This window comes from Pangasianodon hypophthalmus, chromosome 11 (assembly GCF_027358585.1).
Source record: "Pangasianodon hypophthalmus isolate fPanHyp1 chromosome 11, fPanHyp1.pri, whole genome shotgun sequence".
In the NCBI taxonomy this organism is placed as follows: domain Eukaryota; kingdom Metazoa; phylum Chordata; class Actinopteri; order Siluriformes; family Pangasiidae; genus Pangasianodon; species Pangasianodon hypophthalmus.
Genome location: NC_069720.1, coordinates 5,065,052 through 5,336,553, shown reverse-complemented (window position 1 = coordinate 5,336,553; position 271,502 = coordinate 5,065,052). Strand labels below are relative to the sequence as shown.

Sequence of the window (271,502 nt, the reverse complement as noted above, 5' to 3'; positions counted from 1 at the left end):
TCTGCACGTGACATTAACACACATGCACAGCTCCTCTGCACGGGCCATTAACACACATGCACACACACAAAGCGTGACATTAACACGCATGCACACACACAAAGCACCTGTTCATACATGTCACATAAGGCACACCTGGTACGTTCACACATGAACAGGACTCTTTAGTGTACGTACGTACGTACATATAGATACATATACTCTATACATGTACAAATATACATATGTATAGATATACAACTGTACATGTACACATACAGATACTCTTGTTTTGTCTGCACTTTCCCTCTCCCCTAGACCCATTGTTGTATCATCTCTGTATGGTGTATTTATTGTTCCTGGTAAGCACATGTCTTCAGAGTAACTGCATCTCCTTTCACTGCACTTTGTACCTGCTACGAATATGCATGTGATCAGCAAACCTTGAATCTTGAATCTCTGTGAATCTCATTCACACACTTATTCACAGCAGCTGTTTCTGAGAGATACGTGGAAACCCACATAGACAATTATGCACAGGAGAGCATAATTAGTACATTGTGCACTAATGTTCAGAAAAGACATGGTTGTTATTCATGGGTTTCCTCCAGATTCTCTGCTTTCCTCTCAGCTGCCAGAAACATGCTGGTAGATGGATTGAGTAGTGCTCCTAGGTGTGAATGGCTGTGTGAAAGACTGTGTTCAGGGTGTGTCCCTGCCTCACACCCAGAGATAGGCTCGGGATCCATAAAGAAGATAAAGTTCTTAATGAACATACAATTTTTCCAAATCACAATCCAGCACACTACATCCATAATCATTAAGAGAATTTGTGCTTTGTGTATGGATATTGAAGTATAACTGAAAGTTTGGAGGCTATGTTTAAAATCCATGCTCTAGATGAGGCTGGAACTCATTATGATTACACCACTGGAGCTACAGCAAGCCTTCCTGTGGTAGACTCTGGATCTACTGCCACCCTGATCAGGCTAAACTTTAAGATGAATGAATTTTGTTATCTTGTTGTTCGTTCAGTCATCTTCAGTAGGTTTATCCTGGATGTGCTACCATAAATCTGCTTTAATTTAGCTACATCTTATTAGCCTCTACTATATTCTGATCACATGCAAATTTATGCTTTCAAGCAAGGAGATATTTTAAATTCACATTGCATTAAAGCTGAGGATTGATCTGTCTTATAAACAGACAGAAGGCGCACAATAAATAATTTCTGCAATTTCTATAATAAAATGCAGGGTACCATCCAGTATAAATACTTTAAATGCAGTTTATAGTTAGATACATTACTGATATTTTATTGCCCAAAATGTGCTTACACACACAAGGAATTTGTTTCTGGCTTACAGGTGCTTCCTCTACTTACAGTGAGTGTAACACACAATATTTACAGTATTGGCAGATTAAAGGTGCATTAGGTAAGATTTCTCAAACTGTCAAGATTAGGTCTCTATCAGTTAAGTAGGTGGAGCTAAATAAGATCTGAATGATTTTTTAAAAACTCTTTGAGCCCACCTCCCTTTTCCTACCCATGAACACAAAGTGGTGGTTCAACTAGAGTTAGCATGTTAACTAGAGTTAGCATTAGCAAATATTGTCATGACACTTTCAAGCACATTATATATATAACACTATAAACATGCAAATTTCGGCTGGTAATGATTTATGAGAATGGTCACAAGTGCATTCGCTCTCCTTTTTTCTTCGTAATAAGCTTTTATGAGAGCTAAGCTGCAGTATTAGCATGTTAGCCGGGGGTGGAATGAAGGCGTGTGAGGGAGTGTTTATAAAATGACTGACAGGATAGCCATGTAAACACAAACATGCATTCCGGACCATAAGGCAGTTTTCCAAAGGAGTTCTCTCAGCTATGTAATACTTTTATTAAAACTTTAAGAACTTTAACTTTACTTTAAAACTAGGCACTAAAGGCACTGACACAGCAAAGGAGCCTCGCCCCGATCTTTATCATCATGAATTTTGATTTAAAAAAGTGCAAGCATAATTGCAAAGCATAAGTGCAGTAAGATTAAACCAGAGGTAAAGCTAGGCAATGCTAGCTAATGTTAATCTAGCTAGGTAGCTACTGTTTGCTAGCTAGCTTGATATTTTGCACAGATAACCAATTTATTCATTATGCATGACTGTGACACATTGATTTGAGCACTTTTACTTTCATTCCTCATTTTAACAGTTTCTTATTGTGTGATCTGTTTAGTCATTTTAGCAGCATTGTATAATTTGATATTGTATGTTTGTTCTTATGCAAAATGAAACAAAATGATTGCTTTAATAACATATTTTCACATATTTTATTATAATTTTTAATTAAGATTGACAATATAGACAGTATAATTGTGTTTAACAATAACATTCTGATAGAAATCTATATTCATGTGAAAATACAGTTTTGCACTTAAATTAGTAAGAATTCACGTTCTTCACATTCATTCTCATACACACAATTCTGTCTGTATGAAATGTTAGGAAAGTTTAAATTAGGGTTAAGGGCAGGATTAGCATTCCTAATTTTTATTCCCACTTTTTGAAATCCAACCATACTGTGCTCATTCATTTGAATTCAATTGGATTTCTCATGAAAGATTGTGCAGCTCTTTACTAACCTTGCAACTGTGAATATTGCAACACATCAGAGTTCTCCAACCCAGCTCCTGAAGATCTACCTTCTGGAAGAGTTCACATCTAATCATGTGAAGACAACTTATCCAGATCATCAGTCCACTTAATTAGCTGGATTTTGTGTTAGATTTGGGCTGGAGCTGAATTCTGCACTACACTTCCTTTGTTCCTGGTCAACAGTAAATCTTATGTATCATTAGTACATATCATTCACCTGGAAACTTATAGCATTATAGCATTTTTTTTTTTTTTATCAATCTCTTTATCCTGTTCAGGATCCTGGTGGATCCAGAGCCTATCCCAGGAACAGAGACAGTAGTGCACACTGGATTAGATGCCAGTTCATTGAGAGTCACCATGCACACACATCCACACCTAGGAATAATTTAACCAAGCCACATACTGACATGTTTGTTTTAAAAACCGTGCTCCAGGTGAGGCTCAAACTCACAGCCTCAGTATTGCTTCACATGTACTGCCATATAAGTACCGCATGCGAACCAATTGCACCACTGGAGCTACAGCCCCAAGAGTCCTGGGATAGGTGCTGGATCCACTGTAACCCTAACCAGGCTGTAGCACTTACTGAAGATGTCTGAATGAATGAATTTTCTAACTGCTGATCTTGTTGATTGTTGTTCCATTTGGTGTCAGCCAACGTCCAGACCATTATTTTATCGGACTATATTTATATCTGAAATAGGCTCTTTAATACACTGTATCTGAAATTGGTTATTATTTTATATACTATATCTGAAATCAGTAAATACATGGAAAGGTTATGCCAATTTTTTATATCAAACTTGATTCAAACACACTTTTTGTGTATGCTTGGAATTTTGGATCCACATTCCAATAATGATGAAGATTCTAAGGATTGCAAGGATTAGCATTCCTAATGTTTATTACAATTTTTTGAAACATCTTCTGCACCTTCAGTATATATCTTTCACCTGGGAAAGTGAATATAGTATATATTTAAGGTACACAGTTGGACCCGAAGGGCCAGTGCAGTACTTTTAATACTTTAATTGATAATTTGTGGTACATGACCTTAAAGATAGATGGAAAAATACAGTTCATTCCTTCACTTTCAGTAGTCACTTTATCCTGGTTAGAGTCATGGCGTATCCTGGGTGCGAGGCAGGAATACATCCCAGGTGGGATGGTAGTCCACCGCAGGGCACCATGCACACACATTCACACACTCATTCACACCTTGGGGCAATTTAGTTTAGCCAATCCATCTGTACTGGAATATGCCTTTGGGGGAGGGACCCGGAGAACCTGAAGGAAAACCACACAGACACATACAAAACTCTACACTGCTCTTTTTTTTCTTTTAAATAAATGTCTTGGTCAGATAAAAATGAATAATAACAAAAGCAAAGATTCCATATTTGCAGTTTTTGTAGCTTGGGTGGCAAAGATGGAGCATGAGCATACTCTGAGGTGACACAACCTACTGGATTTGCAGACTGCCTGATTTATTCTTTTTAAGGTCACATAATGTCAATACTGCATTGGCTTTGGAGAGGTTTGGTCAAAGTGGCATCCTGTGCTATCCATTTGACACTGCACATGCGTGTTTGCAAACAAATGTTTATACATGCCATGTCTCTGTCTCTCTTCCTCACACACACACACACGTTTTCATTTTAGTCCTCTGAAACATGAAACCAGTGATATAAAACATATTTACTATTTTTTCTTGTATTTACATGTCAAATAAGAGTGATGATGCGTGAGTGCATTTATATGGGTTGATCAGTTCACTATGTTAAAGTCAATTATTAAGGAAAAAATAAATTATTCAATAAAATTAAATTTAAATTTAATTCTGCTCATTCTTGTTGAAGTCGCTGAAAAAAAAAACCACTGCGTTTTCCCATGGATAAGGATCTCTTTTGCGCACCACCTGCTCAGCTGTTATAATCTCTCCAAGTCTGCGTTATTCATACGAACAGCAGTTTTGGAGCTGATGAGACATTTCACACAGTCTCATCCCAGTCAAATCCCATTTAAACGGATTCTCGGTGCACGGCACCTCCAGAGCCGCGCGCTTTCGTGACAGCAGGCGAGGAAACTCTCCAGAACAGGTTCCTCAGCATCTTCCTGAACTCCCTTCGCATTAAGCAATACAACACCGGGTTTAAACAGCTGTTCGCATGAGCGAGGCAAACAGTCAGCGGGAACACGTAGGTGTGCACCATGTAGTACGTCTTGTCCCAGCGCACCGCGTTAAATTTCACCAGCACTCCCCAAAGCGTGATGGCGTGATTCGGCATCCAGCAGATGAAGAACGACAGGACCACGACGATCACGGATTTGGTGACTTTAGACCGTCTCCTCGGGCGGTTGCCGTTCGCGACGATCCTGCGGCGCACGAAGCGCAGAAGCAGCGCGTTGCAGATGGACAGCGTGATCATGGGCAAGATGAAGGCGAGCACGACCTTCTGGAGGTGATAGAGCGCGAGCCAGCGGTGGCCGTCGGGAAAGCGGAGGAGGCACAGCCTCTCACCGGCTACCACCGTCACCGTGGAGAAGGCGGACGTGGGCGCCGTGGCGACGCTCGCGAGAACCCAGAGCGCCGCGCACACGCGCTTGACCGAGGTGAACCTGCGGCGCGCGCCGTTGCCTCTCACGCAGCACGCCACCGACCAGTACCGACTCACGCTCATGGCCGTGAGGAAGAACACGCTGGCGTACATGTTCATCACGGTGACCGACAGCACGATCTTGCACATGGCGTTACCGAAGGGCCAGCTGAAATCCAGCGCCGCGTCCGCAGCCCAGAACGGCAGCGTGAGCACGAACTGGAAGTCGGTCACGGCCAAGTTGACGACGAAAAAGTTGATCGCGGATCTCTTCCTCCTCCTCTTCCCCAGCTTCGTCTTCATCAGGAAGAACACCAGCACGTTGCCGACCAGACCCACAGCGCACACCGCTGCGTAAACCGACGAAATGATGACCCTCAGGATAAGACTTCCGTCTGCGCTCAGGTCGATGTCCTCCAGACTGCTGAACCTGTGCAGGTGTGTTACACTCTTGTTCGGTGTCGCCCAGCCGCTGAGGTTCAAAATCTCCACCATGCTCTCGGAGAAAAGCGCGGGTGCCTTGTGCAAGCCCGCACCTTCCATTGCTGCGTAATTCACCGATCATACATCTTACGGATCTTTTTTTCTTTCTTTCTTTCTTTCTTTCTTTCTTTCTTTCTATCAGTGCCTCTCCGTGAGTCTCAGCACCGCGTTTGACAGCTACTCTCCAGCTTTTATACAACCGCGCGCGCTCGCTCACTCCCTCCTTCAATGCGCGCGGAGTGGGCAAACCCATGTGATTGACAGTTCACTCTGATAACAGATTCACAGTGAATCATGGGTTGATAAGAGCAAGCTGCAAAATCTTACTCATAATGTTTTAATTCATTCATTCATTTATGCATTCCTCTTCAGTCCTGGTCAGTGGCAGGTCTGGTGCCTATTCCAAGAGCACATGGTGTAATGCAGGAATACACCCTGGATGGGTGTCCATTGGAGAGTACCCCCCCAAACACATACACACACACACACACATATACACACTTAGGGGCAATTCATCACAGCCAGTCCACCTACCAGCATGTTTCTGGGATGTGGGAGGAAACCAGAGAACCCAGAGGAAACCTACACAGACACAGTGAGAACATGTGAAAGTCCACACAGACAGCAACCTGAGCTCAGGATCACACTCGAGACCCTGGAGCTGTGAGGCAGCAACACCCATAGTGTTCTAGGTAATGAGGTGTAAATTAATCACTGAGGATTTTTGAAAATCAGTATGTTCTAATGTTATATTTAAACATGATAATTAAACAATGAGTTCAGTAAACTGTGTTCGAGCAAGGAAATCAGAAAACTGTGTTGGAAGTCCAATGTAGACATGGATATAAAGACTGAAATATGACTGGTCTTTGTTCAAGATCTTAATTCAAGCAACACAAACTGAATTTTTATTATGGCAATCTGTATGTTACACCTTTATGTCCACTAGAGGAGGCAGAAGATGAACACATGGATTATTCACACTGATTTCTAGGACACAATCCCTGGCTGGATGATATCTCCAAGATGTTGTTCAAAAGATGACATATATACCAATAAGACATTCAGTGTTTGTGTTTCACGGGACAAAAATTGTCAAAATGATATTATTCCGAAAGTTTGCATCTTTCTTTATGTATGTGATACAACTAAACAGCAGTGGTAGCTCAGAGGTTAAGGCTTTAGATCACTGATGGGTTCTGTATTCAAATCCTTGCACCATCAAGCTGTCACTGTTGGGCCCTTGAGCAAAACCCATAATCCTCAAGTGCTCAGTTGTCTCCTTAATTGTCAGTCGCTTTGGATAAAAGTGTCAGGAGAATATTACTCTTCTCTATAATAGTCGCTGTGCCTTTTCCATGTCATCCTTGCAAGAGGGTGAAATACAAATCTCTTAAAGTGTCGTCTCCTCACAGCTCCAGGGTCTGCGGTTCGATGGATTGGCAAATCCATCCTAAATTGCCCCTAGGTGTCAATGTGTGTGTGCATGGTTCCATCCTGTCTGGGGTGTATTCCCACCTTATGTCCCGCGTCCTTGGGATAGGCTTCAAATTTACTGCAACCCTGACCAGGATAAACTGGTTAGTGAAGATGAATGAATAAATAAATATTGGTGCTCAATTTTTTCTGACATTCCTGTTCTGCCAGACAACTCTTTCATTTTTTCGTCCTTTAAAAGCCAATTTCTCCTTTGATAGCTGTATGTTTGCTGTACACACATTTCATTTTTAACTTCTTGGAATTCTTTTTTTAAAGATAAGTTGTACAATAGAAGTGCATTCATTTTTCTATTGTACACTCTTTCTATTGTTCAATCTTTTTTCACTTGTACACTCTAATGTACATCATTTTCAATTGTACACCCTTAGAAAAGTCAGGTCCTTGGAGGACTGGTGGTTAGGCCACAGCGCTCTCACTGCTGTGGCGTGGGTTCAATTCCTGGCTAGGGAACCAACCCCAGCCACTGGGGTTGTGTGCAGCAGTGTGCTCTCAGTGCCTGACCGAAGCCTGGATAAAATAGGGGAGGGTTGTGTCAGGAAGGGCATCTGGCATAAAAACTGAGCCAAATCAAATATGCGGATTAATGAGCCGCTGTGGCAACCCCTAACGGGATCAACCAAAAGAACAACAACACTCTTAGAAAAATTGCCAACTTTTGCATTAGCTCTTTCCTCAGAGAGAGTTTCAACCCAGAAGCCCAGTCAGTTCCTTTGTGAAGTATATGGAAGGCATAATTTCCAAGTCACTTTGCAATGTACTGTGTAAAAGGCAATGTTCTGAATTGGAAAAGTCACAGTGAGAGCAATCATATGTCAATTTATTTTCATCACATGTGTAGCATGTCATATGTGCATGGATTCTTTTATCTATGCTTATATGCTAAGAACTGTAATAAAATGGCTGCATTGTTTTTGTCAAATGTAGCAGTTATAAATGTAGCAATTATAAATGTAGCACTCACTGAATAAGACTTTGACAATTCCTGTCTCTTTTTCTTTGTTTTTCTATTAGAATCTATTCTAGAAAGAGTACATTAATCTGTGCTTACGTTCAAATTAAAAACCAGACGTGTCCAGGCTGCATCACTGGACACGTCTGTAAACCCTGTAAGCCAACAAACGATCTTCTAAAATGTAGACGGGGCTGAAGCCAACCCATATGCTACCTGGCAAAAATATGAAAGATGTTTCTGCAATATTGCAACTCAAGGATTTAAGGACAATGAGAAACAGACATACTGTAGGAGTGAAGGTCACTGCAGCAGTGGGCAAGACAGTTAATACACTTGAAGCACAGATTCACATCATTTATTAAATTATTTCTAGCCAAACAATTCTGGATTGAACTGTGAAAATAGTTGTAGAGGATGTGACATTAGATATGGACACATTAACAGGCAACCAAGTGTGCACTGGAGTGTGGATACGTGTCATCTGGGGGCTAAAGTGTCTATTATATAGAGTCATTTCAGCAGGCTGGATGAAGAGGAGCCAGAAATATGTACAATATACAACAAAATACCATGCAACCTTCCTGAGTAGCATGTTAAAAAAAAACAGCACCGGGGAGGAACCAGTCTGTCATTTCTACATGCTTTTCTAGCACTAGCACTTCACTTGTTCAGGTTGTCGTTCATTATACATGACATAATGGCGACACGCCCATACAGTCCTGATCAGACATGGGACATTCTGTAGGTTTTAGTTATAATTATATCATAGTTGTGGATATATAGTCTATTTCTTGAATCTGTAATTGCTAAATGCATATTAAATAACAGATTTCTGGTATTGCCTTGATTTTTTTTAACATTTGAAAGCATGTTTCTAGTGTCTTTAAAGGTTCTATGTGGGTCTATAAGAGTGTTTCTCTATCAAACTAAAACCCAGTTAAGAGGCTAAAAACATTGAACTATACAAATAAATGTTTTCTAAGAGTGTACTACTTTTTTTTTTTTTTTTTTTTTTTTAAAGAATTTGATTTTAAGAAGAAGTTGCCTAAGTATATAATAACTAGCTATATTTTCTACCAAGTTTCATTCAAATTGATAAACGTGGGTTGGAGCAACTTCCTGAAATATCCTGCAGAATTTGAGGTTTTATCTAATTAAAAAAAAAAAAAAGACTTTATAAAAGGATATAAAGCCTAAAGATTGCTTTGCATTAATGACCATTGATAGCAGAGACGTCAAATACAATGGCACATTTATTATTTTGGAAAAGAAAAATTTAGGCATTTGATCCCCAGACTTCATGTGAATGAATGGCACTACAGTAATATAAAAAGGGCGGTTTATCATGTGTGTCTAGATTTCTTTGTCTCTTTGGGCCACGGTCCTCCCACATGCTCCAGCCAAGAGGCGGTACTTGAGCAAAGTTTCATATGAGGAAGAAAAGTTTGATCATGGACTGAGAGCAGCAGCAGCAGTAGTCAGATTGTGTTGCCAGATAGGGTGGTATCCCATATTAGTCTAATTATAAAGGGAAACAATGCTATAGGTTGGTATTTCTACTATGGGAGACTGTGTATTTGTTAAGTATATAACTTATACTTTGTAGTTTGCATTTTGAGGCTAATCATGGATGGCGGATCTGGTTGTAAATCCCTTTAAGGTATGGATTTTTTCGATGCCGTTATACCTGTATGGAACAAGTTTATGTGAGAAAACAACTTATTACACATAATTCACAGAGAAAATTTTAAAAAATTAATTTTTAGTGTCCACACTGACAGCAATTCATAATGAATATTTGCTCATCTTTTCACTGCTATCATGTCAGTCAGTAATAAAATGCATATTCTGAATTCTCTATGGCTGCACTGAAACTACCCTTAATTATAAGCTTTATCAGTATATGTTATAAAGCTTATAATTAAGGGTAGATAAATGTTTTTTTTAATTATCTTTAGCTTAAACAATCATTTTAAACAATGCACAGCACCAGTTATTAAAACATACTGATGTCTAAGGTATATGAACAAAATAGCATTATAAAGTGTGCATCTGTGTATTTTTAAAACATATTATTATAAATAATGTGATTAGCAAAGATGCTCATTTTCATTCAGAAACATTGGAGCTGATTGCTATATTGTGATTAGCTAATGTGGTTCCTTTCACAATAAAAAAATTAAAAAAAAAAACATAATAGGTTTGGATAGATTATAGTGCAATCCACGGGCAGCATTATTGGATTTAGTCCGTTTGTCCATTTTCTCGCTTCTGCTTGTTGATGTAACTAAAATGGAAAAGGTTAGTGATTAACTAGCTAGACAGTAACTAGAAGTGTTAGGCTAACTCGTGTTAAGTTGTTAGCCTGTTAGTACTAGCTATTAAAACATTAGCCTGTTGAGTTTAAAGATAATCACTGTTCAGGTCATCAAAATGTCAAATCACCTACAGTCCTTTTCAGAGCTATAGCAAGTCAGATGAATAATTTTCCTGAGTTCAAATCTTTCACAATGCTAAGTAACTAATGGTCTAAGTCGTCATTAATAAATAGTCATATTTCAGGTGCTATAAGGAAATATTTTGGCACGTCGCCAGCGTTAGCTCCAATGAAAGGTGACGCAGGTCTATTTTTAAGCCAAATTCTACTTATATATAACTAGTTAATTTCTCCCGGTCAAAAATATGTTAGCTAAGGTTTGCTCGGAAAAAAAAAAAAGAAAAAAAAAACACAAGGAAGCAAGGGAATTTCAACGGGTTGAAGTGCATTGCAATTTTTTTTATTATCATATTTATTGTATGTGTTATTTATTTTGTGTATATCATTTACATACAACTTTGTTGAGAATAATTCCTTTGTAATAATTATTTTTCTTTACCTTAATTTTTAATACTTTTTTTAATTTAATAATTATTTTATTATATGATTTATTTGTTTAGTTATTTAATTACTTTCTATATAGTTCTTGTTCATCTGTATTTACTTTATTGTTTATTAAATGTTTTTTCCTCTTCCAGGATAATGAACTATTAATCGTCTACAGTGCAGTGTTTGTTTGGTATGATAAAAAAATATTTAACCTCAATAATTTTAAAATTTAAAAAAAAATGGGCATCACATTATACCGAAATATATACCGATACCGTAAACCTGTGAAACTATACCGTGATATAAACTGTTGGTCATACCGCGCAGTCCCAGCATGCTTCAGAGTGAATGCATTTTATGCATATAAGTCGAGCCAATCTGGCAACCCTGACAGGGCTGGGACAAAAATCTCCTTGGGATTGTTACTGAAATTTGGCAAAGTTGCAGATAGGGATGGTTCAGAGTGAATCTGGGCGGGTTTGAAGTCGCTACTGGGTTTGAAATTTTGTGGATCCAATCTGGCAACCTCTGCCCCAGGCCTTGAGTCAGGACTCCCGCTGCTCCGGCTCTGGCTCCGGCTCCGGCTCGGGTTCCGCGGGATGGCTCGCGCTGATGAACGCTGGAAAGTTTGGGCGTAAGAGCGCCGCATCGTGCGCCATGGCTTCACTCAGTCTGCGTCCTCGGTTAACGCAAAGAGCTTTAATGCGAAATGAAAGCCGTTTAAAATGACCATCCGTGTGTGTGTGTGTGTGTGAGGAAGACGGCTGAAGTGCACGAGCTTGCTCAGATTTGAGGATGCACTCGAAGCGCGGATTTTGCGCGTTTGGCTCGGCCTTCTTACTCCCAGCTGTGCTCCTGACCCTTGTAGAGAGCGCAGAACCTAATGTGCTGAATGAAATTACAGGTGAGTTGGAGTAGCATAATAGTTTTTGACCCTGAATCAGTGTGTTTCTGCAGGGACAGTCCTTGTGTCATGCTCTGAGCTGAATTGCTTCTGCCAGCACAAAAGGATTTAGCAGTCATATATATATATATATATATATATATATATATTGAGAGAGAGAGAGAGAGAGAGAGAGAGCAATCTTTGTTAAAACCATGTTTTCAGCTCCCTTGCAGAGTTCTGTCTTGGACAACATAAACTCTCTAATGCATAAGAAATCATTCTAGAAAAAAAACCCACTATTAGTTTATTTTGGATCAATTAATAGGCTGTGAGTTCATTGTGTGATGCTCCATGCTTTCATTGATTTCTCTGTAGAACAGCTGAGCGCAATGGTTTGCACCCCCATTGTTTCTGGAGGAAACAAGGCTCTGAATCAATTCATCTATAAATAAACTTTTCCAGAACTAATTTGTAGACTTAGGACAGGCAGGTTGGATCAGGAGGAAATGGGGCCTACACTTTATTCAATGATATTTCTATCACATTCAGGAAGGAAGACGTAAAATTTAAAAGGACTTTGAGTTTTTGCTATGGATGTGTCCATATTTGTCTCATCTTTTTGGCATGAATTAATAGTTTTCATTTTGTCAAATTTTTTGCACTTTGGTTTTAAACAGCCAACCTTCCAGCGTTAAACACCTTTGAGGTAAAAACGAAATTTTATATAACTAGCATTTGTGTGTGCTGTTTCTTATCTGATGGCCTAGATCGCCACACTCTGGCCAGTTTCTGAGAGGAAACCTCCTTGTCCTCTTTTGCTCTCTGCTGGTTCATGACGTCTGGGTCAAAATTGGAACAATGCCCTCAGTTAAGAGTTATATAGACAATGGAAGTTTTCTGACTAAGCCTCTGGAGAAATGCATGAATAAACATGATGTCTTAAAGCCCCATATGCTTAGTTTTTTTTTAGTTAGCATTGTTTCAGGCAGAAAAGTTTTGTTTGTGTGTAGCTCTAAGCAATACTGTGGTCTGTTGTTTATCACTGGAAAACAGAACAGGCATGCAGCTCATTTGTTCTTAAAGTAAAATAAGGAGGGTTCAGTAATAACAAATCATAACCATCTGGTTGTCTTCTGCAGGTAGCTCTCCCGAAGGGCTTCTCCAGTACGAGATTGTTCGCCCACAGAGAGTGGATTCAGATGGAGCTTTTATCTCGAACCTCGTGTCCTACCGTGTGAGTCGGGTCCACCGGAGGCAGACTGTAGACAGCATTGAAAGCCTGCCTCGTGTTTTCTACCATTTACAATACAATGGCGAGAACTTGCTTTTCAACCTCACCCTGAACCCATATCTGCTAGCTCCTGGTTTTCTCACAGAAAGGCGAAGCGGTGGCCTCCGGGGCTCCACATTACATTCTCCTGGCAACTCTCTGTGCTACTTCCTTGGAGAGGTTTCGAGTGAATCAGCTGCCAAAGGTCAAGCAGCTGTGAGCACCTGCGATGGCTTGGTATGCTGGCTGGATCAAACATGATAGGATGATGTTTAATAAGGGAACAGCTTTTACAATGATGCTGAATTCACTTACATTTGTAAAAATATTCCATATGTACATTCTCACTTTGTGAACATGGCTATGGGATTGCTCCTTGCTCCTTTAGATTTCTACAAAATAAGGAACCTAGGCAGCTCCTTCCTTAATAGAAACTGTGGACCCTCATTTTATTAACTGGTTATTGGCACTTACTTACAAACCACAGTGCTGTTGGGTTCTCTGCTCTGATTGGTCAAAAGGTGTAGGGTGGGATTGATCAAAGGTGAAGTTTTCTGTGAGGAGACATTCATGTGGCATTTATGGAAGGAGTCTCCAGTGTCAGTGTCAGTGGTAAAGTCATACCTAAAGAGAAGGTTTTGCAGTTTCTCATTGTCTCTAACTTTAAGAGAGAGAAAAAGAGAGACTGGCGAGGGAAGAACTGTTTATAGCTGCTATAACGTAAGTGAGAACAGAAACTACCTGGCATTCCATAACATGAAATGTAATTATAAATGGATAAAAATGTATTATTTTCCTAAAACAGCATGCCCTGTCATGTTTTATTTCTTACATACACACACTACTGTGATATGCACTGCAGGGAAGAAAGGTTTTAGGAGAAAGGTTTAAGAAAGCCTAAGTATGGAGAATATTTGTGACTTTTTATGTTATTGGAAACAATTTATATAGTAGCTAAAAGAAAAGAAAAAGATCTGTTAAGGCAGCCTGTTACCATCTAGAAACACTTTTCTCAGTGTCATTTGTAGAATCAGGTATTGATACTTTTAGAACTGATTTGACATTAAAATCAGTTTTTGCAAATGTTGAATATTACGTCGCAAACGTTTCATGCAAGTAGCATAATATATCTTTGTCGCTGCCCTTTAAAATCTTTGTTTTATTTGAAACAACCTCAATGCAAGCTAATCAGAAAAGCTCAAAATCTTGATCAGACTAATTGTACACCTTAGGCACCACGTATTTATGTTTTACAATTAATCCTAGTGCCACCTGAGTCCTTTATTTAAAGGCTTAATGGTTTTACCCTCTAAGTGCAGCAGTCTTTAATAAAGCATTCATTTAGAGTCACATCTAAGAGGAACAGTTAATAAGCTCTACAAAGATTTCCATTTCCTTATTTAATTGCTATTCTGTATCACAGTAGGTGTTCCATGTGTATAAAAACCTTTGCCAGACAGTGTCTATTTGCCCTATAGCTGATTGTAGCATTTTCTATTTGTTTTAGGATTAACTAGTTGACTCCACAATGCTTCATTAATAAAGCACTCATTTAGGGTGTCATTAGGACTGGATAGCTTCCTTAAATACAGATATTTAGATGTTTGATGAAACTATTCCTTACTATACCATGCCTAATTTTCCATTTTGTATATTTTTTTGTTTCTATTTGTGGTACCCAAAGTGATTCAGCTGTAACCAAAGTAATAAAACCTTTTACAGGCAGTTTAGCAGGTTCTTAAGTGTTGCCTATTTGAGTGTAAAGTGTAATTCTTGAATTTGTTATGTGGCAGGGTGCTTCATGAAGAAGCTCAAAATAGAAACAACACTACAACCTCAAATTTTTTTGCCCTCGAGTCCTTTATATAGTCTGAGGGAAAGTCCAAGTAGGGAAGATATGCCTTGGATTGGTGAGGCTTGTAATTAGTGTCAGCTTGGGCTGACCTTGGTGTTTTCTGTAGACAGGGCTGTTTAAACTCTCAGAGGAGGAATTCTTCATCAGGCCGCTGGAACAGACACACGGATCAGAAGAGCCACAGGCTCATGTCATCTACAAGCGACATACTACTGAGCACAACAGCCAGCTGGTGCAGCCTTTATTCGAAGGGAAAACATCCAACGGGACCTGTGGAGTCAAAGGTGAGTGACCAGGGCTACTTTATCTACCACATATTTATCAGTTACTACCAAATGGTGGGGATTTGTAAAGTGACATCAGTCCACCTGTATAATTCCATCCATAGGGATAGCATTGAGCTGATGCTAATAAAGCCAAAAAATGTACTGATTGATATGAGCAGAGAGATACTGATTGAGACGTTTACTCTGTCAGATGTTCAGGGAAGAGCACGACGAGTAGAGAGACAGCGAGAGCGTTGGGAGAAACGGCATCACCGGAGGAGAAAACGCTCCATCAGCAGGGAAAAATGGGTGGAGACTCTTGTGGTGGCCGACCCAAAAATGGTAGAGTACTACGGCAAGACTGGAGCGGAGAGCTACGTTCTAGCTGTTATGAACATTGTGAGTATATCCTTATTCTGCTCATAACAATTATTTTGAGTTGGATTTCAGACTTGGACTTCACCTCCTTTTTTCATTTCACAATTTTTTAAACGTTTTCTACTTTTATAACTGTACACATTTGAATGTGGAATTACTTTAGACAGCACAACTTTTGTTCAGCTTGCAAAAACTTCAAGTGCAAAAGTTTGGATACAATTGGAACAAAATTAAGCAGGCTTAAAGCTGGGTTTACACAAAAATCACGCTGTAAAGAATTCTTTGGTCTTGAGTTGAGATCAGTGGTCTTAGAACGCGTAATGTGACGAGCTAACCAGCATCCAATTAAGTGCTATTGCAACCAAAGACAGCCAAAGACAGTGCTATTGCGACCAAAGTGTCAAACACTTTTAATTAAAATCTCTAAGCTAGCGCTGATACGATGCTTGTCTAATATCCGCCAATAGGAGGACACCATAGGATTATGCAAAATTCAATATAGTAGTGTCTATGTCCTGATTATGAACAATATTTCTGTTAGTTCATGTTTCTATCATGTTCAAGTACACAAGTAACGTGGATGGCCAAATTGCATATTCTAACACAATAATAGTGAAATGGTGTGTTACTAAACGCCTCTCTCGCACGCTTATTTAATTTAACTCTATTTTTCTGCAAAGTACAGTTTGGATTGTTGTCTTCATGAAAATAAATCCGTATACCATTTTGAAATTCTTGAAATTCTTTTTAATTGTGGATAAATTATAAAGCAGATCTTCCGTTTTTTTTTAAAATTTATTTACTTATTTATTACTTTTATCAAACTTCCATGTGGAGCTCAGTTTCCAGGCCATGTTTTTTTTAACAGAACTATCCAAAGTGCAGTTTGTTGGCTTTCGTGTACCATTTCAAGTTGTTTCCTCTTGTCACACACACCAGAAGTCTGTGAACTCTGCAGAAGGCTATGGACTGCTCTGGTGCATCTTTCCTTCAGTTGAACCTGATCCAAGTCAGCTGACCTCACTGTAATACAGCTGCAGGCCCTTAGACACATTTTCCAAAATACACTTAGGAGTTCCTTTGCCTGGCTGAGCTGCTGCTACTGAAAGCTGTGTTAAAGGATAAGACCTCATGAAACAAAACGATTTCCATTGCAGACGTTTGGTTGGGTTGGACAGGCCTGTTGTTAAGAGGAAACATTCTATTTCCGCAGTTTAATGTGAAGCAGCTTTTTAAAACGATCCTCCTTCCTTTGTAGCTCTGTGCCAGTTTTTAAATAAGAACTGTCAGAACCTTGTGTGAGTCTGACTGGTGTGCATTAATGTCCAATGTCTTGAGTGAGAAAGACTGATTTGACAAATGACTTTACTCCTTTTTAACCAAGAAGAAAAGTTGAATATTTCCCAGGTAGCTGAGGCTGAAGAGTAAACAAAGAGCAAAGCCTATCTGACTTTTTGCTCTGCTATGGGTTTCTCTCTCTCTCTCTTTTTGCATGAAAACCCTCCACTCTTTGCAGCTTGGAATATTCTTAGAGACGATTGAGAATGAATGAAAGCTTTGTATCTTAGAATAAGAGAATGAAGTAACAGAGACAACAGCAAAAAAAAAATCCTAATCTTAGGGAATAGGTAGGAATTCAAGAGACAGGATAGTACATTTAGGAATTTTTATTTATTTATTTATTTTTTTGGTGTGACTGATAAGTAAGCATCTGTTCTCTATTACCAAAGAATTACATATTCATTGTTTTTCTGGTGAAAAACTGGGGACTATAATTTGCAGGCTACAGAATAGGAAATAGAAAATGATGAATGATTCAGTAGGAAATGGTTATAATTAAACCCTGCTGTTTCCTAACAGTATCATCTCAACCATGTCTTCCAAATCGTGTTTGCGTTTTAGTGACCTGAGCTGAATTCAGTGACATCCTCACACGGATGTCAGCCTGTTATCGACCAGCAGCAGACATATGCCTCTTTAACCTTTATTGATTTCTGTGTCTTTCAGCCAGTTTGCACATTTAATGAGCCTGTGGTGTTTGTTCCATTAACAGGTACTCTCATGAGTATGCTATTAAGGTCCTTAACGGTAATTAGCTTAAATAGCCATGCTTTCAGACATGCTTTTGTTTACTAGCACAATGCAAATCAAGCTTTGATTGTGAAAGCAGCTCTCCATAGACTCCAGAGATCAGCATCCGTCCTCCATCTTAGACACTCTGAGGAGAATGGGATGGGAATTCATTAGTTCATTATTAGTAACTATTTTAGTTTCTTCATTGACCCTTTTTCCTCTCAGCTTTAGACTGCAGCAGACTTTACTCCAGAAGTGTCAAAATGTAGCCAGAGTGTATGAATTGCCATTTTTGCATTTATACTGTATGTAACTTCATGAGTCATCTTGTTTTTTTGCAGGTTGCAGGGCTGTTTCGGGACCCGAGCATCGGAAATGCCATCAATGTTGTGGTTGTGCGTCTCATTCTGCTAGAACAAGATGAGGTGAGCCAGCCAGTAGATAAAGGTGCTAGCCAGTAATGGGTTTACAGTAGTGGGTACATTTAATACTACAAAATAGTGTTTACGTTTTTAAATTCTAAAGCCATCAATATTGTTGTTGTGCGTCTCATTCTACTAGAACAAGATGAGGTGAGCCAGCCAGTAAATAGAGAACCAGATAGAAAATAAAGGAGCTACCCAATACTGATTATTGGTGGATTTACAGTAGTGGGTACATTTAATACTACAAAATAATGGTTACTTTTCTACATGCTAGTGCCATCAGAGAGCCAGCCAATAAATAAAGGAGTTATCCAGTAGTGATCATTTCTGGGTTTATAGTAGTGGGTAAGTTTAAAGCTACAAAATTCTAATGCCGTGGGTATTGTGGTTGTGCGTCTATGTTTAGGGTTGAGTCACATGTTTTCCATGTGTTGTCTAGTTGCTGTTGAGAAGAAATATGAAACATATTTTCCCTCAAAAAAGTAGTTAGGCTTTCATGAAGCTACTTGGATCCACAGATCTCTCTCTCTCTCTCTCTCTCTCTCTCTATGTGTTGCATTTTCAAGTGTTTTAATTGCTTTAATAGATTGATTGCAATTGGGTTTTTTTTTGTATTTCTTGTTATGTTGCAATCAGGAAGACTTGAAAATCACTCACCATGCAGACAACAGCCTCAACAGCTTCTGCAAATGGCAAAAGCACTTGAATATAAAAGGAGACGAACATCCAGTTCATCATGATGTGGCTGTCCTACTTACAAGGTGCTTATATAAATATATAGTTATTGCTTTATAGTAATTGACATTATTTAACAGATTAGCTAACATGAACAAACTATTAACAGCAACATTAATACACCATTAGTAACATTAAGAAAGGTCCACAAGAGCATATTTGCAACTGTTAATTGGCAGATTGTTAATATTTACACCTGGAGTTCAATAAGCTATCAACATTTACATGCTGTAATTGATTTTTTTTTTCTCATTTATATGAACTTACGTGCCATGAATTAAATAAACAGTCAATGCAGGTACAGTATATTTCATTAACATTTAAACAGACATCAGTTATTACACGTGTTAAGTTTGTTACTTTGTTAACATTGGTGGTGGTACTGAAGTTCATGGTGTTCATGGTTTGTTCATGTTAACTAATGCAGTAAATAATGTTAGTCAAGGGAACCTTAATATAAAGCAGATGTATTTAAATTGTGGGGAGAAAGACAAAAAAATGTAAATAATTTATCCGGCCTGTCAACCATTACATATTTATACTTTAACATTGGAGTAAGGTAGAATGAGTTAGAACTTAATAATACACCATAAAAAGAGCTGTCTGCTTTTCCTCATAATAAAAACAACAGATGAGCCAATTGATATATAAAAAAGGAATGATTGACAGTCACGCCCCTTCCCTGTCTTACTTCAGTAATCTTTTGGCTTGTGTTCTCGTCTTCACTGGTTTCTCCACTTAAAAAGATAAGGCCTTACTTTCTCAAAAAAACTGAGAAGTTTTCAAAAGCTAGGAAGTGGATGTCATGGGAAAAACATTTCAATATGTCTGATATAAAGCATTACCAATATATAAATGATAAATATATGAAATACTTGGTAACTTATGAATGGAATTAAGTGCAAAAAAAGGAAAAGTATAGTTCTATCCTAAAGAAAATCCATTTTATAATTCAGCTGCAGAATCATAACCTCAGTATTGACAGATACAGTGATGAATGCTGCTTTGCCTTGTACCTGAACATAAGGTGCAATATCATATGACCACTGGTGTCTTTCAGCTTTTGTGTGAAATGCGCTGTACATCTAAAGGATGAGCCTTTAATTTTTTTTTTTTTTTTTTTGAGATATAGAAGCCAGGATGGACATATCATAAGTCCAGTGTGCTGCTCAGTCCCATGTTTTGGTTGCCTAGAAACTGAATAATGTATGGCAAACTAGTTAGCTAGTTAAGTTCGTTAATACAGCCTAAGGGAATTTAAATCGTATATGAAAATTATCCTCCTCTAACAAAGTTTCTAATGTTGCACATAATGTTTATGCCCTTGACAACAACTCAGCAAGAAGCTGGCAAATGTTTTGGGTATACTGTTCTGTCCTTGTGTCTCATGTAAAAGATGGCTAGTATCTTTATTTACTTATAGCAGGAGAGTTATATGACAGCTACGCTGCTATAGTTAAGTACCAAATAAAAACCTTTTGTTTTGCAAAAGTCAGCAAAAACTACTTTTTCTGGGTGTTAAAAAAGTATCCATTATATCATCAGATATTCTATGATACTGGTTCCTGTTGTATATTTCATTATATTTTCTGCTGTTCAGCAAAGTTCTGAGCTATTTCTGCTCGTAAGTTGTTGCACTTGCTCTGCACAGCAATAAGAGGAATAAAGAGAATGCCAAACTCCTCAGTGTTTGGAGAATGAAATATGGCCAGGAGGTTAGATGAGCTCTGGGAGAGGGTCCTGTGCTTAATATAGGCATGATTAACACTTCTCTTTGGCACAGGAAAGACATTTGTGCTTCCACCAATAAGCCATGTGAGACGCTGGGGCTCTCTCATGTGGCGGGAATGTGTCAACCTCATCGCAGCTGCAGCATCAATGAGGACACGGGTTTGCCACTGGCCTTCACCATAGCACACGAGCTGGGACATAAGTAAGTCCTCCACCAACAACGCTAATCCTCAGGTTTCATCTTTAACCCCTGTTCTGTTTGGGTCAGGATGACCCATGTTACATTTTTAATCAAAGTGGAACAATATTGAAAGTGATTTCTTTTTGTGTATGGTAGTATTTCTCTGAGCAAGAAAAAATTTTAATATAGAAGTGGATGTGAAATGGCAATAGCTGGACTTCAGCAAGACTATAAGATAATAGTAATATACTTATATTTATACATGTTGGTATGACTTTCACATGAATTGGACATGAATCTCTTCCTGTCAAAAAAAACAGCTTGTCTTATTACTGAGAAACCGCAAAGCTCTCTATCCTGAGTTGGAAATCATGAAGTTACAACTTTATAACCTCTGACTGTTACAAAGGGCTGACACTGGAGACTCCCTCCATAAATGTTCAGTAAACATCTCCTTATTGTCATGTCAGTGCCGGAACTAGCGTTCAACTACAATTCCCACCACACAGCGCGGCCTACAGAAATGGCCGCTAAGGATTACGACACCCAAACACTCTCACGTTCACATTCACCTGATTACTGATTTCACACACCTGGACTCAATCAAACCCCAGCACATTCACAGTATATAAGGACATTCATTTCATTCAGTGTGACATATACGCTTTGTGTCTTTCTGTACTAGTCATTACCAAGCTTTTGTTTATTATATGCTCTTCTGGGTTTGACCGTATTCTGTTTGCAGTTCTTGATCTTGCCCATCCCTGTTTACTCTGTTTGCACATCGCCTGACCTGGGCCTGTTTTTTGACCACATCACCGTTTCCTACGGCTCTTAATAAACATTGAGTACATGCACTTGCATCCAAGCCCGGATGCTTCCCTGACACTCACCATATCAACAGTTACACATATTTAAATCCTTTTACGTGGAACGTCCACCACACAGGTCCCACACCAGAGTGAGCTGTTACTGTAGAAACAATAACATATTAGAACAGCACATGATTTGCTGTAATCTGCTGTTATAAATAAATGAATCAACACTTTCTGACCATTCAGTATCAAGAATTCAATAGCACTGTTGTATAGCCAATTTTAACACCGTATGCCTTGTTTGAGGTGGGTAAGTGTTAAAAAAAGGTCTTAACTAGCTAGCAAATTTTAGCTTCTTTCAGTCGAATAGCATGTCTGATTCCATAAATTCTGTTTATATAATTATTGTCCTTATTCTAATACATTAACTTACACAGGTACTTTGTTTTATTCAGCTGTAAACAGGGAATGGCATTAGCTTAAGAGGCATAAAGCGATTACAGTGGAGTGTAGGTCTAGAGAGATTACTGTGTGTAAAAGTGTGTAAAATGTGATTATCCTGCTTTGATTATTCTCATTTGTGTACAGTGAAAGTACAGTGGGTGTTGTATTGGGCAGAGCACTCTGATTAAGCTTCATAAACAAGCCTGGGTTGACGGTAATATCAAGGGGACCTTAATGAATTGCAGCTTTCCTATCTGTATGATAATGAGGAATGGTGTCAGTGTCAGTGTCGGAGTCAGTTCCACTTCACTCAGCACACAAATGAGGTTTTAAAAGCAGAATCACAGCACATCTGTATGCATGTGAAACATCTTTAAGGGATGTGGGTGTGAAGTTGCATGTGGTCTTCATCAAAGGCATCCTGTTATGTTTGATTGTGTTGCAATGTGGTCTGGATGCTCATATGTTATTTGTTTCCTTGTAATGCCTTTGATAAGAGTTTGGGGTAACACCCCATATGATTATAATTATCATCAAGTTCCATGTCTCATTTGAAAACACAAGACATATAAATTACGATTAATATTTGCATCAATCATAACAGTTAATCTGAAAAACATTGTGCTGCAGTTCACAGGAAACATGGTGTTTTTCTTTAAAAAAAAAAACAATCAAATATTGCTTATACCTCTTCTGAGAATACTTTAACATCCTTTAATCCATGTTTACACCACAGTGCTATTGAATTCTGAAATCTGATGAGAAGATGTTGATTTATTTTCTATAACAGCAGCTCTTACAATAGTGCAGGCTGTAAGGCAAATTACAGTTTTATATTAATCCACTGATTCTAACACGTTATTGATTCTATCGTAACGACATACGCACAGACTTGCATGGCAGGCAAGACTGGTGAGGAAAGGACTAAAAAGTACATAAACAGTATGATGTGTCTTTCTTTAATAAATAATTTATTGGCAATGTACTGTGGTATAAAAGGAACAAAACCCTTCAAGGCACATTGTTATAGGAAAGTAATCAACTTTAGGGTGGTAACAGTAACCTTTGTGTTGCTGCATCACCCCACTGTAAGTGATTGTTTTCCTGCGAGAGCACGTCTTTGCTGTTGTTGTATAGGTTGTGAGCTCCAGTGGCGCAATCGGTTAGCGCGCGGTACTTATATAGCAGTACAAGTGAAGCAATGCCGAGGTTGTGAGTTCGAGCCTCACCTGGAGCATGAATTTTAAGACCAGCCTACTACCTTACTCATTCCAATGATAGTGTTCAGTGTAGCTGGAGATCACATGCTGACTTACAAGTTGGTCAAACTATCAAAACAGGGTACGGGTAGTTCAGCAGTTAAGGCTATTGGTTAGTAGCCAGGTGGTTAGGGGTTCAAGCCTACTGCCACTCTTGGGTCCTGTTGCACTTATCTATTCCAGGTGCACTCCTAGCTTAGCTGACCCTGTGCTCTGACCTAAGAAGCTGGGGTCTATGAAAAGAAGAAGAGTTTCCCTGTTCACTATTGTGTATGTGACAAATAAAGGCATCACCCTTATATGACATACTGTATTTCAAATTATTACATGTTTGTGAAAAAAACAATAGTATACTGTATGTATACTTAATAATGGCTATATTTTGAAAGCAAACTACATTAAAATCTGTCTAATATTTAGCTAGTTCTCCTCCTATTTTGCCCAAGAGCCAGCAGTCTGGGAGTGTAAGACTGCTTTGTAGCACAACGTAAATCTGCCACGTACAACTTTTTAAACTGAGACAGACACAGTGATCTCCTGACCCCCATGTCAAACACTTTATGAGTGCACCACTCAGGAACTGTGTTTTTTTCACCTCTTTTTATGTTCTGACTTCTCTTCTCTGTTTAGTCTCACAAGTAAAATCAGGTCTAGTCAGGTTAAATAGAATAAACACTTTTTACAATGTATTGAGAGCTAATTCCTCTTTGCACACTTTATCTTTAAAAAATGTTAAAAGCATATAGTTTGTTAGTATGCATTCCCTCCATCTTTTTTCTTTCTTTTTTCCATCTGATGTAGTTACTGGCGTTGTTGTTTCTTTCTTGATTTATTTAGGGTTTTTAAGGTGGTTAAAGTGCACAGCGTCCCCACTACCTAAAATATGTTACTTGATATTACATTTTTTTATTTGCACAATTGATCTGATTGAAAAGAGTTTTGAAAAGGGGGTGGTGGCGTATGGTTTTAAAAAAATAACAAAAATTTGAAAAAGAAAATCATATCAAATTGAATGCAAAATATGTTCATTTGTATGATCAAAAGGCTCATATAAAAACCGTAATAATAATTCAATCTTTGATGTATTGTTGTGTTTGACTTACCTTGGAAGTGGGAAGTCGGAACTTAGAATTACGCCATTATTGCCCTAGTTACAAAGTGGGAAAAACATGGATGCCTCTGTGTACATCTTATGTGAGTGATGTATATTTACATCCTCAAAACAGTGAAATGTATGGTCAGTGTTACCTTTTAGATTTACCAAGCTAATATATATCAATATACACTATATTACCAAAAGTATTCGGTCACCCATCCAAATGATCAGAATCAGGTGTCCTAATCACTTGGCCTGGCCACAGGTGTATAAAATCAAGCACTTAGGCATGCAGACTGTTTTTACAAACATTTGTGAAAGAATGGGCCGCTCTCAGGAGCTCAGTGAATTCCAGCGTGGAACTGTCATAGGATGCCACCTGTGCAACAAATCCAGTCGTGAAATTTCTTCGCTCCTAAATATTCCACAGTCAACTGTCAGCTTTATCATAACAAAATGGAAGAGTTTGGGAACAACAGCAACTCAGCCACGAAGTGGTAGGCCACGTAAACTGACAGAGAGGGGTCAATGGGTGCTGAAGCGCATAGTGCAAAGAGGTCGTCGACTTTCTTCACAGTCAATTGCTACAGAGCTCCAAACTTCATGTGACCTTCAGATTAGCCCAAGTACAGTACACAGAGAGCTTCATGGAATGGGTTTCCATGGCCGAGCAGCTGCATCCAAGCCACACATCACCAAGTGCAATGCAAAGCGTCGGATGCAGTGGTGTAAAGCACGCCGCCACTGGACTCTAGAGCAGTGGAGACGCGTTCTCTGGAGTGATGAATCACGCTTTTCCATCTGGCAATCTGATGGACGAGTCTGGGTTTGGCGGTTGCCAGGAGAACGGTACATTTCGGACTGCATTGTGCCGAGTGTGAAATTTGGTGGCGGAGGAATTATTGGTGTGGGGTTGTTTTTCAGGAGTTGGGCTTGGCCCCTTAGTTCCAGTGAAAGGAATTTTGAATGCTTCAGGATACCAAAACATTTTGCACAATTCCATGCTCCCAACCTTGTGGGAACAGTTTGGAGCGGGCCCCTTCCTCTTCCAACATGACTGTGCACCAGTGCACAAAGCAAGGTCCATAAAGACATGGATGACAGAGTCTGGTGTGGATGAACTTGACTGGCCTGCACAGAGTCCTGACCTGAACCCAATAGAACACCTTTGGGATGAATTAGAGCGGAGACTGAGAGCCAGGCCTTCTCGACCAACATCAGTGTGTGACCTCACCAATGCGCTTTTGGAAGAATGATCAAAAATTCCTATAAACACACTCCTCAACCTTGTGGACAGCCTTCCCAGAAGAGTTGAAGCTTTAATAGCTGCAAAAGGTGGACCGACATCATATTGAACCCTATGGGTTAGGAATGGGATGGCACTTAAGTTCATATGTGAGTCAAGGCAGGTGACCGAATACTTTTGGTAATATAGTGTATGTCGACTGATCAAAGGCAAATTCTTGTATACACAGTATAACTCATTTAAAATTATAAATAGGTGCTACTTTGTTAACTTGTGGTGCTGAGAGCAGCCATGCTGATTTGATGTCATTTGCCAAACTCAGGATTGAGGAGACCTTCCCAAGTTTCTGAGTGGGAATTTTAAGTTGAGGGGAGTTTTCTGTGATGTTTCCAGTCAGAGGCTAGAAATTCCACATTATGAGCTTTATCTGAGCACAGCATGAGCAGACATGAATATTTTATATTTTCTGAAGTAAGTTTCATACCCGCATTAATACTAAAGCAATGCAGTATGCTGATTATGAGTCCAAGCTGAGAACTAAGGGAAGAAAGTAGAGAACATGCCCTAAGGGTGACACATGTATTGACCATTGTATGAGCTTTATTTTTGAAGCTGATCAGCCTTGCAGTCAAGACATGGCCCTATACTACAATACGTTCACTCTGCCTTGTATATACACTACAGCTGTGTGTATAAAAGACATGGACAGAGATTGTAAATCTTCTGAAGATTCTGTGAGAGAGCTTTGATCATCATTTATATTTGTACAATAATGACATGGTGAGCCAAATATTATATCACATTATCCTGAGAATATAAACCATGGTAAGAATAGACATTATATTATTCATCAATTCAGTAGTGTAAATACATGCGCCAACCTCTGAACTCCAGTACTTCAGCCTGGCATTACAGTACGTTGCATAAGTTTTCACCCTCTTGGATATTTTCACATTTTGTGTCTACTTCTCAGTTCTTTAATTGGCATAGTTTTTTTTAAGTAGAGATATCAGGCTAAATAGTGAACCTCCGTTTGTAAACATGGACCATTTTCTTTCAAAAACCTGTTGCATAAATTTAGAGAAAAACTCCTAATGTATCCTGCTGCATGATGCATTACTCACTCGAATTATTATGTATATGGAATAACCATTTTTCATATATTAATGCAATTAGGAATTTTCATTTTTATTTAATTCAGAAGTCATTTTAAAAAAGTTTGTCCCAAATTTTTTGAAAAGATTGTTTTTTCATTTCCAGGAAATATTGATTATTTGGTGCAGATTAGTGACATAAACTCTGAATTAAATCCTTTTTATTTTGTAGGTTGTATCAATAAAACAATGCAGAAAAGTCTAGGGTGGATGAATCAACACCTTATCAGAAAAAATCAGAATTTTTTTTAACATTAATGGATGGAGACTCCAGTGTCAGTGTTTGCAACCATCTAATTTAAAGCTATTGTTGTTGACCATTTTATGAAAAAGTGTCTGGAATCATATAATTATTCCTTTATTCATTGCTCTGTCATATTGTTATCACCCACTCTGTGCTGCAGCTTCGGGATTGAACATGATGGCAACAGCAATGACTGCGAGCCAATTGGGAAAAGGCCGTTTGTCATGTCTCCTCAGCTCCTGTATGGAACATCTCCACCCAACTGGTCGCGGTGCAGCCGCCAGTACATCACACGCTTTCTGGAGTGAGTAACACACTGCCTGATTTCTCATCTCTCCCTCTCTCTATAAATATCTTTCTTTTCCTTAGCAATCAGTCATATTTTCCACTTTCTTCTATGAAGTAAAGTGCCCATATTCAGCTCAGCTCAGAGATGGTCTGATTACAGGGTTTCGGGTAGGATGCTACACAAGATGTAATTCTTCTGATTGAGTTACAGATGGAGCTTCGCATATGGAGAGAAATGACTCTGCTAGGACTTCTTGTGTGTTAAATTACAGCATTCTATTTTATGTCTGTATTGTGTTTTTGTTCTTTCAGCTCAAAACGTGGGTGTAAAAGCATCATCTTGAGATGTTCTGTTTACTGTGAGTCACCCATCGAATATGTTTTTGGATTGTTTCCAGTCTGACAGATAAAGTTTGGCATGGACTGTGTTAGTCTTGTCTATAAGTGACTCTGCCAGAGAAGGTGCAAACAGCTCTGATTACACCAAGCAACAGCATGGCTGTGTTGTTTCTCCTGTCAATGTTGCTCCACCAGCTGGAGTGCATTAAGTGTAGGTCAGTAAAAGTCAGAGTGGAGGGAGGTGAGACACCTGAGGGAGTATTTTACACAGCAGCCAGTGTGAGTGTGTCCTGGGACTGAACCAAGCTGGATCATTATACCAACGCCATGCTGGCTGATCAGTTTACTGTTTTTGCTCATTACAGCTGGATCGGATCTGTCCTGTTCTCCCACACTCTTCACTTTATTCACTGTGGCTAGGAGTTTTATAGTAAAAGAAGCCAAATTGATTGTTTAAATTGTTAAACTGGTTATTCAGTAATTAGTACTGAATTAACTTTTGATTGCGTGTGTAATATTATATAGTCAGAATTGACAGTAATTGAGAATGTATTCATGAGCATGAATCATTATATTACAGTGCTGTTGAATTCTCAAATCTGATGTCTCAGATTGTTCAGAAGGTACTGATTAATTTTCTATAATAGCAGCTCTAACAGTTCTGGCTGCAAGATTAATATTAATGTGCTCATTCTAATACATTATCATTTCTGTAGTAACAACTCATTCACAGGGTCATGTATGGTGGATGTTCCACATAATCTAAGCCTAATTATAAATGGATTAAAAACATATGCAATTTAAATCACTGGTTTATATTAATGCACTCATTCTAACATTAAATGGATAAAAATGAAAATGTTTATTTCTTGAACAAAGTGAAATGTAACCGTAACTTGCTTCTTGAGCTGTACTCAGATTTCAGTTACGCATATGTACTTAGGATTTAATACCAAAATTTCGCACATCGATATTCAGTTCTCAGACTTAACTATGAACTTAAGCGCTATTCAGGTACTCTAGTTGAACAAGAACTTCTTATGTGGGGTGGAGTTTGCCTAAAACAGAGGCGTATCTCAGTTTGGCTTCTACTCAGGAAACATCTGGCAACCTCAAAAGCATGAACTAGCCATAGCAACATCAGCTGTGACCAGGGCCTTCAAGGAGGTATACACAGGTCATTTGCATAATCTGAATGGGGCTTCCAGAAAGTCAACTTAAGCATGTGCGTAACCTGATTCTGAATATGCATAAATAGTAACGTAACTTTTGGACTTAAGTCACCAACAATATTGTCCCTTGTGGTTAATTATATTTCTATAACCGCACACCATATTGTATCCCTTGTATAAACAGATGGGTGACAAATTAAAGGAAAACCCCCAAAAACCATGTACTGAGCCACCTTGAGCCACCAGAACAGCTTGATGCTCCTTAGCTTAGATTCTCTGGAACTGTACTGGAGTGATGCACACCATTGTTCCAGAAGATATTCCCTCAGTTGGTGTTTTATGATTGTGCTAAAGAACACTGTCTAAGACGTCACTCCAGAATCTAAGGCAGATGTTCAACTGATGAGTGTGAAGGTGATCAAGCCATTCAGTTAACCCCTATACCCTGTGGATGGATAACAGAGCCGCCGTTTTTTTTTTAACTTAAATTGACACACATCTCTGCGGTACAGAATTCTTTGGAAAGCAGTCGGTACAAGTGTTATGCATTAGATCATATTAATGATTGATCAGGTGGTAAGATGCAGAGCCAGAAAGTAAGCGCTTTTTGAAAGATATCCGACTCACTCAAATAAAACTGAATTTCCAAGGAACTTATAAATGAGAAGATGAACAGACTAGCGACTTAATAAGAATTTATTCTTCTGTGAATACTTGTGTCCCAAATGCGAATTATCTGTGGATGACTGAAGAGAGCTTATGTATGGCAGCTTAATCATGATACAGTATCCAAAGCCTGTTACCCTTGATAGGCCTGAAGGCTTTCCCGGGCCTTTGGCTTTATGCCCGTCCTCCCCCGTGACACGGCATGTATCATGAAACCTCCCTCCCTTCCTCCTTCCTCTAATGAAAGAACAGCACGGAGTACAATGTGCTGTTGTAGCTTGCTGTTAAGTGCTTAGAAGAGGCTGAAGTGGAGATTTGCAGTATACATGGCATTTTTTTAGATCAGCAATGTGTTGGGGGAACAATGGAGGCTTGAAGGTCTGGGGCTTGAATAAATTACAGATAGTTGCCAGGTGTCTGGACATGGCTCCTGCTGAAGATCCGAAAAACAATGACATACAGACTTGATTTGAAACCATTCCAATCTCATTTATTTATGATTTGGCTAGTCAACCACCCATTGATTAAATCTGCGCTTGTTTACTGGTCTCACACGCAATGACAGAGATTTTTGCTCTGCCTCTGAAATTTGGCCCTTGCTGCAGCACCGTATGGCCTTTCCAGATAATCTGATCAGCATTCAGCTCAGGGAAGTTCTTCCTTCTTATTAATTTCCCAGCTGTTTTGGTCTTTGTGGTATAAAGATGAATTTACTATTTTCTCTATTATTCTATTCTCTAAATATGAATGAACTATTTTCTCTTCTTTTATGAGCTTTTTTTTTTTTTTTTGCAATACACACTACTTATTCTAATCCTAACATTGCAACATTCCAGTTGTTATTAAAAAACAAGACTTCAATTACTTCTCTAACCACTCTGAAAGATTGATCTCTTATTTCTCAATATAAAAACAAGAATCTTTTCTTACCAACAGGAAACAATTTATTCTTTAATCATGAGTGACTATGGGTTTTGAGAGATGGCCTTGCAAACCACTATAAAAACTTTGTATGCAAATGAGTGCAAAACTAAGTCATATTAATTAGTCTAAAATGAGATTGCTGCAGAAGAGTGAATCATGAAGACATTAATGTCTCCACTGATTAAGTTAGGTTGGAGTTTTTAATGAGCTGCAGCACCAAGTTTGTCATATGGAGTCAAATCACAGCTCAGTTGCAGCACAGGAGCTAGTTACAACGAATATAGCCTATTCTTAAAACTATTTTACATTAAACTGTCATCAAATCTGTCCATGTAAATTTAGTAAGACAATCCTTTCTATTAGCGTATAAGGTGAAAATCATATTTTAACCAGACAACGACAGACAGGAAGTGAAAAAGCATAAGGCTTTTTGCAGGATTGCTATCACTGTATGGGGATGAAGTGTGTGTTTTCCTGCTTAACAGTCGAGGCTGGGGCTGGTGTCTGGATGACCCTCCTGGCAGAAATGAGCTGGCCGCTCAGTCTGTGCTACCTGGCGTTCTCTACAGCGCTGCCCACCAGTGCCGCCTCCAGTATGGCTCCAGCTCGCTGCTCTGTGATGACATGGACGTAAGACCTCAATTTTCTCTTCACTTTTCACACCCACATGGCCTCAGCGAACCCTGTGCACAGCTGCTCGATACATAACTGTCTTCCGGAACGCAGGCGTCCAAGCAGGGTCTGTTGGTGCAAAACAAAATCTGATATTCATAGCCATGGTTTTGCAACAGAGACATGGAACTACAATGTGCTGGACATGTTTTGCGTAGGCCTAATTAGGTCAAATATGTAAAAACAGCACTAATAGCCTATAGCATTCATGTCATTCCTCGATGGCTCTTAATAAAACAAGTCCAAATACTACATCATTTTTTACACAGGAAATGTTGGTCCCTGGAGTACTAGTGATTAGACTACAGTGCTCTCACCTCTATGGCCGGGCATCAGTATGCTCTCAGTGCTGGTCCCAAGCCCGGATAAAACTGGGGAGAGTTGTGTGAGGAAGGGCATCTGGCGTAAAAACTATGCCCAATCAAATATGTGGCCCAATGATCCGTGGTGGTGACCCTTAATGGGAGCAGCTGAAAGAGGAACAACAACATTTACACAGGAAAAGTTAGACGTATTCAGACATGGGTTACATATCTTGATTTGTTTGGCTTTCCTTTCAGATTATGCAAATTTTCTGCATGTGATTCACACCCAAAGCTACTACATTTTTCTTGAGTAGGAATGTCCGATCTCCTCTCTATGTGTGCATAACTCAACCCTGAATACGGCTGTTCATCCTTGGACTCAGAAATCCACACAACACCTTACGATCTGTCACTGGTTTGATGGTAGCAAGCTAAACAACTCTTTATGTAGTCACTATAAATAAATAAAGGTAAATATAATTACGGAGGTGTTTACTTACAAATGACAACTGACACAGGTAGCAGCAGTAAAATATAGAAACCTTCGACAGCATTTCATTACAGGTTATAAATACACATACAGTAAAATGACAAGTGATAAGAAGGAGAGACTGGAGGAGTGGAGAGGCTGTTTATTCCACTGTGTTTATGTGTAATGGTTTAGGGATTACAAATGTTTTTAAGTCTGTTGCACACACAGATAAATGTGCACCCGGATGATTCGTTACGGCTTTCACAAGAAGGAGGGATGTTCTTGGGCTGCGTGAGGTGATGTCAAGGAATTGAAAACAGGAGACCCACACAGGGTGGTGTGCAGCATCGTGGCAATTGCATAAATTGTGGTTCATTGCAGGGGGTCTATGTCAGTAGGTTTGACCATCCTCTGGAAAACTCTTTGTGAGTATGGAGGTCAGTGCTCCAGGTCGGTAATCATTCAGTCAGGAATGTATTTTCTAGTGGGTGGGAATCACAGACAGACACAGACACACTAAAGATGTCTGTGCTAGCTTTGGATCCTGTTGCCTTGTTTAACATGGTGCTCACAGCATTTGGGGTTAGTGGGTTTGCTGCTTAACCTTAGGGCTCTCAGCAGTGTGCATAGATACATTTATCTAACTTGGCTGACACTTTTATCCAAAGCAACAGGACACAATTGCACAGTTGAAGGTTAATGATCTTGCTCAAGGGCCAAACAGTGGCAGTTTGGTCGTGCCAGTATTTGAACTCATAACCTTTTGAGCAGTAGGCCAGTTTTATCCACTGAGCTACCTCAGATAGAAACACCATGCTAATATTTCCCTATCACGCAACAGCCACCAACCCCAACTGGCAAGGTTGAGGGCATAAGGGTGAGGATGATGTGCTTCCTTCAAGACACGTGAAGCTATCCCGTGCATTTTTTCTGCTGATAATACATATAAACACAGGGCAGCTGAATACACTCGGAGGAAAGAGCTAACATCCCTCGTGTAATGCCAACTCTCCCACCCAGAGAGTAGGGCCAAATCCCAGCACTGCCAAGCTGCCACAGTTGGATGCTTTACCCCTCAAATGCTCAGTTGTATCTTGTCTTAATTGTAAGACACTTCAAAGTCGGATAAACGTGTCAGCTAAATGAGCAAACATTCGCTTAGCCTTCCAGTCATGGCATTCAAACTTCCAATGATATAGTGAATGCATTTGCGCCATTTGGAGGCCTAATACTGTTTAAAATGACATGTTCATGGGATTTACCATCATTTAGCCATCAGACTGGTAATACTGTTGTGTTAGCAAATTAACAGGTTTTTATTGTCTTTTAAAAAAATTCTGAGGAAAAGCGGTTCTAAAGGAAAAAGAAAAGGCAAACATTTGTACATGAGCTAAGTCTGAGACGATATTTTTTTATCCTTTTATTAATGATAGCTTTAATATATATTGCGTCAGAACAGGAGTAGCAACACATGCTAGTGGTTAAAGCTGATGGGACAGTTTGTTTGAGTTGGAATCATGAAGCTTTTCTTAGCTCGCAACAGAGTGACTGAGCCATACTCATTTATTACCCATGGTGTTCCCTAATTCAGTGTTTACTCATAACTGAGACTGAATAAACTCGCAGCATGTCTTTGGCTGCAAAACCATTACTCCTTAATGGCTGCCATGACTGATAGGAGCCTGTGGGAGATTGAGATGATTTAAGACATCCTGCTGATAATTTAATACATTTTGGTCTCATTAGGATCTAGATGCACCACAGAGCTGTTTCGTGCTGTCAAAATGCAAAAGGTAGAGCAGTGATACACAAGCCTGGAGATCTGGCAAGAAGAGAACTGACCCTGGACCACACACATCTCGTCTGCTTCACAGGAAGTCTCGGTATCCATTTATACAGATACCATAAGTTCCTCAGCTTGATATGGTTTTAAGATTTCCTTTTTGACCCGTAAACATGCACGGCATTAGCCAAGACTGGATTGTCTTAAAATTCCAGTAGTGAAAAAAGCAACAATAAACACTAATAAGCCATAAACTTTTTCATAAATCCCTATTTTTATGTTAAAGCCAGCAGACTGCACAAGCGGAAAATGGCTCAAGGGAAAAATTGGGTATTTATTAAGACTGATTGTGGAATTGCTAACAAAAGGGCATCAGATCTCAGTCAGTGTTTACAACTGAGATGTCCTGAGATGTCCTGAGATGTCACACAGCATTACCGGTGTGTGCATCACACATTGTAGCAGATTTTTTGTGACAGTTAGATGGCCCTGACTGATTGTACTTTTGGCATATAACAAGCGTCTTCCAATCATTTGTCAAAATGTCACAAACAGCATGCTTTTTCTCTTCTGACCTCATTCTGAAAACTATTTGAGCTCAGTGCCCTTATCAAAGATGTTAGTTTGCACGAGGGTTGCGGATTTATAGTAAATAAGCATGCAGTGTCTTGGACGTCAACCCTGCTCTCCTGAAGCTCAGTAAAGAAATATAGAATGTAGTTACATGTTATCTGGTTGGTGTACACTGTCTGGTATGGATCATGTTATCCCTGCACTCCCACATAGTGCACTGACATGAAACAATTTGTATAATTCCTTAATTTGTCATATGATCTGAAAATATTAAAATATATTAAATTTATTTGCATATTGTTATATTGCATATTATATGTTATAAATAAGTTTAAAAAAACTAGTGTAACTTTTCTTGTGTCGGAAGAAGTAGCAAATAAAATATACAGCATCACAGTTACAATTAGAAATAATAATAATAATACCGAAATGTGTGGAATAATTTTTGGGACTCTATTTAAATCAAATGCTAATTAGACAATGTGCATTTAAACATGTTTTTGCAGCTCCTTTCCCCGTGTGATACTTTAGTAACTTTAGTCCGAAATTCAACTTTAATAAGAATTTGCGTCTTTGTGCAAAACAATGAACAGTTTCTGCGAAAATTCAAATGCAAAAGTATGTTTGACGTTTCATTTACAGGTCATATTACAAACATTTGTACAATTACAAACCTATTTATTTATTTATTTCAGTTTAACATTTCAGTTTAACACCAAAAATGAAACACCATTGACCAAAAATTAGTTTGTCAGTCAAACGCTGTGGGCGGGACTTTGAGAGGGATGTATTTAGTTTACAGAGGCCTATTTTTCGAGATATTTACAGAGGCCTATTTTTCAAGCCCAATTTCCTGGTATGTCACTCCATGTAATCCTGGCATGCCTTAGAAAAAGGTAAGCTGCAAAAGCAGATAGAAGTCTGATGGAAGACGAGAGCATTTTTATTGCATTGGCACACAGTTTTGAGGAGCTAACAGAGGGCACAGACCAAATGCGAGTACTGTTATCAGAAATACAACAGTGCATTGTAGTATGAGCCTAGTACTGCAGCCTCACATACAGAGACAGATCCTGTTGGACTATCAGGGCTGCGTCCTGTGGCCCATTTCAGCAGATAGTCCTTGCAGCTTGATATTGAAGCAGAATGAAACTCAGAGTGGAACATCAGCAGCTGTTGCTCTGCTCCTGGTGTTAAGGCTGCCTTGGCAAAATGAAAGGACGAACCTCCACCCAATTCAGCTGCACAAGTGCACTATCCATGTCATGGTATGTATGTCCATGTGAGTGGCTGGGCTATCCACAATGTACCGATTTCACTGATAAATGCTTATACATGTTTAAGCCGCAGTACTGGCTGCAGTGACAGATGCAGAAGCAATAGACTTGAGATCAATGCCTGTGGTAGAGAAACTTGGTGCCTCATTAATAGTATAGTCTAATGAAGCTTTGCTCTGTGTATAGCTCGAATAAAGATCATGTAATGCATGTGATGCACTGGTAATTGTAAGTTGTATTGCCAATACAGTGGCACTTACTGGCCATTAAGGAAATATTGCCTGCAGCAAGAGATGCAGTGGGCACTGAGAGATTTTTGGTTGTAGTTGGAGTATAAGAATAGGAAAGTGCAATAATAAACAAATAGTTTGCTTTTACTTTTAGAATATACCAGAATCCTACATGTTAGGACACTAAAAATGAAATGTCAAACAGACTTTACATTTTACATTTGGCAGAAACTGTTCTGTTATGCACAAAAAGATGCAAATACATGTTTTTCTATTAAAATTGAATTAGTACTTAAATACACGTTGCACAATTTCCTAATTAGCATTTGATTGGAATAGAGTGAATATTTATATAATATAATATATATATATATTTTTTTTTACATTTTCAGTAAGTCACAGAACCTCAGTTATACACATAATCTTCCATTTTGCAAATGTGAACAAGTCTCTTGTCCCACACTACTACCTATTCCTCTCACACCTTAAAGTGCATTATGTGTATTTATACTTTCTAGGATACATAATTTGGACACTAAGGTACTACTCTGTAATAGGTATTGACTATTGACTCAATATTTTGCTCTTGCTTTGTGTAGAATGTCTGCAGCACTCTGTGGTGCACTGTGGCCTCCACGTGTCACTCAAAACTGGACGGAGCAGTGGATGGCACCAAGTGTGGTGAAGGCAAAGTAAGCCCCTGTGTGTGTTTTCTTTTCCCAGCATGAGCCTCCCATGTGTTCTGCTTCACTTGCTTTTCTCTCATGATGTAAACAGATTGCTATGCTCAACAGCTGTATTCGAGTTTTGTTGTGCTTCCTCCTGCATGGTCTGTGTGGCTATCTTGGCTGACTATGTGTGATGATGTTTTATTTTTCTTTGTCAGTGGTGTTTGAATGGCGAGTGTGTATCAGTTGCATATCAGCCAGAGAAAGTGAACGGTGGGTGGGGGCCATGGAGCGAGTGGTCGTCATGCACCAGGACGTGTGGCGCAGGAGTGCAGAACTCGCACAGGGACTGTGTCAATCCCACGTACGTGAGTCACGCTTGTATATGCTTTAGAATTCCTTTCAGGTGGTTTAAACTGCCTATGAGCTGTACCAAATGTCAAAAGTTTGGACACACTAGATATATACTCCTGGGCAAAAAAATGGGCCAAGCCCAAAATGGCAAAATATTAAACTTGTAATGGTCTTAACAGCAAATCATTGGTCAGGAAATTAGCAAGAATTAAACGAATACTGTAGATCTCTCCCTGCTCTATCAGTCCTGGTCCCATTTATGAGCTTGTTATCAGGCCCTTGATGGGATGCATCAGGTGTGGCAGATAACCAAATAGTGACTAATCTTGTAAGAAAAAAAATCCCAGAAGATATTTTTGGAAAAAAAAATTTACACCCAGACATGTGTTAGTTTGAATTTTACGTCAAACATTTTAATCATTATCATGATTTTCTTTTGCATACAAGAAGACTGTATAAGTGAATTTCCCTGTTTTTAGCTTTTCCCCAAACAGTTTTTTGCCCAGGAGTGTAGTTCATTGTCCTAATCAATGAAAACATCATGATTATGATTTAAATCTGTTTCTCAGGCAAATTTATTTCAGTAGCTTTTTAATTAAAATTAAATTGTTTCCCCCAAACAAGCAGTTTTCATTTAGAACTCATCTTTTTTGGGAACTTTAAGAAAGCTAGGCGAAGCTCCTCATGAAGCTGGTTAAGTGTGCAAATTTTCCTAAAGAATACTGTTTGAAATATAAAATGACTGACAGATTGAAATACAAAATAGTGTTGCTGTGTTTAAAACTTTTTTTGATCATTGCATAATTCCATATACTTCTCTTGCTAATGTCAGGGACACTTTCACCTTGTCACATGACACACTTAACCAATAAGTATACAAATAGAAGAAATATTTGTAGATTATTATTTGTTTGATTATATCATATTTGATGCATAACTTTTTAGTTTTTACAAATTTGTTTTTAACTGTTATAAAAAGACAATTATATAAATATTAATGAATATTACACACCATTTTTTTCGTGTCTTTTTACTTAGAAGACATCGTACGTGCATGTTCACTTAAACACAAAATATTTGAGCTCAAGCTTGTGCACTTCTCCAGTAAACAATGAAGAGAGTTGTTTTTATATTGCGCTCTATGAGATAGACTGCATAGCATGAAAGACAGCAGGGTTAAATGGTTTGCATTTTTTCCCTAACCAGTCATTTCTTTACTGATAAGATTGTGTGTATGTATGTGCTCATGTGTTTGAAGGTCTCTGTTGTTTTTTTGTGGTGGATAGAAGTATTTGCATCACTCGTGGCCCATTTTTCTTAAAACCAGACAGCTTGCAACAAAAATCATAAGTTCCTTGAGGGTACTAATGAATAGAAAGCTTGTAGAAACTTTGTACTTTGACTTTTGTGTTTATAGCTTGGTCCATCAACAGTATCTGTAACTTTCAATAGGGAGAAAGAAATCAGTAATGACAATGTGTGTAGCATCGGTGTGGAGGATCACTCTAGTCATAACCTAATTGCAGTGCATTCAAGTTATTACAGTCTGTTCATCTTATGTAATCTCTGAAAACAGCCCTTATTTTCTGCAGCACTCCCTGAAGTAATGTCACATCTTTCTTTGCAAGTACAAACAAAACCTCAATACAGTGAGATCTCTTTTCTTCTGTGTCCTTCAGCCCAAAGAATGGAGGGAGATACTGCCTCGGGGAGCGCCGCAGATACAGGATCTGTAACCACCAGCCATGCGCTCAAGGCCAACCCAGCTTCAGGTCCATCCAGTGCAGCAAGTTTAACAGCGTCCCTTATAAGGGCAAATTCTACCAATGGGTACACGTGAATAACCAAAGTGAGCATTATGTTGGTACATCCATTGCTTGTGCTTAATAGAAAATGAACAGCATGAACAACAAGTTTTCATTATGGACATTATTGGTAGGATAATGTACAGTTATATTCTGAAACCACAAACATTATGCCAACGATCTCATTTAAAAACCACAACGAAATCTGATATTTTCTGCGAAAATGTGAAGCTATATGCAGATACAATGATATAAAAAAAACAGAGATGGTGGTTCATCAAGTCTCATTTGATTCCTTAATTTTCTGACTACTTATTACTGACCTGCGACTCAAGTGCCTCAGCTTACATGCAGAAAAATATCAGATATTGTATAAACACATTATGAAATTAAATTACATTATGAAACCTCACAAGGAATTATAACTGTATAGTATTAAATTAACACAATTAAAACACGTGTTATAGATTAGCACAGTGTTAGTGGCTTGGATTTCTGGACTCGATTCGATCACTGTGGCTTGGGATTTGGGACCCACTTGTCATAGTGGACAACCTGTGACATAAAAACCCATAAAAATTTATGAAGTTTGCTGAAAACCATGAAGTTGTACATTATGAATTATTAAAGACGAAACTACTTTCGATATCATTTAAAGCAATTTATTGTTTCTGTGTGCAGTGTTCGAGCTTGTAGCGTGCAAGAGTGGTAAAACTGAAATCTTGCCTTTTTTTCAGTAAATCCATGTGAACTTCACTGCCGCCCAGTGAACGAGTATTTCTCAGATAAGATGGTGGATGCAGTAATTGATGGAACCCGGTGCTACGAGGGTAGCCAGAGTCGAGACATGTGCATTAATGGAATCTGTAAGGTCAGTCGAACATTTGACCTCCCACTGGTTAGTCCTGAAATAACTCCAGTCAAAACGTCTTTACTTTGGAAACTTTCATTGTGCAATGCAAGCTGAGCAAGAAGTAGCCATTGTGAAAGAGATTTTACACTGTCTTTCAAAGGCCCAGCATGCTATTATTCCCAAAATTGTCTGCTTTGGTTCTGACCATACAATTTTTCAGCCCATTGTGCAGTTACTTTTGTTTTATTCTTACATGCTCTCAGCCATCAACTTATTCATGTGCATAACTTCTGCAGTATTTATCTAGTCTTTTGTTTAAACTTCTTGAATCCCCTCAACTGTGCAGTGCACTCACGCTTCTCAGACTTCTCAATGAAGTCTAGGATTTGAGATGCACACCCTTGTTATAAATCTAGCCACAGAATACTATGCTTTGGTTTGAAGCAAGCACACCCCAGTGTCAAGTGAAGTGTGTTTGTCTTGGACAGGAGCTATAGATGCACAACACTGAGATCATATTTTATTTTGTTAATTGTTTTTTTTTATTATCATGCACTCAGTAATAAATGAGTTTTTTTCAAGTGACATAGCTTGGCAATGCACATCTGCATAAGGGAACAATATCTTCTGCTGGCACAGTGTGTAGTGTAAAAGACTTTGTCTGACTTGAATTCCATTTCCTTATACAGGCACTCAGAATTGTAACAGGTTGCTTTTTTGAGAGCACAAACATGCCCAAACTGCTGAGAAACTGACTGTGGGTAATTTGAAATTCTACTTGCAGTCTGTCAAGTGTAGTGTGCATATTCTGACTAGAATATATAGTCATCTTCAGAATTAGTGGCACCATTGGTAAAGATGTGTAAAGGTTATATTCTGGAATTATTTCCTCTTTATTGCCTTTAGGTTACTCAGACGCATATAGGCCAGGGAATCAATAAGTGACAATACCAAATGTCTGAATTTCAGTCATAATTTAAATAATAATAATAATGACCAGGACTGGACTTTCTGTGTTTCCCCTTTTCCATTTGTTTCACTGTGTGTCCCCCCCCCTTCATGTCTCCAGTGTTTTTCTCTCGTTTCTGTTTGTGTGTGTGTGTGTGTGTGTGTATGTCTCCCTTGGCATGGGGCTCCACTTTGCATGCTTCCTGATTGCTTCTGCAGACACACCTGCTCCTCATCTCCTCATCAGCATCCAGCACATAAAAACTCCAGCCACTCTTCGCCAGATCATTCTGGATTTCAGTGCGGGCCACAGCTCATCCTGTCTGACTACTCACTCCCCGCTACGCCAAGCCTGGCTTCACCTCCTCGTGGCTCTCTGATTGAGTGCTTGACTCCCATGCTGCTGACCTGAGTTCAAGCCCCGACCTCGCCTACTGCTCAAATCCTGCTCCCGCTCTCATGATGACTTCCATGCTGTCTACTTGAGTCTGAATCCCGGCCTCGACTGGCACAATTTACCATGCTCCTTTCTCACACTTCCCCATCTCCTCAAGCCCTTAATAAAATCCATTAACCTTCATTTCTGCTGTCTGTGTTCTGCTTCTGGGTCCCCTCGTTCCTATGTCCTTAACAGAATGATCTGGCCACCACGGGCCCAGCGGAACCGGACTCCCTGCATACAGCTCTCTCCAGCTAGGGTTCCCTCCTTGGCCAGCATGATTAACAGCTCCGTGAACTCGCAGCAAGCAGCCGTAACAGCGTCACAGATCGAACTCCTTCATCAGCAGTTCCTCTGTGTCTTTCCCCAAATGGCCCAGACGCCCCCTAGCCCTCAGCACATGCCCCCACACTGAACCCTATGGGATGAGCTAGGATGATATAAGTGCTTTCTCCTCCAGAGTTCCCTCGTGTTTGCCCAGTGCCCATTACCTTACTCCTCTGATGAAGCGAGGATTGCCTACATCATGGGACCGCTAAGGGAAGATGCCTGGGCCACTGCTGTCTGGGACAGGCAGCTGGCTCTGTGGTACACCCTCTCCACCTTCACCGATGAGTTGCGAAAGATATTTGCATGCTGTCATCCCATCCAGGGAAGAGAAGCCGCCAAACACCATCACTCCCTCTGCCAGGGGTCCCGTAGTGTGGCAGAATACTCAGTGGAGTTCCGTATCCTGGCTGCTGAGTCTGGATGGCATGCTGTGGCGCTTCAGGCGGCGTTCCTTAATGGCCTCACCGAGCAGGTGATGGATGAGCTAGCTAGGATGAAGCAGACTCCTTTGACTCGCTGGTCTCCTACGCCATTAGATTGGATAATAGTATGCGGGAGTAGTGCAAGGAGACAGACCCAATCAGCCCCACTATCCCCTTGTTTCCCATTCACCTGACCCCACTGCCCTTGAGCTCACAATAATCTGTGTAACAGTACCCAAACCTTTCAACTAAGAGTTTGTCCATCACGAACATTAGCCAAGATTGCAAGTGAGCTTGCTAACAGCTAGTAAATTAGCTCACGTTTGCCACAGTGAAACAAGTTGCATTTGAGTATCTTGAGTCTTGATTTGCTTCGTCATATTTTTTGAAATATATTTAACAGTAACCAAACCTCTCAAATTAGACCACAATCAAAAATATCTTGTTCATGACTAACATTAGTTAAATTAGTTATCTATCCGTCCTAGCATGGAGTTTCTTGCAGATGAAGTTTCTGGGTTTCATTTTGTTTTATTTCTAATTTGTTTAATACAAAAGTACTGAGAAATTTGGTTATAAATTAAAAAACATGCCTTTTGCCTTTTATTTAAACAAATGGACCATTTAATAAATACAATATAATACCATATTAATATCTATGTAATTAGAATCAGCCATTTAACCATTACGATTTTGAGTTCATGGGTAAAATATGGTCATTATCTTTCGGTATTGCTATATTTTCATGGTTTTAACTACGTTCTAACTACGTTTAACTATGTTTTATGACAAATTATTGTACAGCAAGTGGCAGTGATTTCTAAATACTCTTTATAAACTTGCTTTGAAATGATTGACCTGTGTGTTATAGAGTATTGGCTGTGATTATGAGATCGACTCTAATGCAGTTGAGGATCATTGTGGAGTTTGTCATGGCAACGGATCCACTTGTGAAACCGTGAAGAAGACCTTTGAGGAGAGTGAAGGCCTGGGTATGACATGAATTTTTAATCATTAAAATCTCAGTAAGGACCTTTTGAATTGAACGTGCCATAATGTCATGATACAATTCCTGTAAGATATCTGTTTCTGTTATTAGAGAACAGCCATTTAGCACTGAGGTTAAGTTTTAATAATAAATTTGTGTGTTTTTTTTCCCTCAGGCTATGTAGATATTGGCTTAATTCCAGAAGGAGCACGGGACATTCGCATCGAGGAGGTGGCCGAATCTGGGAACTTTCTGGCTTTACGCAGCAACAACCCAGAAAAGTATTTTCTGAATGGCGATTGGACAATCCAGTGGACTGGAGAGTACAAGGCAGCAGGGACGGTATTCATGTACGAGAGAACAGGCCAGCTGGAGAACCTGACTTCCCCCGGACCAACTATGGAGCCTGTATGGATTCAGGTACTCAGATCTTCTGAAGATAGTTCACATATTTTTGATCAAGTAACACATGTTTTGATTTACACTCACCAAACACTTTATTAGGAGCACTATACTAATACTGGGTAGGGCCTCCCTTTGCTCCCAAAACAGCCTCACTTCTTCTTGGCATGGATTCCACAAGATGTTGGAAACATTTCTTTGAGATTCTGGTCCATGTTGACATGATTGCATCATACAATTCCTGCAGATTTTTCAGGTGCCTTTTCATGCTGCGAGTCTCCTGTTCTACCACATACCATGAATGTAGACTTTAGAAAGGTTGGGTACATGGATTCATGCTGTTGGCACAAAATTCTGACCCTACCATCTGAGTGCCTCAGCAGAAATCAAGATTCACCAGACCAGGCTACATTTTTCCAGTCTTCAGTTGTCCAGTTTTGGTGAGCCTGTGCCCACTCCAGCCTCAGCTTTATGTTCTGGGCTGACAGAAGTGGAACCCAACGTGGTCATCAGCTGTTGTAGCCCATCTGCCTCAAGGTTCGACGTGTTGTGCATTCTGAGATGCTTTTCTGCTCAGCACATTTGTACAGAGTGGTTATCTGAGTTACTGTACCCTTTCTGTCAGCTCGTACCAGTCTGGCCATTCTCTGTTTACCTCTCTCATCAACAAGGCATTTCCGACCGCAGAACCGCTGCTCACTGGATGTTTTTTCTTTATTGCACCATTCCGAGTATACACTAGACACTGTTGTGCGTGAAAATCCTGGTAGATCAGCAGTTATAGAAATACTCAAACCAAGATATTGCTCAGTTCTCAAGATAATGTAAATTATCTTTTAGAAAGAATATCAACTATTTTTAAATATTATAATGTGAATAGTAATGTGCATTAATTCTATGGAATCATATTTTGATAAAGTATTATAAAATCTTGTACTGGGGTAAACATTGGAGTTTTTAGCAAGTTAAGTCTTGTTCTGATTTAAGTAAAGGAAATCATGAGCGAGACATGTAAAGGTAGGGTCAATATCTTTTTAACATTTTTATTTTGTTCATATACAGGTTGTTTACTCATGGAATAGAAAAATGTTGCCACATTTCTGGATTTTATTGTTTCATAGGCAGTTGGTTCTTATAAAAATAAAAACAGACTGCTGTTTTGTGTATTTCTTACTGAATGGAATGTGGCCTAGAAGTCTGCAATGCATACACAATTTATGATTCATCTCTATATCATCCATGCCTCTTTTACCTTTCGAGTGTGCAGTGATGCTTGGCACAGAATAAATGATTGATAATATTTTTATCTTTTATCAAAGACTGAACTCCCGCTGCTTTAGATGTATTTATAGGCTCTGGGAATTTTTTTTTCTTGTCATTATCACTTATGGGGTTTTTTTGGCACCATGCATGATATTCTAAAAATCTACAAACCAACGTGAATAGATAGATAGATAGATAGATAGATAGATCCACTATGATTTGAGTTTTTTTCATGTGAAATCACTCCATATTTAAAATGTTAAACAATTCTGAGTTATAGGGAAGAGCTAAGTGTCGAAAGTGTCTTTAATTTAAGCCACAGTGCTGTGTTCCAGCCACATGAAAGTGCAGACAGGATTCATTAGTGCTGCAGACCAGACTGGGGGAGGGGGGAGATGAGCAGGGACCCTGACTTAAAGGGCTTCCTCACACTGAGGAGGTATCCACAAAAGCTTGGCAAGCAGCCTGCGTGTGTGGGAGAGAGTGTCTTTGTCTGACATATGAGCCCTGACACCACAGTAATTATGCTTCTTCACTATGTGCTCAGAGATCCTGAATGCTTCAGATTAGCTTCCCTCATGTGCTTTCAGACAATTAATGGGCTTTTGAGATCCCAGCATGTTGGAACGGTTTGTTTTGAACCTCTCATGTGAGTTTTTAATCTCTGGTCAAGATTGCTCCTTTCTGTTCTCTGAAGAAAATGGCAGGCACTATAACAACAGTACGGCTTGAGAATCTATTTGTCACTCGCATTCACTTGAAATACAATTTTCACTCAGTGGCATTTGTGGTAGCATCAGCCTGGAGCAGGATCATCTCCCAGTCCTCCTCCACACCAAGAATGCCTGGTGTTTACATTGTCCTGCTTTTGTGTAGGTTTGAGGCCTGCATTTGTTTGTGCTTGTGTGTGGTATGGCCTGACATGCGACGTAATTTAGTGTCTCTGTTCTTTAGCTGCTCTTTCAGGAAACTAACCCGGGCGTGAGGTACCAGTACACCATCAGTAGAGACGTGCTGACTGAGTCCAGCAATGGAAGCCCTGTCTCTGATTTCCAATGGAAACGTGGAGCATGGACAGAGTGCAGCGCCACATGTGGAACAGGTATAATATTAAACCGTTTTCAGAGTTGAACAGTTATACAAATTGTATGTAACTAATCAGACAGTTACATACTATTTGTGCACAGAGTTGGCGACTAAAGTTCAAAAGTTACTTTGATATTTACTTTCGGGGAAAGTTCTGTGTATTCAGACTCAGCTTACGCACATGCTTTTACTGATTTTCTGGATGGCCCATTCAGATGAATAAAATCCCCTGTGTGTAGTTCACATCTCCAAGCCTGACAGACTTTTTTTGATTATTGCTGTCCGAGACATGTGTTTCTTTTCATTAGTGTTTATACGACCATGCTTAAACATAAGCACTTGCCATTAAAACCCAAAATAATCAGGGATAGTAAATGCTTACTGAAGAAGCAGATGGCATTTTTTCCTTTTCTGTCAAATGTAATATGATGTAACATAAAAGGTATTCACAATTAAATAAAAAAGAAAGAATAATATAAGGATGTATAAAACAAGGATAATAGTCCTTACACACTGGACCTTCAATAGAGAACTGCTATGGGGAAGCATTATGGTTACCTTATGTAACAATAGACCCATTTAGCATTACGTGGAAATTTATTTATATATTTTCTTTATGCTCTTCGTTTATAATGTGTCGTTGTCGTGTGGTGAATGAGCGTGGTTATGTTCATTATTTCTATAGTAAAGTTTGAAAGAAAGAAAGGTCCTATATCTATTCGTGGCTCTTATGGTTGTTAAGGCGTGATGTGAAAGCACAGAGAATCTCAAATAAAAGAATAAGAAAAGAAAGGAAAAGAGCAGTGTATGTACTCGGAGTCGCTCGCTCTCGTCATGTTTAAATCGATATATGAGAAAATTACGAAAAGATTTCCTGTTGTTTCTGAGATGTCTATGAATCGCCATGTTAGTGTAGTCTGAGTAAATTAAATTGCATGCAGTTGTTGATTTGCGCTTGTTTTGCTGTGGCGAGATGTGACAGTAGGCACAGCTGGGTGTGATTCAATTTAAGCCACATGTGGCATGTCTTTTTTTAAATTCCATTTCATTCCCAGCATCAAACAGACAGGTGCTTAATGGGGAGAGACTCATCAGACAAGAGGATTGACAAGCTAGATGTTTTGAGCACTGTTGAATGATTAACAGGAAATTAAGTGTGAGTGGTTGAACAAATGAGAGCAATGAAATGTGAGACTTAAATAGGGGAGAAAAAGATGTGCTGGTGTTTGATAAGCTTTCTTTTTTATAAGCTAATAACTGATCTTTTATAGCTGCCGCGCTGAGGATTTTTTTGGTTGAAAATGAAACAAAAATCATTATTGAGAAACAAAAATCATTATTGGGTCAGGGGAGTTAAACATATTCAAACATGGCATTCCTGACAATGCTGTGATATTAATTAACAGGCAGAGCTGTCGGGTTTGATTTGGCGGAAGATTTCATTTTGCATACATAATGCACCATCATGGATACGTCCCACGCCATCACATTGCATCGTTAGAAAGAATTCTGACTTCACACAGAGCTAGTGATAACAAGCTAGCCAGCTGATGATATCTAGATAGGAGGAAGGCAGTCCAAACTGGATTGGACAAAAGGCTTCAACATACTTAATACAGAGACAATGTTTGGATGGCTTCCACAAAACATATGATGTAATTGCAGACACGACGGACATTGTGTGTAGGTTTCGCTAACCTTGTTGTGCACACGGCAGCTGGGAGAACTCCACGGAAGGCTGTGATTCATGACCAAGCCTCTGATTGGTTGTTACAAACAAGGCCAGCCCAAGCAGTTCAATCCAAAATTTCGAATTTGAAATGACTGAGCTGCGGCAGTCGTTTTTCTGAAATTGTGGAAACTATCATGAAATTTTAACAGCGCCATATGCAGTACTGGAGCACTCATACGCAAAGGCCAATAGTCAAGCTTGTAAGCTCTTGATGGTGGTTGTCTTTGCGGATGCTGTTTCCACAATAAGTATGCTGAAGCTTTAAAAGCATGCTTACACCTCTGGGTCGAGGCTCAATATAAACATCAGGGTGCAGAACAACCTTTTCCCTTTCTTGTTTTTTAACTAGCTTGCTAAACATTTGTTGGACAGCTTGGCCAGATGGCCATTCTGATTCCACATTATGAACAGTTACAACACAAACAGACCACTACCAAGCTCGCAAAGCCTGATAGCGTGAGTGTGCTAGCCTGCTAGTCTTAACTCACTAGCTAAAAGAAAAGGAAGAAATTCAATGCAACTTGCAGTAATAGTTTTCTATCAGAAAGTGCTTCTAATCTCCAAAACCCCAATTACTATATCCAGCCAGTCACCAGTTTAGACAAAAAAAAGTAATTTGTGGCCACACCACACCACCCTGCCATTAATTATTTTCCTATAACGGCATGCCCTATCATGATTTATTTCTTACTTTGAACATCAACTGTTAAAAAAATGAAAAACGTAATAATACTTAAAATAAAAGTACAAATTAATCTCTGGGGAATATTTTTAAGAATATTGCACTTTTTTCTTTCTACACTGTGGCTTGAGCTTTAATTAGTAGCTGAAACAGCATGCTATTTTCTCCTGTAGTATTTTCAAAGACTACTGCCAGCCATTAGTCAGGTCCTTCAGCTCCTTTTTTTTAAAACACATACCAGTGGCCTCCTGTGTCAAGTGGTGGACGCTTGAGCATCTGCAAAAGAGGTTTAAAGTGGTCCAGCTAGTACAAAGATGTGTTGAGTTTGCCTCTTGGCATGTGTCTTAGCAATCATATAAGTGATATAACAAGTAATCATGTTTGATATTTCGTAAGAGCCATTGACACTTCATTCAATAGCGGTTCATCTTCACATCATAAGATGTGAAACTTATGATGTTATGTATTTGATCTGTTAAGAAATGTTTGGTGTCAAAGTTTTGCCTCTCTAATTTTTCACTGAGAAATCACTACAAGAATAGTGTAGCTAGGTGGTAAAATGCTATGATTGCCCAATTAGTATCTTATAAAACTTTATACTAAAAATCATCAGAGCTTGTCTCGCTTCTCTCACTTCATATCCTTTCTTCATGTACAGACTTTTGTTCTTTATATATTCACTTTCTGTTATCTATAATTCAGTAATTCCCGACTGGATAAATCTCCTCATTAGTAGTGTGCTGAACCTATTAAGTCTGACCTTACTGCACAAGAAATAATGAAGAATACGGCCACTTCTCTAGTTTGATTAAAGGCACTATAGGGACATGTTTTTGTGGACCAGATGGAAATGAAAAATCATTGGTTCACTGTTCTCAGAAATATGATTATTATGGAAAATTTCCTTGGGATTCTCAATGGGTTATCAATGGGAATTCATCCGTCTTCATGGAAACTCATGGGGCACTCATGATACTGAGGTGCGTTTATTGGAAACTATGGTGTACATACGTTATATGACCCAAAGAAAATTCATAGTATTCCCACTTAGCCTGCCAAGAATGACACGTAAAGCCCAGACTCACATGGAGCAACAGTATGTAACACAGCCCTGTAACCTTCTCATAAAACACTTCTATTAATAATCTATTATTTATATTAATCTATTATTATTAAAAAAGTCCATATGAGACTCGCATCACATTCTGCATAGGATAGAAGAATGTAATTTGTGCAGTATTTCACATTCATATTAACCCATAAAAAAAATTTAAATCAGACCACATTCCAATGGATGACCCATAAATATCCAATTGAACTCTCTTTAAAATCTCTTATACCACAGCACTGTGGAGTTCTTGTTTCTGATTAGTCAGAAAATTGATTAATGTTGCTGATTAATTTTCCATAACGGCATTTGTGACAATAGGTTTATAGAGGTTTCGCAGTTTCTCGGTATCGTAAGCTCCATTTTTTATCTTATTAACTTCGAGAGAAAAAAGAGTAGATGCTGACGGAGTGACCATTTATAGTTGTTACAACATATGTGAGAAACGTAACTGTAAATGGATAAAAAGTAAATAAAGTAAATAAACAACTGTTAGTGTTAGGAAATTTCTATGCTGTAAGAAGAGTAAAACACTTTTGGATGTGTTGGTGTAGAAAAATATGAATTTGGAGGTGGTTATCATAACTCTATTTTAAACTCTAAAATCTCGATTTTATCTATTTGTAGTTACATTTAATGTTGTGGAATGTCTGTGAAACAAGTTAGTTATGAAACTTACTGACTATTACAAAAACACTGACACTGGAGACTCCTTCCATAAATGTTAAATAAACCTCTCTATTCAAAAACTTCACCATATCAATGATTAAACTTTTTTCTTTGTTAAATAACAACACATTTTTAAATTTGTTTATAATTAACCTTACATTTTAAGATTGTCCGCCATACAAGTCGCTGTGAATGTATTACTCATGTGTTACTGTAGAAATGACAGTGTATAGGAACGAGTGCAAACCTGTCATTTGAGTTACAGCTGGTACTACTGTCACAGCTGTACTGTTATAGAGTTGAAATATCATAAGCAATAAGTTTTTTATGCACCTTGCAAATACATCTAGGAAAATAATCAATTTGGGGGTGGTTATCATAACTCTATCATTGATTATTTGACTATAACAGCATGTCCTGAAGTGTTTTATTCTTTACCTATTCTTTAGTGGCTGCATAAATGACATCACTTTTAAGCTGCTCCTGTAATACAAGAGTGTGTCCTAGATTATATTTAAATGCAGAGTTGCACTTTCACATGTATCTATATTAAGCACAGAGCATGTCAGAATGCTTTTAAAGTAAGAATGATAATGTATAGGAACGAGTGCAAACCTGTCATTTGAATTACAGCTGGTACTACTGTCACAGCTGTACTGTTATAGGGTTGAGATATCATAAGTAATAAGTTTTTTATGCACTTTGCAAAACCATATTTGGTAGAAGTTGGCATACTAGTATTTTATAGTGATGTGTTTTGTGTCTGTATATATTAGATGCTACAAACTTTTACCCTCTAAATATACAAAGACGTGTGGTAGTTTTCACTCCAACACACTGCGCAGTTTGATGTTTTCCAGGTTCTACTTCACCTCATTGAGGGACAAGATATGATAAGCTCTGTAGGGGTCCCTGGAGGACTAGTGGTTAGCCCATGGTGGTCTCACCCCTGCGGCCCGGGTTCAATTCCTGGCCTGGGAACTACCATACTGTTGTGTTGCACATAACAGTGCACTCCCCGTGCTGGTTCCAAGCCCAAAATTGGGAAAGGGTAAAGATGTAAAAAATGTGCCAAATCAAATATGTGGACCAATAATCTGCTGTGGTGACCTAAAAGAAGGAAGAGAGACTAGACTGTGAGCTTGTCAGAAACTGGAGCTGAAAACCCATTATCTTATCACACATATTCTATCCTTTGGGAAAAGGCCATTTTCCTGTTCATGACATCACTCTTAATCACTCTTTTTTTCTGCAGTCTACGGACACTTTATGAGTTGCTGGAGAAAAAAAAAGATTTACTTCTTTTGTATTTCTTCAGTAAGTCAATAATAGGTTATGGAGCATTTAATGAATCATACAGACTCACTTTATTCCATTGTAAGAATGCTGGCATCAGTATTCTTTGAAAAATGGTTAAATTTAGCACCAAAACGGTGTTCTATTGTTTGTCTTTTAGGGAGAATCCATAGAGGTTCTATGTGAAATTTAATCTTAGCCTCAGATGCTCTGCCCCTAATCCATTTTTGATTTTCAAGGTTGTGAACACTCACTCAGTGAGCTTTTAAAGCATGAATTCATGAAATTCATATATTTAATACAGAATTTCCACACACTTGCCTGTGGGTTATGGGAAAAAAGTCTGCTGTTGTTCGTTGGAAGTTTCAGTTGAAAGGCCTCTTCTTGTAAAAGTAGCCACTTCTTGACCACGTTCATTCCGGAGAATCCAGATGAAACCGGAGACTTCACAGGAAACCCAAGTTTGGGCCCCTTACTTCGAGTGAAGGGAAATTGTAATACTACAGCATACAGAAAGATTCTAGACAATTGTGTGCTTCCAACATTGTGGCAACAGTTTGGGGAAGAGCCACATGGTCAGGTGTCCACATACTTTTGGCTATATAGTGTATATTGTAACCCTACAACAGAAAATTTTCCTTTCAGAAATGTTATCAGATAGGTTCCTTTTTGAAAATCTAGGACCTTTAACCATCCAAAGAAGCCTTAAGGAGCCATTTTTAGGCAACACCAGATTGGACGATTTTGTAAAGTTTTGTTTTGACATTGTTTATGTACCTAGCAACAGTCTTGTGCCTTCTGTTGACTGCATTATGATTTTTTTTAGTCTTGAATTTGCTCTTAAATTCTTTCAGACTCTCTGTTGACAGTTTTCCTTTCTCATTTCTGCCTAAGTAATTTTGTCTCTGAGATGAATTATGAGACATGGCAGTATTCAGCTGTATTTTAATGTAGGAGGAGGTTGGCTTCTGCTGTAATTGGATTGAAATTTGGTGCTGCATTTCTTAACTCACTGTTTAATTCACTAGCCAGATGAGTTTCACTGTTCAGCACACAAGTCGAGTAGAACGGTCCTCCATAGGGTCAACTATTGGTGAGTATGCAAATTACAATAGTGGCTGATCATATGTTCTGGAGCAATGTGTAGAGGTTCAAGTGGTTGATGTAGTTGAAAGTTAGACCTTGTTGGTTTTCCGTTCCTTACAGAGCAGCCACTTTTTCCATGTGAAGGTCTTGCTCATGTAACGTGGCTCCCTCTTGGATGGATTTCTTCCAGGCTAGAGTCTGCTTATTCCCAGATTGATGTTACATTTCTTCAGGTGGTTTCTGAGGTTGTTTTAAAGTGCTCTTTATGTCCTCATGGACATTGCTGCCCTTCCTTTAAATCATAGTACAATTCACACCAATAAATGTGGACACTAGAGCTCATGATATTCACCTTCTATAGCCAAACAATCTCTGAGATTCTTATGGTCCTCACGTCTTGGCTAGATTCTTCAGACTGCACTTGTCTTTAGGGTATAGGCCTTACAGTGCTACTGCTGATTAATGCAACATTACTCATCAAGCTCGACTGGGGATTCAGAATATGATTTAGCAGACTATGTAGACTAACTGCATTCATGGAACCACCGAACAGCTTTTAGCCATCATTTTGAAAACTTTATTTACTGCTGTTCACACTGAAGAAAAATTGTTTTTTGTTCCAGGTGTCAAGAGACAGGTTATGCATTGTGTTGAGCGAACGTTTGGAATTGTGGAGGAGCATTACTGTGACGCATCCACTCGGCCAGACGACAATCGAGTAAGCTGCAATGCTGGATTATGCCCGGCCATGTGAGTACACGCATAACGACAGATTGTACCTTTATTCTTTCTCTGATCTTCTAACAATGTCTGTAAATAGTTTTTTTTTTTCCCCAAGTCCAAAAGTATTGGCACCCCTCAGGGAAAAAATATTCATTGCACGATGGTTCAAATTTTGCACTCAGTTGAAGTTGGAAACTACTTAGCTTTTCTTACAAAACTTATTAACAAAGTAATTTTAAACTATTTTTTAATGTTTTCTTTTTAAAACATGGCAAAATTATTCACAGTTATCCTTGAAAAGAATCCAGCAACTATAATGTTGAGTTGACCAAATATGTAACATGTAACATCCCTTTCGATGCAAAAAATGCAGTAATGCCAGACAATGCAGGAAGAATTTTGGTGCTGGCACCACATACTAATTTTGGGATGCCAGTAACTTTCAAACCAGTGTTTTGCAGAAAATATTGTACTAATTATGAAAATAAATATTGTGTTAAAATAAAACTATACAATACTATTAAACTATACACCCAATCCTATATGTTTAAGCCCAAAATATCACTCATTGCATGTTCTTTTCATTTTTGCTAATTTTTCATGAAGGGTGCTAATAATTCTGGAGCATACAATTGTAGTGTACAATATTATAGCATGATACAAACCAAGTATAAAGATGAGCAGATGAGCATCTTGGGCTGACAAAATTCCAATCATGAGCTCTGAAACTTAACTACTGCCCTACTGCTCCTGATGCTTAGAGGCAGCAGATGGATTTTAGGGCTTCTCAGGGCTCACCATGGTTTGAACTGCTCCAATATTCTGCAGATGGTGGGCTGGAGAATGGCAGAAGTGCTCAACAAGCTGTGGGGGATCAGGCCTGACTAAGAGAACAGTGGTGTGTATTCGGAGTTTGGGGCTGGAAAAACACGAAGCCCTTTTGCCGTCTGAATGCCAGCACTTGCCTAGGCCTGAGTCAATCTCCCACTGCAACAAACACATTTCCTGTCCTGCTGACTGGACTACAGGAAACTGGTCAGAGGTAAGATTTCATCTGGTGTAGGGGGTAGTGTGATAGGTTTTCTGGAATTAGATTGGGTTTTTGTTCTACACTAAGTGTGTTAATCAGATGGGGTTCTTGAGTGGTGCATCAGTAAAGTGTTCATCCTGTCATTTGAAGATTGAGACAATGCCACAGCCAGGAGTCCAAGAGAAGTAGATGGGGCATGCTGTCTTGGTTGGCTAATTGAAATTAGCCAATCGTGGATATTTGTGAGTTCATGTATGAGGAAGAGGGTAGATAGCACTTCGAGGGTGTTGCGCTGCTCTGTGACGCAGCATGAGCAGCAGTTTGAAAAGATGTGGTTGGCTGGCTTCGCCTGTCTTTGGAAGCTTGTGTTAGCCATGTTAGTAGATGGGAATTGGCCAAGACACCAAATTAAGGACAAAATGGGGGGTGGGGGGTGGGGTTAGATAACTGCAACAAATCTGGCAGTACATACATGTCAGTATTTTGGCAGTATTCACATACATTTCAGTGATAATGGGAACACTCTCTACATGAGGCAATCAGTAATTTGATTTCTTTTAGTAATTACGCATTACAGATGTGTGTAAAGTAGCCAAAATATGTTAATGAATAATTGTTCAGCCATATAGTATGTAGAAACATATGTTTTTATTAACATCATCAAACACAGTTAGGCTGAATCACAGACGGCTTTATAGTAACTATTTATGTTCTCTACACATGGTACAACATAATGGCATTTTTTTTACCCACATAGTACACTAAATGCCTATAGAATGACCTTTGATATTTAGATAAAGACAAAAGTATCTAAATAATGAATGATGATTATCATCATACTGAATAGTCTGTTTCCTTTAAACACAATTCACACTGTTAGCCTTTATTCCCTACAACTGTTGTGTGATGATCAAAATCCCTCCTATCCTGTGTCGCCCAGAAAATGATGGGTTCCCTTTCAAGTCTGGTTTCTCTCAAGGTTTCTTCTTCATGCTGTCTCAAGAAGCTTTCCTTGCCACTGTCAGGATTTCTACCTCTAGATTTTTGTAAAGTTGATTTGCGACTATGTATATTGCTAAAAAAAACGCTATTCACATAAAATCAAATTAATTTGAATAAAAAAGGTATGAACATAGGCTAATTATAATGAGGTCAAAATACACTTTTCTCTTTTTAAAGCAACTTTTAAAGTATTTTTTAATGGCCAAGTTGCACTTCTACAACTGAAATGTCGATGTATTTCAGAGAAGGATCAGTTTGAGAGAAACAATCTGACTGCAATTTAAGGAATCAGCCTGAAGCACAAATCTTACAAAGCACCCACTGTTTTACTGACACTCTTTTACAGTAATGAGTGACATTTAGCTGAATGCTTCGCTCCCTGTGTACTTACACAAATGAATTTACTCGGGTCAAAAAGCTGTTTAATGACTGGAAATAACTTTAGATCCTTCATAAGTCAAATGGTATTAGTCCCAAAAATGGCTCGACAAAGTGTAACATACAGGCTGTTATTTCACTGTTCTCAGTGTGTCTGTGATCTGCAGTGCTCTGTGAGCTGCTCAAGTGGCGTGCAGACACGTGAGGTGACGTGCAGCTGGAACACCGTGGTTGACTGCGATCCTCAAGCCAAGCCTGCTTCTGAAAAGCCATGCAACATTCAAGACTGCCCCACAAACACGGACAGTGACTGGTCTGGAAGTGGCTCGTCAAGCAGAGAAGTTTTCAACGAGAAAAACTCGATACCTGAAGACAACCACTTACCGAAATCGGCCAAGGGAACAACTAGAGTTCAGCTCCAAGAAGACAATACTCTCAACAGCATAATCGAGGGCGACTTCTCATATCACAATCAACTCGATGCTGACAAGTCAATCAGAAACAGTGTTCTAGTTGATGACTTTTACTATGATTATAACTTCATAAAGTTTCACGAGGATCTCTCATATGATTTTGACGGTGAAGGAAATGGTGCATCTGATTACTCAGGAATTCATTTGAAGCAGGAACCCAAACCTAGTCTCAACACAGTTTACAGGGAGGGAGCAAATCCTTCCACAGCTACCTCATTTGCAAGCCATACTATGGTCCCACCAACCATCTCCACTTCCGAGAGTCCTCGTTTTGACCAACCAGACGAGAGCATCTCAGAAGTTGATATTGTTCTTTCAGAGGACTACTTCCTACCAGTTGGTACAACAGCCAGGCCACGCTCTCCCATCACCAGATTCTCTCAGAAATGGAAGGAGTTAGATGTCCCAAATCAGGACTTTGACACTATACAGAGCCTGTTACCAACGGATGAGGTACCATCTGAAAGAATGTCAACATCACATGATGCCATTTCAAATATTAATACAAGCTCTGAGCCTGATAATGATTATTACAGAGAGATTCAGACAGACAATAATGTACCTGAGATGTCTAGAAGTCAAAAAGACAACAATGGTGTGACTAAAAGTGATGGGGAGAGTGAGGAGTTGTTTGGTCAAGGGGGTACAAACCAACAGGAACAGCCAACATGGCAAGATCTCCATGCTTATGAGGATACATATAAGTGGAATATGGCTCAGACTGTGTTAACACTAAGTACAACCTTGGAACCATTGACTTCCCAATTGAATGTTGACATTGGTACAAAGGTTGAAATGCCCATGGAACCACTTTCAAACATAAAGCACAGGAGGATCACAACTCCAGCCCCTTTGCCTGCCTGGACAGAGACTGGTTACAATAAGTTCATTGTTCCTTCATTGCCATGGTTCAAAGAATACACTTCCCCTGTTCCCTCAGCGTATCCATCTCAGGGTCCTAACAGTCAGCCTCAAGCCACCACTGAGCCTGTTATAGCCTCCCTGCTCCCAATTGCCTCCACTGCCTTCTGGATCACCAGCAACTGGAGCTCTGTGAGTAGTTCATCCCTTCATAATTGTGGACCTGAAATGCTAAATACATAAACTTGAAAATATACTACCTTATAATAAGATGAGGAAACAGCGAACCATTCATATTATATCAACCCCAGTTATTGTCATAATGGGCTACAGGCCACTTCTATAAAAGGAATAAAACATGACAAGTATTATAGGAATACATAACAGCATTATTGATTGTTTTCAACATCAGTATGTCCCAAAACATTTTATTAATTTTATACTGTAGCAATTTTATGTTATGTTATCACTTAGCTGCTAGAAACAGTCATTCCCTGAATTTCTCTTGACATTAATAAGACAAATATGCAGCTTGTTACTGCAGTGTCCTTTATTATTAGACTTACTGCTGTGTCATAAGCTCTGACACTGGAGACTCCTTTCATAAATGTTAAATAAAGTTTTCCTTCTGACCAGTCAGAATCAAGAATTCAGCAAGGTTGTGGTACTTCTTATAAATCATGCAAATGCTTGAAGGAAGGCCATATGGTTTTGCATTGGGTCATCTCCTTCAGGATCTACCCACAATACTCTTACGTTACAGTGTTCCACCAGCTGTGGGCTTGGTGCCATTTGGAGGTCGGTGCACTGCAGCACAGGGAATGACTCTGACTGTGATATGGCGAAGAGGCCATTACCGGCGCGACGCTGCCACCTCCGGCCATGCGCCATATGGAAGGCAGGAGAGTGGAGCAAGGTGAGGAGGGAATTTCTGAACCACAGCAATGTCTGATAATGCTGTGCAGACTGTGATTCTTCTGTAATAAATGGAGTTTCTGTTCATCTGGTTTATGTCAATTTGGATATTAAAAAAACATAATACAAGAGGAAATACCAGAAAGTAAAAAAAAAAAAAAGACATGCCCAAATATTGCAAAATGCTGTGTGTGAATGTGATGGAAATGTTAGCATATGAATAAAGAGAATAATAAACAGGGAGATGGAGCTCTTTGTAGACAAATAAATTATTTGTAATTGTTTTTGGCTTAAGATTTTATTTCTAATGATATATAGCATGTGTAGTCATATTTTTCTGTATTTGATATTTGATATTTATAACAGAGTTTCGGAGTTAGTAGCCATGTGTATGTCAGTACCTTGGCAACATTGTGACGTGTGTTTTCTTAGAATCACATCGTAAGCTGTTTCCAGCTTTGTAGCTATCAAAATGCCATCTTCTAAGTCACTGACTTAGAAACATATCCAGCAAGGCACCAAGGTGCCATCAGATCATGATGACACTTATTATTACAGCTTGTCACACCCTATTTAGTTTTTGCATTTGGACTTGAGTAAAACACAAAATGATTTGCTTTTTTGCTGCCATTCCATAAATACAGCTACAATTTGTGAAACACTGGAATGAAAACATACCTACAGACACTAGAACAGAAACAGTCAACAGTCACTGGATCAAAGAGATTTCAAAAGACATATCACAAGCCAGTCTGTGACAAATTAGTTCACTCCATGTGCTTTTAGTTTTGGTCCTGTCTCTGCCCCTGTTCTTACATTGGTTGATTATCCTAATGTGTTCACCTGTTCTGTGTCTCACATTGATTAGTTTGGTTATTTCACCCTTTTTGTTCCACGTTGTGAACTCTTAAAGTGCTTTTTGAGTTCTGTGGTTCTGTGAGTTCTGGTTCTTGTTTGTGTGCTGATTATGGATGATTATCATGTGTTAAGCCTGCCGGTTTGTATTTTGATCAATACTACAGACACTGATTGCAATTTCTGGATTGGCCACACAGCATCAATGTGTTGCTCTAAGTCGTACCATCTACTAGAAATCTTTACAGAGGCAATACTGTAAAGACCTGACTGAGAATAGGATGCAGATTTGTTTGCATAAAGACTGTGTTGTCCTATATTGACAGTGCTCGAAGAACTGTGGAGGAGGCCTGAAGGTACGAGAGATCCAGTGTTATAACATGAGGGATCAGAGGCCACTGAGGCCTTTCCACTGCCAAGCCACTTCTCTGAAACCCCTCACCCACCTGTCCTGCAACATCCAGCTGTGTCTAGACTGGTATACTTCCTCATGGGGACAGGTGAGAGACATATTTCTTGCCTCTATTTGAGTCGCTTCTTTTCCCATCGTCCACCAAAAGTACTTCTCTGCCCCTTTAGCCTGAGGTGGTTGACACTTAAAAGTAATGCTCAAGCCAGGTGCAGGTGGACGTCCACCTTATTCTTTGCCAGAGTTAGTGACACAATGGTAAATAACAAATTTGTGATGATGTTTAATGTGTAATTGCTAGTGCAGGAAGATAATAGAACAAATTTCCATCCCAAGATTGAGGCTATGTCAATTTGAGCAGAGGAAGTGAGGCTAATGCTGAGACCAGTGTTAGTGTTCAACCCAGCAGGTATTGTATAATTATTTAATTTGGTAATTATTTTTATCCCAGCTGTGGCACTCACAGTCACAATCAGAAATCAGAAGCCAATTAGAGGCAGGAAAAAGTTGCTGAACTTTAAGGGAAAAAAAATTAAATGATATTTTTACATATATTTTTAAGTATTTTTGTAATTAGTACAGCTGAATCTTGCATACTCTGACCAAGAACATGAGCTAACAAGGGAAAAAAGGTCAAATTTGCTTTCAGGTTCTCTGAGCTAACGTGTATCTAAGCCAATTAAACCATTAAAAAAAACTTGTTCAACACTGTACATTGTACGTCATTCGCAGTTCTCAAATCTCAAATGTATATCCATTTCTTCACATCTTTGATGAATAAAGGCCACGGCCTCCTGCTGCTATATTTGTTCCTACAGTGTTCAGAGCTGTGTGGTGGAGGAGAGCAGCAGAGGATGGTTACGTGTCCTGAAGAAGGGAAGTGTGATGAGACACAAAAGCCCAGCTCAATTCAGCAATGCAACACTCAGCCCTGTGCGCAGTGGGTTACTGGATCCTGGGGACAGGTGAGCATCATGTCATGACTCTATTGTATATTCAGTTTTAGCAACTGCTGGGTTTAAAGGCACATTAGAGAATGAAATTCATTTCATTCTCTAATATGTGTTATTGCTTGTCTCTGATTGTTTAGTAATTTATTCCCAAAAGTAAAATGGCCAGCTAAATCAGACAAACAGGAGGATGTAAATACACCATGCAACATTTATGATATACAGTGGGTTTTGTTATTTTGATTTAAAGTTGGAAATAAACAGATGGTTATAGAATTTTGAAATATTTAAAACAAAGAAAGTAAATAGTCAAGATCTTGAATATTTAATATTCAAGATTCTGCACTATGTCTAGGTCCCTATTTAAATCTAAGCAAATTTATGACCATGTCAACTGCTTTGTACAAATGATCAGATTTTCCTCATGTCTAATCTCTTCTATTGACGCATGTGTTCAGACGACACTCTGATGGATTTGATCTAAAATCGACCATGTTACACAAATGTGTGGAGTCCGTGCCAGCTCGAGTGCGCAGTCATTAAAGCAGAAAGGGGAGATAGCAAATATTAAGCAACTCTGAAATTCATGTATATATTTCAAAGATTCTACTTTTCACTCAAGTTGTTGTCAGTAATATAATTTGTAATGAAAATTGTTGTATTAAATTAGAAAAGAATGCAAAATAGAAGAATTTTCACTAATGCTCTCAGACTTTTGGACCCCACTGTATATTCCTGTACCACATTTCCACTGAATTCTCAAATCTAATTGGTCAAAAGGTGTTGATTAATTTTCTATAACAGTAGCTCAGCAGTGACAGTAGTGCCAACTGCACAGGTTTATATTAATGTGCTCATTAACACATTACTGTTTCTTATAGTAACAATTAAATCTGATGGCTGATCCACATAATATAAGATTAATCACGGGATTAAAAAAACATTATTTAACAAAGAAAAATCTATACTTATTGATATAGTGAAGCTTGCTGTAATAAGATATTTAACATTTAACATTTATGGAAGGAGTCTCCACTGTCAGTGCTTTGTAAGTGAGTAAGTTTTCCACCACGAGAAAGTCTTCAGGACAGAGGAGTTTGTGCATTGTTGTTTCTCTATACAATAACAGGATGCAGATTTGTCTTTTTTTGTCTTATTAACTACAAGAGAGAGAAAAAAGAGAAGCTGGTAAGGGAATGACCTAGATGAAAACAGATGCTAACTTGATATATGAATGTTCCGCAACTTTTAATGTAACTATAAACAGATAAAAAGTATTAAGTGCTATTCTTTAATAACTATAAAATGTATGTTGTATTAGATGAATAAAACATGCAGTTATTGGTAAGTAATCAACTTTGTGGTGGTAACAGTACCATTGCTTTTGGCGTTGTTGATTATTTTCATATTTCATTTCTTACAGAACCACTTCTATAATGTGTGCAGTTAATTCCCTTTAAACTAGAAATTTGGTAATGCAATCTTACTGGTACAGATGAGTCAAGTTGCATGTTTACAGAGCTGTTAAGTCTGGAATAAGAAAAATTTGATTATGTGGTGAAACTAGAGCCGGAGTGTACTGAAGAGATGGCGGCGCAGACAAACCAAGACAATCCCAGCTATAGTACACAAGCAAATCTACCTCAATATGTTCTAGGCTGCTTTGCGAACATGAAACGAGCAATTTGTAATGTTATTAAGTGCCTATTGTTTGTACTACCTTGCATTTGCCTATCTGCAGTGTTCATATGCTTGAAATTCTTAAAAATGCTTGATTTGTAGTGTTGTATTTTTATTTGAAATGTGCTTAATTATGAATCTATTACTGGAAATTGCTTGATTGTTCCATTAGAAAAAGGACTAAATAACAATGTTTCAGAGTTTTGACAAAAAAGTCCATGTGATTAGCAGCTAGGCATCAACATACCACTGTGCCATTGTGATTTAAGTGAGCCGCTGTGATAAACTGAGATAATTTACAAGCTGACTACTACCTAGCAATCTTTCAAAGCTTTCAGAATCAGGACTTCATGTTATTCAACTCCTTCTAGCTAGAAACGTAGCTACTACTTTTTCTTCAAACTTTTTTGTTTATTCCAAAGTCTTGTATCATATATTCAGCCTAAATGTTGATCTGTATTACAGACAAAAAGTTCAGTTCTGTTCAGTTTTATTTGTGTAGTGCTTTTAACAATAGATTGGCTGAAAAACATCTTATTATTCATCCGGAAAGTGCTTGGAAAATGTGTACATTTCATTTTAGAATATCTGAACAAATCTGTTTGGTATTTGGAAACTAGGTCCAATTTCTACTGACTCAGATCAGGTTTACGATTGCATCTGACTAGCAATAATTCAAGCAATGTTTGAGGCGTTCTGTTTGAGTTTCAGTCTGGATTCTGTCCAGACCTTTCAAACACTTCTTAAATTTTTTTGCTTTATATAAAATTAACACATTTACATGATTCTTAATTGTATATGGAAATTATAGTTTTGGATTTATGGATTCTGAACTCTAGTAACTCTACCGTGTACAGCACTGAGCTAAAGCCTGGGTTTTCAACCATGTCGTAAGGATGAAATATTTTGCAATGAACCTTGTAGACCTTGCATTTTGCCCTTTCTGAATGTATGGAAGCTTTTCACTTGCTCTGGGCTTCTCTGTTGAGCAGGAATAGCAGAATGCCATTTCCTCAAACTCTGGATGAAAACGTGAGATGTGATTTTTGCATGTTCGTTGCATTTGCAAAATACATTTATCTTGGTATGATGGTTCTTTTTGTCCTTCTCATTCATCAAATTGGCAATGTGCCCACAAATTTGCTTTCAAAGTGAAGGGTGTGGAGGTCTGAGTTTGTTCATCGTCAACTCTGCTTGCTACTTTAGTTAGTTTCTAATGTACACATAGCATAGCGTATGCCTTTACCTCTCACCATCCAATTAGTTTAGTTGTGTGTCAAAAAATATATTTTGGCCAAAAATAAAATATATTTTTATTATTTATAAGTTATGACTTGCTTCACTGTTTTGTTTCTTTTAAAATCAGAGTATAGAGATCTGTGGATTAATGCAGAAGTATTTAAAAAGAGAATCAAGATGCATTAAAGAATGTTTTTTTAATCTCTAAATTCAAACTTGCTTTGCTCCTTGCACAGTCAGAGGCACAGAAAACATTGCTCCTTGCTAAAGTAGTAACTAGTGTGGGAGATGAGAGTCTGGTGTTCTGGGTAAACAAAGTGCAAAAGTAGTTTGGAAGATTATAAGAAGTAATACATTGTACAATCTGTAATTAAATACTGTAAGGTCTCTAAAACCAGAAAAAAAATTTCATGGTTATTGTTTATTGGACTGGACAATTATTCACAAGACTGTTGACCTTCCTTTAAAGAAGCTGTTAAAACAATATCTGTAATCCAAAACAAAGGGATGTACTGTAGATAGAAAATCTGCTAGTTGGCAAATTACCATAAATAAACACTGGATATGAATGATATTCACATAATGCAACATGATGTCTAAATTGCTGCTAAATCTCACTTATCCACCTTCCCACCATAATTCCAAGAACTACTTCAGCCTTCTTTTATGTAAACACACTTGTAAAACCCTCAGTTCTGAATGAAAAATTAGTGTTGTGTGGCAGGCGTCTAGACTTTAAATCTACACTGTAGGCATTGATCCAACCCCGGAGATTTCACGGTTATACTTAGTGTTGTAGAGTCATTCCAGTCCTTGACACATAGCTTGCGTAACTTTTAACCCATTTCTCTGGAGAGATTATGAAAGAACTGGAGTATTTCTGTGCCACGGATCAGTAGGGAACCCGTCTTTATGAGTGTGTGCAGTCTGGCTTGCTTATCTTTGTAGTTTAGCAGTTTGAAGATGCCATTAGTGGCTTCATTACTTTCTGACTCATGGTGCGTTCACAATATATTTTCCTCCTTCCTCCTCCTCCATTTCCTTTCTAACTCTAATAATGTTGCCCTTGGCCTTGTTCCCCTTTCTGCATAAATATTATCTGATTTGTGTTCATGCATATAGACTGATTATAAATTAATTAGCTACCTAAGCTCCAGTGTGCTGCCCAGTCCTAATTAACCAGGCTAAAAGTGGTAGCTAACATAATGAGCTTCTTAGTTGATACATGCATTAAGGGAAACAAACAAGTATATGATCTTATAGCATAGTGTTGATGTAGCACATTGTGTTTGTACCCTCGGCAAAAAGTCAGAAAGTCGCTGCCCAATGTTTCGGGTGGCCAGAGGCGAGATCTCCCTGATATGAAGAAACTGTAGCTGGGAAGAACTAGCTAATAGGAATTTTTTTGAAGTATTGAATATATTTAGTTATATGGCTGTAGATGGCCATTTTGTATCCAGAAAAAAAGGTTTGTTCAGATAATTGCAGTACAGATATCTGGCACAAATACACAGTGCAGCATAGGAGCTGTATTTCAAACTTTACAAAAAAATAATGTGACAGAGAGATGCTCTGAGGTCAGATCTGAGTACTCAGTTTGGTGAGTCATTGTGGTGTAGACTACACTCTGTAACAAAACCAGGCTTTGATTCAGAGGTCAGCCTTTAATCCCTCTCCATGTAACAATCCCTCTGGAGCTTTTGTGTGCTCCAGCTCCCAGCATGTGGTGAGTACACGCACCGCTCAGCACGAGCCAGGTTGCGTAGTCGCATGGATACACTGTGTACATGCGCATGTGTGTGCACTTCAGCTTTTAATTAGAGCTGCTCTTTGATCAGTACAAAATCCTCCCTCAGGGAAACTTGTTTCATGGACATTTTAGGTAACACAATCAGTTTTTATGCGGCTTAAAAATGATGCTAACAGATCCATGCAAATTGGTTAACAGGAAAGTGTGTGCTGTGTTTTGGCAGTGCTCGGCGTCCTGCGGTGGAGGCGTACAGCACCGTCTGGTCAAGTGTGTGAACACAAAGGCAGAGCTGGAGGAAGAAGAGGAGAAGGACAAGGAGGCCCAATGTGATCACGAGCCCTGGCCAGAGAACACGCGCCAGTGTAACCTCCATGACTGTGATAGCGCCACATCTGGTGAGTGATGCACTTTATTATCAGCTAGCTATAATATAATTCCATTACACTGAACTCAAAATATTCAGTCAGTAACGTCAGTTGTTTCTTTGATATTTATTTCCTAAACGGCTCATATGTATATATATTGTTCATTACTATTATTTTGCATACTCCATTTCCCTTCTATGTTTTTTAATTCCTATGGAGTCTGCAGAAGCTGTCACTGATACATATTTTCATTGAAGCAAAATACCTTCATGCAGCTTTTTAATTTACATTCCAAGCGGGTGATAATAACACAGTGACATACAGTGGTCTACATTTACCTAACCGCTCTGTGTGAAATGGTTCCATTTTTTTTGGAATGCAAATCAGATAGCGGAGCAAAAACCAATTTAAGAAATCAGGAAATGGCTGAACTATTTCTAATAATATTCAGTTCATATGCACTGAATAGCACTGTTTCAGTAAACGCTGATTATGCTGGAGATACCGACGGAATTTTTATTAGAATGTTTACTGCAATTACATGTCATTAAAATTTCTGAGTATACAGAAACCCTTTAAAGTTTGTGAAAGGTTGTCGTTTGGGCTGTTAGGATAAATGGCACGTGCTGCACTTATTGGCTTTGTACGTATGTGTGTGACACAAAGTGTGTTTTGTTACCACTGGTCCATAGCAATCTCAAGTTGTCATCACAGGCAGTGGATAAATCTTGGTGTCCTTTAAAAAGGCATCTTGTATTTTGTTTTGTTTACTCTGAAAGGCTTTTAATGTTATACAGACACACAAAGTGCTGCTAGCTTGTTTTCTTTGTTGACGTTTCCCACTATCTGTAAATGCCATCTCAAACTATTTTGACAAATACCTATAGGCCTGAAACCTCTTTTATTGACCTCACTCCTACATTTGCAAAGTACTGAGCATTACGATGCATGCTGTGGTATATATTCTATGCTATATTTACAGTATTTTAGGTCCAGTAATGCTGGTTGCACATATATGGTATTGTTATTTTATCTGTCTACCACAGTATGTTGGAGTTGAAATCATATAAGTGCAGGCTTTCAGCTTTAATTTGAGGGTATTTACTTACTCAACACCCTCCATTCTCCTTTAAGGAACCGAAAGTAATTAGAGAAACTAAAATAATCATAAATTAAATTGTCATTTTTACACTTGCAAATTATCATTTGCACTTGGTTGCAAATCCTTTACAGTCTTGCAATGACTGTCTGAAGTCTGGAACCTATAGACATCACCAGATGCTGGGTTTCTGCTTTACTGCAGCTGTCTTTGCTTCCTGCTTGTTCTTGGGGTGCTTTGCCTGCAGATTTGTCTGCAGCAAGTGAAGTGCATGCTCAGTTGGAGTCAGGTCAGGTGATTGACTTGGCCATTGCAGAATATTTCACTTCCTTTGCCTTAAAAATGTTTAGGGTTGCTTTTGAAGTATGCTTCAGGTCATCGGTAACAGATAATATAGCCCTACACACTTCCGAATTCTTCCGGCTCCTTTTGTCAGCAGTCACATCATCAATAAATAAAGGGGAACCGGTTCCATTAGCAGCCATACATACCCACACCATAAGATAAAGTGGTATGCTTTTGATCATGAGCTGTTCTTTTTCTTCTCCATACTCTTCTCTTCCCATCATATTGGTGCAAGTTGATCTTTCTCTCATCTGTTCATAGGATCATATTCAAGAACTGTACAGGCTTTTTTTTAGATGTTTTGGAGTAAATCTAATCTGGTCTTCATATTTCTGAGGCTTACCAATGGTTTCCGTCTTGTAAACCCTCTGTATTTACCCAGGTCTTTTGGTGTTCCTGAGCTCACCAGTGCATTCTTTCTTTTTCAAAAGGTACCAAAATGTTTTTGTTATCTCTCTGATGGGTTTGTTTTGATTTTTCAGCGTAATGATGGCTTGCTTCACTGGCAATGACAATTCTTTGGACTTTCAAATGCAAATGCCACACTGGAAATCACCTCTAGACCTTTTATATGTTTACCTGTAAGTGAAATATTGAGGGAATAACACATACCTGGCCAAGTTTAGATGTGAATACCCTCAAATTAAAGCTGAAAGTCTTAATTCCAACTCCAATATACTGCAGTAGATGGCTAAAATAACAATAACTTTGTCAATGTCCAAATATTTATGGACCTGACTGTATAGGTTTTCCCAGGCTGCCACACACACACACACACACACACACACACACATTGTAGCCTAACAGTTTATACAGAACCCATTCTTTCCATTTTGCTTTCGGTTGACTTAAATAATCACATCTGTCTCAAGCTGTCTCTGATTCATGTTTGTTTTAGCTGTAACTTTTAGCTGTAAGACTCTTTGCTACAGCAATACACAAAAACTCTGCTTTCTGCTGTTTTTTTTATCTAAAGCAGCTGTAAGACCAAACGTGAATAAAATTCACCCAGTGGAAAGGGCAATTCACTGAATGGGAAAGGGCAATTCACTGAATGGGAAAGGGCGCTGGGGGTGAAAGATGCATTTGCTGTTCCTTTTACTTTTTGCCAACTTTAAGTGAACTTCACAAACCTGTCTTGTGAGCCTATAGAAAACAAAAGGATGAATATTTTTCATTTCTGTCGACAAACAGGTGGTTCAATAATAAAAGCGTAGCTTAAATCTGCTGTGCATTAGCAATTAAAATTTCATATCACATAGGCCTACTTTGTAATTTTCTTTTTTATATATTTAGCTATATTGTGTTCCTGTTTGGGCAGAAAAGTTGTTTGATTTGTCTGATGCTTTCCTTTCATCCCAGTAATAAAAGTTAGGATATTAGCAGAACTGACAAGAAATCTGTCCAGTTTCAGTGAGTCTATGCAGACTGTAGCCTCAAATTCCTGTTTTTGGCTAACAGGACAGGAACCTCAAGGTTGAACATGTTTTCATGCTTTTCTGCTCATCACAATTGTAAAGAGTTGCCGTTCTCCCCTGATCTTTCTCATCAGCAAGGCGTTTCTGCCTGCAGAACCACCGCTCACTGGATATTAGTTGTTTTTCACACCATTCTATATGAAGATTGTGTATGAAAAATCCAGCGGTTTGTTTGGCACCCACATCCACGCTACAATCAAAGTCACTAAAATCACATTTTTTCCTCATTCTAATGTTTGTTGTGAACATGAACTGAAGCTCTTGACCTGTATCTGCATGCTTTGCAGTTGTATTTGTATTGCACTCCTGCTACATGATGATTGGAAAATTGCATGAATTAGTAGCATTACCAGTGACCCTAATAAATGGCCCATGAGTGAATACATCATGTTCATACTTAATTATTATGTGCAACATTGGGCATGGAGAGTACTCGGACTGCTCGAGCACTTGTTCATTTTGTAACAATTGTATAAAATAAGCTTGTACACTCCTGTGCTGGTTGCTTATAGACTCAAATATTTCAGTTCAACACTACATACTGTCTTTTATCATTTGTGCTGTTGGCATCCCATCCACTGAAATGCTCGAGGGGATTTTGTGGTAAAATTCTTTTTTTTTTCTATTCCTGCTAGGAGATTTTTGTTAACAGTGTTGGCACCTCTGTAAATAATACAAATTCCTGCCATATTTTTCCATCAGACGCCATCAGCGAGTCTGCCTTGCAGCATGCAGTTATCTTTTGAAATGTCTCAACATGGCTATCATTCCTGCAGCCCTGAGAAAATTGGTTTATCACAATCCTTTGAGCTGTGATGCTGTGTAAATATACTTCATGCTCCACACAGGCTTTGGATAAGGGAGTAATGAGTGTGAGAATTCATATGATAATTCTCCAGGGTTCATTTTGAACCGATGAATAACATTTTTCTGTTTTTTTCCCCAAAGGTTTTACTTTCTGAAATTAATTTTATAACATCAGAGATGTTTACCCTGTGGAGCTTTATAGTAAAAAGTTAGTTAATTTTCATTGGTTGCCACATTTAGCCAATCATAATTGTTTCTCCCACCAGAATTGAACAAGTCACTGGCTGAGATTATATCTGTGTACAAAAAGAAATACAACTGATAAAATAAATGACCAAAAAAAAAACAACAGTATTCTAGAGCTAGAATTTGAAGTGATGTATTTTAATGCTGTTGTTGTGGGAACATTTTTTGCTCCTTCTTTGCTTTCCATGGTTTAATTTTAATTAATAAATGAATGATTTTGCGATGACTTAACATAGAGCAGATGTTCTACATAGAGTTTAATGTTTCAAACAGTTTTGATCACACTTGTACAGCTGTGCAGAGGATTTTAGTTGTAGTTTAGCAATTTAAATACATTTTCCAAAGGAATGCTGATAATTAAGTAGAACCACCTAAGAAATCAGTCTCCATTATCTTGCTTATTTGCCACAGAGATGATTTTGTAGCAGCAAAGACAGGCAGTAGGTCAGGCAATTCACAAACAGGACATCAGAGGCAAAGTCAAAAATCATTATACCAAAGGCTTGCTGCATGAGATGCAAAAACCCAGTTCTGAGCAAATACTTTGAAAAGAATGAGCATATGGAGTGTGCTTATATGTGATTGGTAATTGAGTCCAGGGTGGGTGTGATCAGTAATCTAGTGACTGAGAATGTGACATTGAACGAGATGGTTTGGTGTTTGTAGAACTTGGCAGCCATATTTTTAGGCTGCGGTGTGTTCTGGGAGATGGAATGTGTTCTGGGAGATGGAGTGTGTTCCGGGAGATGGCACGGATTCCGGCGTTGACATGCTTACACACCTCTACCATTTCAGTTATTTTTCTGGCTGTGCCCAGGCTTGCTCAGAAAAATTATATCTCTGACAGATGCTACTGATTATCTCATAGTGAACATCAAGAGCGACTCATTCTGGCTCCAGGGTTGCTCTTTACGATACCTGTAATTAGGAAACTATTTAAGCAGCCTAATTTTTGTAGCAGTTAAACCCAATATTCAAGAACATACTTGTAACATCCTGTAACAAGTCAGCTTCCAGTCTATTTTTTTTTAAATATATAAACAGTTGACAGATTAAAAGAAAAAATGGCGGCTCTGTTATGGTGTTCGAGGCATTTTTTTTATATTGCTGGCATGATTTGACTCCCCTTAGAGTGAAGCATCACTGCAATCCAAAGTTCACAATCAATACAAGGTTCTTCTGACTGATCAGCTTTATCATATGAAGAAACATTTGTAATGGGAGGGGCCTCTTCCGGGATAACCCCGCCCCTCAACCACAGGTCACTGAATGTTTTATGATGAGGATGAAAATGATGTAAATGATACAGTATGTTAAAGCATTCACACTTACCAGATCTCAATTCAAGTGAACACTTGTGGGAGATTTTGGAGTGATGTGTTAGACAGCGCTGTCCACCACCATCATTAAAAGGCCAATATTTTTTAAAGGAATGCTGTTAATCGCTCCATTACAGTTTTGTAGAATTGGATATATACTGTCTGTCACGGTTGCTGAGGAACCACTTTTCATCTCCACTACGTCTCACTATTTGAGAAGTTTGCTCACACATGTCTTTAGGCCATTTTGAAGTATCTGTCTTCATTACAGGCGAGCTGTTCAGCCTCACATTCTTTATAGATAGTGAAGGAAACACATGTAGAGAATATATTCACAGGAGCTTTGTAGTATTGTCTAATTTCCTGAAGTGATGCATACCCATTGTTCCATGCATCTGCTCAGGGGTCTATTTCCTTTCTATGAATACTCAATGAGTGTATACAGTTTTTTTTCCCTTTCCACTTTTTCTGATAAAGACCGTGTTTTTCCCCAATGGCTATTAATAGCACAGTTGTGGAGCCGGACGTATCATACGAAGCCACATCTTGACCTTGTGATCTCTCTAATTTCCATCCAATATTCACCTCAAAATTTCTATCTAAGATTTTGCAGAAAAATGTTACCCACCAGCTCTGTTCTTTTTTAAGTAAGCAATAAAACACTTGTGGTCATGCTGTTATAAGAAAATAATGTACAGCATATATTATAGGAAAATCTATAGAGTTATAGATTCAGTAGAGTTACTGAAACCCTGAGGTGTTTTATTCCTCTTATACCACAGTGACTCCCACCAGACTTACATAAGATTCAGTAATGCTGATTTTGATATCAGCCATAAATTACCAAGCACATTCACGGCACAGCTGATTACAGTTATTGACGCCCACAAAACTCCATAAAAGGCAAAGCTGACAGCTGAAAAACAAAAACAAAATGATGACTAAACAGTGAAAGAGCACTTCCTAAGCACTGTGTGCACTGAAACTTCCAATAATGCAGCTCAGCCATTGCAGCTTGCCAGCTAACATGGACACTACTCACTAACTCTTGTCTCAATTGTACGGCTAGTGTTATTCATTTTAATTTATGAATTTTTTGGATATTTTTTGCATTCTTTCAAATCACTAATAAAACTTATTTTCACAATTTAAAAAAAAAATGTATGTCTAATTGATAAATGAAGTCCATTGTTAGCTAGACATAAAAACATTTAGATATCCGGCTGCATTTAGCTGTTAGTGTTTGTCTGAATTAGGAATGCATAAGAATGCAAAGACCCTAACGAGCAGGCATGTCTCAGTGCTCGCAGAACTGAAGTGCTCTCACATGTGACAGTTTCTCTGCACACTTGCTCCACTGCTCAGTGCTCATAAATACCTTGTGTGTGTGCAGTTCACAGCAACTGTCTATTAAAGATACACTGTATGGCCATCATTGATCATCACACCCATATGCTGAATGTCCCATTATAGATTTATTCCCCATTTGCAGTTATAATAACCTCCACTCTTCAGAGAAGGCTTTCCACTAGATTTTGGAGCATTGGAGTTAGCATTAGTGAGGTCAAGCACTGATGTCAGGCGAGAAGATATGGAGTTCAGTCAGCATACTTATTTGTCCCAAAGGTGTTCAGTGGGGTTGAGGTCAGGGCTTTCTGCAGAACACTCGAGTTCTAACCACTTCAGCTTTCAACTTCAACTTTCACTTTTATCATGAAGATGCTCCTTTTGATATTTTTACAGAGCATAGTGTGCAGTCTGCTTGCCATCATTAATCGTGAAAAATATCCAGATTGCTGTCATTTCATGTCATCTGTTGATTAGTGTGACAACTGACACTAGGCTTAGGGCAAATAGTGTGAGATGGTTGTTAGTATTGGAGCATTTTTTATGAATATGAGTAAATGAGCATGTCGGTGTCATCTAACAGATCTAACCAAGCAGTCACACAGATTTAACTGTTGTTTATGCTGCATTAATAGGTTTCTTGATTTTGAATTAGGTGGTTATTTGAGTGGAACAAAATCCTAAATCAACATTGCCACTGTGTCAATCTGTCTTCGGTGCGAGGTTTGGATAGAACCTTAAACAAAGCACTTCTAATTCTAGAAAAATAGTACGAATTAAATAGTTCATATATAAGGTTGGGCTTTTACTTAGGAAATACATATTAAATATTAAATGTTAAATATTAATGTGTTTGGCATCTTCAATTTTTGTGGACTTTTTTTTTCCTGGGTCAGTTTCAGATGTTTCAGATTTGAGTCTTTCTTCTGTTTATTTTGTGTTTCAGAATGAGTAGAATGATAAATTAAAGATACCGTTGAGAGATGCCTGCATGTACCTGTCACTCACACTTCACTAAAACCGACCCTACAGTGAAGGGCTGTCTCTGGAATGACAAATAGTCACTTTCCACTTCCTAACAATGTTTTTGTCAGAACTGTTTGAATAATAGCTTCCTTACAGGATCCAGATTACATTCTGATATTACAACACTCAATACACACTTGTTATGAGAATGTGTATGCTGTAATACGGATAGGATTGTTTTTTTTATATTTATTTTCCTACATTATCACTCTCAGAGGCACCACTCTACCCTTTCCAGCCTATTTGAATTTTAATGTCCAGTTCTGTTGGGAAACTTAATACAAGGCCAAGAATAAACAGAACTTCATATATCCTGCCATTTCAGCCCTTCCTACAGGATGTGTGGTAGTGTGTATGTTTGGGGCGGAGGGGTTGGAAGGGGGTGGAGGGGGTGGACGGGGTGCAGAAGAGATGGAGATAAATGACCTGTGTCGATGGCTGAGGGTCAAAGGACTTCGTTTTCTTAGAGTGGAATAAATGATGCAAATGCAGGAAGTGTGTGTGTCCATGTATCTGTGTGTGTGTGTCTGTGTGGGTATGTGCATTTTCAGGGAAAATCTCTTTCACACACTGCAGTACTCTGCTACGTCCACAGTAATCATTCTCCTTGCCACAAGGAGAGGAGGATACAAGAAGATCTTTGTTTTTTAACCCCCCCTTCCCATTTGGATTTGGATCCCAGCAATTACAATCATCATAAAGCCCTACTACTACTAGTGCATCTACTGTGGAGCCTTCTTTCTTTCTATCTTTCTTTCTTTCTTTCTTTCTTTGGTAATACTTCAGAAAGTGTTTAACAGTATAGAGTATCATAGTTTCAACATTTACAAAAGGCACCATGAACAGTACACAAGATCTCTGGACATTCTTCAAAAGCAAAACACTGCAATGTGAAAAGTTTGTAATTGTCAAAAGTAAGGAATAAAACACTGTGATTTTATAGAAAAATAAGTTACTGTTACTGCCCCAGAGTTGAATAATCAGTTCCCATTACGGCCATTACGGCACTTTGTGAGGCGTATCCTCTTATGCCACAGTGGTTTCCCAAAGCTAACCATCTTTATTTATTAATCAATATCATACAGTATCTTGCTTTTTATCCATTTATAGGTGTATTACATGTTGCAAAACAAGTTTGTTTTTGTTGTCATTTATGTTGTTGCAGCTATAAAGAGTCATTGCCTCATCAGCCTCTTATTTCTCTCTCTTGAATTTAAGACAAAATAAACACAGCTTGTCATGTTCCAGAGAAACCTCAACGTGCAAAGACCTCTGTCCTGGTGGAAAACTTACTGTTACTAAGTGCTGACACTGGAGACTCCTTCCATAATTGTTACATAAACATGGGGGTAAAACAGACTGAAAAGCACGCAATAAAGTCTCGAAACGCACACACAGAGGCACTAACGAGATTTAGCAATGAGACTAACTAACATACAGTATGTGTATGTATACACTAAAGTAAATGAGGCTAATGAAGAACAGATGAGGAGATCGGATGGTGGGAGAGATGAACGGGTGTAATTGGTGGAAATGGGGGAAGTGGGTGTGGCTACAGCCTGGAGATCCTGGAATTGGGAATTTGAGTTTCCAGAGGATGGAGGATGTCACGTTCTTAAGAAATGAAAATCACGTTGTAGATATGGATTTGAACAGCAGTTGAACAGTGAAAGTTGATTTTGGTTCTAATGTAAATGTCTAGAACCATGGTTCTCAAAGTGGGGTCTGTGAAGAATAGGCAGGGGGGACGTGATTTTTAAAATAAGTTAGCATGCCTATAAATAATGTCAACTGGAGTGTAATGATATATTTTTTTAATAAAACAGGTTCTATGGCTCTCTGGCTCTGATGAATAGCCAAAATTCTACTGTAAATATTAAAATAATGAGGCTGATTTTTATTTTTTTTAACAGTTAAAAGAGCCCCTGAAAGTTTGAGAACCACCAGTTTGGTGCATTAAGCAGGCTGTTTAATACAGTGTTAGTATTAGTGAAGGTCCGGAGTGACTGAGGGAGAAAACATCAGCTAAATTTCTCTTCTAACGCAGTAGATTCAGTCGTGCTAATGAGCTGATGAGGTGAATGAGGTGTTCGATAGAGAGGAACTTTCCAGAAGTGCAGTCTGACAGCTGTTAATCAGGTCTACTGAGGCGTGTGTGTGTGTGTGTGTGTGTGTGTGTGTGTGTGTGTGTGTGTGTGTGTGTGTGCGCGCTGCAGGCCGTTACTGAGCCACAAACATCCCTCAGTTTTACACTCACACAAAAAAGAGACACAAAATTCAGTAATCAATATTTCTCACTTCATTCTCACTTTTTTTCTGCGTCCTTTTCTTCCCTTTTCTTTCCTTTTGCTTTGTTCCTGCTTTTTCTTTCTTTCTCCCTGTCATGCCAGCTCTTTATTTCTTTTTCTAACTCCTTTTTATTGTTGTTCTTTCTTTTTTCTTTCTTTCTTTCTCTTTATTTTTCTTTTTCCTTCCTGTTTTTCCTTTTCTTTCTTTCTTTCTTGGTCGTTCTTGTTCTTTGTTTTTCTTTCTCTTCCCGTTTTTCTTTCCTTTTCTACATTCATTCTTGCTAGTTCTTTCTTTCTTTTCATCCTGTTTTTCCTTTCCTTGTTTTATTCCTGTCTTTCCTCTTTATTCTCTCTGTCATGCCTGCTCTTTACTTCTTTCCTTTTCTTTCATTTTCCTTTTATTTAGTCTTTCTTTCTCTTTCTTTCTTTCTTTCTTTCTTTCTGCATTCTTGCTATTTTTTCTTTTTCTTCCTGTTTTTCCTTTTCTTTCCTTTTGTTTTATTGGTATCTTCTTTTATTAGTATCTTTCCTCAAAACACTCAGCAAGCAGTAAAAGTTTTTTTATGCCATAACTATATAAATTATTTAAAAGAATGTTCTCAATCTCTCAAACCAGATTAAAGTGTTAAAAGACGTTTCTATAAACTGAATGCATAATGCATAAAGAATAAGAACTGGACTAACTCAATATCGACTTTGAGTTCTTAACAGATCATAATGAGCACTTTATAGTTGGAGTGTCAGTGTATTACTTTATAACTTTATAAACGTATGGTATCACAGGAATAAAGATTAAAGTAAATGGTATGGGAATAGGGACATTGAGACACTGGGATGCATCTCAGTTTCAGAAAAGAATTTAGTTTTCAAGCAGCTACAGATTTGTTTAAGCTTTAAATATCCTTCTGATAAACAATGTACGCAATTCCATCCATCAGTGTGTATGCGGCCGAGACTTTCCGATTAAGCCACTTCTCTTTCATATCACCACATCTGTGGACTTTCATCAGCATCCTGTACTGAAATAGATCTGACATCTCACAATAGATCGGTCCCAGCCGCAGGAGGCCATGTCCCAGAGTGTGTGTCACTGGGCAGGAAGGGGTGCATCGTGGGAGCTTGATGTAGCTGTGACCCCAGCCCTGACCCTGACCCCAACCCCTCTGCCCTGTCAGCATAGTGTGTGACCTGGCAACATGGGAAAATTACACTGAGTTTCAAGCCTTGACGTGAATGAATCCTACTGTCGTAGGCGTAAGATGAGCGGCGCTCAGTTACACATGGAGGAACTCATTAACTATAAATAAACTATAAACACCTCTGGGAAACAACTGTCTATTTGATTAAAAAAAAAGAAATATATATTATTTGAATAATACATTCTTTCTTTTTTATTATGCTCCCTTAAGAATTCACAGTAGTATGATAAACATTTCCGAGCATGTCTTTCACATTTCTCAGCATTTTACATTTCATCTCCACTGCTACTCTCCTTTCTCCTACATCATTAATTAAAATGCAGCACGAACCTGTGCATTAAAACCTGTGCATTAAAATGCAGCACATCTGTGATTTATACAAACCTCCAGACATTTATACAAACCTCTTTTTCTGACATATTGCTGCATTTTTTAGCCTTGGCCTTCAGTTTCAGTACACTTTGTACCTCTGGTTTTATACCATGCTTTAGCGTAGTACTCTTGTGCTTTGCCTTTCTGCAGAAAAAAGTTGGTTTTTTTTACCCATTATGCCCCACAAAATGATTTCTTTAAGCCATCCTCTCATGGCTGAAACCCTGAGTCTCTGCCAAATGCTGAGCAAGAATTTAAAGATTTTCCTTCCTTCCTTCCTTCCTTCTGTCCGTCCGTCTGTCCTGCCTGCCTTCCTTCCTTCCTTCCTTCCTTCCGTCTGTCCTGCCTGCCTTCCTTCCTTCCTTCCTTCTGTCCGTCCGTCTGTCCTGCCTGCCTTCCTTCCTTCCTTCCTTCCTTCACCTTATCAACAATTACACATTTTTTAATATTTTTATGTTGATATAGTGACAGTGAAAGGAAAATAACAGGGTGGTCACAGTATGCATTGCATCAGGCTGTATCACACTACCTTTTGTCACTGATTATTTTCCTAGAACAGCTCAAAAATGTTTTATTTCCTACTTAACTTCCATGCATAGCTGATCATTTTTGGCATTAGAATAGTTTCCTTTCTCGCATACATTTTTGTAGATTTTATCTTTGCTAATTCTTCCTTCCAGCTTTACATCTCAGCTTTATCACTGCTTGCAAATTGCTTGCTTGTCATTTTCAGCAAATCCCTCTCATTAAAATATTGGCACACTTTCATCTGCAGAGCAATTACCAGTCTAATCTTGCATTATCACTGCCCCCAATCTGGGCTAGTTATAGGGTCACTAATGTGAGGCCTGAACTTCAGCTGACGCTCTTTCACAATCGGAACTTAAACTATTTTGTTTTTGTTTTAACTGAAGATAGGTTACTATTTAACTGACATTTCTCTTATACACTTTTAACTTGTGCTTAAATGTGTTGGTATTCTTGGTATTTATGCTTTACAGCAGTATGTCAAGTCTCTTCCACAAAAGATTTAGTGCTAAATGTACAGTTTAAACAAACACAACCTTCTTTTTCCTTCCAAGCGCTTTGCCAGAGATTGGCAGTGTAGTGAGCAGAGGTGGAATGCGGGTCACTCCAGGTCTTGCAGCTGGAGTTTGGCCCTCTTTGTGTAGTAAGGTCACTGCTGAGGGTCCAGCAAACTTCTAGACGGTTTCGATCTGCTTAATACATCAGTTTGCAAACCTGATCCAGAATTATAATGCGTTCCAGATGAAAGTGTTGCACTCACCACTCTCTGCTGTTTATTAGGTTTTTTTATAAGGTAGATTATAATACAGATAATAAATCCTGCAACTAGGTGGAACTTGAAGATTCACCTCCAACATATTAATAGGTGGCACTTTGAGATTCACCTCCAACATATTCATACATACTGAAATTAGAGCTAGTGGTATGATGATAAAATGAAGTTATAGCTTGGTGTTGGAAGAATAGGGTTTTATTTTTAAAATATTATTGTTATATTGTGTTGAATAACCTGAAAATGTGTCAAAAACTCATTATCTAAGGAATAAAACACTTGGGTATGTACTGTTAAGAAAAATAAGCAACAACTAGATGGTGTTATGTGTCCGGCGCAACATGGAGTTACTGGTGATTATTTTCCATTACAGCACTCTCTGAAGTGTTTTATTCCTCTTATACCACAGCAATTTTCTGGTACTATTTTTTTATTCATTAAAGAACGACGTGTCATACTTTTTTCCATTTATAGTTACATTTAATGTTGTAGAATATCCACAAAACAAGTTAGTTCCTGTTATCACTTACATTAGCTACAAACAGACATTCGCTCACCAGCCTCTCTTTTCTCTCTCTCTGAGAAAAGTAATGACACCTTGTCCTTTTACAAAAAAAAAAAAAAGTACAAAGACCTCTGTCCTCAAGAAATGTCCATCTAAGAAAAACATCAAGCTACAGCTTTTATCTCTGACTGTTACAAAGCACTGACACTGGAGGCTCCTTCCATAAATGCTAAATAAACATCTCCTCACAAAACATACATGTGTAAGTTGCTTCTAAAAGAAACAGCAATGTCAGAGCCGTGCTGCTATAGAAAATTCATAAGCAACACCTCCAGTCCTAATTTTTGCTGTTTCCTCAGTGGGTTCATGGATAACAAGTGGAAAAGATTTTCATAATTTTACCTTTCTTAATTTCACTTCCTCTTAAAATTTTGTCACACTTCTAAGAAAGTAATAAAGATTCAAAGAACTTGTGCCCTCATCTATCCTGCTCTGCAAGAGACACACATATAAAAGGTGTTATTCCTTTTTATTTGTCTCCAGGCACTGAGAATCTCCACGTTTCTACATGTTACACATGTATTAACACATGAACATACATGAGGCAGTACTGACTTTTAATTTCTGTATATATCTAATACTTTCTTAGCACCATGTTTTCTGGTATAAATAACTATGATCCTCATTCCCCATACATGATGCATGGACACCAATTAAAATCTCTTCTCTAGTTGCCTAGAGAATAACATGAGGTGAATAGCATGAGGTGTTTTGCTCTTGGCAAGGGTTCATGGACTGAAATCCACTCCTCCAGGTAGCATGTAATGTATTCTCTCTCTCTCTCTCTCTCTCTCTCTCTCTCTCTCTCTCTCTCTCTCTCTCTCTGAGGATGAAGGGTTTGAGCATTTGACAGCATAACACGCAAACATATTTTATATGTATTGACAACATATTCAGTTGTATTTGCATATAGCTGGGGACATCGCAAAGCTGAATCGAAGTCAGGAACTTTCCTATTTACCGTCTTGTTGTCGATTTATACTTCGTCTTATATTTCCTCTACTGTTTTGAATTCTTGCCTGTTACATTGCCCGTGTCAGTGCGAGCAACTTGGCAACATTGCAGGTGAGGAAGGTTCTTCCACAATTAATTATTTAAATAAAAGTTTAATAGACCTGACAAGTTGACGTTCTTGTGATCTTATGTGAACAGAAATAAAACACTGACTTATTGGAACATGTTTACAGGAGAAGCGTTAATTACAGCCTTTTCAGTGACCTTCTGCGCTGACGTTGTGGCCAATTTAGCAGGAAGTTGATTAAAAAAAAGTTCACGTCCAGCAATGGCCAGTAATAATAATAATAATAATAATTATTATTAAAGAAATTGTTTTTAAAGTTAATAGAAGTAACTAGTTTAAAACTAACTTTTATTCAGATTATAAAAATAGCAACAACTTTTACAGAACTGTATTTAATTTCTGAATTAGATGTGAAGTGTTACTTTTATTGCTTTTATTTTATTATAGAAATAACTTTTGGGACTGTGTTTAAATTTTAATGAATGGGAAGTGTTTTACAATTGTACTTTTTTGTTTTTTGTTGATGTGTACCTGCTAAAGAAAATGTTTTTAATGTGAAGTTTCTTTTAAATAGACGTTTAAATAAAAATCTAAAACCTTAGGGGGACTGCATTATTTTTTAATTAAATTGAAAATGTTTTGCAGATTTATTCGGCTTGTTTATAGTGTACCTGCTAGATCATTGTATTATAGAAATAATAACTCTTTAGGGACTGTTTAGTTTTTGAATTAAATGAAACATGTTTTTACCTTGAAATTTAGAAAGTTTACTTGTTTTTTGTTTTGTTTTTTGAAAATTTGAAAAAGTTTGAAGTTGGTAGTGAATAATGCTTGACAGCAACTGAAAAAAAGCCAAACAGAAAAACTGTAATAAAAGCTTAGGGTAAATGAGTGCCTTCTGTTCACAGTATGGTGAAGAGAATACAAGGAAAGAAAGTAAAGGGTGGTCAGTAGCTCCTTTTGCTTCCAGTAGGCAAAATGTTTTGGTGTATTTGCCTTCATTGTCATTGACCTGTCAGCCATCTTCAACAATCACAAGACTCTCCTGTCCTCATGAGCCTTGGAAACATGGTGCAGCATGGTGGTTTGCTTCTTACCTGGAGGGGCAATCATATCAGGTGACATGCAGGGGATCCTCCAGAGGTGTCCCACAAGGCTCAGTGCTGGATCCTCTTCTGTTCTCCCACTACACCTCTCTATCTCACTCTCTTAGCGAGGTTATATCCTCAAATAGATTTTTTCATACAACTGCTATGCAGATGACAATCAACTCGTCCTCTCTTTTCCGCCCTCAGCCACTTATGTTTCTGCTTGAAACTCAGAATGTCTGGAAGACGTCTCGTCCTGGATGGCAACTCATCAGCTGAAACTAATATCAATACTGAGCTGCTGTGCAACCCTGGAGATACATCCTCAGATCAAGATCTTTGGATCTCCCTGGACAACTCTCAGATCACACCCTCTGACAGTGCACACAACCTTGGGGTAGTTTTGGACAACCAACTTTGCTTCTCTCCTTATATTTCTAAGCTCAAATGGTCATGTAGGTTTCTCCTTTACAACATCAGGAGGATCCAACTTTTCCTGTCCGCAGGTGCTTTTTCAGTCTCTTGTCATTTTGAGATGGGACTGCTGCAACTCGCTCCTATCAGGTCTGCCTCCATGCACCATCTGTCCCTTGCAAAATATCCAGAAGACGGTTGTTTTCAAGACTACATCAGCCCATTGCTGTGTTAGCTCTGCTAGCTTCTTGTAGCTGTCTGCATCAAATTTAAAACCCTCATGCTTGCCTAAAATTTGGGGTCGTTTGTACAAAGGGTTTGGGAACCCCAGGTGTAGGGAGATGTGAAAAGCAGTTTGAATGAATAAGTAGTGAATAAGGCTTTATAGCAATTGGAAAAAAAGCTAACAAAAAATTGTACTAAGGGCTGAGGGTACAGTGACAGAAACGACAATGGCAAGGAAAAACTCCCTGAGGCGAGAAGAGGAAGAAACCTTGAGAAGAACCAGACTCAGAAGGAACCCATCCTCATCAGGGTGACATTATAAATAATTTCTCTTCTATAACTGTATACTGTAAAGTCAAGCAGTGCTAAATGTGTTAAAAGGAACTTAAGTATGAGCTTCGTTAGAGTTTTAACTTTAAGTTTCTTGTATCAAACTGAAATTATCAACTGTTCAGTGATGGAGACTTGAGTGTAAACTGGTCTTAGCAATTCAAGAAACAACATCCACAGCCATCTTGTGTTTTTGTGGTGCCATGCACAGTAAACCCATGGTGATCTCTATCCATGTGTCAATCACAAGACCAAGACTCTCCTGTCCCCATGTCCCATGAGTCTTGGAATAGTGGCACAGCATGGTGGAGGTTTGCTTCTTAATTGGAGGGGCGGTCACATCAGGTTTTTCCTTTCCTCTATCAGACACTCAAGTTCCTTCTCAGATCTGAGTGTGTCGGGCAGACATCACATCACGGATGCCAGCTCACCAACTGAAACTAAATCCCAGCAAGACTGAACTGCTGTATATATATCCCTTGAGAGGCATCCCGAAATTAAGATCTTGTGATCTCCCTGGACAACTCTCAGTTCACTCCATCGGGCAGGTCACACCACCTTGGATGTTTCTGGACAGCCAACTATCCTTCCTGTCTCAGTCCTGTCATACCATCCAACCCTTGCATCAGATGCAGTATGCAGTTGTTTTCGAACCTCTCACACAGCTTGACTGGACCCAGTAAAAGGACAACATGCATTAAGACTCTTCTCTGTACTGGCACCCAGGTGATAGAATGAACTTCCCCTGGCTGTCCAAAGAGCTAAGTCACTGGTGGGTTTCAGACGAAGGTGGAATTTGTGCGAGTTGGCGGTTATATGACAGGCACTTTTCAGAGGAGTGTTTTATCAACATGGTGCTGTTCACTGCTGGAATTTCACTACCTCAGACTAACCCAAAACGCAATTGTCTTTATATACCGTTGGGGTTTCTCCATCAGTAAGAGTCAGTAATATCATTTTATCAAGTAGAGTAATATTAAAAATGAAATATAAGCCTACCATTCAGGCATCATGAGTGCCACTGATAGTTGACTTCAGCTCAAGCATGTATGGCATAACTCACGCATTTGAAAAACACATGGCATCTTATTGTTTAGAATATTGGCCAGGTTCAAGTGGACAGACGTGGGTGAAGATGATGGTGTGAAATGCTCCACTGTTGAAAGAAGGCTCTTGTTAAACTCATTGCTGTTCTCCATATTTAGTTAGTCCTAAGCTACTGTCAGATTTGGCGGGGGTGTCGTGTATCTAGAACAGTACTGGCTGTTGTGGAAATCAGTCAAGCCCTTCAACACATCATCATTCTGACTTTCTGTTACAAAAGGAAATATTTTAGCATAGGGAATCAAATCACAGCTCGCAAGCCATTTCATGGGGACTCGATCTTTGACAGTACAGACCAGTAGTGACCTGACTGACCTTATTCTAGGTCTTATGATCATGACAGACATTTTTTAATGCTATTTTTTCAGCATCTCATTCAGATTCTATTTGTTTCCTGTGTGCTTTCCAGGTCAGGAGTGTGTACGCGACCGTCTGACATTCCCCTTCTGCCAGAAGCTCCAGTGGCTCGGACGATGTCACCAACCTACAGTTCGATCACAGTGCTGCAAAACCTGTGAGCAAGGAGGCCGCGGTAATGAGCGAGCCACTCGCCGCTGAGAGAGGAGGAGGATCTGGGAGACCTTTTTTAAACCAAGGGAATTCTGACTTTCCTTTTTTTAAACCACTCACACACACACACACACACACACACTCCTACACACACCAAATCTAGGACAAGCCTTAAGAAAAGCTTTGTCTCCACTGACCTGCAGGATCCTGCCGAGGTACCAAGGCTTCATCCTTTATTCTGTAGCAGTAAATCAAGACCTTGAAGATGTTGTAGCGCTTCTCTGAGTTTTGAGCATTCATGAAGCACCTCAGATGAATAACACAGTTTTCAAGATTATAACATGTTTAGTAGCATTGATTCACTAATTCTAGACATTAAAATTTACATTAATGTATTGATAACCTTCATAGACATCAGACATGGAGGATTTCATATACCACCATGGTATTGAATGAAGGAAGCTTATCAGCTGAGTGCCAAATTTGCAATTCATCATTATCTATCCTATAGCAATAATTCATTCATTCCTTCTTCAATCTTTTTGGATTAATTAATTAATCTTTTTTTTCAGTTGAACATACATAACCCAAGCAATAGCAAATAATTATGCCCAATTTTTGTCACCATCTTAATTTTTTACTCATAAACTTACAATAAGGACTGAATTTCTGTCTAGCATTGTAGATAAGCATGTAGTTCTGTTTATTAAACTTCTTAGAAGATGAGCTAAAAGCTCAAACAATGCTTTCTACTGATTGCAGCTATTACTTAATCAGTGTATAAACCTAGTGGAAGTGTAAAGAAAAAGTGCTGCCAAAAATAAACCTGGTGCTACGGGCCGCTTTATGGCCCAAACTCAATTCAGGGGTTTGTGGGCCGGTGTCTACTTGAAAAAAGGATCTGATATAAATGTGTGCTTAGAAGCATTTAGTTTTACATTGGTACTAAATATTAATTGGGAAAATGACACCTATATGATTTTCACACCATTGCATTGTTTTTGGGAAATTAGTTCTAAATGTTAAAGGAGCATTAGTGTATTTTTGGTCTTGAAAGTAACATTTGTGAAATTTGCAATTCTCAGGTAAATTTATCATCCCACTTTTTTACTTTGCAGTATTATTTATGTATTGTATAGTGTGCATCAGTTAGACAGGAATGCTTGACATTATCTCACCACATACATTCATATTTCAAAGCAATCAGATCTTTAAGGCAAGAAACTACAGGTAGAAATGATGAGTTCAGCCACACCAATCATCTTTTCAGATGTCTGAATAAATTGTATAAAGTGTGTACTCTAATAAAATGTCACAATAAAAATAAATAAAAATGTAATAAAAATGTCACAACAGAAAAATGTTTTTCACTGTTTTTTTATTCCACTCGCAACCATTATCAAAATCTGAAACGTAGCAACCTTAACAAATGCCTTAAGCTCCTCCCACTTCAGTTACGTCACGTCATATATCTTAGAAAAGCTTGTTTCCTGATATGTCAATTATTGTTCAAATGTTCATTACTATCCCTAATTAGAAACATATTACAGAGGAATGTCCCAAAATGTTGATACTTGTTGGATAATGTTATTACATTATGTAATTTTATAATGAAAATGGCATTAAAAAAAACTTAAATCAATAAATGATACTTCAGCAAACTGTTGTGTAAAAGACTCTCTGAAGAGTGTGTTCACGATAAAATTGACATTTTAATTCTAGCATCATCCAAAGACAAGATTTTGAGTTTTACATGCAAATATATGCATATTTCATTGCATGAAGCCTCATTTGCATAAATACATGCAAAGTGTTGAATATGTTCCAATACAAAATAAAAAAAACTTGGAAGACTCTCAGAAAGAAACTATGTCTATTGTCTGAAAAAAAAAAAACTATTAATCTGTAGTGCCTTGCCTTTAATTATAGTAATTTTGGTAATTTGGTGGTAATTATGATAATTTTTTAGATTGTATTTGCAGCATTTTCACACCTCTTATGATAATAATATTCTAAGAGGCTGTGAAAAGCTTTTTTTTGTCTCTATCACTCCTCATGTCTATGCTTTTTTATTTTGCATTCATAATCATTATTTTCATCTGTTTGGGTTTTTTTTTTCATCTCAGCTTAATCATCATTATGCTTGCTGCATAATTCCACACATTTGCTAAGTTTTAATTTTACTCTTCTGGGAGTCTTTGAGAGCTAAACTCAACATAACCAGTGAGAACAATTAGTACACACACACACGCACACACACACACACACACACACACACTCAAACCTATACATGTATACACCAAAGAACTATCTTAAATACGATCTGCAATTGATAATTATAACTCTGCTATATGTGGTATTTTTATATCTTTAAATTGGAATGTGTCATGTTTTAGTTTACATTTTTAGCGTGACATTTTCATCCGATCTCATGGCCTTATCAGCTTCAAAGTGTTTTAGCTCCTGCTGTTCCAGTGCTCAGATCCCCTAAAGCGAGAAGTCCGGCCTTAAGGAAAAAAACTAATGATGTTTTCTTTAGACATAGAAGGAAGCATGTGGTTCATCCCCTGCCCGATGCTGTGGCTTACATCTCAGCTTACGTTATGCACATGAATTTAAATTAAAATGTACTGAGCTAAGACTGAGCTAAGACATAAATGTGGTTTTTCAAGAAAATGCCTGGTTAATAGATGTGTTAAAACTATCCTTCAAACGATGCAAATCTTTTTTTGTTGTACTTTGAACATTTTGGCATCTTCCTTTTTCTTTTCATTTGGAGGTAGTACAAAAACCCATGACTGCAATGTTTCCTTTCGTGCATTTTGATAACAGCCAACATTCTTTTGTAACAATTTGATTAAACAGTTATTAAAATCAACAACTGGAAATTGATGATTTGTTAGCTTGATGATTTGTTAGCTGGGTTTCAAAAATTATTGAGAAAAAGGGTAGCAGTTATCCTATTAAAATGTATAGACCTCGTTCTAATCCCACCCAACATTCACTAACATTCATTCATTCATCTTCTGGAAGTGCTTCTTCCTGGTCAGGGTCACAGTGGAGCCAGAGCCTTAACTAAGTAATGTTAGTTACGGGGATTAAAATATATACAGCATTACCCAGAAAGCTCCAAGAACACATCTGTGAGAATCATTAGGAATGTTGGATAATATTGCAAGACATGACTCGGCATTGTTAATCCCTGAATGTAGCTTCGAAAAGGATGTGCAGCTTGGAAGCTTGTTGCATAACAACTGAGCAACACAAGTGTCATTGAAGTGATTTATTGCCCTGTTTTTTTATAACAACCCAGACACTATCAGACACGTTTATCCATGTTTCATGTTTTTATTTTCATATCTGTCACATTTCAGTATATAAAGATTGTACAGTCATGTAAAATAAGCAATATATAAAATTGTAGTATTTTAACATACACTATATGGCGAAAAGTTGGTAGACACCTGACCATCACACACTTACAGTATGTGCTTACTGAACATCCCATTCCAGATTTATTCCCCTTTTGCTGTTATAATAAGCTCCACTCTTCTGGGAAGGCTTTCCACTAGATGTTGGAGCGTGGCTGTGGGGATCTGTGTACATTCAGCTACAAGAGCATTAGTGAGGTCAGGCACTGATGTTGTGTGAGGAGGTCTGGGGTGCAGTCGGTGTTCCAGTTCATCCCAAAATTGTTCAGTGGCGTTGAGGTCACGGCTCTGTGCAGGACACTCAAGTTCTTCCACTCCAACCTTCACACACCATGTCTTCATGGAGCTCGCTTTGTGCACAGGGGCATTGTCATGCTGGAACAGGTTTGGGCCTCTTAGTTCCAGTGAAGGGAAATTGTAGCTGCTTACAAAGACATTCTATACAACTGTGTACTTCCAACTCTGTGGCAACAGCTTGGGGAAGAACCACATACGGGTGTTTGTTTTCTTAAGCAATGCATTTTTTCTGCAAAACCGGTTTCAAAATTATTAGCACCCTCATAATTAACATTTGTGAAGCCACCACTGGAGAGAACGACAAAACAGCACATGTGGTTGCCATCTTCACTTCAGACCACAGGTTTTCAATAAAGCTGGTTTTAAATCTGGAGATAGAAGACTGAAGACTGAGGTACAACCTGGTTTCAGACTAGAAAACGCCGCTACTTTGTAGAATTCATCAATATTTTTGCCATCATTCTTCAACCTGGACCACCAGCTGCAAAACAGCCCAAAGCATCAAAACTGCACCATATTTAACAGTGAACTCTTGCAGGAAAAGGGGTTCTTCAAGGGTTCCCCCAGAAAGATGTTCTACATGGAACCCTTTCTGATAAGGAAACAACTTTCTAAGAACTGATTCTGTAATCATAAAAACTGTCCTGTGTTGTCCCTATCCCTCTGAGTGGCTCATTAGGGATCTAAATCTATATCCACTGCACCACTATCAGGAGGGAGTCAAATGGCATTGTGGGTATTGTAGGAAACAGTTAACCAAAGTGAGAATAGAGCAACATGCTGATGAACAAAGTTTAAACTAAAAAGAGAGACAACTATAGATCCCTTAAGGCTACATGTTTTAAGAGTGTAGGTTTGGAGGCTTTTCCTTGCATGAACCCTCTGGTTTAATCAAACATGCTGCCAGTGTTCAAAAACATAGTTCAGTGTCATTTGAACACAGTGTACGATTCTGTAGCTGTAGCTGTAGCTGATTCTGGTGAGGGTCAGGATTCTGGATATCTCTCAAGAAGGGTTTCTTCCATGCAACCTTCCCAAACAGTTTGTTGAACTAAACTGTGCTTGGTGATCTTTGTGATTTTAAATCTCCCAGTTTCCTTAACAGTGCACATTCAGTACACGTGACAAAGCTTAACAGTGGACTAAATGGGACCATGCACCTTGTTTTTGCGTTTTAAAACATCAGTTGATGCAGTTAGAAATCCTACCTGACCCTGTCACCAAAAACTCTGCTAGAACCATCACTGAGCAGGTCTGGAGAAGTGAAATAGCACCTCCTTGTGGGAAAACTTTAACAGTTTCAGTCTCAATTCCATTATCAGTGGAGAAAGTTTTGTATTTCTGGCTCTGAGTTTGAAGCTCATTAAGACATTGCCTGGTGACATGAATTAGTTTTTATTCACATGTCTGCTGGGGTGTTCAAGGATTCCATCTGTTCTGTACAAGATTGTTGAAAAAAGTTTAAATGAACCAAAATGTCTTACATTAGTAGCTTATTGCTGTTAAATGTGAAATTGTGAATTATATCCCTAATATTTAAAGCGTACATATACACAATATTTTTGTATTGGATAACCCAAACTCGTCACAGACACTAATCCAAGCTCAGAACAGAACCATTCTGTTAAATGTGAGTTATCTCCCAAATATTACCAAAAAAAAAGTTATCTTTAAATGCTGACCATATCTATCTATCTATCTATCTATCTATCTATCTATCTATTAATTATTTTTAATTCATTTAAAACCTAGACATGTATTAATCTCCTGATTTTTGTAGGATTTGTTTCAGTCAATTTAAATTACATTTTTGGGAACCAAAATTTATGAACAAACCAGAATTTATGTTTAAGAATGAAAACATTTGAAACACATTCAACTAAAAAATGAGTGCAAACATTTGTACCCTGCACCATTTTTGAATGGAAAAGGGAGAACGAACCTTAATTGCATGAGTTTATTGTTTTAATATAATAATATATATAAAATTATTATTTTACCTGGAAGAGATTATTATACAGTTTGTATGATAACATTTTAAAATTGATTAGAAATTATAAAATGTATCATAGATTTTATTAATTTGATAATTTTATTAATTTATTAATTTGATCTACAAAATATACAGTACAAAAGAAAATCCAAAATGTATCCTGAAACAATACACAGTACACAGTTACTCACTGGCCACTTTATTATACTGTATATACTTTGTAGCTATGCTTTTATTAGCCTTCCCTTTGTAGGTGTAAAATTACTGACTGTAGCTCATGTGCTACTATGCAAAATGTATTGGCACCCCTTCTATTCTGTCCATCAATGGAATGGCACCACAGCAGGACTATCACTGAGCAGGTATTATTTGGGTGGTGTACATTCTCAGCACAGCAATGACACTGACATGGTAGTGTGTGTGTGTGTGTGTGTGTGTGTGTGTCTGGTATGAGTGTATCAGGTACAGCATCATTGAGCATCTACCATAAAAGCCCCAGTGTAAGCTGTTATTTAAAGAAATGATAACATTATAACATACTGTCTTTTTAATCTATAAAATCTGTCAGGAAGTTGTACATCAAGACATTTTTAATTTCATAATTTGTTTTGAGACAGCGTAATCCATTCATGGCTTCCTTTTTTTCCCTCAGCCACCAGATGGCACATTGGATTTTAAATGCAGCAGAACATTAAGCCGCTCCATTACACAGTGCCTGTGCAGAGTTATGAGGCAGAACCTGGCTGTGTTTATGGATGATAAAGTCAAAAGCATCAGATTTCATAAATAAATCTTGCTGCAGGCTCCAATAAACAACACTAAGTAATACGTAATGCAATATCTAGCACTAAGACTATCTGACGTTTTGCTGCAGAAGGCGTTTGTCTGCTTTATAAGCCTGCATAAGATGTGGATTGGGACAGGAAGTGAAATTGCTGTGTCGCTTTATAATGACAGTAAGATGGAGGGTCACGCTTACAATATCTTAGTCAGAGAAGACGATCAATAATGGACGTCATGTGCAATACAACTCAGTGTGAAACATTGACGACTGCCTGTGCATTTATAAACCGTGCCTTTGCATATTCATTCAAAGATTGATTTAATGTTTGCTATTTTTGTTGGCATTACTGTGTAACTTCATGCAAGCTCTAGATTTTATTCACTCCATTATGTTCAGGCTTTATATTGTAATTTATACCTTATTAAATAGAATAGAATAGAATAGAATAGAATAGAATAGAATAGATGATAAAGGCATGAGATGACTTCAGAATAGAATAGAATAGAATAGAATAGAATAGAATAGAATAGAATAGAATAGATGATAAAGGCACGAGATGACTTCAGAATAGAATAGAATAGAATAGAATAGAATAGAATAGATGATAAAGGCATGAGATTTCATGGTAAAATGTGGCAATGAGAAAAAATATGACGTGATTTAAAGTATGAATAAAATGCATTTTTTTCTATTTTTAAAATGAAGAAAATATATTTTATACTTCATGTAATCTGTGTATACAATTCAAAACAGCCAAACAGATTTCTAAAGAAAGAAATAGTGGCAGTGTTGATGATGATGATGATGATGATGGTGATGATGATGATGATCCCCAGTGTGTTTTATGGAACAATATGGAAGCAATCTAAAACCTTCCCCATCTCTTTCCCCTAAACATAAACCTTGAGTGTTTTTCCTGGTTTGGTCCATATGGTACTGTGAGAGTGATTATTACCCGGCTCGGCTGTAGGGGCCTGTAAACGCTTCAGTGTGCTGAAATGCGCGCTCTCATTCTCCGGGTGCACATGACTCGATATGGAGCTTTAGCTGAGGAAGGCCAGTCAGTGCAGTCAGGCTGGACGCCAAGTCTCTGCCACCTCGCTCTCAATCACACAGCACAAGCTGCAAGAGATCCAACAGCATCACTGTAAAACACACTGGGAAGGCAGCAGAACACTGAGCTAGGACTTTTTATTATCCATGTTGTGAAGGATTTCAGTTAAATATTATATTATACACAATATTAGATGTATTCATATAGAATATTGTTTGTGCAAGGAGAGTGTTCATATTAGTTTTCTCCATTCATATAGGCTACTCCTGAATATAAGGGCTCTTAATGGGATTGTGATTGTGGGATTCAGGGTGCACTCATTTATGCATAAATCTCTAACTGTGTAGTACACTAATGTTTAGAGAACTATGTCGAACCAAATTACCGCCAACACTAATAATTAAAGAGTTATTGAAGCTGCTGTAAGAAGCGAATATGAATAAAAATCCAGTCATATCTTTTATGTACTGTTAGGGAAAATGGTCCTTTAATGGGTTTTGGATGGTTAGTGGTTCTAGATCTCTACAGGATTTCTGCCTGGAAACTTTTCTAAAAGGGAAATGACAAAAAAAAAAAAAACATTTTAGCATGCTAGAATTAACCTTTTTTTAAATAAGTACACAGCTATGCAAATCATAAAATCACCCAAAATAAAAATATACAAGTGTATGTGTTAGCAGGAGTATAGACAAATAACCAAGATGATGTCATTATAAAGTAGAATACACGAGATGAAATCAGACTCAAACAGAAAAGATTAGAATATACATAGATACAGACATGAGATGACCTCAGAATGGAAAAGAATAGATTTGAATACACAGGCATGAGATGGCAGATGACAGAATACATGAGATGACATCAGAATAAAACAGAATCGATGATAAAGACAGGAATCCCTACATTTCTGAATTCCCTGTGGAAATAGATTTAATATATTAGGAATAGAGTATGGATATAAAAGTTTGGAATAGATCCCAGATAATCTTGCACATTCTCTCTGAGTTTGTGTCGGTTTTGTCTGGGTTCCTCCCACCTCCTAAAAACATGCCTGTATGTGGATTGACTCTAAATTGCCACTAGTCGTGAACAAGTGTGTGTAAGTGTGTGTAAGTGTGTGTACGGTGCAACGGATTAGTGTCCCATCCAGGGAGTATCCCTGCTTTACACTCAGTGTTCCTGGGATATGGTCCGGATGCACTGGAATCCTGACCAGGATAAAGCACTTACACACAAATGGAGTTACACACTTTATCACTAACTCCCTGAATAAAATCTAAATAATATCAGGCAACTAAGTTTAGTTCAAGCTGGCAACTGGAAGACACTTCTCCTAAAGGAGGATTCAGGAGGAATTTTTTTTTTTCCAAAATATATCTTCTATATTTCTCATTGTGATATAAAGCCTATAAAGCCTATGGTCCTATTCCTGAGAGAGAGAGAGAGAGAGAGAGAGAGAGAGGGAATTGATTTAGAAGTTGATCAACACTGGATTTTAAATTGTGCTGCAAAAATGCATCAATCTATTACGAAATTATATACACAATAAATTGCAGGAAATAATACAGTCTTTACAATGAGCTCTGAGAGGTTAAATAATCTCAAAAGTTACATGAAATCTTGAATACTTTTATATCACTGTCACCATAATGTCCTGTTTGGGGGATTTTTTTGAAATAGGGTTTGTTTTTGAAACCATTGATGGTTTCAAACAGGATTTCTTAAATAAATTGCAAATATATAAGGAACCAAGCAGAGAAGAGTCATTTTATAGTATTCACATTTCTACATACACAGTACACATTAAAAGAAAACTCCACTCTGAAACATATAAAATATGTTTTATTGAAATATTTCTGATGTGTTTCTATTTCTGATTGGTGCTTATTTGGTGGTTGGTGATGTGATGATGTTTTCTCATCATTCCAGTGAGAAGTTAGCAGATGTGCCTGCTGACATCACAGGAAGACACTTTTATTGCTGGCAGAGTTTCAGTGGTGTTTAATATTGATTAAAATAATAGGGAAAATAGGGAATACCAGTCTGGTTTCACTGTTAGCTCCTAAAAACAAAAGAAGAAGTGTTTCTTTTCTCACTCACTTTTGAATTTCCCAGCAACATTCAACATTATATTAATGAGAAATCTAACATAGTGGAGATGTTGGTGCAACGTGCCAGAGTGCGATGCAGCTATACGACGCAGTTTACAGTTATAACTCTGAGTCATGTCTGAGTTATGAGACTCCATTTGGCTAGATATCGAGCCACGAGATGACGAGCATGATGGCATTGACTGATGTATTAGCACAAAATTTGAAGCTTTGGAAGCTGATCGGTTTGAGCGGAGTGTACAAATGAGGAGGTGAGAGAGCTGAACAGACTAAAGGGACTAAAGCGCTGCTGCATCACTCTCTTTAGATAGAGATGTAGTTAAGGCTAAATCCCACTGACATCATAATCAAATGGTAGTTGAATGGCATTGTGGGTAATGTACATAGGAAATGGTTAACCAAAGTGAAAACAGACTCAAAAAAGTTACAAAATATGTTATTATATGATGATTAATATGCAAGTTGCTCAGGGAGGATTTTTTTCCTTTGGCTTTCATAATTGCAAGAGCAACATTTTCTTCTCTCATTAATATCTAATAGAGATCCATCACTAATGGGGAGGAGCTAAATCCTAAGCTAAAGAGGATGGGGTTGCTGCTGATGTTGCTGGGTTGCCAGATTGCCAATTTACGTCCATCTAGCTTGCTTAAAATAAATCACCCTGGAATAAATGAAAAATGACCTCATCCCTAATATATCAGAACTAATTCTCAAAGGAACAATCTGTTTTTGTTTATAATAAACTGGGAGAATTGTAATACCGATTGCTCTGGAGGTGAGAGCTCCAATCTGGCAACCGCACACACTTCCATCTCTCCTTACGCACCGCACACACACCGCATTTAAGAGCATTTCCATCCCTGAAGGAGGAGCGGGTCTGACTCGGGATATTTCCCCAGTCCTGAGTTCTTTCTTCTTTTCCAGGCTAAAATGGGAATTTGCGGTTTTGCGCTTTGTTTAGCAATCACTACATGTTTGTGGAGGGGTGAGTAATAAAACGCATGTTGGATTAAATGTTACACTGCAAAAAAAAAAAAGGCTGCAAAAAAAAAAAAAGTGCAAAATGCATATTATATATTGATAGATATATAATGATAGATAATTGTGGCATAATTACACTGTTTAATCCATTAATGAATGAAGGTGCCTGAGGCTGGAGGCTTATACTTCTGCTCAGAACTGCTCATTTCTGAACCCTGCAGTCTTTCACTCAGAGATTGTTCTTCTTCTTTTATTCTCTAAACCAATCAAAACTTTGGACTGAAACCTATTTTGTGCTCCAGCAATAGACTGGAGTCTTATTTGTTGTTATATCTGATGATTACTGAAGAGCTGAAAGGAGTACTTACATGGCTGTAGTACAGGCTTGCAGTTTCATTAAGCTTCAGCCCACTTATGAAGGAGCACTTAAGGCTGATTGCATTGTTTCTGCATTAACTTCAGCTTGCAAATTCAGTGATTTTTTTTTTAAAGCATAAAGACAAATTTTCTATGTGTTCAGTGAACATTCGTATTCGTTTTCTGGTCTGTTTAACTTCATCAGGACATGCATATCATAAGCGGAGACACTAATGTATGTACATCCTTCAGAAAATTGCTACATGGTTTCTATAAGTCGTTCTGGGTTTGTTTTATGTAGGCGAGAGCAAAAGTCTGTATCCTCTGGTTTTTAAATGGAAAAATGTCTCTTTATTTAATAACTTAGCTACAAAATTCATTCCTAGAAGCCGATGATTAAAAATATGGGCAAAACTATAACCCCAAGCATATGGCAAAATCAACAGACAATTCTCCAAGATCTGATCTGAAGGAGTTGGTGTAAGAAAAGTTAGAATAGATACAGTATGTCAATGAAATGGGTTAAGATTTCATAATCATTTTGGAACATTTGAGAAAACTAATGCACCAAAAGGGTTGTATTTATAAATTCCATTTAAAAGGGTTTGATAACTTTTGCACATGACTGTATACATGTGTGCATATGAAAATCCTGAACCGGTTTTATGCTATAATGATATAATATTAATGTTAATTCTTATACATTTCTATCTAAATTCTGTCTTGATTTGGTATTAAAACCTTTTCAGGCTTTGTACAATTCCAAACACATCTCCACAGAGAACCCAAAACTGCCATGTTTTCATCAGAACTCACAAAAAAACATTTTTATTCCCGACATGTCTTTGAAATTTCAATCTGCTTTGGTGGTGTATCAAAGGATTTGAGCTTGAAATGTTACAATTATGGATTTCAGTTGATTTATGCTTGTCCAGCTTTGTTAAATACTGTATATGTCAACTGTCTTTAAAATGTATGAAGAAAAGAGTACAAAACTGCTAGTTCCATGTTTAAATACAGCCATTAAGTTCCTTCTTTTGAGCTTTGGAAACAAATGTTTCCTCTCATTTCCTTGTTAGTAATTGCATTTCTCCTCAGAGGAAGATTTTGTTTTAGGTCTTTAATCACAGCATGGAATTTTTTTCCAGAGGGATTATGGATGGCACTCCATTCCATTTTTGTTCATCTGACTAACCTTAAATTTAATTTGCAATTACAGATGATGCTTTGCCTCCGTATATGGAGCCTGTGCTTCTCTCACCGCATCACATCTATCTTACCATCTCTCTTTCTCTCTCTCTCTGGATGGATCACAGAGGCATAATACATAAAAAAAGGCTGATCTAATCTCACAGATGGTTGGGAGTGAACGTTGATTATGAATGGTTAAACTCATCTGGGAATTTATCCTGACACAAAGCAAGCCTTCATCTCTGCTGTATTTTGAATACAAATGTGCCGGTGTGTAAAAGAACTCATGAGAACCACATGGCCTCTTGAACTTTTGGTGAAAAAAGTGAGACGTATTTAATTACAGGTGCATTTAGAGAAAAAAAAGGTTCTGCAGAGTAATGTTGATGTATGTCTGAGCATCACAGAAAGTTGATAACCCTTAATGGGGTTATATCATGATTTGCCTTTTCAATAAGTAAGAAATAAAACATATTTCTGTTATAGGAAAATAATCAACGATGGGGTGGTGTGATGTGGCCTGACATGAAGCAGTTCCTAAAACAATGCATCCCTAAGTGTTTTATTCTTCTTAGACCACAGCAGTTTGCCAACAATTACAATTTTTTTACTTTATTATTTCTCTTTTTCTTGCACAATTTTGTCCAATTTGTACAGCTTCTCTTCTTTCCTCTCTGTTGATGATATTAAAATTTACTGAAAATCGTCATGTTACCGAGAAACCAGAAAGTACAAAGTTGTCTTTCCTGAAGACTTTCCCATGGTGGAAAACGTACTGTTACAAAATACAACACTGGAGACTCCTTCTGTATATAAATAAACATCTCCTCACAGAAAACTTCACAATATTACAAACAGTCCCTGTGAATGAGCTGGTACTACAGGAATGATAACATATTAGAAAGAGCAGATTAATATAAACCCGCGATTGGAGTTACATATCATACATGTCAGAGCTGAAAAATTCACCAGCAGCACTGAATTGAGCAGCTCTGTGGTATAAGTGCTATTAAAATTTGTCTCAGACTTTTCAAGAGTTAAATCATTTAAAGAACTCTGCAGGAAAAAAAAAACATTTATCCCAAATACAGAAGTCATAAATAAAACCTCATTTAAATGGTTAAAAAGTGGAATGTGATGTTTTTCTGCATTTGTTGACATTTACTAGTAGAGATAAGTGTGTTTATGTGACAGCTGGTAGTGAGTTATCACCTCCAGGACTGATAGAGTTTCCAGCTCTGAAACTGAGCAGAAAGTCACTGATGAGAGTCTCAAATCGATACGCTTACATCCAAATGAGCTGCTTAAGCTGTTCGAGTTGATTTGCAAGCACTTCTCATTTGCTTCCCGATGCTGAAGACGTCCTCCGCGTGCACTTGTGCAGCCCAGATTGCTTCTCTCAAAAGGTCAAATGTGCTCTGAGAGAAGTGCGTTTCACTTCGTTAGCTGATTAACTCTGTCATCCTCACAGCATCCATTCAAGGAGAGCATCAGAGGAGGCTGTATCGAGACCTCATGAAAGATTACAACCCTCTAGAGAGACCTGTGTTTAATGACACCCAGTCGCTGACCGTAAACTTCAGCTTCAGCTTGATGCAGATCATGGACGTGGTAAGAGCAGCTGGAAAGGTTGGAACCTGTGTCATTAAGTGGGAGGGAAGGTATAAGCATCAGGCTGTACCTTGTACATGGTGTAAAGGTCTATTGGCGACTTTAATTGTAACATGTCCATACATCAGCATGTAATGTGAATTGGGTTATAATACTGTTCAATAGCTTATAGGGAACTATGCATGGACTAAGCAGGAAAGAATGATTAGTACTATAATCAACACTTATCACACTATTGTTAAATACTAATGAATACTCAGTAATTACTCAGTAAGTAATAATAAAGTAATGGTTTGGAACTTTATTATGAACTAAGCAATAGTTCCTGAGTCATGTAGAGTATCTCCTGGAGAGCTATTAGCTTTAAACTATTGATTAAATAGTTTGATTGAATTGATTCAACTGATTGATTAAATTGATTAAACTACTTTAGCTTTACTACTGATTAATTACTAATCACGTCAGCTCCTTCAATGCTATGTTATCTATGTACCTATAGAAAAACTACTAGCTGGTGCAAAAAAAAAAAATCCAGTAACTCCAGTAAATTCAGTAACTATAATATAAATGATTTTTATCCTTTATTATTATAAACCTTAAAAGGCATGCTCAGAGGAGGTAGATGTCAACACACCCTGTATTCAAGTCTTTTACCTTTACTTTAGATACATATTTGTAATATCATGGAATCACGCCTCCAACAAATCAGCTAATGTTAGTCTGAATATAATATTATGCAAATAAAACAAAGCATAAGCAAGCTAGATAACCATAGACCAAATATTCTGTTATGTAAATTAGAATTGCTAGCAAGTGGTAGAACTGTGGCCCTTAGAATTGTGTGTGTTATTGTGTGATAGAAGGAGACTTGTCAATGACTAAATTGGGTGCTAATGTGTATATTTAATAACATCTACGATTTTTTAATGTCCTTAGAAAGTAGAGAATGTAGAATGGATGACTGTTGATTATATACAAATGTCAAAGAGCATGAAATTAAAGAACTTCGAGGATTTGGAACATGATTTCTAAATCCTTTGGCATGATTTTGATAATGTAGTTTATGATATAAAACTGATTCTGAAATTGTTATGATGTCATAAATATGATCCACAAATATAATGGACCAGTCACATCTGAGATTACAAGATGACCAAAATGTTTAGCCCTAGAACCTTCTTGATAAGTGAGCTAGCTTAACTAGCTATGTGTGACGAATAAGAGAGTGTTGTTCGACTGTAGTTAATTAAATCACTGAGAAAACGATGATTCAAATTCAGACTGATAGTGATTCAGTGATAGTCCACCAGCATGTCCTTTCATGTCCACCAGCATGTCCTTTCATGTCCACCAGTGATAGTCTACTAGTGGTTAGCTAGCAATTTAGCTAGGTTACCTATTGTTTGTTATTTTAGGGTATTTGGAATTGGGTTAATGAGGGTCTTGCTTTTTTAACGATCCTTCCGTTGCACAGTAAAGGTCTAGATCTTGATCTGCGTCCAGTAGAACTGAATTTTAAGATCTTATCGCTTGTCCAGATTCAGTTAAAACAGTGAGCTTAAAAATAACCATGTCTGATTGTTTAAGTGATTAGAAGCCTGATGTACTGAGCATCTTTTTTCCGAACCATAACTGTAGGGACTGTAGGGATCATAATTCGAACAAGATTTTAAACTTGTTACAAATGGTATGCTCTTTAATATACCGAATATTTTGGTATGGAATCAATGGATATCATTGATTTTCTTTGTTTCACTATTTTATTCCTATGTCCATGTGCACAGGATGAGAAGAATCAAGTTCTCACAACGAACATATGGCTACAGCTGGTGAGATGATCTTTTTACATTTTATGTTGCAGGACACACCCACATTTCATTTTTTAAAACCTGCCACCAACCTTGTCTTCAGACGACAATAAGGACTTTGTTAGCAATATATAAAGTTACGTTTTTATGGACTATGAAAGGCACTCCTAAGAGAGGGCTTTAGGGTGAGAAAAGAAAAGGAAGAGATAGAAAATAAAAAATGGAAATAAATATAAAGGAGAGAAATGAGAAAAAATATTCAACAAATCAAACTAAGAAAAACAAAACAATTTGACAGCAGAATAGGAATTTTATTTTTAGAGAAATTTTAAAATTAATGCCCATTAGGGAAGCAAACTTTTGGACTATGGCTGTAACCGAATACAAACCCTAAATTAATACACATTCTAAACAAATTAAAATATAGATACAAACAGGAGGTGCAGTATTTGTTTTATTTAGAAAGCTTGCCAGGACAGTCATCCTGTGGGATGTAACAAAAATTCGTATGAGTGGAAGGTTTTTATGTTCGTGTGATGAAAGGTGTGAGTATGAAGCTTGCTGGACCACGTTCATTAACATAAATTTTGTGCGGTGATCATTAGTAACTGCCTGGTCAGTATCACAGTGGTTTAAATTAAGCTACTCGTGAGTGGGATTAAAAAGATTTAACGTACATTCGTGTTTAAGACCAATTATGAACTCGAGTCATGTAGCTGAAGTAGCTGAGGCATTTCTACCTCTGTGTTTTTTTCAGTGTTTTCTAGTGGAGGTGTAGGATTCATACAAAACAAAGTTCAGGTTTAGGCCACGCCCACTTCAGCTTTAAATCTGATTCAGCTACAGATATGAATATTTGGAGCACTAAAGAGTTCCAGATAATGTCATTGTGTCATTTTTTCACTGTAACACAGACTGATAACATTATATATATATAGTACTGTGCAAAAGTCTTAGACACCCTATTTTTTTTAGTACAAACTTTGTTATAGATGTTTTTATTTTATGACTTCTACCTTATTGATTCAGTTCAAAAACTTTTTAGATTTCCAAACATTAGTTTTCCAGCACAAAATTAAATGTTAGAGAAAAATGTTTGTATGTCAGTAAAGAAAGCAGTATATTACATATGAGACACTTTTCAAACAAAAAACATAATGAAGGCTGCTGGGTTTTGCTGCAAAAATAAGAAGCAAGTGTGACAGTCAAAGTCTCCAGAAGAACTGTGGCTAGTTCTGCAAGATGCTCAGTAAAACTTACAGCTCATTTCCTTACAAAGCTTCACAAATTGCACCTGAGACTACTTTTTTTTTTTAAAGCGAAGGATCATCACACCAAATATTGACTTTGTTTCATTTATTACTGTTTACTGCTCTTTATAGTATTTTTTTAATGTAGAAACATTTAGTGTGCCTAAATGCATGTGCCTAAGACTTTTGCACAGTACTGTGTGTGTGTGTGAATATATATATATATTATTCACACATATACACACATATACACCGATCAGCCATAACATTATGACCACTGACAGGTGAAGTGAATCATATTGATTATCTCATTACAATAGCACCTGTCAAGGGTTGAGATATATTAGGCAGCAAGTGACCAGTGGGGTCTCGAAGTTGATGTGTTGGAAACAGGAAAAATGGGCAATTGTAAGGATTAGAGAGACTTTGACAAGGGCCAAATTGTGATAGCTAGATGACTGGGTCAGAGCATCTTTAAAACGGCAGGCCTTGTGGGGTGTTCCCGGTATGTAGTGGTTAGTACCTACCAAAAGAGGCCCAAGGAAGGACAACCGGTGAACTAGCGACAGGGTCATGGGCCCCCAAGGCTAGTCCGTCTGGTCTGATCCCACAGAAGAGCTACTGTAGCACACATTCCTGAAAAGTTAAAGCTGGCTATGATATAAAGGTGTCAGGGTCATTTTTGACGGGTCAGGGCTGTTTTGGCAGCAAAAGGGGGACTAACACAATATTAGGCAGGTGGTCATAATGTTATGGCTGATCAGTGTGTGTGTATATATCTATATCTATATCTATATCTATATATATATATATAGAGAGAGAGAGAGAGAGAGAGAGAGAGGCTACACTGTTTCAAAAATCTTGCAGCATCTTGTAACAGATGATTGCATTCACGACATCATTCTTTATATATATATATATATCGATTCTCCCTTATAACTCGATGTTATCCATATAATTATTTCAGATTTTCTTCTCACTGCATACAGCTGTGCCGGTCCCGCTGTGCATTACCTTTATTTCAGTTAACTAAATACTCTATTGGTGTAAAGTCAGCATGTTTTTTACATTTGATTAGAAATGAAAAGATGTCTAAAATTAAAAAAACATGCTGCTATTACACATTTCCAAGCATTGCCTCAAGCTATTTACTTCCTCAGTGTGAGACGTGCAGTACAATGTACGGCATGTTCTCTATCCATCAGTTTGAAGTGTTTCAGGTCCCCAGTGTGAGAAACAAAGCGGCCTTGTGGATGGCTTTGACCTTTTTTCCGAGCACACAGCGTAATTTTCTGCCTGTGCTTCTATAATTGCACTTGGACGTGCACATTCAGAAAATTTATTTGGGTGCTTTTAAAACCATCACATGCATCTTCTTTAAGGGACGCTATAATACAGTTTAAAGCCTCACGAGAAAGATTGTGCTTTATGGACTTGCTCGTCATGTTTATCGTTATTTTAGATGAAGTCCTTGCATTAGTTACTGCAGGTCATTTCTGAATGAAACTGACAGGCTACACGTAAAGAATAAAACACAACATGATGTGCTATTATAAGAAAATAATCAGTGTCTGGGTGGTGAAGTGCAGCCCAGTGTGAAGTTACTGTTACCACCCCAAAATGATACAAAAGTGTTTTATTCCTGTTATACCACAGATGTATTTGAATAGTTACATTTTATAAAAAAAAGAGACATGTCATACTTAATAATACTTAATCCAGTTATAGTTGCATTTAATGTCCACAAAACAAGTTAGTTCCTGCTTTTACTTACATTATAGTAGCTATGAAATGCAGCACACTGTACATGTGTGTACTGTACATACACACTGTTCATGTGTGTATCATGTCATATATATTATTTTAATTATTGTACTTTATTCTATTTTCAACAGGTGTTTAACTGCATTATTATTATTATTATTATTATTATTATTATTATTATTATTATTATTATTTTCTCTTTTCTGTTAATGCATTTATTTCTATTATTTGCCTATTTTACCATCTGATTTTTGTCTACTTTTTGTTTCTTTTTTTTTTCTCTTGTATTTTACATCACACTTTAAGCTGCATTTTAAATGTATGAAAATATGCTAAATAAAAGTTTATTATCATTATGTCATTATCCTACATTAATCAGATTTCTGCCTCTTTAATATCTTTCAGTATGTTTCAGTTCAGCATTTGTCTGATATATTTGTGCCGTTGTTCTCTTACAGTACTGGTTCGATCATTACCTTAAATGGAATGTCTCCGAATATCCCGGTGTGACGAGCGTCCGATTTCCTGATAGCCAGATTTGGAAGCCTGACATTTTGCTTTATAACAGGTTTGTAAAACATGGCAGTCTTTACAATCCCAGAAGTCCTGAACTTTATCTTTATGACTGGAGGCCGACTACACAGAATGGTGTTCGGCTTTATAATGGAAGCTGGGAAATGAACTGGGAAGAAGTGCAAGGACACAAAATATCTGCTCTGTGGTGAAGAAAACAAGGTTTAGCCTCATTTATCACTGTCCTTTGAAAAGAATCTTCCCAGCTGAGCTGATTATGTTTTATTGTGTTCCTGAGCACCATGTGGAAATGATTTTTTAAAGGATGAACTCGCCTTCACCTTGCCCTCTGTGTATTAATAAACCTGAGAGTAAGTGCAATGCCCAAGGTAACAGGATGAGTAATAAGAGCACACCTTTTACTGAAAACAGAAGAGTTAAATATATTTTATAACATTCAGAATATCTCTGTCTCTATCAGGAGTCGTGTTTCTGCACTTACCCCTGCATCATTTTGGAGCGAGAAATAATTTTATGGACTAAATGTCACCAAATGTCAAAGTGTTTTAGTTCCAATAACTGTATAATATCAAAAGGTTAAAGTGTCAGGGATTATACAGTCAAGTGCGAAAGTTTGCATCCTGCATGATATTTGAATAAAAAAGGAAAATTTATGTTTATTTCACAAATTATTGACCAAAATGTATGATTCCAAAAAGATCATAATCATTCTAGCACTTATAATGAACGAAACCACTTACAATGAATGAAACTTCACAGCAAGATGAAGGAACATTGTGAAAATAGAAAGACGAACTAATCAAGGGATGAACACAGGACAGGTGCACACAATAAGAAATAGACCAATGACAAGACAGGACCAAATCACAGAATGTAAAAAAAAGCACAAGGAATCAACTCGAAACAAAACATGAGAGCAATGCATTGTGAGGTTCAAACAATGACAATATACACTACAGTATAAGAGTGGAAAAAATCATAACGGGGGTGAAAAAATAAAGCCATAATATCTCTGAGGCCCTCTAGGCGCTGGCTGCAGTACAGTTTTTAACCCCGCCCATTCCTATGTAACTTACATTTTATCACTACTAATTATTTTCTGGAATAGTGTTCTCTCAGGAATAAGTTCAGTTGACCTTGATATTCCCCCATTATGTTTCTGGATGAGAAATGTATTTTATAGGAAATGTCTGACAATAATTAAAAGGGCATGGTTGATTAGGTGAGAATGCGCACACACTTTCCAGAACGTACCTGAAGCTCTTGACAGTTCTACAGCAAAGCCATATCTTGTTTTGCTGTAATCTTTTCAGCAGGGAGTTCTTTCCAGTATGTTGCTCATTTTGCTGTCTAAGCTAGCTTGTTGTACTGATATTATTACTAGCAAACCAATGTGAATGAACAAAGCGATGGCATAAACCAAAGCAGCTAACATTAGCTAAATATCATAACATTTTTCTATTGACTGTATGAATCTTAAGGAATAGCTTGATAAGGTTAGCCAGTCGCTCCCTTTTAAACGAACTCCACCTACAGAAAAGTAAAGTCTACTGCACATGCTCTGGCTCCATTTATGACCTACTGCACAAGCCATATTCATTCGGTACGAAGAAATTTCAACCGAACTCCTATCGATTTAACACTTTTATCATCATACTGATTCCGTCATCTAGCAAGTTCTTTAACAGGATGACCCACTCACCCGTGCTGATATATGTTTGTCACAGGATTACAGGAACAGGATCACCAGATGAGATCAGATAGGTGATGATATTATCTGTCATCTGGGTCATCAAAAATTGTTGTAAATCTTTCTGGATGACCTTCAAAACATGGCACTTTCATCAGAAGTAAGATGACTGAAGAATCAGGAGACCGAGAGCCAGGTTATAATAAAAAGAGATGGTTTATTGTCTACATGAAGACAACCTAGTCCAAACAAAAGTTGGAAACAGCAGGCTTTCTAGACTGATGTGTACACTCAAGAAGGCACATGCAACACCATATAGATAATGTCCAAGTCTAAGATAGAAAAAAACATGGGCAAGGACAGAATAGACAGTATAAGGACAGTTATATAAATTATATTAAATAGAATTGATCTTAAAATAAATAAATCATGCATCCATTAACAATAAATTCGAAGTATATTACAAGACCGGAAATAATCATGGAAAAACAGGAAATAATCCCACACTTTCAAAATAAAAAAGTTACAATATCCTTGTTGCATAAGTGTGCACACCCTTTTATTACTGGGATGTGGCTGTGTTCAACATGAACCAATCACATTCAATCTCATGTTCAAAAGTAATTATCATACAGCTGTCATCAATGAAATTATTCTGATTAACCCCAAATAAAGACCAGCTGTCTCTGTAGGATCTTCTTGACACCTTCTTGGTTTCATCTGACTGCTGAAGCCATGGTCCACAAAGAGCTTACAAAGCACCACAGTGACATTACCAAGAACAGGACGTCCCTCCAAAAGGGAATTTCAGCTTTCAGTATGAGAGTGACCCAAAGCATACATCCAAATCAACAAAGGAATGGCTTAACCAAAAGACGATTAATGTTTTTGAATGGCCTGAATCCACAGGACAGGACATGCCCTCACAATTTGATGGATCTAGAATGTTTTTGCAAGAAAGATTGAGAAAATATTGTCAATATAATATAAGTCAGTACAAGAAAATATAAGTCAAGATGTACCATGCTGATAGACTCTTACCCAAAAAGACTGAGTGGTGTAATAAAATCAAAAGGTGCTTCAACAAAGTATTAGTTTAGGGGTGTGCATACTTATACAACTAGGTTATTGTAAGTTTCTTATTTTTCTTTTTTCCCTAAAAACATTTCTGACTGTGTTTCACTTTATTTGTATACATCGCAATTGCACATTAAAGGTGGGAAAAGATCCGACATGATTTTTCTTAGTGTCATTGTTTTACTTTACAAAAACCTGCCATTTTAACAGGGGTGTGTAAACTTTTTATATCTATTGTAGAGTCATTGGGTTCAAAGTGGGTTCAAACTGTTTACCAGGTTATAGCATCTCCTTAGTGAGCACATTACCTGTCTAAGAGAAAAGCAGCTAATTTAGTGCCCAAGCTTGTTTTGGTCTTGCATGTATAAATGAGCTCCAGAGAAAAAAAAATACATAAATATAAGGTTTCATTTTTTTGCATCCATATCAGATTATTTGCTCTTAACAAATCTCTTAAAATGGATTATTTTGAATTTTTGTAGAGCCACTAACACTAATGGTTCTAACACTAATACACAGAATTGTATGAAGAAGCGAGAAGCAAGGCTGGGGCTGATTTTTTTCTAGCCCAGACTGTAGACTCATGACAGTCATGTCAGGTGATTCCACAGAGTGACACGCCCCCTAGATTGGATCTCCATTTGGGCTGATGTTTTTCAGCCTGCTTCGCTGACACATCTGTAATACAGTTGTGAGTGTAACGAATGAAAATGAGGTGAATTATTTCTCTCTAATCTTTCTCTCTTTAATCTCTTTAAAGATCTCTTTAATCTTTTTTTTTTTTTTTTCAAAATGCACTTGGAGGTGAAACTAAAAGTAGATTAAGGAGACAAAACACACATTGTCAAATCAGAGTACAAATTACACAAAAGGTCAGATGACAGGCCTATTAGTTTAATGGGGTTTTTTTTTTTTGGTTGTTTTAATGAAGTTGCAACTTTATATTTCGGAAGAAACTGTAGGGCATTACAGACAAAAATCACGACTGCAGTTGTCTATTTGTCTTTAAGTGTGTGTGATAGTTTGCACCTCTATTCTGTAATCGTGATATTATACATTGCAAAGCCCTAATAGTTGTCGATCTATTGATAGATGTTAGAATTTAGCCTCTAGTCTAATATCACAACTAGCCATTACTGCTGAAAAGTTGCTTACTGTGTGTGTTCTTAAACTGGCTTCTTGTGATAATAACTCACGCTTTGTGTATTCCACAGTGCTGATGAGCGATTTGATGCCACCTTTCACACCAACGTGCTAGTCAGCTCCAACGGCGCCTGCCAATACTTACCACCAGGTACTATGCAGCTTTATTTAACTTTAATTCTACATCAGTTCTACAATATAGAAAGTTAGGAGGTGTGAGAAATCGACTGCGATGAGCAGATTGCAGATTAGGATGAAATCACGGCACTAAATGATATGTTTGTGGAATTTGACGTGCTGTGTTCTCAGCAAGACGGATCAGCGTTGATCTGTCACACAGCTCTGCAGGTCCCTGATGGATCGCGCCATTACTAAATCACTCGATGTGAGAGAGGACCTGTCTGCTCCCTTGCTTTGCTCCTCCATGCTTCTTGCACCAAGTTGAACTCCTGAATATAAATCAATGGATGCAAGAATTAATGTTCCAGAACTGAGTTATTTTTTTAAATTATGTGATAGGAAATGGCCTTTATGGGTATGGATGGGCTTTTTCAGAGGTCCCTGACTTAAAACAGAAGGAGGTTAGAGTCTGAGCGAGGTGGGATTTATGCGCGTTTCCCACCATCAATAAATTGAATTTATGACCCTTTCTGGTCTGGTTTAATTCATATTCGTGATATTTCTCCTCTCTCTAAATCCCTGGGAGTTCTCTGCATTTGTGTTAATTGAATCATCATTTATTTTTCCCCTCCTGATAAAGCTCACATCATATTATACAGTATATTAATGCATATTTAATTATGAATAAATTACTTGTACAAATTTGCATTTAAAGGGGCAGTTTGTATTTTTTAGAGCCTGTGAAATGAATTGTACCTGCACTGAAAATATCAACAAGCCACTATTCCTTCATGCTAACACACCACACCCAAGTTTGCATGTATGGTGAAGGGTAGAACTCATTTCAGGGCCAGAAAAATGTAAACAGGAGCTTCAAACAAACAAGCTTCTTACTAACCAGATCCACTGTATGACGATGTTGAAAAATCATTGTTTCTTTGAAATTTTATTGGGTAACTACAATTCTAGATACATTTATTCTTAATTTTAAATCTAGCTTTTTATTTGTACCTTAAAGCTGTGATAAGTAAACCACAGATTAACAATTTATATGACATTTATATATAAACAAAGAATAATTCTGGCACAATTCATTACAAATACAGATCAATACTTAATTGGTTGCATCTTTTTGGGTCAGCTTTCAGATTGCTTTCCTAAAATCCATCCATGTTCACAGGTATCTTTAAAAGCACATGTCACATCGACGTGCGGTGGTTTCCCTTCGATGTTCAGCGGTGTGACCTGAAGTTCGGCTCATGGACGTACGGTGGCTGGTCGCTGGACCTGCAGATGATTGAGGCTGATATCACAGGCTATATAGCCAATGGAGAATGGGACCTTGTAGGTAGGTTGATAAATCTGTATCAGCAAAAATAAATGTATATCCTGATGTACAATAAGCAGTTATGATCTCTTTACATTTTTACTAAAAAATGCAACAATAAAAATTTAATTTTCACCATTTTCTATAATTAATATATCAAATGCATATATTACTGTTCTGAATATTAGATCATTTTGACATGAGAGCAATGAGGCTAAGCACGTGAAGAGGTTTTATGGGTCTATAGCAGGGGTTCTCAGCTCCTGAGAACCTCTGCGTTATGAGTTCCTCAGTGTGACGAGCACTGTTTGTTTTGTTTTGAGTTCATGCCATGTGCATTTGCTTTGGTCCTGTTTCCACCCTGTCTACCTGTTCTTAGTTCTATGTTCTTTGCGAAGTCTTGTCGATTGTATTCATGCATTTCTAAGTCTTGTTTTCTTAGTTTCATGGGTAATATTTCCTGGTTATGACCCTTGTCTCTTTTCCTGTGTTTTGAACTGTCATGTCCATGCCAGAATCGGCGTCCAACTACACTACCCATAACACCATGCGGCCTGCAAACATGGCTGCCAAAGATTCCAACTCCCTCTGTGTTCTTTACTAGTCATTACCAAGCCATTCTTGCTATTATAGTCTCTCAGGTTTTTTTTTTTAATCAAGTTCTGTATTCTTGATTCTGATTTCTGCCTTGACCTGTTCGTGTAGTTTGGACATCTCCTGACTGTTGCCCGTTTTTTGACTTTGTCCCTGCCTTACATTTTGGATTGTTTGCAAGCTTCCTCAGTAAAAATACTGAATACCTGCATTTGCATCCATATCTGCTGCGTGACATGAATTATAGATTATCCTTGTTTGTTGCTGCCTGCTTTTGATTTAACCGCCAGTATGGACTTTCATTAAAATGTCACAGGAGCAGGTGTATTTTCTCTCATGCTTGTGGGAGCATGCAGTCAGGTATGAAGCTTGTGGGACAAAGAAAGGCCACATTGCTTAATATAGGAGTGTATTAGATGGGCTCATTCAATTACCATCAGTAAATGCTTTATTCCGGTCAGTTGATTAACTTTCAAATAAGCAACATAACAGAGTGAGAGTCTCTATTTCTTTATTTAAGGTAAAAGTGGAACTTTTTTCAAATCATCATGAGCTTAGGAGTGGAATGGTACCACACTTAGCTAAGGGGAAAAATTATTTAGCCTTTTTGCCACCAGGGAAGTAATGTTTCATCAGAGGATAACGGTGATCAATCAGATGAATTTTGTATTGATTTGCAGTGACTCATCTCTCTAAGGGGACAAGTGGAGCCACTCCATGCCTGTAAAATTCCCCCAAAGCATAACAGAGCCATCTGGTTTTCCCTTAAGTTGTCTCCTGTCTGTAAGATCTTTTGACAAAATTTTCCTGTAAATAAATGCATTTTCATGCTGTTGTTCAGAGGTTCCAGGTCACAGGAATGAAAGGTTCTATGACTGCTGTAAAGAACCGTACCCGGATGTGACGTTCACAGTGGTGATGCGGAGACGGACGCTGTACTACGGTCTAAACCTGCTCATTCCATGTGTCCTCATCTCCACACTGGCTCTGCTCGTCTTCCTCCTGCCTGCAGATTCAGGCGAGAAGATCTCCCTCGGTGAGTGAATTAAGCATCATCATCACAAACACACACTGTGAAGCACTTTTCTCATCATCATCCTGAAAAACCAAAGATGTGAATAAAGACATTCATAATAACATTGTGGCAGAAATATTATATTTTCACAACCAAAAGGCCATGTTAACACTAATCATCACAAAATGTCAAGCTGTTTTTAGATTCAGCAAGTGTGAAATGTCAACTTTTCTTATACGTATAAAAAAGGTCAACTTTTGTTGTATATGTAAGAAACATTAAAAAACATAAAAAAAAAAAAGAACTATACCTTGGATAGTTTATCCAAGTTTACCCCAAGTATACTAATGTATGGAGAGAAGTACTGTAACATGAAGTGATTAAAGGCAGGACGCAAGTGTGCACACTCAGAGTGTTGTTTATTAGCACTAATCTAAATATCCTCCTTATAATTCATATCGGGGGTCAAATTAGAAGAAGGCAGCAACAAACAAGGATAATCCACAATTCAAAAATGAAAAGAAAAGTAAGGGGGGAAAAAAAAACAAACAGTGAATCAAACAAAGCTCGGCAATGCGCAATTACTTCTCAATGAGAGTAAGGGACATAAGAGTATATAAAGACAAACTAAAGACAAAGAAATGAACACAGAACAGGTGCACACATTAGGTAACAGACCATGTACACAAAAGCACATAGCATCAACTCGAAACAAAACATCAGAGCAGTGCATGATGCAGTTCAAAGCACTCAGAAGGGGAAATTGTGATGAGTACACTAGGTAGGAAGTTACCTATTATTTTATATTATTTTATATATTATTTTATATGTTATTTTAGATGAACATTTTAAAATTAGATTTACAGTCTTTTGTGGGGGTTAAATGCATAATTTTTATTCTCTTGTAACTATGAGCAAACATAAATCTAACAAAGTTGAATATTTTATTTAAAAAAAAAAACTCAAATAAAAGAACTAGGATTTAATTCTACTTGAAAAAGTACCATTATAGTGAACCATGTTCTCAGGTACTGTAACAAAAGTAAATGTAATTTGTTACTTTCCACTCCTGATTTTTTGTAACAGTAAGAACAATACAACTGACAATTGCATCTTTAAAGCTGATGAGCTTTAAGATTATTCACAAAATCCGTCTGTTTGTTGCACCCTTATAGATGTGAGAGCTTTTTCCTTTATAGTTTGCTCATTTTCATGTACTGCTCCACTGCTCTTTTTGCTGACGTTAGTAAATGCTATAAACATCACAGGCGACATGTGGAACTGCCACCGAAGCAAGCACAGTACATGACAATTTATGCAGTCATCCCCGCCAGCCGAGATAAATGACCAGCAGTGAGATTGATAGTCGAGTCAGACATCTCGTCTGTGATCGATGTAGGTATATAGCTCTGCCTGCCAAACACCTTTATTTTCAGTCTGAATGACTTTAGGTGGAGCTGGAGCAGAGTGACTTGTGGGGCAGACTCCAGGAGGCCGAGTCTAAAATCATAGTCAAGCCTAATTTATTTTTTCATTCTATCAGCCCTTAAATTGTATTAGTGTGGTGGTCTGTCTGCCAGAATGATGTCGTGCTCAGAGCAATTCACTGACAGACGCTTCCAGAATCAATACGGAGAATTTCAAAGCTTAATAGTAGAGTTGAGTTGTGTGTCTGGTGCTTTTGGGGCCTCATCTGTCTTAAATGTATCTATGAATAACAGTGACTCCTTGATTTTAAGCCTGGGTTGATTTTTTTTGTATTAATATTGTTGTGTTGTCTCGGCTATAGTTAACAAATGTTAATCATTTACAGCTCCATTTATAAATAACAATTAAATACTAATTACCTCTTTTAAGTCACCTATGATTTAAGAAATGTTGCTGCTTTACAGATATAAGTCAATGTTCCATGGATCTGGTCACCTTTCTAGATGTGGAACTATCATAGGGCAGCATGTTTACGTCCTCATTCAGCTCAGTAGAGTTATTAGTGCACCTAGTGGTCAAAAGGGGAATTACAACACGTGATAATACAGGCCCTTTGGGGAAGGAATTACACTGCCCTATGCTCTCTCTCTCTCTCTCTCTCTCTCTCTCTCTCTCTCTTTCTGTGACTGTTTTGTCAGTTTTGACAGTATTAATTAGTAATGAATAATATTACCTCTTCGGTCTTTGTCTCACACATTGCGACAACAGGAACCACACCTGCTGTATGAATCACAGTTGAATTTATTTTTAAAAAATCTATTTGAAATCAAGTTATCAAAATGAGTAAAAAGTCCATAGTTTTTTGTCCTTTTCCTTGATTAGACAGGATGTGATCAGCAAGTTTAATCTACCCTGTTATCCAGCTAGCTACTTAACTAGCTAGGTTGTTAATGTGTCTTTGGAGTGCAAACCAGAAACCATTATAATTGCACCAACTGCTTATAAAATTAGACCATCTGATTTTAGTAAAGTCATGATAAAAAAAAATTGCAGCTATTTCGTATTGAAATTTGTATTTGTTTACTCATTGAAAACTGGTGTATATAGTTAGTTTGCTCAAGTTTATTCAAGTCTTGTCAACTCTCAGTTGCTTATTACAAGGACTGTTATTTAATGTCTTCCTGCCCAATCACAAGACACTACTGTGCAATTGCTAGTTGTTCTGAATAAAACTGTATAAACTCGTCAGTGTGAAATTAGATCATGCTGGTGTGTAATGAGTGTTTCCGTTCCCAGGAATCACAGTTTTGCTCTCACTGACTGTCTTCATGCTCCTGGTTGCCGAAATCATGCCTGCGACGTCAGACTCAGTGCCTTTAATCGGTAGGTCTGATACAGTGAAGCAATTATTTAGAGCTAAAAGGAAACAAGCTAATTGAAACAAGGATAATTCCAAGCATGTCTTGTGTTAGCGACTGCATAGAAGTTAAATAAAACATGGATTTACTTGGATGCTGATTTACACACCTCACTCTGGTACTTACGACATTTCATATTAGTCTCTCTGAAGTTATTTAATCATGTATAGTAGTTAAGATTTTAATCTACAGTGAATAACTGAATAATAACCTGCAACTTTAGTGGTTAAGGGATGTTCAAGATGGCTGTGTGGTTAAAGTGAGTGGACCTACTCTGCCAATATGGAGGATTAACATAAAAAATATGATTTTTCAGAGAGGAAGTTTCTGAATTAGTGCCTCTGTTGTCTTTCTCTCAAGCTCAGTATTTTGCCACTACCATGGTTATCGTCGGGTTGTCGGTGATAGCCACAGTTTGGGTCCTACAGTATCACTACCATGATCCCGATGGAGGAAAAATGCCAAGATGGGTGAGCTGCTTTCTTGAATATAATAATAATAATAATAATAATAATAACTATTATTATTATCATTATTATATCTATATAGCCCTTTATAATAAAACCCAAATACATTAAGGATGAGTAAAAGTGTTACACAGATATAAACAATATGCAGAGCAAAGATGAAGTTATGGAAAGGGAAGATGGTAAATCTGGTAAAATAGAAGGGAATAAGCAATATATTTGTCATCTGTCAGGTACAGTTGCAACAGTTTTTTTTATCAAATTTTTAAATGAATTATACATAGTTTTATAGCCTAAATGTGAAAACTTAACATGTGAAAATAAATTATTAGGGTTAAAAAGAAAATCATGTGAGAATAAATGAATGATGTGGGGGAAAAATCACACGTGAAAATATATGAATCATGAGGAAAAAAGAATCAAATGTGAAAATAAATTAATCACGTGGACAATGAAAATAAAATGTACGCAAGTATAATGAAAATAAAGATTTCTTTCTTTTTCTCCAAATGAATCATTTGGGGGAAAAAATCACATATTGAAATAAATGAATTACGTAAAAAAAAATCATGGGAAAATAAATGTGATAAATTAAACATGCAAAAAATCACACGTGAGAAAGGAATCATTTGTGGGGGAAAAAAATAATGTGAAAATAAATGAATCATATGAAAGAAATAACATGAAAATAAACAAATCATGTGGGAACAATGAATCATATGGGGGAGGAACATGAAAATAAATGAATCATTTGGGGAAAATCACATGTGAAAATAAACGAATCATGAAAAAAAAAATCAGGTGAAAATAAGTGAATCATTTGGGGGGAAATAATCAGGTGAAATAAATGAATCATGATTATTGCTGTGTGAAGTCAGTGTGTATGTTCTGTAAGGGAATGTTTTCCTGTTATCATTTCTCTAGACACGTGTGGTGCTGGTGAACTGGTGTGCATGGTTCTTGCGGATGAAAAGGCCGGGCGAGGAGCGAGTGCGCTCAGCGTGCCACGACAAGCGTCCACGCAGCAGCGTCTCCAGCGTGGAACCGACCAATGGAAACGTTCTCTACATGGGCCTGCGTGGTATGGAGAGCCTGCCCTGTGCCACGTCGCCCGACTCAGGGGTGGTGTGTGCCCGTCTCATGGGGACGTCCGAAGAGGCTCCGTCAGTGAGCAGCGGGCAGGGAGACACGGAGCTGTCCAAGATCCTGGACGAGGTGCGCTATATTGCCAAGAGGTTCCACGACCAGGATGAAGAGGAGTCTTTGTGTAGCGAGTGGAAGTTTGCTGCCTCGGTTATCGACCGCTTGTGTCTCATGGCCTTTTCCATGTTCACTGTCCTCTGCACCATCGGCATCCTCATGTCAGCTCCTAATTTCGTCGAAGCCATTTCCAAAGACTTCTTCACTTAAACGTTGTGTGTGTAGCTTTTCCTGCAGCTTTTCAGAGTTTACTGCAGAGTCAGAGGTGTAGTTCAGATTGAAATAAAATGAAATGTACACATTTTTTCCTTAAATAAATAGAAACTAAATCAATTAGGACATAGATTCTCGATTCTCAATTTGGTCTCCAAGACAAAACTAAATAAGCAAACTTTAGACCTCAATCTTTGTGTAAATTTCATTTTTTTTAGCTGAACTGTTTAAAGCAAGCGAGTAATAAAGGGTAGAAATGACTTGCAGTACTGACAGTTGTCTGGTGTTTTGTAGTTAAAATACAATTCATTTCTGTTATTACTCTCAGTTTATAAGTGAAAGTGATCTAAATGTGCAGCATATTCATAACTATTCATATAATCAATTATAATCATAATAGCCTTCACACAGTAGCTGGACTGTAACCTGATACACACTGGTAACGCTCTGCTTTTGTTTTGTTTTTTTTTATTTCTCTTCATTTACATGACAAAGTAAAGAAATCAGCAATATTTCAATGTATTTCCATGTATCAGAGTGAGCACTGTGACCTTGTATCTGGTGGGGATGATATGTCCAGTTTCACACGTTTTCAACCTTAACGCCAGCGAACACTGCTATAAGCAGCTATAAGTCATCATTAAGCTGCATAGGTCTGAGATTCCTTTTTTTTTTAATTTTCTTCAAAGTTGCCTTTATGATGTAGAGTGACAAATAAAGATATTTTTCTATATCTTAGAAAAATAAAGAGTGCCCATGGTCATGCTTTTCTTTAGAATGATACAAGGATAGAAAGCTGAAGAATGGTAACATGGATGTGAGAGGAAATGTACTACAAGTGATAGACACAATACACACTTCCTTTTGATAACCTTTTACAGTTATCTACCAACATGGGACCAACTGCTGCTGGAAAGTTCGACTTGTATTCGGTGTAGAGTTTGGTTTTACTTCGGCTTCAGGTGAATTCCACACAAAAAAGATTATTCAAAGGAGGTTCCTTAATCTAATAACTATGCAAGAGAAATCATGATCACATGTAGTTTATAGGTCTTATTATGTAGTGATAATACAAACTAAATTGTTTCCACAATGTGCATTATGTAAGAAATAAAAGAAAAATTAAATAATCAGTGATGGCGTGGTGTGATGCAGTCTATAAAAGGGCGAGTTACCACTCTGACGTTGATTGTTTTTCTGTAACAGTACATGCCAGCTCGAAGTCTTATATGATTCATACCACAGCAATCATGCTATTACACCGATTACACATTTTCATTAATTAAAGAATGGCATCACATTCTTTTTATCCATTTATGGTTACGTTTAAAGTTGTGGAACATCCAAAACAAGTTAGTAGCAGCTATAAACAGTCCTTCCCTCACCAGCATCTCTTTTGTCAGAGAAACCATAAAGCGCAAACTGAAGTCTGAAGTCTGTCCAGAAGACTTTCTTGTGTTGGGAAAGTTGGAAAGTTGGAAAGTTACAGCTTTATTTCTGGCTGTAACAAAATGCTGACACTGGAGACTCCTTCTGTAAATGCTAAATATTTATATTTACGATATGGATCAATATTTCAAACAACACAAAAAACTCAGTTTTTTTAAATCTTTCAATTACATGTTACAGTAAATGACTCAAACTTTACTATGACACAAGGCTCAGTGAAGTGATTTCACAATGTTCAGGCTTCCAGTAATACCACTATGCCATCTGGTGACTGACTGTGATAATAAATTATGGCTTTTATTGTTGTTCTTCTTCTTCTTTCAGCTGCTCCCATTAGGGGTCGCCACTGCAGATCATCGGTCCGCGTATTAGATTTGGCACAGTTTTTACGCCAGATGCCCTTCCTGACCCAACCCTCCCCAGTTTTATCCGGGCTTGGGACTGGCACTGAGAGCGCACTGTTGCACACAAGCCCAGTGGCCGGGAATCGAACCCAGGCTGCAGCAGTGAGAGCGCTGTGACCTAACCACTAGTCCTAAAGGGACCCAAATCATGGCTTTTATTACAGGTGATTATTTTAGATGTAATTGTAAATCCATTCATTTATTGATATATTCATTGTCTGTAATTGCTTATCCAGTTCAGGGTCATGGTGGATTATTGGTTGCAAAGAGGGGCTTAAAAGTGGAGGATGGACACCAATCCATCACAGGACACTCCTGAGATCATGTTACTGTCTGTTGCTGTGTTTTCCCTGTGTCTGTGTGGGTTTCCTCCAGGTTCTCCAGTTTCCTCCCACCTCCCGAAAACATGCCAGGTGGTGGACTGCTAAATTGTTCCTAGATGTAAATGTGTGTGTGTGTGTGTGTGTGTGTGTGTGCGGATTCCCCACAACCCTGACCAGGATAAAGCAGTTACTGAAAATGAATGAATGATGAGAAAGGAAAAGAAAGGAAAACTTACATGTTCTGTATGTAAATCTCAGACTATGATTATTTTCCATATGTTCAAATCATTAAAAATGAAAACATTTGAACAAAGCAGGTAACATAAAAATCACCCACAATTTTGAATGATGTCATGTGTCATGGAAAACACATTATATGTCTAGCCTGGTGTATTCATGGTCTACAGGTTTGTAGACTGTTAAGGCTGAAGTCAATGGTACACATTTTTATTGGTATTTATCCATTATTTTAAAACTAATTTTAATTATTAATGATTACATCATCCTGCTTCATCTGTATTTTGACTCTCACTTTCCTCTACTTGTCCATGTTTTCACTTTTTTTTCATGTTACAAGTTTTATGTATGTGCTCATTATTGTTCTTCTGAAGATGTTTGTACAGTACCATGTCTGTTTCTTTAATTGAAAAATATATATGTAAAATAAAATACACATCAAAAAAACTCTTCTAAATAAAATATTTTTTAAAGAAAGAAAGAAAGAAAGAAAGAAAGAAAGAAAGAAAATATGTTTACTTGACATTGTTTAAAAAAAAACAATGTACTGTTAGCTTTTTGAATTAATTCCCACAAAGGCGTATGGGTCTGTTTTTTTATACTTTTTTTTTTTTTTTTGACAGTTTCTATAATCATCATTATGAAACTTTTATTTTGAAGCACGAGGCTCACGTCACACTATCAGCACTAGCTAGCTGCGGAGGGAAACTGCTAGTTTCGTTTCATCTTCTAAAACAAAACTTCTTCACTAAATTAGTGACAATGTCGGAATCTTTGCATCGCTGGTGCGTGGAGCAGTTAAACAGCCAGTTTGGCTTGGAAGCCAGTGATGACATTGTTCAGTGAGTAGCTACTCTGTGAAATGCTAGCTTAGCATTCTAGCTGTAGCAAGCCGTCAGTATAGCTTGTGTGTGTAACCTGTGATATGAGCTGAAGCTGTGTTTTCTCTTTGCTCTGGTTATAGCATGCTAGCTAGTTAGCTACTGATGTCGCTAGCAATGAAACGTCACTGATATTTTATAACTAGCACAGCTAATAAAGGAAGGTGTTAGCGTGTTGAATTAGGATAGTCAGGGTAACTCTGAGTGTTTCAGTGTGTGGAAGTGTTCATGGGTCTAAAAGGTTTAGTCAGTGTTCTCTGTGAGGATCAATAAAATGTCTCTCTCTCTCTGTCTGTCTCTCTGTCTCACTGTCTGTCTCTGCATCTCTCTCTGTGTTAACCTCTGTTTCTCTCTCTGTGTTTGTCTCTGTCTCTGTCTGTCTCTCTGTCTCTGCATCTCTCTCTCTGTGTTTACCTCTCTGTCTGTCTGTCTCTCTCTCTCTCTGTCTGTCTCGCTGTCTCTGCATCTCTCTATGTTTACCTCTCTGTCTCTCTGTCTGTTTCTCTGTCTGTCTGTTTCGCTGTCTCTCTGTCTGTCTGTCTGTCTGTCTGTCTGTCTCTGTCTGTCTGTCTGTCTGTCTCTCTGTCTCTGCATCTCCCTCTGTCTCTTTGTCTTTTTCTTTCTCTGTCTATCTGTCTGTCTCTTTGTTGCTTTGTCTCTGTCGCTCTCTGTATCTCATTTTCTCTGTCTGTCTGTCTCTCTTGCTCTGTCTCTTTGTGTCCGTTTGGCTTAATGTCTGTCTCTGTATTTCTCTGTTTGTCTCATTGTGTCTATCTGCCAGTTTCTCGGTCTGTCTTTCTGTGTGTGTCTCTCTCTCTCTCTCTCTCTCTCACAACATCTCCTTGCTGCTTAGTCAGTTGCATGCTGATCTGTCTAACTGCTCGCTGTTTGTTGTGTTGTAGGTACATCCTGTCCATCAGTAATGTGGATGAGGTTGTGGAGTATGTTGGTGATCTTCTGCAGGGAACTGAAGGGAAGAAGAAGGAGTTTCTTGACGAGTTGCTGGAGAGATTGCGACGCTGTAAGAAACAGCAGGACAGAGAGCCAGAAGTGATCCTCATGAGAACAGGTGAGTGAGATGGCCACTCACCTTCATTTTGTTCTTTGATCAACTGTTTTTTTAAACAAACTGCTTCTACAGAGGGTCCAGACACAACAAAAGACACGCAGAAGAAAAAACGGAAAGGACGGAACAAACAAGAAGTGGTCTCGATCAGTCAGCCTGAGCCCGAGCCGGAGATTGTAAGAACTCCCATTGACCTGATGAAGGTGTGTGTCATGCCTTTCAACCACGCTTTGTTTTCTCAGATATGAAACCTCAGGTTAAGATTGTGTTTATTTTGTGTAGGCACAAGAGAACAGCAGCAGCTCTTCCGCCACTAAGAAGAAGAACAAATTTGTGAATTTATATGCCAAAGAGGGTCAGGATAGACTTGCTGTGCTGCTGCCTGGACGCCATTCCTGCGACTGCTTAGCTCAGAAGCACAAACTGATTAACAACTGCCTGACCTGTGGTCGGATCGTGTGCGAGCAGGAAGGCTCTGGCCCGTGTTTCTTCTGTGGCAGTCTGGTACGTATATAGACACACGTTGAGTCTTTGTGTTGAGTTTCATTATTGGCTTTACTATGGAAAATATAAGCTGTAAATGATCTCACTTGAGAGCTTCACTGTGTAATGTGTAGCTTTAATGTGTAGGGGGTGATTTTGAAAAAGGTCATTTATGTGACATGCACATACATTATATGCAATTTTTATAATACAACATTTAAAGATTCTAAACATATATTTGTTTAATTCTAAAAGGCTTTCATTGCTTCGTATATAAATTTTGATTCAGAAACAAAGACTGCTCCTTGGTTACATTACATTGGCTTCCAAAATACATTTAGACTTGAGAGAGATGGAGATGGCTGGAGACATATGTAGATGGATGGAAAGATGGAATCCAAAGTAGACTTGAGAGAGATGGATGGATGGATACTAGGGGAGTAACAGTGCATAGCAATGCAAAAATGTGACAATCCATTTCCATGGTTATATATTATAAGAGTTACAAAGGGCTCTTCAGTAGCTTTCAAACAACACCAGCCCCATGCTTCTGCGATCTACAGTGCCTGAGAGAGAGTTGCGGAAGACGGGCATTTTAGCCGACTTTGGAACTCTGTTTCCAGTTAAAATGATGCCTCAGTTACTGCTACGGAGCTCAATAGGTTTCATTCATTTTTCCCAGGTCAGAGACTTTGATTATTCAGTCAAATTTAAATTTTTTTTTTTAAGATATGGTGAGCCTGTAGTAAAATTTTTCTACAATATTAAATCTCTGTTTGTAGTAATTTTATTTATTTAAATTTATACAGACAAAATGCACATTGTTTTGCATTGTTCATAATTCAGAAATAAAAAAAAAAGAGTCATTTCATTCATAATTTTTCTTCATTCAAATTTCAGAAATAAAAAAAAGAGTCATTTCATTCATAATTTTTCTTCATTCAAATTTTGTTCAAAATATTCTGAGAATCAAATTGAATTGATTCATGAAGCCAGTATTGTAAATCAAATCGTGCCTGGAGTGTGTCGTTACACCCCTAATGGATAGATGGATGAATAGATGGACAGATTGATAGAAGAAGCACTGACTGTAACCAAATAGACAGTTAAACCGTGAAAGGTAAGCTTGTGATTTAATGCACAAGAATTAATGAAACTGAATGCGAGGTCAGTTACTTTATAAATGAAGATAGCTAAGCTACGCTACTCTTCAGAATGTGTAAAAGGATAGAAAAAGCAAACAGTGATTCTTCTGACATGACAGTAACATGACAGTGAAAAGTCAGATGAACACGTTTATATAAAATATAAAGCTGCATTACGTCCCAAGCAGTAAGTTGCTGGTCGGAATTACATCATTTTCAACCTCAGCACATTCAACAGACGAAGTGGGAAAATTGATGCCCCCTCTGCGTATTTTCTTAGCAACAAGCCAGGCAGCTAAGTCAGATGAGTCACGTATATTTTCTTTCTCAAACAGTGAACTGTATAGTCAGTGTTTTTGATTTAACAGATGAATATGTCTGTATGTTGATTAATCTAAAGCTAATACTTATATACAATATAATTAATTTAAGGGTAAGAAGTTTTACTATGTTCATTTCTGATGATGTGCACAACCATGTTGATTGGATGTCACTCCGTAAATGGGGAAGAAATTCGGATTTGAGAAGAATACCCGAAGTTGACTTCTGTTGTGGTGGCATTTCATGTCACAAAAAACGTGGTCCCCATTTACTCTGTCGAGAAAGAAGGGTTCACTAAGGTGTGTAAAACTAGTAACAGCACCATCTATAGCACATAGTGCGAACATTGTTTTTTGTTTTTTAAATATCCTTTATTTAATAGAAACATTGTTTGTACTATTTGCTATAGATGGTGCTGGTACTATTTTCAAAGCATCATAATATTGTTAGAAAAAAATATTGTTATTAATATACTATTAGATTAGAGTCTTTGTATATTATTATTTAAAAATATGTATTTTATTTTTTTAGCAGCCTGTGTACTGTTACAGCTGTCCGTCCGTTCTTCCATGCGTCCCAGATTCTTGTTAGCATGATATCTCAAGAACAAGTACCTGCAAACTTATAGGATTCATGTGAAATTATATTTATATTTTTATGGAAGTGATTAGATTTAGGAATTGATCCAAACAGGCTGAAGGTCACAGCAAGGTCAAGTTTTGTTCAGTAGCTTCCTTCATGTTTGAAGGCAATTTAAATTTATTTTATAAGGCAATTTCTGGCATACACATTAGCAATGATATTACAATATTGTTTTTATACATCAGTTCTAAAAAAAATAATAATAATAATATAGAGTAAGTGACATTTTGAGCACAAATTGGTTTCCTTCTTCCTTTTCAAATCTGACGAGCTTTCATATTGTAAGTCAAAAGTTATATACATAAAATGTATCGTTTGCCATGTCCACTGGTGGTGATGTTAACTGGACTGTAGTAACCGTTTCGAACTAGGTGAAAGTTTACGTGGCGAGCACAGACGAGCGGAGTGATACACACAGTGAAACGTCCCAGTGCGGTTATACTAAATATAAGCACTCTTGCAGTCCCGCTCAACCAATCAAATTAGTGGACTGGAACTAACTGTCTTATAATTTCCAGTAACAGTAAGGAAGATGATGGACCTGCTAATCTTGGTTTTTAAAACTGAAATTCTAAAGGTGGTCTTGAAAAATCAAAGGTTAATCTGGTGAATACCGACGGCCAGTGAAATTTGAGTCTGAATTGTACGCTGAAGTTTGATGTTATTATTCAGTTTTCTATGCTGGTTCTTACAATGTCCTGAATTCTGAAATCAGGTATGTACTACAGAAGAGCAAGAGATTTTGCAGCGGGACTCGAACAAAAGTCAGAAACTCCGTAAGAAACTCATGGGAGGTGAGTAAAAAAAAATAAATCTTGGTAAGGAGTGATCTCTGATTCAGCCGTTTATTTCCTCTTCCTTCACATTAGCCAGTGAGGCTGTCAAGGCAGTGTGTGTGTATCTCTTTAAACATGACAGATCACATCGTATCTGAGGGAGATAAAGACTACCTGCCCCACCAGGAGGCCAGGATGAAGGCAGGCTTGGAGAAAGCCATTCAGCACAAAGATAAACTGCTGGAGTTTGACAAGAACAGGTAGACTGCTCTAAACCCACAGTGCGCTCTGTTTATCTGTGTATCAGCAATGGAGTATTGGGATTGTGATGGGAATGGATTTATCAGTAGTTATGAGCTTTCCACTTTTCATGTGCATGAAAATGCCTCAGTGGAAATGTAAGAAAAGATCTTTAAAGATTGCAAAAAGGTTTTCATGCTTGAGTGGAGAAGTTTGTGTATTGATAAAGGGGAAGTATAGTAAAGGGTGATGCAAGCAGATCTCTGGAATAAATGATGTAGTGAATATACAGTACTGTGAGAAAAGCGCACTATATATAGGGTGCCTAAGACTTTCTCACAGTATTGTGTATCCACTATATCATTTATTCCAAAGATCTGCTTGCATCACCCTTTATCATACTTCCCTCCCCGTCTGATATATATATATAAATGCATTTTTTAAATATGTTTTAAAAATCCCTACTGCATGCATTAGTGTGTCAGTAGAAAAAAAAAATAGACTTCCAGCCTTTATTTCTTTTATTATTATTTTTTTTATTTGCAGTTTAGTTTTATTTATGTGCCTCTATATTGGCAAATTATGGTTTAATTCTCTTAAAATTTCTTGTTTTACTGTTTAATGCTCATTACAGCAATTGTTTTCATACTTAGAAACATTATTCGTTACTTTATTATTTTTAAAGCATCTTCACCACTTTTAGTTGTTCAAAACAGTATCACTTTAATGTCAGCTTTCCATATAACAGTTTAAGAGACTTGATCAGTGTAGCATGATTTCCTCTGATACACTATATTACCAAAAGTATTCGGTCACCTGCCTTGACTCACATATGAACTTAAGTGCCATCCCATTCCTAACCCATAGGGTTCAATATGATGTCGGTCCACCTTTTGCAGCTATTACAGCTTCAACTCTTCTGGGAAGGCTGTCCACAAGGTTGAGGAGTGTGTTTATAGGAATTTTTGACCATTCTTCCAAAAGCGCATTGGTGAGGTCACACACTGATGTTGGTCGAGAAGGCCTGGCTCTCAGGCTCCGCTCTAATTCATCCCAAAGGTGTTCTATCGGGTTCAGGTCAGGACTCTGTGCAGGCCAGTCAAGTTCATCCACACCAGACTCTGTCATCCATGTCTTTATGGACCTTGCTTTGTGCACTGGTGCACAGTCATGTTGGAAGAGGAAGGGGCCCGCTCCAAACTGTTCCCACAAGGTTGGGAGCATGGAATTGTCCAAAATGTTTTGGTATCCTGAAGCATTCAAAGTTCCTTTCACTGGAACTAAGGGGCCAAGCCCAACTCCTGAAAAACAACCCCACACCATAATTCCTCCTCCACCAAATTTCACACTCGGCACAATGCAGTCCGAAATGTACCGTTCTCCTGGCAACCTCCAAACCCAGACTCGTCCATCAGATTGCCAGACGGAAAAGCGTGATTCATCACTCCAGAGAACGCGTCTCCACTGCTCTAGAGTCCAGTGGCGGCGCGCTTTACACCACCGCATCCGACGCTTTGCATTGCACTTGGTGATGTGTGGCTTGGATGCAGCTGCTCGGCCATGGAAACCCATTCCATGAAGCTCTCTGCGTACTGTACTTGGGCTAATCTGAAGGTCACATGAAGTTTGGAGCTCTGTAGCAATTGACTGTGAAGAAAGTCGACGACCTCTTTGCACTATGCGCTTCAGCATCCGCTGACCCCTCTCCGTCAGTTTACGTGGCCTACCACTTCATGGCTGAGTTGCTGTTGTTCCCAAACTCTTCCATTTTGTTATGATAAAGCTGACAGTTGACTGTGGAATATTTAGGAGCGAGGAAATTTCACGACTGGATTTGTTGCACAGGTGGCATCCTATGACAGTTCCACGCTGGAATTCACTGAGCTCCTGAGAGCGGCCCATTCTCTCACAAATGTTTGTAAAAACAGTCTGCATGCCTAAGTGCTTGATTTTATACACCTGTGGCCAGGCCAAGTGATTAGGACACCTGATTCTGATCATTTGGATGGGTGACCAAATACTTTTGGTAATATAGTGTATATTGGCCTGTCAATAGATCAGTCAGGACCTAGTTAATGGAAACGCACATTCACTTTTACTTTGGCCGACGTTTCTTGTACTTTGCTTAAAGTTATTTATGTCATGCACTTTTTCAGCGTTCGCCGAACTCAGGTGTTGGACGACGAGTCCGATTATTTCGCCGCCGACTCCAACCAGTGGCTGTCCCCAGTGGAGCGAGCGACGCTGCGCAAGCGGGAGGAGGAGCTTCGGGAGCTTCGCCACGTCTCCCGCAAAGACCGCAAGATCACGCTTGACTTCGCTGGTAGACGAGTTCTTGAGGAAGGAGAAAACCTGACTCAGTATTATAACAAGTAAGAACTTTGTGCTTTCTGTAACCATGATATGATTTTTTTAGTGATTAAAGCACTGTGGAGGATAAAATATAAAAGCTGCAAAGTGAAATTCCAAGATCTGTATCTAGGCTGTCTGGTTAAGATGTGTTAAAAAAAATGCTGTGTTAAAGAATCTCTTTAGCTGTTAGAAACTGAGCAGTTATGTATTTCTACAGTTATGTATCAAATGATTTTGACTGAAATCTTCTCTGGAGGTTTCATTTAAAATCTGTTTGTCACTGATAGCTAAAATGAACATAAAACATTTAACATGGTTAAATGTTCATCATTCTAAGATGCATAGTGTATTTTTAATTTTCTTCATTTTTAAAAATGTACCATATACCGTTCGCCATGCACTTAAAATGTGCTTAAGCGTAATGACTACGATGTACCTTATAAAATGAAAGTGTATCTTGTAAAATGTTTGCAGCATTTCCATATTATCTGTAATAAGATGTGCCTTGTAAAAAAAAAAAAAAATGGTGTTTTTTTTTTTTTTTTTTTTTTTTTTTATATTATCCATTTTAATGTGTACCTTGTAAAATTTTTACGAGTCAGAAATGTTTATAGTATCCTGATTAACCCAGAGGAGCTGCTGCAAGAAGCATGGTAGAGGAGAGCTCTGCTGCTAATGTGACTGATGAACTGAAGTTTATGCATGACTGCATTAGGTATGATGAGACCGTCAAGGCCATCAACACCGGGACTCTCATCCAAACCCCGAAGAGCTCGGCTCCAGCTGGCCGTCAATACCTCAGGGAGCTCGTCAACCCAAATATTCAGCAGGCTGCACCTCAGGTGAGTGGCGTCTCAAATTGAGCAGAATATTTACCCTGCGGTTTTTCAAATCTGATTAGCTTTGTGTGTTCCTAAGGGAGACATTGTTTTGTTTTGGGTTTTTTTCCCATCCTTGGACAGTGATAGTTTAATTTCTGGGATGTTTTTTTTTTTTTTTTTGGTAACCTGAACATACAGATGTCTGTGAGATTATAAATAACGTTGTGCGTTTTTGTGTGTGTTTGTGTGAAGTGGGTGGATGTAGGTGGTGGCGATATCTCTCACAAGTCTAAGTCGCAGGGCACTGAGCAGAAAGCAGAGCGCTCCAGACTGAGGATTCAGGACCGGGAGTTGCAGGAAATGGTGGACGGAGGCTGGTGTCTCAGCATGCACCAGCCCTGGGCCTCACTCCTTACCTGCGGCATAAAGAGGTAATCAACCACAAAGACATACTGGAGTCACTCATTTTATACCACAGCACGGTTGAATGCTTGCATCTGATTGGTCAGAAGGTGTGCATTATTTTTGAATACCAGCACCGATAGAATACAACCGTTGCCACAAGTTAAGTATTTTGTGGTTTATAAAAAGTGCTAGTCTCAGTTATTGAACTAGGGGGCAAAATAGAGTAATAAACACACAACCATAAAATCAGCTACTGATGAAATGCGCTAATGATGTAATTTTTCATTAGCAAGCAAAAAATTGATGCTATAACCATGTCTCTTTCTAAAAGAACTAATTCAGAGGTTTGACAGCAACTATATTTTTTTTTAATAATCCCAATTAGGTTTTCATTTCATTTCCAGGTTGTAGCACTACATTCAAATAATCTACTAAACCAGAAACATATCAGATATCAGGTCTTTTGAAATGTCTCATGTCTAAATGCTCACGTCCCATTCTCCTGTTAATACAGAAGTGATCGTCATTGTAAGGAGATGATAGGTTTGGACAGAATTATCATTTGGCACTCAAACTACACGTGAATCAGGGAGCACAGGTCAAATCATGGAGCATATGGAATTGTGCATCTAGGCCCAGCGTGAAAACGCAGCCCTTGTGTAATGTTACCTGAATGGTTCAAGCTGAAGTGTTTTTGTGGTGATGTGCAGAGTGGAGGGCAGGACCTGGTACTCCTCACACAGAGGACGTCTGTGGATCGCCGCTGCAGCCAAAAGGCCCACGCCTCAGGAGATTGCGCAGGTAGAGGGCATGTATCGCCAGATCTATAAACAAGGTGTGTTGTGACATTGATCAGATCTCCTCAGATTCCGTATAAAAGCTGTAAATTTTATAAATGTGTCGCATAACAAGATTTACTGCAGTGCAACATGATGAACTCGGCCAGTCAGATCCACTTTAACTGAGCACAGTAAAACTGCACAATATCTAGACAGGCTTATAAATCTTAACCCTGAGCCAGGTCGTCTACAGTCTGACTTTTTCAGTGTTTGAATTCTTCAGTGATGAACTAAATGTGTTGCTTAACTGTTCTACTGAGGCTTTGTTTCATTTCCCCAGATCCGCACTTTCCTAAAGACTATCCTACAGGCTGCCTGCTCGGCTGTGTCAACATGACGGACTGCCTCTCCCAGGAGCAGTTCAGGGAGCAGGTTAGTGTGTGTGTGTGTGTGTGTGTGTGTGTGTGTGTGTGTGTGTGTGCGTGCGTGCGTGTGTGTGTGTGCTTATCTTTCTTTTCGCTGTACACATATACATTATATCGCTGTACACATATACATACGCTGTATGTACACATATAGATATATGTATATGTGTGTGTTTGTGTGTGTGTGTGTGTGTGTGTGTGTGTGTGTGTGTATACACACACACACACACAAACACATAAATATACACATACACTGTGTGTGTGTGTATGTATATAATATATAGTGTATATAGAGTTTTCTACATCTGTCCCACTATCTGTTTGTCTATCTGTTGCTCTCCTGCTACCTATCTTACTGTTTGTCGCTGTCCCATCTGTCTATCTATTGCTCTCCCACTATCTGTTTATCTGTCTATATATAACTTTCCTGCTATCTCTCTATCTGTCTATCTACCCCCATATTGCTGTCTGTCTGTCTATTACTTTCCCACTTCTATCTGTCTGTGCTCTTTCTTTCTTTCTTTCTATCTATCTATCTATCTATCTATCTGTCTGTCTGTCTGTCTGTCTACCTATCCATCGATCCATCCATCAATCACTCTCTGCTATTTCTCTATCTGTTTACTTGTATTTCTATCTATTGCTTTTCACTATCTCTATCTGTCTATCTATTACTCTGCACTAAGTCACTATCTGTCTATCTATCGCTCTCCACTATCTCTCTATCACTCTGTTGCTCTCTGGTATCTATTACTGTCTTGTGACTGCTCACTCGTTATCACTATCAATCTATCTTGCTACCCCTCTCTATCTTGTCTTTCTGTCTGTCTATCTATCTATAGCTCTTGTGCTATCTCTCTATCTATCGATCTGTCTTTCTGTCCTGCTATCTTTGTATCTGTTTATTGCTTTCTTGTTACTGCTTGCTGACTCTATCTCTCTATGTTGCTATGGCTCTCTTTTATTGAAATGTATGTCTGTCTACGTCACTATCGCTCTGTCTGTTTCCTTCTCTATCTAGCTGATTATCTCTATCTCCATCCATCACAAGATCTCTCTCTCTCTCTCTCTGGCTCTCCATCCATCATATATGTGTCTCTCGAAAGGTCAATACTTTAAACCTGAATCATAAATGTGCTTGTATGAAGCAGCACACAAGCAAACACACGTGTTCCTTCAGCTGTGCCTGAGCTCTTCCTGCTCTCTCCTCATGTAGCCTGCAGCGGACTTCCTGCCTCATTTCCTGCTCTCCCTCTGTGAAATGGAGGTGTAATTGCTGCTGCGGTGCCTGTGCTTGGCATCGGAATCAGTCGTCTCTGTCTCTATCTGTTTTCCTCTATCCATCTCTGTTTATCTTCCCCTCCCTCGGTCTAAAGATGCTGACTTGGGTTGGATGGCCTTTTACTGGATGAGTGAAAATAATATTGATTTCTGGCATTCTCAATACGTTATGCTCGTTTTCCGTTCCTTCAGGGTTTCACTGTTGTCATTTGGAGCTTTTTAGGATTGTTCTGAGTCTTGCCAGCAGAGGGGGCAATGCACCGTCTCCTCAGTTTTCTCAAACACACCTCGTCTGCCATTTTGACTGCAGTCACACTGAAGCAGCCTATCTAAATATTTCACCACAAACCCATTACATTCAGCGTCTCCGTCTTTTCTTGACAGATTTGAAGTTTTTTTTAGCAGAGGTTCCTCCTCTGTATTGTGTCCGTGCCATTAAGCGGAGGGAATTTAAAGGAGATTATGTCTCAGGGCAGCATGGCAACCCAGCCTTGTCCTTGATTAATTATAAATCAATGAAGTCCAGTGCTGCTCTGAGGCCTCTAATGTTTTCTCTTTCATCCGTAGTAAATGTCTCGGCCTTTTTTGTCTATGGAAACCTCTGCAAGTTCACGACCAGAGCAAAAAACAGACGGCAGCTGACATTAAGGCTTGTGTAGATAATTTGATGCTACATCTGCTCTTGGTCAGAAAGGTGCATGCCTGTGTTATAATCCCAGATGGATTCTCCTGTCAGTCTGCAAATAGCAAATGGCAGATTCATCTGTATTTGATTGAAAGGGAAGTTCTCTTTTCACATGGATGAAATCGTCAGTGATCAATCGGGGCTGTCTTTGTTTCTTTCTGAATGCTGGCCGCTATTTATGTGCGCACCAATCTCCGTGTCCAAGCACAAGAACAGCTCTTTTGTCTGTCTGTTTGTTTTATCCGGGAGCCGAGATCGGCAGTGCAAACATCTGTGAGTGCCACTGCCAGTGTTCCCACAACCTCTTAGTCACATTAGCTTTAATGAGATATTGACATAGACACTGTTGTCTAAATTATGTACACTCATTTTCTGCTGATGTATAAATAGCGCTGATGAAATGTAATTGCTCATTTTTTCTATCGCTCCGAGGGTGATTATGTGATGACAGCAATGGAGGAGCTTCTTGGATTTTTTTTGGCTACACTTGTTCTTTCAGGTCTTCTTAGGCAGAAGAGAGGGAGAATAAAAAATGCCTCCCTGAACTGCTTTTCATCCCGTGGGCCTGCTGTCTGGCTCTGGTAATAACAGTGGAATCTGAGCTGGAATGCTCTTTGCTTATGTTTGCCTTGTTTGTTCAGTGCTTGGTTTTTGTTTTTCTTCTTTTCTTTTTTTTTTTCCATTCCTGGGCTTTTCTCCACTGATCCTTTAGAGAGTCATAAAAGCCGGCACGGAGGTACGGGCTGCCGCGCACGCCTTTTCATCCGTAGCTAGAGCACAAGCAGCTCAGAGGCCAGCCTTAAATCCAGTCTGAAAGGGGGCTGATGGAGAGAGTGGGGGAGAGAACCAGAGGAGCAGGGCATAAATAAAGGCTCCAATAAAGCCTCTGCGAGGAGCATGGATCCCTCCATCCTGTCCTCCCCCCTCCCCGAATGAGAATGAGAGGCTCGCTTCCCCACCCACTCAAAGAAGAAAAGCTTGGCTGAGCTGGGAACAGCAGTGCACAGCCCCTCAGGGAGGGAGGAGGGGAGCTGGGGGTGGGTTTTTTGGGGATGGCTTAAAACACACACACACGCACACACACCATATCCCATCTGTTTAGAGGTACTTTAACAGTCGTGCTGCGTTTATTACAGAGCGCTAAGATATTGATCCGCTCCACCATGCCTTGGATTAGTGTGGAAAGTCTCCGTCCTCTGTCCTTGTGCCTTTTCTTTCCTTTCCTTTCCTTCAAGGAATAATGAAATGATGAAATCAGACAACACAGGTTGTTGACTTATATATTTCACATGTATCACAAAAAGCAAACACGACAGTTTTCATTCTTCAATAGGTCATGAAATGTAAATGTCACACTCAAGACCATGATTTAAGTCTATTACACTATTAAACAGTGCCAAAGATTTTTTTGCACCATGTAGTAGGAGATATTGTTTTCTGTCCAACACCTTCAGCACAAAGCAAACAAGCTGCCTGTCTGCCAACCCACAGATAATCCAGTCCTCCACTCCAACCATACCCCTCCTCTCCTTTTTAGAGGGGACACGCCATTCATCCCCACGTCTCTCGCCTGCCTGTTCAGCTGCAGCTGATTGTATTGATCCCAACCTAGAATGGAGCCTTCATATCTTTGTCAGTCCGAAGTCGTTCAGCAGCCTGCCGTGTCAGGGTGATTACAGACACATCCATTCTTCTGTCACCACGGCTCTTTCTTAGCCAGCCAGATATGAGCATGGGGGGGGAAAAAAGGAGTCATTTCCCCATGACTATAGCTGAGTGCTGTATCGATCCGTATCGACTAATCATGGGCGGGTTGCCGGGCCGCAACGTCTTGTTGACATCACGAGCATGTGTGAGCGTGTGTGCTTTCAGAAATCCATTTTTGAATCGTGTGCATAGGGACTGGTCTTAATCCTTAAAACCTTAGCTTGTTTAGAGCTATTGGTATGAGTTCTACAAGGTTAATATTTTAGTCTTGCACGCCTTGTTGGCTTTTTTATGAATAAAATCAGCATTTCTCTAAAGCTAATTTGCTTAATAAATATGCTTAACAAAAATATCAACATCTACGGCTTAGATATGGCATTTACGATGTGCTACACGTGTGACAAATTTTATTCCTCTGGCTTTGAGGATTAAAGACCATACCATCGAGGCGTCTCTTATTAATTATACCCTAAGTTCTGTTTCATTTTTGGCAGCGCTCCTCTCTGTCCACGTTATGTTCAGTGTCATGCAGTCTGGACCAGTCGGGATCCTCTGTCTCCAACAGACCCAGTAGCGAGATTAGTGGAGGGTGGTTGGCCTTGTTAGTGTGGGTTAAAAGGCCAGCTGATGTCTGTGTTTCCTTGTGTGGTAATGTGATATTTATATGCTGAAAAGATTCCCTCCAGAGGGAGATGCACACAGAGTTGCCACGCTGGAGCCCCGCCAAGCTGAGACAGCCCTATTCCCCCCCCCCCCCCCAACTATATTCTCACACTCTCTGCCTCTGTATGCGAGGCATGAAACAGATTGCCCTCCCCCCACTTACTCACACACTCACACACATACATACAAATACACAGGACTGCTTCCCCTGCCGGGCGTTTTGCCATGGTGGAGAGGTCAGACAGCTTGCGATTCTGCAGCACTGCATAGAATACAACCTGCAGGGTCCTGACTCATTCGCAGAGTGACAAGCCGAACCAGCTACACGTCACCAGAGGCCTGAAAAAGAAATAAGGCTATTTTCCAGGCTGCGTGACTACAAGTAGAGGTGGAACAGTATGAAAAATGTATGGTGGGATAAACATACACATCAATATCACTGCTTTCGGTATATCAGCAGTAAGAGTTAAATTATTTGGTTAGGGAAACTTCCAGAGCAATTATTCAAATGAATGTTTCATCTCAAAACAATTGAAATGCGGTCTCTTTTTGACTTTGACTCAGAATGTTTCACCCAGACATGCTAACTGCTCAAGGGACTCATTTCAAGGGAAAGGCCACGCATGGAAATAGTGTGTAATATCATCTGTTGCTGTATAATTATGGAATAAAACACTTGGGGGTGTGCGGGTTTAGAAAATAATCAACAACAGGGTGGTGTGATGCAGCCCAATCCGAAGCAGAGTTACTGTTACCACCTCGCGCTTGATTACTTTCCAATAACAGCACATCCTGAAGTGTTTTATTCCATATAACAACACCTTATAAAATTTATCCATTTATTGTTATGTTTAATGTTGTGGAAGATCTGGAAAAAAACAAGTTAGATCCTGTTAACGCTTTAGCTATAAACAGTTGTTTCCTCACTGTAATGTTAGAACAACTGCAATGTCCTTTGTCTTGAAGAGTGGAGAAAGACTGACTGTTACAAAACACTGACTCTTTTCATAAATGGGAAATAAACATGTCCTTATAGAGAGCTCCAACATATCTGTGATTATACTTTTTTCCCTTGTTAAATACACAGCACATATTCATTCCATTCACTATCTGGCTTAGAGTATGTAGAGTCTCTGCCGTACAAGTCCCTGTGAAAGAGCTGTTACTACAGAAACGATAACATAACGGAACGAGCGCATTAATATTAACTTGTGATATGAATTACATATCCTGCACTACTGTCAGAGCTGCTGTTATAGAAAATTAATCAACCAATCAGGAGTATAAATCTCCTTATTAGAGTGTGTCTTACAACCCAGCTCTAAATCACATCAGACGTGTAACACCGTCTCACACATGCTCACACATCTCAGACATCTTTTAACCGTGGCAGTACAGAAGGAAAAAAAAACAGTAATCAGTGCTTTGTATTAACGCAGCATACGAATCATATGATGTTGTCATGTTACCGTGAGACATGTATCTGTTTGCATTTATTGACATGATACTTGTAAGATAAAGTCTTAATTTGTAAACTAGTGAATAGTGGTTCATATACTGTATCATTTAAAACATTGAAAAAAAAATGCTTTTACGTTATAACATAATGTTCACGATAATGCTCAAGATGCTTGTTCTAAAGGATTTAGCCCACCTTTAATCAACAACCTAAGACAGACATGGCGGTATATGTATATGTGCTGGGTGCAGAAATAAGCATTAGTAAGCTTTGTAAGTCAATTAATAGCAAAGCTGCAGGATGCATCTGTGTTTTATTGGTCACTTACTGCCGCTTTAATAATATTGCCAGCGCCTTTCTGTTAATGGTAAATGGAGAGCTGTAAATATTTTATTTAAGTCATCTAAAGCCATGAATATTTACTCAGCGTTTTACTTCGCACGTACCAAGGATACATTTTGCAGCTTTAATGGAACTCTCCAGTGTTTTTTCCAACCTACTTTTTAAAATAAGTGACTGAATGCATTCAGAACTAGAGAGAATGTTGCTGAAGCTAAGTTTTATCCTACTAAACAGTATATATAGTACAGTAAAAAGTGTTAGTGGTGTCCATGTGCCGTGGATTCTTCTCTCTGAGAAAGTAACCCCATCTCTAAAAGGAGTGGCGCAACAGAAAAGGGTGTAACAGTATCATCGCAGTAAACTCGGAGATCGCGAGTTTGAATCCTGACGAAGCCACAGCCATCCGTAGCCGGCAGTCAAGAGAGCAAAATACAATACATTCTCTCCCGTCAATCACAGCGATACTAGCGAATTGTAGGCGTCTGTGAGCTCATATATGTGGAAAATGGTGGATATCACTTTCCTCCTGTTTGAAAAGAAACCATTGGCTGTCTTCAAGTGTCTTGGAGGAAACATTAGCCTTCACTGTCCGCAGCTGGTAGCTGTCGTATGATCAGGGAGAGCTGGTTTGTGGGTGGGATTTGGCAAACAGCTGCCCAAATTAGGGAGAAAAAAAGTTTGCATTACAGCAATACAGCAATGTAGAGCTTAGTGCACACCTTAGACTGAAGAATTCATGAAAGCATGCTACAAAAATATGTTTCATATAAATGTCTGTTGACTGCCCTAACAACAGATTTTAGACTGAGTTTTCCTTATTTATTTATTTATTTATTTATTCTTTTTTCAGTACAGAGAAATGTGTCTGTACTTGTCTGTGGAAAATGCACATACACAACAAATGTAGTAAGTGGAGATTGGATTGAAATGCACTGGAGTATTCTTCTAAAACATGCACATCAATTTGCATATCCTTTCCATTTATTTCCTATGGGTTTCAATGGGCTCTCAGGGTTTATTGGACATTGCGCTATCCACTTGTCCCGCTCAGACGTACGGCTTCTCAATATGATGACTGGGAGATCATTGAAAGGCGATGAACCTTATAACCAACCGCTGATCATTGAATCAGTAATGAACGTGACTGACATCTAAGGTTTAAACATATTGGCGTTAGTCAGACTGTACTTTCTTCAGTGAAGTGGAGCTACGAAGCAGCTTAGTTAGCAAACAGTACTAATGTTGTCGAACTGATTTCAGAAAAGCCTTTTGATCCTTTTACTTATGAAGAGAGACTGAGAATTAGACTAACAGATGAAACGGATAAAACTCGACGCACAGATATATACCTCAATAACACACATCTGTGCTTCCCCTATTTTAGAAACCACCAGCCGCCACTGATGAACCGAGAGTCCTGTTTCGCCTTGTAATTATTTCTGCTTTACTGTAAAAGCGCTTGTTTTATCGTAAGTGTTAGCATTAAGAGATTATGTGTATTGACTAAACCAGGTTTCAACATGTCCAACAGCTATTATTATTATTACTGATTAAATATTTTCCAGTAGTAGAAACGTACATTGTTGCAAAGAATGGGTGTTATTTGGGACGTGCATATTTGTTGCATGTCTATACTGACAGAAATCACATAAAGGTCTCAAAAGGAAAGGAAAGTTTTAGGTAAGATGTAATTTCAGATGTGTCCAGCAACATGTTTTTTGTTGTTTTTTTTTTCTTTCCCCAAGTATTCCTGGAACCTCAGAATGGAACATTTAATCATTAACACGCGGCTCTTTGGCATTTTTAACAGACGTTTTACACGCTCATGTAGCTCCTGTGTTCTTCCATTCAAGCCCCTGGGGTAGTCTGATAGTTCTACAAAACGACTAAATATACACTCATTCATCAAACGTCTGTAGTGACCGTCAGCATGACACTACAGCATAAAATATATATTTAATTCAGAAATGCCGAATTTTTTCTTTTAACATACTTATAGCTGTCACGCCTGATGATTTTCAGACTTGCTAGTTTTAACACGCAATATAAGCATGTCTTACTAGCGCAAAAGTACAGCATCATTGCAGCCGTTGAAGTAGCTTCATTTAAATAGAACATTACTCATATGTTATTCACACAAGTCACACATTATTGCACATAACAGAACTACAGATTTTGTATTTGGACTTCCTAACGTTTTATCAAATGTTTTATCAAGGTCATCTAGTTTGCGACCTAGATTCATTCTCTGATAAAACTTTCTTCTGAAGGTGTATGACTGTTTACTCAGAAGAGAAGTGCTTGTATTTCATTGAAGTAACAGCTCACCCTTTGTTCTTATAGACGTTTAATAAGCGAATGATTCATGGCTGTGAATACAAGCTCTGAAAGTAGGTCACAATCTGCTTAATGATTTCTTATACACGTTTCTGCTTTGAGGTTACAGTGTGGCCGTGGTCTAATTTGGGTTTCATATACAATTGGTCGTACATGATTAGCAGTTTTTGTGGTGGCACACTGTTTGTTAGATGATAATAATTGTAATAATGAACAAACACAACAGCTGTCACTATTGGTTAGATATTTTTCAGTAGCAGAAGTATGTGCATTATTGGGTTGCACATAATTGGGTTTTTAAATGCAGGACCAAATGCTGCCAGTCACTGCAGGAGGTTAGTACACCGATTAGAATTGTGTATTGGCCATTTTCTAAAAACACAAGGCTGTAGTAGGGGAAAATTGAGTGCTTTCCATTGGTTTCCACTTGTTTTTACTGCATGCAAAAATAATACGTTTCCATGGCAGGAAAATTCTATGCCTGTACTATCAGAAATCACATTACAAAATCTATTTTTTCTACCCCAATTATTCAAAATTTGGTCATTTGCTAATTCCCATCCATTAGCTAGTTTTCCCCATGACATGGCAGCTACCAGTCAGGGGCGGTGAAGGCTAGCACATGCTTCCTCTGAGACTGCCACCCCCATTTTTTTTGGACTGATGCTTGTGCAACATAACAGGGCAGCTGATCCCACACTGTGACTCTTGGCCACGGATGAACTCCACAATCTCCAGACAATAGGTCAAACTTGCTTCCGTTGTGTCACTCAGGAACCCAAATTAAAGTTTTTCAATTCATCTTCAGTAACCACAACATTCTGGTCAGGGTCACAGTGGATCCGGAGCCTATCCCAAGAGCACTGGGTGCTAGATGGGAATACGCCAGTCTATCGGTATATGGGTCAATATGCACACAAACATCCTCTCACTCGTTCACACCTAGGGACAACAGCCTCTTGTTGGGAGGTGTGAGGAAACTGGAGAACCTCAGGAAACCCATATGGACACAGGGAGAACAATGCAAAACTCCTCACAGATAGTAATCCGAGCTCTGGGTCAAACTGGAGCTGTGAGGTTGCGGTGCTATGCACTGTGCCACTGGTTTTTTTTTTTTGGTTTTTTTTTTTAAATAATTCTTGACCAAATTGAGGCACTTCTTCAGTTAAAATGAATATTAATTTGTAAATATTCCAAAAAGTACATTGTTTTAACACTTCTTTTAAAGATCATCCCTTGCAGGGTATTTGACATGACATGGCTAAAGCTTATATGCACGAATCCTCTACTCTTTCTTTCAAAACCTTCACACTATCAAATTCTCTCTTTTCCTAGTTATCAATGTCTATGCGTGTGTTCTACATTACATTTATCTTGGGTTGCTTGTATTACTTAATGTGATCCTTGTGAATGTCCTTGGGCTTTGGCTCTATATAAATTAAGAGTTTTTAGTAGATATAAAATCCGAGAGCTTTGCTCAGCCTAATTAACCGAGGTGATGTGGAGACCAGCAGCTGTTTGGGGAGTCCTGGTGAACTGCTGAAGTGTTGTTCCACCATGGCCCTGTCCTCCACTCCACAACTCCATCATTAGTGGCAGTCCCAGTGGTACTCCCACTGCTAATGTGGCTGAGTGTGTCGTCCTCCAAGGCAAGCTTTTTGCTACAGAAAGCAGCTAGCTGTCAGTCAGAGCTCGGAACAGGCTGTGCGGGTTTCACCTCGTCAACCACGGCATCCATCTTCCTGACAGGCTGAGTAGAGAGTCCTGCTGGGCCAGAGCGTACAATCTCAATCGTGCTTCTCTGGATCCACACGTCCCTCTCAGCCAAGTCCACGCTCACTTCTCAGACGGAGGCTCTGCTTTCATCCTTCCCACTATTTCCTGTCTGGAAGATGAGCCTGCAAACATAGCTTTTAAGATATCGAGATGGAGATATCACCATGTACAAGATCATACCGCTTTGCAGACTTCAAGGCGTCCTGATTCTTCTACTCTGTCTAGCCAAGACTTTTGTATGCTAACTCTTGGAATGCAGAGCCTTCCCTTGTGTGTGCTCCTCTCGCCTAGCCTTGTTCTGGTTAATGAGGTGAAGAAGGGCGGGGTGGGGGATGTGGATAGAAAGCATCCTGCCCCAGCCACTCGCTCTCCCTTGTGTGAGGCTTTGTGGGAGCGACCAGCAGTTCACTGGGGGGCAACGGCTTCCAGCCGAGCTGAATGAACACAGATGGGCCATGTTCCAGGGCCGCAATCAAAGCAAACATTCACCCTGGCCCACCGACACGCTCATAAACATGGCTCTTATTTCGCATTGGGGGTTCAGGGTTTAAAAAAAAACTGTGGTTGCGGCCCTGAAATTGCCCCCTCACTTCTGAATACAATATTTATTGACCAAGGCTGTGCTGAAAGGCTAAGCTGAGATTTTTGCAGCTGATGAGAGTTATTTAAAACAAGCATCACGTTCGAATCTGAGTTTTCCGTCGATCCTTTGATATCCAGATGGAGCGCATAGGCTTTGATAATCCCCAGGGGAACACTGCGGGTTTGTGATTTTCATTGAGTTTCAGCGTAGAGCTCTTCAAAAGGCTGATGGTTCGCATTGTTGCCGCAGCCAGCCTTGTTTCAAGAACAAGTCAAGATGTTATTTTTGTCAATTATGTTCGTTTCACTCAGTGTGATCTCATAATCCACTCGAATAGAAACCCACTCAGATTTTACACAAAGAGGCTTAGCCAGGCACATCAGCTTTCATTGACTGTTAACTCTGGTTTTGTACACGGCTGAACACCAGATTAACTTTAACAGACATTTCTAACAGAGGGAACATCAGGCGTGACAGACAGAACCAGATGGAAGGTGAGCACTTTTCCAGAAGCACAGTAGGTTGTTGTGTCTAAAGTTTGTCTCAGGCCACCTCTGAGGAGGTCTTGTTTGTGGCAAGAGGTGAGGTCATACATACGCAAAACTCCACTGGCTGGAACTGAGAAAAACATTTGGCATATTCGACTCTAACCACTAAAATAAATGACCTCATAAAATCGTAATTTTTCCCCTCTTTTTTTTTTTTAGCCACTATTCTCTCTGACTGCAAGTTGAGTATGAAGGGTACAATTCAACCAGCTTTTCAGCTATTCAGTGACTTTTTTTTTTTTTTTTTTTTTATCGAACCCAGTACCTGTGAGCTCCAGCAGCTCGTGGAGGTTTTACATGGTTGCCTCTGTGCACATGGTAGCTCTTCGGTATGCATTAAGCCAAGGTTCTGCAGGCAGATTGACTGACACAGTGGCAGCCCGTGAGGCTCTAATAGCTGGACATGCATTTCCTCGTGACTGAGGAATAAATTATGTAAACTCACCAGGGCCAGTGTTGGACAGTGTTGTATAATTAATGCGCACTCCAACTTGACACCAGTTCTTTCTGTATTTGAAGGAGACGCTTGAAATATTAATTACAGCAAAACTTTTATTGCGGAGAAAAAAATAAGCAAGGTAGCTTGAAGCACTATGTTAAAATTAAGGTTTATTTATTTATCCATGAGCATTTAGCCTTTATTAAGTAAGTATTGAAATACAACAGGGAGTACTGTTATAGGAAGAGTAATCAATGCCATGGGTGATGTGATGCCACTATTCCACTTCCCCACTATTCCATGCTCTGTCATGTTTTATTCCTCTAATACCACAGCAGTTTCTCAATGATTACAATTTTTATTTTATTAAAGAACGTCATGTCATATTTTAACCATTTGTAGTTACGTTTATCGCAACTTTTACGACAGTTAGAGTTCCCTTTATGTTATTACTGACATCGTAAAAACACAACAGCAAAACCCACAGCTTGTCATGCTACCAAGAAACTGCAAAGTGCAAACTCCTGTCTTGAAAACTTGCCCATGGTTATAAACTTACTGATTGTTACAAAGAGCTAACACTGGAGACTCCTTTCATAAATTTTACGTAGACATTACATTATAGAAAACATCACAGTTTCAATGCTTATACATCAACTTGCTTTGTAAAATCTGTTTATTTTTAGGTGACTTTTGCTGTAACTATAGAAACAATATTAGAACAAGTGCACTAACATAAACACGTGATTTATCAGAGCTTTCGACCAATCAGATTTGAGAATTCAACAGTGCCGTGGTATAATAGGTACATGTTCTGTAACTGGGGATTTAATTATCGATTTGATTGATTGGCTAAAATAAATACTTCTAGACTGGTTTGTTGGTGCCCTGGTGCAATGCTTGATTTATTCGTTTAGTGAAAGAAGTTGCTTTTTTTCTGTCTCTTCTTTATAAGCCGGATGGTTTTGTTACTGTAGAATAATAGCAGAGAGCGAGGTCATATATCCAGTAGCAATTTCTTTTTCATTATTAAGTGTCCCAGCTGGAATGCCAGCCTGGCGTTTGCTTTCACTGTAGCTCCCATGTGGCCTCTGGCTTGGAGGATATCACCTGCTCAGATTCTTTATTTTCTCCTTCACCCTCATTCATGCTCTCTTGTGTTTACACATGAATGATTTGCATGCAGCCTGTGCGATCCTGTAATGAACATTGTCGCGGCGTGTTATTTTGGAAACAGGCCTCTTCATCTCGATTGTGTGTCAGCACAGGACTTTGTCTCTTTTCTTCGGGAAGAAAAGAAAGAAAAACCTCCCACAGGCTTGTGTAAGAGGAGCTGATCTGCTTTCTTTTTCCCATTACGAACAACTTACTGACTGAGCCCTTTTTGTTTTTGAGCTCAACCCCCCCTTTGCGCTCTCTTACCCTCTTTCTCTCTCTCTTTCTCCTTTTTTTTCTCCACACAGACAGAGACACATAGACAGAGCTCCCTCTGAATCAGGAAGTTAGTGCCAATGAAGCCCTTTTTATTTGGCTGAGATTGAGTGCAGCCAAGCGGGCCCGGCTGCCACACAGCCCCATTAGCACTGCGCCACGGCAGGGGGAGATTGCTCGTCTCGCCTCCTAATTGTGGACAGCAGCTGAAAAGCTGTGGCTCGGCGCAGGGAACAGGGCAGCCGTCCTCGGATTCATCATTCCTCCGCCTGGTTAAGGCTCTGAGCCGCCTTTGTTTTGCGTGGACATGGGTGGGCCGTGGCTCTCTAGTCCCATGGTGTTTCTGGCAGAAGGGTCACTCTCCCAGCCTGCCACACTTCAGCATGGACAATATGAATCTCTCATCGCTGTTCTTTATTGCCGTGATATGCTGCCAACGTCCCAGGCCACTGAAAAAATAAGGTGCTTTCAATTATCTGGCACCTTGTCAGCAGATTGTTGCAGCTGTCTTTTATCCTTGTTTTTTGCCCGCTGACTTTTTCAGTGTGTGTCCAATGTTAGTTGGAAAAGAGTGTGGGCTGAAGGAAATGCTCCTTAGTTCAGATTGCATCTGACCATCCTGCCATCCTACTTTCATCGGGCCTTGCTTACAAACTGGATGTATACGAATGTATTCGTAAATTGTCCTCAGGAAAAACGTGATGTTCATGAAAATCCAGGAAAAATATTCGTATCCTACAGGACGAGTTCGAGTTCACGTTTAAGGAGATTCACAAATGTGAACCTCTACTGACCGGCTTCAAATCATATAATTGGCAATGAATGACTGTAATTTTGTAAACGGAATAATCCAAAGAGAACTTTAATCGCTTATTTATTTCAATTGCACACTGGAATTTAAAATTCTTTTGTGAAGCTCAGTCATTTTGTATTAATAACTTGAAAGAAAGCAATCCCAAACGAGTGCATAAATTAAGACAAATGGTAGCTGATGTGGCTGAGCTGCATTATTGGAAGATTTAGCACACGCCAATTTGTCAATTTCAGCTCACTGTGAGTTTTGCTTTATATATAGCAAAGAGTTTTGTGAGTGTCACTAAACATAAATCCGCTGTGCCAGGTGATCAACATTTGCACGTGAGTACGAAGAAGCTCAGCACTAGGGAAACATTTGCAAATCTGGCTGGAATTTTTAGTTCGGATTGCAATACCAAAACATTTACACATAACTTTACTAAATGACTGATATGCATGTGCCTAAAGTGAATGTGAAATATTACAGGCTTTTTCAATTATTATGTAATTGGAGCAATCACACAGAGATAGGGATTTAGGGCAGTTAAATTCCACAGCTCTAAATCCTAATTATGCAGGCGAGGATGGAAAGCAGAGCCTTAACTGACAAATTGTCTGATTATTCAAAGTATGCATGAGATTTTTTTTTTCTTTTAGCCTAGCCAAATACTTAGTCCTGCATAGTTAGGTTTTAACCACGACCCCCTTCCTCAAGCATTAACTGCATTTTGATTTGAGATTAATATGGAGTATCAATCAAGTCAGTGGTTTATGGCAAATGAGGGGATTGAGGCAGAGCCACCGGATTCAATAAAAAGAGGCTATAAAAGAGTAGCCGATCTCTCTGTTGTTAAAGCCTGATGCTCCATTATTCTCACTGAGCCATCGAGCAGTCTGTCACCCTTTAAATAGGCCTCAGCCTCCACACACACACCCACACACACTGCGCTTTTGTTCTGTCTTTCCTCAGAATTTCTGCCAGCTCCGATTAACCTTATCAAACACTGGAGTATTCCAAACGCTTGCTTATCTACAGGCCAGGCAAGAATGTATAAACCAGAGATTTCGCTAACAGGAATTCGCACGGCTGCCATGTTTTTTTATAGTGAAATGTTTGGCAGCTGATGTCTGTTTCCTCAGGCTTGCATTGTAATAAGCAATCTTACTGTAATGGTATAACAATACCAAAACGGTTTGTTCAGCTATAGGAAGCCATCACAGGTACATGTTCAGCATGTATAGCACTACTAAAAGCCCTGAACCATTTTTTCAGCTCCCTTTTAAGAGACCACGGGAGGGGGGGGAAAAAAAGGGTGTTGTGTTTCCTGACTGCCAAGATGCAATCACAGCACCATCTGATAGCGGCGAGGAAATAAGATGACCCACAGCGCTACCCTGACAGATTAGATAGATGTCACCTTTCTCATGAAAGTGTCAGTCAATTTCGAACTCTGCCGCGTGCTTTCTATCAATTACGACGCTTGAAAAGCCTTTCCTTCCTGAACCAGCTTCATTGTTTCTCCCCTCTCTCTCTCTCTTTCTCTCTCTGTGTCTCTGCAGTATCCTCACAACAGCGACGAGTCCGCCTCTCCATTCGTCTTCATTTGCACCAACCCCCAGGAGCTGCTGGTGAAATTCCCCATGAAAGGGAAACACAAGATCTGTAAGTCCCGCCTGTGCCTTTCATTTGATGACTCGTTCGGTTTCACCCCGAGTCCTAGAAGCCATTATTCTCTGTTCACATTCACATAAACATGCACTTGTGCTCACACTCTCTCTCTCTCTCACACACACACACACACACACAAGCTCAAGAGTATTGCGAGGCCCATCTGTTAATGTAAGATACTGCTGAGCTCCTGCCCAGGGGAGCAGGCAGGGTTTAGCTGCAGTCTTCTCACGATGGATTGGAACCACAGCGAACACCTTCAGTGAAATACACATGAGCGTGTTGCTGTGTTGCAGCGCGGTGTATTAGAGCTGTTATTGAAGCGTCACGCTTTTAATATTGAATAAATTAAACACCCTGGGGTGTTGAGTGCTGTTTTCACATATGTGTTTTTCTTGGTAATGTGTCAGCGATTAGCTGTTAATACATGAAAGATATTACATACAGTAAAACAGCATGGAGGGTCCATATGATACTAGGAATGGTTTTATTCAAAGAAAATGCGAATCATTAGTTAGGCAGCAATCTTACATAATCACAAAAAAGGAGTCTGTTTGGTTTGGATTCATTTTACATATGGAGTTGGGGTAATGTAATTATTACAGGAGCATCTCTGGGATTTTAGTTCCGTCCGAATCCGAAACTGTGATGTATGGACTTAGCGTTTGGGTGTCTGGAAAGATATAAAATGACTATTAGGAATAAACTCCGGTAATATAGAGTATATCACGTCTGAATTAGCATGTTGCTATAGATTCCGTTATATCCAGTTGGAAAGGACATTTTGCGCTTTTTCTTCATTATTAAGACACTCCTGGAGGCACTCGTTTCTATCGTCTCTCGTTGAAAGTATTGTAACATTTGAAAGGATGTGTCAGAGAATTGACAAAAGGTTGTTTTTTTTTTTTTTTTTTAAAAAGTTACTGAGTTCCTAGCACGTGTAGAGCCTACATACATGTTTTTCATGTGACCTACTAATGATCAAGCACAACGGCTACAACAAACAGTTTGTATTCAAATGAGGTGTGTGTGGTACGCATGGAATTTTAAATATGGCAACCATGCGTGCATCAGGAAGATAGTCCCATCTCTGTGATGTGTACAGATATCACTTATCCTGTGCGAATCAATTATAATTACTACAAACATACAGTATCTATAGAAATTCTATCTCCTCTACAGAAATAATGCTAAAGCTTAAATCCAAATGTGCATTTTATCATAATAAATACCACGTACACATATGCAGTGAAAGCCCACTTGACGCGGCACAATACGCGGATTAGAACACAGCAATTACACACAGGTACGGATCAAAACAACCGGTCCACGGGCGTGTGAGAGAGGTGATATCATTCCGAGCTCCAAATGAGCTCTAGCGCAACGCGGTTCAGTTGCAGTGAGAAAGCAGTTCAACTCTGAATCGACCCTGAAGAAACTGAACCAAAGGACAGAGCTGTAGAACTGCAGGAATACGACATGTTCTGGATATTTGGACTGAGCAAAAAGTGAACATAAATGAAACTAGTTATTTCTATAATTATCTAATCATTGATTTAGGGCCAGCTCCATGTTTTCTGTGCTCAGGTGATTTTTGTGATTTCTACACACACCTTGCAGAAGACGGCATATTTCTGACCAGTGAAAGAGTTTTATGAGTGCTTGTTATGTCTTAATATATTTTTTAAAAATCTAAGTCAGACTCTCATAATTGATCATGTTTTCTCCTTATTCATATGCCAACGTTTCCACTTTATCCATGTTTCTGAGTACTTAGGTTTTTTTTATCTTTAAAAACAGGTGGAGAGACTGTTCTTTCCAATGATGCTTTTTTTTCTACACTTACTTTGTTTATTGTATCATTTTTAAAAGGCTGGTTTTTCAGCTCACAAGCACACATTTAATCGTTAGCTGTAGTCAAACACTCGTAGAACAAATGGGGTGTGAAGTGGTTGTAGATCAGGATGGTAGTCATTCACGCCTTTACTCCTGCTAACAGCTCTGAGTTTTCAGCTGGAGCTTCAGGTTCCTTAATATCAGTGCAGCGCCTTTAGAAGTGTAAAGTAAGTTGTAGTGCTCCTTATACATGGGCAAGAGTCGAGCCAAAAGTCCAGTCCAACTTTTGGTTCTGTAGAGAGAGAGCTGTTTCACTGTTTCCACCTGTGTCATATTTGCGTACCCATGCTGAATTTGATTACCCTTCTTGCCCATGCAAGCTGACCTCGGACATATGGGTGGAGCTAAAATTATTGCAAAGCATTCATTGGTCAAACACAACCATTACAGAACTGTCCTCATTAATATCTCTTGCTAGAATCACTTTTCTTCCAGATCGGCAATCTTCAGTAGTGTACTCACTAACTAACGATGTTTATTTTTTTCCGCTTTTTAAATGTCCCTCTTTTGGCGGACTTCAGAGACAAGGTCACAATTTTATTCTACTGTTCAATGCTTTAGCTAGGCTTGTGTGATACTGAATTTTCCCTTCTCGCAATTTTCCATTTCAGAATATCGCAAACAGTGTAATAGCCCTGAAATGATGGCCTAAAAACGTTTTGGGTGGAAATCTTCATCCTTTTTTCTATTTTGAACAAAACCCAAAAGTGTTTGACTATTCTCATCTTAAATATCTCAGTGGCATCCCTGTACTTGTCTAATGTTAGCTAATTCGAACATATACTGATATTCTCTTGATGAACTCAAAATATTCTCCATTTGCCTTGGCAGAAAGAGAGGGAGAGCATTTATTTTAGAGAGAAGCCTTTATTTCTCACATTCTGACAAATTCTTATCTTCGCACATCCCAGGTTGTTAGGAAGTTGGGATCAGTGCACAGGGTCAGCCATGATACGGTGCCCATGGAGCAGGTTAAGGTTAAGGACCTTGTTCACTGAGCTCACTGAGCATGTGAAGCTGGGGCTTCCAGGAAGTGTTGGTTAATCTTGGAGAGTTCATAACACCTGGCCTATTTTTGAGTGATAACGACAGATCAGCTATGAAAACCTACTGGTTCCCCTGGGATCACCCAATTAGTTCAAATCCAATGACCAAATGGTTTATGTTCCGTTCCTTTAAAAGGAGCATAGACTCGTACATTTATATTATCTTGGTGGATGAGTCTTGCTCTACATTAACCGTAACTGCTATATGGGAAAGAGAATTAAATACTATTTAATTCCTAACTTAAAAACAACAACTTAAAGTCTAGCTCATTTAACGAATTTTAAATGCATACATAGGGCATATTCTACACCATGATTACAAAATAAAATGGGTAGGGTTCGCACGCCTTATTGTACCCTGTGTAATGCTAATGCTACCGGAACTTACTTGGATATGTTTTGGGTTTGTAGTTAAATCAACCAATTATGGGAAAGTGTATTGTTGGTTTTGTCGGATCTGATAAGAACGCCCTTAGGAAAAAAATCCCTGTCTGTGTTTATTATGTTTATTATCACTGGCTGCAAAAAAAAAAAAAAAAAAGACTATTTTACACAAATTCAGCTGTCAGTATGCTAAGGCAATGGCTTTTATTTTATTATGATATAGTTTCATTAGAACGAACCACTGCTGTGATTAATAAGGCCAAGCCAGCTGCAGTAAGGACATGGACAAGGGCTGCATTGATTCTGAAGGACCTAACCCGTGACCACTGAAATGTATGTCCTTTTATAATCCACCCTCAGTGTTGTGGTTTATTTCCATTTGGTGTGATGACTTTTTTTATGATTGCTGCTACTGTAATCTCTGTTTATCTTTTGATACACTCTGATTCTTATGTAACAAGATTGTGACAAAATTGTTCACAAAATTTTAGAGCGATAACTCGTATCAGCATCCTAGGCAAAATGCAAATAAGTTAATCAGAATAAATAATAAATAATATCATGTAGGGATGTTAATATCGTTATACCACACAAGCCTAGTTTTGGGGTAATTTTTTTTAAATTGCATACACACAGTAATGATTCCACGTGATTTACATTTCTAACCCATTATCCAAGTAAAATCCGCCATTTTGAATTTGTCTAAATCCAGTATGACTTCCTGTACACTTTGTTTGCTCTCTACATAGGGTGTACACAGGCACAGTGTAGAATGACTTTTGAAATTTGTTATATTTTAATGTCGTCCGATGGAGCTAATATGCTAATAGGACGATGCTAATAGAGCCTGGTGCTTTATGTACAATCCAACCGGCAATGTCTGCACTACCGTCGTCTGGTCTAGCATTTTATTTTTCCTTCTTTGCCAGTCACTAAATTTTATTTCATATTATACTGAAGAAATACTTAAAAGTAATGGCCTAACAGTAATTACGATCATTTACATATACTGTTGTGCTGTGTTTCCTGTACCAGTCTGCCAAAATACCAAAAGACAGCAAGCATATAGTAAAAATTGAAGTGCATATTTTGTAGAGCTGCTTTGTTGGAGATGATTATGATGATTCTCTGAGAAACTTGGCTGTGAACCAAGTTATTAAAGGCAAGGCACCCTTCAGCAAAGCACTTAATCCAAAGCCAGTGCTGGTTGGCTGGGCTTGCAGCTGACATCTGCAATTCAATTTGGGGTGAAAGTGTCAGCTAAATGATATAATAATACAGAGTGGTGTATTATCCAGAAATCGATTAGGTAAATGAGGTACTTCATAGAACTGCTGCACTTTTACATGAGAATATACTCAAGATTCAAATTCTCACACTTAATTTACAAATTTGCCTCCACTTTATTGGCTTTTCTTCTTCACTTGGGTTACATTGGACAACCTAATTATTGGCATGATGTTTCCATTAATGGTAGGCCTATTAAGCTTATTACTATTCCTGGAAATATAGCTTAAGAGGTGCCTCAGTGTCATTAAGAGGTGTCAAAGTCTATTCTGTGGCATTTGCAATTTTTGATTTCGTGGTATGGAGAATTTCTTGGAACAGGAGACACCTGAATACAGCGATTTTCTGATTTTTCAAACCCAGACATAACAACGGAAATAAAAATGACCTGGCACAAAAGCCAGTTCGCTGACGTGGAAAAGGTGCAGGATGAGAAAGATGCATGTTTGTTTCTGGTAGTGCTTACTTTCACTTCACAACGACTTTATCTAAGTGAAATTTGGATGTTGAATTTTCCAAACATGGGTTTTGTGAACCAGTAGAAAATGTGAGGGTGAGACTGTGGTCTCTCTGGTCTGTAAAAGCATAGAAAAAAACTAGAATGTTCTGTTCATTTATGCTGTTAGCTTGTTTCATTTACTTTTTAGCAATGTTATCAATTTTGTCTTAAGTAAGCATTAGGGATGGGATGAGATTGTTGGGCGGCTGGGGGAATGGACCTCCTCGGTTTGGTTTGCATGCGTACTAAATGATCTGTTTTTATGCCTTATTACTGGCATTATTACTATTACATTACTATGATATGTATTTCACTATTTTAGGATGCTTTTACCTATGCAGCATTTAGTCAGTTTCAGTGAAATGGACTAACCGTTCAATATTTATCTACTGTAATAGCCTTACTTACAATATTAATAACTTACCTGAATGTTCTGGATATTCGGACCAACAAACAAAGAGAAAAACTCTGGCTGCAACACGCTAAACTCTTATTTAGAAAATTGTCTAATCATTTATTTAGAGTTGGCTCCGTGTTCTCTGTGCTTGGGAGATTTTTGTTTACCTTTTTCAGTGTTGTACTTTCAATCAATGAATGAGTTTTACAAGTATGTTTTCAGCCCTACACAACCCCTGGCCAATTTTATTTTTGATTCATTTAATTATTTGCAGTACCAAACCAAACCAAACAGCAAACAAACCGAAAGTATTTTGAATATGTTTCAAAGCAGCCTTAAAACCTTATTTTTCTTTTTTATGTATATAGAATGAAACTTATTTTGTGCTTGTATCTGTTGTCTGTTGACCTGCAAACTGTGTTATAAAGTGTGAGTTATGTGCACCATGTCACCAGGTATTATAGTAAAAGCTATCTATTAAAGAGTCCAGCTGAGGCTCACGTGAGTAAAGCACAAAGCACAAAAAAAAGCCTCAACACAATCCGACCCCTTTGACACAGGAAGCACTCTCCATTTTCCACCTGCTTTTCATATCACTAATGGGGATTTCTCTGTCCATTTTGACCTTGTGTCTAGCCCACTTCACCTCATTCATTCTCATTCTCTCGTAAGCCGCCTGCATTCTCCAGAGACGTGACCTTAGCCTGGCTGTGCAGAGAGGAATGAGATGCGCAGCGATAACCTGGCAGGCCAGTTACGGTCATGCAGGAACCGCAGTCGTGTCCTGCCCTCTGTCCATTCCCTGCCTCCTCTTCAGTTTAGCCAACATTAGGGTCAGGATGTTATCCGTGCTGGCGATCTGACTCAAGCCTGGCTCTTCAGCTCATAAAAACAGAGAAGGCAGGAAGTATGGATTGGCAATCAAAGAGGGGGATGCTCACGGTCTCAGAGCCAGGCCGGGATTATTATTGAAGGAGGTCTACATGAAAGTCCCATCTGCAAGTCCGTAGCGGAAATCCATCAGGCGCTGGAGCTCTCCGCTGCCTGAATTGTTGACATTTAGGAGAGCAAAAGCTTGGTGCTCTGAAAATGAAATTCCCATTCAGCGGCTAATAAGAGCCTATTAAAGGCTGCACAAGCGCCCGGGCTTTTGCTTACGAGGCTCCCATATCTCTTTTATTCTGTCATCTCATCCGCTCAGCTGAAGGTCACCCCTGGCCAGTTGCCACCACAGCAGACATCCTGACAAGTGGCTCCAGCCATGTGTGAATATTACAAGCACAAGTCAGCGATTCCACTGCATTCTAGCCCTTCAAAGGCTGCATTTCTTCCTTCCTTCCTCTTTTATTCGAATCTACGTTTCTCCCATGTCCGAGCGAGCGCGCCCTGTGATATAACATGCACGTTTTACAGGACGTCCCTGATGTCTAGAGCACAGCTGCTACATTTCAATCTACAAGGCTGACACAATGCTGTGTTTTCCAGCTGTTTTAGTTGAATGTCTGTTTTTAACTTCATGTCAAAAGGATTTCTTTATGCTAATTCGGCCCTGCTTTCCAGAAAAGCAGAAAAGTCTGGATGAAAGCCTTCTTTTAGTTGCGTAGGCGTAGCATTTTGTTAAAGCGTTCTGCTTTTTTTTTTTTTCCTTTTCTTTTTTTTTTTTTTTTGCAGCACATATCTGTGATCAGTAAGCGCCAGAAGCTAGAAAGAGTAGTAATATTCTTACAGCACAGAGCAAATACGTTTGTTACGAATAACTCCACTGAGATGTTGTTTAAGGAGGCGAGATTGAAGGAAGTCCATTTGTCACGGCACTTCGCACAACCTCGAGAGCTTCGGCTTTCTGAGCAAGAAATGAAAGAACTCTGAAAAATGCATTTTTGTTGTCAGAGGGCACATATTCATCTTTTAATACACCCGCTGGATAGCAAAGCTTTTTGACCACCTTGCCTCTTTCCTTTTTTTTTCTTTCCATAGTGGCCTTGTTTCTTGTCTTCTACATTTTCTGCCTCCAAACTCATCCGTAGGGAGAGTAAAAAAAAAAAAAAAAGAGAGAGAGAGTGCTTTTGATTTATTCATGGATTCCTTTTTTATATTCATGTATTTTCCAGGGCTATCTGGGTGCAGGGGAATTTTCAGCTCCACCAGCTGCCAGGCTGCTAGACAGAAATCAGGTTTCAGCTCTATTGAGCCTAGTGGCAGAGCAAGGAAGGGGGGCGGCGGGCTTTATATATTGCCCAGGAAATGTGCAGCAGACTTCAGAGGTGACAGGCTGTGTTTATTAGAGATCTGTCACACAGCTAATGGGCAGCCAGGAGCAGGCTGGCGCACTAATGTGGAAGAGCAGCAAGCAGGGATTGAAGGGAGGGGAAAGGGCTTCCTGCCTGCTTTTGACCTTTACTCCAGCACCGCTGACACTGATCCCTGCACAAATGCGACGAGGGGAAATTCACGTCGTTTTAACATCACGACGAGTTTTATGACGCAGTAAGCAGGTGGCGAGTGAAATGGAATCATAATGTGACTGCGGCGTAGATGTAATTTCAGATCGATTTCCCAAATGAATTTGTTAAGGTGTTCTGCTCGGCATGTAACATTTCCCTCTCGGTGTTGGACAATCGATTAGTTCCGCATGTGAAAGGAAACAGCATAACTGTTTTCCAAAGCCGTTCACTGTGTGCTTAAGACGATCCTATAAGACTTTAATGGCTAAGTATTTTTCCGGACCTCTACTGAACTGACTTTTTGATGGTTTTATCATATGGAGCACTTGCTTTGCTTGATAACGGTATTAAGAGAAGTAGTTTCTATCTGACATAAATGTATTAGCTAGGCTACAGATAAGTGAATGCTGTAATGTGCTGCCCTGTCCCATGCCCGGAAACCTAATTGTCCAGGATAACAAATGGTAGCTGACTTTCTGTAGCTATGAGCTAGTTCACTAGATAAGTGCTTTAATACTGTTACAAATGACTATATAAATTCCCTTGTAGGGGACAAATCATTGTTCCTAGTCGTTATTCCTTTCTACAAAAGTATTTGCTTTTAAAGTGTTTATAGTTATTTAATTTAATTTAATATTGTGGACCACAATATTACGAGACAATTTACTTCCACGAGACAAATTACTTATATCACTTACGTTATATCAGATATAATAATTCATTCCTTCACCAGCTTTTTTTTTTTGACAATGAAAAACGCAGCTTGTCATGTTACCAAAAAAAAAAAAACACTTAAGAATTTCCTGAAGAATTTCACATAAAACTTACTGACTGTTACAAAGCTCTTACACTGGAGACTCCTTCCATAAATGTTAACCAAACGCTTTGTTCAAGAAAGCTTCACCATATCAACATTTTTCTTTGTTACGTAAAACTTTAATCTGTTTATGTAGTGCTCCGTCCAAGTTGCTGTGAATGAGCTGTTACTATAGAAATGCTAACATAACAGAATGTGCGCATTACTATGAACCTGTGGGCCAATCAGTTTTGTGAATTCAACAGCACTGTGGTGTAAGTATACATACCAAATAAAAACGTTTGTTTTGCGAAAGTTACTATTGAGTAGGGTTTTGGCTTTCTCTGGTTGTTGTTCAAAAGACTGCTAGACTACTGAGCCTATTTGTCTGCCTGGCAACTATGAATAAAATCTAATAGCGAGCATGTAATCATGTAATGTCCCGGGAAGCCCGCTACTAATTTATCCCACCGTATGTGCAGAGCGATTCAAAGAAAAGAAGGTTTGTATAGATGGAGGACAAGTTAAGAAAAGGGAGGGTTTTAAGTGTCAGGGAACTTGAAGCAAATAAAGCTGTGGAGGTCCTGTGTGGTCGAGCTGCGATCCAAGAATGCGGTTGACATTTTGCTACGAACTGAAGCTGACCATGACTTAGCTCCTCATTACAAGTGCGGGTCAGACCACCGGAGTATGTAAATAAATAATGCAAGGAGACCTTGAGTGGCGGCATCTCCTGCGCTCCTGAGTGTCAGATGTGTGGCGTGACATGAGCTGGCCTTCCATTCATTATCAGTAATGAGGGGATATGCTTAGAGAACCGGGCTCCAGAGAGACTGCGATTATACGTGTAGAGAGAAGAGCGTGAGAGAGGAGCTTTCATGCCAGGGGCTGTGTGTAGAATGCCAGCTAACCCCTTAGTATCTGTGGCTTAATTCTACTGCTGTGCCTCAAAGCCTAGATGACAGTGTTTGAATTTCAATTACGACATATCGGCGTGATGAGGCACATATCTGTAGGTTGGGAGTATTTTTTTTCGCTGTGTGTATTTGTTTTTAGGCTCATTGCTCTTCAAAAACTTTGTTACTGGAAGCAAGGAGCTCTCGACTCGCTGGCCTGAGCCTGTGCCAAGATGGCCACTTAAGCTCTGATTAAAAATTAATGCTTGAGTGAGAGAGAGGCAGATAGAAAAGAGGAGGAGGGGGGGGAGGTGGTGATTATGCGATGGGAAGGGCGGCAGAACACATGGAGCCTAGCTGTTAGGCTCTGGTTTCACTTAAAGCCTGTTTACGCTTTGGGCTTTTGAAGGAGTACATTGCATGATCACGCGACATGCGATACTATCCCTGATGTTTAGTGTACATGGCGTTACTAACAGCACAGTGCATTTTGTCATTGAAATTGGCTTGGAAATACATTTTCCATTCTCAGGCTGAAGTCAAATACACTGTTGTACTAACACGACATCCAGGAATCATGTAGTTAATTTTAGGACACAATAAAACACACCAAAGCCTTGACTTTGCCTCCAATCTCCTCCTCCACAAAAGCAGAAGCAAGAAGATATACGGGACTTTGTATGCCCCCCGCCCCAGCACCTTCTTCAGAAAGAATTCAATAACAAATCATCTCTCATTGACGGGCCGAATGTGCGAAGCAGAGGTCATGACTGTAGCAAAAGCTTCCCGGCATGCGTGTGAACCATGGCATTGTGCAGGATCGCTGGGATGAATCACCGGCGTGAATGAGGGGGGTTGGGGGGTTCACTTTATGCTACTTTTCCTGTTTCGGTGGGTGTGAAAGGCCCTTTGGAGGCCCTTTAGACAGTCCTCAAAGCTGTGTTGTGCTCGCCTCTCTCCATGCCCACCATGAATATTGCATTAACACATTCCCCCGCCATACACAGGCAGAGCAGACTCGCTCCCACTGTGAGCATTCTCGGCGTGCAACGTGAGGCTTTCACACGCCGCGCCTGGGCTTCGTTTAGCAGCCGCCAGGCTTGTAACCTGCCAGCAACAACAAGCCTATATAATGTCTGTTAACTGTGGCAGGATACTGTGGCGTTAGCAGATTGCGCTGGTTTTACACTGCGCCACATATTGCTCTGTGCCCCAGGCGATGTTTGAAGCTTGTGACAGGAAGTGAAGATTAAATGTAGAAGGAACGCTGTTTTTAGGGTCTTATGAGGTCAGATTTCAAACCTTGTTGATAATGAAGTAGAAATGACTACTCTTGTTGACATAGGGTGTTCTCACACTTTGTGCGAATACTCGAGTCTGTACCCAGGACTGATTCTGGGCTTGGTTGGGGGGAGGGGCTGATAATCGCAGGTTTACAGATATCACATATAAAATTTCTTTCAAAGCATGGATCGATTGCACAGTTCCATATGTCACTTTTGTGCACCGGTTTGCAAAATGGTAGGCAGTAGGTTCATCCATTTTCCTTTGATATCAACACTCAGGGGGCAAAGAACAATGCTTTCTGGATGCATGGCATGCCATTGTGCCGGAATACCTACGAACCAGGAAATGCCAAGCAGCCTGGCAAAGATGTGTGTTTTACACAGTGTTCTCAGTGCAAGAAGTTGCACTACAAAGGAGAGCTAATTACATTGCCCCAGTCCTGTGAAAGTTTGGGTTTTTATATCAGTAAGGCATTCCATCTCCTCCGCTGCCCGTAACAACCTTTTCCCTGCCATCACAAAACTTGAACAGGAAGTAACCTGACAAGTTGTTCCAATCATGTTAGTTGGCATGCAGTGACGAGAGCAGATAGCTTCCGTACCTAAACGCCGGAGTACCAGGGATCAGTTCTCTGGCCCGCTCCTGATATCAAAAACTGCGTTCTCATTTCACAAAACATACCAAATTCTTGGGAAATGTGCCAAACTCTTCCGGAAAAGTATACGGACAACCATAGAGAATTGGGAGCAATGTAGCAATTTATCAACCCTGCTGATATGGTTGCTCTGAAATCCACTGATGCTATACATAGAGAGTTCCATTTTCCTCCCATTTATGAGATGATGGTGATATTCAGCCTGATTAATGAGTCGAGCGACGTCAGCATGAGGCCGATCGATTTTCATTGCTTTACACTCATTAGTGTGAATACAGGTCGTGCCCAGATCCTGACACGGAGGTTCAAGCGCCTCCTGCTCCCTCCTAGCTTTTGATGAGCTGCTCTTTGGTGGCTTACCTTCCCCCTTGTCTTTTATTACACAGCAATTTTACTGTCCATTAACAGTGATATTGTGCACTCTGCTGCCATGTAGATATCTCTGAGCAGTGGACACTTGCTAGCATGGACAGCAGAAGAGGAAGCACTTATTCCCTCGACAGACAGACGAACAGGGTACATTCTGCCGCCTCTCTGTTTGTGATAGTGTAGTCTCTTTTGACATGCTTTGTCATGTGCTGTCCTTTGCAGAAAATCAAGCTGAGGCTGCAGTTAAAGGAAAACTCCACTCTGAACGACTTGCCTATGAAGTTGCCTTATAATTACCTCATCTTCAACGGCATCCAGGATTATTTCGTATTGATAATTTGGTTTAAACTTCTTTCATTGACATGTTGGTTTATTTTCACTTAACAGTTTCCTATATTACAGGTTCCTACATTACAAGGTTCGACTACCTACAGATAGTGGTGCTAGTGGGATTTAGCCTTTGTTTGATCTCTACCTAAAGTACCAATGTAGCGGCGCTTTAGATCTTCAGTCTGCCCAGCTCTCTCAACCTCGTCATCTGTACACTCTGCTCAAACAGATCAGGTTCCAAAGCTTTCATGCTAATACAACTGTCAACACCATCACGCTAGTCATCCCGTAGATCGCTAACTAGCTGAGCCAGGTCTTTGTAACTCGGCACAGCTACATTGTGTAGCTGCATTGCATTCTGGAGTCCAACATTTGCGCCAACGTCTCCACTACCTCTAGGTCAGATTTTTTTTTTTTTTTGTTAATATGACTTTGAACGTAGATGGAAAATGGTGAGTGAGAAAAGAAGCCCTTGTTTTTTTAAAAGCTAACCTGACTGCAAAACCTGACCATTATAGTTTTTTTTTTCTCTCTCATTAAACAACGTTGAACTGCGCTAGCAATAACAATGTGCCTAAGTGATGTAAGAACAGTAATACAAATACATCACCAACCAAGATATTAGCCACAGAATCGCTAAACACAAAAGATTTAATGCTTACAGGAGGGGCAGCAGTGAAGGTTAGGCGAGGCCCGTCCTGATTTCTCTCACTTTGGTTGTTTGGCCGCCAGCCAAAAGCCTGGACTGTTAAGGGGATGTGTTGCTTTGTGCAAGGCTTCAGCTATGGCAGGAATTTCCCCTGAAGTCTGCTGTAGTCAGTCCCAGTGTGGCAGCCCCATGCCTTTAATTAAGCTCCCACCCTCAAAGAGAATCCACTTCCAGCCACTTCAGCCTTGCAATTTGAATGTGGCTGCAGAGGCTGGTCTCGCGTCCCAGTTAAGCAATGAATCCATGAAGACACAGCCCCTGATCGTGACTGCAGTAATTAGAGACCTGTTGGGTTTATATTTGGAAATGCTTGTCTGCTTGTTGCTGGAGAGAGAGAGAAGCTGGAAGCTGATGCTGCAGCTGCATCAGCTATTATATTGGCGCTTTTTTAAAGGCGTAAAGGCAAATGAACAAATGACTGTATATCAATTAAAACAAATGTAGCCATCCGTTAAAAAAAATGCTATATTGTGGGGTTTAGCCTAAATTGTAGCTTGGAATCTTCTTTTATGTAGAAACATTTTCTTTTTTTGTTTAGTATTGTCACACATTTTCATGTGTAATTTGATGTAATGGCTTGCCACATTTTGAGCTAAAGATATATTTGAGCTTTTGCCTTCTAGCCTGGTCCTGCTATAACTCAATAAGCAAATAATCCAAAATAATGAAATTCTAATCCCTGGTTTTCCTCCAGTGAAAGATTTCAAATAGTTTCGCTCCAATTGGACATATCTGACATCTCCCTGTAGGCGATAAATGGATAAAAACGGATAAAAAGCATGTTGTGGTGTTCACTAATAAATACAAATTGTAATCATTGGTGAATTGCTGTGGTGTAAAAGGAAGAAGATGCTTTGGGATGCGTTGTTATCACTTCACGGTGGTAAAAGTAACACCACTTGACGTCAGGCTGCATCACACTACACTGTCATTGATCATTTTCCTATAACAGCACACCCCATCTTGTGTCATTCCTTATGTATGCTACGCTGTTACACCATTATGTGATCTTGTAACTTGTGTAAATTGTGATAGATGGAGTTCCCAGTGTATTCTGAAAGACACACACACATACACATGCTTTCATGTTCAGATTCTTATCTTATGTTGAATATTTATCTCCAAATCTCTGCCTTGGAGAATTTCAGGAGGAAAAAACAAAAACCCTACTCAATGTCTCATTGTGCCGTTTTTCTTTTTAAGCCCGCCGAATAATTAGCCTGTGTATTTTTTTTTTTCTCCTGAGCTCCTTCTAACCTTGCCGTTGCGTTTTTTCCTAATAGCCATGTTTACTATTTACGCTGGGAGTTCCGGTTGCAGCCACCTCCGTCGAGGGTCAGAGCTCCCAGAGGGATAATCCACAGCCTGATCTGCTCGGCTCTGCTGTCTTTGTGCTACGGAGAGGGAGGATGGAAGACGGAGGACTGGGGGGAGGGGATGGGCCGAGCTCTCATAAACACTCCACTCACACTCCTCTCCCCTATCCCCATGTATGGACTAGTCTTTTCTCTGCACAAGAGGCTCGCTGAGCTCATGTTTACCCTGTAACATCCATAGTACTGAGGGTACTCTCAGGCAGGAACACATTGTCAGGTTTTTTATTTTTTGGAAGTGCTTCAAAATGTCAAACCATATCACCTAAATTACAATGACAGGTACAGTTTTACAGTTTGCGTAGAGGATTAATAAAGAGCGAAGCAAATCTCCATGGCAACATGTCTATCCATTTCTTTCGGCACAGTCTCACTCTCTTTGACGTGTTTGCTCTCAGCTGCTTCTGAGGTGAGCGCCGTGCTCCACAGATGGACTCTATGAGCGTTAATGCGTTGTGGCGTGAGATTGGCAAGCGTCCAGGAGCCGCTCAATGAGGCAGAGCCGAGCTCTCTCTGCCTCGCGTCACTGTTTATTCTTCACCGCAGTGCAGCCGAGCACCTGAGCTAGGTTCTGGAAAAGTGCGCTTACACTCAACTCCAGCTGATCCTCTCCAGTCTCCACTCTCCATTCGTCGTCCATTACTTTCTCAAATACACCCCCCCATCAAAAAAAATGCTTAGCCTTCTTACCCCGGCACCCATTTTGATAAATATCACGAGCAGCGTTTAATTCTGCTCTCTGTGCTAGGAGGTCTAGAGGAGCCGATCTGACCTAGTTTCTGTGTGAGCCCACATTCAGAGAGGCTAAAACCATGTTTCCTGCATCTTTGTTATACCTTGTTAGAAAACAAGTAACAGTATTTTTCTCCTCTGATGAGCTGAAAGGCAGAACATTCTTAATTCAATCAACTCTATAGTGAGCTTGCTCTGCCGATGGTATGCGGGTATGAATTTAAAATATGCAGAACAAATATTCTACCAGCTTCTCTTTTTTTTAATTAACTTAAAACATCTTTAAAAATAAATAGTTTTGAGCATATATTGAATATCAGGCGTGGACTAATGATGATAAATGCATGAAAGAGAAAGCTCTAGTGCGCTTCCCGGTCTCATGTTTTGGTTGTTCGGAACTCAGCTAGATTCGGCTAAAACCCGGCAACAAGTATTTCGCAAGCTAGTTAGCGATTTAAGTCACTAATAAAGACTTAGCGAAACGGACATGTTTATTATTATCTAATTTAGCACATGGTGTTTGCGACCTCAACAAAAAATTATCAAACGTTTCCGGTATGAAATGTTATGATGCGTTCGTTTCTTGAAAATTAAAAATATTATTCAAGTCCAGCTAGCTTTTTTTTCCAGTCCTTATGTCTAATTGATATGCAGTTAATTGTGACTGTACACAGTAAGTAGGAGAGTTTTATGACAACTTGCTCAGTGTTACACACCTGCATGATTCCGAAGAGATCTTGTGTCAGCTGTTTACGCTAATTAATCCAGCTAGTGAGAACCATCAGCTAGATCACCCTCAGGCCGATGTGTGTAGTGCAGCAGGTTGCAGGATTCGGTACGATTAGCTCACGCTGTAGCTACAGCCTCGAGTTGTGTAGTGGATTAGGTTTAAACATCGCTACAAATGAAAAGGTTTGTTTTGCGAATGTCAATACGTATTTTTTTTTTCTTCTGTTTGTTGAACTTACATGTCCAACGAGTAACTATGAATAAATAACGAGTAGTCTGGACAGGACAGTGATTTGTCCACCTCTGACTATATATTAGATTTAGCGATGTGATGGTTTGAAATTTTATAGTAAAGTTCAAACGTATCACGGTATTATGAAACCATTAAAACAAAATCACATGAAATATGAAAATCAGCTCACAATATTTATTATCCTTAGAATATTTTGTTCATTTTAGTTGCAGATTAATTGGATGACTTTAAAGGTGAAAATAAAGTTTAACATCTTACCACAATTAAACTGATTTCTGCATGTCTATGTTTTCTGCCGTAAATCACCACTAATTTTTAAAGCATCCAAAAGAATCCATTTGGGATCTGATTTGAGGAGGATTGTTTCACTGAACTCCCGAGCCTCTACCATATATAAGACCATGTAGACTGAAAATTATTCAGTTCTCCAACAAAAACTAGTCATTTTAATTCATTAAAGCCAGAACTTTGTTCTGAATCCAGCTGCTTGTCGCCGCACTGTCAGCTACACATCACACAAGACGCAATCTGGTTGAAGGTAGAACAGTTTTTGCTAGTCGGATTCAAGCTATAATGCTGTAATGTAATCGAACACGCTTGCAGACGTGAAATTAGCTTTGGACAACGAATAGGAATACATCAGTCCTAGCACCCGATTAACCCATACCATCAAAATCAGTATGCACACAGTCGTCTCATTTTACTGCGATTCTTCAGCACGGCCTCTCAGATGCACTCGTGAAAGGCATGGATCCATGTTGCTAATTCCATCAGTTACACAAAGCACGACTAATGCAGGATTGCTGTTGGAGCAGCTTTTAAAGCCATTTACTTCCCTTTACTCTGAAGGACAATTTTTTTTCCCTGGCATAATGTCTTTCTCACATATACTGACACAACCCTCTGTTTAAAAAAAAAAAGGTTTGAAACAGTTGCAGCATTACATACAAAAAAAGAAAGGAAAAAAATCAATCTATCCTGATGGCTGATAGGTAGTTCCCTTTGTGGCTCTTAGCTGGAAATTGGAAGCAGGGCAGGATAATTGATTAAGCTTCAGGCCGCTTTTACAGATGATGGATTCCAGTAGTCGAACTGCTTACTTCTCGTTTCTGAGGTGGCGCTCGCTCTCTGAGCGTCGAGGCATGGGGGTAACGGTCATTTTCAGAGCACTTGTAGATTTAAAGGATTTGTGAACCCGGAGGCATGCGAAGCTGATCCATTTCCAAACAGCCCTGAGAACATGGCGTTCCAGAGAGCACAAGAAAACCCCCCCCTCCCCTTTCCTTCACCCCTTTCCTTCACCTCTTGCTGTGGTTGTGATAAGATGAAAGGTTTGGATGACAGTTTTGCGTGTTGGCACTCGTAATCTGAGCTGGGATTTCAGTCGCTCCTGTTTGGCCATTAGCGCAGCTTTATGATTGCTCATGCTCAAACATTTCCTGAAGTGCCACGTCCAGCGCTCAGTACTGAGTAGTCAGTAATTTCCTGTTGATACGCCGAGACTTGGATTGAATTGTTAACGTTAATGTTTTAGCGCATATCACGACAGAAAGCCATTTATCATCGCCCACTACCTCCACTGAGGGTTATTAGCTTGTGTGTGTGTGTGTGTGTGTGTGTGTGTGTGTGTTTGCTGAGATCAGAGGCACGAAGTCGCTGAGAGCTCCTACAGGGAGATGTCAGATAGAACCGGCCAGCTGCGCATGGCTTCTGGCCACGTGTGCGGCTCAATTTCCATTTTTATTAACAATCCCGTTCCCTCTTTCAGCGAGACGGATGGACGGGGGCTGACAGATCAATGTCATTCTCCCCTGCAGCATGCCATAGTGTGTGTGTGTATGTGTGTGTGTGTGTGTGAGAGAGAGAGAGAGTGTATGTGAGTGCACGCTTAACCGCTTCTTGCCCTTTCCTGCACTGCTTTGCCCAGAGGGAGTGACACACTGAGTGATTTCTGTGTGCTATCTTTCCATGCTTCTTATCCCAGGGAAAGCAGTGTTTGTCAGTGCTACACTGTAGAGGGTGTGTTTTTTTTTTTTTGTTTGTTTTTTTTCCTGGCAAGACCAAGAGCTAGAGCTAGAAGCGGCTTGCTTGCAGAATCGTTGCATTAATGTTGAGCTTATTGTGCTGCGAGTTGTAATTCTCAGAAATCTCAGCACAAAGAAGCAGTAAGCACGTAGAAGGAGGGGGGTAGAGCACAAGTGTGCAAACGGGAGGCTCTCCCCTGCTGGGTTTGATTCATGTTTGCATATACAATCGAGAGGCCCTGATAGCTGGTATCCCACGAGCGATTTCCCTCCGACACGTCCAACCAGAGCAGCAGATCAAACTGCTACGGGTTCAGCAAGATTCATGAGTTAAGAGCCAGCGGGGCTTTGCGCGCCGCTCTCCGAGACATCACAGACTCTCTCCTGAGATTGAGCTGTGAAAGAGGGCTGCTGCTGCTGAATGCTAAGTGTGTGTGAGTCCACTCCTTGCCTGAGAGAGGCAAAAAAAAAAAAATCAGACACGCTGCTCAATTTCCTGCCCATCAACAGTTACATTCTGCGATTTCCATCTGCGTGTGTTGATGTGTCGGGCTTGTCATTTTTTTCCTGCCATACTTGTCCACCCTGCAATCTGCTTGCTCATTCATTCATTCATACGCGCACGCGTTCACGGACACGTTTGCAGATGTCTCCGTTTGCCCTTCCAGCAGGGAAGCTTGAGTCGGTCTTCCCCCTAGAGAGCAGCTGATCGTTAAGCAAGCGCTGCCTTGAGAGGGCCGAGCACACAGGAGCGCCTTGTGACCTCTGACTCTCTCGAGAGGGGTTACCGAGAGTCAGGCAGAGAGAAAGAGAGAGTGAAAGAGAGTGCCGCTGGCTCCGGAGCTTTAAGATTCTCTGCGAGCTGTCAGCACTGACACATTTCTCCCTCTGCTCTGCTGCACAGATATGCAAATCCGGCCTCTTCAAAATGCAGCACACTAGATCAGCCTCAATTTATTCCTCTGCCTCTCTCTTGTGCTGTCTCACTCGCTCGCTCGCTCACTCGCTCACCCCCACCCCTCTCCATTTTCCTGCTAAGCCTCCACTGTTCCTAGCGCTGCTGCTAATGAAGATTTTCTCCTCCCGCCTCTCCCTCTTTAGAGGGGAAGAATAGAATAAAGAGCTAAGCAGTGTGTGAGTGCGGGGGAGCGGCCGTGTACTCGAGTGTTCTCATTAATGAATGATAATGGAGCCATCATATCTTGTGTATAGAGGACTGTGACTAATTGTGTGCCGCTGTTCTCACCCGACGATCCACACAATCTGAACTCCAGAGCCGCAACGAAACGGTTCAGCGTCGAAATCTTCTCACCTGGACGTCCAGTTTGCAAACACTCACTTAAATGATTCTGAAAGGAAAGGCTGCTGGTAGTGTGTGCACACACACACACACACACACACACCAATATTTCTGATTATCAGAGATTATCAGACATACGTGAAAATATATTTGGATACAATTTGGAAAAGATCAGTAGTGCCACTTGAGGCTGTGTGGACACCTCATATGACATCCACACTGTAACCATGACAACACTTTTACCAGTCCTACGTAGTATCAGCTAACTAGCTAGCCTAAGTTGCTCCGAATTTATTATTAGCAGTAATACAGATGAAGTAAAGACTGGTGTAACTCTGATGATGAGGAGGTTGTTTGCCTTCACTGTAGCTTTGGAGGCAGAAAATCAAGAGAATTTAGCTGCTTGTGCGACTCAACCGTAATATTAAATATTATTTAATAATATAATATTTAAAGTTGGACGTCACTTCACATGCCCATCCCAGGTTGCTATTTTTTTAGTTACATTTGTAATGAAATATTTTTGTCTCCTTCGCTTACTATTCGCTCACTAACAAGACTCATTTTGTCCTCCATGTTGATTTTTCCAGCTTGCCCCTTAACTCACGACCTGATTGGTCAGGAGGTAAAAAGGTGTCTGACATCACTCTGTGCTTATCTTAAAAGTATAGCTTTTTTTTTTTCAACTTTGAAAGTGTCACGACCCAAAAAAAAAAAAAAAAAGGAAGCCAGTGGCATTTCATAAACTGCAAGGTGAGTGGAAAATGTGTGCTGTCATCGAAAAAAAAATGGCAAAGCAGCCTTACTATGATAAGAATAATATTAGCATTCTGGCTTATGATTGCTTTTGCTAACTAGCTACCCTTGAAAAACCACATGGATTTTCTGGACTAAATCATGAAGGTACAGTTACAGTCTCTAAACTTTTACAACCTTTCCTGTATCATGAATTTTAACGTGATGTTACAGTGCAGAAGAATGATAACTTAGCAAGTAAGAATATCTTACATATAGACAAATACAACTAATATTTCTCCTTATTAGATTATTAAGCCTACATCTAGATATTTGTACTTATGTCGAGCTTGAAATTGTCTTATTTGCCAATAGAATAAGTTCGTTTTAAGTTTGAGATTAGTATGAGATTAGACATAGATTAGCTATGTCTAGAAGTAGGCTTAATGGATTTATATGTTAGATCATAATCTCATAATGAAAAATATTAGATAACGTTTTCTTTATTCAACATATCTTGAATATCACTTGCTGTCAAGCGAGAGCTATCACGGCGATTTCTCCTGACAGCTAGCATCCAGCTTGCTAGTCAGCTAAAATTATGATGGACAATAAAGGACACTGCTATGTAGATGATGTAATCCACAGCAACGTATGTATTTTAAATCCATCTTGCTATAAATCTGAATAAATATCATAAGCACTGCTCATCCGTGAAGGTGATTAGGCCGAAGAAGCATTTGTAGCCAGGTTATTGATTCAGTTGTGCGTGCATGTCGATGGTTATCTGCTTAGGTTCTCAAGAGTAAGATGTGCTGCTCTGCATGGTACCAATTGAGTACAGAGCTATCCATTGCTCCAGCAGTAACTCTGTTTCACTCCAGGCTCTTTGTCTGACAGGGAGACAGAGTGATTAATTCGCTCGCAGGGAACAGTTGCAGGAATTATTAATGGCTGCAGCATTAATCTATTTTCTCTGTTTAGCCCATTAGAATGGGCCACCCTGACTCAGAGCAGGGTCGGCTCATGGCGTGGCAGACACGGCGAGACTCCTTTCAGTCTCGCTAGCAAATTCCCTCATCCTCAGTCCCCCGCTTCAGCAAACCCCCAAACCCTGGATGGCAGGTGGAATTGGTTAGTGTCATAGTGCATTAGGGGTATGGCCGTATCCCCACCGTGCCCTCCTGTTTCAACAGGGGGGTATGTAAAAACCATAGAGTGTACCGTGGAGTTGTTGAGTTTCAGCTTTAAAAAAAAAACCCACACAGCTTGTGGGAAGCCTGAGAGCTTTGGTTTCAGTCCATCCCTGCAGCAAGAGGAATCTGGTCTGACTAAAAGCAGCCAGGACTCTCAGTTCCTACCAGGAGATTTGAGCTCATTGAACAGACTGCATTGAGGGAGCAGAGAGCGTCTGCAAGCATTCAGCAAGGCTCCGCATGAAGCGCTCCAATTATTAAGGCACTCGCAAGCTAGATGGAGAAAAGCTGAATCAAGCCTCAAGGGTCAGCAGACCTGCTTTTGCACTGCTGGGTGTTATCCATGTCTGAGTCTGCAGTTTGCCTGGGGGATGGGTAGAGCAGTATGAAAAATTCACAAGGTGATTAACCACAGATAGACAAATATAGTGGTTTTGTGGATACATCACAGTATCTGCTTGCACCTTAATGGTTGCAAACAGAATTATAGAAATACAATTTTTAAATATCTTGTAGTGTGTTTCAAGGTGCAGAGACAGAGATTGAAACCATTGGTTGCTGAAAATGCTATTACTACTTATTCATCTCTAACAGTAAGGGAAACAGTTTTGGCTGGTGGTGATGTTAGATGAGAGAGCTAAAATCCAATACCTATCAATAGATCGACAAATGAACTGTTAGGGTTGACCAATACAATATATGCCGAGGTCTCAATGATACTACTACTACTAATAATAATAATAATAATAATAATAATAACTGAGTAACCGAAATGGGCTAGAACATAATTAGCTCATTGGAGCTTAAATCTTGGGGGCGTGTCACGATGTGTAATCATGTTACAAGACTGTCACTGATTGGCTGGTGAAACTTCAGTGTTTATTAAGTAAGGAATAAAATACTTGGTGGTGTGCTATTATAGGAAAATAATCCACACCAGGGTAGTGTGATATGACACACAGAGTTTCTATTACCACCCTGAAGTGGATTCTTTTCCTATAACTCCACGTCCTGAAGTGTTTCACCACAGCAATTTGCCAATAATTACAACTTTTAATTGTAACCATTTATAGCTATGTTTAACATTGTTGAACTTCCATGAAACATTATACATTATTATATACATTATACATTATATATACACAGTATATTTTTTATGACCAGCATTTTTCTGTGTTTTAGAAAAATAATTCACACCTTCAGATTCTAACAGTTTTTAACAGAATTTAACAGTTATGTGGTATAAATCACATTAGTGATTCTAATAATATTTGGCCAGGTCGTCATTGTAAATGAGAACTGCTTCCCGATTGACTTACCTGGTTAAATAAAGGTTATATAATAACACTAATGTTAATATTGTTTGATTTTTGTTTGATTTTGGGTCAGTCCACCTCAAATCACCAGATTTTTAAAAAATATTTCTGACTGACCATCTCAGATTTGCTTCATACTTTCTGGAAATAATGTCAATATTCCCAATAACTAGTGTACCAAATTTCAGGCTTGTATATGTGCATTAGTTGTTGAGTTATAGAGGCTTTAAAAAAGTGGGAGTGGCTCTAATTTAACTTTTAAAACACGTGCTACAGTCCAAAAATGATAAAGTTCTGTTAGGATTACTTTTAAACTATTCGTGCTAGATGCATGAAATTTTCAGGGATTGTTAACTAGTATAAGATGTCTTTAACTTCTGAAATTTTGCACACTATTTGTTCCAGAAAGTATGAAGCAAATCTGTGATGGTTGGTTGAGTAGCCTCCATCTCCATGTGATTTCACATGGATTGACCCTTTTTGTCCTGTTGAGTCACTATTTTCCTTTTCTGTTAAGTACCCTTTCTAGGACCTATAAGTACCCTTTTTGAGAATAGACTTCTGAAAGGTGACTAATTGTAGAACACCAGATCTTTAAACATTCAAATGTGGAATTTTCACAGCCTTGGAATACTTAAATATTTTAAAAATATAAAAAAAATCTGTTCTGACAATACACGCCACATTGACTACGTTTACATGCACATCAATATTCAGATATTAATCGTAATTTGGCAATATTCTAATCAATATTGAGTCATGTAAACGCCTGTCCCTGGAATGTGCCTGTTTTAATCAGAAATTTGTTGTAGGTAAACACCTTATTCAGAAAATCCACTGAAAGGAGATATATGTGCATGCTCAGTCCGAAAGGAATTGTGTTTGCTAACAGATGCTTAGCTTAACAGATGCTTACTCGACCCTTTCCATTTCGAGGCAGTGTTGTCGGGCATTTTTGATGGGGAGAAGAGTTAGAGTCCTAATTAAATTAGTGTGAAAAAGTAGTAATACAACTAATAACTGAGTGTACTCTGTAACCAATGGCAGCATCTTGAATCTCCCAGGAAATAACGGCAGGAAAGGAAAAGCGCATGTATACAACAGCCGTGTATACAGGAATATTCCGATGCCTGTACGCATATAAACATCGTATTCGGAATATGGCTGCGACCCGAATATAGACCTTAAACGTAATTTGATGTGCATTTAAACGTAGTCATTGTTTGGGATTGCATTTATACCACATATACAACAACATTAATCATATAGAACTATTTCAGATTTTCTCGTTATGGTCTTCCATCAGACCGCTAGCTGACATGTTTCATGCGTCAGCAAGTAGACAGCACCGTTGTACAAACACGCTAAATCTTGTCCAAGCTGCACTCAATCTCTCTGTTCTTATTACATTATAATTCCCAGTCATTTGGCTGAACTTAACTCATTAACATGGCTAATACCACTCCAAACTAATCACAGGGCTCCAGCTGTCTGAGCGTATTACAGCCTGAGACTGAGTGCCTCTCTCCTTCCTCCGTCCTTCACCGCTCACGTCTGCCACGACTGGCTTTAGTGAACTGACATGATGTGACAATGTAATAAAAACTGTCGAGTGCACTCCCCCTCCCCCCTGAGCGCAGCTATTGCCTCGTACCTCTGCTCAGCCTCATATCATCACTCTGAGGCCTGTCATAATGGTATGGAACTGATCTTTTCTGTGTGTGAATGCAACTGCTCATTTAAATTGTGAGTGTGGAGTTGAATTATGCATAAGTGTGTCACGGTGTAATGGTGAACTGGAGGTTTAGAAATAAGGGGTAGGATACTGAATGTGTTATTTTTTCCCTCCACTGCTGGCTGTATGCCATGATACAGTTTTTACACAATGTTAAATAGGTTCAACTGCTCAACAAGGGTGAGCTGGAAGGATAATACACGTTCCTAAACCAGAAGAGTTTCAACTTACGTTATTCGTTAACACACTGTGATACTAAATATCAGTCATTCAATAAGCATTTTCCAATCATAGATTCAAGAAATATATATTCCTTTCAGTTATAATTAGGAGTTAGGAATATATATTTCTTGAATCTATGATTGGAAAATGCTTACTGAATCACTTTTTTTTTTTTTTTTTTACCAGAACTGTGTGGTAGTGTCACAATGATTGACAGCGAAGACAATTCCTGAAGTGCTAGTGCTAGAAAAGTGCGTAGGGATGACAGCTACACTTTCACTGCACTTTTGTTTTTAACCGCAAATCATGATGTCGCATGATGTGTCAGTGTGTTTTGTACGCATTTCCAGTAGCATGGTGATGTGGAAAGAGGAAAAAATCAGGTTGTGGTTTGTGCACACTCGACTGCTACTTCTCCGTTTAAGCTAGTTTAAAAAGCTACGCTGATCAGCGCAAGGCACTGCAGTGTGTCGAAGCAAAACTCGTATCGCGTCGCATAATAAAATGCGTTTAACGTGAGCTTTATTGTCTTCTCAATTAACTGTACGATCTCGTGGCAGCCAGCGGCTTAACTTTTGTGGGCGAAGATCAGTAAGATCAGATTGACTGTTGTGTTTTTTCCGTTTCTCACTCTGTGACATTTTATTATACAAATGTGTATGTAATGAGTGTTATAAAAATGTGTTAGATAAAAATAGAGCTTGCCTTCCTGCTTTTTTATGGCACTTGGTGTAGATTATGATTATGATTATCTCAATCATAGTGCATCTGCTAATACCGTTCCTTGTTCATTAAGAAAGCAAGCTAAAACTTAAATAATGTATATAAAAAAAGTTTGTAACATGCTTTTGCTCAAGCACAAAGAGGCTGAGGGAGCAGGAAGGAGGTCACTAGTTAGATTTTGTAAGACATCGTGTCTATCGCATATAGTCCCTATCGCTCACATATAGTCCCAAATCGCTAGAAGAAAACCAACATTTTTTAAAATGTCTTAACCAGGGGTCCAAGTGGCGCAACAGAAAACCCTTCACCCAGAAAAGAGATCACGGGTACGAATCCTGACGATGCCAAGAACCAATGGAGCAGACTTGTCCATGCTTTCTGAGTGGGAGGGATGACAGACTCTCTCTCCCCTGTCAGTTACTGTGACATTAGCCCATCATGGGTGTCTGTGAGGTCACGTATGCAGAAGAGGGCAGACAGTGCTTCAAAAGTGTCTTGGAGGAAGCCTGTGTTAGCCGGTGGTATGAAATTATGAAACTCACTTGACAGGAGCTTTAGCAAAGCTTGTTACTACAGTTATTAATCCTAAAGCATATTATACTGTAACTACAGTAAATAATAGAAAGGGATGTACTGTGAGGAATGTAAATCTGGAGACACAAGGTTCAAGCATGATGTTTACCCAATGATACACACATTTCTTCTTACTGATGCTCAAATGAACACTTTTTTTTAGTGGCGTATTATATTGTGTAGCACAGCATTGTATCTCTCAGCCTCAGCGAATTGACAGAATTTTGTGTTGTTGTGTTTTCTCGCATCATTGCCCCGTCACTACAACGCACACAGAAATCATCCGGCTTTTCTAAAGTGAAATGCAAGCATTCTTCCAGCACTTTCAAGTGTAACAGGTAGAAATTTAAGCTGAATATACTGTATACACCACAAAGATTGCAACTGGAATATGGTTATATGATTCTGAACACTTTGAAACTGATCGATTGTACCATTGTACCGTACATAGTTTAATTTCACTGTGTTATAATGAGATTGTTAGCTATTTGGCACAAATTGTAAATGTCAGGACATTGATTTTGAGCAGCTGAGTGTAACAGTTTAATGTAAAGGAGCAGATAATCATTTATTACTTGTAGCGCTAACTCTGTGGAGAGAATGTTTGGAACTAGAGGCTCACGATCGCTATTACACACCAAGAAAATGTAACTAGCTCCAAGATTACGAACTTACAGAATGATTTTGTGACAAGAAAATGCATTTTTAGCCTTTTAAGCATCTGTATGAACCCTGTATCAAGCCTGCGTTACATAAGACATCCTGTAACGTTTGGGAAGCCAAAGACACGATTCATCATGTTTGATCTACAGGCTAATAAATACATCAGGTGTGCTAGCTAGCTTTAGTAGCACAGCCATTAAGTTAAATTTTTCTTTATTAAAGACAACAGTTCAGTGTAAAAAGGTGTAAGACTCTCAGCTTTATGTAAAACATATTCCCTAAAAAAATGCTTATTGACTATAGGAAAGCATTTTAAAATGCTACATTTAACAGAATTTTAATATATTTACGCTGTTTCATTGTTAAATTAAAGCTTCATGTCATTCCTTAACACTCGAGTCCTCAATTGGCTTACTGCTTTTATAAAACAGTGCCAAAAAAAACAATATAATAAACTTGTGTTCAGTAAACAATATAATTTATTATTAATAACATTTTGAAATGAACAATTCTTCAGCCATGCAATATCATTCATTAGGAGGAAGATTTTGTTGCTAAGTAACATAACATTCAAAGATTAAGCATTTCCATGTACAAAGCAATGGTTTGATCATTAGGACAACTGATCATTCATAAAAAATAATTTTAAAAAAAGACAAAAATAGGATTTGATTATATGATCAAAGCCCGTGTTCAGTAAATAATTTAATTTGTTTTTCATGATATTCGCAATAAACAATTCATCCGAACTAACTGATAGTGTAACTGGTTTATTGGTTTGAAACCTGGCAGATTAATACAGAGTTTAACTGTGATGTGTTCACGTGTGTGCATCAGTTTTTAGAACAGAAACTATTACGTATTATGTATCACACGCTTTTGAATGTTTTCACAAAGTATATAATTGAGAAAATGATTTACCGTTCCAGCTAAGGTTAAAAGGCTTTGGCTAGTGAGCAAGCTAGTAAAAATCACGCTTTACCCTTCCCCAAAGATCTGTCTTTAAAATGTATTTCCACTTTCAAGATCATCAGATGAGGGTTTCCCAGTAGTGGAAGTGAGAAATCTTTGAAGGTAATGCTGTAAGATCGCATTTATCTTTCTATTTTTATTTTTTTTTAACTGTCAATTCTTTCATTGAAATCTTTGTTGATGAATTTTATCTCGTCTCCAGACAAGTGAGAATACACTGTGCAATTCATTCATGGCACTGCCTTTATTAACGTTTCTCATTTATATTCCTGGGACATCTCTAATTATGGATCGTTAGATTTTATTGGCGTCTCACAGCGAACAAGCGTCTCGATGACTCTCCATTTCCATATGCAAAACCCCACGTCCATCCACCCACCCTCCTGCGTTAAAAGCACTATTGTGTGCCTCTCGCTTGTTGGAGAAAAGCCGGAGAGCTCCGTGTGAACCACAGGCCAGGATGAGAGGAGGAGGGGGGAAGGGGGAGGGGGAGGAAGGGAAGGCGAGGCTGATGATGAAGTAGCAGCAGTGCCGTGGACACACTGCACCCATTATTGGCCCGGCTCCCTAGCTGCACTGTGGGTAATAAACTGCTCGGCAGCAGCCCCCCAAACAGAGCAGCAATCAATGGGAAATTATCTCGCCAGATCGATATTCCAGGCTCTTAGTAGTTGCCTCAGCAGCCTGTACGGACGCTGGATGCTGAACACTGGAACTCGCTCACGATCGCCATTTACACAGCTCAGCTCTTGAGCGCTCATCCGTAATATGTAGTTGTCATCTTCTTAATATCGCATGCTTATTGCGTCCACTGGCGTGCGCTTTCATCTCCAGGGCTGGAGCTTTATTAAAAAGAATGATTTCGTCTCTCTGCATAGAAACACGCTTTACGACGAAGCACACACTTATGGAAAGACGTATTCCTCAAATGAGCGTTTCTGATTTGTTTGCCCTGCAAACATATCTGACTTATTCTGTCATGTCTGGCACTGCAAGATTCTCTCACGTCTTTGGCAGTGTGCTTTGAAAATCTTGACAGATCTGTCGGAGGAGAGTGCTCTTGGACAGCTTGTTTACGTTCTCATTTCCCCCGAGCTCAGCCTTAATGAGACAAGACAGATAAAAAGAAAACAGCTGATGAGAGCTGCTGCGTTTAACTTACATCATGCTCTCAGACTGCAGCCCCGACTGCGCAATTACGCCTGTCAGTGCCAGCTGTTCACTTCTTAAGCCAGAGGTGGCAGGGTGCGTTAGCTGTACGCTCTTTGCAGCGTTCTTCATCAATAAGAAATTCCTAATCTGACAAGTCATGTTTTTCACTGATGTAATTCATGCTCTCTGCTATAGTGGTTATTTGAGGACACTTTACCTTCCCAACAGAGGCTAACAAGCTTCCTTCACCATTCAGCATTAGCTAGTGAGCGAGCTAGTAACAATAAATCACCGTTAGCCCCCTTGGGTAAACATCAGTCTTTTTATTTACATCCACTTTCAGGACAGGGTCGCCAAATATCCATATCCGTATCTGTATTCGTATCTGTATTATGCTGCGTTCAACTAAAGCTCGTAACTCGGAATTTCTGACCTCCGACTAGGAAAAAACAAACAAAGGCCCTCTCAAATCGGAAAGTCGGGACGGTCTCCTAAACCCTGAGTTCAGCAAGTGAAATCAAAATGGCTGTTCACAACATCAACCGTAAGCAAAGTAGCACTTCTTTACTTTTAAATACTGTATATACCAGCATTTGCTTTAGAGCAATCAACACAGAGACATTAAATATACATCACTCATATCACTAATGTTAGCTAGCTAGCTAGCTTTTGTTAATAACAAAAGATGAACATGGAGGTGCCCATGTTTTTTCCGCACTCTGTAACTTGAACACACAGTCGAAAATGACGATTCCGAGTGTAGACTTCCAACTTCCGAGATCATGCTGCATTCGACTTGTGTCATAAGTGGTAATTCAGAGGTTGGAATGACGTCATTTCTTTTTTTTTCGACCCTGTTACTAAGGATCACCGCACATTAATGTTAAGGAATGTGGTGTTTTTTTTTTTTTTTGTTTTTTTTTTTTTTGTGGCTCGTATCTGAATAAAAAGCTAGTTTTGCTTTCACGTTTAGAGTCAGGTGACATATTTGTTTTGGTCCTCAAATTCAACCAGATCTTTTAGTCAAGCTTTCTTTAATTAAAAAAAATGAATAGTGCTCCTCCTATTCATATCTGAATTTTTTAGAACACATTCAGTCCATATTATATATATATATATATATATATATATATATATATATATATATATATATATATATATATATATATATATATGTGTGTGTGTGTGTGTGTGTGTGTGTGTGTGTGTGTGTGTGTGTATATATATATATATATATATAATGTGTGTGTATATATATATATATATATATATATATATAGCCTTAAAAGTGTGCCTTAAAAGCTTTTCACCATGAATCTGAAGTGGAAGCTGATGACTCATAATCCCATAATGTTATTGATTCACCTCCAGTGTCTACGATGGCGTAGGATGCTTCAGGCCACCATTATGTCGCTTTTCCAGTCTAAGGAGAAAAAAAAAACCTTTAGTTTCCAGGCCAAGCTGGTCACCTGACCACATGCGAGGATCCCGGCACAGATCACATTAACTGGCCTTTGTGCTCTGGAGCTGAAATGCCTCCAGGGTCTTTAAGGTTAACAGCTAGATAATAACCCTGAGCTTTTCTCGGTTAATTGCGATTCAGGATTTGGTAGGAGGAACTAAACACATGGAGAGCTTGTTTGCCTGACACAGTTGGATATTGGTAAATTGGAACTCTTTATCTGTCTCAAGGATCGATCTAGGCAGTAATAGCGTCTTACGTTTCTCTGTCGGAGGAAATTAGTTTCCCAGGCTGGTACCGTTTAACTCGGGGGTAAAAGATTCATACACGTGTCAAATTTGTTGGTTGTTACTTTTACATGTAATATCTTCTAAGCTACAGTTCACCATGTATTGACTCTCATCATGTAAACGCTTGATGATGATTGTGTGTGTGTGTATGTGTGTGTTAGCAAGCAGCTCCAGGCACCCTTGCTACATTTTATTTTTGCAATGATGAATTCTCAAATCTGATTGGTTAGGAGGTGTTGATTCATTTTCTAGAACAGCTGCTCTGACAGCAGGTTTATATTAATGTGCTCGTTCTAATTCGCACAGACTTGTATGGCGGATGATCTACATAATCTAAGGCTACTAATTTTTTTACTGAGAAAAAAATAAATGTGTTGTTTAACAAAGAGAAACTCTGTAATTTAACATTTAAGGAAGGAGTCCCCAGTGTCAGCGAAATTTCATGGTGGTAGTAGTAACTGCAAACCACCCCGTCTTTGATCATTTTTTTTTATAACAGCATGCCCCAAGTGTTTTATTCCTTATTTATTAGATAGTTTGCTAGTTATGAAATCAGAGTAGTCATCATTTTTTACTTCCTGTGTGTAAGTACAGAGTTTCCACACTCATGGAAATGTTTATTTTCCAAGCCTGGGATATGGAGAATTCTAAAATGTAAATTTTTTGGACAAGTCATGGGATTTTTCATTCAACACACTTAAAAGTAGCTAATTTTGATTTAACAATAAAAAAAAAGACATAATACGTGCAGGAGTTTGTTTAGATCCAAAGCAGGATCCATTTATTTCAACAGAAATCTAATTTTTAAATAAAAATGGGTGGAAAGTTCAGAAAAAACAAGACTAGCTATACGTAGCATTTGTCACACAATTGTCAATAGCATTTCAACAACAGCGAGACAGTCATTTATGAAGGGTAGAAATGTGACTAACATTAGATAGATAGATAGATAGATAGATAGATAAGTGCAGAACACGCATGTAAGTAATGTAAGTAAATGACATAACGGCCGAGATAAATACCGCCAGTATGTAGCTACAAATGCATTCCACGGTACATCCTCTCACCCCTTCATTTAACATAAATTATTAGCTTCAATAATATTTGAAGCAAGGACATACATCTACATGAAACGACACCATTTTAGTTAACCTACCTCTCTCTCTCTCCAACTATCACAAAATAACGCAGAGGAAAGCTAGCTTACAAATCTTTCCAATGATCCCAAAATGACGCAGAGGTAAGCTAGTTTGTGAACAAATGCACCAGATGCGTGTACAACACAGAATGTCCCTGGTATCGCTCACTGCTTGCTAGCTATGGATAGCTAGATTGAAAATTCAACTAGCTAGATTCCTCACGCATGCGCATTTCAACATTCAGTCAGTCAAAATAGCTCTTCTAGGCAAAAAAAAAAAAAAAAAAAACACTGGTTTGAGAGTTAGCTAAAATATTGTTGTACTGAACAGCTCAGTGGATATGCTGCACATGTAAATGTGTACTTGACTGTAAAAAAATAAAGTGTGTCCGAAGGAATCAGTACGATATTACATTTTCAGAATTGTAGCATGTGGAAGGCTTATTCAGGAAAAATGTGGTAGGAATTTCATTTGAAATTCATCGTACAATTGTGTGGGAACTCTGTATATGTAATATACAAATATATAAAAATGCTAACAATATGCCGACCTGCTCATCTTTATAGGAAAGTTTGTTTGTTATATCTAGTCTCTTCACTCTTCACTGCAGCTTTTTGTTTGACACTGAAGCTTGATCCATCACTAACCTTCCCCTCCCCCACTCCATCTCTTACACAGGGAAGTTGGAGAGTCAGATTCACCAAAGTGCCAAGAGGGGGTTAATGCAGCCGGCCTGACCTCGACAAAGCCACGCCGGGCCACGCGGACCCGAGCTTCCAGCCAATAGAAGAGCAGAGCTGGCCGTGTCACACTACAGTGCCATTCGTCAAGGGACACTGTTACCCACGGGACAAAGTGACACTCATAAATCTCTAAGCAGAAAACTACACTCTGTGAACTATGCTGTGTTTTCTCTCAGAAAATCTTGGCTTGACTTATTTAAAAAAAAAAAAAAAGTCGATTAAAATGAACTGAAATCATTGCTCATTTTGTTGCAATTATTTACACCACAAAATACAAAATATTCCGGTGGGTGGAGCGAATGTGAGCCGCTCGGCTGAGCATGGAATGTCCTGCTTAGCAAAGAGCCGATTGTGCTGCAGAGCCGTATCGGAGCTGCCCTTCTCATTCGGACCACAATGGCTGTCACAGGCAGAAACACTTTGGGCTTTTTTCCCCTCTCCGCTCTCCTTAAAGTGATTGAGGAGCCACTTCGTGACACGAGCACCTCGGCACCAGAAAGAGCAAACAACTGTGCCAAACGACTCGCCTTAATGGCAGCCTTCAAGAAGGGAACAATGGCACAAAAGCACAAGCTGTGAGGGTTTTTTTTTCCCTTAAACCACAATTATCCAAAAATTAAGGGTTGGCTCATGTGCTGTATTAACTCTGAACATAACTGCACTGTGTGATGTGAAGTCACAACACTGAGTACTTTAATACATTTCACTTCAATTTAACTTTATTGTTTACACCTGTCTTTTCTTTTTTTTTTGGGGGGGGGTTCTCTTTTAGATTTTCTCAACCTCTGGCCTGTTTAGAGTTTAGCATCAAAATGCTGAGATGCTAAGGCAAGTAGGTTTTTCCAACCTAGTACCCCCAGAAAACACGAAAAACACAATAAAATACACAACGACATAAGTAAGTAAGGAATAAAACATGACAGGGAGTGCTGCTACAGGAAAATAATCAGTGACAGGGTGGTGTGATACAGCCATACCATTCAGAAGTTGATTATTTTCCAAAAACAGCATGTGTTTTTTTCCTCTTATACCACAGCAATTTATAGTTGCATTTAATGCTGTGGAACGTCTGTGAAAAAGATAGTTCCTGTTAAACATATATTTTGTGTACAATACAGCAATGATGAGCTTTTCTTTTTGGTTCATGTGAGCATGTGGGACTTTTAGATTTTGTCAAGCTTCGATCTGAGTGTAGTTTTACATGCTATTATGAAATAAACCTGTTTAAACTCGCTATTACAAAATAGGGAAAAACAACTTCCAGTTCAAGCCAGGGCACTTTTGTAGAGAACAAAAACATACACAAGAATAACGCGATAAAATGGAGCTTGCCTGATTTGAGCTTGATAAATAAGGAACAAAACACAACGGGGAGTGATGGTATAGGAAAGTAATCAATGGTGGTCTGACTCAGTCCACCCTGATGTTGATCATTTTCCAATAACAGCACATCCTGAAGTGTTTTCTTTCTCTTATACGACATCAATTTGCCAACGATTACAATTTTTTATGTATTAATAAACATGACTTTTTTTTTTTTTATCCATTTTCATATCATGCCGTCCACCAGTCATCGTTCTGGTTATGGTTTGTATTGTGTATAACTGCAACGTGCAGCAGTGATGAGCTTTTCTTGTTGCACCCACAAGCCACAGGAAATTAAACTGATTGTTGAATTCAAGTAGAAGGTCATCAGAGAAAATTGATCAGATAGAAAGATAGAAACTCATCTCATCCAAGAGGTTTTGTCAGCTCCCAGAATAAGAAATCTTCATTTTCACATTAAAAAGGAAAACCCTCTCTTGCCTTGAGCCACCTAATCAGACTCGGCCATCGCCACCACCTACAGAGCTCAGGAGCTCTTCTTGTGTCTCAACACAAAAGCTCTTTTTAAAGATGGCCTGAAAGGAACTTGCAAAAAAAAAAAAAATCAGTTTCACAAAGAGCTTCAGGAGCTGTGGGTGTGCTTTGCTGCGGTCAGCCATGCGATCCTCGGGCCAGGTATTAAATTCGACTTCGACTTTTTATTAACACATTCCTGGGCTTGGTTAAACAAACAGCGTGGGCCATTAAATGCGCGATTCAACTGTGTGAAGGAGCTAACTAGCTTGTGAATAGGCTCGCTCTTTGCATGTGAATGAGGGGGCCGTTTGAGAGAAAGCTCGAGGTTAGGGCTGGAACAGGAGCACCAGCAGAGACTCTTCCTGTTCTTAGTCAGCAGTTCCCTCGCAGCCTAGCATTTCCTCCCTCTCATCTGTTAGCCTTGTGTAAAAAAAAAAAAAAAGTGAGCAGACCAGACAAATGAAGCGAGAACAACCTCTCAGAAGAGGTGTATAAAATTCCACACACCTTTTTGTCAATCATGTAGAAGTTAGAAGTATGAGGTGGCTGTGCTCTCGTGAGCAGGAGTGCATAAATCATATTTTTCCAACCGATGGAGCCCTCTGGCAACGTTATAGGCAATAAATGTCACTCTCTTGATTTCTATTGAAATTTACTCCAGCAAAACTGCATTTAAGCACAAGATCTTATATATTTTAAAAAATCCCTTCAAATAACTTGCTCTGCACTTTTCATATTCCTTTATGAGACGTAGCAGACATTTATTATAGAAAAGTCACAGCTATATCTTTGCTAGAAACGCAGTTGTAAGCACTTTTGCTTCACCTCTTATTAATTGTCGTGCTCCTGAACTCTAAAACTGCTGGGGAGTTTTCGTTTATGTCCGTGACTGATGACGGCCGTTAGCTCCTAACAGGGTGAGCACGGGGTGATATTTTTAAGAAGTCGCTTCTTTTAAACTGGGTCTGTGGATAAATAAGCATAATAGATTGGTTCACTTGAGCACTTGGGACTTCGGCTTATAGACTTTGTCAACCCTTGGCCTGTTTATAGTTTTGCAAGCTATTACGAAATAAGCTCGTTTATCAAAATGTAGAGAAAAAAATTACTCCTGTTTCAAAAGCCGAAGCTTTTTCAACCCAGTGTGTGTTTTTTTTAATATGATAGAGAACAAAAATGCACACAAGAAGAACAGAATAAAATGACGCTTGGCTGATTTGAGCCTGATTTTTAAAAAAAAAAACACGGGGTGTGCAGTTATAGGAAAATAATCAACAGCAGAGCGGTGTGATGTGACCAGGTGCAAAATGTGGTTCCTGTTACCACTTAAGATTTGAATATTTCTCAATAACAGAATGTCTCAGAAGTATTTTATTCCTCTTAGACCACAACGTTTATAGACACATTTACAGTTGTGAAAAAAAGTCAGTTCCTGTTATCACTTACATTCTCTCACTTCTCTCTCCTGAAGATAATAAGACAAAAATTTAGCTTAAGAATCCAGAACCTCTGTCCTGAAGACTTTCCCGTGTCACAGTTACAGCTTTATCTCAGACTGTTACAAAGCTCTGACACTGGAGACTCCTTCCATACATGCTTAATTAACATCTCCTTACAGAAAACTTCACTATATCAACATTTATAAGTCCCTGTGTAAGTTGTTACAGTAGAAATGGTAACATGTTAGAACAAGCACTTTAATACGAACCTGTGAGTTGCAGCTGAAGCTTCAGTCAGAATTGAGAATTCAGCAGCGTGGTGTTCTAACACTGAATAAACTCCGTTGGCGTAAAGTCCCATGTTATGTTATTTAGCGTTACAGAAAATTTCTGTCAACATGCTTGCATTAAAGGCCAGTGGAGTGAGTTGGAGTTTCCAGTGCCATTACAGAACATGTTGCATCTTGTATCTACATTGCTGTTGTTATTTACACACTTGAGTTGTACAATGTGTTCTACAAGAGTGGCTTTCCAGCAGGACTACAACAAGAGGAATGCAAAAGAGGTCAAATAAACTTCTAGGAAAAACGCAATGTGCTTAGTAGGCTTTTACCTCGCTGTGCAGATCTTACACTGCAGAGCTTCTGGAAAAACATACCCTATGGGGTGCAAACTTCCCCAGTAGTCCTCGGTTGTGGAGTGCAAACTCGTCCACGTCTACAGAAGAATAAAACTGTGAAATGGTAAAAATAAAATGTGGCCATATCCTGCAATCCAAGATATAAATTACATAAAAAAGCAGACACCACTCCCATCAGGATAGAAATGTTTCATCATAGGATAAAGGTGATCAGTCAGGAGAATGTTGTATTGATTTGCAGTGACGTTTTCCTCTAAGGGGAAAAGTTGAGCCATAAAATGTCCCTCCCCAAGCATAACATTTATGGAACGTAACATTTATGGAAGGAGTCTCCAGTGTCAGTGCTTTGCAAAGGCAAGTGAAAGTCTTTAGACAATGGAGTTTACGCTTTCTGGTTTCTCTGCAAAATGACATGTTGCTTTTTTTTTTATCTATTTAACTTCAAGAGAGAGAAAAAGAGAGGCTGGTGAGGGAACAACTGTTTATAGCTTCTATGATCCATCCAATTTCTGTACCGCTTGTCCTACACGGGGTCGCGTGGAGCCCGGAGCCTCTCCCAGGGGACTTGGGGCACAACGTGGGGAGTGCACACACACACACACAATTTGGAAAATGCAAAATCAGCCTACAGTGCATGTCTTTGGACTGGGGGAGGAAACTGGAGTACCCAGAGGAAACCCCCTAATCATGGGGAGAACACGCAAGCTCCGCGCACACAGGGCGTAGGCAGGAATTAAACCCCCAACCCTGGAGGTGTGAGGCACTAAATCACTTACTAACCACTAAGCCACCGTTCCCCCGTAGCTGCCATGATGTAGGTGAGAATAGGAACTAACTTGTTTCACATATGTTCCACAACATTCAGTGTATCTATAAACTGTTAAAAAGTAACATGTCTTTCATTATTAAATTAAAAATTGAAATCATTCGCAAATCACTCTCATATAAGCAGAGTAACACACTTTAGATTATGCTGATATACGAAAATAATACACTCCAACTGGCAATCATAGCACGGGCTGAAGTGTGTTACGCTGCCTACAAGTCCTCCTCGGAAGATGAGATGAGGTCATACGAGTAATTATGATGTTGTAGGTGTTCAAGTGGTTTTGGTTGGAATAAATGGACCATGAAAAGCTTCTTTTGTTTTTATTTATTTTTTGTATCATTAATGACAAGAAATTTATTTTGCCTTGCTGAAAGAAAATGAACTGACTCTTTGTTATTTTGTATATCTTGTTATTGACACGCCCCCAACTCTGAAAGTCAGGGCTTGTTGAACAATATGAGTTCCGGAGTTGTAATTCTGACATATCATTGTGGTGGCATTCATGTGCTTTCACCTCGTAATTAGGATATTTCCAACAGGACGATGCTGCAATCCATTGTACTCGGTACTCAGAAAAAATGTAGGTATGATTATTTTCTTATAACAGCTTGGAAAGTAGCTCTGACTGTAACATGAACGATGGGTTAATATTAATGTGCTCATTCTAATACGTTATTGTTTCCATAGTAACAGCTCATATACTTACTTAGCCTTACGTAGACTCGTACGACAGACGTTCCACATAATCTAAGACTCATAATAAAAACGTTTTTTTTAACTAAGTTAAACGTATAATTGTTGATGTGGTGACGTTTTTTGTTAGGAGACATTTCTTTAACATTTATAGAAGGAGTCTTGTAAGTGTTTGTGAAGTTTATCAGCACAAGAAAGTCTTCAGGACAGAGAAGTTTACGCTTTCTGGGTTCTCGGTAAAAATGAGAAGCTGTGTTTTTGAGCGAGAGAGAGAGAGTGAGAAAGAGTGAGAAAGAGAGAGAAGAGCAAACCTGGCGACTGTGTATTGTGGCTATAATGTAAGTGATAACAGGAACTAACTTGTCTCTCGAACGTTCCACAACATTAACTCTAACTAAAAACTGTTAATATGCATAACGTTTCGTACATGAATAAATGAAACATTGTACACCTTGGCACATCGCTTCGGTATAAGCGGAATAACACACTCCAGACCGTTCTGTTATATGAAAGTAATACACTCCGCTTGTGCGTTGTGCTGCATCACACCCCCATCACACCCCCCCCCCCCCCCCCCCCCCCTCCCCCCCCCCCCCCCCCCTTTACGGTCTGACTAAATTAACAATCAGAATCCGGACCAATCAGAATGGAGAATTCATCATCGCGCGCTGTGGCGTCTAAAACAGGATCTCGTGGGTGCGATCCAGTTTCCGGTTCTTATCTCGCGCCGTTCCACGATCCGCGCGGAATCTTCTCCTGGATTTCATGGCGCTCGCGCTGCCGTTTTGGTTACATTGTATCGCTGAGCGCTCGAGAGGGAAGGAGAGGAGAGAACGGACGGAGACCGGGACTCAGCGCGCGCGCCGAACCTAGAGAGAGAGAGAGAGAGAGAGAGATGTACAGCGAAAGAAGGAAAGGGAGAAAGAGAGAGGATATGAATTAATAGAGTCTGAGTTTGAGAAAGAAAGCGACGCGGCACGATGTGGGATTTATTTCAGCCGGGGATGGAAGCGAATGCTGGGATTCCGGTGTGAGCTCGCGGCGCCGTTTTCCGTTTGGTGTGAACGGTGATCCTGAAGAGCGCCATGGCTGCGGTCCAGCGACTCTCCGGCCTTCCCTTTCTCTGAGAGCTGGATGTGTGTTTGGGAGTACCGCCGCGCCTCGTGTTGCTCGGGGGATTCTTCTTCTCCTTCTTCTCCTTATCATTATTATTCTTTTATTATTATTATTATTTAAAGCCACCTTTTTCCCCCTTACCTTCATCTATGGAATGTACACAAGTGTTACAATCTGGATAGGAGTTTATTGTGGCTGGGGTGAGTCCGCTTTCTGACTCTAATCATCACAATGTCTCTCTGGTTTGTTTCCTTCGTTGTGCTCCTGGAATGCCTGTTCTGTATTTCTCAGTGGGCTGCTTGATAAAGACAGGCTAGCTCTTAGCACTTAGCACTTAGCTCTTAGCACGCTATCTATGTATGTATCTATGTATCTAGTTATCTAGTTATCTATCTATCTACCTACCTTCCTCCCGAGCTAACATGCTAACTCGAGAGGTAGTTAGCTCTTTAGCAAGGCAGCTAAGTATCAGGTTAGTCCACTACCATTGCTGCTTTTTTTTTTTTTTTTTTTTTTTTTGCACATGTTGCCTGTCTTAGGATAGGTTTCACTTTCGAAGACTTTGTTTCTATGTTTTTTTTTTTTTTTTAAACTTCTTTGTAAATAGAAATGGTATAAAAAAGACTCAGGGAAGGTCAGGTGAACTGTAACAGACGAACTAGTTTATCACGAAGTTTAGGTTTTGCGGGTTTTGGGGCTAGCTAGCTAGCTGGTTGCTACCACTTGCTACAACAATAAAGGAGCTAGCTAAAAAGATTAAGAAAAGAAGCACTTATTAATTGTTACTAACAAACCTTAGCTGTGTTATGTCTGGAAATATATAACATTAGCTAGGTCTTTAGTTGTGGATATAGGAAAAAACAAGCTTTTCTGTTTATTATTATTATTATTATTATTATTATAAACTCTATCTAGAAATAACGTTGCTTGTGAGGTAAACTGTTCAATATAAACAGGTCCTGATTAGTTAGTTGCTAGTCACACAACTAATTTATTTATTTATTTATTTATTTATTACTTTAAAGATACTTCAGTTCATTGAACTACCTGCAAAGCTGCTATTCTACAGAATAACCTTTATGTGAGATATTTTTGTTTGTGTAAGTTTGTGAGAACCTTCATGGAAGATATTAAGTACTTTGTGTACTAGTTAGTGAGAAGTTGTTTCCTCTCAGGTGTCTGATAAACCTGATGAAATACCTCAGGAAGATGGCCATGCTGGCAGCCAGATTGAACTGGTTACCCGAGCTTGTTCAGCCTGACAGTTTGTATGGCATTAAAACTCATTTCCAGACCTGCTGACTGACACACACTGGTGATTTCCACCAGTCCTGACCTACACAATCGATTAATCCAATATCGCTATTCTGCTTATGATGATCATTTTCCCGGTATGATACCCGAGTCTAAAAATATCATGGTTCCACGGTATCAAGTGATCATTTGAACAACGCACAAGCCGGTGGTGAAAATTAAAATTAAAAGAAAGGAAATGTTTATCATGAAATCTTGCGTGCAAAAAAAAAAAAAAATCTTTGAACAAAATGAAACGAAAAGATCAAATCCTCTAATAGTTCTTCTTTCTTAGAAATACATTTCTGAGAATGTTCTTATTTTTTTTCCCCCATAAAATCTCACACAATAGGCCTTACAGATTTATTCATAATTCTTTTGCAGGAGCATTTACCCAAGAAATGCAGTTATTCATAAAAATCCAGTTAGCTCAGAAAAATGTATGTATCCTATGTTCACTCTTGGTTTGTGTAAATTTCTGTAAAAGGAGACTCACTAATGTGAACCTCAACTGATCGGTTTCGAGTCGTACAATTGGCGATGATTCATTGTGGTTTTATGTACAATATTGCGCTGTCAAGTTTGCTTATTTATTTCAATATCTGACATGAATTTGGTGAAAATCAGTTGTTTTGTATTCATGACTTGAAAGAAAGCAAGCCTAAAAACAAATCCATGAATCACAACTAATAAGATCAGCTAGGACAAAAGTAATGGCACCCTGTAATGAGGAAGCGCTCGTGTGTATTTGGGAGCCGACGCGCTGCAATGGCCGAGTTGTTACGTTATTTTTTTTTATGGAGTTTTGTGGGCCTGTCTAAATGTTAATCAGCATATCAGTATGATCTAGGGATGCACTGATATTGAGTTTCTTGGGTATTCTTATCTCTTCTTATCGGTATAAGTAGCAGCTTGTTGTAGCCTTTAGAGATAGTGATGTTAATAACCGATAATTTTACCTTTTTGCAATTTAACACAAGTTCACACTATGATCCATATATGAAGTGCAGTGAGTATAAGACATGTTAATCACTTTAAAAGTGGAGCACTGATTACTTTTACACATAGGTTAATCAAATTCAAACATAACAATGATTGTAATCGTAAGTTAACACAAGGGGGGAAAATAGATTCGTTCCTTTTTGTTTTCTAACCCTTCCTCTTCAAATTTTGCCCTGAGCTAGGACAGGCAGAGACAGCAACAAATAAGTGTATAAGAAAAAAGGAGCCAAGTTATTGTTTGTATTTATCCAATATCAGTCCGATATGAATAATTTAAGAATTCCATTTATTGGCGAGTAATATCTTGGCGGCTGATGTATCGTGCATCCCTAGTATGAATGAAGCACCGTGTTAGTATTTTATCATGTTGTCATTATAAGCTGAATGAGTGAGTGGCTGTGAGGAAAGTTATTGTGCACTCATGACAGGTTAGCCAAAAACAGACTGTTACGTTTAGTTCTGGTCAGCACTGCCATGTTTTTCTGTGCATTTGATAGCCATTGTGTATGATGGAAATTTGGGCATATTGCACTTAAAGTGTTTCACAAAATATGATACCATGAGATTTATGCTGAGTGCGTGGCAACTTGTAAGAGGTAATTTGCAGGTTGTAATAATGTCATATCCCACCTCAGGATGTTCAGCGTGTGAAGTGGGGGAAAAAAACATGGATGTCTCCATGAAAACATGTCTCTTGTTTACACTGTCAGAGCACCTAAAGCTCATAAAAAGCCACTTTAACTGCACTTTTACAGTTCCAGGCCTGAATGCCTACTGGTTCTGTTGTACTATAGTGAACTTCAAACATTCATGCAACATTTTGGACTGAAACTGCAGTACAGGGGGCACGGTGGTTTGGTGGTTTAGTGGTTAGCACGTTTGTCTCGCACCTCCAGGGTTTGATGCTGAACTTGCATGTTCGCCCCATGCTTTGTGAGTTTCCTCCAGGTACACCGGTTTCCTCCCCCAGTCCAAAGACATGCGTTGTAGGCTGATTGGTGTCTCTAAGTTGTCCATAGTGTGTGTGTGTGTGTGTGTGTGTGTGTGTGTGTGTGTGTGTGTGTGTGTGTGCGCGCGCGAGCGCGAGCGCAAGCGAGTGTCCCCTGCCTTGTGATAGGCTCCAGGCTACTTGTGACCCTGTATAGGATAAGCAGTACAGAAAATGCCTGGATGGAATTGCAGTACAGAAACAACAGCAGATAATAGCGAGTAGCTTAGCAACAAGCTAGCCAGCTACCATTAGTGATAACGCCAATGTTGATGATTACCTTCTCAAAAACACTGATTATTATGGTCAACGCTGTAGAATTACACAGTATAAGTACTGTGTCTATATATTAACTAATCTAAAGCCAGTACTGCTATAAACTAATTTAAAAGTAGACAAGAGGAGCTTTGCACTGTTCACACTGTGAGCGGCTGTTGATTTGATGTCATTCCATAAACAGAGAAAGAACCAGTAATGGAGAAGATTACCCCAAGTTCACAAGTTGAAATTTCAAGTTGTGGGGGCATTTTTTTTTCCTTTTTTTAATTAATTAATAAAAAAAAAATTTTAACTGGTTGCAACCTCACTTTGAATGCAGCATAATGTTTACTACCAAAATACCCACCAAAACACTACCAGGAATCTACCAGAAAAAAAAAAACAAGAAAAGAAGAAACAATCAATATGAAACCAGATGGAGCAGTCAGCTGGGAGTTACTGTAACAATGTACTCAGTCAGTGTTATAACAGTAGTGATGACACCAGGGTTAAGTGAAGTACTTTTAATCATTTTAATTCCTTGTAATCAATGACCAATAGTGAGTAAGCATCAAGAACAACATAGGTAAGAGCTGTTACTGTATATTCACTCACCTAGCCTTGTGTGTAGACATTTCTCTCTCACCTGGCTAGCTCTTGCAGAATAAGATGTTTAAGGTGGCTTGTATTGTGGGAAAATTCATATTTGATATTCTTACAGAGCACAGTTTGCAGTCTCCTTTGCTTTGGTTGGCATTGTTAAATGTGAAATACGTCCAGATCGCTGTCATTTTGTATAATCTGTTTATTAATGCCGCATCGTACACTAGTCTTACGTCACGTAGCTTCACAAAGTATCGGATGTTCCTGTTAGAGCATTGTTGAGTGTGAGTTTGAGTAAATGAGCACCATGTTGGACCTATATCAGTGTCGGGTACCAATGCATCGCTACTTCAGACAAACAACAACCTTCTAAATCCTTTACAGTTAGCGTCATCCACCAGAGAGCCCGCAGTTTGTATTTCAGTGCTGTAAATGTAAATGTATAAAAAATCTGCGACTCTAGGTTTCTAAACACGGTTCTGTAGCAGATCCTCTGATGTAGCCAATCACATGTATTTATGTAATTGATTTAGCTGAAGGCAGCTCATCAGACCGGAGACTAGCTACAGAGACATTAGATCAGAAAGAGGAAAATCGTCACAGATGTTTAATTTCTTTTCCACACTCTGGTCTGATTAGCGAACCGATTTTCATTGTTCGGAGTCTCAAAGTTTAAGCTATAGATATATAGGACACATGCGGCGCATCTACCTTTCTCCAGACAAGCCACAAGCTTCATAATCCTCTGGAGAAAGCTATTCACGCCTTATACATTTGCTAATTGGTGTTTAGAGACATTCATTTACAGCTTCATGATGAATATTTTGTGTATATCTCGCACACCCAGCACGTCCCGTCAGTCTGGTTTTATTACGAGTCAAAAACCGATTCATTCATTTCAGATATGAGCACATTAGCATTAAACCTTTATCAGGATCTGATGAATCTATCACTGATTAAAAAAAAAAAAAAAAACAGCGAAAAACAATATGCTTTTGCCTTGGTTTTAGTTTAATTTTGATTACTGTACTTTTATTCTATTTTACACATTTTTTTATTATGTAAGATGTTTTTAAAATATTCTTTCTTTGTGTTACTGTTGTTTATTTCATTCTTATAATTATTATTTTATTTTGTTTATTTGTTTACTGCTTTTGAAATCTACGAAAGGTGCTATTATTATTATTATTATTATTATTATTATTATTATTATTATTATGGGAGTTTTGTGATTTGAGCTCTCAGTGTTCAGGTGTTTATAGCAGTAGTTCGACCACTGACCCCCACAGTCGAAAGGGAAGCATGTCTAAGGTTACCGTCAGACTCTTTGACGTTGACATCACTGCAAAGGTCACAAAGTTTCCTCTGAACTCCATGAACCAGGCGTTTGTAGACACATGTCTGAATTTTAGAGCGGACAAATTGCGATTATATTACTGTATCGCTGTAAGTGTAGTTTATTAAACACAACTGATGAAGGATGACCCAGTTCAAGATTGCAATATTTTGTCCAAAATAATGTTTGGATTCTCTGAACACATGACTTTTGATGCTTAATGCTTACAGTGTGCAGTAAAACATTTCAGAATCTGAATATTAGAACCTGCTGCCTCGATAATGATTAAGAAACGATTATTTCAAGGAATTGGGAACTGAAAGTAGATGAGCGTTTCAACGATCCAGGAGGTATGCTTGGTTAATTCTATAGACAGCACCATTTTGGAGCAGCTCTGCTTCATTTCACTTTCACTGATGTACAGTTTATTTTGCTAATCTACACTAATGAAGCTGTTTTATCTCCTACAATCACACAGAGAGAGAGAGAGAGAGAGAGTGTATATACCCTCCTCTGACATTTTACACCATCGTTCTCCTGATGAATGTTTCACTCATGAAATTAGTGGTTTTTTTTTTTGTTTTTTGTTTTTTTTTGTAGTAATTATAGAAGATAAATGCACCGTGTGTCTGTGTGTGTGTGTGTGTGTGTGTTGCTGTTCTGCATGACTGCTGTATATTTAATGAACAGGTTTTGACCTTCATTTTACACTTATTCATCAGGGCTTTATCCAGAGCAAATTATGAAGTAGAGTACATTTAAAGCACAAAGACAGGCAGTCGAGGATCAAGCTCTGAGGCAGTCCCGGGATTTAAACTCACAACCTTCCGCTCACTAAGACTGAATTTTCCCTCCTAGCACTGCGTATTCTTGTTCTAATATTAGCAAAGGGTGGCTTAATCTACTGCAAACAGCTCCTCAAGTGGACCTGCTAATTGAGGTTTGTCCCCATTCTCTGTGTTAAATTCATCAAATATAATCCAGCGATAGATCGTGCAGATTTGGTCTCCGAAGCACGACGACGTGCCGGATAAATCCTAATCAGCCTCTACCTGTGCCGAGGTACGATCCTGGCCGAAGCGCTGATTGTTGGTCAGCGTGGTTCCAGTACGCTCAATCTGAAAACGTCTGCACTTCATTAGAGCGCCATTTGCTCAGCAGAAACACCGACTGTAATTAGCTATGCCTGATTTTTAATACAGCTCCTGAATGAAAAGCATTAACCTAAGTATGACCTCCTCTGATTAGCAAATTACAGAGGCCAGATCTGCGCTAAGCATCACTCTATTATATGATTAATCGCTCGTTCCCGAAGCCGAGCTTTAAGTGTTAGACCTCGTTCATATCGGCGGCTAATAGGCGTTTCGGAGTGGGTCTGTTTGGGGTCGGGAGCAGAAGTCAGCGTGAGCTTGTACACTCAAACCTGTAATCACGTTGCATTAGAATTTTCCAAGCTGAAGGCTAGACAATGTTTTTTTTTTTCCAATCTTCTTCTGTCCAGGTTCGGTGACCCTGTCCCCACTATAGCGTCGGTTAGGGTCTTCTGCTGTCCTCTGTGCATTCCGAGATGCTTTTCTGCTCAGCACGGTTGTAAAGAGTGATTACTGTAGATTGTCAGTCATCTGACCTCGCTCATCAGCAAAGCGCTTCCTCTCACACACTGCTGATGTGTGCCTGTGGGTTTTTTTTCTCACTTTTTGGTGCAAACTTTAGGAGCTGTTAGTTGTTCAGCATTTTCTGAAAATGTAAAACTAGCCTGTCTGACATCCACTACCATAGATCACATTTTTATCTCCATTCTGATGTTTGAGATGAACATTACCTGAAGCATGTTTTTATGCATTGCGCTCCTGCCGCGTGATCGGCACGACCGGGTTCCTAATAAAATGTGGCCTCTGTGTGTGTGTGTGTGTGTGTGTGTGTGTGTGTGTGTGTGTGTGTGTGTGTGAGAGAGAGAGAGAGAGAGCTCTGTAGAGTTATGTTGTATTGTTTTAAGGTTATACACAATCAGATATTTCCTTTGCACCATTTCTAACCTGTAAAGCACAGAACAATATGCTAGAACACACCAATCATCAGAAAAACATGTTACATGACTGATTGAATTTAACGCTCAGATTCCTGCCATTCCCCAAGTGCGCAAGCAGACACGGCCGATGTTCTCCCGTCCAGAGAAAACACGGCGTGAAAAATGTGTGCGCTAAGCGAGAATGCTAAAAGCAGCGCTAATGCGTTTCAGTAATAGAGTTACTTTAGTGAATTAGCTCATATCCCAGAACGACGTCGAGAAAGCATATACGCTTCGTCTTTCTGAACATTTCAACACAAAGCACCGGCTTCTCTGTCAGTAGCTTTGTTTCGCCAATTACGTGGGCCGAGAATTGGCAGGCAGTAAAGTGCTGGAGATTGCAGCATCGATCTGCGTCTGCCGTCTCGAGCTGATTTCAGGTGCTTAGACGCAGTGTGGAGCCTGTAGAGCTACCGCGGGGTTAAATACAAGCTCTCTGCTTCAATCTTAGTGTTCAGCGTGAAAGCGGTGATCTGGTTTTCGCTCGTTTGGGTCGCAGATCTGACACCTTGGCAGTTTTTCGCATCAGTCATGTGATTGGTGGAGTAAGGTGTTTGTGTGTGCTGCTCTATTGTCATGCCTGGGAAGTGTTTTGAGGTCAAACGTTTAGATAACCTGCTTGAATTTCACAAATATGGCCTCTTCTGAGTAAGACTCAAAAAAACTGGCCATAAACCAGTGCGTCATTGTAACTGAAGACATTTTTATTATACCCATTTATTGTGATATTTTTGTTCTTATGAAGAGAGAGAACATACCATGGGAAATATTTCACAAGAAAAGTAAGATAGTACAGGGTGTCCCAAAAGTCTCCATACTGTGTTTGTATGTGTGGATGTTCATGGTCTGCAACACTTCCAGTCTTTTTGAATTTGTTTATAAGTTTGGCAGCAGTGTTGTGTGTGATGTGCTCGCCATGTTTCCTGTTAAAGTCCGTCGCTACCTTGCGACTGCTTCCTGATCCAGCCATGAGAATGATTTCAATACCTTCGTCTTTTCTCAAAGGCATTCTTAAAGACTATCTGAAAAAATATATGTAATATAAAGTAAGTATGAAAAATTTTGGAAGACATTTTGTGAAAAAGTGCTAATTTCCCCTATGTATGGAGACTTTTCTGTGGATTAAATGACATGAGTTGTTTTTTTCTTTGTCTGTTATTTTCCAATATAACAAATTAAATGTACATTAGGTAAGATTAGACTTTTTTTTTTTTTTTTTTTTTTCTTTTCTCAAGATTAGGTCAGTTAGGTGGGTTCAACATTGGAATGATTCCCGCTTATGTTTACAAAGCTCTGCCCCCAGGATCTACAGTGGCCCATAGAGTCTCTCTAAAATGACTGACAGTAGACACATCCAAACACAAACAAGCATTCCGGACCAGAAGCCCGTTTTCCAAACGGGTTTTCTCAGCCACTTAATAGTCTTTTGCTCAGGCCAAAACTTAATCCATTGTTTTTTTTTTTTGTTGTTGTTTTGTTTTTTTGTTTTGTTTTTAAATCTTGTTCCACATATCTTTCAGGTTATTTGTACAAGTAGTTAATAAAAAATCGACTATTACACCTTTAGCACATACATAAATAAATATCTGAAGTCACATGATTTGACAGTATCCCATTTATGTGAACACGAATATTTTCAACGCATTAAAACAACATAAAATTAATTTTACTTCCCAAAATCTTAAACATCACATGATGTGGCATTAAAACAACTATTAAAAACAATAATTTAATAATATAAACGTTTGAGAGGTTTTGTTAGTTTTAGATGTTAAACACCTTGAAAAACAAACAGAGCAAAATGGCTGCTTTCCAATTCTGTATAATGAGTGTATTCTTTATGCTGATTATTCCTTTAGTTTTAATTTGTGAGCGCTGATTGTTTTAGAGCTGTGTACATTGTGCTCCTTAGCTATATATATATATATATATATATATATATATATATATATATATATATATATATATATATATATATATATAAATATAATGTGTGTGTGTGTGTATGTATATATATATACAGATCGACTCACTGAAATGTACTGCAGTAGCGTTATTATTATTTTATTTATTTAGTTATTTATTTATTTATTTTAATACATGTATTTGTTTTCATGAATGTTTAATTTTTAGACTTTGTATGAAACCATTAAAAAGATGAACGTTTTATTTTTTAAAATAATTTTAGGAAAGAAATGTCCTACTTTAGTTTGCTCCCAGAAAATAAAATAAAGTGGTGTTTCCTTGTTTTCCTAATGAACAAAGAATGAGTGCAACATTCACGGAAACATATAGGTTCTCAAGTCTCTGCTTATTTAAAAAAAAAAAAAAAAAATGATGCAGTTAGTGTTAGATGCACGTGCTTTTTACCCGTAACATTTACCCCCCTTTGAACGTTGCAGTCTTTTCGAAGCTTTCTCTTTTCCTCGATGTCTCTGTAATCACCTTCTCCACTTAGCTATCAGTGACAAGCTACACCCGCTTCCTTTTTTTCACATCGCGCTCTTTCCTGACATTTCAGAGAGAAGCTCGAGGGATTCTCTAAGTGTCAGTTTAGCGATAACGGGACATGAGAAGTGCTCTGCACTCCTCAGCACGGCTCCAGATGGTACAAACTTGCTCCTGACCTGCACTGAGCTGTTCTAGCAGGAAGGGCAGCTGCAGGTTTTTAGGCTTGAAGGCTCGGACATCTGTGAGAGATTAGACGACAGCTCCTCAGTGGCGTTTAGCTTAATGAATCAGTCGCAGGCTTCGTGTCCTGACCAGGAAGTGCTGCCACCTCAGAGTCGTCTTTTTTATCTTCTTCCAGAGTGACCAAAAAAAAAAATCAAAGAGGACGAAGTGGTTTAGGACGCGTTATAAGAAATGTGTTGTGATGTGATGTAATGTGATGATTAACAGGATCGCTTGTATGTTTATTCAGGTGTTAGGGTTTGAAGTTTTCACTAGATAACCTAGTCTAAAAAAGTGAAACCCTTGTATATGTAGCAAAAAACAAAAAGATCAATTTCACACAAAAATCCCTTGCATGGTAAATATTATCAAGTTTAATGTATAAATATAATAAAATCAATCCTAACAAAAGTAAAACCAGTCATGTCTCTTTACATCTATCCAAATTCAATTCCAATCTTTTGCCTTTTGTTACAGTATCCGATATCCGATCCACCGTTTTCTGCTGCCATCAGCCTGGTACTGATACTGGGTATCTGATCTGTGCCATGTCTACTAAAAACAAATATTTATTTGGTTTAGTTCAGGGCAACAACACTGTGCCTTTGTGTATGATAAAGTTACGACCGTGCTAGAAGTGGCAGCAGAGGCAGTAACGTAACGTTACCTAGCTATGAGTTTTCAGCGAGCTGACAGAAATGGATGTGCTGTAGTATGATTCAGAGCCATCAAGTAGGTTGAGCCAAGAGGGAGGGTCCTCCCCAAATCTAAACTATGTTTTTTGTGAAGTCGAAGCCAGACACACAAAGGATGACAACTAAGCTTAGGACGATAGTATCATGAGTCGCTGATAGACCTCTCAATGGTTGGAATCTATCAAGTCAGACAATTTAAATGTCTGTTGGAAAATGTGGCATCTGCAGCTAAAGATCAATAAAAATAAAGTGTGTTGTATTTTAGAATACAAATGTGTGTTTCCTTTTCACCTGAACCGTAATAACCTGCCATCTCACGTCGGAGCAGAGCAACAAAACATCTTTCTCAGATGACTCTTCGGTTTGCTTGTCCGTGCTGCTGAACCGATATGGCTGTGAATGTTTTCACTCTCAAAACATGAATGAAGATTTAAATAAAGAAAATGCACATTTTCCATATAATTATATATGATGGTTATTGTTACGGTTTAGCCAAAATACCTGACTAAACGGCAGTGCTGCTGCCGACCCGTTACCGGCGTCCTGTATTTTTTTTTCTGCTGTAAAGATATGATATGTACACAGCACGTGTTGCGTATATCTGGCCACGCCCCCTAATGTTTCCCCCTCAAAGCCTCAAGCGATAATATCGTCAATCGGCGATAGTTAGAGGGCTCGATAGGACAGTGGCATGTTGCATACCATCTCTCAAGAATAACGAGAGCCACTAGATCGAGTAAATAACGAACAGGTACACGATAAGAGAGAACCGTCCAATCATACACTGCAACTAACCATGACACCATGACACAAGTTCTTCATTGTGAAGCTGAACGCACAGCTGGATGTGATGACACCGCAAGTGATAAACGATGACTTTCACGCTCCTCGCCTGCCATCTGAGCTGATGGATGCAATGTAGTAAAGATCAAAAGACATGAAAGAGTGTAATGTATCCAAGCTGTTAAGCATGTGAGCAGAACCGTATGTCCCGATGCTGCTCCAGAATACACCAACGCTCTAATTAAGCCTGTTTGTACATTTTATATGAATCAGATAACTCTGTTTAACGCACGTGTGCTTTTTTTTTTTTTTGGTCTATCCTTATCTGTCTTTACAATCTCCTCAGGACAGATGCTGCAGACGTCAGTGTTAATTATTTACAATGAGTAGGGTCAAAGGGCGTGCTCCTTTGACTAGGGTTAACCTTTCATGCTTTAGACTGCTAAGCCTCTCTGAGCTTAGTGGCCTGTGAAAGGGAGCACGGCTGCTTCGATTAGTTTCCGGGCATCGAGCTTTGACTAAGCCCCGGTTTTAACAGCCCTCCCCCCCTTACATCTTTGTGCTAATTGTAGCTTTATTTTCCTGTGTTTATTCTTCATTAATCTCATTCTCATATACTGTGATCTGTTTTACTTTGGGATCGATGGACCTCATTTATCATGCTGGATACAAACAAATTTATTCTTAAACGACTCACATGAAATGAGGTATTCATGAAAATCTAGTATGTTCAGAAAAAACATACATATCCTATGAGCGTTTGTGTCAATTTGCATATTTAATTTGAAACTCGATTGATTGTATTGAAATCGTACACTTGCCATGATTTGCTGCAACTTTATATGCAGATTATGCTGACGGGGTTAAATCGCTTATATATATATATATTTACTTATTTACAAATAAGACTAGCTATTAGGGCTGGGCGATATGACAAATATCACGTAACTTGAAACATTTATACAATACATGAAATGTATCACAATATACAGCAGAATTTAGCTAACTGTCAGCAAAACTGAAGTGCTGTATTAAACTGAATTTAATACTAAAAGACTGAAAAGGGGGGAAAATTTTAAAGATTTAAAAAAAAAAACATCAAATCAGCTGCTTACATTCGGTTTCCTTTAGTTTTTAATGATTTAAAACTAAATAATGAATAAATAAATAATTTTAATAATAATAAAACTAAAAACTAAAATAATGACAATACCAGCGATATCTTGGACATATTTTGTAACCATATCAAAAATATATTTTTTCGCAGCTAGGAAGTTAGAACAAAAGTAATGGTGCCCTATAAAAAGGAGGAAACGTTAATGGGTGTCTGTGGTACCTGAAGCGCTGCAGTGGCTGGGCTGCATTACTGGAAGATTTAGCACTTGCCATGCTTAGGTGCTCTTTCACTGCTCTCTGTGATCTTTGCCTTTTATGGAGTTTTGTGTGCGTCACTAACTTGTGAACACACTCGGTAATTTACAAATGACTGGCATTTAGCAATAAACACACATGAGAATGAAGATGATGCTTTTTGATTGCTAATACTTCTGTAAATATGGCAGGATTTTTTAGTTTATTGCGGCCTACAAAAACATTTACACAAAAAATTTACACACAAGTTTGTGGGTCGTTCTATCGGTCATTAAAATGTTCTTTGTGCTCTGTTAAAGGATTAGCCTTGTTTGACTCTCAGTATGAGCTAATCCTGTTTTCTCTTTGTAACTATTATCATTTCTTCCCTTTAGGGCAAGATGTGGGTGTTTGGGCAATTGGTATCGATACGTTGAGGCCCCTGTTTCCCCTACTCCCCACCCCCTGGAAGTCTGAGCAATCAGATGTTACAGTGACAGACTCGGGGAGCTGGCACTAAAATGTCCCTAAGTGGTGGCACTGCAGGCGGGAAAGGTGTGGACTCGAATGCGGTGGAACCTTACGACAGCGGTGATGAGTGGGACATCGGCGTCGGCAATCTGATCATCGACCTCGAAGCTGACTTAGAGAAGGACAAACTCGAGATGTCTGGCTCCAAGGAAGCGGGGGGAATGGCAGCGCCGCCCAGCGCTGTCGCAGCTCTACCCGACAATATCAAGTTCGTGAGCCCCGTCGGCGCCCCTCAAGGCAAAGAGAGCAAATCGAAATCGAAGCGCAACAAGAACTCCAAGGACAATAGTACCAAGTCTCCGGCAGGAGACGCCGTGAAAAAAGAGCACCAGGGACGAACCCAAGTGGAGGTTACTGGTACGACAGGTAATTCAGGAGGCGCTGGGAACGCCACGCCTGGCAAAGGCATGGAAAAGGGTGGGAAAGCGCCCCGCGGCGTACCAAATAACAAAAAGGACAAGGAGGTATCGAGCGGGAAAAACAAGAAGGAGAAAAGCGATGGAGCGGTGGCCGCTATCGAGAAGGAGGTAGCTGCTAATGCTCAAGCACTTGGGAACAATACGCGCAGCACCTCCTTCGACAGTACTCAGAACGTGGACATGGCCGTGACGGAGCCACACGGGAATAACACCCTGGAATCTGTAGGAATAGTACCATTGTCCATTAAATCGGAACCCGAGGACATGGATAACGGCGAGTGCCGAGCGTTAAAGAAAGTGAAAAACGAAAAGGTAAGTGTTGGCGTTTGACATGTTTTATTATAGCAGTGTGGAGTACTGTATTGTTTATAAAGTGACTGATCTGATGTGAAAGCGGTCAGGTGGAACTCACGTGCTGCCCGGCCCCATGAGTTGGTTGCCTGGAAACCTAACTGAAAGGCTATAAATGGGTAGCTAACATAAAGTAATAACGTATGGTGAGATAGTTAGCTAGTGAAGTGTGTTTCATTGAGGAGAGACCAGTAGCCATTGCAGCTTTTTTGTCACATGGTTACGTCTAGGGGTGTAAACCTCAGGCTTCCACACGACACGATACGCTTTCGATTTTTAAGGCTACGATTCGATATTTGATGATGGCACTAAATCTGATGTGATACGATTTAATATGATTTGATTCAATTTAGTGTGATAAGTGACCAACTTTGTTCACAAAAATATATCAAGTTTAAAAATATGGTATTTTGTATCTTTTTTTTTTACACACCAGTTGTCTGGCCTTTTTTGATTTATAATCATCTATTTGTGATTGTTGCTTGGATTCATTTCAGTCTCTGCATGTTAAATTGATGCATCGATCCTGGTTGTTACACCACTAGTTCCAGCACTTAGTGGTGGTCAGGTGTGGTAATAATGTGAAGATGAACATATGAAGATTATGAGATGTCTGATTAAAGTCCTGATTTTCTGAACTGAAGAGAGGAATCGAGTTGGTGAAGCTCATAGCGCAACAGAGAACCGAAACCTTACCATGACAGTGTGTGCTGTTTTGATACACTTGTACACTTGAAATACAGATGTATTTCTGCAGTGCTGTGCGATGAATCTTTAAAGACATGGTATATGAGAGTCAGAATGGGTTGTTGAGAAAGGAACTAGCGGGAATTGCCATGTATGTAGTTTTAAATGAAAAATAGCTAAAACTAATAATGATTTCTTTACACAGCTAATGAAACTGCCAGTACACCCGACTGCAACAGTGCCATATGTTGGCCTTACGTCTTTTAGGGCTTTGAGGAACCGCTTTGCACTATACAATAATACTGTTTATTATTTTAAGATTGTTCTAGTGCGTGGATTAGTCCACGTCCCTGATTTTATCCATGTAGAAAAGGAGTAATGAGAATTTTCATGGTCTATGCGCTACTCGTTAGAGAAAGACGAGATGCCCTTTTAGCTGAATTAGTGCTAGTGTGATGATATCTGTGATGATGTATTAACTCTTCACCAGGAACATTTTTACCGTTTAAGGCAACAAGTCGATATTTGACAAAACCTTTGAATCTGCTATAATACAATCCGATTTTGATTCATAAGGTATTTGATTCATAAGGTATTTGAAGATGATTCTGATACGATATGATTTTGATTCATAAGGCAAAGATTCTGTTTTTGACGATATGACTGAATTTGATATGATGCGATTTTGGTTCTTAAGGCAACAATGTGATATTTAATGATACCAATGAATGTAATATGACATGATTTCAATTCAGTATTCGACAATATGACTGAATCCGATGTAGTGAGATTTTGGTTCGTAAGGCAAATATTCAGTATTTGACGATACAACATAATTTGCTATGATATATAATGCAGTTTGGTTGGATTTAGTGTGATAAGTGACCAACTTTGTTCACACTCCTGTTTAATTATTTTTTACACACCAGTTGTCTGTCTTTTTTTTTTTTTTTTTTTTTTTTTTTTTTTTTTTTTTTTTTTTTTAAATTTATAAAAATCAGTTTGTGATTGTTGCTTATTTTCAATCTCTGCCTTTTAATATTGTTGCCTTTTGATACGTTATGATATCGATTCTTAAGGCAATAATTTGATATTTGACGAAACCGCTGAATCTGATATATGATACGATTTCAATTCATAAGGCAACAACACTGAATCTGCTACAATACGTTTTTGATTTATGAGGATGTTCACCAGCATTCACAACTTCATAAAGTATGCAGAAAAGAAATGGAAATGAAAACTTAAGATTTAAGACGTGATATAATATCACTCATTTACAGCATTATGTTTACAGCGGCTCTGCTCGTACTGCGCTGTATGTAATAACGTCTTTACGATGGTGTTAGTGGCGCACGGTATTAGTGAATCATTTCTATAAAGCTGTTCCTGTGTGAAAAAATGCAGAGCTACTGAAATTGGTTTCAGTTTCCCGTTCAGTGTTATTAAATGGCTGTGTATGTGTGTTAATGTTTGACATTGTGATCAGATTTTTGTTATAAGAATGGCACAGGGTCAAAATGTCATGACAGGGGTAGTGTAAGTGTTTATAAAGTCCAATAAATAAGAATTTGTTATAAGACTAACGTATCTAATACTTATTCATTTTTTTGAAGCACTCAGTAGGTATAAATTAGCATCATAAATTGCACAATTCATCACAATTTCATGTAATTATGTTGCCACGATTAATGCACATGGGACTGCTTGATTTTGAGATATTAAATAAATTAATGACTGGATAATTTGTAACAACCCCCAGTAACACTGTCAGAAGTTGTGTTAGGAAAATAATCAACGGCAGGACAAAGTGGAGTAACTGTTACATTCCGATTATTACTTTATTATAACTGTTACAAAGTTGATTGTTTTCCAGTTACAACATGTCTCGAAGTGTTTTATTCCTCTTATATCACAGAAATTTGCCCACACTAATGAGTTTTTGTTCATTAAAATACAACACGTCATACTTTTTATCCATTTATAGCTGCATTTTAATGTTGTAGCGTGTCCACGAAACAGGTTACAGCTATAAACAGCTATCTAAAAGTAAATAAGACAGAACAATACAGCTTGTCATGCTACCAAAAAAAAAAAAAAAACGCGAGATCCTCAACTTTTTATTCATGTCAGAAAACTTAGTCATTCACTGGAGTCTCCTTACGGAAAACTTCACCACAGCTCCGATTACACGTGGTTTTTAATCCATTGCTGTGGAGTGTTCACCGTGCAAGTCCCTGTGAATGGGCTGTTACTATAGAAACGATATCGTATTAGAACAAGCGCATTAATAGAAACCTGGTCAGATCTGCTGTTATAGAAAACTAATCAACACCTTCTGACCAGTCAGCATTGAGAAGTGAGCAGCGCTGTAACAGAGCGGTAGTAGAGTAATAATGAAGGTTGGATTCTTCGACATTTAAAGGTTTTAGCTGTTAATAGTCTCAGAGGGATTTCGATGAGTTGATTGGTAAAGCAATCGCTCACAGAGGTGTCGCGTTAACGGAAAATGTCACGTTGATAAACACTTGGTGTAACGAGATGATGTCGGAGTTCCTGGCTCATGAGACGTGCGCTTACGCTGCCATTTTGAGACGAGTTTCTGCTGCTGACCTCTGAGTGACTCTTCAACCTGCATTCCAGCGTCCCAGAGTGCAAAATCTCTCTGCTGCATTAACACACACACACACACACACACACACACACACACACAGAGCGCTGAAAGGAAGATTTGTTGTAATAATTGAACTATTTTACATACACACAGGCTCTCTTCGGGCGGTCATCCAAAAAATTTCTGAGTGGATAAACTGTACAAGGTGGTGAAACGTCTCAGCCTCTCATGATCACAGATCTCGAAACAAAGCCCTTTTCCTTGGCATGTTTTTTCTTTCTTTTTTTTTTTAGCTTTGTAAGGCGAGGACGAGGGGTTCAGGACTAGTGTGGGGGAAGGGTGAGCCTTGAGCTTACACTGCTAATTCAGCTCCTGTAAAGCTGAGAGAGAGAGAGAAACAGAGACAGAGAGAGAGCGAGAGACAGAGACAGCTGTCTCCTATTGTCGGCTGCCGGATTTCCAGCATGCCTCATTTCACCTTTCAGGACGAACAGCGAGAAAGCTTGTGGGGGGAGAAAGGGAACGGGGGCATAAACAAGTAAAAGTCTGATAAATGAAAGATCTGTCAGACGCCTCAAGTCGCTACAGCCTCTTTAAATAGAAATCGGATGGATGTCCAGTCGGTCTGGTCAGTGGGTTAATAATAATAAGACGGGAGTGGGTTTTTCTTTCCCCCTGGTGGGGCGGGGGGGGGGGGGTGGGGGGCGGGGGGGGATAGGAAGCACTGCCCTGGTGTGTTTAGGGGAAAAAAAGAGGGCACTTCAGGAGAAATGAAATGGAAGATGAGGAGGAGGGTAAACTTTGGACTGGATGAAAGGCTGAAGTCTTTAACCTCCTACGCACTGAGTAGCTTGTCACAAAAAAGATCAAGATACTTTATTGTGTTGTCAATAACAGACAAGAATTTGTTGGGCATAAAGAGAAGACTAAATCCTCAAATCATAGCAGCACAAAACATAAAAAGGAACAGATGTGAAAGAAGTGCATGCGTGCTAGTTGTAGTGAGTTGTGTATTCTTTTTTTTTTTACTATGTGCTATCTCTTCAGTAACTGAACAACATTTCCCATCTGCCTCAGCATCACCTGAAAAAAAAGAAGACACAACAAAGCCAGAGATGGTGAATCATAAAGTCTGTAATAGTTCCAGCATCAGATCTTGCAGATATAATCATGGGTGGTTGAAGGGATTTCCCCTGGCTGATTTAACACCAGAAGTGAAAGTTGTTTTGCTTGTGGTGGAGACAAGAAAGCCTGAAGACACACCACACGGTTATTTGTGCTTTTCTCAAAATTAACATTCTAGAAAAATTCAAACGTTTTACCTCAGTTGTGTTTATTCGCTGTACATATATATATATATATAATCACTGAGGTGTTTATTGTCTCCAATCCAAACGTGTTGATTAAGTTTCCATGCCAGCACGGTTCTGACATGGGAATGTCTTCAAGACAGATGACTTTGCACTTTTCGATTTCTCGGTAACACGACAATTTGCTGATGACAAGATGCTGGTAACGGAGCAACTGTTTATAGCTGTTATAATGTAAGCAATAAGAGAAACTAACTCGTCTCGTGGATATTCCACAACATTAAATGTAACAATAAATGGTTAAAAAGTCTGACGTGTCGTTCTTTAATAACTTGGAAAATGTGATTGTTGGCAAATCATTGTGGTAATGGAGGAATAAAACACTTTTCGGATGCGCTGTTATAGGAAAGTGATTATCTCTGGCGTGGTAACAGTAACTCTGCTCTGTGTCAGGCCACAACGCATCGCATCACCTTTGTTGTGGTGGATTGTTGGTTAATTTCTTTCATAAAAGTCATAATGTCTCATGTGTTGCTTGTAGTTTGTTACTTGTGGGTGTTTGAGCTATTGAGCTGTTTGTTTGTTTGTTTGTTTGTTTTTTTAGTTCTGATGAAAAATAGTAGTAGCTATATAAAGCTTTAAAGCTAGTTAAAGACAAACTGAATAACTCACTAATCAGTGTGAAAACTGGTTGGTTGAGTCGTGTTACATGCTTAGTTACATACTGTTGCCAGATTAGTAATGCTAGCTAACTGTACTAGCTACACACACTCGCCTGAGTGATCTCTGCTGCTTTTTTCAAGTGTTATCTTCCTTCGTAATGTCTCGATACACATTTACTGAGAGATCGTATCTATGACAGGATAAGATGGTTATGAGTTTTTCTTTCGTTTTTTTTGCGTGAAACTGTAATTGGGAACAAATCGCAGATAGGAATAAAGTTGTGAGCGGGGTACTGGAGAAATGTTGGACCTCACAGAGGATTGGTCCAAGGAATTGTTCAAGCCAGTCGTTTGGATTTGTGGGTTTAACTAATTTGAACCAATAGAATTGAGAAAATCTGAATTCAGATGTTGCTTGTCGTGTTTTAGCTTGCCACTGCATTGAAGGAAAAAAAAAAACGTCTATTGCGTTGCATGAGTGCAAAACAATGGTAACTGTAGCAAAAGTGTATTGTTTTGTTCCTAACGCTTGGAACAAAGTGGATAGGTGGCGTTTAACAGGCGGGAGGTACCGAGTTTCATTCTCGTCAGTCACCTTCTGGAGAAAAGTGGTTTAAATAGGCTCTGTGGCGAGAGATTGGAGTTTCAGGTTATTCACCCTGCACCATTTTAAATTCCTCAGCATCGCCTACTCTCGCTGATCACAGGCACAGCTCACAAAGTCAGAGTGTGAATCGCAGTCATTAGTGTACAGAGGTGACACTACACAGCCCCCCGCTCCCCGCGACTGGGAGTTGTTAATCTACACAAGGCAAAAAGCGATCGTCTTGTCCTACAGTCTTGCTGCTAAGAGCGCATTAAAGCCAGAGCTGTGATGTATTAATAATAAGTGCACAGGCCTCGAGGTGTTGCCACACTGCGTGGAGGAAGAGCACAAACCCGTTGACCTGCAAAGCAAATTCATACGAGTCTAAAACAATATCTTTCGGCGGTGTGATTAATTGTGGAGGTGAGTGCCTGTAAGGGCCTGTAATTATTACCACAGTGTGCGTTTGGTTTCTTAGATACGAGGACAATAAAAGTGCTCAAATTTTCATCAGCTCAAAGACAAACGCTGAACCAGGAATCAGATCTGATTCTGTAGCCTCTCTGCTTGTTTCAGGATTGAGGATCATCCAGCATCATCACTTCCTGTCTCTAAACCCAGCGTCTTCCGAGAAGTTTGATTATCCAGTAAAGGCTTCTGATTGGCCAGAATTCACAGGTTTATATTAGCGCACTCGTTGTAATACGTTATCGTTTCTATAGCGACAACTTCCTCAGGGACCTGTACGGTGGATGCACTATGTAATCCAAGAGTAATAATAAACGGATTACAAACATATTCTTGTTTAACATGAAAAAAGTTTTGTGTAAGGCATTGTTTATTTAATATTTATGGAAGGAGTCTCCAGTGTCAGCACTTTGTAATGCTTCAGGACAGAGGAGGTTCTGGTTTCTCAGTAACATGACAAGGTGTGTGTGTGTGTGTGTTTTTGTATTAGAGTAAAAAGGGACAACTGTTCATAGCTGCTATGATATAAGCGATAATTTGTCAGATGTTCCACAACGTTAAATGTAACTGTAACTGGATAAAAAGCATGGTGTGTGGTTCATTAATGAGTTTTGCAATAATTGGCAATTCGCTGTGGTATAAGAGGAATAAAACATTCAGGCTGTGCTGTTAGAGGAAAACAATCACCTTCGCGGCGGTAGGAGTAACTCCGGGCTTCACCGCACCACCCTGTCATTGATTAATTTCCTAAAACTGCACACCTGAAGTGTTTTATTCCTTACATGCAAAGCCCACATTCTGTCTCTTCTTTGCAGCTTTGCTTCACAGTTTGCTTGTGCGGTTTGGAGAAGTCCAGTCCTTGAGGTGTATAAAAATTCAGTGAATGTTTTAGAAAAGGTATAAATATTCTGTTGTCAAGGAAACAGTGTTGTGTTTGGACATTGTGCTATTGTGTGTGGTAACACAGCCTAACTAATGCAGATCACATTTCAGTAAACGGGTAATGACCTTTAAAAATAACTCGATATAGAGATTCAGGAAAAGTCTTCAAGTCCGAGTGAAAAGCTCGCAAAGTTGCAGTTTATAATTAGCTTTAGCCTTCGTACTGTTGAAGTCTTCTGAAGCCTTGTTACTACAGTGTTCAGTGACTGAGTTCTTATTTGTCTTTTATTTCTCCGTCTGTTGAATTCTCAAATCTGATTAGTCAGAAGGTGTTGATTAGTTTTCTCTAACAGCGGCTCTGAGAAGAGAGGAATGCCGGCTGTAGTTCAAATCACAGGTCTATATTAATGCGCTTGATCTAATAGGCTATCGTTTCTATAGTAACAGGTCATTCACAGGGGGTTGGATGGTGGACACTGGTGGCTGGTGTCGCTACTGAAGAGCTCTTTTTAACGGTTATAACATATTTGTGTAACTTATCTGGAGCTGTCTAGGCTATCTGGAAGTAATGGCGCAGGGTCTCTATGAAAGAAAGCAGTCATGTGACCGGCATGTTCTCTGTATAGTTTAATCTGATGGGTTGTGCAGGTTGGGTCCTCTGGTGTTCAAACAGCGCAGTTGCATTAGACGCAAAATTAATAGAATGCTGATATCGCACATTTCCACGATGCACGTCGTCACATTTTTGCGTCATGGCATCGTTACACACTTACGGCTGACGTTTTGTTGTTTGCTAGCATGGACGTAAGGTCAAAAGAAAACCGATCAACTTGTCAGTCCACACGCAGGGTGTAGTTATCATGTCGTCTCATGCCCCGGAACGAGCTCGAGCACCATTTATACAAGTTAGACACTTTAAAAAGTAGCTGAAATCTCTCAGGCTTGTGATTTAGCTTCAGGCAGTTGTTAACATTTCATATCACAGAACTCTCGGACAGAGAGATTTATTTTCCCTTCATTTGATCAGCTTACGTTCTGACCTTTAGATCAGACATGGTAATTTATAGACGGTCTCATTTTTGGTAAAGGAACTTTTCAGTCTTCCTCTAAATCTTTCTTTATTCCCTCTCTCTTTCAAATGGCTGAGCAGTGAAAAGGCCTGAGGTTAACAAGTCTGCTGCTGTGTTTGACATCTTTGTGCAGTGGATTGAATTACTCTTCCCTTCATGAGGTTAGTGTCGCAGGAAAGATTGCTTTAAGAAGATTAGACGGTATTGTGGAAGATTTCTCTGTTGAAATCTCGCCTTTAGTTCATGTTTGCGGGTTCCAGAGCGTTCTTTTTACCCCGTTTTATAATTTGTCCCAATTTAAAAACAGGACTATGTGATTGAAGCAGAGAGGACTCACGCATTAGGAGTTATTCTGGTGGGATTGATGCACGGATGGATGGAAAGTGGCAGAAAGCTTTCCTCAGCAAGTCTCTGTTAGGACACGTTATTCCAGCTGCATCATGGTGACTGATCAGATGCGAATATGAAGCAAGGTCCTGATTTCAGAAGGCTTCTTTTTCTTCCATTTGAGTGAAAATAAAACAAAGCTGCAAGATATGTTAAAAATGTTTGGTATAATGATGTTTCACAGCTTTCTGCTCATTTAGTTTCCCTGACGCTTCCTCAACATTCACTAATTAGGTCCAAGGACTGATTTTAGGCTTCCTGCCAGGTTTGTTCAGAATATCTGACCCTGAACATTTGTCATTTTTAATTTATCACACATTTCATTAATTTGCCATACTGAACGTAAAATGGCTCTGACTAACAGCTTCCGTGAACATTTAACTAGAGCGGGATATAACGCGAAGATGTAATATCGATATCGTGTTAAACTCCAACAATTCAGGTTTTTGCATTAGTATTTTTATAACAACTGTAAACAGCTTGGAAGCAGCAAATTAGATTCAGATTGTAAAATGTTGCTTTTTATTGTCTGTTTACTTTCGTAGACTTGTTCACTGGCGTGTATATCATGCATCATAGAAGCGTATCGTGATGTGATATTTTTGTCATATCAGCCACCCATATGTTAGACATTTGATATTAAAATGTAGCAGAAAGTAGGGCTGGGCAATTTGATCATGTGATACCAATATCATGATAAATTATGTAACAATACACTTTTGTTGTGATGTGATATGATTTCAGAAGCAGCTGATTTGACGTTAAAATTTTGTTCTGAACCTTAATGTATTTTTATTTATTTATTTATTTATTATTAATTAGTTAGGTAATTTTAAATTTTTTTTATAAAGTGTGTGTATATATATATATATATATATATATATATATATATAATTTTTTTTTTTGTTTAGGATGATTAGGGTTTTTTTTACACTGCTGAGAAAATCTTGTGCTTTTTTCTTTCCCCTTCATTTGATTTTTAATCCTGAGCTGCTTCGCCTCATGAAGTCGTGACAAACTGGTGCTGCGTTCTTTGCAGTTAAATGTAATATTAGTATTTATGGTTCTGCTATATTTCCCTAGCCATTAAAGTTTAGTAAATTTAAAAATTGGAGATTTATAATAAATCCTGATGTGAACAAACTGGAATTTTTTCTTTTTGCTGATTGAGAATGCTCAGTCGTGGTTGATCTTGTGCCCAAAAATAAGTCTTCAGACTTTCATTGCTGTTTAAAGCTTTACAGATCTGGATGAAAGGATTATATTTCCTATGATAATACTCATCAAGCAGGCCCTTGTGCTCGGCACCGCCCTCTTCTTCTCCGGCTCTCTGAACGCAGGGCCTCTTTAATTCATCCCACAAAGGCTTTTCAAAAGGAGCTTAAGCTGCCGAGCGGAATGAAAAAGGCGAAACACGACGCCCCTTAAGGACCGATGCACTAATACTCTTTATTACGTGTGGAAGCTGTTGTGGATCATTTATTAGGCTGGTTTGAAAGCTTATTACTTTAGGAAAAGTATATCCTAAACAAATCCAAGCGCTGTTAAAAGTTCACAAGGGGGTGATGCACGCGCTACTGGGTGGTCTGGTGAAATTAGCTGGCTAACAATCGCAGGCTTGGTGTGGAGCTGACAGATGTGGCCTTTGGACCAGCACTCACCCTGATGAGTCCCTGAGGCTTTTTTTTTCCAGCTGAAATAAAATTGTGAACATGCCATGGTGATGATCAGGTGTAAAGGAAAGGAGCGAGTGTTGTAGGTGTAGACAGATGTAGATGGCCGGATGAGGTTCAGCAGTGTTGACTACAACAGCACTTCCATCTCATTTCATCTCATGCATGATGGAAAATCGCTTTATGGAAGCCGATATGCCTGTATTTATAAAGTAAAGAGTGATGGTTTTAAGGCGTGTAGTGTGTGGTGGTGCTAGAGGAGGAACGTTACTCCTGTTTCACGGAAGCTTTTCTCAGTAAGGAACTTCTTTTGTGCTTTATTTTTTTATTTATGTTAACATCACGTTACTTTAATTCTTGCCATGTACAAGCATAACGAGCGTCTGAAACAAGTGTTGGTAATTTGAGAGGTTCGTCACACTGGGAGGAAAAAACCATTTCCTTGCTTTGTCTGTTGCTCCACATGTGTTTGTGTCTGTTGGAGGTAGAACCACCCACATGGAGGCTCGCCTGTGTTTAGAGGAAGCAGCAAACGCATGACGTCTATAAATAGTTCTCAAGTCTCTAGGGACGGCTAGAAATACAAAAGGCTATTTGTTTGGAAATGGTTAATAACGTGATAAAAAAAAAAATGAAATGTCCGGTAATTCGTTCTTAATTATGTATCGAGGAGTTGTTCAAGGTGAATCACTATGAACATTTAACAACGTCTTTTGTTATATTATGTATTTTGCTGTAAGCATCAGATTTTATTTGTTATGGTGGCTGTGGATCCATAATTCCTATTCCTTGTGTGGATTCTCGTTAGTCTCTGTAAATAAAGAGTAATTAAATGATTAAAGCAGTTAATCAGCAGTGGACAAATCGCTTCCCCGGAACAAACAGATTATATATCCATGCTATCTTTTTTTTCTTTTTTTTTAAATGAACAGTTTGCCAATATATTATTACTTAACTGTCACCAGCATTTTTTCTTTTTTTTTTTGTGGCTTTCGCAAAAGAAAGGTTGTCACACAACGGATATGTTTGTTTAAACAGAGCAAGCTGCAGTTACTTTACCTTGAATCTGTTTCCATAGTCACATAATTAGCTTGTTATACTTTTGGCTTAGCAGCAAAATAACATGGCTTGTTTGGCTTGTAATAACATATTAAAACATATTTAAAACATATCCAGAAGATTTTAAGGATGGGAGAGATGACAAAAATATCTTAATCACAATTTTTACAATACATAACATGCATCACAATATGTAACGTTGTACTTTTTTTGTAATTTTTTATTTAAAAGTTAAAAGTATTATTATTATTATATCATTATATCGTCCATCCCTAATCCATAATCTTTTGATGTTTTTTTTTTTTTTAAATCAATTAAAATTGCAGGCTATATGAATTTTTCCTTTTTTTTCTCTCTCTCTCTCCATGAAATGGAGCACCATGAGTAAAAAAAAAAAAAAAAAAAAAAAGGCTAAAACATTATACTTGAAATAAAAAAATATATATATATTAATGTTGAGGTGTAGGATATTATTAATATCATTTGTGCACTATACATTAAATATAAAATATATTAGCTTGACCTGTAGAAAACTTCCACATTTTAGGACGTCAGCATCGTGATGCTGATTTCTTAAATAAAAAAAAAATTTCAAGTTTTTTTTTAAAAAAAAGATAAAGAGTCTTTTGGCACAGGGGAAAAAATTTAATTTGGGATGTTCTATAGAAAGTTTGGGCAGAAATCAGAGACGCGTATGACGGGAATGACAAATATAATATTAAGAGTGTCAGATGATTTGGAGCTTAAACTTAGTAATGAAAAAAGCCTTACTCTTAACCGACTGTGTGGACACTGTGCATGCAAGTGTTAATTTATGCATTTTGTGTACAAAATTTAGCTGTATATTCTTTTTTTTTTTTTTTTTTTTGCACACTGAAATGGATTATTTTGCCTAGACCTTTGTTTGTAGTTTAAGAGGATCTCACTGAGTTTACACATTGTCGAATGGTAAGCCTACAGATTTGCAGCATGTCTCTATTTGCTGTAAGATAAAGTGTACAAGTAAGCAAGGGGGCTAAAGCAGGAGAAATCCCCCACGCCTCTTAGCCGCTTATCTGGATTTCCTCTCCAGTCCAGCCTCCTCCTCTCTTCACCTCTCCTCTCCTCTCTTCTCGAGGGTGACCTTGACAAGAATGTGGATTATTATTGTAATAGATACTGTTGTGTGTGAGTGAGTAGCAGTCACACTGGGGAGGCGGTGGACAAGAGCAGGGCGTATGTAAGGACTCTGCCCTTTCTCACATATAGGCCTACATCTGCTTTTCCTCCTCCATAATCCCCCCCCCCCCCCCCCCCCCCAAATCTTGCTGTCTCTCTCTCTCTCTCTCGCTCTCTACTGTGTGCTGCATGTCGTCAGTGCTTGGCTTGACATCTGGATCATTTCTTTGTCTTCCCGACTCCTCGTTTGCATGTAAGAAAAGGCAGATCCAGGGCCTGTCGGAGGGGGGAAAAAAAAGCGTGAATCTGGAAAAGGAATAAATTCCAGTTCAAACAGACAAAGCATCTTTTACTAAGATGCCACACAATAACAAGCCCAAAGGCAGGAGCAGCATCGAGCAAGTCTTCCTTCGTGCATGTGCCACTGAAAAAGCTGGCAGCGTTCCTCCCTCCCACCATTCCTCCCTTCCCCCCTCCCTCATTTTCATTCTCAGACAGCAACCGTGAGGAATGCAGGTCGCCTCTTTGGGCTGAAGGAAGGAGGGCAGTTGAGGGGCCTCAGTCCTCCCCCGTGCCTTGCCTCCCCGAGGCGGTGAACAATACAGGGAAAGCCGGCCAGCTGCAGAGAGAGAGAGAGAGAGAGAGAGAGAGAAGGGGTGGGGGTTGGGTCAGACAGACCCGAGATGGAGGACAGCTCTTCAGGCACCTGCTGGGTGGAAGCCAGGCTGTAAAAGATCTGACTTTAAGGAACATGAGAGTCACTTGCGAACATTTGAGTTAGCAAACTGGAAACAGCTTATCCGTTCCAAGCTGTGCAGGTCAACACCACTAACATTCCCCTTATGTACAGCACAAAAAACTGCACCTTTGTTTTTCTCCCTGATGATTGATGCATCTGCACTGACGAAGTTGACATGATAATGGTCCATTTAGCATCCCAGGAGGAGGAAAAAACTCCAACGCAAGAGCTGAGGACGATCAGATGAGTGAGATTTGTGAAACTGCGTAATGTGAAAAAATACATTCATCATGAAACTAATTTCTAATGTCACGATTTGTATTATTCATCGCAACTCCATATGGATATTAATGAATTACTGCGTAAGATCACCATCCTGGATCTGGAATTCATGTGACGCCTGGAGGATGATGGATTAATCCTGTTCTTTCAGCCTCAAGCATAAAGGCTTTTGTTACGATGTTAAGCGATGCACAGAGCTCATTTCTAATAGGAAAGCTTATCTGGTGGAACAATTATAATAATCTTCATTACGTTTTGCCAAATTGAGCCTGAAAACAGGAATATTTCTATTGCTACACAATCCACGGTGCACAAAAGAGCCAGTTTCACCGGCTGTCAGGGTGGACGCATGACAAATGTAGCATTTCACCATACTGGATGATATTTCTGCAATACAGAATATGTATCACGATGTATAGGTCGGTTGTATTTTAAAAAAAAATTAAAAAAAAAAAAACCTTTAGGGAGGGAAAAATAGAACATTGTAATGTTTTAAGCAAGTTTAAAGATTCAGCACATGCTCTCATTCTAATGTTATTGTTTCTCTGATTTTCTCGCATATGGCAGAAACAAGCTTCAAAACATTCATTAATTGTTAACAATGCTTATGGTCTGCTCAAGCTGGTGAAAGTTTCTGTAAGATGATGTGTATTTAGTGTTTATGGAAGGAGTCTCCAGTGTCCGTGCTTTGTAACAGTCAGAGTTATGGCTGTAATTCTAAGTTTTCAGGACTGAGGGCTTTGCAGTAGCAACAGGAACTAAATGCAACTATAATTGGATAAAATGTACGAGTTCTTTAATTAAAAAAAAAAACATTCTAATCATTGGTAAATTACTGTCATGTAAGAGGCAAAAAGACTTCAGGATATGCTGACATTGGAAAAAAATCACCTTGTGGTGGTAACAGTAACGCAGCTTTCTGTCTCACAGTCTTGTTGTTGATTATTTTCCTCTAACAGCACACCTCTGTGACACTTTATTCCTTAAATATCATGGTATGATATGATGATTTATTAATTTCATATTTATCAACAGATAATTTTGGTATTCTGTTAAACAAATAACAAAACCAAATTGAACTTCATATTTATACTTATGTCCTGAATTTGTGCATAAAAAAGTACAAAAAGACAAACCAAATGAAATTTAAGTTTGTTGTTTAACAAGCTGCTCTTAAACTTAATATATATTGCTTCATCATTGCTGGTTATAAAAACAAACACGTTCTTAATTTTATAAATAGCACGTTTTGCGTTACATGCGGTGGTTGCTCTGCAGGTTGACGCTGCAGCACTACAGCTCTGTCTTAGCGCTCTGTCCCATAATGCACTGCACACAGTGGGGTTGAATCTCTCGGAGATTAATTCCACACCCTGAGCTGCCCCGGTGAACTGCACCAGGGGGGTAAATACACCAGACTGCATAAGGGCTGCGTCAGACACATGGCTTCCTCCAGCGCTCAGTGTGTGTTCTTTTTCGATTTCTAAAGTCTGTCTCTCTCTCTCTCTCTCTCTCTTATTAGTATTCTTATGTATTTTTTGCGCCCAAAATGCTTATCCAGCTTCCTCATTAACTACTAAATCCTGTCGCCTCCCACAGCGGGACTGCGTCCTGGTGTTAGGAGGCTTTGTGAGTTTATTGTAGTGTCTAATAAGATCTTATTTGTAGTCATTGGTATCAGCAATAAGTTTATTTGAGAAGAACACACTGTTTTTTCTGCCTCTGACTGTGTATCTTGAGTAATAACACATTAAAAGAATCAACAGTAGCAGTTTGTCTTCAAGCTCTTGCTGGTTTAAGAGGCGACTTAGAGACAATTACCTTCCTGTTAGAGCAGCACGAGTCATGACCAAACAGGAAGCACGATTTATCGACGTGGCATTAGGGCTGGGCGATATGGACAAAATCTTATCACGATATGGATTATTTCATATCTTGAAACGATATAGATCACAATATATAACATTTTTACTTAGATTGATGAAAAAAATGATCTATACAAAATAACTGAATGCATTCATGACTGGTCTGCGGCGTACCGTTTTCTGGTCAGTGTCTGATTTTATACCCGAACCTCGTCCAAATGACAGAAGTATCTCCCTTTTTTTAGGTACAAGTTGCTCATCTTTTAGTTGGGCTGATGCCTGTTCTGTGCCGGAGCGTTGCGGGGAGTTTCGCTCTGCCACACACTCCTCTATGTTTGTGTTTGTTTTTGTTACAGCGCACCGCTAGTAGCTCTTAGCTCCGAGCTTAGTGACGCAAATCGGCTGCAGAAAAGTGGCTTCTGCAACATTGGCGTTACAGACGATATAGGAAAATATCTATCAGTGTAGCTATTTTTCTATCATCCTATCGCACAGCCCTACTTGGAATTGAGATCACGGTTATTCGACCGATTCTGTGTGGACCAATACATACGAGGGTGAGTGAAATGAAATCTTTAAAAGTGTGACATAGACGAGAGCTGTATCGGAGGAATCCGGACACTCGTTAAGCGCCGGGACACGAGATGGACATTACGTTAAAAAAATGATGCTTTTTTCTACGATACAGGATACACATCATGATATACAGGTTTGCTGAGACACTGTTGGCAAATCAGTAGTGTTGCATTAAAAATGCTGAAAAGGAGAGGCTTTTTAAATTTTTTTATTATTATTTTTTTTAATTCTGTCAAAATGTTACCATTCTACAATTTTAAAGATCCAAAACAAGCACTCGTTCTGGCACGTTATCATTTCTGTGACAACTTACACCGAGACTGGTAAGATTGACGCTCTGCATAAATAGACCAAACGCATGTAATCATCAATATAGTGAAGTTTTCTCTAAGGAGACATTTATTTAGCATTCTTGGAAGGAGTCTCCAGTGTCCGTGCTTTGTAACAGTCAGTGTTAAAGCTGTAACTTTACGTTTTCAGGATGGAAAGCTTTGCAATTGTTTTTGTTTTTTAAGGAGAGTTGAATCGGAGGAATTCGGGCACTGGTTACACACAGGAACACTTGCACTGTTCCAAGGTTAACAAACCTGTATATTGTGCTCGTGTATTGCAAGTTAAAAAATAAGTAAACAAAAATATTTAAACACATACGTTAAAGTTAAAAAAACAGCAATATTAACAACTGGTTAAATAATGAGTTTCTGTTATTCTGTCAAGATCGTGGGAGAAAATCTGTCTAGATAAACTCGCTCCATGTAATGCGACTAGTTTGGAGTGAGATGGTGCATGCATCCATGACTCACTCACTTCATTAATTTATTTCATACGATTTAGTCAGTTTGCTATTATTGATAGCTGTTTTTAGAATTTAATGTTCAGTACACTATATAGAACATTTGTTTTAGGACACAGCTCGCCGACGTTGTTTCTCCCCTTTCTTCTGTACTCTCACTGCTTCAGGTGTGTGTGTGTGTGTGTGTGTGTGTGTGTGTGTGTGTGTGTGTGTGTGTGTGGTCATGTGACCAGCACCGTCACATTATAGAAGGTGGAACAGTGGTGTTTTGTTTTATCTTGCGTGAGAAATGAATCGAGATCATGATTTTAACGATTTTTTGAGCAGCCCTAATTCCACTTTCAAGCTGACTTAATCAAAAAGTTGTTTTTTTTTTCATGTCAACTGTCATATGACACTGCAAGGGTGAGGGCTATCACATGCTTCCTTCAAACCACTGCGTCACAGGGCAGTGAAACACACTCGGAGGAAAGTGCTATCTGCCCTCTTCCACATACATTCAAACTCACAATTTCAGGACGATAGACCGAACGCTTTTTTTTAATTTAAATATTGATAAATATTAATAAAATCATGTAGCAGTAGTTTGGTTTCTTTCTGTTGTTTTTGTGAAGAAGAATAAAGAGGCCACTGTGAGTCAGAGAGTTTGTGGAATATTGTGTGTGTGTGTGTGTGTGTGTCAGAGTCAGAGAGAGCAGCAGAATTGACTCGAGCTATCAGAGCGTCATGTCTGATTGAATATCAGCTTGGCTTAGCAGCTCCTCTTGTTAAAGGAGGGAGAGCAGAACATATGCTTAAGAGTGCTGGACTTTTTTAAATGCTCGAGCTGAGTAATCTGATCAGTGCAGTTCGGTTATCTTAGCAAGCCAAGGAGCAGTGAAGTAGAGCTGACATATTACTCCTTAAAGGCATGACCCGACAGCTTTCTACACACACATTCAGCTTCGGTCTGCAAGCCTGTCGCTTATACTCGTCTACCAGTTTCAGTTTTTTTATGTAAAGCTGAGATTGATTATCAACAAACATATCTTCCTGAGAAAATCTAGAATTGCTTTTGTCTGGGTTTTTTTTTTATTTTTTATTTGATTTAAGCTGGCTTAACTAAGCTCAATTTTGCTGTCACAATATGACATAAGTAGTGCTGGACTGATTGATCAGCATGATCGATTAATTAGGCCTCGGTCAAGCATTTTAAGGTGCTGGGGATTGGCTTTTTGTCCACCCCAGCAATCAGTATACTGCCTTCAAACACAATAAAACGCCTCAGAGAAAGCACTTGGCATCGGAGCTTTTGCTTCCGGAGAACAAATGGTAAGGTTGAATTCCAAGCCCTCAGCGTTGCTTAAGCTAGCCTCTTACTAGCCTCTAGGTAATTACTGGAAAAAGAATCAGCATCATGTCTGCCACAGTTTATCCACCTTGTTGTGAAACGCAGAAGTAATGGCACATATTTCCTCTTTTTGCGAAAGACTTTCGGTTTGATCCGTAAGCACTTGCTTGTAAATGCACTAAAGTAACAGGACTGCTGTGAGTTCTTGCTGCTGTTTGTTCTGACGATGCAGTTACTATTGTTTTTTTCTGTTAAGGAGACTTGTGTTTGGAGGAAGACATGAACAATGTCACTCAATTTTCGATACCTAACTGCATTTCCAAGTATTTTTGTACAAGTAGAACCATCAGTAGAAAACCTTTACTTTTATTCAGGTACAAGACTTTTTGCAATTTGTTGTCTGCTACTTCTGAACTATGTGTATCTATTTGACTATGCAAAGGTACTGTTATGAACAGACGTAGCTAATGTTAGCTTGCTAGCTAGCTAGCCAGTCTCGGGGTTATATCAAAGAACAAAGAACTCCTGAAATAACTTTTTCCTTGTCTGTATCGGCTGTTGTTTAGCGACACTGGACACCATTGGGCAAGCAACTAGCTAATCTCAGTAACATTGAACTTCATTCACACGCACAATAACTTGTTGATGTTCTCCTGAAAATACGCCAGCGGAGCCCAAACCCATCTCTGGATACGCATGCTCATCTGTAGTGCTTCTGTCCACAAAGTGAAAAGAGCAAACGTATGGTGGCTTTGGTGGTTTCTTTAGATTAAAAGTTTTTAACCAAATCTAACGAGCTTCTTCATGTTTTAGGAGGCAGATGGAGCTGTAGTGCGCGGTTTACGGTCAAAACACACCTGCTTTAAGAAAACTTCTCCTTTGTGTCAGTTATTAAGGCAATCCCTAACTGCGCAAAGATTAGTTGTTGCTTTTTCACAAATCTATAAGTATTAAGTTAAATATAAGTATATAAGTTAAATGCCAGTGTCGATAGATACAGTGATGTATAAAGGTAGCCAGCTAACAAAGCCAGAAATGGATTTTTATAACACAAATTAAACAGACCGAGTTCGTCGGAGCGCTGAAAACTAGGTGGATAAGATGAGCAGTGTTTACTAGCCTCTAGATCATTTCTGAAAAAAAAAAAAATTCAGCATCATATCTGCCACCATTTATAAGATAAGCAGCACAAGACCTTGTGCAGTGTGATGAGTATTAACCCTAAAGCAGTGTATTTATATCGGATCCGATTTTTCCCAGTCTGTTCTTCTGATGGATTTTTATACATAGCTCAGCTAAACAAGGAGCATTATCAGCCATTTGTAAGATATCATTATCTGAAAGAAAGTAACAATAATAAACACGGCATCCTCAGGGCAACCCTTAAACAATAAATCATTTGCGATAATTGTTAAAGAAAGAATGATCATCAGCTGAGTATTGATCTGAAATGAAAAATGGAGCATCCTCGGTTTGATTTGCATATTTCCTGCTTATTAGGTATCATCGATCACGTCAGCGTTTCTCAGCCCCAGGCACGGCTCTCATTCACAGATTGATTGATTCGGCTTAGTCGGCTGCCTGGAGAGGCAATTGTTTTATTCTCTCAATATTACTTCCTGTAAAGAGGTCTAGTGGGAAACGCTGGATGGCTGTCCTCTTAGCAACAGGTAAACACGCAGACGCTGTTGCTGAGGAGTTGGGGTTCAAGGGGAATGCGTGGCTCTGCATGTGAATGGTTCCTTCTTTATAAAATGTCATCATTCTGTAGATCGCTCTGGTCTGTCTTTCTGTTCATTATAACTTAGTGCCTAGTCGCTGCATTCAGCTCTGCTTGGGCTTCATTATGAGCTGCATTTGCTCCCAGCTGTCCATTTGTACTGGAGCTATATTCCTGTACAGCTAGGGTGTGCTCTTAATGACAGTAATGCTCATTCTACAGAGATAGACAAATCCTAAATCCATTAGCTAGCACACTGGCTAAGCGAAAGCTCACGTGTGTTGCTCAGTCCCATGCCCAGAAAACTTATTGGCTAAGTGGTAGCTAATGTACTATAACGTACGGCGAGTTAGTTGGATAGTTAAGTGCATTACTACAGACTAGAAGTGAGCAAAATGACAAAAATACCATATTACGATTTTCAAAGACATTTATACGATACACAATGTCCATCACAATATATAGTTTTAGCTAATAAACTTTCAGAGAAACAAACAACTGTGTCTGTTTAATATCTTTTTGAAATCTGTAAAAATTGTATAAATTCAGTACAAAATTTTAACATAAATTTTGCGGCTTCCAGGCAGTTTACAGTTATTCAAAATGATGATGGTATCTGAGATATAGTGATGTAATTTATCACAATAACGATATTATATCGTCATTTTATCCAGTTCTCTTTTTACTCGATTTCAACGCATTTCTGTGGTACGTAATGGGTTTCCTGATTTATAGGTTTCTTAACAAACTACCAGCAAAACTTTTAAAAAATAAACCATGTAATAATAAATACAGAAAATAAATTAAACATTGAAAAACAACTGACAATTGTTTAAAAATTTGTAATTGTTTGTACTTTGTTGCAAACAATTACAATTGTAGTTTGTAATTGTTATTTTAAAAAAAATTATGATAACTTGAGCTCAGAAAAGTATATCGTGACAATTTATCGGTGTTATGTGATCATATCACCTGGTTCTACTACAGACTAAGAGAAAGAAACAAGTTTATGATCGTTAGAAACTTTGTTAGAAGACGACAATGTAGCACGTCATCAGCAAGTCATTAACAATCTTTCGGCTATTAGCCGTGGTGTTTTGTCTTTGCATCTCACGTAAAATAAGTTGAGTGTATTTTATCTCAGTATGTTTATTCGCGAGGTAGCTGGAGAGTTGGAGAACAGCTTTGCATTGGAATTCTTTGTATCCTGACGCAGAAAACATCGTCTGTCATCCGTGTACGATAATTAATCCGTCTATTAAGAATTGTTATAGCATCAACGATGCCGTGTGCGTAGTGAAGCAGGTGGTGGGAATTGAATTAGGGCTGTATGTTATTAAAGAAAAACGCGATATGCAATAACTTGTTAAATTATGCGATATGCCGTACAATAATGCTATAAGTGTGTAAAATCAATTTAAATTTTATATGTATATATATTTATGTATTTAAAAACTGAAAATGACAACCAGTATGCATGTTTCGTGTTCTTTTGAGGAAAAGAAAGCATTCCCTGCTATCTTCATCGCCCTAAAACTTTGATTTTTTGTACCTTTTTGAAGTATTAAAATCATTCACTTATCGCAAGTCCTTGCAATGTGCATATCGTGATATTTACATTTGTGATATTTTGATAAATTTGATATATATTGTGCAGGCTTAAATTAAATGTAGCCACACTAAATGAAAACATTTGTGTGAGTATATAAGGAGTATTTTTTCTTTCTCTGTTTTAGGAAGCTACAAAAAAAATAAGCGCTGTAATTCAATTTCTAAATGCATATTTTTGCCCTTATTGTCACTTTGCACTTGAAGAAAATAAAATATATCTGCCAGAAAAAGCTGTCTTGTTGAAGTGCTTTATTTATAGAGCTAAAACTTAAATTGCCAATTAAGAAATAAATTACTTTTTTATGGTTCGCTGAAATGGAAGGCATCAAGCGTCTGGAGATCGTCGATAAACATAAAGCGCAAAAATGTTGGCACACGCGTGTTTCTGCTTAAACTAATAAGTCTTTAAAAAGAAATTGACTGCACAGATGTCATCGTTTGATGGATCGGTAGCCATTACAGGGCTGTGAGCTTGTTTTTTTTCCTCCTGAAGACAGATTGCTTTACATCCTTCTCGACACGTTGTAAGTTACACGGCGAGTGAAATGGAGTCGGGCTTTGAAGTGTTAAGTGTATGCGGGCACAGCTGCCATGTGTAATCTGCCGAGTGTTTCCTACATCTCCTGTTCTTGTGTTTCACGCTCGCCCGAAGAATGGCCTCCTGCTCACGCCGTCAGCGCTAGAAGCAGCTCTCTCTGCTACAGGTCTCGGAATTAAAGCTGCCTAAATTCTCCAAGTGCAATCTGGAGTGTAATCTGATTTTCCTCTGTGTGCGTGTGTGCGCGCGTGTGTGTGCGTGTGGTGAGTTGCTCTGTTTAATACCACTTGTTGACAGGGCAAGGTGTTAGTTCTCGTTGGAGTGGTCCTCCGAGCCATTTCGCTGATTATCACTGACCCGTTCACATGCACGCTTACACGCTTGTGTAAATAAAAATATCTGAATAAAGATTATTTAATAATATGATTACAGAAAGTCGTGATGAAATCATATTAAGCATGATTGGATTTGTGCTCAGAGCCTGAATGTTGTAACTGAGTGTGTGCTACGCTGTCATTGCTCTGCTTGTTATTTAACTGAGCAGTGATGCGTGATGACTTTATAGGGAATGTCGAATGTGATGCTATAAAATATCAGGAATTCAAAGTTAACTTGTCTTTAGAAAATGGATTAAATTCTAAGATTGACCTAATTGCTCTGAATTTGATGAAGGAATAGTGTCCTTATCCAGTGTAAATATCAGTCTAATTCAACACACATTATGAATGTTAAATTAACTCACCAAAGCCTTCCGTCAAACTGGTGTTCTTTTTTTTTTTTTTTTTTTCCCCTCCAGCTACCTCAGTTTTCATCCCTGTCGATATCGTTGCTTAAAATCCCTATTAAGTGACACATCTTTGACAACCGATAATGGCTGGTTATCTAGTGGAATCAGTTCCATCACTGTGCTCGTGTTGTACTCTTGGTGTCCGTCAAAAATGGACTACACAGTTTAGTCACTAATTGTGAGTGTTGTGCTGTTACATCCGCCTTAACTAGTCCTGCTGGCTTTACTCACTGTACTCAGTTGTATGAGGTGCTCTTACGTGTCGGATCCGGTCAGTGGGGTTAAAGCTCTTTGTTTTGCGTGTAGTTTTGGCTCGGTCTGAGACAGATATTGTGGAAAGAAACGGTATACAGGTAATGTTTCGCTTGAGCACACGCTCTTGTCTTTGTTTTTCTCTTCAGCACGTAGCGAAAGTTGGCTCACGTTTTGCATCATTGATCTGCTCGTTGTATTGCAGGTAAATATGACATTCTGTAATAGAATATTGTGAACTCATAAATCGTGATAAAAGGTCAGGCAGTTCTAGTGATGTATGTAGTGATACAGAGATATGACTCGGATAAAAATTAATGCTAATGAAGCGCCTGGGATGGAATCCAAATTTCAGACGTCGTTTTTACTCCTTCAAAGTCCAGATTAATTGATTTGTCTTTTGTTGTAAATTCTTGTTTTCTCCCTCAAACTTTCTTTACCCCAAATGTGTGTCTATTAAATCACTCCGCTGTAAATAGAAACCCAAAAATCTTTACAAATGGCCATATGTGTCCTGAAGAACATTTATGGACTTTGTTAAAAGATTTAGAGATGTAAATACATTAGTCTTTCAAACAGTCACAAAAAATGTAATGAATATAGTATATTATATAAAATACAGTAAAATATTTCTCAGTTTATTACAGTAGTCTCGAGTCAGGAACACTTTCCTTCATTCTCACTCTGTCTCAGATTGTTAGTTTGTAGTGTTATGTGTTTAGCTCATGTCCCAAATAGTATACAGTAGGTCAAAACGAGCCACCAGTGTGCTAGCAAGTGGTTTGGGATTCAGATAAAGCCACTTTGGATGTGAAGTTTTAGCTTTGTTTTGATACCAGTAAATTACACAAAACAGATGAAAATGTAAGCCTTGATTTCATTTGGTAAAATAAGACTATAAGATATGACAATATACATTCCAGACTTTTAAATCATAATTAAATCTTAAAAGCTAATGTTTTTTGGATTTTTTTTCCTACAAGCTTGTTAGCACTAGTAATAACTGTGACCTGAAAGTGTAATAACAAACTGTCCTCTTTCAGGTTTGTTCTGTGGATTTATAAAAAAAACCTGCACTGTGTTGTGCTTTTTAATCAGGTTTATAACTCATTATCCATCAATTACGTGAATTTACGGTTGTACCGATGCACCTGGTGTGAAGAATAGATTACGTGTGTTAACTGCCGAACGATTGCTGGCCTTACGTGTTAAATGTAATGTGTTAAACCTTTTCACTACCATCGAATTAGGCCAGAAATCTCTCCAAAGGCAGGATGAAGGCACTCAAATATGATGTAGGCTGAAAGTGGTGGTGCTGTTGGGGAGGTGGAGCGGGTCTTATTTTCTGCGAGTGCTGTAGATCTGACAGTTGGATGATGACTTGCATGTGCTGTTCACACACCAGCCACTGCTTTGGCAAGTCACAGTGATCATAAATCACCAAGTGGTTAAGACGACATTAGATTTTCGCCTCAGCATCATGTTTCGCACCCGGGCTCAAAGAAAGTAATGGAAATTTTGAGCCTGTTATGATCTCACTCCAATGTGATAATTACGCCATTGCACTTCTCCGAGGGTGAATGAGGCCCTTTTTTCTCTCTGTGGATCTCCTGATGGCTTTCCTCTTATCAGAGCCAGAATTCCACCCGACCCCTGAGACGTTAACTCACCTAATCCTGCCTTTTTTTTTTTTTTTTTTTTTTTTTTTTTTTTTTTTTTTTTTGCTTTTGCTTTTGCTTTTTTTTGCTTTTGTGCTTAAGTCGTTCCATTTTATTCCTTCCTCTGTGGTGCACAATTTTAATCCCATGATGCCTTTCCATTTTCATTTGTACAGCATTAAACAGCCTTGTCTTCTGTTCTGTTTGAGAACAGTTTGGCTTGCAGATGCTGTTTGTCTCATTTCCTGTTATGGATGTTAAGATACTTGTAGCTTTTCCATATACTTTTTTTTTTTTTTTTTTGAGGATCAACGTGGTTATATTTCATCAAAGTACTCTTACTGTCTTCTCTGATTAACTGGCTTTTTCTTCTTCCTGTTTCCCTGGTAATGCAGATGGAGTCTCCTGTCTCTACGCCAGCCCCGCCTCCGCTCCACCTTTTAGCCTCGGTGGGAAACAGCGACATCGCCTCGCCGTGTGAGCAGCTGATGGTGCGGACGCGCTCGGTGGCCGTCAACACATCCGATGTGGCACTGAGCACAGAGCCTGAGTGCCTGGGGCCCTGCGAGCCTGGAACAAGCGTCAACCTGGAGGGCATCGTGTGGCAAGAAACCGAGGACGGTAAGGACTCTATGGATGTTTCTATTGCCGAAATGATCCCACAGGCACGTAGCACGTATCTTGTGTCCGGGCTTTTTATTAAGTAGCTTAAAAAAAAACGACTATTCTTTATTGACTGTCACAATTTTTTATTTTTATTTTTTGTACTGATACCGAAATGAGTAACCTACGTCACCGTGGAACAACTTATTTAGCTCTGTTTAGGTTGGCTGCTGTCATGTGCTGCTAGTACTGCTAGTGCCACACCTTAGTTGTTGCAGTGGTGGCTCAGTGGTTAAGGTTCTGGATTACTGATCAGAAGGTCGGGGGAACAAACCCCCAAGCTGCCACTGTTGGGCCCTTGATCAAGGAACGCCATATCATGGCTGACCCTGTGCTCTGACCCCAACTTCCTAACCAGCTTGGATATGCAAGGAAAGAATTTGAAGGTTTATTAGGTAATAGTAGTCCTTTGTTTTCTCAAGATTAGGTCTCTAACGGTTAGGCAGGTTCGACATTTGAATGATTCCCACCCATGTTCACAAAGCTCTGCCCCCATGATCTACAGTGGCCTGTAGAGTCTCTCTAAAATGACTGACAGTAGGCGCATCCAAACACAAACGATCATTCCGGACCAGAAGTCCGTTTTCCAGACAGGTTTTCTTAGCGACATAGTAGACTTTTGCTAAGGCCAACTTAATCCATTTTTTATGATGTTCTATATATCTTCCAGGTTATTTGTAAAAGTAAGGAATTAAGAAGAATCGATTAAATCGAAAAATCTGCTTCATCTTCATCTTCTACACTAGGCTTACATCCCATAGTATCGTATGGTATTGGATATCCCATAGTATCGTATAGCACTAGTATAGATACCAATGAGTGTGGTATCAGGTCGATACCTGATGCCAGTATTGGTATCTATGCATCTCTAGTCTTAAAGCTTTTAACTAGCTAACCAATTCACCATACTGAAGGTTTTACTTCCCCAGTGTTCCTCCCTGAAATATTTTCAAATAGAGGCTTTTAGATTACAGCTACAAATGAGAAGCATCTAATGTTTTTAATTATGACATTAATTAGGATGTTAAATGATTCTTGGCAGTGGAGTTTTAAATTTTGTGTTTTGCACTTCATTTTTTTTTTTTTTTTTAGCATCAAAGCTCCAGTTATGCAGCAGTATGGTGTAGGCTTGTTCTTGATGTAGAACACACACTTTAAATGAGTCACCCACAATGTGCCCACCGCTATCCTCTGAGCATCAGCCTTATAAAGAAGCCTCATCAGCATTCACAGCGCATACCTCCCTTAAGTATTTGCTTTTTTTCCTCCCCATCGTAGGCACACTGCCTCTGATTCAGCCAGCACTGATTCACCTCTCACTCGTATGTATGCTTGTGTTCACCAGCCTGCCTCGCAACATTTCAGGAGGGACACAAAAGAAGGTTGTACACATTCCCAGCCCCGGGCATGTATGGGCACTGAAGGCCTCCACCTCCTTTAGTCTGCTTGAGGGAGGTAGTTATGGCCTGCTGCTTCAAGCCTCCTCTCATCTGTTCCTCCTCTGGAAAACATGCCGGAGAAGGAGGAGGCCGTCTGCTCGGCATGTGCTCCATTTGATCGTCTTTCTCCAGCTGAGCCAGCGCCGGGTCCACCAGGATGCCTCTGCGTGTTTGAAGTTTGTGTTTTTTCCCCTCGTTGCGGAAGCGGGCAGATCTGTATCTCCGTGACACTGTGTGTGGGTGGAAAGTGGAGCAGCGAGATCCGGTGGCAGGGTGTCGTTCGAGCACTTTGATATGGCTTACCATTGTACTCGGTTCCTTTAAGGACTCGCCGTGTGTCTGCCCACATCACTGACGATCTTGTGTCTTGGTGCTTCCAGCGATGTTTCTGTAAATGTCAGCCCTGCCAGGAGCTAACAGTCCTGTGCTTGTTTTTGCTGATGCTTTTGAAAATAGATTTCAAAAGATAAAACATTGTGGGCTTATCTTCAGTCTCTCAATTATTCACATTTCATTGCATTTGTACCTCAGAACTGCTGCTGTAATCATAAAGATTGTGTTCATCCTCACTCTTATTTACAATCTGCACACTTAGTACCGTTTGTCTTTACTCTTCTACACTTGTATACTGTAACGATTTATAATCCTATTCACCACTGTCATCTCAGACAGGACGGATTCCATTTTGAATCTTGTTTCTCACAAGGTTTATTCTTTGGGTCGTCTCAGGGAGTTTTTCTTTATCACTGTCGCCACTGGCTTGTTCATTAGGTACCTAAATGTGCACTATATGCCCAAAGGTTTGTCAACACTTGACCATCACGCCCATGTGCTTGGGAAGTTATCAGCAGACTTGGCTGAAGTTTATTTGAAAGATTCAGGGTGTAAATACAGATCAGCTTTCAGGTATTTTATGATATAAACCAATAAACATGCTAGAATGATAACTGTGGATAAAGATACTGTGAAAGAAGCATTAGCATTATGAAATATGTAAACTAGATTGTTTATAGACCTGATTACAGAATGTTTTTATGTAAGTAATGAAGTGCAGCGCAGTCCAAATCTCCAAGGATTAGAAGTAAGCATATTTAATTAACACATGATGAAATAAGACACATTCTTCAGCTCATCCACATCACGAGGAACGACATTGTCACTAATTCCGTATGAAAAAGAAGACTCAATTCCCATGTTTTAACATTTTCCCTGAATACGTCCTGGATTAATAGATTAGCTGCGTCTATTTGCTCTTCACTGACTCAGTCGTGTTTGTGAAATCAAGGAGACTCCGGGTTAGACGGCTTTCAGCTCCTGATGAAACACAGAGAGACAGATCAGGGCAATGTTTCAAGCCATCACCATGACACAAATCCCCTTGGCAGGAAGCTGGAGGCACACCAGGGTCATGCTGGTGTCTCATCCACCCGTGGAAGCCATGCATGCTGATGCCTCCAAGTGTCAGCCCTAAATCTTTACAAACTTTATTGCTCTTGAAGAGGAGCCCAGAAAGGGCTTAGTGCCAGGGAACACAGGCGGGCCAGGATTACTTATGCCAGTATACTGATGTCAGTCCCGGCTTTACACACTGCGCCTTTCCCTGCAGTTCTTACAGCCACTTGAGCTTCATCATTACGCCTCACTGTTTCTTGGTTAATAATTCAGTTTATGTCTTTTTTTTTTTTTTTTTTTTTTCCTCTCCAACTCCTACTTTGAATTCCAGGGTTTGTTTTTATTCAGCAGCCAAATGTGCACAAAATCCTGGTGGCTCTAAAACAAACCACAGCTTTCTTTTCTTTGAGCTCATTGTACACCTTCACTGATTAGCTGTAGAGTTTATTAGCTGATCAGGTGTGTTAAATGTGATTACTAGCCATCAATTCTAAGAAGAAAATCTTGGGGAAAAAAAAAAGAATTTTGTGTCACAGCAAGGCAAATGTTTGTCGCTTCTCCTATTTTGTTGTCCTAGGAGACCATGGTCCGGGAAACTTGATTTGTATTGGCTCTCAAAGCCGAGGCTTCTGAGTTCATAGGTCGGAGTTCATGTAGATAAAGTTGGCACGAAATGAGAGTAACCACTACCCGGAGCAAATTTACATCTGTCACATTATGCATCCTTTCCCTTTCAGTGAATTGGCTTTTCCGCTGAGGAAATATTTGTTTGATATAATTGCTGCTTTAGCTATTAAAAAAAAAAAAAAAAAAAAAAAAAAAAGGGCAGAAAACCATGGTTTTTCAGATTTCTCCCATATTGCCGTGACATGGGGGTCAAAAACCATAAATGCTATGGCTAAACCATAGATGTTGGTACCTCTGACACCCCCGTGATAGATCACAGACAGGTCACTTTGTTTAGGTGAGAGAATTGTGGATTCTAGAGCAAGCTTGGCTGTGAACAGTCCCAACGATGCACTGCAGAGCCACTGATCCATGAAGGACCAGAGCTCATGTGTTTAACTGCTTCAGAGGTATTTATTAATGGAGTGTAAGAGTCCAGAAGGGCACACGCCAAGCTTCTGTTTCTTCCGCCAAGGCCTTTGAAGGGCACAAGAGTTGAAACGATTGGCCATTCACCCCGAGTCAGCCCTGGGGCACAGACAGGTGGCCGGAGGAACGCTAATGACTCCGGGAGAAAGACCAGGGGGGCCCACTGCTAATGTGCTCCTCCACTGACCCCCACTGACATTTTTCAAAGGAGCGGCAGTAAGCGCGGCTCTTGCAGTCTGGAAGTCTGTGTGTGACATAAGGCGGGCAGGAAGAGAGTTACACGTGGTATGTTTTAGGAAATTTTACTTATGATGATATTATTGGAGGGTGTTTATCAGCATTAGCCAGGAATGACTACATTTTAGTACATTTGGCAGCTATTGGAGCTTGGAGTGAGTGTAAAGCAAGGAAAATGGCTGTGCATGATTTAGTAGGAGTAACTTGCTCATCTGCTGGATTTCATCTCTCTGACTTTGTATAAACCTTTCATCACTTCATTCTTTGAGTAAGATTAAATAGGTGGTGACTAAATGTGTATTTCACTTAGTGTACTACCATGAAAAATGTATCCTTGACGCTTTGCCAAATGTAGTATATTAACCATTACATGCTAACCCTATCACTACAATAGAATGCCTGAGACAACATTTTCAGTCACATAGTTACCTGAATTGCTAACAGTGCATAAATATAATGTCAGCTGAGCTGATTATTACCGCTCTAACGGAAGCGCACAGTCATAGCAGCACTGTTGTCTCACCCAGACAATCCCATCTATTGGAGTTCTTTGATCCTGTCCTTTTATTCGCCTCAGCTGTTTTTCTCACAATAACCACAGTGCTAGCGGAAGCAGAGGCAGGGCTGCTCACTGCTGCAAAGTCAGACGTAGGACACCATCAACCAGTTTTCCCCCAGAAATGACTCACTCTGCACATTGCTGCTCTTAGCTCGCTGTAATCATGAAGCAGGCAGTAAAAAATAGGAGGGTCTCTTTGACAGCACAGCCCTTAGAAACCTCTATTTGATCTGTTTAAATGGGAACAGCACATCTGCCACAGCTATGCGGGGAATACAGAGAGAGGCGAGAGTGGCTGCTCATGAATGAGACACAAGGTTGAAGGAAGAACTCTGCTGTATAATTCTGACATAGAGCCTTCGTAGGGGTGACAAAGAGGGTGGAATTATTCTGCCACTATAATGAGAATCTTCTCTCATCCTTTTCAGGGATGCTGGTGGTGAATGTGACATGGCGGAACAAAACATATGTTGGAACGCTGCTGGACTGTACGCGCCATGACTGGGCTCCGCCAAGGTTTGTACAAGGAGTATTTGTATGAAAATGTGTGTATAGCAAAACCTTTCAAAGCAACACAGCATCTTCACTCCATAATACAGGCCTCTTGATGTTTGACTACATACACAGAATGTAGTTAACGCTCTAAATAGGTACACTCTTTAAAATACTAATTTAGTTCATTTAATCCGTCCATCCATCCAACCTCCGGTTAATCCGAGCTGACTGTGATGAGAGCTGCAGTGGATTCTGATTAGATCCATGGCTTTGCTGCACCACTCCCAATCAGCTCTGAAAAGCACAACCTGTGCTTGTCTGTCAGCTCTCCTTAGACACGGGTCCCTCCTCCCCCCGGAGCCACAGTAAGCCAGGTGTATCCCACACACTTCATCTTAAGCCTCAGGGAGGAGGCCAGACGCTCTGCTCAGAGACTAGCGGGAAAGGATAAGAATAGACACACTCTCTCCAGCAGGAGACAGAAATCCAAATATGTCACCAATCTGTTTTCACCCTTCAGTGATGAGGCACATTAACATCGTGTTGATGGTGTACTTAGTAATTGCTTGACATCAAAGCGGTTTATGATGATTTATTCATTTGAACAAGCTTTGCTGCACGTTGTAAAAATACATAAAACATGCATGGCAATGTTTTTTTTTTATTGCCTAACAAAAATGAACAAATCAATCACTGGACTTAAACAGTGTTAGTATCATATAAGAAAATGAGCCATCATTTATAGTTATGTACATAAACAGAACAAGGACATTCAGGTTTTAGAATGTGTTACATTCTAAAAACAATTATAAAAGTTTTTTTTAATTGTTCATATTAGTTGCCTAATCATTGTTGCTCTGCTAGAATGGGAAATTAACTTGGCAGTTTAACATTAAAATTACACCATTTGTTTTTTATAGCTATGCACATTGCCACATTTTATAGCTTGGACCTTTTTCAACTAATCTTCTAGGTTCTGTGAATCCCCCACAAGCGACTTGGAGATTAGGCCTGGGCGTGGTCGAGGTAAGAGAATGCGTCCCAACAGCAACACCCCAGTCAATGAGAACAGCAACTCCTCTGACAACAAGGGCAGCAATAGTAGCAAGACCAGAGCCGGCTCCAACAGCAAGGCTCGACGTGGCAGTCAGAACTCCTCTGAGCGAAGGACCCCACCCAATAGCAACACAGAGGATGTCAAAGCCAGCCCCTCCTCAGCCAGCAAGAGGAAGAACAAGCCTGTTTCCGACATGGAGCCCAATTCCAGTTCTGAGGACACTAAAGGCAACAAGCGTATGCGCACTAACTCTAACAGTGTAGTAACCTCTTCTGGTCTCTCGCTCCCCACCATTAAGACTGAGTGTCTTCCGCCTCCCCTAGACCGCAATTGCCCCTCACCAGTACTTATAGACTGCCCATACCCCAACTGCAACAAGAAATACAAGCACATCAATGGCCTGAAGTATCATCAGGCTCGTGCTCATAATGACGATGATATTAAGCTGGACATGGATGGGGACAGTGAGTATGGGGAAGAGTCCTCTCTCCACCCTGAACCAGGGAGTTGTAATGGGGCCTCAGTTTCCCAAAAAGGGTCCCTTTCACCAGCACGCTCAGTCACTCCAAAAGGAAGAGGATTCGATGCACACAGTTCATCTCCTTCCCCAGGGAAATTTGGCTCCAAGCCTAAGAAGAAGAACGGAGAAACAGATGCGGAGGCTTGTGGCATTCCCATGGATGGCTGTGAGGATGGGCCTTCTCTCACTGATGATGCCAGTAATGACGGCATGGAGGACAAGAAGTCCAAAAAGTCCAGTACCAAGCCTGAGAAGCTGGCCCAGAAGAACATGAAACCCTCCAGGCCAATGGCTCAAGGCATGCCCTCACAGCAGATGTACTCTCTACAGCCAACGCCATTCAGCTCTGGGAGTCCCAACCATCCCCCAGGAATGAGTTCGATGATTCAAGGTATTCCCAAAAGCCCCCAGCTTAAAGGCATTCAGCCAAAGTCAGGTGTGCCTGGAGACTCATCCCCTATGAACCAGGTAATAGGGAGCTCCAAGGACAAAAAGAAAAAGGACAAGAAAAAGAAGGAATCTGGTAAAGAGGCAGACAGCCCCAAGCCTCCAGGTAAAAGTGGGAAAGCCGAAGATGGGAAGAGCCCCTACTCCGAGTCCTCTGATCCTGGAAGCAGAAGTGAAGGCCATCTAAATGGTTCTTCAGACCTTCATCAGAGTCGTTTAGCTAGCATTAAGGCTGAGGCAGACAAGATCTACAGCTTTACAGACAACGCTCCCAGTCCATCAATTGGCGTGGCCAGTCGTATGGATAGTAGTGGGCAGCCTCTCACTCCTCTCCATGTTGTTACTCAGAATGGGGCTGATAACTCTTCGGTGAAGACAAACAGCCCTGCATACTCCGATATCTCTGATGCTGGAGAGGATGGTGAGGGAAAAGTGGAGGGTGTAAAGACCAAGGTAGAAGATCAGTCTGTGAGGGAAGGAGCCAAAAAGGCCCTCTTTCCATCTCAGGCAACCAATAAAGAGTCACCTTATTACACTAGCTATGACAATTACTACTCTCCAAACTACACTCACCCTAGCCCTGGTGGTGCTAGTACTGGTGGTCCACTGCCAGATGGCCAAACTGTAAAGGTAAAGAAAGAGGAAGAGCTAGAGTTGAGTGAAGACAAGGCAAAGCCAGAGGTTCTGGAGGAACGTAAAGCAGACTCTGCCTCCAACCAGCCGCAGCAGCAGCAGCAGCAAGCCTCAGTCATCCAGCAACGGCCAAATATGTACATGCAGCCTCTTTACTACGGCCAATACTACGTTCCCCCCTATGGTTATCCAGACCAGGTGTATCACAACCATCTCATGAACACTAATCCAGCTTACAGGCAGCAGTATGAAGAGAGGCAGAGACTGATGGCAGAGCAGCACAGAGCAGCCAAGACTGAGGCAGGCATGAAAGAGAGAGAAGCCTCTATGAAGGACGACTGGAAACAAAAGGGTCCTGTTCCCCCTGGACTCACAAAAGCCCCCAGTCTGTCTGACCTGGGAAAGCCACAGGCGCCCAGTAAGCAGAGGGACTCGTCTTCTGAGTTAGCCAAGTCTGTCATCATCCCCAAAGGGGAGGAGACTAAGCTCCAGCCCCAGCAGGCTGAAGGTTTAAAGGTGAAGCTCAGTGAAGGTGGGCATCATGGCAAAGAGGACTCCAATAAACCGGGAGTAGAGTTGTCCAGGCCAGGCATGGAGCAGTCCGTGTGGTACAGACAGGTAAGGAGTATCTCACTGCTTAATTCATAATAGGTTTGGAATTTACTAGGCTTTAGCTTACAAAAATGTGTGACTGTGTTTATCAGTACCCTGAGAACCAGAGGCAGGTCGAGGAGGAGCGAGAGCGTGACCGAGAGAGGAAGAACAAAGACGAGAGATCACGGAATAAGGAGTCAAGCGTGAAGGAGGAGAGCAAGGAGAGCGCCGATCGTTTGTCCGCTCCTGCCTCTGAGGACTACCGAGGTGCAGGGAAAGACCCTCGGTCAAACACTCACATGCCTTTCTCCACTGCACTGGCCCAGCAGCAACCCTACATGCACTACATGCATGGATATCCCTACGGGCAAGGCTACGACCCCAACCATCCTGGATACAGAGGAATGCCCTCAGTTATGATGCAGAACTACCCAGGTGTGATGTAGTTATTAGGGGCATGATGCATGCACAGATTTATCTAAATTAAGATTCAGCAGCTAGAAAATGCCACACTTAAGATAGCAAGCATTGCACAACACCAGTGCTCATAAGGGCAAAGACTAATCACCATCTAACAGCTATTTCTCATGCTGTAGCAACCCTAAGGATTTTTTTCTCTCTCCTATATTTCTGCACTGCAAAGCATTTGGCAGCCAAGCAGGGTGTGAATGCAAGCCAGCAAAAATAGCTTTATAGCAACACATTTATTAGCCATTGAATTGAAGCCACATACTGTGAATTGTTGTTTCCATTGACTTTATTATATATTGACATTAACTCAGCTTGTGTCCATAACTCAAAGCTGATAGAAACTTTCATTCTTCATGCACCAAATTATATGATGGTTTTCATTTTATTGTTTACAAACAAGAAATGTGTAAGCAAAGGTATTAACATTTGAAAACATGATTCATGAGGCTTTTTTTGTCAATGTGCCAGGCTCACTTTGTGTGGGTTTTTTTTTTTTCTTTCTTTTATTGCACTGCTAGTACAACTTCTACATTTGCAATTAAGTAGACAGTTTTATCTAAATCTTGCATTATCATATTCATCCTGTTTTTCATGTTAATCGTATTTTTGGGGAGTAGTTAAATGTTCTTAAAGATATACACAAAACTTTGACTTGTAAATTTGAAGGTTTGTATGATTTTGAGAGTAAAAAGTGCATCCAAGTCCACTTTCTAAACCATTCTTTCCCCATTCAGGTTCCTATCTACCTGCCGGTTACCCATTCTCACCTTATGGCAGTAAGATGGGTGGAGGTGAGGAAGGTGAGAAATCTCGTTCAAGCCCTACAGTCAGCAGCAAGTCATCCTCTGAGGCCAAAGCCCTGGACATCCTGCACCAACACGCCAACCAGTACAAGAGCAAATCGCCCACGGTCAGCGAGAAGGTGTCACATGAGCGAGAGCGAGGAGCAGCAGAGAGGGAGCGTGAGAGAGAAAGAGAGAGGGAGCGAGACCGAGAAATGGATCGACCCCGTTCGTCTCCCTCACAGAGAATCATGCAGTCTCACCACCACCTGGGCTACCCACTTGTACCTGGCCAGTACGACCTGTCCTATGCCACAGGTTAGCACTCCTACTACATATTCTTTAGCTGCATCACAAATACAGTGCTATGCACTATAATGTTGCGCTACACACTATGTACTGTAATATCTCAAATCGAACACTAATGTTTTATACTAAAGGAAAATTACATCAACATGTGGTGTGTCATGTCACTAAGCTGCCAAAGCAGCCTTCATGCGGACTGCTTATTTTATGACCCAAAAATGTCTGGTCTAAAATTACTCTTAATTTGTGTCTGCGGCATAGCAGGGCTTTTGCTTCGTCGATCAGAGATATTTAGCAAGATTCAAACCACAGCTGCCCCTGATGGCTCCTCTCCTATCAACTACATAGAACACAACCGCAAACATCTTGAGTGTCTTGTGTTTCACAAGTAATTTTTCAGTGGTCTTATTACATCAATGATGATCTAAAATGCAATTCAACCATTTTCCATGACTTTCAAGGGAGATAATAAGATTTTAGATAATTAGATTTGGCATTTAAACCCAGTATGTTACATGGCTTTGATGCAGATGACTTTAACCTGAACATACTGGACTGGCATTGCTCTCTCTTGAGTATGTGTTTGTTGTGTATGCTTGGGTAACTGTGTGAGCTTGTGTAAGATTTTTAGAAATGTAAAGCTTTCGGTGAGTTCACTAATATGAATATACTGTTTACATCCGAAGTAAACAAAGTACACCATTTGAGACACTGCTTATGATTTGATGTCTTTCACTACATTTGAACGTGTGGCTAAATTGGTCCTGAAGTATTTTAAACATTTTAGTTCCACAGTAACAAGATGTTTAAGTGCTCCAGTAGTGTGCCACTGATCTTTTTTTTTCCCCCAACCTCCTGTTCATTCTTGTAGGTCTACCCTCGTCAGCTATCGTTGCCAGTCAGCAAGCTGCAGCCCCCTCCCTCTACCCACCAGCACGGAGGTGAGAACGGTAAGACAAACAGCTAGATAACAGACAGCTCCCCTAACAGGAAAGGCACGATTGTGTGAAATGTGGGGGATCTGAGAGATTTTCCTTTGATTACAGCCTGGAGCTGTAGCTGCAGCCTAGAGCTGCAGTGCTTATTTAGTTAAGATTTATTCTCAGACCACTTAGTATTCTCAGAACTGATCTTAGTGCTGTGCAAGCTCAAATGTCTTCTGCTAAAAAGGTTTCTGTCACACAGAGCACCTCACAACCCTGAATCATCATGATTATTTAAAGGTGCTCAGGCTGAAGCTGGTCCTTACTTAATGTTGTTGGATTTGAATCTGTTTCCTGGAAATGAAGTCTTGCACTGACACCTGGTGGCAAATCACAGAATTGTCTCTCAAATCATTTGGTTGTAGAGGTGAAGTGGAATTATAAGGATTAGCTGTGTAACACAGTGCCACTATCTGTATTCAGAGTGTGCATGGCTTAAGCCAGAAAGTTTTTTTTTTTTTTTTTTTTGTTTTTTTTAAATTATTAATATGAACTCCTTGAAAAAACCCAGAGATAGAAATGGCAGTTCTGTCAGCGTAGTATGGGAACTCCTGGCTCTAACAGTTCATCACTCAAGTTCATAATTAGTCTCAACTAGACATGTGTACAGGATTTTTTAATTGTTTTTTTGTTTGTACTTACCCACTATATTTTCTAACAAATTCATTTGGTCCTGTTTCCAAAAATATAAATAAACTAGTACCCTAATTTAAACCAGACAGTTAATCAGAATGGCCACATGTTAATGAACATGGTCTTTGTCTCGTAAGCTTTTCTGACTGCTTCCATCTCTGGCCTGATGGGGGAAAAAAAAAAAAAAAAAAACTTCCTGCTTATGCAACTGAGTCCAATGGAGACTTTTAGTCTCAAGCAGATGCCCTGTGAACATTTCTACCAAGCTTTCTTTAAAAAAAAAAAAAAAAAAAATGAATAGTGAGTAGTGCACCTCCTACTTGTATTTGTTTAAAACACGTGATCTGTTCATTCTGAATAATCCATTCGTATTTGGTTACATCCCTACAGTCGATAAATGTGCTTATGTGTTTTTCTTTCTATCTTTCTAGGGAACCGTGACTGACTCGACCTCATCTTTACAAATACAACATGTGACTGGATCACATGGGGAAGAATATGGAGTTCATTTAGACATCAGTTGAATGGTGTTTCTATATTTTTAGTTGTTGTTTTTTTTCCTGCCGGAATGTATGGCAGACTGACATTTTCTTAGCATCCGTACCTCGTTACCCCACTGAGGACTGTGAGACCAGGTTCAAAGCCATCCTGCTGCCCCAGCTCACCCAGCCGGCTACTGAACTCTCTCTGTGAACTAGCGAGGAGTCATTTGGGGGGAAAAACCCAAAACGAAACAAAATAAAAACCTCTACTCGTGAGATTGTTGGACTGCATAACACTCCCACGCGCAGGTTGTGGTCGGGCGTTGAGGCGCAGACCGGTGGGTCAGATAAGAAAAAAAGACTGAACGTATATTATCATGTTGAAATGGTTGAAGTTGTTTTTTGTTTGAGTTTTTTTTTTTTTTTTTTTTTTTGAGTGCACATCCTCCTCCTCGCTGAAGCATCTGTGACTTTTCACAACGGTTGTGTTCTAAATTTCCTAAACGTGTCTCATTGGTGGCGGTTCTCGTGTAGTTCTCATCGCCACACGCCTCAAGACTGCTTTTTATTTTTATTTGTATTTTTCTGTTTTGTTTTCAGGAGGGTCAGTTTTTTCATCCAAATTGGAGTTCACACTTTCATGCAGAGGAAATGCCAGTGTCCTTGTTCTTAATATATACAATTTTAATTTTAAGATCAGGGTGGAATTTTGTCTTGCGTAAGTATTTATTAAAGTATCAGGCTGGTCGTGCTTGTCCAGTCGAGCGTGTGCCCAGTCCTGCAGAAGCAGTGTTGACCGTGTAGACATGGAGGTCATGCAGAATCAGAACCCAGCGAAACATCTCACCTTTTGCTCAGCTAAACCAGACGTTGCTAAGCTGCTATATTTCTAGAGATCTCTTTGATTTTGGTTTTCCATCTCTCTGTTTCTCTCTCTGTGCACTGTCAGACGTACTAACTCTTAAATCGACTAGTCAGTGATGTGACGACACGTAATGTGTTTTTTACGATGCAGTGTGTGACACCTTTCGAGGGAAGTTTAGATAGGGATCTGTGTCGTCGACGTGATGTGCTGCTCTACCGTGTTGCAAAAGTGTCAGAGCTTGATTTGGGTTTTTTTTTGGTTTGTTTTTCCTTTTTTTTTTTTTTTTTTTTTTTTTACATAATATTTTATTTACGTAAACCCAATTTTTTAAAAAGCAGGCGTGTGTTGTGGCTCAGCATGGTGTACTATAGCACTAGAAATGTGACAGTGTCTTCTCAGGCAAAGCTTTTTGTTTTTGTTCTTCCACTTTTTTCCTTTTTTGTTTTGCCTGTTTTTGTATTGCTGTCTTGCTCTGCACACACAATATGGTGTCTGTATATGATGTACAGAGGAATTATTTTAAAAATGCGACTGGGGAACCGTCAGCTTTTATGGTGTTCAGTGCTTTATAAGATGTTCTAAAACTATGAGGTCTCTGTTTTTGTTTGCTCACCTCCTCTCTTTAACTCCTCTGTCCTAACACCTTTTTTTTTTTTTTTTTTTTTTTAATCGAAATCTCAGCAGGGCCCATTTCTGTTAATGCAAACATCAGGACTCCAGACGCTATTCGCACCCAAAATATCATTATATAAATCTTTATGAAAGTAACATCAGGGGTTTTTGTTGTGGGTTTTATCTACCAGCACCTGAAAGCCACATGCACATTAAGGTGCACTAATAAAAGTGTTCTTTTCTGTATTCTCATGTCCTCAATCTTGTGAAATTATTCAGCAGTGCTCTTATTCATCCCCTGCAACGCAACGCCATCAGTTGACACTGAGCCGCATTGCAAAATTGGTTTCATATCCACCCTAAAGCCACTGAAATAGATTTTCAGGTCTTTTAGTTCAGCTTAACTGACACAATGCAATAAGGTGTAATGAAAATGGGACTCTCAGTTTATTTGTCACTCACTCTGATTTTGGCCTCCTGTCTCCTGTCCTCTGTAAAACCTCTCGAATGGTGCTTGACCTTTGATTATCTCTGTAGTGGAAGCTGTGCACTTTTGCATGGTTTGCATTATTCATCACACTGGACTCCCACCTTCATCCATAAACGAGATCCGCCCCCCTCTCTGGCCCAGCGAGACCGTTTCTACCAAGTATCAGTCACTGGTACTAAAAGGATGTTTACATTTTTTTTAATGGTTGCGTTTTAAATAATTCCTCGGCTGTGTCGCTCAGATCCTCCAGCTTCCTCCTGGACTGTCCTCTTATATGTAAAGTGTACATTACCATGTTTCTTTTTTTTATACAATACTGCAACTTGCCTTTGTACATTTAGGCAAAAAAATAAATCTTTTTATGAGACAATCACATCTGTCCTTGTGTGGCTCTCTTCCTTCTACTGTACACTCAAATGTCAACAAATGTGATGAAAATTTGTATGGACTAGCAGGGTGTGACATTCACCAGCATGACAGAATAACTGATAAAGAAACCAGGTTAAAAAAATGTACAATTGTACGTTTGTAGCACAATAAAGTGCTGTAACGAAATCTCTGTTGGTTTTACTCGGTTATATAAAAATATACAGACATTTATCAGTATTAAACTTGGAAAAACTAGAAATGGCACAGACTCAAAACCATCGAAAAATGGTGAATTGGATGGAGGCAAAAAAAAAAATTGATCTGATCATACTACAAATAGAAAAGATTAGAATTAGATTTTGTAATATAAGTGATTTTGCGTGAAAGCCGCAGCTTTGTATAGGCAAGTTAAAAACAAAACAAACATTTCACGGCTTTGTAGTTTTTAAAGCACGAATATCGGATGGGTATTGTATCGGTTAATGCTTACTGTGTGTGCTGACTATACTATATTTGTATCGAAAAGTTCTTGTGCAATTAAATATATACAAATGATTGTGATTAAATGATTATTTAATAACGGACAGTACCGCTGTACTGTACTACACTGGTTTGGATTTGTCACAAGGTTATTGCTCTGTATGATGCTTGAAAGGTTCTAATCATGGTAATCTACCTTATAAAGTACAACATACTACAAATTCATAATGATATTTCTACACTGTTTTGGTAAACTACTGAAATGTAAAAGTGATCGTCTCAGCAAATCCATCTTTATTTTTTTTTATGTTAAAATGTTAAAACAGCCAGGGTTGGACATGTCCAACTCACTCCTCCAGGATCAAGACTGAGCAACAACACTGCAGAGTGTAGGGAAATAAAAAAATCAAGAAATGATTACTCAGACATCTGTTGAGAGACTTCAGCCTCTAATTTGCATTTACACAATTAGCAGATGTCTTTATCCAGAGTGACTTACAAAAGCTTGTTAGAAAGCTAGACACTCACCAGCCACTTTAATAGGAACACTTGTACCCCTGCGACTATCCAATCAGCCAATCATGCTCACTGAAAGTTTCTGTGACTCTGTGACCACTGTAGCCTCAGTTTCCCATTCTTGGCTGACAGGAGGGAAACCCAGTGTGGTCTTCTCCTCCTCAAGGTTTGATGTGTTGTGCATTCTTAAATGCATTTCTGCTCACCACGGTTATAAAGACTGCTTATTTGAGCTACAGTAGGCTTCCTTTCTCCTCTGACCTCTCTCATCAACGAGGCATTTCCATCAGCAGAACTGCTGCTTACTAGATGTTTTTTGTTTTTCACTCCATTCTGTGTAAACTCTAGAGAATGTTGTGCATGAAAATCCCAGGAGTTCAGCAGTTTCTGAAATACTCAAACCAGCCCATCTGGCACAGACAACCATGCAACTCAGCCATCAAAGACAATGAGATCGCATTTCTTTTCCCATTCTGATGTTTGATGTGAACGCTAACTGAAGCTCTTCGCCTGTATCTACATGATGTTTATGCATTGTGCTGCTGCCACTTAAATCATTGCATGAATGAGCAGGGGTAAGGGTGTTCCTATTAAAATGGCCAGGGAGTGTATGTCCATGGGGTCAGTGACACTACTGCTTCCCCCACACTCCAGTCACATGATTACTATCAACTAGTGTCAAGGTTGTCATAGTTGTAAGCCTGATTAATTGGTCACTTGAAATGAGAGGTGATAATCTAAAACTAAAAGACATGTATAGTAATGTTAACATTAATTTAATTGTAATTTAAATAACACCCGGAAGTGCTGTTAATATGATGATGCTGTTTCAACCCACAATCTACATCTGGATGAGTGTATGCTTCAGGAAGAGAAAGCTTTAAAAGCTTAAATAAATAAATATGATGCTACTTTTAAAATTAAATATGTTCCGCAATCATACGGGGAAAATTCTTTTACTCTGGAAGGCGTGCCAAAACTTTGAGCACCCGTGTTTTAAGTGATAAGCTATATATTGTGTATAAATGATCAGGGATGTGAGCTAATGAAGGTGGGGAAAAATTTGCTATTAGTAACATGAGACCTGATTTCAAAATCAAACCTGCATAAAGCCAGCATCATAATCCACCTGTTTATCTGCCTCACTTCTCACTGCATCACCAGTTAAATCCACTCTCTCTCTCTCCCCTAAAAAAATCACTCTATCTCTGAGTCAGTGTGTTATAACTGTTATAGCTGTTTGCGTGCAGCGCTGGAGATTATGTGAGGAGGATTTGTGGAGAGTAAATATGAAATCTGATTATGTGTCTGTGTGGAGGGCAGGGAGGCAGGGAGATGTGCTGAGGTCATGGATTTCTGCTCACAATCCACACAGGACACTTAACCGACAAGAAATGACGATAATCTGGGTTTCATGTGGTGCACGATATATACACAGCGAGGTCTGAGGGGGCCAAACACCTCTGAACTTAACTTCACACACTTGCAACAGGTATGATTTGCATTACACTCTGCTTCATATGTCTGTCATACAACATAAAATGTTTTCTCTTGCGTCTGTGTTATGTCTGTGTCTGATGGGGGATTTTCTGGAATCAGACAGCACTCCTTGATAGAGTTGCGGAAAAAAGATTCTTTAATGCAGAAAAAATATCATAGTTGGTTTGATGCATATGCTTATGCATTTTTTAAACTGAAAATATCAGCAGTAAGAAATGTCACTAATAAGAGTTAAAAGAAATGCTTTACAGAAACGAATTAGCATAAAATATTACATATAAAGGTATATAAATATTAACAAGCCTGTAATTTGATCATTTAGAGATGAAATAAACATCAACAGTAGGGCTACACTTGGTTTCAGATTTGTTTTAATTTACCTTAAATAGCATCTTCCATTTGCTGATGTTAATGTAAATTTTTAGGTCATCCACCTAAACATCTGCCATCTTCAATTCCTCTTTGTTCAGAAATAATTTACACGCTATAACCACCAGAGTCTGAAGTACAAAGACACACAGAAACACCCCAAACACAACTAGTTAACCATGTGCTGACTATCAACTTTGCAACTGGGTAAAGATACAAATTCCACAGATGTGGGCATTATGAGCTATTGTAAGATGCTTAGTTAGCTAACATAGCTAGTTTTCATCCTCAATACAAATCAGTTCTGCAAGCTACTTTATTTATTCTGTGGTTTACTGGAATATATTCCAGATTTTCTTGTGTTATATGTTTAACCTGCTCAGGCCCAGGCTAGCTAGATAATTTGGTAGCATTGACACTTTTGTAGCCAACCTCTTTAAATCGATTAATTTAAAAGAATAGTAAGGATGTTATTAAAATGTTAAATGCTGTTGTTTTAACTGTTAATTCATAATTAACCTACAAAAATAGTAAACATTATATTTTCAGTGATGTGATGAAGACCTAGCCTAGTTACCTGATGATCACTCCAATTCTGTAGTGCTGTAGTGATGTGTGTATCCATGGCAGGTCTGAGATACGCACGCAACTGTTATTGCACCAGAAGGATTGACCAAAAGTTGATGAAATTCTTGGAACCCATGCCCGCCTAGCCTGCTAGCTATTATTATTCCCAAGACAAAGCTGAAGTTAATCTTGGATCGAGGCACAGCCGGGGATGAGACAGGGCTCACGACTGCACTTCAGGTGTGTTATTCCTTCCACCAGCAGACACCTGGAGGCCATGTTGAGTTATTATACACACTACATTTGCACATTCTCAGGGCAGGGCAGGGCTGGGGCTAAAAGCTCAAGCCCTCCGTAGTCAAAATGTAAACATGCTTTCAACAAGTTAGTGTATTAATGTCTGAATTTATTGGCTTTATCTAGACCAGAGAAATGCAGTGGTTAAAGAGTGACCGTTCACCTGTTCAAGACATTTGAAATTTCCTTAACTATATGTATAAATTTTGTAAACTAAGCATTACATACAGTATTTCAAAATTTCCACTCAACGAACTAGAGAATTTATTTACTTTTTTCAGCCCTTAAAAAAAAACAATAATAATTTCTCTCAAAAACATATTTAGCAAAAATGTAATCATTGTGTGTAATGTTTATTACAGTAACTTTGTCTATTCTATTAGAGGATTCCAATAATTCTGATGTTTGTCGAATCGTTAAGGGATCAATAGTGATGCTAATGAGTACAGCCTGTGAAAGCTTTCCCATGGCGCCCCATGGTAGTGATGGGAATTCCGTCTCTTTTCAGTGAGTCAGATGTTTTGACTCAGCTCACCAATAAGAGTCTTTATTGGTCCTTTTGGTTCATTGCCATTTATATGTAAACAGGACAAAGTTTGTGATATTTTGACCATTGAGAATGGGTTTTTTGAGTAAGTCACATGTTTCAGTGACACTCATGCACTGTTTGGACAGAAAAAAGAAGCAAAGTTTAATTTGATCAAATTAACGACAGCAACATCAAAAGTCACAACCTTGACCAGGCTAAAGTGCTTAATGACAATGAATTTATTCTAACAAACAGCTAGGATCTCAAAAATGTATGTATCTATAGATAGATAGATAGATAGATAGATAGATAGAAGTGTTCTTCGATCTGGTAAACCATCTATTCTAGCTTCCCTATTAATAATAAATATTTCAGATGTTCTAACTGTCTTAGAACAACGTGCCTCGCACCTTCAGGGTTGAGGGTTCGATTCCTGCTTCTGCCCTGTGAGTTTGTATGTTCTCCCCACGCTTCGGGGGTTTCCTCCGTGTACTCCGGTTTCCTCCCCAGTCCAAAAACATGCGTTATAGTCTGATTGTCTGATTAGCATCTCTAAATTGTCCATAGTGTGTGAATGGGTGTGTGTGTGTATTATTGTGCCGTGCGATGTGTTGGCACCCCATCCAGAGTGTCCCCAGCCTTGTGGCCGAGTCCCTGGGAGAGGCTCCAGGCTCCCCGCGACCCTGTGTAGGATAAGCGCTACAGAGAATGGATGGATTGTGTTAGTGTTATTGTCTGCGACGTTGTATTAGTAGTGGCAATTTTGTAACTCTTTCAATTCTAGCTGAACTGGGATTTAGCTGGTCAGACTTGTCAGGTTTTTCAGCAGTAGTGAGTCGGATCTTAGTGTTCAGCTAAATGACACGATTCAAAGAACCGACTCGCTGACGAGCGACACATCAGTGTTAGGGAAGGTTTTGGCACCGCTGGCTTTCCACACAGCGCTAATCATCTGCGCGCCTGGAGACGCGCTGTGCGCCTTCCGCTTCACTCTCATTCACCTCAGCCTGCCTGGAGATGCCCTTGACCTGGCTGCGGAACACTCCCGGACTGAGTGGCGGAAGTGCGCGGCTCGTGTCTCCGCTGCTATGTGGACTAGTCCTGCAGTGATGCCTGCGCCGAGAGCGTGACTTCAGCGGAGCAGAGATCCGCCAGGTACGTGCGCAAGATGCTGGAGTTTCTCGCGAGAATTGATTACAGAGACTCGGGAAAGAGCTGTGTGCACTTTTAATCTCACTCTAGTTCATAGAAAAAATAAGAGTTAAGCTTTCATTATTGTTTTTTCATGCTGACATGGGTGTGAAGTGTGTTGAAGTAATGCGTAAAAGTATTTGAAGTGAAGTAAAAGATCTTCAACTGAAATCAGTCAAGTCTTGAAACTACACTTTCAGAGCAAAAACTGTAGTAAACTGTACCTTTCATTGCAGCTGGGCTCAGGATCCTCACAATCCTGCTCCTTCTGTATGCATCTTTACCCTAGAAACATGCATCAGTCCACCTTTAAAGCTCTACTCTCCATTTATGCACCTGTAGTTGTTTTTAAAAGGTTTTCAGGTGAAAGATGCATATTAAAGCTTCCCATCCCACTGACAAAGAAAGGTACAGTTTAGTTTTTTTCTTCTTCTGAGCCTGTAGGTCTGATAGACTATATCTCTATTTACTAATATTTACTACATTTCAGACAAACATATTACATGCCAGCGCAGCGAACTCTTTGTATTCATAATGTCCTTGCTGTTTTTCCTGAATCCCAGCACGAAAACTCTTAGGATTCTTTGCATTTCCATCCCTTAACCCTCATTGTCCAGTCACTAGGCTTCATAGAAAACAATGCAGCTGTGCTTATAGTACTTACAGGATTAAGGAGTGAAAGTGGAGTGCCAGCCACCATTATGGAAGTTAAAGGACATGTAGGATGGCAACTAGGGTTGGGCACAAAACAAAACAAAACAATCAAATCACTCGAAGAGAACAATCAAATCACTGGAAGACTTTTCCACACAATATAGAATGTACATGTACATGAATGTACAAGGACACATAGGATGGCAACTAGCAAAACAAAACAAAACAAAACAGTCAAATCACTGGAAGACTTTTCCACACAATATAGAATGTACATCATGATATCTCGGTTGCACTAACAGCGTGCCAACAAAAAACTAGTGCTGAAATGACACATTTCAAAGCTAGTTAATCAAATTCAGATTTATCACGAGATCACCCAAACATTTTTGCCTGTTGGCTGCTTAAAATGGCAACAAACAATCCAAGTGAAACCCCCTAGTAATCCACACAGAAACTGTTAGTGTTATTAGAATGCTAATAATGCATGTGATGTCTCAGAAAAGTGTATTGCAACATCAGCTAATAATGTAATAGCAATGTTATCACATCATATCACTCAGCCGTCCTGCTAACGACTTTTAAGAAAGATATTTTGTCTAATGTTTGTTTTATGAGGCTGCATTTCATAACTTATGGGCAATGTGAAGTAGACAGTATGGTCTTAGACAACATATGAGGAATAAAACACTTAGAGGTGTGCTGTTATAGGAAAATAGTCAATAACGGGGTGGAGAGATGCGACCCAGTGTGAAGTGGAGTGGTTGTTAGCACTGGCAGTTGATTATTTTCCAATAACAGCACATCCTGAAGTGTTTTCATCTTATACCACAGCAATTTGCCGACAATTAATATTTCTATTCATTAAAGAACTACATTTACATTATATGTTGTGGACCATCAGAAAAACAAGTTAGTTCCTGTGATTATGGTAATAGCAGCTATAAGCAGTCGTTCCCTCTCTTTTTCTTGAAGTTAATAACATAAAATTGCAACTTGTTGCAGGGAAACCAAAAAAATGCAAACTCTTCTGTCCTTATACTTTCCTGTGGAAGAAAACTTAGTTACAGCTTTACCCTTGACTGTTACAAAGCACTGGTACTGGAGACTCCTTCCATAAATGCAAAATAAAAGTCTCCTCATGGAAAAGATCACCATGTGTTGCTTTTTTTTTTTTTAAATAGCACATTTTTAAAATCTGTTTATTAGCATTAGATTATGTAGCACATCCACTATAACGTATTTGAAAAGAGCGTGTTAATACAAACGTGTGATCTGTCTTGCAGCTGGAACTACTGCCATTGCTGCTGTTACAGAAAATTAATCAACACCTTCTAAACAAATAGATTAGTAAGTGTCTTTATCTTGTCTTTTTTTAATTTAAAGTACGACCAAGGAAAGTTTATGTACAACCCAAATTGAAATAAAGGCTTTTTGAGGCTTTTTATAATAATAATTTAATAATTGCCCAAAAAACATTTGTCTCAACTATAATCTGGCATTGAGAGCGTTAGAAGGACCTTTTGATGTCCCTCCAGCATTTATACAATTGAACAAAGGCCTGTTGACATCTCAGAGAACAAAGTCGTGTGTGTGTATGTGAGAGAGAGAGAGAGAGAGAGAGAGAGAGAGAGAGAGTGTGGGGGAGTGTGTTTTTCCCAACCACCTGGCACAACAAAGCCCTCATGGAAACAAGACCCATCGTAGTGAGCAAATACGTCCACCTGCTCGCCCCCTCGTACTCCACAAGCCCCTTAATAAGCATGTGGGCAAGATCTAAGTCTCATGCAGGTCGCTAGCTCCTTCTTGATGACGTGAACAGATCTGTTCTAAACGGTGAAGGTCAATCTGTGATCCACCCCTCCACATGTTTACCAGGCTGTGGCATCACAGGACTACAACTAATCCATTTAGCCTAATCATCTTCTAATGCTTTCTCCTAAACGCACAGCACGCCCTCACATTGCACTCACCGTGGGCTGAACTCGGTCATGAGGCACACACGTGACCCAGGAGAATTAGGAGGAGATTTAGTTTCTTTGATTTTATTTATGTTGTGTCTGGTTTTGAAATTAGACTAAACAAAGTCAGTTAGGAAAACAGTATCAGTCTCATGTGAGGCCATTGTTTTTGTCACTTCTGTGTTGGCAAAACAATGGCTGTATAAATTATCTCCAATATGAGACATAACACTAAAAACCTCAACAACATCAGTCTAAATAAAACATTATAAATCAGATTAAAATTAGAAGTCTGGAGAGTCCAAAAAAATTGTCTTCAGTCATGAAAAGAAAACGAGATGAGAAATATGTAACTGAGAGCAACTGACCGTACCTAACTTTAGAGTCACTGCTGCTAATATAATGGTAGTTAATCTACCAGCACTTTCTCAATTATTAGCAATGGCGTATCATTCCACCAGCCATACTGAACATTTCTGCAAAGTGCTGCTAAAAGTGCTATTAGCTGATCTACCACAACACTGCTGAAGTCTTTATTCTGATTGGCCAGAAGTTGTTGGTTACAATTTCAATATCAGCAGCTCTGACAGTAGATCCGGCTGCAAGACAAATCACAGAATTATATTAATGTGCTCATCCTAATAGTTTCTATAGTAACAACTCAAATGGTGAGGAGATTCATTTAGCATTTTGGAAGGAGTCTCCAGTGTCAGTGTTTTGTAACAGTCAGAAGTAAAGCTGTAAGTTTTCAAGCACAGGAAAGTCTTTAGGAAGGAAGGTTTTGCGGTTTCTTGGTAACATGACACGCTGTGTTTTTATGTCTTATTAACTCTGAGAGAGGAAAATGAGAGGCTGGTGAGGGAACTGTTTATATCTGCTATAACATAAGTGACACCAGGAACTAACTTGTTTGAATGATGTTCCACAACATTATACATAACTATAAGTGGATAAAAAGTATGATGTCTCATTCTTTAATAAATTATAAATAAATAAAAAATAGTTAGCTGTGGTATAAGAGAAAAAAACACTTTGGGGCATGCTGTCATAGGAAAATAAACAACTTTGGGGTGGGGCCATGTCACGCAACCTGTCGTTGATTCTTCTTCTTTTTTTTTTTTTTTTTTTTATAACAGCACACTCTGTCATATTTTATTCCTTAGTTTTCAGCTACACTGAAACAGCAGTTACATTGCAATGCTGCACTAAGGAAAGAAATGTCCTGGTGTCTGGGAGAACCTTTAAAGGATCTGTGTTGTAGAACCCTACAAGGCAGCGTTTCTGCTTTCAGAAAAGGTTCCAATTAATGCTCCAAGAAAGTTAGAGCCTTTTTTCCATCCAAAGCATCCTTGAGGAACCATTTTTCCTAAGAGTGTACCATAGAACACAGGCTAATTTTTTGGAATAGATTCCTAAGTCAGACTGCTCTCTATCTCTATGGAACCTGGTACTTTTCATCGCTCAGTGTGTCCAAGGACCGCCTACGTTGACTGATATTGTAAAAACTAATGACACGCAATCATGTGACATGTCGGAGGAAATGTTTGTGAAGACACAAACTGCTTCAGACAAATTTTTTTTTCGTTCAAAAACAGGATGGTGATCAGTATGTATATTTGTGTGAAAATACATTGGAACATCTTATTGGTGTTCCCATCAGAGTGATAAAACGTGGAGCTAGAACTAATCATAGATTTTATTTCTAAGCTTTTTCAGTAGTAACAACATTCCTCACATCTTGAATCTTGTTAAAGGCTGCCAATGATCAGAGGCATAGATAGCTTTATCTAATAGAAGCAGTACCAAAACAAAAGATGGAATCTTGCACTTTGGATTTTAGCTTTTAAAAACGATTAATAGTTGCAATTAATTTCTACTCCCTCAGTTATTTGTGCAAGTATCTTGCACTTCCTTCCGGTGAGTTGGTGTAGTCTTGGTGCACTTATGATACTGTTGGCTCCTGTAACACATTTATGCTTAGACTTTATTCTTGAGTGGATTTGATTTGCAAAATGAATACATATGATACAAATGTGAACATTTTTTTGTCAGATAGATGTTAAAGGAAGACTAAAACCAAAATGATAAAACTTGTCCACACATACGCACACATGCACAGTTTATATAAGTTTAGAATTTACATAAGTAATAGTTTACGTAAGTAAGTAAATATGAAGGGATTGGTCTTTTGTTGCAGCAGCTATACAGCAAGAAGCTAATGGCCCCATTCATACTGAGCAAACACCTGCAGCCCGGGTCTTTACCACTGAAAGGAGCTCTTACTGATGCTTTAACTTTAGGTACAATAAAAAGAGCCTTTCCATTGACGTGGCTTCTTTTTTTATGCCCACCCTTCATCAAACTCATACTGCGCTACCAGGTGCCAGACACAGCATCGTCATCACAGGCAGGTCAACCATTAAACACGCTCAGTGATACATGTACTGCTTTGTCAGTGGTAGAGAAAATGTTTTGCAACCCATTTCAAGACAAAAACTTTGGTTGCATTTTTATCTACCACGTTAGAAAAGATATTTGGAAATGTGTACCTGCTGACAGATTTCTTCCAGATTCTTATTTATACCAGCAAACCTCCCGCTACCATCTTCACTCTAAAACAACACATTTATAAGACCTGATTTTATTCTTTCACTAGCGAGTGTCAGATAGTTGAGAAAAAGTATGAATTTTGATAACTTGTCAATCACATAAGCCACAGTCTTCGTTCCTGGTGAGGTCAGGGTGCATGAATTCAATCTAACATCGACTCGCAACTTTTGTCTAGACTTGGAATGAAATAAGACTCAGATCAGGATTTATTATGTTTTGTTAATAATGCTAGTTTGCACTAGCAAGTAACAGGTGGCTATTTTGTATGTGCACAACGTGGTGCCCCAATTTCAGTGACAGCAGCAAGCAACAAAGTGATGCCAAGACAATTGACATTTGAATTAGATTTTTTTTTTTTTTAATTCTGGTTGCTTGATTTACAATTGGTTCAAATGATTCTTCAGACCAATCCTGTGTATTCCGATGTTTCTTCAGTTCCCCACTCATAACTTTAGTTCCTGCCTGCAATATCCCATTTATTGTTTGATGCACAAAAATGCAAGAAAACTTTATAACAGCGGTTTCATCTTATGCTGTCGTATAATGTACAAACGTTTATTAAATGTGCATAGAGACATTTTGGATAAAAATAAAGCTGGAAGGAAGTAGCAGAGATCATTGGTGTCTCGGGTGAATGTATGTAGTTAGCTTGCTTTTCTAATCTGCTGATGGAGCTAGCGTGAAATCTGGAACGTAATATGTAAATCAAGCAACCAGTTTGTATACTGATTAGTGCATCATCTAATTTGAGTGTAACTATTTTGGTTTAGAAGCTGTATATATAGCTACTACCATTTCACATCGGAACTAAACAAAAAAAACTCTGGACAGGCCACGTCCACAAGTGACAATGGTAGCGGTCGCTACATGTCCACAAGAGACAAACTATAAGCAAGAAAAGTGATTTGTCACTTGAGAGTTGAATGTAGAGTTATTCATTTGCTTGTCAACTTGAGCTAATTTAATACATTGTGTAGTCTGGTTACAAACCTGACCAGATACAACATAAACACACCAACGAAAAAAAATTCTGCCTTTCACCCCGGTCTCTGTTGCTCCTACAGTAATTCACAACCATATCTATATCCTATAATGGTATCTTTTCTATTAGTTATTATTTCTATGAGTATTCACTCAAGTGCAGAGTTGATTTTTTTTGTCACTGTTGGCTTTCCATAGCCACTCATTGCTGAGAACCTGAGGCTGACCTTTGAGGATTTGTTAGCACCTTTTCCTGTGCCCTCCTCTCACGTCTCTTTAGAATAGCGTCACCCTGCGTGTTTCTAATATAAATAGAAGCAAGCTGCTGGAATACAGCCTAAGTGCTTATTTCACAGGCGAGCTGTGTCTCTCTCGATGCTCGATTGCTGTTTATTATGCAGCAGTGTGTTGAGTCTCTGGGGAGAGTTAAGCAGTGAATCAAAAACAGGAAGAGGCCTGTCATTGCACGCAGCAATGACTCAATGTTACTTTAATGAAGGTGCCCAATTAGAACCAGGAAGGGAAAAGAAGGTAGAGGACATGCTGTTAATAGCTAATAAGTGCGTGAGTTCATATGTGTTGTGTTCATGACACCATCCTGAAGTCTTTTTTTTTAATGAACATTGAAATAGCAAGTGCTCTGCTTGATCTACAGGGGAAACAGCATGTGGAAGTGAGACAGGGTGTGAGAAGGGCTGTGTGTTGAGTGCACACACACTTTCTGAGTCTGTCTTGTACTTGTTGCCATGCAGGTCCAGGACCATGAGTGACCAAACTGAGGATGTCAGCTTATTAACACCACAGGATGCGTCAGAGCCCCCGAAGGAGGAAGACACACACAACACTCCAAACTTCAGGCAAGTCAAGACAAATGCTTCTTTAGAGTTTAATGAGATTTATATTTATTTAGTGGTATTGAAATTAAAATACAGTCAGTGTAGGAAATGTCTAACATCTTATCCAACATTTCTGCTCTTCACTTTGTTGAACTGAATTATTTAAAAGGGTGGGTCTGTGGTATTCTTGAAGTGAACACATAAAAATAGTCAATACGTTTATATATAATCTTTATATATATAATGACAACTTGTCTAATCAAGATATTTTTGGGAAACCTCCTGTAGAGCAACACCTAATTTATTGGCACTCTGCAGGAGAATGAGCTAAAAAGAGTAATAGTTCATAAAACATTGCAGATTGATTCAAATTTCCATTCAAACCATTGGAGAAACTTGTTATGGTTTGATATGGTAAACTTGATATGGTAAAGTTTTCCATAAGGAGATGTTTATTTAAAATCTATGGAATGAGTCTCCGGTGTCAGTGTAGTTGCATGACTTTAAACATAACTAAATGTAACTGTAAATGGTTAAAAGTACAACATGTTTTTCTTTAATAAAGAACACCAACCAAAATCCAACTCAGAATCATAGGATAGGCTTGTCACGGTGGACACCCATTCATTTACAATCAAAAATCAGAACTTTAAATTGTTTAAAATCGTTTTAATTTTAAAATTTATGTCACAGACAGTCGCAAAAAGCATTTCACTGCACGTCGTACTGTGTATTGTTGTGTGTGTGACAAATAAAATTTGAATTTAAAATTTTTTTTTTTTAATTTAAATTTTCCCATTTAATCAATTCGTTCATTTCGATTCATTTAATTCACTTTTTATTCATGTTTATCCCAAAACCATAACGACCGCCCGCAACACGACAAAGTCTAGGTAAATGGATAACCTTGAGACATGGTTCCTACAAGGAACTTTACCCTATAGAAACAAACTTTATGTGTACTGTGTATAGCTAAGATCCAAAAGTCAGTTAGAGAAATTTAGTCCTTAAAATAACCCTTAAACATAACCCTTAAATTTCAGTGACTACCATACACTATAGTAGTTCTGTGTTACTCTCATTTAAATTCATTATTTCATATAAAACAGTCTTAATTTTCTTTAAATCCTCTCTTACCAGAGACTACTTAGTAAGAAGCATCCTGAAATCTGCCCTGCTGATCTGAATGCTTTGGCTAATTGTTTGTACAGGACTGAATGTCCTGCTCACATTTTGTCATAACTTGAGCCCACGCGAGTCGTTTGCGTCATAGCCAGCCACAGAGCATTTCACGCAATCTACAGGAACATGTTTCACCTCCGGATTTGGCTGGGCAGCATGCTGCTGGCTCTCACCTTCAAGTGCAATGTTCTTGCTGAGCTCTGTCCCAGCAGTGACAGTCACCTTCACAGAGAGGCTCACTTCAGGCCCGTTTCAGCAGCACTGGGTTTGGTTTCACTCAGGAATCTGCTGGTCTGATGCTCTTTGGCCCTGGATGAATTATTGACAACAACCTCAAGGACAGATTCCCTTTCTCACGTAGCCTGCGTAGATCATCAGCTGTCTCTAGATTCGGCCCCAAAACAAAGAAGTGACTAGTGGATTGGATAGAAGCCTAAACAGGAAGGAGCACAGAAAAAAAAAAACGTTTCAGTTTATAATTAACTTTTGTGCTCATAAAACAGTACTTTACAGTCAGGTGCATTTTGGTTGAGGTTTCTGAACCTTTTGTGTAAACTCTCCTACATGATAGTTCCTGAATGAGTTGCTGAATTCAACCACTCTGCAGGGACTGTGAACCAAATTGCAGGAGTGCAACCAAAGGTGTAACAGAAAAGCGTTGCACTGTCATCATGAGGTTGCAAGTTCAAATCTCAACACTTCCAGGTCCATCAATGACCAGGAGTCCAACAAAGCAAAGCTGACCATACTCTCTGAATTGGAGGGATGGTGTTACTCTTCTTTCTTGTCAATCAGAACAACACTAGCCAGGTGCCTGTGAGCTCCGTTATGTGGAGGAGGGCAGATAGTGCTTTCCTCCAAGTGTGCTCAGCTGAGAACTGGCACATCATTTGCTCAGTTGGTCCAGGCGGATACGTGCCAAGTCAGTCTGTAAACAGCCCAGAAGTATCAGAACCAGACATAAGGTAGGAATGCTCAAAAGAAGGCAAGACTTCTTTCTAATGAGAACTGGCAGTAGGTAAACAGTGAGTAAATGAGGAAGTAATGAGTATCACGTTAGTAGTAAATGGTATGCTAGTGATGGGAACCTCTGGTGGAGTGGGGTCACCCTTTAAAGTTCTGAAAAAAGTATCACCAGAATACTAGGTCACTTCCGGGTCATCTCAACTTTTACCTGATGCTCATTACTGCCTCTTTTACTTACTGGCTTTCCTTTCAGGAAAAGTACTACGCACAACCCCTTTAGAAAGCTAGAACTTTTAACCATCCAAAGAACCCTTAAAAATACACTTCCCACAATCCTAATACAAGACCAGTCTGTCACTGTGTCCACAGAAATGGAGTGTAACAGTGACCATCCACTGTTTACAACTGTAGGTGCATTTTCACTAGAGGAACAATGGCCTAATTTTCACTCTAAAAAACAATGGTTCCTCAGGGGTTCTTTGGATAGTCAAAGGTTCTAGCGTTCTAAATGGGTTCTACACAGTATCTTTCGTGAAAGGAAAGCCAGTGAGTAAAAGAGGCAGTAATGGGCATCAGGTGAAATTTGAGTTGCCCCGGAAGTGACCCAGTATTCTGGTGATGGGGATCTCTGGTGGTGTGGGGTGGAACTGTCAGGTGAACCTCTGATGAGTCACCTTTAAAGGATCTATATTGAGGCCAACAACAGAGGTGTTTCCTTTCAATAAAGGTTCTAAGTAGATCCCCCTTTAGAATTTTTTTAACCATATGTAGGTGTACCCATGCAAAGAACCCTTGAGAAATTTTTTTTTTCCTAAGAGTGTAAATGAGGCCCTTGTTCCTCTTGTGAAAACGTGGCTACAGTTTTGGGTGGCCACTGTTCAACTTGTTCAACTGCTCATTTCCATGGTTATGGCAACATCGCTGATTGATAGGTCTTGTATTAGGATCATGTATAAGTCTTTCAAGGTTCTTTTGAACTCTTATACTCAAAATTGGCTAATTTGGCTTTTAGGCCCCACAGTGGCATCCTGGCAGTCCTGGGATTTGACCTCACAACCTTCTGGTCATTAGCTGAGCTTCAGCTGCCCTCATGAGTTACCAGTATGTCCTCTCATGAGGAAACATATGCTTTGGGATGCCATTTTGATTTCCTTTAAACATTCAGTAGTTGCATACACACTCACGCAATCTGTCTGTCTAATAAAAACTCGCACGTCAGACTGGCTCTCAAATACATCACCACATCTCCCATGCTGTCAGCACTCTATTACATAAAATAACCCCTGCGGCTGTCAGTGGAAAGCTGTATTAGATTGCTGAAAGAGGATGACTAATGGAGCAAGACCTTGCCAGCTGCACTTGCTTCCTGTCAGCTAAAGTAAGGTCATATAGAGAGGAAGGTGACAGGCAGTGGAGCTCTCTTTCAGGCAATAGACAAGCTGCTGCTCTGTTGGCTTGCCGCCAGCGCCTCCTGTCCTCTTAGTCATCTCTGATGGGCTTTCTGAGTCAGTGCAAGGACACGCTGACTGATGACATCTAGAAGAAATTCAATACCGTTAAGGATCCAAGTGAGAAAGAGCAGCTCTAACTCTGTGCTTTGTACAGGATCTGATTTTTGCTTGCTCAACAAACAGGCACAAATAACTTAGAATTTTGAGCATTGCATTTATTGCCATGTAAGGGCTTTTGCAACAATAGATAAATATATGATGTAAAATAGATAAATACATGATGTAAATGTAACTTTTGTGTATGTGAACAGATGAATGTAATGATTAACGTGAAGACTGGGTTTATGTCAACATAAAATAAAATACATAAAATTGCAATGAAATTCATTTCTAGATGTATGTAATTTAACATAAAGTGTAAATTAACACTTTATGTTAAATTACATACATCTAATATTTATTAGATAAATATGCAACAACTACAAAGTAATATCTGATGCACCCTATATGCATATTTGACTTTGAAGTAACTTATTTGCACAGCAGAAGTGAGTAGCCAGTAATGTCATATGAGGATAATATTGCACTAATATTTATGCGCATTAACTAAACTGCTTCAGTTTGTAAAAATAGAACGTCTCTGTTGGTAACTACGTATACCACAACACTGTTGAATGATCGATTCTGGTCAGAATAGTTTCTGTAATAACAACTTACACAGGAAAATGGTGGACGTGTGGCTGATGCTTCACATAAACATGTGTAAATGTTGATATAGTGAAGTTTTCTGTGAGGAGACGTTTATATTCCATTTGCGGAGGGAGTCTCCAGTGTCAGCATTTTGCATCAGTCAGAGGCAAAAGCTATAACTTTACTTACACGGAAAGTTTTCCAACCCATTTTTTTGTCTTATTAACGTCAAGTGCAGGAAAAAAGAGAGGCTGGTAAGGGAACTGATATAACGTCAGCAATAACAGGAACTAACTTGTTTCATGGATGTCAAACAACATTAATTGTTACTGTAAATGGATAAAAAGTAAGACATCAGTCTTTAGTTACATTTAAAAGAGTGTAATCGTTGGAAAAAAGAGCAGTAAAACACTTCAGCTCAGGCTGTTATTGGAAAACTTATTTTTGATCAACTTTTGAGGTGGTAATGTTAACTCCACTCCATGTTATCATTGATTATATTCCTATAACTTCATGTGTTTTATTTACTAATTATAAACATGTAATAATATGTATAAAATTGTGTAATCATTCAAATTGGTTATATGGTAAATCTCTATATTAACAGATATCGCGATATACTTCAAGCTTTTTCCACATTAGTTACTACAGTCAGGTCCGGAAGTATTTGGACAATGACAAAGTTTTTGTGATTTTGCCTTTATGTGATTTTTGTGATTTTGTGATCGAAGTGTAGACTTTCAGCTTTATTTTAAGAGGTTCCACAAAAATATGGCATTTACCATTTAGGAATTACAGCCATTTTCAGCAAAGTACCTCCATTTTCAGGGGCTCAAAGGTATTTGGACAAAGTGACATAATTCTAAATATAACCATAATTTTAATACTTGGATGAAAATCCTTTGCAGTCAATGACTGCCTGAAGTCTGGAGCCCATGTTCTCAAAACTCCAATTCTGAGTTTCCTCCCTGGAGATGCTTTGCCAGGCCTTCACTGCAGCCACCTGCTTGTTTGTGGGTCTTTCTGCCTTCAGTCTTGTCTTCAGTAAGTGAAAAGCATGGGTTGAGCTGTTCCTTCCTTTCGCCATACTTTTCCCTTCCCATCATTAACCCAAGTTATTCTTGATTTCATCAGTCCAAAGAATCTTATTCCAGAACATGGGAGGCTTTTTTAGATGTTTTCTGGCAAAGTCTAATCTGGCTTTGAGAATTCCTGTTCTTGAATGTTACCAGTGGTTTGCACCTTGTTGTAAACCCTCTGTATTTCCATTCATGAAGGCGTCTCTTGATTGTAGATTTTGACAATGATAGCCTACCTTCTCCAGAGTATTCTTGACTTCTGTGGATGTCGCGAAGGGGTTTTTCTTCACCAAGGAAAGGATTCTGCGATCATCCACTTTAGTTGTCTTCCGTGGTCTTCCAGGCCTTTCGATGTTGTTGAGCTCACCAGTGCTTTCTTTCTTTTTAAGAATGTACCCAACTGTTGATTTGGCCACACCTAAGGTTTTTGCTATCTCTCTTATAGATTTATGTTTTTTTTTCAGCCTAATGATGGCCTCCTTCACTGAGATCTCCTTGGACTTCATATTGGTAGCTCCAGTCAAACAGCTGCCAAATGTCAACTCAATACCTGATATCAACTCCAGACCTTTTATCTGCTTCCTTGTCTTGAAGTAAAGAGGGAATGGACCGCACCTGGTCAAGTAATTTCTTGTCAGTCAATACCTTTGAGCCCCTGAAAATGGAGGTACTTTGCTGAAAATGGCTGTAATTCCTAAATAGTAAATGCCATTGTGGAACCTCTTAAAATAAAGCTGAAAGTCTACACTTCGATCACATCTTGATTGTTTTATTTCAAATCCATTGTGGTGGTGTATAAAGGCAAGATTTACAGCGTTATATACCAAATATTTTGAACATCCAACATTATTTTTAGCAGTATTTTTGCAGATATTTTTAAAAACAACAACAACAAAATAATAATAATAATAATAATAATAATAATAATAATAATAATTTATATCCCAAGTTTGCTTTACATCAGAGTGATAAACAATTCTTAAGTAGCACATGTACAAAAGAGTCAAGAAAGTATTATGTGAAATTGGCAGGAGCTGCTCGTTTACAATCAGGAAGTTTTAGCACTGAGTGAAGAGATGGGTTTTGAGTAATGTTTTGAAGGAGGAAATGTGGGGATTACTCGCAAATGCTACATATAGTTACATATTAAACACAAAACAGTTCTCATACTGTAAAATAGTGTGTTCTGAAATGTTTATGATTCACTGTTTTTACTTTTGCACTTTAATCTTTACAATCACCAGAACCCTTTGGCTACATTTACTTTTACATTATAGTCGCTATAGGAAATTACCCACATGACTTGCTTTTCCTTTTGTCTTGTGGACTGTGCCTTTTTTCTTTAACTTTTTCATAACAGTTGCATTCACCTCACAGGCAGCAGAAGGCTCTAAAAATTACAAACTGCCCCTTTAATATCAGTCTCAATCTTGTCCAGTAATAGTACCTCACAATGTCTGGACTTCCAATCTAATCACCTTCCCTTACAATTATTAGACATTTTACTGAGCTGAGCAACTGAATATGTTTATAACACATCATATATTTCAACATTCTCCACTTCTCTTATACCAGGGTGCATCTGTTTGACGAGCTGTCTTGTGAGGACGTCAAGAAGTGCACCAGAGGCTCGGTGAGTACCAGACCATGAACCATGAGCTACACAACAGTTATTTTTGCTCAGTATTGAAATCAGTGTTGGACCAAAACATTTTGTTACATAAGACTTTCCTAATCTATGAATCAGAATAATAAGACAGTACTTAGTGGTGAGTGATAATCTTCTGTAGGCTAAAAATACAATTATGTAAGGAATAAAATATGACAGACCATGCTGTTTCATTTGAAAATATGGCACACCTTCTGACCAATCGGATTCGAGCATTCAAGTGCCCTGTGATATAAAAATAAATAACTACCACAGTATGCAATTAAATAGACCCCAAGGAAGCATCACTGGCCCGATTTACATTCCTCGCTCTCGTAACTACACTTTTCCAATTAGTCTCACTGCAGTTCCTGAATAATTCATAGTAGTTACTGAGTTCTGTGCTTTAAGATGTATAATTGAATAAACCTTGTACATGCGATTTTAGTTTTTTCCCACAGATATTAGTCATAGAAAAATATCATCTTTTAGCCATGGAGATAACTTTGGCAGAGTTCACCAGTGTCAGGAGAGTTTGAATGCAGAAAGTGGAAGAAAGTATCACCTATATAGTCATACATTTCATTATGGTGGGAGGACAGTATTCCAAACTTTACCCTTTTTTTACATTCTATATTATTTTAATGTAACTGTGTAAAGGGGCTGGAGGATGGGTTTGGTCCAGAGAAAACCACCATTTGATCATGTTGGAGTTTAAAGGAGTTAAATGAGGGGATAGATTGTGCACCCTTGCTCTACATGCTGTAAAGCATTTTATTTGTTAATTAAAGTTATATGACATTCATTTAAACTATTTTTAGAGTAAACGATGAGTAACTGTCTTATCTAGTGTGTTCTATAGTCTTATCATCTTGGTGTCAGTTGACTTTTTAGTCACCTCAAAAAAAAACTTTTCCACTTTTGCACAGTAGCATGTTCAGGAAGGAAGTAATTAAGCTGTAGGTCAAGGCTACAGGGGATTAGAAATCACATGACCTCCAGTCAAAAGGGTGATGCGTGTGTTAATCTTAATCCTTGATTACCACTCATAAAGCTATGATATGAATAAAGTGTGGTTAAACATTACCTCAAATATTACTGAACTGTCTAACTCACACTCAGCCCAACTTCTGTAGAAAGGCTGGTGTGTGTGCGCGCGCGCGCGCGCGCGTGTGTGTGTGTCTAGTGTGAGGCAGGAAGCACCAGTGTGGTAAAGACTTCACACACTAGTGCAAGCCTGCAAGCTTTTTCCGCCGAGCTGCAGTGGGAGTATCTGCAGCAGGTCTAGAGCAGGAGAGCCAGGAGAGAGAGAGAGAGAGAGAGAGAGAGAAAGATGGAGAGAGAGAGATAATTGGTGAAGCGCTTGTGAAACCAGAGTAAGTGGAGGCAGGATCAGTTCACAGGAACAGAAACGGAGATCAGGAGGCCCAGGACAGAAGAAAGAGATACTGGGTACCTGCGACACACTGACCACACACACACACACACACACACACACACACACACACACACACACACACACACACACTCTCTCTCTATCTCTCTCTTTATCTCTCTCTGAGCCGGAGAGGCACAGTGTGTGTGTTGGTGTCAGTGTTGTCAGCATGCTGAATTTGGTGCAGAGCTCCCGGCCGCTGAGAGAGAAAAGTAGGCTGCAGGGAAGCTGTGTGCACGAGCTCATCTCTCTCCCTCCGGCCTCGTCCTCTTCCCAGACCGTCAGCAAATACAACTCACAGTACCATAAACTCTTCCACAACATCCCCATGGAGGAGAACCTCATGAAGGGTGAGTCTGTGTGTGTGTGTGTGTGTGTTAGTTAATGTCACTTATCTGTGTTGTTTTCAGATTCCTTAATTTGTATTTAATAGTTTACTGTATTACTGTTTATACTGAGAAACCTGACACAGTTTATTTTCGCTCTTATTTTACATGTCTTCCTCTGTGTCAGTGTGAGTGGGTGCAAAAGTTTGCATACCCAGATGACAAATGAAAAGCACAGTGTTAGAGACAGTTAGTGTGTTAGGTTTCACAGAAAGATATTTAAAAGAAGCCTTTGTAACTGTTCTTTATGATCTCCAAATTTGTAATATTCTCCCTTTGCCTTGACACATCTGTTGTATCTCAGATGTCACACACTTCTGAGAATGCAATTCGTTTTTCAAACTATTTCTCTGTTGTTTTGTTCTTAGCAATCTATTTTTTGTGGATAAATTCTAAAATACAGACATGTTTTCTTTATTTCCCCCAAAATCCATGGGGGTGCAAACTTTACACTCTCTCAAAGTACACTCTCTGTATTTTCTTTTATAGTGAAAATATAAGAAAAATATAGACATTTTAGTTTATGCTGTTTTTTAGTGGTGTATCATTCTTCCAGTGTGATGTTTGGTGTTAAATGTTAACTATGTATTTCAGCTAAAAAATATTATTATTTTAAGGAAACTTAGCTATAGTTCTGTACAATCAATTTCTCTTAATGAAATATATAATGTATTTTTGACATTATTCTTAAATAAGCATCATAAAATTGAATACGAATGGCCCCAATGTCTAAATTAAAGCATACAGTTTCTTGCTGTTTTGAAAGAAGAGTCTTTGACACTTATATAAACATGTGCGGCGGTCTGGGTAAACCCATGGGATGTCACCGTGGATGAATTCTGGAAAACAAACCAACAAACAAACAAAAAATTTTGTTTTGACGAAACTTGAGTTTTTCTTCCTATAATATACTTTGATGTTTCTATTTTAAGTAAACATACATATACACTCAAAATTCTCCAATCATGTGGCAGTTTGGGTATTTCAAACCAATCAGCCAATCAGAAGGGCTGGTTTAAATATGTCAGAAACTGCTGATATCCTGGGATTTTTTTCCTAATCAGTTCAGTTTCTGATCAGATATCAGCTGTGAAATGTTTGCGATGTAGTGGTAGACGGAGTGTCTTTCGATGGTGTCCTTCAGTGTGATTTTCTTCCTTTTTCTTACTGTTGGGAGTAACCAGACTTTTAAATACTAGAACTTGACTTATATGGTCAAATATGTCAGTCTCACCATGTGAAGGGTTTTCCCAGGCCACCACACATGCTGTTATACTGATTAGAATTAGAAAAGTCCCAGTTTTTACATGACTAATTATAATATGTTTGAATTTACTTTATGCATTGCTTTTTTGGGCACAAATCTGCTTTAGAAAATACAGAATACCTACACAAAAAAAAAAAACAAGTCATGGTCGCATGGTCAATATTTGTCATTACTGCAATGGTGAAAGGAATGTGAATGGAGATATGTAGCCTTGAGCTACACACTGTTCAGTTGTAGATAAATCTGTAACTATATCAGAGCATTACATCTGGGGTTTTGAAATCAGGCAGGTAGTTTTGCACTTTAGGATGTTCTTTTAACTGTTGCTTGTTTTGCTTTTCATCCCGTCCTTTCAATAAGCTTTATTGGCACGACCATATACATGTACAAAGCATTACAGGAAAGAGGAGAACTGTTCTTCTCAAACATATTCTCTCTCTCTTTCTCTCTCTTTCTGTGTGTGTGTTAGTTTATTCCTGTGCTCTGCTGCGAGACATCCTGCTACAAGGCCGACTCTACATCTCTCGAAACTGGTTGTGTTTCTATGCAAACCTCTTTGGGAAGGACATTAAGGTGAGCAGAAGCAGTGGTTTAACAGAAACTCTGTTAAACCACATCATCATCACCCCTGCCATCTTTACCCCCCAGCTGCCTGCTTCCTCTGACCAACCATGATAAACACCTTACACACACCGAGTCACAGATGATGATAATGAAGTGATGTGATTTAGTTGTTATTACGCTGTAAACAGAGAGCTGTGCGGTGTTTTAATCCTGGCTCTGGGCCATGGCTGCTTGTTGTGCTGTGTTAAACACGGTAAGGTGAGACGCCTCTTTTGTGCTGCACGTTGAGTTCTCTACCTACGATTATGTTTCAGCGAACAAGTAAAAGTTTCTGTTCCGAGTTTTTTGTCTGAATAACATGATGTGAGAACGAGTGGGTGTTCCACCGAAATTCTTTGTCAAATACACAACCTGTAACCTGATCCACATACACTGCTGTCTACGTCTAGCTCTCTCTGTTTCCTGTCCCTCTCTCACTGTCTCCTGACTCTCTGTTTCTCTCCTGTCTTTGTCTCCTGCTTGCCTCTGTCTCCTGTTTCTGTCTGCCTCACTCTCTCTTTACATTTAAGGCATTTGGCAGATGCCCTTATCCAGGGCAACTTACATTTATTTCATTTATACAACTGAGTAGTTGAGGGTCAAGGGAGAGAGAGCACAAGGGCCCAGCAGTGGCAGCATGGCAGTGCTGGGATTTAAGCTCACAACCTTCCAATCAGTAGTCTAATGTCTTAACCCCTGAGCTGCCACTGCCCGTCTCCAACTCGTTCTGTCTCTCTGTGTGCAGGTGTGCATCCCTGTATTGTCTGTACGGCTGGTAAAGAAACACAAGACAGCGGGCCTTGTCCCCAACGGCCTGGCCATCACCACAGACAGCAGTCAAAAGGTGTGTGTGTGTGTGTTCATTTAAATAAATCTCTACATTCAAATTTATACAATTTAAAGAGCTTTTCAGTAAATTTATGTACACAGTTAAGTGACAAAATGATCAGTAGGATGATGTAGCTAAGTTTTCTAGCAATAAACAATGGCAAAGTTTTAACATACAGAAAAACAACAAAAATAAGTTGTAGTGAAGTTGCTGTCCAACACTGATGTTACAAAATTTATTATTATTATTATTATTATTATTATTATTATTAATAATAATAATAATAAGTTTTATTTATTGAGCACATTTCATACACATGGCTGTGCAATCAAGTTATAGAAAAAATACCTTTATTTAATAAATATAAAATACACCAATAATATATATATACAGATATAACAGATACAGAATAAAATGAAATACAAGTCATAAGAACTAAAGATAACATGAAAATATAAACACAAAAAAGAGGAATATAGCATTTTTAGTTAAATGCTATATTAAAAGATACATTTTCAACTGCTTTTTAAAAGAGTGTAGGGAGGATTTGTGGACAGATAAAAAGTGGTATTTGAGTTCCACACTTTTAATCTGGTAAACCTTAGACTTGGTGAGAGAATGATAAAGAGGGAGTATTTTTGGATTATATGAGTGTGGGTTGTTTTTTGACGCTGTTTTTTTCTTTTTCTGTCAGTACGTTTTTGTGTCTCTGCTGTCCAGAGACAGTGTGTATGACGTGCTGAGGCAGATCTGTACACACCTACAGGTGAGAGAACACACACTTCTCCTGTCTTCAATGCTGACTGTTTGTTGTGCAGAAGATTTCCGGTGTACAGTAAATAAAGTCTGGTTTGCTTGTTTTTCCTTTAAACATTTGTGATTAAGGTCAATGGCAAGAAGAGCCTCAGCTTCAAGCAGTACATGGAGGAGCCGACATCTTTATCTCTGGTAAGCCTTCATCTCAGCTCCACTGCTCCTCACTTTTCTCTCTAATCTCAGTCAGGGTTGCATGATAACAGCTAAAATTCTGAGGAGTAAGGAATAAAACGCAACAGGGCATGCTGTTATGGGAAAATAATCAATGATGGAGCAGTGTAAAGTTGACTATTCTTCTCTAACAGCATATCCTATCGTGTTTTATTCCTTTTACACCACAGCAGTTTACCAATGATTAAATTTTTTATTAATTACATTGTACTTTTTATCCGTTTATAGTTACATGTAATGTTATGGAATGTCCATGCAACAAGTTAGTTCCTGTCATCACTATAAACACTTCTTTCCTCACCAGCCTCTCTTTTTTTCCTTTCTGTCTCTCAGTGTTAATAAGACACGCAAAAAAATGTAAAGTCCTCCATCTTGAAGACTTTCCCATTATAGATAGTTTGTATGGCTAGTCTGTTACAAAACACTATTTCAGGTTACCAACATTCTCCTGTGTGTGCGTGTGTGTGTGTGTGTGTGTGTGTGTGTGTGTGTAGGATGAGTTCTCCGTCCCTGATGAGTACCCAGTGGCTGTGGATGAATTCACTCCTGTGCTGAAGTGGAGGAGGAAGCCAACGGTGGCGTCCGTCTCTTCGTCCCTGCCTGATCTACTGGGAAACTCCACCAGCAGCCTGAGTGCCGTAGACACGTCATTTCAGCCCAGCGAGACTCTTCAGGGTGAGCAAAAATCAAACACGCACACACACTATATGATTTTGAGAATATTTCATACATGGCAAATCAAATGATGGCTGCGTGTCTTTCATTTTACAGGGTTAGTGGGGAAATGGGGCATGTTAATGTCTCTGCAGTAGCAGTTTGCGCATTGTATTGTAGCACATGCTTAAATTTTAAACGACTGTCAGTCAGGAACACAACACCAGCGATCGAGTGATAATCAGACATGCAGCTCATTTGCATTTCCTGAGGGCAGGTTTGCTGCAACACAGTTGCTGAAGCAGAATTTAGCTGAATCGGCCCTCAAAACATCAGTGGTTTTTCTGAAAAAAATCGCCTGATAAAGTGCTCTAAAGGACAATATCTTTTCAAATAATCAGAAATAATGCATTATTCATGGAGTCTATAGATTTTGCAAGCTAGAAATAACCTGCTTTCTTTGTCTTTGTGTCAAAACACATTCAAAATACTTTAAATTATTATAAACACCCCGTGTATACAGCATAGTGCAAACCACAAACTGCAAATCAGCTGCAAATGATTTCATTTTTTTCTACGTTCTGCCCCAAATTCAAAAAGGTGGAAAGTATGTTTCTATTGCAGTTTGAGTGAGTCATTTCATAGAATTATTTGCATTAGATTCTCTTGATATATGAGGCCCGTATAAGGAAAATGAGAGTGTGTATAAGTTCCTACTGTTGTGACATTTGAAATAAGAAAATTTCGAAGAAAACAAGTCAGAGATCTTTTTACATTTATGCAAAAAGAGACTCTATTTTTGTGTAGATGCAAAAAGGGGTGTGACATTTGAAAGGTTTGAAATTTTTTTGAAATTGTCTAAAATTGTCCAGAATATAAATACAGAATCCAAGATTGGGGATTTTGGTCTGTTAGCATTCAAAATAAACTCACACACACAGCTGTATCCAAGTTTCCATGTTTATTGCACTATCACTAAAATATTGACAAAATGTAATGACACTGTAATATGGTATAAGTTTGAATTATGGACCAGTTGGATGTACTAATAAATGCACGTTTATTCTACTCTGAGCTGATTAATTCAGTCAATAGTCATATGCCTGGATTTATATATTAACCCGTGTAAATCCCCAGCATGCACTGAGTCCAGTCCTTATGTAATAGCGGATTACACAGGGATTTCAACATCCTGGGAAAAATTAAATATATTATCTGTATTTGTTCAGCGATATGTGGGGTGTTGAAATAATGCTATAATAGTACATCTTGAACAGAATTTAGATTTAAATGAATTATGTGAAATATTATGTGTAATTATGTGAACAACTCTTCAGGAATGAGGCAAATGTGTACCAGGATGAGCCATTAGAGCATTTTATTCCTCAATCCAAATCCTTAATTTAATTGTGTTAAATTAGAAATTATAAGATGTTTTTTTCTTACTATAAATGGCACTTTTCCTTTTTTTTTTTACTAAAATTGCATTTAAATTCTATTTTCACTTTTTATATATTTATAATTCAGTTTAAGGTTTGAATAAAACTCACTCAATTCAAGTGACCAGTCAAGCAAGCAAGCAAGAAAGAAAGAATGAAAGAAAGAAAAGGATGGATGGATGGATGGAAATTAGAGAAGAGTCAGAGAAAGACAGGAGAAAGAAAGAAAAGGAAGGAAGAAAGGATCAAAGAGAAGAGAAGAAACAGGAGACAAAGAGAGTGACCGAGGGAGACAGGAGACAGAAGAAAGGAAGGATGGGTGGATTGATTGAGTTATTGATTTTTGGAAAATAAAATAAGCTAAAATAACATCAAATAAAAAAAAGATATTAAATTAAATCCCAGGTTTTGTAGTGATAGTAATCCCCTAAATTACACACATTATAACATTACAAGTATCAGTGCAGTATCAGCCCCTAGCTCATGCTGTGCGTGTGTGTGTGTGTGTGTGTGTGTGTGTGTGCAGAGACAACTCTAGAGTCTGAGAAGATCCTCCTCACAGAGCCTGTACCAGAACTGGGCCAGATGGAGTACCAGCTGCTGAAGTTCTTCATCCTGCTGTGAGTTTGGCTCATTTTCTCCGCGTCCTTATGTCCGCTCAGGATGATCACCCGCTTCATCGTCCATTTTAACAGATATAAAACACTTCCCAAATCTCTGATCACACATTATACCTCATAGGAGGTTGTGCTTTCCTGTAAATGAACAATTATTTCTTACTGTCACACTTTATTTTAAAGAGCCAGACTGGGTAATATTCCTGTCAGGACTTTTTAATGACCTCAGAGGAGTAGTTATAGATTTGTCTCAGTTACGGTGTGAATTTGTTATTAGTGAACTCAGCTGGTTTTTAAACTGTGCTTGAGGTGGAAGAAAATAATCAATCTGGCAACCCTGAGTATGCTTCTGAAAGCTTTTTGTCCCTTTAAGCAGTGACATCTAGTGCACACTAGTGGTGCATTAGTTCAGTTAAGATCCTCTAATGTGGCCAATCACATGTATTTAAGTAAATTATTTAGCTGAAGGTGGCTCATCGGACCAGAGACTAGCTACAGGGCTAAGGACATTATTTCAGAAAGATGAGAGGTTTCGCAGACCTCTCTGGTCTTAGTGATTAGTGAAGGGATGACATGGTTTGTACAATGAAAACAGAATGTTTAAAGACAAAGTATGCATTTATTCTCTTCGCTTTAGATTCAGAACCAGTGTTTATCATCTGTTTCGACACTGTGGCACTAGTTAAAAGTGGTAAAGTGAAGAAACACTAGGGAAAAAAAACATAACCATTTTGAATTGATGTGTCTACTTACAGCCATAAGGGTTAATGGTTAAGCATTAAAAGGTCATTGTTGACATCGTTCAGTCATGTTAGTTGCTTATCTAGACTTTTGGAAGCAAGGAATTTTATGTAACTGGAACTTCAAAAATGATATTTGAATACCTCTATTATAAATATAAATGCTGATGTCACTTTAGTCACTTTTCCTATTGAAATGCCGCCATCAGACCAGCCTGTCTGGCACCAACGTCCATACCTCGGTCAAAATCAATGAAATCACTGAGGTTTTTTTCCCCAATTCTGATGTTTGATGTAAACATTAACGGAAGCGCGTGACCTATATCTGCATGATGTATTACAGATGCACCATGTATTACTGTATAACTTTTTTGGTTAATGACCAGAAAGTTAACATCTAAGAAAGAAATGGGTATAAGTGACCTGAGAAATGTTTGTGGGGGGGAAAAAACCTAGATCTAAGTAGAAAAGGCTGATCTTGATTACTCTCATTTTCATACAGTATATATTTATTATCCAGCTGATACAAGAGCTGTGAAATATCATCTGTATGACAAATCTCAGCTTAAGATAATTTACAGTCTTCACGAAACAAGTGCACTTGTCTTTTATAAAGCACTATTAAAGAAGATTATTAAAGATTTAGGGGTTTTGATGGAACACGTGTTTATTTTTTTTTTCTTCATTTTTAATCAGCATTATTGGGTACGTTGTAATAAATTGTGTAAAAAACATCAACGTGTTCAAAACCTTTGAGTTGCAGTGTATGGAACTCTTATACAGAGATATTTCATTTTGACATATCTTTGATTGCTGCTCTGTTGTGCAGAATTATCCTCCTCATCCTGTCCTCGTGTTACCTGGCGTTTCGTGTGTGTAGTCTGGAACAGCAGCTCTCACTCCTCAGCAGCAAAGCAGCGCTCCCCCTGCAGGAGAGGTAAGACATGCCTGAGTTCTACAGCACTCCATACGATGAAGAGTGCAGCCAGGACCAAAGTCCATTCAATAGGTCCAAAAGCATATTAGAGAATATCCTGACATTAAACTTGCATTCATGACAACCCCAAAGCATCTGGAAGTCATTAGTTTTCATTGGAAAGCTCGTCATTTACGGTAGCACAAGTGAAGTGAAATGGGCACAAATGTAGCGGAGTTTAACTTAATGCAAATGAGAAGTGAAGCAATGAAATTCCTGAATTAAGATGATTTATAGATTAAAGATGTTGTTTTACGTGTCAAATGCAAAAAAAAAAAATAAATAAGGCCAAATATAATTTACAAGAAAGCATTACTCTGAGTAAATAAATCAAAATGATCAAATATAATTACTATAAAAACATGATTATCTTCTATAGTTTACGTAAGGAATAAAACATGAAGCAGATTTACTGTTACCACTCCAAAGTTGATTATTTTCCAATAAGAGCACATCTCGAAGTGTTTTATTCCTCTTATTCCTCTCATACAACAACAATTTGCCAATGATTCCATTTTTTTAATTAATTAAAGAAACAATGTCTGTGAAACAGTTAGTTCCTGTTCTCACTTACATTATAGCAGCTATAAACTGTTGTTTCCTCAACAACTTCTGCTTTTCTCTCTCTCTCTTGAAGTTAATAAGACAAAAAAAACCACAGCTTGTCATGTTATTAAGAAACAGGAAAGCCCAAACTTCTGTCATGGAGACTTTCCCATGTGGGAAACATTACTGACTGTTACAAAATGGTGACACTGGAGACTCCTTTCATAAATAAACCTTAAATAAACCTCTTTTATTTCAACGATTATATGTTTTTCTGTTAAACAACAGCATTTTTTAAAATCCGTTTATTATTAGCTTTAGATTATTGTGGATTATTGGGTAAGTCCCTGTGAATGTGCTGTTACTATAGAAACAGTGACGTGTTAGAACGAGCGCATTACTGTAATCCTGTGATTTGAATTACAGCTGGCACTATTGTCAGAGCTGCTGTTAGGGAAAATGAATCAGCACCTTCTGACTAATCAGAATTAACAATTCAGCAGCATTTTGTATAAGGCTATAAGTGCTACTAAGATGCAAGTAAAAGTTTTTAGACCTACACATACAGTATCCACGATATTGAAACTGTTACATTGTTGAGATTGTAATAAAGGAGATGAAACATACACAAACATATTCTGCATTCGTACAGGTAGCTGATGGTGTTGGGACAGCTCTGACCTGAACACGATGCAGGCCGTGTCACTTTTTTATCGAAGTGGAGATGCTGGCCTGTTTGATAATGTGATTTTTGCATAGAGAGACTAAACGAAGACGGCATGCGGCACTGCGGGTTTTTCAGTGCTGCTGGATGGAGGAACAGGTGAACTGCAGGTCATGTAGTGACCACGTCCGTCTGCTGGAACAGGAACGGCTGTTGAAGGAATTACAGCAGAAACATCCTGCAGGAATATTGATTGTGCATCCAAGACTTTTAGTTGGCTCTTAATTTCTGGGATCAAGCAACGTTCATGCCTTGACCTCTTCAAGTACACAGTGTGATGGGTGAAGGCAGGTATGAGCTGCTCAGTCAGCCATGTTTCATTGCTCATCGTGATTGCTGTCTAAAGTCATTAAGCAGATTTTAATATATATTTTACAGATGAGAATATAGGAAGAGATAAAGGTCTAAACACAAGTGTTTTAATTATGCAAATATGACTTACACTCTCTAACCCGTTAAACTCCCAGGACCTAATATGTCTATTTCTTCACTTTTGTAATTCTGCACATTTCCGACAGGTTGACTTTAATTGCTACTGAATAATTCGTAGTCGCTACTGAATAACATGCTTTCGGGAGTTTACTAGGTTAAAAACTGGATGTATTTATTTCCTCAAGCTGTAGCCTATTTCTGTTGCACTCAGGACAGATATTACACTCACCACAGATAAACACAAAAGTAAACATTTTTTTATTTATGTATTTTATAGAAGACAATAATGTGAAGCTGGATCACCTGACTAAGTCAGTGTATTATATATTTACAGGTTATGCTGGTAGCAAGAAAAATACTTTCTAATGCATCTTCCTTCTGTACTATTTACTGTTGTGCAGGAAATATAACCCCCTTTCTATTTATATGTTTATCAGTAATCACGGAACCTGCACATTATGTAAACTGTGAATGCATTTCATATAAATAGGCAGAATATGTTTAAATGACTCACTGAAGCACTACCATGCGGGTATCAGGGCCGAAACTCTGATGGATGTTCTGAACATCTGACACAAAAGAATTTCGAGAGATTAAAGGGGTAACTGTGATGAATTATTATTATTATTATTATTATTATTATTAAGAACTCCAGACAGTGATGTGTAATGATCAGGGTTTTTTTAAATTAAATTAATATATTTTACAGATTTTCCAAGTGAAAACTTGGCTCCAGCTTTACCATACCTGCTGCTCACACTAGTGGAAGTTGCTAACCTTCCTGAACATGTAAGGAAGAATATATATTTATTTACCAGGAGAAAAGCCATGATCTGTAATTAATTCAGTAGTCAGAGCAGGATTTCACTTCAATACTTAAACCTCACATTTGTGAACTGAAAAGTAGGAACTAATGCAAAGCAGTGTTTGACTGAAATGAAAACATTTTCATTAAAACTGATATTTTTCAGACAAGTTCCTCAGTTGTCTTTTTATCTGTTGTTAACTTTGATAAAGACGTGCAATCTGCTATAAGGATTTGTAACACACAGAGATCAGAAATTAATGACACTCTGGATTAAAATGGACTATAATTAATCTCTAAAGCCATGTTAGCTGCAAACGTGATTATATATATATATATATATGTGTGTGTGTGTGTGTGTGTGTGTGTGTCCTTCATTTCAAGGCTCAGTACTATAGCCTAATAAATAAGGAATAAGAAATAAGGAACACATGACAGACTGTGCGATTGTACAAAAATAATCCAGGTTATCCAATAATTTCATATACCAGCTTGTTTTGGAGTGTGTTATTCCACTTACATCACAGCAATTTGCCAATGTTTGCAATGTTTAATTTAATAATAAATGACATGTCACACATTTTAGCAGTTTATAGTTAAATTTAATGTTGTGGAATGCCTGAGCGACAAGTTAGTTCCTGTTATCACTCACATTATAGCAGCTATATGCTCTTTCCCTTATTAGTCTGTCTGTCTGTCTGTCTCTCTCAAAAAAAAAAAAACCCACAAAAAACACAGCTTGTCATTTTACCAAGAATCCAGGAAGGGTAAACTCTGTCCTGACGACTTTCCTGTGCTGGGAAACTTTACAAAGCACCCTGGCTGTTACAAAGCTCTTACACCCAAGATTCCTTCAATAATTCTTAAATAAAGGTCTCCTAACAAAATACTTCACCACACCAACGATTATACGTTTTACATATTGTTAAACAATATGTTTTTTGTATTATTATTATTTTTGATAATGTGCAGAATCTGGCATTCGGAGAGTGAGCTGTTACTATAGAAACAATAATGTATTAGAACAACTGCATTAATATAATCCTGTGGTTCGTGTTACAGACGGAACTGCTGTTCAAGCCATACAAAAAAAATGCACACCTTCTGACCAATCAGATTTGTGAATTTAACGTGCTGAGGTATAAGTTTAGTCTTTTCCTTAACCTGTTGAAAGTATACATCAGTTCATAACTTATTTGCACTATTTGTTAAAAATGTGTTTAAAAATGAAAATTAGTATCTAGACAATTAAACAAATTCTAATTTACTTGTTATATCTATAACAAATGGATTATACTCCAGATTGTTTGTTTTCTTTTTCTAACACTCCCAATGGTCAGACTTTACATAACAGTTTATTAAAATATGCAAATGGACAAGTAAATTATGTGCTAGCTTGCATATTATGCATGCTCAGCTCAAGTAAATAATAATTACATAATAGCTTAAACCCTAAAATGGACCTGTGAAGAGAATTTTCACTTCATGAATAATTCCATGAGCAGAGTTTCACTGACGTTACAGTTACATTTATAAATATACTAATATTATATTTATAATATATATATTATATTCTAAAGCAAAGATATTTTAAACACTACTGAAGTGTTTATGTGCATGTTGTGCATATTGAAATATAAATCAACATCTCATGCTAGAAATATCCTTTATCCACGTTTATTCAACTCTGAAAGCATTCACCCCTATGAAATATATGGAATATTCCACAAGCCACAGGAACAACAGGAAGTTGCATCATCCATATGTCTTGAAGATCGTGGGAAGAAGCAAAGTACGTATATTTGTTCTTCTTTTATTTTCAATGATATTGTGATATTGGCTGATGAGGACATCTTAAAAATACAAGTGTGTTACCCAAATTAAAGAAAGTACATTATTGTATTTTTAAAAAAAATACATTTTAAGTAAATTATCAGAACGTATTTAATGTAATAATGGTATGGATGCTAACCACATTTTGTAATTCTAACTAAAAAAATTCAACCCTGTTACTCATTTAAGAGCAAAACGCAGCCACTGTTAGCAAAAAAACGTAAAAAAAAAAAAAAAAAACAAGTTTATAAAATTATTAAATTATAAAAAAAGATTTTTTAAGCATTATAAGGGCTAAATTGTTCTCATTGTTCTGTGTGACTTAGTGACCTCCTTAGTGTGTGAAATCTGTTGTTCACATGTCTCTGAACCCCGTGGTGCTATAAAACAATTGTTTATGATTATTTAACTTGTGTGTGTCATATAGAAACTGATTTGCTGCTTCCCTAACCGCTGCTTTCTGCTTCACGCAGGACGGATCATTTCCCTCAGGATGCGCACAGCTTCCAGGCCTCACTCAACTTAAAGGACTTCAGTAAGTCTGGACAGATTATTCATAGATGATTCCCTGGTCAGGCTTCGGAAGGAAATTCAGGAAACACTCTGTATCTCCAGCTTATATCTCAGAAGTGTTGTTAAAATGCTGTTTCATGCTGAGCTGCAGTCTCAGTAGGAATACTGATCTTTCCTTATCCCACCTTATTCTATTTCTGTGTAGTGACTGTATAAAAGCGTCAGCAGGTTGTGTTTCGATCAGAGTCTAGACTGGTCTGTGCTCATTGATCCATGAAGCTCAGGGGATGGTTGAGCTCTGTGCCCAGCTGCTCGTGGATTAGAGATGGACACAACCATTACACGCTGTTTCAGATGCCCATTTTATGCATGGATTTATGGTTTTTTTTTATAATAATAATAATAATAATAATAATAATAATAATAATAATAATGGGCAGTAGTAGCTCAGTGGTTAAACTGTTAGACTACAGATTACAAGGTCATGAGCTGCCACTGTTGGGCCCTTGAGCAAGGCCCTTATCCCTCCACTGCTCAGTTGTACATAATGTTTCTCTGGATAAGGGCATCTGCCAAATGCCATAAATGTAGCAGTAGTAGTACACACTGCACTTTCTGGGAATGATCTAAAAACAAAGGTGTGTCAAGTCTGCAGTTCCGCTCACAGACAGCAAGAGGAGACAAACACCATTCATCTGTTATCATATCTCTTAAAGGAAACCTCCACTACGAAACACACGAAATATGATTAGATTGAAATAATTGTGAAGTGTTTAGTGATTCCTGTGCAAATTTGTTGGATGGTCTTGTATTTTTGATATTTCTGTGAAAAGTTCCTGATTATCTGCCACTCTGATGTCACAGGAGGACATTGTTATTACTGGTGCAGTTATAAAGGTGGAGAAAAAAAATTCACTGATCTCGAACATAAATGATAACCGTCAGATTGTGCTGTTAGCTCCTAAAAACAAAAGAGCAAGAGTTTCTTTTCTCACTCGCCATTTTCCAGTGACATTCAGTGTCACATTACTGAGAAATCCATCAAATATTGCGGAGACATTGGTGCAAATGCCGGACTCAAAGTTCCAGAATGCAACGAGCTCTACGACAGAGTTGCGCAAAGTTACACCAGAGACTCGGCTCAGCTAGTTGGTGATCTAGTTAGCAATGGCATTGATGATGATATTAACATGAAGTTTTGGACTCTGATCTGTTTGAGCAGAGTTTACAGATGAGGAAGTGAGAAAGCTAGACAGACTAAATGACTAAAGTGCTGCTGCATTTCTCTCTTTACATAAAGATGAAGCAAGGGCTATATCCCACTGTATTACCTTCAACGAGTAGTCAAACGGCATTGTGGGTAATGTAGGAAACATTAAACATATCATCAAAGTGAAAACAGACCAAACAATTTCTTTATAGAATAAATCTTGGATTGTTGGACTGTTGAAGATCAGATGTTAATGGTGTTTTTTTTTCTTTAATAGTCCTCCTCGCAATTATTCTTTTTTATATATTATGAATTAAGAGACATGTGAATGTGTCTGTACTCAGTCCTCTATAGCTGTAAGTAGATTTGGTATGCAGCATTAATACGAGAAGTGTAAGAGCACCTCACTGATATTTGTAAAGACATGTATGTATGAGTCTTACGTGTTTAATGTTGTCCTTACTGTCAGATGTCTACGCCCCAAACAGGATGCATGTTAGCTGTCTTTTCTCAACAACAGCACCTCCATGACTAAAACTGTCAGCCTGGGGCAAGCTGTTACAGATCCTGTACTTGACCTATAGGCCATATTGGCCTCATATATCATTGACATGCAGGGTTCTCATGTGAAATAGCGGTTAACCCAGTCACCATTCTCCTCACATCTGAGTGAACTGAGCCATGTTGCCTTTTCTATGATCTGCTAGTGGAGCTGCTGTTTATAAAAAAAATTACTTTCCTGCCTGGTGCACAGGCTTTCAGGAGGAAGCAGCTTCCCATGATCACATGCGTGCAAAGTGGATTTCATTGGGCTCAATCATATACTGTGCTAAAGCATATTTAAAATAATCTGACAGAACAGATCAGGAACATTATATGGCATGACATACACTATATGACCAAACGTTTGTGGACACCCGAGCATCACACCCATATGTGGTTCTTTCCCTAACTGTTGGCACAAAGTTGGAA

At 39.0% G+C, this 271,502-nt stretch overlaps 6 protein-coding genes and 1 non-coding gene across 15 annotated transcripts; 6 read left to right on the top strand and 1 right to left on the bottom strand.

The window, feature by feature from the left end:
• Positions 1–2,418: 2,418 nt before the first annotated feature.
• On the bottom strand, positions 2,419–5,863 carry rxfp3.3a2 (relaxin family peptide receptor 3.3a2). The gene has a single exon (XM_026930743.3). The coding sequence runs from the start codon at positions 5,775–5,777 to the stop codon at positions 4,659–4,661; it is 1,119 nt and encodes a 372-aa protein (XP_026786544.3). The 5' UTR covers positions 5,778–5,863; the 3' UTR covers positions 2,419–4,658.
• Positions 5,864–11,458: 5,595 nt separating this feature from the next.
• Positions 11,459–84,256, top strand: LOC113536575 (A disintegrin and metalloproteinase with thrombospondin motifs 7). Of its 2 annotated transcripts, none has more exons than XM_026930601.3 (24): positions 11,459–11,939; positions 13,061–13,428; positions 15,153–15,330; positions 15,524–15,711; positions 18,105–18,188; positions 18,825–18,949; positions 20,707–20,856; positions 27,254–27,397; positions 30,968–31,112; positions 36,394–36,486; positions 36,681–36,826; positions 38,496–38,665; positions 39,359–39,492; positions 42,485–42,605; positions 42,777–43,021; positions 45,221–45,368; positions 52,549–52,675; positions 53,477–53,690; positions 55,208–56,584; positions 57,156–57,308; positions 58,489–58,662; positions 59,390–59,536; positions 64,414–64,585; positions 82,538–84,256. In XM_026930601.3, the coding sequence occupies exons 1-24, from the start codon at positions 11,831–11,833 to the stop codon at positions 82,684–82,686; spliced, it is 5,061 nt and encodes a 1,686-aa protein (XP_026786402.3). In that variant the 5' UTR covers positions 11,459–11,830; the 3' UTR covers positions 82,687–84,256. The 2 variants fall into 2 exon arrangements, with proteins under 2 accessions (XP_026786402.3, XP_026786403.3); XM_026930602.3 differs by having other exon boundaries at positions 11,460–11,939; positions 55,226–56,584; positions 82,538–84,252.
• trnai-uau (transfer RNA isoleucine (anticodon UAU)) lies at positions 23,239–23,331 on the top strand. Its single transcript is given in 2 exon segments — positions 23,239–23,276; positions 23,296–23,331. It is a non-coding gene; the product is annotated as a tRNA-Ile (tRNA).
• An 8,907-nt stretch (positions 84,257–93,163) lies between the features above and the next one.
• On the top strand, positions 93,164–114,629 carry chrna7a (cholinergic receptor, nicotinic, alpha 7a (neuronal)). The gene is made up of 10 exons (XM_026930897.3): positions 93,164–93,293; positions 96,309–96,448; positions 98,233–98,277; positions 101,729–101,838; positions 105,786–105,865; positions 107,015–107,182; positions 108,597–108,791; positions 111,495–111,581; positions 111,977–112,086; positions 113,008–114,629. The coding sequence occupies exons 1-10, from the start codon at positions 93,239–93,241 to the stop codon at positions 113,491–113,493; spliced, it is 1,476 nt and encodes a 491-aa protein (XP_026786698.2). The 5' UTR covers positions 93,164–93,238; the 3' UTR covers positions 113,494–114,629.
• A 1,947-nt stretch (positions 114,630–116,576) lies between these two features.
• Positions 116,577–174,998, top strand: trip4 (thyroid hormone receptor interactor 4). 2 transcript variants are annotated; one of them, XM_053238172.1, is made up of 13 exons: positions 116,577–116,751; positions 117,693–117,859; positions 117,932–118,059; positions 118,139–118,360; positions 121,163–121,241; positions 121,366–121,483; positions 123,620–123,835; positions 124,531–124,657; positions 124,889–125,067; positions 125,752–125,876; positions 126,161–126,252; positions 141,852–141,954; positions 174,223–174,998. In XM_053238172.1, the coding sequence occupies exons 1-13, from the start codon at positions 116,672–116,674 to the stop codon at positions 174,279–174,281; spliced, it is 1,695 nt and encodes a 564-aa protein (XP_053094147.1). In that variant the 5' UTR covers positions 116,577–116,671; the 3' UTR covers positions 174,282–174,998. The 2 variants fall into 2 exon arrangements, with proteins under 2 accessions (XP_053094147.1, XP_053094146.1); XM_053238171.1 differs by lacking the exon at positions 174,223–174,998 and adding an exon at positions 156,239–156,959.
• Positions 174,999–180,557: 5,559 nt separating this feature from the next.
• znf609b (zinc finger protein 609b) lies at positions 180,558–235,033 on the top strand. 2 transcript variants are annotated; one of them, XM_053238107.1, is made up of 9 exons: positions 180,558–181,046; positions 194,291–195,157; positions 220,299–220,524; positions 225,717–225,804; positions 226,757–229,058; positions 229,145–229,469; positions 230,240–230,605; positions 231,465–231,534; positions 232,641–235,033. In XM_053238107.1, the coding sequence occupies exons 2-9, from the start codon at positions 194,417–194,419 to the stop codon at positions 232,648–232,650; spliced, it is 4,128 nt and encodes a 1,375-aa protein (XP_053094082.1). In that variant the 5' UTR covers positions 180,558–181,046; positions 194,291–194,416; the 3' UTR covers positions 232,651–235,033. The 2 variants fall into 2 exon arrangements, with proteins under 2 accessions (XP_053094082.1, XP_026786580.3); XM_026930779.3 differs by having other exon boundaries at positions 180,559–181,046; positions 231,465–231,543.
• A 5,184-nt stretch (positions 235,034–240,217) lies between these two features.
• gramd2aa (GRAM domain containing 2Aa) lies at positions 240,218–267,144 on the top strand. 6 transcript variants are annotated; one of them, XM_026930658.3, is made up of 12 exons: positions 240,218–240,440; positions 247,435–247,539; positions 254,462–254,519; positions 256,157–256,319; positions 258,092–258,195; positions 258,971–259,069; positions 259,749–259,820; positions 259,940–260,002; positions 260,536–260,716; positions 262,661–262,754; positions 264,321–264,428; positions 265,666–267,144. In XM_026930658.3, the coding sequence occupies exons 2-12, from the start codon at positions 247,445–247,447 to the stop codon at positions 265,667–265,669; spliced, it is 1,041 nt and encodes a 346-aa protein (XP_026786459.1). In that variant the 5' UTR covers positions 240,218–240,440; positions 247,435–247,444; the 3' UTR covers positions 265,670–267,144. The 6 variants fall into 6 exon arrangements, with proteins under 6 accessions (XP_026786459.1, XP_034164758.1, XP_053094310.1 ...); XM_026930656.3 differs by lacking the exon at positions 240,218–240,440 and adding an exon at positions 246,901–247,242 and having other exon boundaries at positions 256,247–256,319; XM_026930655.3 differs by lacking the exon at positions 240,218–240,440 and adding an exon at positions 246,904–247,242.
• Positions 267,145–271,502: the final 4,358 nt, after the last annotated feature.

Coding starts and splice junctions, on each gene's coding strand:
- LOC113536575 (XM_026930601.3), top strand. CDS start 11,831: ATGCACTCGAAGCGCGGATTTTGCGCGTTTGGCTCGGCCTTCTTACTC. Junction 56,585..57,155: donor TCACCAGCAACTGGAGCTCT/GTGAGTAGTTCA, acceptor CTTACGTTACAG/TGTTCCACCAGCTGTGGGCT. Junction 57,309..58,488: donor AGGCAGGAGAGTGGAGCAAG/GTGAGGAGGGAA, acceptor CTATATTGACAG/TGCTCGAAGAACTGTGGAGG.
- gramd2aa (XM_026930655.3), top strand. CDS start 247,058: ATGCTCGATTGCTGTTTATTATGCAGCAGTGTGTTGAGTCTCTGGGGA. Junction 247,540..254,461: donor CACAACACTCCAAACTTCAG/GCAAGTCAAGAC, acceptor CTCTTATACCAG/GGTGCATCTGTTTGACGAGC. Junction 256,320..258,091: donor GGAGGAGAACCTCATGAAGG/GTGAGTCTGTGT, acceptor TGTGTGTGTTAG/TTTATTCCTGTGCTCTGCTG.
- znf609b (XM_053238107.1), top strand. CDS start 194,417: ATGTCCCTAAGTGGTGGCACTGCAGGCGGGAAAGGTGTGGACTCGAAT. Junction 229,059..229,144: donor AGTCCGTGTGGTACAGACAG/GTAAGGAGTATC, acceptor TGTGTTTATCAG/TACCCTGAGAACCAGAGGCA. Junction 229,470..230,239: donor TATGATGCAGAACTACCCAG/GTGTGATGTAGT, acceptor TTCCCCATTCAG/GTTCCTATCTACCTGCCGGT.
- rxfp3.3a2 (XM_026930743.3), bottom strand. CDS start 5,777: ATGGAAGGTGCGGGCTTGCACAAGGCACCCGCGCTTTTCTCCGAGAGC.
- chrna7a (XM_026930897.3), top strand. CDS start 93,239: ATGGGAATTTGCGGTTTTGCGCTTTGTTTAGCAATCACTACATGTTTG. Junction 107,183..108,596: donor TGGAGAATGGGACCTTGTAG/GTAGGTTGATAA, acceptor GCTGTTGTTCAG/AGGTTCCAGGTCACAGGAAT. Junction 112,087..113,007: donor GAGGAAAAATGCCAAGATGG/GTGAGCTGCTTT, acceptor TCATTTCTCTAG/ACACGTGTGGTGCTGGTGAA.
- trip4 (XM_053238171.1), top strand. CDS start 116,672: ATGTCGGAATCTTTGCATCGCTGGTGCGTGGAGCAGTTAAACAGCCAG. Junction 117,860..117,931: donor AGTGATCCTCATGAGAACAG/GTGAGTGAGATG, acceptor CTGCTTCTACAG/AGGGTCCAGACACAACAAAA. Junction 121,242..121,365: donor CCGTAAGAAACTCATGGGAG/GTGAGTAAAAAA, acceptor TAAACATGACAG/ATCACATCGTATCTGAGGGA.